The sequence below is a fragment of the Felis catus genome, chromosome F2 (genome assembly GCF_018350175.1).
Source record: "Felis catus isolate Fca126 chromosome F2, F.catus_Fca126_mat1.0, whole genome shotgun sequence".
Taxonomy (NCBI): domain Eukaryota; kingdom Metazoa; phylum Chordata; class Mammalia; order Carnivora; family Felidae; genus Felis; species Felis catus.
In genome coordinates, this window is record NC_058385.1 from 8,910,154 (window position 1) to 9,141,159 (window position 231,006).

The 231,006-nt window shown below is 41.9% G+C and overlaps 2 long non-coding RNA genes across 2 annotated transcripts; both read left to right on the forward strand.

Moving 5' to 3' along the window:
- Positions 1 to 25,534: 25,534 nt before the first annotated feature.
- On the forward strand, positions 25,535 to 218,609 carry LOC111558563. The gene is made up of 4 exons (XR_002739579.2): positions 25,535 to 25,718; positions 199,500 to 199,585; positions 217,189 to 217,290; positions 218,190 to 218,609. It is a non-coding gene; the product is annotated as an uncharacterized LOC111558563 (long non-coding RNA).
- LOC109495984 lies at positions 162,513 to 163,821 on the forward strand. The gene is made up of 2 exons (XR_002151718.3): positions 162,513 to 162,711; positions 163,564 to 163,821. It is a non-coding gene; the product is annotated as an uncharacterized LOC109495984 (long non-coding RNA).
- Positions 218,610 to 231,006: the final 12,397 nt, after the last annotated feature.

Consider the following 231,006-nt stretch of genomic DNA (forward strand, 5'->3'; position numbering starts at 1 on the left):
CCAGGCTCTGAGCTGTCAGCACAGAGCCCGACGTGGGGCTTGAACTCACGGACTATGAGATCATGACCTGAGCCGAAGTCAGACGCTTAACCAACTGAGCCACCCAGGCGCCCCAAGATGTTGGTAATTTAACCTATAATTTGCACTTAATGGATCTTCAGGATTACTGCCACTTAGAAAATTACTAATATCGAAGTCCCACATAAAGAAAGTAGTTTTAACACAATTGTATTAATGACTTTAAAAAAAAAACTTTTCCTTTAATGTTTATTTTTAAGAGACAGAGAGAGACAGCATGAGTGGGAGAGGGCAGAGAGAGGGAGACCCAGAATATGAAGCAGGCTCCAGGCTCTGAGCTGTCAGCACAGAGCCCGACATAGGGCTCGAACCCACAAACCGTGAGATCATGACCTGAGCTGAATCGGACACTTAACTGACTGAGCCACCCAGGCGCCCCTTTAATGACGTTTTCGTTACTTATCTCCTTTTAGTAAATAGTCACACTTAAATATCATTCTTTATTAATATGTTGTTACTTCCCATATATATTATTGGTTGACTTTTATTTTACAAGTTTCGTGTCCCACAAAAATGTTTAGTAACTTAAAAAAAAAATGACATTTCTTAACCCTGACATATCCTAAGTAGGAGTTACCTGATGCCTAAGAGGCAAGTCACTTTTGTTTGTAAAACATGCCACATCGTATTCAAAATTATTTACATTTTAAGAATATAATCTTCTTGAGCACCTGGGTGGGTCGGTGGGCTAAGCATCCGACTTTGGCTCAGGTCATGATCTCATGGCTCGTGAATTCGAGCCCCGTTGGGCTCTGTGCTGACAGCTCGGAGCCTGGAGACGGCTTTGGATTCTGTGTCTCCCTCTCTCTTTGTCCCTCCCCTGCTTGTGCCTCTGTCTGTCTCTCTCTCTCAAAAATAAATAAAACATTAAAAAGAATTTGAAAAATAAAATATAATTTCCTCATCCAAAGACATATTCCCTTTCCTGGCTAGTAATAACCTCTTTTGGGGTATAAATGTTCCTGGTGATTCCCTCTTCTACTCCCTCTGTCCCTGTGGAGCAGGAAGAATATTCAGAAAGGACGCAGAGAGAAGAGTCCAGACCACAGGCTGCCGCCATTGTTCTCGCCCAAGGCGGCCTGTGCAGTGTTAGGGTCCTGTGTACACAAATGCAACTTGATGTGTTTAATTCAACATGGGTCAAAATTTTCTCCTCCTGGTATCATCTTTGGGGCACATACCTCTTTCCAGGCCTTACCCCAAAGGGAGGTGGCCAAACTACTGATGTTCCACTTCTAATTTACTATCCACCTCATTTACATATAATCTTTTCCTTTTTAATACTTTCAGCATATGAAAACCATGTTTGTTATTCAGGCAACCAAGAATACAGTGGGCACATGTAGCTAATTTTTACCTGGGCCCTCTGCCTCAACTGGTAGAACTCCAAATGTACACTTGGATCAACTCAACTTTGTGAGAAAACATACACGCATTCTTTCTTCCACCTTTCATTTTCCTTTTCTCCCAAGGTCTTGTTGACCTATATGTATTTTTTGTTAACAATTTGTCTTATTCTTAATGTATGTGTGAGTATCTTTCCCCCTCCTCTTCAATAAGATCCCCCCCTGAAATCTCTCTGGAAGCCACGGATGTTTGTCTTTGGTTAGAGAACCATTTCCAAATGAGTCATGGTACCACACACTCTATTTGAAGGCAGGGTGGGCCGGGCCATGTCGGGGTAGGGATGGGGCAGGCTGTTGGAAGAAAGAAAAGAGCTCTAGTTGCTTAGCAACCATGAGCAAGCTCAGAGTTCTCAGATGCCATCCCACAGGACATGTGACCAGAGACTGGGAGTGTAGTCGAGCATAATGACAATGATTTATTAGCCTAAAAAACAAAACAACACTGTGATGCTTCTGGTAAGAAATAGCTTGTTGTCTCCTCTGTTCTTTTCACTGAAACCCACAGTTACCAACAAAGAGAACAAGAACTACAAAACTTACATCTTCAGTGAAATCAGGAATTGGCTAAAGCTCCAAAGCACAGCTTTTGAAGAATATGGCCAAATATGAAGAACCTTGGGCCAAATGGAGAGAGAGGACCGAGAGCCAGTGAATGCAGGTCCAGATTTTAACCAGATTGCAGCAGCTACTATTTGAAGAAGGCAGACTGGCCAAAGGAAAATCTAGGAACACCCTCGGGTGGTGGGAGTGGGGGAGACAGACTTCCGTACTGCAGAAAAGCAAAGAGGGAAGTTCTGAAGGAGAAATGACATCTTTTCATAACTTTCTGCAAACTAGTCGGTCTCCTTATGACGAGAAATAATTTGGAGATAAAGTTAGATGGAGAAAGGAGAAAAAACACTAAAGTTTGCTAACTATATAGATATCTCTATACATATAGGGAGCCACATAGACTTCTCTGAATGATGTGCCCACCCCGAGCGGGTCAACATAACAGTCTTGAAGACAGACATACCCAGTCAGAGGATATAACGGATATGCATTTAGGCACACAAAAAATTGAAAAGTTCTGGAGTCTTTGCCCCCCCCCCCCCCCCCCCCCCCCGCCACCTTCCCTCCATGTAAATTCCCTGACCCCGGGCTTAAAGGAATAACAGGCTTAGATGGAATGAGAAGCAAGTACAAATGATCTACATGAAGCCCTGTAGGGATAGTATCCAGAAAACATCATTAGGAAGGAGTGCAATTAAGTGAAAAGTAGACAGATAATGCACATTAAGAGAATTACTCCAGGAAATAGGAAAACACAAGTTCACACGCCAAAAAAAAAAGGGTTTTCTCTCCGCTCGCAAAACATGTCAAGAAATAACAACTGGAAAAGCAGTCTGTTAAAGTTGAGATATGAGTTAGAACAAGATAAGAAAAGCCCATGTAAGGAGTTGAAAAGCAAGCTGGCAGACCTTAAGGGAAGAACTTAAATTTAGCAATAAAACTACCGCAGAAATAAAAGGCACAACCAAAGTGGGAAAGGAAAGAAAATAGGGCATTACTGAAAACAAAATTGGAGACACAGAGGCTACACGTAAAAACGCTGTAATTGCGAGTAAATAAATGCTGTCTACGATGAACAAATCTTCACGGAGCGATCTTAGTAAAGTACCTAAAGTTATTTTCTAATTACTAAAAAGAGAAAGAATTCATATAGTGCCAGTATTTAAAAAAAAAAGAGAGAAAAAATCATACAAATAGCACCAAAATAGTTATAAGCCTTCCACACTATTATAATGAAAACCCCACACACAATACACAAAACAAAGCAATACACTGAAAGTGTTGCAAATATGATGGGGGAAACAGGAAGTAATATCATCAAGAATTTATATTGTGAAATAAATTTACAGAGTTGAAGCCAAATTTTATAAATAACTCAAACACCTATAAAAATAAACTCTCAGAGGGTACCTGGGTGGCTCAGGCGGTTAAGCCTCTGACTTCGGCTCAGGTCATGATCTCAGGGCTCGTGAGTTCAAGCCCCATGTCCGGCACTGTGCTGACAGCTCAGAGCCTGGAGCCTTTTTCAGATTCTGTGTCTCCCTCCCTCTCTGCCCCTTCTCTGCTTGTTCTCTGTCTGTCTCTCTCAAAAATAAATAAACATTTAAAAAAAGAAGAAAAATACCTCTCAGGATGGTTTTAAGAGATAAGAACTACGGGCTATCTACAAGGGGTATGCGTGGAAAATGCAAAACGACACAGAACGTTCAAGGGGGTAAAAATAAGTCAGGCAAAGGCAAATAAAATAAAGCAAGAGTCAGTCATACTGTTGAGATAGGATAAAGTTGAAATAAAAAATAATGCCAAACCAAGAATGCTTAAGATAATATGTGCAATCCCAAGTGAAAGGCTAATGTTTATTTTCTTCCTACTCAATAACAAAGCATTTGAAAGTGTAACACTGCAGAAAATACACAAAAGACTTAATACAGAAAATATAGTAGTTATAATACTTAGTTTACTTCTTTTTTCTCATAAAGATCAAGTAGTCAAAAAATAAATAAGGCTATGAATCCCAATAGTATAATTATTAAATTTGACCACACACACTTCTTTTCAATTTCATACACTGAAATTAGAGAATTAATTTCCTTTTCAGATGCCATTTAATTTTAACAAAACAAACATAGGCCCCAAAGGAATCTGAGTAAATTACAAAGAGTGGAAAAAATCCAGCCAGCCAAGAATTTTGAATTACTGATATTGAATTAAAACTTGAGAAGCAAGGTTTAACTGGTCCAAGGCTCACTGCTGATGGCCTAACATTCTAGAAGAAGAACTGGTCTTCTGCAAAGATCATGGAACCTGGCTTTAGCCAAGTGCTTAGCCAATCAATGCTGGACAATAACGGGTTTGGACCCCTGTCCTCAATCGTGGCAGGAGAGAGGCTGGTTGTTTCCTTACAAATGCTGACGTACTGATTCTTGCACATTCAGCTGCGAACCAAAGACACAGCCCCCAGCCTGTAATCGTGCCAAGGAATGAGGATCCTGATTCCCCCAGACGTAAATGCTCAGCTGGCAGGACCAGCTTGTGCCACTTTGGATTGCTAGTGTCCCCTGGCCCCTGGCCACACTAACAGGCATGTGCTTCCCTAACCACGAAGCTTATAAGCTCCAGATCCAAGGGTTGGGGTCAGTCATCCACAGTCCAATCCAGCCCTTCTGAGACCTTGTATGCTGGCCTGGGACACAGTAGGCAAGTGGACTTCTCCTTTCTCCATGAGCTTTCTCCAATAAATCTTCTCCCTGCTGAGTAGCATGTATGTTGTCTGGACACTTGCCCTTTGTTTGTGTGATAGTAATGACAGAAAAACGTTCAATTTTTTAAAAGCTAAAAATTTCACCAAGGCTTCTTAACTCTTGGTTAAAAGGGAAAATACCTAACCAAAGATGTAAAAGATCTGTATGCTGAAAACTATAGAAAGCTTATGAAGGTAATGGAAGAAGATATAAAGAAATGGAAAGACATTCCCTGCTCATGGATCGGAAGAATGAATATTGTCAAAATGTCAATACTACCCAAAGCTATCTACACATTCAATGCAATCCCAATCAAAATTGCACCAGCATTCTTCTCGAAGCTAGAACAAGCAATCCTAAAATTTGTATGGAACCACAAAAGGCCCCGAATAGCCAAAGTAATTTTGAAGAAGACCAAAGCAGGAGGCATCACAATCCCAGACTTTAGCCTCTACTACAAAGCTGTGATCATCAAGACAGCATGGTATTGGCACAAAAACAGACACATAGACCAATGGAATAGAATAGAAACCCCAGAACTAGACCCACAAACGTATGGCCAGCTCATCTTTGACAAAGCAGGAAAGAACATCCAATGGAAAAAAGATAGCCTCTTTAACAAATGGTGCTAGGAGAACTGGACAACAACATGCAGAAGATTGAAACTAGACCACTTTTTCACACCATTCACAAAAATAAACTCAAAATGGATAAAAGACCTGAATGTGAGACAGGAAACCATCAAAACCCTAGAGGAGAAAGCAGGACCTCTCTGATCTCAGCCGTAGCAATCTCTTACTCGACACATCCCCAAAGGCAAGGGAATTAAAAGCAAAAATGAACTACTGGGACCTTATGAAGATAAAAAGCTTCTGCACAACAAAGGAAACAACCAACAAAACTAAAAGGCAACCAACGGAATGGGAAAAGATATTCGCAAATGACATATCGGACAAAGGGCTAGTATCCAAAATCTATAAAGACCTCACCAAACTCCACACCCGAAAAACAAATAACCCAGTGAAGAAATGGGCAGGAAACATGAATAGACACTTCTCTAAAGAAGACATCTGGATGGCCAACAGGCACATGAAAAGATGCTCAACGTTGCTCCTCATCAGGGAAATACAAATCAAAACCACACTAAGATATCACCTCACGCCAGTCAGAGTGGCCAAAATGAACAAATCAGGAGACTATAGATGCTGGCGAGGATGTGGAGAAACGGGAACCCTCTTGCACTGTTGGTGGGAATGCAAATTGGTGCAGCTGCTCTGGAAAACAGTGTGGAGGTTCCTCAGAAAATTAAAAATAGACCTACCCTCTGACCCAGCAATAGCACTGCTAGGAATTTACCCAAGGAATACAGGAGTACTGATGCATAGGGGCACTTGTACCCCAATGTTTATAGCAGCACTCTCAACAATAGCCAAATTATGGAAAGAGCCCAAATGTCCATCAACTGATGAATGGATAAAGAAATTGTGGTTTATATACACAATGAAGTACTATGTGGCAATGAGAAAGAATGAAATACGGCCCTTTGTAGCAACATGGATGGAACTGGAGAGTGTGATGCTAAGTGAAATAAGCCATACAGAGAAAGACAGATACCATATGGTTTCACTCTTATGTGTATCCTGAGAAACTTAACAGAAACCCATGGGAGAGGGGAAGGAAAAAAAAAAAAAGAGGTTAGAGTGGGAGAGAGCCAAAGCATAAGAGACTCTTAAAAACTGAGAACAAACTGAAGGTTGATGGGGGGTGGGAGGGAGGGGAGGGTGGGTGATGGGTATTGAGGAGGGCACCTTTTGGGATGAGCACTGGGTGTTGTATGGAAACCAATTTGACAATAAATTTCATATATTGGAAAAAAAATAAAAAATTAAAAAAAAAATAAAAGGGAAAATAATTTTAAAAAGCTGTAATTTGACAATATTAGATATTTAAACACTCTGTATAAAACCAAAAAAAATATATAGCTAAAACTATACTCAGAGCAATAGGTATATTATATTGTATACGTATAGTCTGAATATCATATGGCCTAAAAAAAGGATGATAATAAATCAATTTATTCTTAATTTCAAGGAATAGAAAACTTAGATTGTTTTTAAAAAGTAACAAAAATAGGAAGTCATGCATTAGAAAGTAGGTAAGAAGAATTAATGAATAAAACTAAGAGTGGATTCTCTAAGGGAACAATAACATGACGAAACTACTAGCAAGTCTGATCAAGAGTAAAAACCACATGGGGCGCCTGGGTGGTGCAGTGGGTTAAGCGTCCAACTGTTGATCTTCAGGTCACGGTCTCACGGTTTGTGAGTTCGAGCCCTGCGTCGGGCTACATGTGCCGATGGGGCAGAATCTGCTTGGGATTCTGTCTCTCCTCTCTGCCCCTCCTCCACTGTGCTCTCTCTCTTTCTCAAAGTAAATAAACTTAAAAAGATAAAAAATAAATAAATAAATAAAAAATAAAAGACACCCAATGCAAGGAAATTAAAAATAAGAACGGGAAAACTTATTCATTCATTCCACAAATATTTATTACATTCTTACTATAGGCTAGACACATTTCCAAGTAGGTTCTGAGCATATACAGTGAGTAAGACAGACCAAAAAAAAAAAAAAAAAATGTAGGCACATCCTCAGTACCAGAAAATAAATATGACAAGTACGTGTATGTATAAATAAATGTATCATGTTAGACAGTGAAGCTCTAATGTGAAACTGACAAGGAGAAGTGAGCCCTGCAGTGTGGTTGTGTTTGGGGATTGCAGTTTGGGGCAGAGCGGCCAGGGCAGTGACATTTCAGGAGCTACCTAAGGTTGGTGAGGGAGCAAGGTCAGAGTGCATCTGGGAGAAGCAAGTGCCAAACGCTGAGTAGTGACATCTTTGGGCTTGCTTTTGAAAAGGTGAATTTGGGGACAACTGGGTGGTGCATTCGGTTAAGCATCAAACTCTTTTTTTTTTTTAATTTTTAACTTTTATTTATTTTTGAGAGACAGGGAGAGACAGAGCATGAGCATGGGAGGGACAGAGAGGAGGAGACGCAGAATTTGGAGCAGGCTCCAGGCTCCGAGCTGTCAGCACAGAGCCCGACGCGGGGCTGGAACTCACAAACTGAGAGATCATGACCTGAGCTGAAGTCGGATGCTCAACCGACTGAGCCACCCAGGTGCCCCAAGCATCCAACTCTTGATCTCTGCTCAGGTCATGATCTCGCGGTTGGTGAGTTTGAGCCCCACCTTGGGCTGTGAACTGATGGGGCAGAGCCTGCTGGGGATTCTGTTTCTCTTTCTCTCTGCCCCTCCCTCACTTGTGTGCGTTCTCCCTCAAAATAAATAAACTTAAAAAAAAAAAAAGATCAGGGGTGCCTAGGTGGCTTAGTCAGTTAAGCATCTCACTTTGGCTCAGGTCATGGTCTCACGGTTTGTGGGTTTGAGCCCCGTATCAGGCTCTGTGCTGAATGCTCAGAGTCGGGAGCCTGCTTCTGATTCTGTGTCTCCCTCTCTCTCTCTCTGCCCCTCCCCCCGCTCGTGCTCTGTCTCTGTCTCTCAAAAAGAAATAAACCTTAAAAAAAAAAAAGATTAATTTGGTTTCTGGCTCAGAATAGGTGGCAAGGATGAGAACAGGAGAATGAGTGCATCAGAAAATACTATTACCATTGGGAAATAGGTAGGTCTTATTTATGCAAAACAAGAAGTCTGAGATCCACTCCCCTCCCTTACGCGGGGATTGGAGGGGCCACATTTTGAGGCAATGAATGATCCAGTCTATTCTCCTTGTTAACATGACATACCTCCTGGCAAAAATGCTCAGTAGTTGGTGCTAATAAAGCTGCTCTTATCTTTGGCGTGCTTTCCTCACACAGCTTATGGTCAACAAACCTGGAATTCACAGAGTAACAGGGCATGCCTCCCCCTGGGTTATGTCATGTGTGCTATTTTTCATGATCGAAACCACTCCATGTGTGAAAATCAGGTTATTATAATCCACTTAAAACCCATTGCCTACCATGGCCTCAAGTGTTTCTAAGGCAGCAAGGAAGGGGCAAAGGATTCAGACTAGAGTTCAGGGTCTCTCCCTGTTTCATTCATGATTAATTATACCCTTGAAATTATTATTAAGGAAGCTTGGTACTGAAGGAGATTTTTGATTTGGAGCTCTTATTTGATAATCCGACCCTTGGTGTTGTCTAAGCCATAACCCTGGAGAGAGATGATGGTGGCTTGATTAGGGTAGTGGCAGAAAAGGTGGTGAAAAGTGATAGGATCCTGGATATATGCAGTGGTGAAAGCCAATGAAATTTCAAGAGAGATTGAATGAGGAGTTGAAGAGAAAGCAAAGAATGAAGAATGATTAATGGCGTTTGGCCAGGGCAATCTGTGTTGTTATCACAGTGATGGGGGAGGCTATCACCAGCAGATGTGAAGGAAAAATTTAGAGATGCAAAGTTTGAGATGCACAAAAGTGCATCAGGTGGAGGACTCAAGTGGAATTATGTAAATAGTTGGCCACAGGGGCCCGGAGCTCAAGGAAGAGCTTTAGAAATGAGGGAGTCTCGGCATAAGTCGAATGCGGTCCTAGGGTGATGGACGGAAAACAGAGGAGGTTCAGGCAGTCAGCCCTACATCCCTCATGTTCAGGGGTCAGAGAAACAGCAAGAGGCCAACCAAACCCCCCGAAGTGGCCAGTGCCATAGAAGAGTGTCCAGGGGAGTGAAGAAGTTTTCAAGAAAGAAGTCATAAACTGTGTCAAATGCTCTCCCATCAGAGATGAGGACTACGAATTAACCACCGGTGATCTTAACCAGAGTCGCTCAGCTAAGGTGATGGGCATGAAAGTCTCATCAGAGTAGGTTCAAAAGGACACAGGAGGACAGAAATCAGAAATGGCAAGCACGCATAACGTTTTGGAGGAGTTTTGCTATAGAAGGAAGTAGAGAACTGGAGTATCACCAGGAGGGTGAAATGGGAGTAAGACGTTTCTTTTTCTACGTTGGGAGAAACAGTAGCCTATTTGTGGACTGATGGGAAAAACAGAGTACCGGGGGGCATTGCTGATGCAGCAGAAAGGGGACGGCTGGAGCCATGCAGTGTGCATGCGGGAGGACGGCTAGGTGACGGCAGGCTGGGGCACAGAAGGCACGCTGTGCCCCAGGAATGAAGCAGAATAAGAAGCAGAAGCAGGGGGTTGTGGAACATGGTAGAGGGCATCATTCCCGGGAGGAAGGGAGCAGAGGTCATCAGCCGAGAGGGACGGAGTCCTCTTGCAAAGAGCAGAAGTCCTGGAATCAGAGGAGAATGGTGGATGCAAATGGCTTAGTGTATTTGCCAGGCAGCCAGAAAGGCCCATGGTGGTTAGGGGTGCCGAGCTGGAAGTGAGACTCACAGGATGGTTGTGCTTTTTCTCCACTAGCCTCCGGCCGTAGGGTGCATGCGTGGAACACACAGACAGTGGCTTTGCTCAAAGAATATGACCAAGTGGGAGGGCTGGGAGATGAAAGGGCTCTCCAGGGAGTGATTTCATTCTTGGGCCGTGGCTGGAATTTAAGGTGGGTAAGGAGAGATTGAAGGACAGGAGAAAGAGTCTCACACTTTCTTTCTTTTTTTCAATGTTTGTTTATTTATTTTTGAGAGACAGAGAGAGACAGAGTGTGAGTAGGGAAGGTGCAGAGAGAGAGGGAGACACAGAATCTGAAGCAGGCGCCAGGCTCTGAGCTGTCAGCACAGGGCCCGACGCGGGGCTCAAACCCACGAACCATGGGATCATGACCTGGGCCGAAGTTGGACGCCCAACCGACTGAGCCACCCAGGTGCCCCGACTCTCATACTTTCTGATACTGAAATCTTGTCTTCTGTGTACTTCTAGTATCTGGTCAGTCCTAACACACTGAGAGCTCTTTGTCCTTAGTGTGTATTTTATGTTATCAACTAGCTGCTAGGGTCTTCATGTTGCCTTCCGCCTTCCTGGTAAAGCTGGGTAATAATCCATCAGAGAAATATAGGGACACATTCTGTTTGAGGATACCTCAAGAGAAAGAGTCTTCATGGCTTCTTACCGTCGGTGTTTAGTTCTTTGTAGAGAACATCCGTAGACATTCTGCTGTCCCTTGCACAAACCCAAAGCCCTGGTTTTTGCTTCGTAGCTTTTAATGTTTTTCTTTAACTCCCACGAATGCTTTCTTCACATTTTTTCGAAGGATTATACACAGAACTATAAATTTAACTTCTCCTTAAAAGTGAATTACATGGGGCGCCTGGGTGGCTCAGTCAGTTGAGCGTCCGACTTCAGCTCAGGTCATGATCTCGCGTTCCGTGAGTTCGAGCCCCACGTCGGTCTCTGTGCTGACAGCTCAGAGCCTGGAGCCTGTTTCAGATTCTGTGTCCCCCTCTCTCTCTGACCCTCCCCCGTTCATGCTCTGTCTCTCTCCATCTCAAAAATAAATAAATGTTAGAAAAAAAAAGTGAATTACAATTTGGGGTGCCCATGTGGCTCAGTTGGTTGAGCGTCCTACTTGGGCTCAGGTCATGATCTCACGGTTGGTAAGTTTGGTCTTGCTGCTGTCAGTGCAGAGCCAGCTTCGGATCCTCTGTCCGCCTCTCTCTCTGCCCCTCCCCTGCTCACTCTCTTTCTTTCAAAGAAAAAAAAAAGAATAAACACTAAAAATATTCTCAAAAATGGAATTACAATTTTACGCTTAATGATTGTACTTTAAAAAGAGAACGGAGGCCTTAGAATCGTCTTTAGAATGAACATTCGTTATAACAAAGGTATGTGTACTTAGCATTTGAAGATAGGATGATAAAATTATATGATAAAAATTTCAAGTTGAAAGAAGCTAGTGTATCTGCATCACTACAGGTCTTAAATTTATTTTATTTTGCCAGCAAAGCACATTTCAAGTGATAGTTGGCATATCTTTTTGTAAAAGTAGAACAACATGCCTGCTATTCAGGGGGGTTCTAAAACAAATGGAACCTAGTCTTATTTTCTTTATATTAAAACACATTTTTATGAAAAATTAGTAAACTTAATCTTACTAGAATGTTTACATGAGTGTTATTTTGAGTTGGTTAATGTTCATTTTATTAGGGATGGGGTTTTGTGCTAAAGCTGAGCAATATTCTGGATGAGTCTTGAATGCAGGACTCATCAGTTGTTGAGTCTTTATTTCAAGTAAATGACTTCTATTATGTACAACCGTATTAGCTCTTTAAAATTTATTAATGATGCATGAATTGACTACAGAGGTATGTAGACACAGTTTATTAATTCATATAACCATCACTTATTGTGCATCCATTGTGTATCCAGTGCTGCAATGCACGTGAAGGATACAAAGATAACCGAGACTTCGATGTCGTCCTTGAATTTGGGCAAAGGACATCCATGCAACAGTGTAATGGGTGCCATTAGATATATCTGAAAAATGATATTGAAAGAACTGAGATGCAAATAAATACTGCTTGGAAAGGTGGTCTGATATTAATAGAATATCAACCACAAAATTATGTTGTATAATTACATCTTTTTTTTAATTCCGCAAAGCATTTAGAGAACATATGGTGGCAATATTTTGGAAGCAATCGTGCCTTGCGAATACAATTATACTGACAGTAATCTTTTTTGGAGGATGATACACATATGTGAAAAACAATGTAGTACAATCCAGCAACATAATACTGAAAAAAAAAAGTTGAAGTATAAGAATATTAAGTGTGGGTAGTTTAGTCAGGAATTAGTTGGAAAACCAGGCCCTGCATTAGAATGATGCTATTTAAAGGAGATAAAGAAAACAGACTCTCAGGATCTAATCCCTCTTCTGACACTAGACCCTAAACAATTCGAACACTGTTATCATGGTCTCTTTAGATCTTTTTGGAACAGACCAATAAATAAAAAAGGATTTGAGAAAAATCTTAAATGCGATTTTACAGTAGGTTTTATCTACAGCTCAGCGTATGGGTATTTCCTATACCAAAATCTGCTACAGATAAAATGTTCAAATATGAAAATTACTGGCCAATTTTACTTACGAATATGGGAAAATTCTAAATGAAATATTTGTAAACAAAACCCAGCAGTGTATTAAAGTGCACGATAAAGTTTATTTCAGATATTCAAGTAAGTTTTATCATTAGCATTCTATCAGTAAATTTTTTATATTGACAGATTTTTGGAAAATATGAAATTATTAAAACATTTTATCAAAACAACTTTTGATGAAATTTCAGAATCACTTTTGATTACAATGAAGAAGCTCTAAAGTAAAATAGAAAGGAAGGACATTTTCTTAATAGAGTTAAACCCAGCCCAACCCAACTAATATATTAAATTGAGCAATGTAATAGACTTTTGCATCATATTGGGAAACAGAGAGAATGCCTGCTAGCAGCATTATAATTCAACAGTGTTTTTGGCAGTTCTCCCTAGCATGACAAGGCAAAAGAGAAAAATACATGGTATAAATATTGGAAGAGATAAACGCTAATTATTTGAAGATAATCAGATAATTAGCATTTCATTGAATACTGAGGGGGAAAAAAAAAGAAACCCAATTTACACGATGCATTACTCTAATGAGAATTTCGGCATGGTGTATGGATACCAAATTTTATTACATATATATTCATTCTCTATAGTATTGTACAAATGTCAAGTTAAAAGAAGTGTGGACGTAGACAGACTTTAATTAGCAAGACAGACTATTGTGATAGGAAGAAGGCTCCAGTCTCAGAAATCTGAGCATCTCAGAGCCAAACAGGACCCCTCTGTAAAGGGGTAAAGAGGAAGCAAGCAGAGAAAAGCAGAATCTTTGGCAGGCAAGTTGAACAAGCAAAGGAAATGGCCAATGGGATCAGGAAAAAGGTCTTACTATGGCCCTATGATTCCCAGGCAAAGCTGATGAACGGGCATGTTCAACATTTCGTGTTCTTACTCAGATTCAGGAGTTAGAAGCATTCTGAGTCCCATGGAAAAGAGAAAAGGTTGACTAACGTGTGGTAAAGACGAAGTAGAGGACAAACAGTGGGTAGTCGTGAACCTTTGGTCACACATGGCATATCAATTTGAAAGATCTTATATTCTCAATACAAGAAAATACAGATTCGTGTAGGAATAATTTTATTCAGCTACAAGACCTATATGATGGAAAGTGTGAAATTGGTAATTAAGGACATAAAAAAGCCAGAATATATACCATGTTCCTATTAGCCAGTGCTAATACCATAAAAACTATTTTTTTATGATGCTGAGTGTGTAATAAGTGCAAATTATAATCCCCTGTATTTTTGCAGATAATATGATGGTTTTAAACTTCATGTGGGTGGCTCAGTCTGTTGAGCGTCTGACTTGATTTCAGCTCAGGTCATGATCCCAGGGTTGTAAGATCGAACCCTGTGTCAGGCTCCACACTGAGTATGGATTCTCTCTGCCTCTGAGAGAGAATTCTCTCTGCCTCTCTGCTCCCCGCCCCAGCTTGTTCTCTTTCCCGTAAAACACACACCCACCACCACCACCGCCGCCGCCGCCACCACCACCAACAAACCAACAAAAAACAAACAAAAAAACAACGCTTTTATGGAAAAAAATGTGGAAGTATATTTTAAAAATCTGAAAAACAATAGTCAGCGGAATTTATCTTTCAGATGATTAAATGTCTTTAGTCAGGACAGTGTATTACATACGGCTAACATCCTACCTAATGGTGAAAAACTAAAGATCAGAAACAAGACAAGAATGCCCATTTCTGCCACTCTAATTAAATATTGTACTAGAGGTTCTAGTAAGAGCAACTATGCCAGAAAAATAAATAATGGACTTCCAGATTGGGAAGGAAGAAGTAAAAGTATCTTCATTCTGAGATGTATTTGTTTAGAGAACATCCTAAGCAATCCACACACACACACACAAACTGTTAGAGCTTATAAGTGAGTTTGGAAAGGTTTCAGAATGTATAATCTCTATGCAAAAATCTATTTTATTTCTGCATCCTGGTAAAGCACAATCAATCCAAAAATAAAATTAAGAAAGTCATTCCATTTGCAATGGCATCAAAAGGAATAAAGTTGTGCTTAATAAGTTTAAGGAAAGCTTCCCCGCAAGATTTACACAGTGAAGGCTGTAAAACATCATTGCTAGAGAGGAATGATTATGATCATGGCGGAAGAAGAGTTTTCTACCGTCTCCTCGGAAAGAACACCGATTTCGACAACCACCCATGCACAAGAATGCCTTTGTGAAAGTTCCGTAGTCCAGTGGAGACATTCCAACACACACTTGGAGAAAAAATATCCGAGATTAGACGCAGTAGAGAGAGTCAAGAGGAACAGTTTCCCATTCCAAGCGTCACTTCTTTCCCAAGGCAGCAGAGCTCGGTGCCGAGAGATACCTTCTCAGCCCGTGATTTCTCTCATGAGGGACAGTGAGAGTGTGTGAGTGAGCGTCCGGCTTTACCAGTTGTGTGGGATGCTACAAAGGGGACCCACTCCATTCTTGCCCGTCCAGAATACTGAGTTGTGAACTGCCTGACTGGGGGTGGTGAGCAGCTGGGGGATCGGATTGGAATATATCAAAGCCTCCCTTGCTTTACGGATTCCTTCAGGAGGCCTGTTCATAAGCTTCCGTGGTTGCCTTGCCTGCAGATTCCCAACTGGGTCACAGGTACCCTCCGTGTCCTGTGTGCCTCCTCTACCCATCTCCTCACCCTATGGCTGACTCCCCCTGCACACCTCCGACGGTTGTTGAGAGTGAGCCTTTGCAGACGGCCAGTGAGCACCTGCAGAAAAGTTAGCCCAAGTTTTCAGGATTAGAGAAAACACACAAGTCTGAGCTTTCAGCACTTGTCCCAGAAAAAAAAAGAAGCAAATGGGAGGGTGAAAGCACTCGATGTGGCTTTGCAGGACTGAAAAAATGCATGTAATGTTACAGGTCCCCTCCCACCCATAAGAGAGAACAAGAAGTGTGGAGCAGGCATAGCTATAGAAAAGATCTGAGAAAGCCTCAGAATTCCTAATAGGAATAAAGGAAACTATTTCCAGAAGCCGGTCAGTAAAGACCGGAGGAAGTGACTGCTCCTTGAAATGTGAAGACATAAATGCAAGACATCAAGGACCGTGAAATATCAAGGAAATGTGTCCCCAACAAAGGAGCACAATAACTTTCCAGTGACTGACCCTAAAGAAGTGGAAATCTTTGATTTGTCTGATAAAGAATTGAAAATAGTTATTTTCCTCTTATTTTATTATTTATCTTTTTGTTTTTGAGACAGAGAGAGAGAGAGACAGAACACAAGTGGGGAGGGACAGAGAGAGAGAGAGGGAGACACAGAACCTAAAGCAGGCTCTAGGCTCTGAGCTGCCAGCATGGAACTTCACGCAGGGCTCGAACTCATGGACCCGGAGATCATGACCTGAATCTGTTAAGTTGAAAACATCATTTGAAATTATCCAGTCAGAGGAGAACAAATTAAAAAGAAGAAGAAAAAGGAAAGAGAAAAAAAAAGTCTATGTGAACTATGGGATACCAGCAAGAGAAAAGAATCTACACGTTATTGGTATCCCAGTAGAAGAGAGAGAGAGAAAGGGACAGAAGCCCATTTAAAGAAATAACGAGTGAGAACTTTCCAAAATCTGGGATGGAATTTGGACATCTAAGCTCATGAAGCTCATAGATATCCCTAAAATTTCAACCCAAAATGATTTTCTCGAAGACCCATTACAGTAAACTGAGCCAGATCATATGGTAGGTCACAAAACAAGTCTTAGCAAATTTAAAAACACTGGAATCATAACATGTTTTGGGCCAGTATCAGCCTATCAATAACCAATGTTATAATCAGGCTGGCTCTCATGTTTCTTGTTATGATTACAAAATGTCCTCCAGTAGCAAACATCAAAAAACTTTGGAAAAAAAATAAAGAGACAAAAAAATAAAGGTTTGTTAGTTACAGGACCTCAAAATCACACAGCACATCTAGGACCACACAGTTGAGGCCACAGGGACAGAAAGAGAGAATGTCTGAAGGCCTTGGGTTCTGCTTTTATTAACACTTAGTTCCAATCCTTCTCAAACTCTTCCAAGAAATCAAAGAGGAGGAAGCACTTCCAAATTCATTTTACCAGACCAGCATCATCCTGATACCAAAACCAAATAAAAAGATTATAAGAAAAAAAAATAATAAGGCCAATATCTCTGATGAATATAGATGCAAAAATTCTCAACAAAATATTAGCCAACAAATTCAGTATCACATTAAAAGTATCATACACCACAACCAAGTGGGATTTATCCCTGAGATGCAAAGATAGTTCAACATACACAAGTCAATAACTGTACGTGGACATTAAAATCATATGATTATCTAAATACCTGCAGAAGAAGTACTCAAAATCCTTTTGTGATAAAACTTTCAATCAACTGGGTATAGAAGAATGTACTTTAAAATAATGAAAGGCACTGGGACGCCTGGGTGGCTCAGGCGGTTAAGCGTCCGACTTCGGCTCAGGTCTGATCTTACCGTTCATGAGTTTGAGCCCCACATCGGGCTCTGTGCTGACAGCTCAGAGACTGGAACCTGCTTCAGATTCTATGTCTCCCTCTCTCTGCACCTCTCCTGCTCATACTCTGTCTCTGTCTCGGTCTCTCTCAAAAATAAATAAACATTAAAAAAATTTATAAAAAAAATAATGAAGGGCATATATAACAAGCCCACAGCTAACTATACTTAGTGGTGAAAGCTTGAAATCTTTGCCTCTAAGATGAGGAACAAGACAAGGATATTCATTGTCACCGCTTCTACTTAACATAGTATTGGAAGTCTTAGCCAGAGCAATTGTCAAGAAAAAGAAACAAAAGGTATCCAAATTAGAAATGAAGATCTAACATTGCCCTGTTTGCAGGCAATATGGTTATATATACAGAAAATCTTAAAGACTCCGCCAAAGATGTTACAACTATTCAACACATTTAGTAAAATTGCAGGATACAAAACCAACATGAAGAACATCAATTGCTTTTCTATAGAATAAGAACAAACTATCTGAAAAAGAAACACAGCAAACCATTCTGTTTATGATAACATCAAAAAGACTGTTCCGGTATGACTTTAACCAAGGAGGTGAAACTGAAATTTGTAAGATATTGATGAAAGAAATTGAAGAAGGCACAAGTAAATGGGAAGATGTTCTGTATTCATGGATCAGGGTTAATATTGTGAAAATGTCCATACTACTAAAAGCTTTCTATAAATTCAGTGCAAATTCTATCAAAATTGAAATGGTATTTTGCACAGAGATAGAAAAAAACAACCTAATTTCACACAGAACCACAAAGGACCCTGAATAGCCAAAGTAATCCTGAGAAAGAAGGGGCAAAGCTGGAGGCATCATGCTTCCTCATTTTAAACTATATTACAAGGCTATTAATCAAAACAGCATAGTACTGGCATTAAAAACAGACATAAAAACCAATGGAACAGAATTGAGAGCCCAGAAATAAGTCCACAACTAATATTTGACCAAGGAGCCAAGAATACTCAAAGAAGAAAAGATAGTCTTTTCAATAAATGGCGCTTAGAAAATTGGACATTCACATGCAAAAGAATGAATGTGTACTCCTATCTTATTCCACTGACAACAATTAAAACGGATTAAAGGCTTAAATTTTGGATATGATACTAAAAACACAGGCAACAAAACCAAAAATAAATAAGCAGAACTACATCAAGCTAAAAAGCTTCTGCACAGCAAAAGAAACAATCAACGCAATAAAAAGGCAACCTATGGAAAAGGGGGAAATATTTACAAATCATATATCTGATAAAGGGTCAATATGAAAAAAATATAAGGAACTCTTACAAGTCAAAGCAGACAATAAATAATCCAATTTAAAAATGGGTATCACAAGTTAACAAAATATGAGGTCAGGTAGATAGGAATGAGCATTCAATAGAAAGATTTTATTTTTTTTAATTTATTTATATATATATTTTTAAACAGAAAGATTTTATTTAGAAGTTCTAGGAGTTGAGAGAGTCCAGAAAGAAAAATAAAATGAGTGGAGCATCTGAATAGACATGTTCCAAAAAGATATACAAATAGTCAGCAGGTACATGAAACGTGTGTAACACACTAATCATCGGGGAAATGCAAATGAAAATATTGCATTGCATTGCAACAAATTGTCACCTCACCCTTGTTAGAATAGCTATAACCAAAAAGACAAGAGATAACAAGTGTTGGTGAGAAAAAAAGAACACTCATGAAATTTGGGGGGAATGTAAATTAGTATAGCCCTTATGGAAAACAATATGGAGCTTCCTCAAAAAATGAAAAAAATAGATCCCACTTTTGGGGATATATTTGAAGAAAATGATATCACTACCTCAGAGAGATTCCTGCACCCTCATGTTCTTTGCAGCATTATTCCCAATAGTCAAGGTGTGGAAACAACGTAAATGTCCTTTGTTGGATGCATGGATGAAGAAAAGATTATATATATATATATATATATATATATATATATATATATATATATATCAGCCATAAAAAATAAGAAAATTCTAGTATTTGCAGCAACATGGATGAAACCTGAGGGCATTATGCTAAATGAGATAAATCAAACAGAAAAAGAAAACACTATGCCCTCATATACATGGTCTTAAAAAGTTGAACACATCAAAATGGATGGTAGAATAGTGGTTGCCAGAGGCTGGGAGTTGGGGTAAATGGAGAAATATTTGTCAATGGTACAAACTTCCAGGTGTAGGAGTAAAGAGTTCTGGTGATATAATGTATAACATGGTGATTGAAGTCAATCTGTATTATTATATACTTTGAAGATCGCCAGGAGAGTAGATCTTAAATGTCTCCACCATACACCCAAAATGGTAATTATATGTGGTAACTATGGTAATCTTTGGTAATCATCTACGGTAAACTTTGGTAATCATTTTGCAAACATACATGCATCAAATCATCATGTTGTTCCCCTTAAACTTACACACTGGTATATGTCAATTTTATCTCAATAAAGCTTAGAAAAATCATTGCTAAGAACTAAAGAAGATACAAGTAAATGGAAATACTACTCATGTTTATGTTTGGAAGACAATATTGTTTATTAGATGGCAATACTCCTCAAATAGATCTGCAGATTCAACACAACCCCTAAAAAATCCCAGCTGGATTTTTTTTTTCCAGAAAATGACAACTGACTCTAAAATTCATATGGAAATGCAAGGGAACCAGCACAGTCCAAACAATCTTAAAAAAAATAAAGAAAGTTGAAGTTCTCACACCTCCTAATTTCAAAACAATACAATCAATACTGTGTGCTACAGGCATAAGGCTAGATATGAAGATCAATGGAACAGCATAGAAAATCTAGAAATAAGCTCATTTTTTACACTTGATTTTCATCGAGAGTTCTAAGATACTTTATTGGGGGAAGGAATAATCTTTTCAAACAAATGGTTCTGAGACAACTGGACATATACGTACCCCCCAAATCACCCCTACCTCATACCAATTAACTCAAAATGGATGAAAGACCTAAATGTAAGAGTTAAAACTAGAAACGCTTAGAAAAAAACTTAAGTGTAAATCTTCATGATCTTGGATTAGGCAAGGGTTTCTTAAAGGTGACATTTAAAGCACGAGGAACTGAGGGAGATAGATAAAACACAGTTCATCAAAATTTTTTGAAAAATTCGGTTTTAAAGGATGCTATCAAGAAAGTGAAAGTGCAATCGCAAAATGGGAGAAAATATTTGCAAATCATATAACTGATAAGGGCTTGGTATCCAGGATATATAAGGAACTCTTACAGCTCAACGACAAAATGGGAAACAGCTCAATGTAAAAAATGGGCAAAGAAAAATGCAAATCAAAACCACAATGAAATATCACTTTACAGACATTGGGATGAATATAATAAAAAAGGGTGGACAATAACAAGCGTTGGAGAGAAAGATGGAGAGATTGGGACTCTCCGAAATTACTGGTAGAAATGAAAACCGTGGCTGGTTGGAAAAATGGTTTTGCGGGGCCTCAAAGTTAAACATAAACTTATCATATGACCCAGAAATTCCATTCCCAGGCATTTATCCAAGATTATTGGAAACATACGTTCAGCCAGAAACTTGTACATGAATGTTTGTTTATAGCAACGTTTTTCATAATAGCCAAAAAGTAGAAACAACCCAAGTTCCCACCAAGTGGCGAACGGATAACTAAAATGTGGGATATCCAGAGCGCAGATTATTTAGCCATAAAAAGGAGTGACGCACAGATACGTACTACCCACATGGACGGACCTTGAAAACGTTTTGGTAAGTGAAAGAAGCCAGAATTTGTGTAATTTCATTTATATGAGATGTGCATAACAGGCAAATCCCTAGAAACATTAAGTAGAATATTGGTTGCTAGGGGGTAAGAGAAGGAGGATTGTGGAGTCAGAACTGGGGTAGGGTTTCTTTTGGGGGTGATGAATGCATTCTGGCATTAGAAAGTAGTGGTGATTGTGAACCCCCTGACCACCACTGAACTGTACATTTTAAAAGGGTGAATTTTATGTAATGTCAATTATATTTCAGTTTTAAAAGAGACGAAATAATAGTGCGGAGGAAGTTAAAAAACTACATGGCACTGATGCAACAATAAATGAATAGATCACTCCAGAAAGAGATAGGGGGCGGCTGGGTGGCTCCGTCGGTTAAGCCCCTGACTTCGGTTCAGGTCATGATCTCCCAGTTCGTGAGTTCGAGCCCCAGGTCGGGATCTGTGCTGACAGCTCGGAGCCTGGAGCCTGCTTCGCCTCTGTGTCTCCCTCTGTCTCTGCCCCTCCCCTGCTTATGCTCTCTCTCTCCCTCAGAAATAAATAAACATTAAAATTTTTTTTAATAAATAAGAGATACAAATATATATGAAAACTTCCTATTTGTTAAAGATTATGTCACAAATCACAAGAGAAATGAAACTCCTCAGTAACTCACTCAGAAAATTGATTTCCTTCAATGTTCTTTATTTATTTTTGAGAGTGAAAGACAGAGAGACAGAGCACGAGTCGGGGAGGGGCAGAGAGAGAAGGAGACTCAGAATCCGAAGCAGGCCCCAGGCTCTGAGCTGTCAGCACAGAGCCCGACAAGGGGCTCGAACCCACGAACCGCGAGATCATGACCTGAGCCGAAGTCCGAAGCTAAACCAACTGAGCCCCTCAGGCACCCCAATTTGTGCCTTCTTGTGATAGAAACCTCACTTTCTGCTTCTGGCCAAGAGATTTTATTTAAAACAATGTATTATTTTCCTTGCCAGGGCTTAGAGAATTGGGGCAAGTCTTCGTCTGGTCAGGCGGCCATAACAAAATACCATAGACTGGGTGGCTTAAATGTCAGAAATGGAATTAGAGTTCTGGAGGCTGGAAGTCCCAGATCAAGGTCCCGTATGGTGGGTTTGTTTCTGATAAGAACTTTTCCTGGCTTGTGGATGGCAGCCTGCTCCGTGTCCTGACATGGCCTTTCCTTGGTGTGTGCAGGTGGGGAGAGAGCTAGCAAACATTCTGGCATCTCTTCTTCTAAAGATGCTAATCCTTTTGAATCAGAGCCCAAACCCTTATGCCCTCATTTAACTTTAATAACTTCCCTGCGAGGCCCCATCTCCAAATGTAGTCAGACTGGGGGTTAAGGCTTCCACGTATGAATTTTAGGGGGACACAGTCCACAACAGCGTCTTCTGGGTTATTCTGCATCATATCTTCTGCATCTTTGCTGGGGCAGTGAATGTAGGGGTCCCTGTTTATACTGGGGTGGGAGGGAAAAGGGAAATGAAGCACAAATATCTCAAAAATATTATCCCAACACATTTGGAGTAGCAAAAGTATAAAACCGATTTCAATATTCATCAACTACTCTCTGGAGTAGTTAATACAAACTCATACTAAACACTATCCAGAGAGCACTAAAAAGTTATAAGTAGATTTATAAACACTTATGAAGGGGAAGGATAGCCCCAATTGGGGGAAGGATAGCCCCAATATATATACTTACCTCAAAAAGCAAGCAACGACATAATATGGATTGACGGATCTCATTTTGTGTTGGCAGGAAGGTGTAGAAGCAAAGGAAGGGTAGCGAAGTGCCATTAGGGAAGAAGTGTTGGTGACAATGATAGGAACTATTAAATTCTCTTTCAAAATATCTCTGCCTTTTGAATTCTTACAACGAGCAGGTGCTCCATTTGTAACTGGAATGCGTGAAATTTTAAAAGACGAGAACCAGTCGAAGGATACTGCTCCCAGGAGAAAGACTGAGAGCTGAGACGGACACTGGCAGGTGCCCTTGTCAGTCCTCGCAGGTGGAGGTGCCCACAGATGGGCAACCTGAGTGCCCGCCACCACTTACGGCCTGGGCCTCAGCTTTCCGAATCCGGAAACTGGATCCTTTTTTTTTTTTTTTTTTAATCCACACAGGTCGTGCCGCTTTATTACTAACCAAATCCATAAGACATGAAAACATGACTAGAGTACTAATTCATATATAGCCAACGGGGGTGGGAATGTCTCTAATCACTGAGCTACATATTTGTGTGACATCCAAAAGACCTTTTTTTTCTGGTGTCAGTTACTTAAGAAATAATCAATGAGTATTAAAAATTCAAGTCATGGAACCATCTGATGAATGACTCTGGCCCCACTATCACACTTTTCAGCTTTTAGATATTCGGAAGACACCTTCATGTGTACAAGCGCTCGGGAAAGTATTTTTGAATTGATGATTCCCCCTTCACCACCGCTGTCTGTCTCCCTCCTTCTCCTTTTCTTCTCTCTCTTCCTTCCTCTGCCTCTTGTCCCCTTATTTTAGAGAGATGTTTTGTAACTTAAATATAGAGCTCACCTCTTTGGTGACCTCAGGACCCAAAGCTGCCAGATTCCATGTCCCCTGCAAAGTGTAGGTGCTGGACCGACCCTGCTCAATGCCTACTTCTTGATTTTTTCTCAGGGTCTTTGCATAACACTATCCTTCATTTCAGGCATTGGTTTTTCATTTGTGGAAGAAAAGCATTAGTACTGTTCCTTTACATACAATATTTTGGCCCATTCAAGCCTATGTTGCCCCTTTTTTTGACTGGAGATCTAGTCTGTATCATAAAACTTCTGTGGAAACCTAATTTCCACGTGGACTTCCTTCAAATATAAATTTGTCACCTCCTGTCTAAGTGAGTGTCATTATAGCCTTCTATGTGATGACTTTAACAGAAATTTAAAATACCATGATTGGATAGTATTTGCGAGCCACATCACCCCTGAAAGGTAATCCTGTTGCTGTCAAACATGGCTGGACTAGTAGATCAAAATCTTGCCATAGGCTAGCAGATGATTTCATTCCTAGCGGTACTGAATTCCTATTTGTGTGTCGTGAGCAGGCCAAGTATTTGAGAAAAGTTGTCATTCAGGTTGATGGTGCTTTTAAAATGATGCTTTAACACTGACATATAAGGAAACATACTTGGGGGATTGAACTTAGATTTAATAGCACAATTCTGGAGACCACTGAAATCCCTAGTTCTGTTGCTTTCCCCTGTATTAGGATGGGAAGAGAGAAAGGAACCTTCTGGAAAAGGAAGCTACTCTTTGGAATATCGATAATGCATTTTGGTCATGTGTCCACTTGGCTAAACATTTCCCCAACTTGTTTCCCTTTGCCTTTGGGTCAGATTCCTATTGAAACGATAGATTTAGTTTTCTTTCTATATCTAAAAACATTATCTTTCCTTTTTTCTCTAAATTTAGGGCACTGATTTTTCAAACAGTAAGAGGGATATTCTCAGACTCTCAAATCATGGTATTTAGCCGTTGTTAAAGCCTTACCCTGGCGAGAAGTTGGACTTACCCCATTGTTCTTAACCATGCAGTATGTCCTCACCCCACTGCTGATGCTTTTAGACCCTCATTGTTCTTCTGAGCTCACTGTTAAGAGGCTACTGGTTCCTAGCCCTGGATCCCTATGGGGATTCAGATCAGGGATGTTTTCCTGCTGTTCCTACCCCTCTATAATGTGGTAGCTACTACCACATGCAGCTATTTCAATTAAAATTAAATAAAATTAAAACTTCATGCCTTCAGTTACATGAAGCACAACTGCAGCTCAATGGCCCCATGTATCTAGTGGCTACCATATTGGTTGGTGCAGAGAGCCTTTCCATTAACCACAGCACTTACAAGGTAGTCCCCTGTCTGTGTCTTCCGCTGAGCAAAAACAGTTGCCATTTGGACACTTTCACAGCGATAGCTCCGGGATGTAGCGCAGCACTTTGCCCATGACATATGTTTAATTCACTGAAGGATTCAATGCCTGATATGAATGAATGAATGGTTATTGCCATTAGCAATGGTTTCTCTTGGCTGCCCAAAGCTTTCCATGAATTAATTCTCACTTCCAGTTATTGTTTCAGCTTAGTTACACTTCCTCAGAAAATTCTTCCCTGTCTGATCCTTTACACTAGGTTAAGTACTTCTTTTACAGCCTCAGTTTTGTTCTCTATTTATTTTTATTTTTTAAAAATGTTTATTTATTTTGACAAGGAGAGAGAGACAGACAGAACATGAGTGGGGGAGGGGCAGAGAAAGAGAGAGAGAGAGAGACAGAGAGAGAGAGAGAGAGAGAATCCCAAGCAGGCTCTGCACTGTCAGTGCCGAGCCCTACACGAGGATCGATTTCACGAAACTTGAGATCATAACCTGAGCTGAAATCAAGAGTGGGGCGCTTCACTGACTGAGCTCTAATGGGATACTCTTAATACTTCAGTAACTAACTGCTTGTCTTTTGATTTCTCCTAAACAGGAAGTTCCTTGAGGACCTTGAGGACCTTGAACTTATCTCTGTTAACATCTTCTCCCTAACTTCGTATTCCGCAACACAAGCACGTGGAAGATAAACTAAGTAAGTGAAGGAATCTCTTTGCTCTTTAGGATTCACTCTTATGCTACTTAAAATGGAATCTGAAAGTGCCTAACTGTATGTCAGCATTTTTTAAAGAGATATGTAAGATTATTTATTCAGTTAAAAAGAAATGAAACACGTGTACATAGAACCTGCTATAACCTCAGGCCATCCTTCGGTTCTCTATAGCAGGGCAAGGCAGCAGAATTCATTCTGGACAAAACTGTGAACAGGAAGTAGTTACAGACTCCTTTCTCCCAAGCCTCGGTGGAAATGGCTGCCTTCACTTTCTCTTCTATCATGTGCCTTCATTCCCCAACACCCCATTGCTATTCTGTGACTACTTAAAGACAAGCATCTGAATGAAAACATTTAAGCCCTCCATTCCACAGTCAGTATATAACCAATTGTCATGTAGACTTTTTGAATTTATTTCCTAAATTAGTTTTCCTAGAAAAAATGAACTTACCAAAGCAGTTGGACTAAAGACTAAATTGAGTTACTTTAAATCAGTCCTCCTCAAAAGATAGCATGAATAAAAATATGTAGTATTGGTTGAACCTCAGATGGTTGGCTCTCCCCCAGAAATTTGATTCAGTAGGTGGGGGTGATGCCAGGGACTGGGCATTTGAGTTTGTATCAATCATCCCCTGTGTGGACTGCAAAAGTCTCTCTGAAACTAGGGTTAATTTTCTTCCACCTTCTTTCATAGAAAAGGGAATAATTTTTCCCTCATGTTTCTTATTATATGGTTCAGGGATTACCTACAAGGAAAACCCAGTTGTGTAAATCGCATCATATTCGTTATGGTTGGCAGATTTCACATTTTTGGCCAGGCCGGTGACTCTTCGCTGCATGAAATCGCTTGTTTTTCAACCTTTCCGGCAGCAGTTGCTTCTCGTGGTGGCAATATTCTAATAGTTTGAATTTGTAATGAGTCGTCTCTTACAGGAAGCTTGTCTATTTCTACTTAGCGCACGGCTCCCTATACCAGCTGCAAAGCATCTACAGTACCATTATTCCACTCTGAGGGTTTAATGAGTAAATAGCGTTGTCATTACTTCAGACCTATTTATTCACTCTGGGGAGCTCTTTTGTTTTTGTCTTTCTTATTTTTCAATCAAATCAGCGTATTTTGGCTTTGGCTCTTATAAGAAAAGCTTATCTACTCCCATGTCAGTTCCATTTCTCTGAAATGTTGGGATTTGCATTGTTCACTCTCTCGTTTAGACTGCCACAAAGAGAACCAAAAAACTGAGAGAACATCCAGAGGAGAATCTTGTGGGTGGCTGAGTGAGAAAATTGTCTGTCTTGTTGATCAATGAGGGACATTTGAGAGGAGGGATCAAGGGAAGGACTTTGACCACAGACGATCTAAGAGCTATGGTGTGATGTCCTAAAACCTAGTTCATGAGAAATTATTTTCATCCCAGTTGAGAAGGTCAAGGCTGTGGGAAAAGATGTCACATTCCATTTATTATCTTCTCCAAAATAATCAGTGTAGGGGCGCCTGGGTGGCTCAGTCAGTAAAGTGACCGACTTCAGCTCAGGCCATGATCTTGCAGTTTGTGAGTTCGAGCCCCACGTCGGGCTCTGAGCTGACAGCTCAGAGCCTGGAGCCTGCTTTGGATTCTATGTTTCTCTCTCTCTCTCTCTCTCTGCCCCTCCCCTGCTCATGCTCTGTCTCTCTTTCCTTCAAAAATAAATAAACATTAAAAAACAATTTTTAAATTATCAGTGAATCCTGGAATTGCATTTCTATAAAGTATAAAAAAAAGAGTATATCTTATCCAACTAATTTAGCTTTACCCATTCTAAACACAAAATAAAACTATTGCTTTAGGAAACATGTTGAGTTCATTGAAAACTTCCATTCCCTAGGCCTACAAAGCTTAAATGCAAAGGACAGCTCAGTGTATCTTTGAGGGAAAGAAAAACATGAGTATAAAGTGACATTATACAAAGCAGTGTCTTTGATGTAGCTTACATATTACGGCCTTTAATCTGATTCAAGAATACATTAGGAATTCGATTAAAATTAAAGATTTATAAGAACCATTGCTCACCTGTGTAATATACACACAAGTATATAAAGTTTTTCTTCTCTCCACTCAATTTCTGCTATGAGTTGCTATAGTTGAGAAGTTTTTATCCAACAAAAAAATAAGCTGGCTACTAGTTATCATTTCCATATCACTTACTTCTGAAGGTCACTTTTTGTGTTATATGTTTTATAAGAGAATGACTAGGACTTCTACTGTCAGCTTTGATAGAGTAGCTTATTATCTATAAACCTGTCAAACAGCCCTATCCATCCTATCACCAAGGAAAACAATGAAAGCTGAATAAAATATAAATTAAAAGAGAAAAAACCCATAGCTGTTGGAAGGCATCAGAGGGCAATCAAGGAAGTCATACCTTATAGGATCAAATTGAGGAAATGCATTGAGATGATACTTTACTCTGCTTTTTCCTTTAAGACAATTAGTGATTCCTAAGCATTGCAGATCACAGTGGCTCAGATTCTTGCAGTCTCAGAGATCTTAGAAGAAAATAATGGGAGTTCAGAGTTATAAAGTCAGCAAAGATTTAAAGAATTTAGATCCTGAACAAAATTGAATCACAGTGAATTTGGTTTATTTCCCGATTAGTTGCTGCCCTGTTTGGGCAGGGCAGAAGTGAAGAAGGGGAAAGCAGTCATTAAGAGACACAGCACATCGCTTCTCAGCCTTTTGGCTAAGATCAAGTGTGAAGAGACACAGCACAAGTAGACCTTTTAGTGGTCTTATGGAGCTAACAACTTAAAAGTCTGAGTTTATGTCTTGCCAGGAAAGGGGTCCCTAATCATCACTCCAGGCTTTCATTAGATAACCTTGAAAAGATATACTCTGAGAATAAAGGAAAACCAAAATGGACCAAACCGGACAAAGAAAAGAATCTATCTTGAATCATCTCAACTCACGGGTCAATTCATGCCCTTTCTCTTCTAATTGCCACACAGAAGATGGTTACATTCTTTCTGTAGAAAGATAACATCATCCAGGATACCCAAAATTTTTCATAGATAATGTCTAGCATTCAAACAGAAATTACAATTCATGTCAGCAGATGTCCAAATGATGAGCCATGAAGAGGAAAAACCCAGGAACAGATCTATAAGTGATCTAGATGGTGGAGTTTTAGAACCTTGGCTTGATAATAGCTCTGACAAATACATTCAAATAATAAGTGAGAGGATGGAGAATTTATAGAGAATAAGGAGCTATACAAAAAGTCAAATGGTAATTCTAGATTGCAAAGCACATTAGCAAAACTTAAGAACTTAACAGATGAGTTTAAGAGCAACTTTAACTCAGCAGAAGAGATATTTGGTGAAGTAGAAGTTAGGTCAGAAGAAAACACCCAAATAAAAGAACGTATAGGAAGACAATGAAAAATACAGAATGTCAGAGACGTACGTGACATAGGTACAAGATCTGAAATGGGTATGATTGAGAGAAGAGAAGGACAGGTATAATGTTTGAAGATATACCAGGCAAGAATTCCAAAATGTGACAGATTCAAATGCCTAAGTCAACAAATTTCAGGAAGCCCAAACAAGATACATCAAAGAAATCCACATAGACACATCATGGTAAAACTGCGACAGATCAAAGAAAAAGAGAAAATATTACAAGCAGGCAGAGGAAAGATTCATCACCTGCAAAGGAATAACAATAAGATCAAGAGCTGATTTTTCCACCAGAAGTAAAAGAAGATGGAATACAATGCAAACATATCGTTAGAAAGCTGGAAAAAAGCAACTGTCACTTACAGCTGAAAAAAAAAAAAGCAAGTAAATTCTACACCGAGTCAAAAGACCTTTAAAAAATAGGGGTAGGGGTGCCTGGGTGGTTCAGATGGTTAAGTGTCTGATTTTGGCTCAGGTCATGATCTCGTGGTTTGTGAGTTCGAGCCCCGCACAGGCTGTCTGCTGTTGACAGTAGAGCTTCGGTTCCTCTGTATCCCTCTGTCTGCTCCTCCCTTGCTCTCTCTCTCTCTCTCTCTCTCTCTCTCTTGAAAAGAAATAAGCATTAAAAAAAATACAGGTAACAGAAAGACACTTTAGACAAATTTAGAAAATCAGAGAATTCATTACTATTCAGCCTTCAGTAAGAGAAATACTAAAATAAATTCTTCATTCAGGAAGAAGAAAAGGAAAAAATAAAGGCTCATAAAAATATAAACATATCATAAATCTAAATGAATATTGACTACATATAACAGTGATAAGATATTGTGAGGCTTAGAAATATTTAAAGTACATGTTAATAATAGCAAAAAAAAAAATCGTAAGAGAGGTAAATAGAATCGAACGCTTGTCCTCACATTGTCTGGGTGGTAGTAAAAGTACTAGTTACAAAAAATGTGTGTGTGTGTGTGTGTGTGTGTGTGTGTACACTAATAAAGAGGAAAAAAAGGAAAATAATTACTTGATTAACTCAAGGTGACAAAGGAGAGAAAAAGGAAAAACTAAAGAATTGATGACACAAATGGAAATAAAATGGTAAAAGAATTCCAAATATGTTGGTAATAAAAGTAAATGAAGTTTAAATGGATTAATACTCATTGAAATATCATCAGGTTGGATAAAAACACAAATCTCAACTATCGGCTGCTTGTGAGAACACAGCATAGTGGAAAGTAAGAGTCTAGGTAAATCATCGAAATGCTATCCAACAGCATATGGTGTTGAGTCTGGGTGACTCACTCAGTTAAGTGTCTGACTCTTGGTTTCAGCTCAGGTCATGATCTCATGGTTTGTGAGTTCAAGCCCCTCAGCCAGCCCTGCACTGACAGAGCAGACTCTGCTTGGGATTCTCTCTCTCTACCTCTCTGGCTCGTGCTTTTTCTCTCTCTCTCAAAATAAATAAATAAACTAAAAAAAAAAAAAAAAAGAAATGCTATCCAACATAAAGTTGTCATCACCATATTAATAACATGCAAAATCGGCTTTAATAAAATCAATATTATTAGAGAACCACAGGGTATTTCATAATGATAAAAAGGCAAATCTATTAGAAAGATTTCTAAGTTAGGCTTTGTAGAGCATAGTCTAAATCAAAATAAAGAAAAATCTAAAAGAACTAAAAGGGAAAATAAAATCTACAATCATAATAGAAAGTTTGAACATATCTTTCTCAGTTACAAATCTGAAACAAGCAGATAAAAATTGGTAAGAATTGGGGTGCCTGGATGGCTCAGTTGGTTAAGCCTCCAACTTCGGCTCAGGTCATGATCTTGTGGTTCGTGGGTTCGAGCCCTGCATCAGACTCTGTGCTGACATCTCAGAGCCAGAAGCCTGCTTCACATTCTGTACCTCCTTCTCTCTCTCTACCCCTCCCCTGCTCATACTCTGTCTGTCAAAAATAAATAAATGTTTTAAAAAAAATTTTAATTAGTAAGAATACAGAGGATTCAAACCAATGCAACTGACAACCTTGACCTAAATGACACATGTAGAATATTGTACCTCAGATTCCTAAATATGCTATATTTCCAAGTACGTGTGGAACACTTATCAGGAAAGGGCCATAAAGCAAGTTTCAACAAATACCATGGAATTGGAATTTGTGTTCTCTGGCCACATTAGATATAAGCTGGAATAATGATAAGATTCTTAGGAAATTTCTAAATACTTATATATTAAGCAATATCCTTGTAAATAACCCTTCTATGTGGATGTGGAAACAAGATAGGCTGCAAATACTCTGTTAAAAACAGAGATGTATGGGGCGCCTGGGTGGCTCAGTCATTTAAGCGTCCGACTTCGGCTCAGGTCATGATCTTGCTGTCCTTGAGTTCGAGCCTGTGTCGGGCTCTGTGCTGACAGCTGGGAGCCTGGAGCCTGCTTTGGATTCTGTGTCTCCCTCTCTCTCGGACCCTCCTCCGTTCATACTCTGTCTCTCTCTGTCTCAAAAATAAATAAACGTTAAAAAAAAATTTTTTTTAAATAGAGATGAAGTGCCCTGTAAAATATAGTAAGGGATGCCTGGGGGCTCAGTGGGTTAAGTGTTCAACTCTTGATCTCGGCTCCCATCATGATCTCACCATTTGCCAGATGGAGCCCCGCATTGGGCTCGGCGATGACTGCATGGACCCTGCTCGGGATTCTTCTCTCCCTCTGTCTTTGCCCCTCTCCAGCTCGCTCTCTCCTTCAAAAGAAAGAAAGAAACATTTAAAAACATAACAAGATAACTTCCAAGGAGAATAAGACATGACCTAAAAGCATTTTACGTTTGTTGGTAATCTCTCAGTTCTTTTGTGCTACAAGTAGAATATTTGCAAAAGTAGTAATGTTTCAAATTTCCAGCTTAGAAATCGGCTTTTCTCATTTGTGATAGGTAAACGCAGTTACCTATTAGTGCAATGATAGTTTTATACAACTATGTTACTAACGGAACACAAGCTGGGAAGCTTATTGTAAGGACATTATCATTGTAGTCTTTGCTCCTGCTGCTGTTGTTATTTTTATTACTTGTCTTTTAAAGACAAATCATGGTTTTCTTGGTTTCAGAAAAAAAGTTATGGCTGTGCTCTGCTTGAATTCTTCCCCAAAGAGAGGGAACAATGGGTAGATAAGCACATCTAGGTCATATTATCTGAGTTACCCTATAATCCTCTCCTGCTGATGAGAATCCTTTGGACTGCGTTCATATTGGCTGAGGAGAGATGAGATTCAGTGAGAATTCATTTCATTCCATCTGCCTTAGACTCAATGGAAACATAGCCCTTGGCCTGCCTGAGGAGTTTCAGCTAATGAGAAGTTATTTGTTGTCTAATTAACAAAATGTCAGAAAAAAAAAAACACGTTAGAGATCAGCTTGTTTAACTTCAGGTATCAGCTTATCTGGATATTATTATTCAAAATAATAACATTTTAATGGTTCATGCGTTTTCAGCTCATAACGCATTTTTATGTACATAATCTCAATGTGAAACTCTTGAGGAATTGGACCATACCCTGTACATCTTTGGTGCCCCAAAACCTAACATAGTTTCCTTTCTTTCTAAAACATTAACACTGCCCTGGATTGCTAACATTATAGTTTTGCCTGGCTTTGCACTTGACCTAATTGGAATCATATAATAGGTACTCATTTGGGTCTAGTTTTTGTCACATAATATCATATTTATGAGATTCATCCATGTTGTGTCGTGTACCAAGAGTTTGTTCATTTTTATAACTCATATATATCAATATATGAGCATTTATATGTACATTACGCCGATGATATACTGATGTTAGCTATTGTGAATTACGAAGCCACGAATGTTTCTACTCATGTCTCTTAGTGTATAGGTACACAAATTTTTCTAAGGCATACACCTAGGTGACATAAATCTGACATAGATTATGTTTGTGCTCGAATCTTCAAGATGGTGCCACACATTTCCAAGGGTGGTATACTGACTTATGCTCCCAACAACAGGGAATTCGAGTTCCCTTTGCCCTAGATCTTTGCTAACCTTTGACATTGTCAGACATTTCGACATTCGCTCTTCTGATGAGTGTGTGGAAAGTATATCATAGAGGTTTTTATTATTCTCCTTTCCCTGATGACTAATGAGGTCGAGCATCTTTTCATAGGTTTATTGGCATTTGGAAAGGCCTGTTCACATCTCTAACTCACCCTTGTTTTTTCCTCTTAGGTATCTGGTGTTTTCTTAATTGATTTGTCATTATAAATATATTTTGGATATTACTGTTGTGGGTTATATAAGTTTCAGATAACTCCTCCCTTCGATAGCCTTATCTCCTGCTCTCAGAAAGGTATTTGTGATGACTGGTGTTCTTAATTTTAATGCAGTCCAACCATTACCTTTGTATGGTTAGTGCTTTATGTGCTTTTTTCTGAAGAAACTGTTTCCTACTACAAGTGCTGAAGATGTCTCCTAAATTGTATTATAGAAGCCTCCTTGCTTTAATTTGCATGTTTGTATTTATAACCTACCCTGGGTTCGCGTTTTCATTATGATTTATTCTTTAAATTCTTTAAAAATGTTTATATATATTTGAGAGACAGACAGACAGAACATAAGTTGGGGAGGGGCAGAGAGAGAGGGAGACAGAATCGGAAACAGGCTCCAGGCTCTGAGCTGTCAGCACAGAGCCCGACGGGGGGCTCGAACTCACGGACCGCGAGATCGTGACCTGAGCGGAAGTCGGATGCCCAACCAGCTGAGCCACCCAGGGGCCTCAGCGTTATGATTTAAAGTAGAGGTAGATTTGCATCCTTTTCCCCACATGGTTATCTAGCTGAGTCCGTATCATGGAATAAAAATACCATTCATCCTTTATTATTCTGATGTGTCCACATGAAGTGTCTATGCACAAGTTACTCTGTTTCTGGGTTTTCTATTCTGCTGTGCTGCTCCTTATCTGTCTTTGCTCGAATGCTACCAGTCTAATCACCACAGCTTTATAATCCATCCTGAAATACCAGGAGCACATTCTCCTATGTTGTTCCTCTGATTTGAGTTTATCTGGTCTTTCATTGTCCCTCTTATCTTTCCACATACGTTTCACAACTAGCTTCTCAATTTCCACTAAATATGTGCTGGGATTCTTATAGACTGCGTTAAGTCTATGGACCAAATTGGGGGGAATTGAAATTCTTAAAAGAAAGAAAGGCTTTTTCCCAATTACAGATGTAATATACCCTTTTATTTATTCATGTCTTCTGTACTCTTCGAAAACAATTTTTCAGTTTTCTGAATAGAGAGCTCATATATTTTATGTTAGGGCTATTCCTAAATATGGGTATTTTGGTGTTATTGTAAATAGTATCTTTTAAAATCTTGTTCTAATTGTTACTAATATATGAAAATACACTGATTTTGTATAGTGATCACTGTCCAGCAAACTTGCTAAATTAGTCATTAATTCTGCCATTTATCTAAAGGCTTTTTTGGACCTTCTATGTTCGAAATCATATCATTTGTAAATGATGACATTTTTTCTTCCTTTCTCATCCTTGCATTTTTGATATTTATATTTGTTGATGTATTGCCGTGGCCAGTCCCTAAAATAAAAGGTTGAATAAAAGCAGTGATAGGAGGCAACTAAATTTTACTCCCCCTTCTAAAGAGAAAGTTTTTAACATTTTCACATTGATTGTCAAGTAGGATTTTTATAAATTTTTTATGAGTAGTTACCTACTAAAAACTGCTTGTAAGAGTTTTTATTTTTAATAGATGTTGAACTGGATCAAATGCTTTGTTTGCAACTATTGAGATGCTCATGATTTTTGCTTCATTATTCTCTTAGTGTGGTAAGTTACTTTGATTTTTTTCAAATGTTGAAAAACCTTGTATCTGTGTAATAACAGGCTTGATCATGACGTATTATCTTCTTGATTAACTGTTGGATTCAATTTGTTAACATCTTATTTGGTACTTTTTCATCTTTGGTCACAAGTAGAAGTAGAATAGTCTATAATTTTTCTTTGTTAGAACGTTCTTGTCAAAGTTTGAACACACGCAATGGGTTGGGGATTCTTCTTCTTTTGTGTGTGTATTACTTAGAATACTGTGGGAGTTTTCTACAATTTCTTTAAAAACTTTTTTTAATGTTTATTTATTTTTGAGAGAGAGAGAGACAGAGGGTGTGAGTAGGGGAGGGGCAGAGAGAGGGGGAGACACAGAATCCAAGGCAGGCTCCAGGCTCCGACGCAGGGCTCCAACCCAGGAACTGTCAGATCATGACCTGAGCCAAAGCCACCCAGGTGCCCCGAATTTCGTTTTTAAATGTTTGGTACAATTCACTGGTGAAGCCATCTCAGCCAGGACATTCCTCGGTGCAAAATTTTAAATTACAATTTTTTTTTTTTTTTTTAGAATAACTCAGATATTCTGTTCCCATTCTGTTTAGCTTTGGTAAATCGTCCTTTTGTATGAAGTGCCCATATTATGTAAATTTTCAAATACATTAGAATAAATTTGTTCATGAAATCCATTTGTTATCCTTTATAATGCCTTTGCTTATGTCCCCTTACTTATTGCTGATGTTTAATTATTTGTACCTTTTGTCTTTTTTTCAGTGATATGCTTGCCAGGGACTTATTACTTGTCTTCTTAAAGAACTAACTTTGGTTTTCATCAATCTTTTATGTTTTTATGTTTGACTTTTATGATAGCAATTTCAGCTTTTTCGTTATTATTTCCTTTAGTCTCATTTCTTTGACTTTAATTTGTTTTTGCCTTAAAAAAAAGATCAAAGTTCCAGCACTTCATTGGGCCTCAAAGTTTTTTGCATTAAATTTGCTAGTATAACATACACATAGAATATTTGTTTTATCTTAGTTTAAAAAGTATTCCTTAAAATCTACTGTTCACTTTTTGAATTACTGGCCAAGAAATCATTGTTTAAGTTACTGACAAAATTAGTTAAATAGATTGTGAATTTGTAATACCATGAAAGAGTAATTGTAAATGTCAAATTACTAACCCACCCTGCTGAGTCCACTTACACTCTTTTTCTTTTAAATTTTAGGTATTCATCTTTTTGAAAACATTTTTATAGCTCTCACTTTGATATCATTAAAAAAATTTTTTTTAATGTTTATTTATTTTTGAGACAGAGAGAGACAGAGCATGAGCGGGGAAGGGTGACACAGAATCCGAAGCAGGCTCCAGGCTCCCAGCTGTCAGCACAGAGCCCGATGCGGGGCTCGAACTCACAGACCGTGAGATCATGACCTGAGCCAAAGTTGGACTCTTAATCGACTGAGCCACCCAGGCGCCCTTGATATCATTTTTAAATTATTTTTATTATATTTTGTTATTTAAATTCTACTTTTAAATTATAAATAAATAGCATTTACTAAGCCATTATTTTATACAGATAGTAGTGTAATAAACTCAATTTTATGGCCATCCCTAAAGCTATCCCTACCAGCCTACCCATAGGCTTCACTGTCTATCCATTACTAACCATTTTACACCTTTATAGAGCCCACAGGCTTTCTTCAGGGAAAATACGTTCTCTTTAGAATACCTCTCTCTCAGGGTGCCTGGGTGTCTCAGTCGGTTAAGTCTGATTTCAGCTCAGGTCATGATCTCACAGCCTGTGAGTTCAAGCCCCGCGTCGGGCTCTGTGCTGACAGCTCAGAGCCTGGAGCCTGCTTCGGATTCTGTCTCTCTCTCTCTCTCTGCCCCTCCCCTGCTCACTCTCTGCCTCTCTCTCTCTCTGTCTCTCAAAAATAAAATTAAAAAAAAAACATAAAAAAAATCAGAATACCTCTCTCTTGCTCTTGGCATTGGCCATTTGTATCATGTTATGGTTTATAGAATCTGAGAGTTGAAAGGCCAGGGTGGAGATATAGCCAAGGATGCTGCCAGCCAGAACCCAGGATGAGCCCCGGGGGCTGAGGAGCAGAGATGGTTACTAAGTTGACCGTAGGATGCTTCCCCGGAAAGGATTCCAAATATGGAATCCGTGGATGTGCAATGTGGATTCACGTGAAAAATAACAACAATGAACACTTTTATAGTGTTTGTTTACATGTTCCAGGCCCTGAACCATATACTTTCCATATATTAATTCGTTCAATCTGCACAATGACTCTAGGAGATAAATGTTATCACTCTTGTTTTACAAATGGAGACACTGACACCCAAAGGGAAAGAACTATTTGCCCAAGATTGTACAGCTGGTAAGAGGCAGAGCCGGGATGGAAACCAGCAACGTTGCTCAGAGTCTGTTCTCTCGCCGACTATCTCATGCTGCCTCTTGGAGAATATTTAGGGTCCCACGCATAGGAGACGGGAGGGAGGATTCACGGGCATGTGACCAGTGGGGTCATGAGGGCCCTGTGCTCAGAAGGGGCCCCATGCTTGAGGTTTAAAGCTCTGCAGTCACCATCTTGAAATTGTTAATAGTTTTGTCTTTGCATTGTGTTCTCTTGGGAAGACCAATGGAATGACACTTCTGTTGACTTTGAACCTCTCTGCCTTCCTGGGATGGGCTCTCCACCGCTGTGCCCCTGGCCCTGCTCAGTAACAGTGCCACCCTGATCCCCCACCGGATGGGTGAATACACACACCGACGGTGGGGTTGGACCTGTGTTTGTACTCTCTGTACACCTTGTGATTACTCCCTGCCTCATCCACACCATGTTAAGTAGCAGATAAAAAACACCATGGAGGGCTCCTGGGTGGCTCAGTCGGTTAAGCGTCCGACTTCGGCTCGGGTCATGAGTTTGAGCCCCGTGTGGGGCTCTGTGCTGACAGCTCGGAGCCTGGAGCCTGCTTCAGATTCTGTGTCTCCCTCTCTCTCTATGCCCCTCCCCTGCCCACACTCTGTGTCTCTCAAAAATAAAATAAAAGCACTTAAAAAATTAAAAAAAAAAAACCCACCCTGTTAAGTGAAGAGATGCCAAGGCTTTTTCCCCTTCTTTCCTGCTTTCTGAACAAGGGACCTCACATTTTCATTTTGCACTGGGCCATCAATCAAGTAGCCGGACCTGGCAGATGTTACTTGTTGTGCCGTTTGTGGAGTGCATGCTTCCCTCTTCTTTACCTTTTAGACCTTGAACACCTTTTAAAGATGTTTTTCCACCTAGTATTCAAAATCCGTGATCCTTTCATAGCCCCTGCATACAGTCTGTAGTTCAGCGTGGGCGTTTCTAGTGTGCTGGGCGCTCCTACGTGTACTGATGGACTCTGCCTCCCGAGTCCGCGAGGGCCGTGGGGGAAATACCGTCCTCCCTCCTTTGCAGAGAAAGAAGCGAGTGACTCAGGGTTTCGAATGCGTAAGTGGCTGAACTGGGGCCTGATGATAGGTGTCCTAATTACACGAACAGCTTTCTTCTCATGAAATCGCAGCTCACTTCTCCGAAGGCATCTTTTCGGTGACCTTGGGGAAGATTTCACGTCCAGTATCGTCCGTGGGATTCCCACCTGGCTTCTTCGGGACAGCGACTTCGGAAGCACAGGGGCGACCGTCGTTTTATTCACGTGGTACTTGGGTGCCAGCTTTACAACGTTTTCAGCCACGAGCAAGGAAACAAGTAGCTGAAAGCGGGTAATTAGGGCCGCACCGGGAGTTTTGGAAGTGGGTGGGATGTCATTACAATCTGAACATCTGGCTGCTCTGCTTCGTGAGCGGTAAGTGATTAAAGCGTCGCTGACACCAGTGAGCAGAAATAACGTTCCAAAGCTTCAGTTTTATGTGATTTTTAAAGGACCAATGATACAAACAGAAAACTAATCGAAAGTGTGACTAACCCACATGGTTTGCCTCCCCCTTCTCGATTCATCTTTTTATAGGATTCCATGCAGTGTGTTGAAATGTTTGCGTAGGGAACTGGGGTCCACACTGACTGGGGCGCCCCCGCGTCCCTGCAAAGATTCCTCAGCAAATCACTCGGAAGTCTTTTAGACCTCACACTGAGGACACAGTGTTAACATTGCTTTCTCTTCCTTTCCTTTCCTTTCCTTTCCTTTCCTTTCCTTTCCTTTCCTTTCCTTTCCTTTCCTTTCCTTTCTTTTTTCTTTTCTTTTCCTTTCCTTTCCTTTTCTTTTCTTTTCTTTTCTTTTTTCTTTTCCTTTCCTTTCCTTTCTTTTTTCTTTTCTTTTCTTTTCTTTTTTTTTCTTTTCCTTTCCTTTCCTTTCCTTTTCTTTTCTTTTTTCTTTTCCTTTCCTTTCCTTTTCTTTTCTTTTCTTTTTTCTTTTCCTTTCCTTTCCTTTCCTTTCTTTTTTCTTTTCCTTTCTTTCCTTTCCTTTCCTCTCTTTTTTTCTTTTCTTTTCCTTTCTTTTCTTTTCTTTTCTTTTCTTTTCTTTCCTTTTCTTTCTTTTCTTTTCTTTTTTTGTGGTGCTGCTCCTTTAGTAGTTATACATCCTCAGGACTCCATTCACCTATCACCCGTTAGGCATTACTAACATAACAACAACAAAACAAAAAGTCAATTATAACAAAAATAATCATTTCACGTGATAACGATGCTGAAGGTAAACAGCAGAAGAGCTTGATTTCCCACTTCTTTTTCCCTGAAGTTGCCATTTGCCTCAGAGCACACACACAAGCTGTCAGGTGCTGTTATGTGGTCTCTTTGCAGGGAAGGGTGATACGTAATGTCCCATGTGTGGAATAACTGCTTACGGCAGAAGGGTCGGGCTGTCGCCAAGGCTCTTGAACATTTCTTTCTTGTTGAATAAAAGAATTTGGGGCACTGAATTTAATAGAAAGGCTTGATTTTGCCCCCAACGGAGAGTGGAAAACAGAAGTATGAAAGACAATCCCTTGGAATGTACAACAAAATGCTCAGAATTTGAACCAACTGACCTATGGAGCACAGAGGAAAATTCCAAGCTAGGATCATAAAATATTATGGGAGATTGGAGACTTGGAGACGGGAAGATAAAAACAATTTTAGGGAATGCGTGTCAGTCGGTTAAGTGTCCAATGTCTCAGGTCATGATCTTACAGTTTCTGGGTTCGAGCCCCACATTGGGTGCTGGCTGACAGTGCGGAGCCTGGACACTGCTTTGGATTCTGTGTCTCCCACTCTCTCTGCTCCTCCCCCATGTTCTCTCTCTCTCTCTCTCTCTCTCTCTCTCTCTCTCTACTTATTTGATTATAGTTAAGTGATGCTAAAGGCTCTCAGCAGGTGAATGACAAATCCAGGTTGAGTCTAGTGTGAGGTTAAAGGACGGCTGGCTGATAACAGAGTACTTTGGATAATTAGTGTAATACTTTTCTGTGGATTTCCGCTGAGATAAAGAACAGCTTTCCATCCATCGCCTCACCTCCCCCCTCAGACACACACAGCACATGCTTTCATTAAAGCTTTTTGGAAAGAAATTTAGCAGCGAATCTTAGGGGCAGCTACAGTAGATGCAACCAAGTGCAAAGCTCTCAGGTTGTTCAAATCCCAGTGTCTGAGGCCCTAAAAAGTCCAGGGCAGCCTCGCACTCCATCAGGTGGCCGACTTGCCCCCCCCCCAAAGCCCCCCACCTGCCAGGCCTTGCTGAGGGACTCACCTGCCTGCCTCTGCAGGGTTTCAAGCCCAGGTTGGCCGCACTGCCCATCTTCAGGTGTGTGCTGTGCTCTGATTGTTCGACAGGGTCTGTTCACTTCTAGGATAAATGGCACTAGTATAGAAGGGGGATTTCTTTCAGTTCCTTCCCTTTGGAAGTTAATCATCTTTTGTTTGTTTGTTTTTGTTTTCTTTTGTTTTCATTGTAAGAGGTGGTTGAATTTACTCAACCATGCAAGAATGCCACTTTTCTTTATTTCTCCAAAAGGTCTCTTGCCCTCAAGGCCTCCATCGAGATTATGGGGGTGTGGGGTAGGAGGGATTTCATCTTAAAAATAAAGGTAAGCCAGGTTCTTGCCATGGAGAGCTATCTCTTCAATTCAAGGTTGAAGTCTCAGTCAGGATTTTTTTCCTCCCTCCGAAAACTCCCTTCTTCCGCCCAGGAAGGGACGTGGGGACAGGGAACTTTCATTCCGTATGGCTGTTCGAGAAGGACTTAGAGTCCTCATGCTTTCTCTGCAAATTCACTGTCTTCTGTGGAGTTCCCACCAGGTCCCTGGGTGTCCACTGTGATGTGTTGGCATCGCCTGGAGTTTGGGGGCACCGTGTTGGTGCCCAGTGTTAAGGTCTGTGGTTGCTGCCCAAACCTCGGGTGCTGGGTTCCCACAGTCAGTGCAGCTCTGAGCCCAGCCATCTTAGCGGCCCCCTGTTTGCTTGGCTCCTCTGCTTCCCCAGCAGAGCGTGTGGTGACTTTTGCGTCACCTACAGGAAACGTCCAGGTCCCTGGCTCCAGGGGAAATTTCTTTAGCCTATGTACCCAACCGTGTCCTCCTGTCAATGCGGTTCGCTCACTGCATGCCGAGTGAGAGACTTCTCTGTGGGACCGTCTGCCCCCCTCCCCCAGGTGACACTGGGGGACCAATAATCTATTAGGTTTGTTTTTCCCACCTCCTCATGGAAGCTTTGGTCCTGAGGGGGACAAGCAGGACTGGTCCCCACAGCATCCCTCTCTCCCCAGGCTCCATTTCTGACCAGAGCTGTCGGGCTGCCCATCTCTTGCGTTTCCTCATTGCCCCTCCTTGCTGAGGGTAATGAAGGCCAATCAGAGAAAGGACAAAGATGGCCACGATGGGGGAAAGACTTTTGGACATGTTTCAAAACTATTTTTCTGTTACTTGTCCTAGTATTTTATTTTTATTCTCTGCTTTCCTATTGACCCCAAGGCTGAGTGAGAGTGTTCTCCAGCCTCTGCTTAAGAAGTAGTTGATGAAACCCTTCCGTCTTTCCCGCCACCACCATTTCCTTGCCCCATTTACCCTGCTCTCTTCCCTGATACAAAGCCCCAGTTATGGTCAACCGCTTTCTGAGACGACAGACCCAGTGATATGCCCAACATACCTTGGCTGATATTTATCAGCATTAATCTGAGTTGAGAATACATACCACTATATATATATATATGCAACGTATTCTTTCACTTTCTAACGAAGTTAAATATACAAGCGGGGCTAACATATTACCGAGGTAAAATAGAGTGTTTTTGGTTTGTTTATTTGAGATGGTTTTTAAACACTGAACACGTAAAAACGTGAACAAGAATTCGATTTTCACTCGAACTTAATTTCGTTCATATGCTTTCTGTTTCACGTTCAACCCCCCACCCTTGCCAGCCAAACACACACACGCATGTACACACCCCAAAGGGGGGCTAATTACGTTATTAAATGCTGAAAGTTCAAAATGATTCTTTTCAGAACAAGCTGAGATTGCATGGCTACCAATTCCTTTCCATATGCACTAAAGGAAGGGGATCCTTTTCTATTTTCTGAAGTACCCATGATGTTTGGCTGTCCGTATCACCTGCTGCAAAACTGCGATTCAGCCTCAAGTCTAGCTTCTGAAGAATTTAAATAAATAATTGAGTGTGAGGCAAGTACTTTCTGGTAGAGCAACCAGAAAGAGTACAGCAGTAGCAGGTGCACTGATTTCATTGTGTCACACAGTTTTGATGCTGGAGTGAGCCATTTGCCGGGGAACAGTGTTGAGCCCATGGGAATAGCACAACCAACTACACTGTCTGCTCTCCAAATTGACTGTAGGGGTAGCCAGATGTAATCACTGCTGTTGTTGAAAACTGCAAGGGTTTTGAGATTTTTTTTTTTTTTATCTTTTTACTTAAACAGAAAGGTTCTTCTGTAGGTGGGAGATCAAATGTTATGCTGCAGATGAATCCGGGTAGGGCAGTTGACAATGACTGACGTTTTTATGGTGTTTACAGTTCATCTTAGGTGCATTTACACACATGAGCTCTCTGTTTTCATTTTCAAGATAAAGGAAATACGTTTAAACTGTTCATTCTATGAGATTTTGAAATTTCAACATACAAGGAAATATAGACAATATTAGTTTTTACTTCTTCAGTTATTACAATCTTTAAGGTTGAGAAACACATATACTTCCTACCAGTGTATTTTCGTCAAGAAGTAAGGAAACCCAGGGGAAAATAGGAATGCTGCTCTAGAAACTCAGCCCGGTCTCTTGTGTCATCTTTGAATCCCCAAGAAAATACAATATAGCCTAATGTCAGTTTATAGGTGGTTCGGGGAAAAGGCCAGCATACAAACATATGAAAGCAAAACCAAAGCAAATAATAGCACACATTGCAAGAACATATAAGAGCCATAGTTAACACTTAAGGGGAAAAAGACATATATTCAATGTATTTATTTATTTATTTATTTATATTTATTTATTTTATTTTTATTTTATTTTGTTATTTTGGAGAGAGAGAGAGAGAGAGTGCACATACTAAGGGAGAGGGGCAGAAGGAGGAAGAAAGAGAATCTTAAGCCGGCTCCATGCTCAGCCCGACACGGTGTTCGATCCCACAACCCTGGGATCATGACCTGGACCGAAATCCAGAGTTGGACACTCAACTGACTGAGCCACCTAGGTGCCCCTCAATTTATTACTTAATCTTCAATGGTTTGAAACAAACGTTTTAAAATTTCACATGGATTCTAGGTGGCGAGAAAGGAAACTGGAAAAAAAAAAAAGTTCCATAAAGAAATATATCTTCCCTGGAAGCAAGTGGAAATCTTCAGTTTTCAATCTAAAAGTTCTTGGCAAATGTTCTAAAAGACCCAGGCTGTTGAGTATGATAACAGCTCTCTATCTTCCTCCGTAAGCAACAGCATTCATTTACATAAATGCTTAAAAATAAAGTGACTTACCCTAACTTTCCATCAGCTGACGAGTCAGTTATGACCTGAATGTGTGTCCAAAGTTCACTCACATTGGACAGCAGGCGTGTAGCACGTTGTCGTACAAAATGTCTATCAATGAGGAAAGGACTTTCAGGTTTTGCCTGAAAGCAAGCTGACCAGAATTGACACATAACAGATTAACTCCTAACAAATATGAATAAGGAGCCCCCAGAAGTTGGGAAACCCTGATTTCAAGTCACCCGACAAAAGCCACGTGTGGAGCTCCCCTCTCTCTCTCCCCACCGCCGCTCTTGACTCTTTGAGTCACCCTCCTTTTCTGTCTTCCCTAATCCTTTGTGTATCTTAATTTCCACCATCTTAATTTCCTTCTTAATACGTAAGGCACGGAGACCTAATTTCTCCTCCTTCTGAAGCAGACAAAGGGAGAAAGTGGGAAGAAATCACCTTCCTTTCACTTACTGTTTTTTCTCCCCTTCTCTCTGGCCCTCTTGTTCTCTTTAGTTTGGGTCTATGGTAACTTAGACTCAAAAACAGAGAGGGGAAAGGACTGGTTAAGGCAGGACACTTAGGTCTTACTTTCTCAGAGAGTGCCCTCCTGAATGGCTGCCGTGTTTCACTGCCTTGAAAGGTCCTTGTAACAGGCGATGTTAACACCCCGCTCCCACTTCTTACCTGCTCCCCAAGCCCCCCTGAAGCTTCAGGGCATGTTTCTGACAGGTTGACAGCTTTCCACTTCAAGCTTGGAGGGTGTTTTTTTCTGGCCAAGAGCTTCCTCCAATGCCATGTCAAGTAACCAACCTGGATGGTGGTGATAGTGGTCAGAGGAGGGAGTAACACCCACGGGGGTCCTTGCCGTCCTCTAGGGAGTGACTCTGAGGGATGTTCCACGAGGTTTCTAGATGGTCCTCCGTGGACTGAGCCCCAGTTTTCCACACTAGTAAACAGCTTGTTCATGCACTTTGTTGACATTTCTCTCTTTCTTTTATACCTTCTCCACTTCCTTCCTTGTATTTTTAATGACCTTTTTTTAAATTATTTTGAAAAAGAGAGAGAGAGAGAGAGAGAGAGAGAGAATGAGCAGGGGAGGGGCAGAGAGAGAAACCCTCCAAACTGAGCGTGGAGCCTGATGCGGGGTTCGATCTCACAAACTGTGAAAATCATGACCTGAGCTAACATCAAGAGTCAGATGCTTAACCCACCCAGGCGCCCCCCTTCCCTGTGTTTCCTGGGGTCATCTCTTAGCTCCTGTACCCAACGCAAAGATATGGGTTTTCCCTAGGGGGATGCCAGATTGAGATGGTCCCTATACCAATCGTCACTAAAGATAAAGGGGCTTGGGAACATTTTGTTACCAACAAAATCCAGAGTGCACCATCATATGCCTTTTGACGTGATTTCCTAATAGTATGTCACATTTTGATAGTGCTTTGCAGTTACCTACAAGCCTTCAGACACATTACTTAATTTGGTCCTTAGAGGTTGTTTATATTTCCCGTATAAACAAAAAAAAAGTTCAGAGAGGATAAATGAATCGCCTAAAGTCCCAGAGAGGATGTGGAAAGAAAAATCCAAGTTTCTTTTTACTACGTGACTGTACGTGTGAAATGCTATTCTATACTTAGGCCATTTGTCTTTTTATTGTCAAATTTTTGGAAAGAAAATTTTCCTAATTTTAATTCAGTTGTACTGCTGTCAGTGTATTGGTTTTCTACTTGTAGGCCTCCAAATGGTAACACATCTCTTTCCCACTTTTCCCAGTGGGGAATATAAATATGCCATTTAATTTTGCAAATTACAGCTGTGGGCTATGCTTCTGTACATCAGCAAGTGATATAATCCAAAGGTGAGTGCTATAATCCCTGGAAATGGCTCATTAATTGGGAAACTCTGTTATACAGTTGTGTAATGACTCTTTTTCTCTCGTTCCCGAAGCAGCCCTGTAGGAGAGATGGGGGTTGGGGGCGGATCGAGTGGGAGTCAGAGAGAAAAGATGAATTATGTTTAGCAAAAAAAGCAACTCCTGGGTGATTCATTTCAGATTGCCTACGAAGACTGTCAGCTCACAAGAAAGCCTATTCTCCTAAGACTTCTCGACCCACTCTGCAGGATATTAAAGGAAAAATTCCTCCGAGATAAACACTTCGTCTTTGAATAAAGCATTATGCTTATCTCACTGAAAAGACGAATTCATCAGGTCTGCAATGCTTAATGCTAAAGCCTCAAGTTAAAACTACCATGAAATTCTCAATACTTTCCTAAACAATTAGGAGATAAAGTGCAATGTGCAGTTGGATAGAAGGCCATCTTGCTTGCATTCTGTATATGTCAATGCATATATAATGCTGGGATTTATCCCTCACCTTAAATGAGTATAAAGCTCATTTACTTACATTTTTATAAAGCTCTCTATTGTAAGGACAACTTCAGAAACCTCTGAAAATAAATGAATAGCATCACTGTTGACAACATTTTCAAAATGAAGACGAGTTTTATTCCTAAACCTCCAGCATATTTAATTTCTGGTTTGATTTAGGTCACAACTGGGGCTTTGTAGTGAAGAGTAAACCACAAGGAACATGAAACTGTATACAAAGTCTGCTTCAAAAAGGAGCAAAACTCAAATAAATACCAGTACCTATTTTAAGCAGAGCCTGTCTTATACCTGAAGTCTTGTAAATTTTTGTAGAAATCTTTCTAGGATAAATTCGTCTTTACCTTCCATGGGTCTTGAGGGCTACCTGTATTTTTTTTTTCTTAAAGCAAAAGTATTTATTACTATTATTTTCAAAGATTTTTTTTAATTGCGGTATTATTGATATATAACACTATATTAGTTTCAGGTTCAACTTCACGATTCCATATTTGTGTGTATTGCAAAATGATCACTGCATTGGATCCAGTTAAGATCCATCAGCACACAGGGGCGCCAGATGGCTCAGTCAGTGAAGCGACCAACTCTTGATTTCCGCTCAGGTCACGATCTCATGGTTCGTGGGTTGGAGCCCCATGTGGGACTCGGGGCTGACAGCATGGAGCCTGCTTGGCTCTCTCTCTCTCTCTCTCTCTCCCTCTCCCTCTCCCTCTCCCTCTCCCTCTCCCTCTCCCTCTCCCTCACCCTCTCCCTCTCCCTCTCCCTCTCCCTCTCCCTCTCCCTCTCCCTCTCCCTCTCTCCCCTCCCCTGCTTGTGCTCTGTCTCTCTCTCTCAAAATACATAGATAGGGGCGCCTGGGTGGCGCAGTCGGTTAAGCGTCTGACTTCAGCCAGGTCACGATCTCGCGGTCCGTGAGTTTGAGCCCCGCATCGGGCTCTGGGCTGATGGCTCAGAGCCTGGAGCCTGTTTCGGATTCTGTGTCTCCCTCTCTCTCTGCCCCTCCCCCGTTCATGCTCTGTCTCTCTCTGTCCCAAAAATAAATAAACGTTGGAAAAAAAATTAAAAAAAAAATACATAGATAAACATGAAAATAAAAAGATACATCAGCATACGTGGTTACGCTTTTTTCTTTTCGGCGAGAACTTTTCAGACCTACTCTCAGCAATATGCAAATACGCAGTTACCGCAAGATTATAGTCACCGTGCAGCCCTTCACGTCCCAAGACTTATTTATAGCTGGATTACTTCTTGCACCTTTTGTCTCTTACTTCATATCTAGAATTATTATCAAATCAGGAGGGGCTTCTCTCACTATTTCTAAGCATTTGATGCCAACTGTCCCTTTATTTTCAAATGACTACGTTTGAGGAAAATGATGAAAAACCGCAGACCCCACCTTCTAGCCCAGGCCGACTTCTGACACCAGCCCATCCTTAAAATGTGGCCAATTGGCGTAAACACACGGACGATTCAAACACTTCCACTGCCATACATGAGTAATTGAGTTAAACATGTCCTTTCAATGTTACTAATCTGGGTAATTGCCTAATTCCTAAAATTAAGTTTGTGTGGCTAGAAGTAACCCTTTGAAGAAAACTTTCTCTTTCAATTCTTGTGTATGCCTTGGCTAAATGGTATATGTTTTTCATGACCTAAGTGGAGATTGGATGAATTCCATTTCAAAGGAAGAGGGTTCTAAAATCTAAGCCTTTGGGGTTGGGAGTTTCTTTCTTTCCTTTTTTTTTTTTTTTTTTAATAAAAAAAATTTTTTTTACGTTTATTTATGTTGAGAGACAGAGAGAGCAGAGGAGAGGCAGAGAGAGAGGGAGAGAGAGAATCCCAGGCAGGCTCCATGCTGTAAGCCTGGAGCCCAATGCGGGGCTTGAACCCACATGAGATCGTGACCGGAGCCGAAACCAAGAGTCAGATGCTTAACCAACTGAGCCATCCAGGCGCCTCTGTTTCATTTTTATATACCCACTGTTTCATTCTGAACTTTGGGTGTGGTCATGTCAGGCCTGAACTGATATAAATTTTAGCAATAACACAGAGAAAACTACTTGGCTGTTTTTTGAAGTTTGGTGTTTTGTTTTGTTTTAATTTTTGCTTTCGCTATTTGTCTTGGGTTAGGAAAATGGAGGAGGGAACATACTGGAACTTTGATTTCATTCATTTAGAAAAAAAGACTAGTTTGAAAGAGGTTGTTATTTCTGGGAAACATAAAGGAGAAAGGAATGTTTCAATGGAAAATTTCCAACTTCCTCTTCTTTTCCAGAGTCAGGAAACATTTCTATAAATAGGATCTGAGTTGACACGCAGGGTGGTGTATAGGAGTACGAAAATGTGGAAAATGTATTTTTCTCCAGATGGAGAAAGTGGAGGGTTTGCCTTCTTCTTGATAATTAACTTAAAAATGAGTCAAATATTTATTTTTCTGATGTTTCCGTCCACTCAGAAAACTTAAATAAATCTCGGAGGGATAAACTGCTTTTGATAGTTGTGGGTAGAATCCTTTGAAATTTTAACTTTAACAAGTCGGAGGGAGGTTAGTGTTATTCCCCCCCAATTCGCTCTCGATGCTTTTTACCAGCTGTGAGACCTTGGCTTCGCAATGTTTTCATTCGCTTGCAGTATTTTCACAGGATCCGATTTCATTTTCAATAGTACCTGTTTGACTTAAACTTCGGAAAAATCCCACTTCTGTGTTTGTAACAGATAGATTATTCTTACAAAAAAGGAGAAAATTTAAATTCCATCCTCTGACAAGTCGAAAGACTTAGAACAAAAGAATTAACATTGATTTGCCAGCATAATTGCAAATGTCTCCAAGGACTTCTTTTGAGAAGATGTGTTTCAATCAACCCGACTGTTCTGCTAAGTAAGGAGTGCGTTCTTTTGTCTCTTATTCTATTCTGGGTTTGATTTCTTAGAGAAATCACTGGAGAGAAGAAGGCCATCATTTGTTGTGCCCTGGTATTTGCATGATAATGATGAAACCACCTTCTTGGGGCTGAGGAATATGTCTCATACCCCCTAGCTCAATTTTAGAAGACAGTAAAGCTTTGCATTACCTGGTATGTTAAAAGCAACCTCAGACTGGGAGTAGTGATTTGAATGTTGCGCCATATTGCCTCTGACTGGCCCTGTAATGCCGGGCAGTAATTTCCTTTCTCCATTTCTCCATCTATTATGCCGTGGGAATGAGTTCTGACCTTCGCCGGGCGCCTCACCCTCAATAACCTTTGCTCCCCAGTGACATTTTCACACGTAGAAAAGTCAGTGTTTCCACAATCCATGGGCATTGCTGTGCGATTCTTTAACATTTTTCAGATGAAGAGATTGAATTCTGTATTCAAATTGGATGTGAGAAATATTAACAGTGATTTACCCGATCGTGTTCCTTTTTCCATCTTACTGGCTGATTGTTTAGAAAAAGGAATGAGCATAATAGGGTCCAAGTCATCCCGAACCTTGAATCCAAACAATTACTTCAGAAAAACAATTGTAGCAGTGGGAGTCCTTTGGGGACAGCAATCAAGATCGCAAAAATGATAGAGGTGGGGCGCCTGGGTGGCTCTGTCGGTTAAGGTCATGGTCTCAGGGTTTGTGAGATCGGGCCCCATGTTGGGCTCCATGCTGACAGCACAGAGCCTGCTTAGGATTCTCTGTCTCCCTCTCTCTGCCCCTCCCCCACATGTGCGCGCTCTCTCTCTGTCTCCCCAAATAAATAAAAAAAACTTAAAAAATATGATAGAGATAAAGTCAAAACCAGAGAAAGTTTCTGAAACAAGACACAGTCACAGACTAAAGACTAATAATTGTCCCTACATTAAAAATAAAAACATCTAAACCATCAAAACCCTAGAGGAGAAAGCCGTAGCAATTTCTGACCTCAGCCGTAGCAATTTCTTACTTAACATATCCCCAAAGGCAAGGGAATTAAAAGCAAAAATGAACTACTGGGACCTTATGAAGATCAAAAGCTTCTGCACAGCAAAGGAAACAACCAACAAAACTAAAAGGCAACCAACGGAATGGGAAAAGATATTTGCAAATGACATATCGGACAAAGGGCTAGTATCCAAAATCTATAAAGAGCTCACCAAACTCCACAGCCGAAAAACAAATAACCCAGTGAAGAAATGGGCAAAAAACATGAATAGACACTTCTCTAAAGAAGACATTCGGATGGCCAATAGGCACATGAAAAGATGCTCAACGTCGCTCCTCATCAGGGAAATACAAATCAAAACCACACTCAGATATCACCTCACGCCAGTCAGAGTGGCCAAAATGAACAAATCAGGAGACTATAGATGCTGGCGAGGATGTGGAGAAACGGGAACCCTCTTGCACTGTTGGTGGGAATGCAAATTGGTGCAGCCGCTCTGGAAAACAGTGTGGAGGTTCCTCAGAAAATTAAAAATAGACCTACCCTCTGACCCAGCAATAGCACTGCTAGGAATTTAGGGATACAGGAGTATCCCTAAAGGGATACAGGAGTACTGATGCATAGGGGCACTTGTACCCCAATGTTTATAGCAGCACTCTCAACAATAGCCAAATTATGGAAAGAACCTAAATGTCCATCAACTGATGACTGGATAAAGAAATTGTGGTTTATATACACAATGGAGTACTACGTGGCAATGAGAAAGAACGAAATATGGCCCTTTGTAGCAACGTGGATGGAACTGGAGAGTGTGATGCTAAGTGAAATAAGCCATACAGAGAAAGACAGATACCATATGTTTTCACTCTTATGTGGATCCTGAGAAACTTAACAGAAACCCATGGGGAAGGGGAAGGAAAAAAAAAGAGCTTAGAGTGGGAGGGAGCCAAAGCATAAGAGACTCTTAAAAACTGAGAACAAACTGAGGGTTGATGGGGGGTGGGAGGGAGGGGAGGGTGGGTGATGGGTATTGAGGAGGGCACCTGTTGGGATGAGCACTGGCTGTTGTATGGAAACCAATTTGACAATAAACTTCATATATTGAAAAAAAATAAAAATAAAAATAAAAACTTCTGTAGGACAAAAGCCATAAATCAGAACAAACTTAAAAGACCAAACACAAATCGGAAGATTTTTGCAATGAATGTAACCCTATGAATGAACAATATGTGTGTGCACATGTATGCATATATAATTATACAATTTCTTAAAGAAAAATGAGAAACAAATTTTTGAAAAGTCATTTGAAAATATGAGGCATAGACATGGTCATCATATACAAATATATACAACAAATTTTCAACTTTGGTACCCAAATAATCACAAATTCATATTTCAAAGGAAACATTCTTCACCTATTAAATTGACAGATTTTAGGAAGAAGGGTAATACTCAGAATAGTCACTGATGTGGAAAAACAATCTCAATTTTGGTGGGACTCAAAATTGGTACAATATTTCTTGAGGTCATTTAGACAAATACATTCTATTTGATTTATTTTATTTTTTTAATGTTTATTTATTTTTGAGAGAGAGAGAGAGAGAGAGACAGAATACGAGTGGGGGAGGAGCAGAGAGAGAGGGAGACACAGAATCCGAAGCAGGCTCCAGACTCTGAGCTGTCAGCACAGAGCCCGATGCGGGGCTTGAACTCACAAACTGTGAGATCATGACCTGAGCCGAAGCCAGACGCTCAACCGACTGAGCCACCCAGGCGCCCCATATTTAATTTAATAAATGATTTGTGTACATTATCAAGTTAAAAAAGTTATAGGCCAAAATATAGGATATAACAGGATATTTTTACTTATGTTAGGACTTTAGTTTTGTAAACATTATATACACTTTTTGTCTAAACTGACTGGATATTTCAGGGTATTTATTTCGTCATCCTTCTGACCCATAGTGGGGTCAGAGACTGAAGTGTGATCTTGACTTCACGGACCACCATCGAGGCTGGACAAGGCCCTAGTCAACGATCCTTGTTGGCTCCCCAACCTCGTCTTGAAAGATGTCAACGACACAAGCCAAGGAGTAACACAGACATTTCCCAACCCAGCAGCCATCTCAAAATGCGTTAAGCATTTCATGACAATCTGTGCAGGTGACTTAAACTTGTTATGGTTAAAAGTTGATGTGGTTTGCTCAGCATTTCAGAGCTGTGGAAGTCTGGGAGGGAGAGAGAACTGCCATCAGTTATTCAGGAATGATTTTGCAAGGGGAATTAAGGGTCTACTGGTCTCTAGGGACAAGATCATGCCTTGCAGGTGCACACTGCTTTGAATTTCCATATATACCACGTCTCATTTTTATCTTCCTACCCCCCGTTAGAGTCAGAGGGACTGACGTTATTTTCAACAAACCAAGAATATTGTAGCAAGAGAGGTTTTATCCTAAATAAGAACAGGGACATTGCCTGTTTTGTTCATGTTGTATCCCCAATACCTAGGACAGCTCTTGGCACATAGTAAATTTCCCAACCATGTCTGTTGGATGAATGAATGATAGGAAAAGTTAGCCAGGGCTAACATCACCCTGACTCATCTCACCTGGGGATTCAGGTTCTTGACTCAAGAGTTTTCTTCCTTATGCCACTAAACTAATTTCTTAGGATGACAGATTAAACAAATAACAAAAGGTATTCAGAAAGAACTTTCTGTGTTATACAAACTTGAATTGAAAAAAAAAAATGTTCACTCCTGTATGTGTGGACTCAGCCGTGTGTAGATAATGTGGTTATTAATACTCCAAGTACATATTTTATTAAAATCTGCTATCATCCATAGATTCAATGGTGTGAAAACAGGTTTATGGAAACCAAAAGTGTACTAAAGATCCCATGGCTGAGGGACATAAAAAGCTGTTTATGAGCCCCTATTTACTCCTCTATCATCCCTGAAAACAAATCAACGATCAAACAAAGAAAACGTTTGTAGAATCAGAACTATGTATCTAGTTCACATTTGCCTAATCACTGCCCAATGTATCACTTTATTTATACCCCCAAAAGTCATGAACAAATATATACGACTAACAGCATCCAGTGTTGCTGTTTAAGGCTACAAAAATACAACAACCAAAAAAGGCTTTGTATCTCAATAATTGGCTTAGAAGGAAAAGTGAATAATATATTTAGAATAAGTAAACGGGAAATTGCTTTTCAAGTTCAAATAACTAACACTGTAGAGGATCTGAATTGAACAGACCTGGTTATCAGTGTAATGCCCTTGAGGTGCCTCTGGCTAAGCAGGGCTCAGGGGGTGATGGAGCTGTCCCAGTCCAGGTGGCAGATACCTAGGGATATTGACAGGTTCTTCTCCAAAAGACCGTCCTCCAAAAATATCCCATAATCGCCTAATTGTTGCATCCGAGGCAAGAAAAAATTGACCGAAAAATAAGATAATAGATGCTGTAAGAAAAATGAATGGATATGGAACATTTTTCTCTATTTCAGAGCCAACTGCTGTTATAAAATACGAAAGTTCATTGTTCCCGAGATGAAGGGTTGAGGGCTTCCTGAAGTTCACCCTTTTTTTTTTTTTTTTTACTCTTTGTCACTCCTGCTTATAGATCGATTCATCATTCTGACGCGTATTAAAAGTGAAAGCTTTTTTGTGCCTTTAATAATAAATTTTTATAAAACTCATAAAAAATCCATTTTCGTTCTGAAATAAAAGGAAATGACGGTTTTTTCATGTTGTTGAGGCACAAAGAGATAGTTTAATGTATATAAAAATGTTTTATTTTGTCTCTCCTCTGTTCATTAGAAAAAAGCTCTTTAGGGCTGTATCCATAAAAGTTATCTTGAAAAGAAATGCCTCTGCTGTTCTTTTTTGTTTTCGTCAAACATAAATTTAAAACCAGATGCATGTAACTGAAAATTTTAAAAGGCATTTATTCCTTTTTTAAAATATTTTTCTTTTTCGTTCTCTTTTTTTTTCTTTCTTTCTTTTTTCTCTTTTTTGGGGGGGGAGGGGAGGTGACACACTGGCAAGTGTGGCCGGGGCGGAAGGAGAGAATCTTAAGCAGGTTCCATGCTCAGCACAGAGCCCCATGGGGGCTCATGACCTGAGCCAGAATCAGGAGCCGGCTGCTTAATCAACTGAGTCCCCCAGGCACCCCATAAAAAAAGCATTTATTCTTTTTTTTTTTTTTAATTTTTTTTTAACATTTATTTTTGAGACAGAGAGAGACAGAGCATGAACGGGGGAGGGTCAGAGAGAGGGAGACACAGAATCTGAAACAGGCTCCAGGCTCTGAGCGGTCAGCACAGAGCCCGACGCGGGGCTCCAACCCACAGACCGCGAGATCCTGACCTGAGCTGAAGTTGGCCGCTCAACCGACTGAGCCACCCAGGCGCCCCCCAAAAAAAGCATTTATTCTTAATAATTACTTCAATTAATGACAGGGAGAAACTGGTTAGTTTCCAGATATAACCCAGGGGCAGATACCACTTCTGGTCTCCACAAATATCGTTTTAAAATAACATTCTTTTTATCAGTGAAAGAAACAAATGGTATGGTATTTGGACTTAAGTATTCTTTTCCTTCAAGTACTTGAATCCTTTCACAAAACATTATGTAAATTATGAATCGGTAACTGTGTATTTGTAAATAAATGTGTGTGTGTGTGTGTGTGTGTGTGTGTGTGTGTGTGTGTGTGGCTAAGACTTGAATAGAGACTGCGTCATGTACAGGTGATGATTTTGCAGTGCTATGACATTCATCCTTTGATTTAAAATATTTGGTAACTTTCTGCCAATTAATTTTTCCATATCAGTCTAATCTTCTTAATACTCTTTAATTCTTACACATTAGTTATCTATCGCAGCCTTTCAAATTACCTCAAAGTTTAATGGCTTAAAATAATACACTTTTTCTTCTTCTTTTTTTTTTTTTTAATCTAACACATTGTCTTAGATTCAGAAATTTCCAAGCATCTTAGCTTGGTGGTGTGGCTCAGAATCTCTCATGAAATTGCAGGCAAGATGTTGGCCAGGCTATTGTCATCTGAACGCTAACATCCGGGACAAGAAGATCTGTTTCTGAGAAAGCTCACCCAAATGACTGCTGGCCAGAGGCCTCAGTTTCTTGCCACTGCGGTCCCCCCATAGCATTTCTCATGACAAAACAGCTCACTTCCCCCAGAATGACTGGCTAATACCTTTTTTCACACCATCGCACCTTCTAACGTTTTATTTTCTTTAGTCACTTAGCAACCACATCTGGGATATCTTTCTCCCTCTCGACGTTAGTCTTAGGCCGTGCTTTCTAAATAAAATTGCTGTCTTTTAGGATATCCAAATAAAACTTGAAATTCACTATTAAAGATTGAATAAAGGAAATTGAGGGCACCTTTCTACCACTCCTACTGTAAACCTATCCAAATTAGAAATACTAAATAAAAAAAAAAGAAGAAGAAATACACATGGTTCTGAAAAAGAAAAAAAGAAGTCTCCTAAGTGGACCAGTAACTGGGAGAAAGATTTGAAAGCTAGAAAATAGATGGTATGACATTCAAAGAGCTAAATAAAACGTGATCCCCTAAAACAGGGCAGACGCAACAACAAGCCGTGGCTGGTGTGCTTACATAGGGCAGAGGCCTTAGCAAAGAATCTGAATAACCCCGAGCAATACAGGCCACTACCTATCCTAATCAATCTTTTCCTCTGACACTATGAAAAGACAACCAAAGATTGTGAGAAATAACTAACAGTGGGAAGCTATTAGCATGGAATAGAAAGACAAAATGAGAAACAGAATTTACTGTAAGAAAAAGAGATAATTCAGGTCACTATGTGAGGATTTTGTTTATTTTCCTACCTGTTCGGTGATGCATTTCACTCACCATTATTATTTTTGTACTGGGAATCATTCAGAGTATCTTTTCCACTTATAGGGCATCTGGTGGCCTGCCTTTGTAAAGATGGCTACAAGAAGTGACCCTTTCTTTTGGTTTTTTTTTTAATGTTTCTTTATTTTTGAAAGAGAGAGACAGACAGACAGAGACAGAGTGTGAGTGGAAGGGGCCGGGGTAGAGAGAGAGGGACACACAGAATCCAAAGCAAGCTTCAGGCTCTGAGCTGTCAGCACAGAGCCCCATGCAGGGCTTGAACTCACGAACTGTGAGATCATCACCTGAGCTGAAGTTGAACTCTTAACCGACTGAGCCATCCAGGCACCCCTCTGTTTAGTTTATCTAACTAATCTAGCCTGCCAGTGAGGTTCTGTTAGAGATTCCAAATTGTCTTACCCCTTATAGTTGCATAAAAGAATCCTGAGAAGTAGTTGGTTTTATTTTTAATTTTAGAAGTGGGAAAGTGAGTTTCTGTTTAAAGAATGTCATATATAACCATACATGAACACAGACAGGCTCTATCTCCTCTTCTGTTTTGAGCCGTGACTGGTCCATTGGAGGGCAATGGTCAGTGTTAGTTGGCGATCGACTTTGGAAGAGTGATGCCCCATAGGAACATTATGGCATGAATTTGGCTCTAAAAATTTCCTCTGTATTCTGTACGCCTACTTTTTACTTTTTACTTTTTACTTTTTTATTAAAAATGCACCATTTCTTGCCACATAATAAACTAGATGAGTCTGGAAAAAGTATTGTTTTAAGTCTATAAAGTTGTACAGTTTCAGTAATGGGGTTTTCCATTTCAAATTGAGGAACTTTACAAAATCGTGTTATTGTGGCTTTGCAGACTGTCTCCTCTGCAACAAAAGTCTCATAAAAATTCATTCAGAGTATGTATAATTCCAGGAAAGGAAGAGAAGGAGATAAGGGAAGATAGAAAGAAGGGAAGGAGGAATGGAGGGAAGGAGAAAAAATTTGGCAGACTTTTTTCAGTCCCAGAAAATGTAATGAAAAAGAGAGTCAAACTTTTTATCTAAAGAGAAAAATGTTAAACATCCATGGACATTACTGGCTTTTCTTCGTTTCTTTGTTTTCTCATTTAGCCTTTTAAAACAGAAGCTATTTAGATCATTAGGGCTAGTTCCTAATAATTCATGAAGGCAATGAGATCACTAGGTGACACCTACTGTCAACATAAAACAGAGAAATGTGTCCGTAGAGTTGAAGCCATAAAAATTTTATGCATTCATTTGGTGTTTGTTTTTAAATATATAACCCACTTCCTGTTTCGTTTTGTTTTTTCCTTACGTAATGTGAATCCTGTGCACTGTGAGGTAAAAGAAATCTCAGTTAAAAGAATATTGTGTCTACATCGTGGGCCCTTCTTACAGGGATCAAACCACACAGAATACTGTGTTTAATCTTGTGCACTACATTACATCATAGGGCGTGAGTTTGATATATCTCATGGCCAATGATATTAATCTTGCAAACTCGCTTAAACTGGTATTTGCTAAGTGTATCCACTTTAATTTTGTACTTCTCCCATTTCATTAGGAGACACTGTTGGGAAATGTACAGTTTATACACGATACCTAATAGTTAGAACCTGGGCTAATCTATCGAATAGATAGATTCTTCTAACAGAAACTGTGCTTTAGTGTGGGCAGAAAAAACAAAGACAAGGGCGTGTGTAAAGCCTGATGATTGGTGAAGATTCCCAGAGAAACACAAAGAGATCTATTTATAGGGATTTATTGTATATGGAGATTTATATGAAATTGGCTCACTTATGGAAAATGACAAGTCCTAAGCTGGAGACCCAGAAGAGTAGATGGTGTAGTTCCAGTCCGATGCTGGCCAGCTGGAGACCAGAAGGATCCAGTGTTTCAGTGAGTCCACAGGAAGGAAAGAGCCAGTTCCCCAGCTCAAGGGGGTCAGGCAGGAGTCCTCTCTCACTCATAAACCTTTTTGTTCTATTCGGGCCTTCGACTGAGTGGATAATGGCCATCCACATTAGGGAGGACAATCTCCTTTATGGAATCTACCCATTCAAGTGTTAATCTCACTCAGAAACAACCTCACAATCATCCCCAGAATAATGTGTGGCCAGATGTCTAGGCATCCTGTGGTTCAGCCAAGTTAACACATAAAACTAACCATCACAAGTCTACGCCTTGTCAAATTGGCATTCATAGGCATCTCCTTAATTACTCAATCTCCAAACAAAGATGATAACAGGGTCATAATTTTGCCGAATAAAACAAGGGAATCCTCAGGGAACAGATTGGTGGTTGCCACAGGCAGGTGGTGGGGGTTGGCAAAGTGGGTGAAGAGAATAAAAAGGCACTGATTTATAGTTGTAAAATGGATACCGTGGGGATCATGGTGGCTATAGTTAATTGTACCATATTGCCTAGTCGAAAGTTGCTGAAACAGTAAATCTTAAAAATCCTTATCACAAGAAAAAAAATGTTTTTGGTAATTCTGTATGATGACAGATGTTAACCAGACTTACTGTGGTGATCATTTTGCAAAATATACAAATGCAGGATTATTACATCGTATACCTGAAACTAATGTGATGTTATATGTCAATTACACCTGAAAAAAAACTTGCACACACACACACACACACACACAATAATTCTGCATACTATGTTTTGAGGAGAAAGTTGAAAAACTAAGAAATACCCAGGTGCCTTACGAGATACAGTCAAGAATCTATAAATTGTCCGTATGAAAAACAGGTGAAAAGCTGGGGTTGCTGAGCCTAAAACATAATGGATGCATGTAAACTGTTTTTAGATATTTAAAATATCATTTCTTGGTATCTTTGTGGGTGTAGTTGTAGTTTGGTGAGTATATTTGTCTAGAAAAGTAGATTAATGTGGGTGGCTCCAGAGGACAAAATTAAGAAGCGGAAAGTTATGAAATAGATTTAAACCCAACATAGAAAGGAATTATTTAAAAACAGGTTAACATTATAGTGAAGATCCCTTGTGCAACAGCCGATCCCCATCATTTGAGGCAAAGGCAGATGATCACCCCCTCAGAAGTGCTGAAGAGTTTTCTCAATGTAAAACGAATTTGGGTAAAATGAGTCCATGGGTTCTTTAAAGCCCACAGATATCACTGAGGTCAGCTTAGTGCACCTTAGGAAAGATTCAGTGGCTGTAGACAAAATACAGAGAATGGCAATTTAAATGACCAGTGGCAAGAATGGGCTTCTTATGAAAATATACCGAAAGCATTAGGACTCACATCTGTAAAGTTAAAGATAGAATTTAAAGCTTAAAAGAATTGGAAAGTTTATTTACATTAATATAGAGAGAATTTTTAATACATGTTACCCTTTAATCCACATTAAACCAAAATGGAGACAACATCTACTTTTAGAAACAAAAACAAGGAAGGAATGACAGCCACGATATTGTTGATGTAATTTTGGAATAAAAAGCTGAGAAGTGTACCTAGCGGGCCTCCAGACTGTCTCCATTCTAATGAACCATCCATGCTGGTGGCAGATCGATCTTTCCAAAACCTTCAGCCAAAGCTCCACCGGTATCCCTCTCTTATTCAGAATCCTTCCATGTTTTCTGAATTCTTACGAACAAAGTTCAAATATAATGTCATCTACAATCTGACATCAGCTATCTACCCAGACCCAGTTTCAACTTTTCATGTGCAAGACAGGTACCTTGTACTTTCCAAATTTCATGCCCTGGCTTTAGGTGTTCCCGCATATCTGGCATTATTTTCCTTCCAGTTTTGCTTCCAAATGTCTACCTCTGACCTATCTGAGACCTAGCTCAGAGGCTATCATCTCCACAAAGCCTTTCCTGATTCTCCAGATTGAAACAAGCTCCCTTTTTCAACTCTCTTTTTAATGTCACTTAAGTTCTTTGCACTCAAAAATTGTAAGAACGTGTCCTAGTTCACCCATGAGAGTTCACCCCCAAAACTTCTACAAGCAAGATCCACCTCTTAGGATTCCCCATAGGACCTTGTATATAGCAGGTGCTTTATAAATGTCTGTTAACTGAGTGACAATGAATGTTTTGCCCCACCAAATAGTTATAAAAAATGTCATTAAGTTCCCCAAAACAATCCATCCTGTGCATCATTTGTTCAGGGTCAACACCAGAGGTCCCAGCAAGGAAACGCAGCAACAGATCTGTAAGGAAATTGCAGAGCTGCCCACACCAAGCCCTAATCCACCATATGGATTTTTCCTTATCGCTCGCTTTTCTCTTACCCTTCATCCTTATGTTATATTTGTAGCTTGCAGGAAGTGAGGCACAGGTCACCTAAATTGAAGAGTAAATCTACAAGCATATCCTTTCTTCGTACTTCTTGATGAGTCATTGAGCGAAATTTTGTTAAGCCTCCAGAATCTGCTCTGGCCACCATCCACTTCAGCCTTCATTGCCCACTTCCATTTTCCTCTATTTCCAGTTTCCTTTTATTTCCGCATCAGTTGATGTACGTAACCGACATTTTCCCCAACAATTACTTCATTTTTAAAAGTTTTCCATGATTTATTAATTTATTTTGTGTGTGAGAGAGAAAGAGCATAAACAGGGAGAGGGGCAGAGAGAGAGGGAGAGAATCTCAAGCAGGCTCTGCACTGTCAGCACAGAGCCACCCCAGAGCCCCCAGAGCCACTCGCTCGATCTCACAAACCCTGAGATCATGACCTGAGTCGAAATCAAGAGTTGGTGGCTTAACTGACTGAGCACCCAGGTGCCCCCCGCCAACAATTACTTCTTAATTTACTCTATTTTAACACCTTTTCTTTTCCCTTGTCTTATGAAAACCACCTCTCTTAAAAATCAGATCTTTTAAGCAAACTTATTTGGATGTTCTAGATGATTCTTCTTCATGTATCTTTGTCAGTAGACCTACCAGGCTTAAAGTTCATACAATGAATACAGTTTTATGAACAAAAGAGCCATGGAGTAAATGTTGGTAATGATTTCAATGATGATGTGTTCTTATGGGAATTTTGTTCCCCTTTTCTTTCTTACTATCTTTTATTTATTTTCATATGTTTGAGACATAACATGCCAGTGACACGAACACATGCTGCCACTTTTTAGCAACATAAGGTATACAAACAGCTTTTCCATATCAATTTAGTTTTCTGGCTTGGAAATTATGCTTCATATGAAAAAATCTAATACATAAATTTTGCTATGAATAACCACTGGAGATTTCCATATCTCTATCCATTACCTACTTTCAAAGTCACCCCAATAGTAGAATAAATTTAGTTTCAGTCATTACTAACTGCTTACAAAAGAAAACTGAAAACCTGAGGGCAACACTCATACAGTTGACATTTTATCTCAAAGGCAGGTTTGAAGATACATCTGGGCACGTCTGTGTGGGCTGTCCAGATGCATACTTGCACACGGGACTGAGGAGCATCCCAAGAGAAAACTCACAGTGAAGGAAGGAACTGCGACCAATGAGCCAAAGCCCATTACAATGTCTTCAGTAACTGGAGGGGAGAGAACTTCTGAATTTGGATGGTGTCTGTCAGCTGGATTTGTCTCCCAAACCCCAGACAGCTGGATCCTGGGGAAAATAAGCAAGCAACGATGGAAGGAACAGTCTCCGTGAAATCTCTATGGCAGCACCTTCTCTGTCTACAACATCAAAGACACTGTGCCGTGACAGCTTCCAAGTGTCTAAGGCCTTGAACTTGCCAATAGCTGGGACCCAACAAGACAATTGTAGGTTTCCAGAAGGGGCAGACATTTGGATGTATGTGCAAAATATCCGCAACTTTCAAGAAATACCTTGCAACAACTTGAGGTCTTTTGGGCAGATGGGGTGCAAACCAATGAAATTAGGTCACTGCTCTTTATGGAACCCCACCCGTGCCCGTTGGCTGGCGAAGCAAGAGGGTATTCAGGTTTCACATAATATTGCTCCCAATCTACCCAACATGCCAAGGCAACAACAACAACAAAAAGAATAGCACATACGCACAGACACACACACGCCTCCGACTGTGTATTACACTTCTGTGATTTTTCACTTTTAAGGCTTCCCTTGATAACCATTGAAACTATTTACATAAAAAAGTAGAGACTGGAAAAGCATATGGCCGTCCTCCCTGGAGCCTGTCCTCCCTTCAGATGAATACTCACTTCACATCACACCTCTGTTGCACGGGTAAACACAGAAGGATGTCTTTCTTTTACAAGCGCAGCAGAGTATAAATAATTCAGCACTAACGCCTGAAGGACTTCTAACAGTGTTTTTATTCTGTATTCAGTATCATTGCTAAGTTCAGTAGCAGGTGGTGAAATGTACAGCTGTACTTTCTCATAAGCACCATCGCAGGTAAGGCTCAAGAACCATCACTAACAGTGGGATGGAGCCAATATTCAGTGAATTGCTATTTGGAGAAGCAGAGGCCCGAGGCACAGGTGTCCAAACCAGAGGCTGGGGAATGGCTCTCCGCTTATTGCTGTTATTATTATCGAGCGAGAGCCGTGTTCTCCTTCTGGCTTCTGGCAATGGTTCTCTCTGGGCCTTCTGTGAAGGGCCAGTTGGTGATAATAACTTAGAAAAGGGATAAACATTTATGAGAATTGCATTTGGCTCTGCTGGAGGTTTTGTACCTGGTATGGTCATCAAGCCCCACCATCTCACCTGTCATCAATGTTTGCGACCCAAAAAGGACTGCGCCACCCAGTTATACATAAACGATTACCCAGGAGAAAGAAAGGTGGCCAATAGTGCTTGAAGCACTGGATTGGTGCTTGTCAAACTGTCGTGTGCCCAGGAATCAACTGGAGGGGTCTTGTTAAGATGCAGATTCTGACATAGTAAGTCCGGGGTTGGGCCCAAGAATTTGCATTTCTAACGAGCTCTCAGCTGATGCTGAGGCAGCTCAAGACAATGGTCTAGGACAGAACTGTCCTAGGTCTAAGATGGTCTAGATGGAGTGGTACCTTGCCTGCCAAACCAAGGGGCTTGGGAATGATTCTGTGGGAGTACAGAACCACAGAAAAAGCTTTATGTTGAAAACTAGCATGATCAATTTCGTGTTTGGGGAAGATGAGGGTCTGCACCAAATACAGCTTGGTGATCGATACCATGGAAATAAAAGGAAGTCAAAAATGTGTTCTCTGTGTACAAGGAGCTCGCCAACGTATACATGACACAAGACACTGAGCATTCGTATTTTACTGTAACCCAAATGGACCACCGGCCTGTGGGCTCAGACAACAGCAGATAGACTTCCGTGCTTTAATTTCACTGGCTGTGGCCCTTACCTACATGTCTTTGGAGCCACATACTACCTTGGCCTCCCACTCTCGCTGTTACGGCACTAATTCCGTCACACGCATTCAGGGACTGTTCTTTGGTATGTTTGATTCTGGTCTCCTTATTGATTTGAAGCTAATACCTCACCCCTGTCAGGGCCCTCTTGGCCTTCTACCCTCCTCCCAGGGTTGGCTCCTGGCGGTTCTAGAGCTGCAGAATACTGGGGGCAACGATTAGGATACGCTATTGAAGGGAATGCTTATTCCCCACCCCTGAGATTTCCTTTCATGCGGAGGAGCATCCATTAATGTAACACTACTGTCCTGTCCCCCACCGCTCTGTCTATTCCAATGGACTTCTCAACCAGGGAAGAGACTGGAAGGGACAAAATGTGTGGTCTGGCGTCTTTCTTTTCCCTTTCTCGGAAACAGTGATCCTCCAAGTGTGGACTTTGAACCAGGGCATCAGTGCCACTGGGAAGTTGTTCGAATCTCAGATTATTTGGCCCTTACCCGACCGACATACCCAGAAACTGGGGGTTGGGGAATGAGGTCCATTGACCTACGGTGTAGACACCCTCTCTGGGTGGATTCCAGGCTGCAGTTCTCAACACTAGAGTGTCTCAGATTTACTCCCACAGGTTCTGATTCTAGAGAAAGTATTGCCCTTGAGGAAACACATGTTCTCCAGTACTCTTCCCTGTAAGATCCTGCCTTCCTTGGGCTTAAAGTTATATAAGAGCAATGCCTATTTACTCTTCTTACAGCACACAGATAGGTTAATCAGAAAAAAAAATAATTTTCATCCAAAATAACGCAACATATAAACACCCACTCTGAAGAATAACAAGGCATAATTTGGGAGGAAAATTACATCACTCTCTCTGACCCGGCTAGGATTCGTAATCAGGAAAGAATGGACTGCTTATTTTGAAAAATAACAAAGAACTTTGCACTTCTTTAGCAAAAGGACTTTTTATGAGTCACATTAAAGTGCAAGGCGCTGAAGAGACTCTGATTCCTGAACTTCTTCTGCTCTTCCGTCAGCTGTGATTCTGCATTTACTGTAGAATACACTAGAACCCAAACTGGGTCTCCTGAAGTAAGAAAAAAGCCCCAGTAAAGATGCATCTATCAAGAAAACACTCACGGAGCCGCACAAAGCAGCAGTTTGTGGAACGTGAATACAGGCATTTCCACGGTGACTGCACCTCCAGAAAATATTTAAATCATTTGTTCATTCGTTTATTCATTAAACATTATAGAGACTGTTTGCTGAGTACCTACAATGTGCTAAGCTCTGAGGCTATGCACGTGACAGCTTCTAAGAAATGTGGCTGTGTGCGTGAAAGCATTTTGTCAATCGTCTTGGTAGCATGTGTGCATGACTGACAAATGCATATCTATGTGCTAACACACTCATCCCTTTCAATTTTCCCAAGAGCCCAGTGAGATAGGAGTCTGTCTGATTTTTCTGGATGGGCAACTGAGTGAGGTTCGGGCACACCGTGGCCCTTGCTCCGACTTTCAACTCCTCTCTCCCTCACTTCCCCCAAATAGCCACTCGTCCTGCGTAATCAACTGATTTACTCTTAAGTACAAATCCCTTTTAGGTACTAGATGATAGAGGAGTCATTATGGCCGGGAGTTTATTAAGGCAGTTGTGGTGGATTGAATGATGCCCCCTCCCCAGAAACATGTCTACCCAGAACCTGAGAATGTGACCTTTTTTGGAAAAAATATACTGCAGGTGTAATTAAATTAAGGATTTCAAGATGAGATGATCCTGGATCGTCTGGGTGGGCCCTAAATCTGATGACAAGGGTTTTTATAAGAAGAGGAGAAGACAGAGAAGAGGAGAAAACCCAGGAGGCAAGACCACGTGAAGGGGAAGGCAGAAACTGGAGGGACACAGCCACAAACCAAGGAGCGCCTGAAGCCACCAGAAGCTGGAAGAGGCAAGGAAACATTCTCTCCTAGAGTCCTCAGAGGGAGCACAGTCCTGTAACACCTTGATTTCAGATTTCTGGCCTCCAGAATTTCAAGAAAAGCAATTTCTGTTGTTTAGAGCCCCCAAGTTTGTGACAATTTGCTTTGGCAGCCCTAGGAAACTAATAGAACAGTTCACGTCTTCAATTGTTCTCCTTGACAACTCTCTCATTTATGTTTGAGAGAGAGACAGAGGGACAGAGAGAAGGCAGAAAGAGAGAGAGAGAGAGAGAGAGAGAGAGAGAGAGAATCCCAAGCAGGCTCCGGACGGTCAGTGCAGAGCCCAATGTGGGGCTTGATCTCACGAACGTTGAGATGATGACCCGAGCATGAGATACTTGCCCGATGGAGCCACCCAGGCGCCCCATCTTTCCTTAGTTCTTAATCTCCTGATAGCAAAGGTTCTATCATCAACTGGAACCTGTTCTGCTAACAATGCTTGTTAGTGAAGCTAACAATGCTTGTTAGTGAAGCATCTTAGAGGAAGATCTTCAAATATTGGAAGAGATTTGGGGATTCTTAATGAACATGCAACTCTCCCCAGAAGATGAATACTAAAAAAGAGACGGAGAGAGAGAGGAAGAGAGAGGCAAACATATTTAATTATTTTGAAATTACATTTGTAACTGATTTTATCCTATAGTTAGCTTTTAAGGTTCTATTTCTTTAACTCAATCATTTCGATTTCTTACAGAAGGAAATGTAAGACAGTTTCAGTGTGATTAAATGCTTTAACCAGTGGGGGTTTTCCCAGGCTTTGGTAACACCCCCAGACATCCCTAAGCCCCTTGGCATTTCCCTGCTCCCAGCAGGCTGGATTCCTGCACCTCTACGGACTGATCCTACCACTACGTTCAAAGACTTTAATCACGATATGTTTCCTTTCAGGCAAGGTTAGCTGAGAAACACAGCTCTGTGCAAAGCCTCATCAGTGGATTTTACTTGTTGTAAACAATTATTTCCATAATTTTTCTCATATTTACTCGCTATAAAATGAAAGAGAAGCAACATCGAGTGATGTTTTCCCCCCTACCTTCCAAACATAGAATCATCAATGTGTCAGGATAAGTGGATGCAGGTTGAGATTTTAATTGCATTTTTTTTTTTTTTTTTTTAGCCAGCTGACTTTGGAAGTATGTATGAGGGATCTAGAGCTTGCCACAGCCCATGTCTTGCGCTTCTCGTACATGCTGGGTGACTGGGCTTTTGAGGTCAATGTACTGAGAAAGAGACAAAAAGCTTTGATGATCGGATAAGCTTCACTCTTGGGAACTGAGGACAACTGTACATAAATGATTCAGGACAGTCTTTACTATTCTTATACGAAAAAGTTTTAAGAACGCTGCATCTAGATATCTCTACATAGGATGGCATGGGGTCTAACAGCCTGAGGGTGGGTTCTCAGCAATTTACTTCGGCAAAAACTGTACTTGAAATAAATTTGGAAGCTGGACGCTTCAAAGAGTTCCACGCAGCTGGGAATTTCCTCAAGACTCAAAATGAATGTTGACTTTTGAGGTGTTTCCAAAAGTAATTTCCCCTCATTTTCTTTTGCCCTTTTAGGAAATTCAGAGGATTCTTGGGTCTGGTTAAAGGGAAAAAAAAATAGGAAAAAAGTTTCACTCTTCCATATCTGCGTGAAACTTTTTAATCAGAGACACTTGGTTACTGATAGATTCTGGGCGTCTTCTCTCATAAGGATGACCAAGGCTGTGTTGTTACCTCCCAGAATGATAATGAATCATGATTTCTTTCTGCTGAAGTTTTCTCTGATACACTCAATAGAATTGTTCAACACCAGAAAAGTTACCCTAATTCTTTCTACTGGTGAGGCAGAGTCTCCTTGACACATGGCAAAGGGATAAGGATGTAGAAAGCTACTTGCTTATAAGTCAGGGGCAGAAGTCAGTTCTAAAGTCCACAAAATGAGATCTCAATAGAATCTCTTTCTGTATTTTAATCTGTTATCACTAGTACTGAATACTAATACTGTGATGTAAAAAGGCCACGAATAACAACTAAGTTCTACTCTATTTTGTATTCGAATGGAGACATATCTGTTGGGTCTTAGTGGAAATTCAACTGAATTCAGTGTAAAAAGCATTACAAAGAAATGTGCTTTCGGGGGCAGTCTAGTGGGAAAAGAGAGACACTTGGCAAAACTGAACACCAAGTAGAGTGTGACAAGTGTTTTTACCGGGAAGAAACCGGATGGGAGGAGACAGAGATGAACAAGATGAATCCCACTGAATGGCTCAAGAAAGGCTTTGTTGAAGGAGGGCATACTTGAGTTGTAGCAGACAAGGGGTGGTCAGGATTTGGGCAGGCAAACCTGAATGAGAAAGGCACTCCAGGGTTAAACAGTTGCCACAAAATTAGCTCCAGATTACAATGAAGCCAGAGAAAGAGGTAATATTTCCAAACACGGAGAAACACCGTTATTCCTTTGTAACTCCAGGAGGCATAAAATGTGTACAGCCCAGCTCCAAGGCCCCTGGGATGCCCAAGTCCTGTCCTCAAATTCACACAGGTCACAGAACTGGGATTCAATTGTAAATTAATTCCATGAGCTATGTCTCTAACCAAAGGATTCTGTTGGCTCTCTACTTTTTAGATTATTGCAGTTGTAATAGTTTGATTTTTCTTCCTCCCTTCCTGCCTTCCTTCCTTCCCTCCTCCTCCCTCCCTCCCTCCCTCCCTCCCTTCCTTCCTTCCTCCCTCCCTTCCTCCCTCCCTCCCTTCCTTCCTCCCTTCCTTCCTCCCTCCCTTCCTTCCTCCCTCCCTTCCTCCCTCTTCCTTCCTTCCTTCCTTCCTTCCTTCCTTCCTTCCTTCCTTCCTTCCTTCCTCCTTTTTCTTTTCTTTTCTTTTCTCTTCTTCTTCTTCTTCTTCTTCTTCTTCTTCTTCTTCTTCTTCTTTTCTTCCAGTAATTTCTCTATACTGGCGACTTTTTTGGTTCAACTTTCAAATGGCTTGTCACAGGATGCTGGGGTGAGTCAAAAGTACCACAGGGTTGAAGACAGAAGTACTTTTCCAAATTTAGGACATCATTTTTAGAGGATGGTTGGAATTGCTACTCTAAAGTGTTCACCTTATTTACTGACATGAAGTTGAGGTTATTTTTTTATATTTTTAGAAAAGAGCAAGTCCTTTAAAAAGACATCTCATTTTACTTTTTTCTGTTTTCCAGAATACCATAAACATTTTTATAATTATTATTTTAAATTTCTCTAATATGGGAAAACACTAGTCTATTGAACTCTATAATGAGATGTTTTTATCTTTCTTCCTGGATGTATCTGTGAGGAGGCATTAACTTGGAAGGCAATTTGGTCTCATAAAAGGAGAGTGAAGGTAGGAAAGTAGATTGGCATTGGCCCTCTTGTCATGTGACTTTGGGCAAGGAATAGCAACTTCTTGGCCTCCCTTTTTACCGTTCTTTTTATAAACGAGAAGATAGCAAGTATGTATGCCTACATATCTCACATAGATGAGAACTGTTTAGATAAAAATATTTTGACTATGGCAGCAATTCTTTAGTAAATTCTTGTTGATTCTGTGAAGGATTCAGAAGATGAAGTAGGGAAATATACCGAGAAGTACATGGTTTTATCCTGAGCATCAGTCTTTGTGTTCGATACAGTGTTGATTTCTGATTTTTTTAAACTTATTTTCCTATTGAAGAATAATTGACATACAATGTTGCATTTGTTTCAGATGTACAACTTAACGATTGGATATTTATATGCATTACAAAATGGTCAACACAGTAAGGCTAGTTACCATCTGCCACCATGCAAAGCTGCTACAATATTATTGACTATATTCTTAAAAAAATTTTTTTACATTTATTTATTTTTGAGAGACAAAGAGAGACAGAGCACAAGTGGAGGAGGGCCAGAGAGAGAGGGAGACACAGAATCCAAAGCAGGTTCCAGGTTCTGAGCAGTCAGCACAGAGCCCGAGGCAGGGCTCGAACTCACAAACCATGAGATCATGACCTGAGCCAAAGTTGGACACCCAACCGATTGAGCCACCCAGACACCCCTATTATTGACTATATTCTATGTGCGGTACATTATATCTTGTGTCTTGTAGATTTTTGGTAAGTCAAAGGATGAGAAATTTGAACAAGAACCCTTATAATCACTCTGGCTAGAGATCAGGCTGTCTATAAATTTTAATAGGGAATATTTACTCAAGGCATTAAATAAAGGTCAGAATACCAATACAATACTCCATTAAAAAAATAAAGATTGTGATTTAACCAATGGTTATAAATTTGCTTGCAGATTTATTTTTTTAATGCTTATTTATTTTTGAGAGAGAGAGAAAGAGAGCGTGAACAGGGGAGGAGCAGAGAGAGAGGGAGACACAGAATCCGAAGCAGGCTCCAGGCTCCGAGCTGTCAGCACAGAACCCCAACACGGGGCTCGAACTCACAATCCATGAGATCACGACCTGAGCTGAAGTCGGACGCTTAACCGACTGAGCCACCCAGCCGCCCCTCGCTTGCAGATTTATTTACCTTCTTGGTGCCTGAGAAATTCTGTGTGCCACAATCGCTATTTATATGTCACATGTCTGGAATATCTGTTAAATCCATTTTATTGTGTATTCTCCTGACAGATGATTGACTATTTTTTTTCTGTTGTCTCTTTTTTTCTTCTTCTGTCTTCTTCTATGTGAACTATCTGTACTCTTCAAATATACTTAGTACTTTATAACTGTCATCTTATGAGTCATGATAGTGCACCCAGGAGACCTTCTGAGAGAATGTATTACCTGTTATTGGCAGAGAAAACGGAGCCAAGTGCGGGTCGGATCGGGAATCATCATGGAGACACTGAGCCAAACTCCAGGGCCTTTTCACACCCAAAGAGGTGTTCAAACTGCTGCCTCGGCAGACGTTGCAGAGTTCTGAATTGACTAAGTGATCTTATAAATCTAGATTCGTCATAAGATTCTGTATTAACGAATACAGGGTGATATTTAACTTTTATGGAAGAACTGCATGACAACTCTATGAAATGAAGGTAAAAACATCAATAGAATGTCATTTTTTAAAAAAAATTAAAGTATACAAACAGAGATTGATCTTAAGTCAAAATGTGCCATGTATGTAAATAGAGTCAATTATGTAGTTGTCATTTATGATATTATCGTCTTGTGGATTTAGTCGGATGTGTGGACCCAGAGCCAGAGAGTTTCTAAGTTTACAGCTAGCCCAGATTAGAAAGTATGGAGGAGGCGCAACTAACTGGGGCACAGTGGATAGGGGCACGATTTCGCGGTGATGGCGTCTGGTTTCTCCACATACTCAGGGTAACTGATGAATTCACAGAGTTGTTTCTTTTTAATTTCCAAACACATGCACATTTGTCTTTCCCGCGATTCTCCCAGTCAAGTCCACACAAACTGATCTCTATGTTGCAACAACACCTGACATTGAAGGCACAACTGCCCTCCTAGCCCTTCTCTTTGTAGCAAAGCCGCTCGCCCTGTGGCTAATGGACCTCAGATGGCTCAAGGACAGTCCTCAGAAGCTTTGATGACTCTCTGGAATTGGGCGTGGAATTCTGCGTGGCGCATACGTGCATTCTTCCGTGGAAAGTCACTTTTGGGAAAAGATCTGTGTTCCTCCAAAATAAAGAAGCCCTACCTATCTATCTGTGCCTTTCATTTAAATATCAGAGAAAACCCAGATCATAAGTCTGTGAGCCCTACACCCTGCAATCTACACAGAAGAGATTCCCATGAGAAAAATCAACGAGATCACTGAGCGAAACAAACAAATGTTAGTTTAAATGCTAGGTCTATTTTAGCGATCAGATATAATTACAGAAATACTTACACCCGAAGGTCCCATTTGACTTATGTGAGGAACTCTCTGCTTTCATCATTGAATACCCAGTGACTTGCACAATGTCCACTAACTAAGAGAAGTAGGTGGGGCAAAAAGGAAACTAAGAATTTGGAGGAGCGGTATCAGGGTACCTTTGACAAGTTAAGACTGCCTGCCCTAGGTCCCAGTTATACTACAGGTCGTGAGTGACAAGTAACCAACTGTTCTGCAGAAAGTGGAGGCTGCTTTGTGTCTCAACTGGTCCCTGTAGGTAAATGTCTAGTTTGGGCGCGTGGACAACACGGCATCATTCCCAAGTGGTTATTCCGTGACTCTGAAAGCGAGTACGTGTGCAAAAACCCTGCAGGGTGCTAAGACAATTCACAACTTTTTATTAAAAACATGAGAAGTGAGGCGATGGCTTTGGCTTTGAAACCCAGAATTGCTCAACTTAATGTGTGTGGAAAACCAACGCAGTTTTTTCTGTGCTGAAGATATGGCAGGTTCTTTTTCTCTCATCTTTTTTTTCTAACATTGCTATTTAATTCTTACCACGCCTTTATCTGGTAGATGCAATTGTGTACATGTGGGACAAACATGGACCCAGAAGACTGGTGACCTTGAGTCCTTTGGACAAGGTCTAGATTGGGACCATGGGAAATCAGTCAGCCACACTGCTGCCTCGTATGGGGTCGGGGTGAGTGTGATTGCGGTTCTGTCACTACGTTTTGGGGGTTCCTGACCTCAGCCTATCGACTGAAGCTCCAGGCTCTGACTGCCTCTCAGTAATAATCTCAAACTTGGATGTAGAGGCAATGCTGTGAAAGTGAGCTCCTGAAAAGAAGTTGAGTGGGAAGGAATAGAGTTTTACCACCAACTTTATACTCTCAGGCAAGAAGTACGACCAATGGTTGGTTTTGCTGTCTGGAAACAGAGAAATATCTAGCAGTTCTTTCATTGTTTAATTTCAGTGTTCAATAGTGACTGGAATATGATGGGAGGATTGTATCTTCTTCCCACTGCCCTCGTCTCCTCTGTCCCCCACAGGATTATTCTGTGCTGCCTTCAGAGCATCTATTCCTTAAATAAACTTTTTTTTTAAAGTGTATTTATTTATTTTGAGAGAGAGAGAGAGAGTGCCAGCAGATAAGAGGCAGAGAGAGAGAGAGAGTGAGAGAGAGAGAATCTCAAGCAGGCTCCACACTGTCAGCAAAGAGCCCAACGTGGGGCTTGAACTCACAAACCCTGAGGGCATGACCTGAGCTGAAATCAAGGGTCAGATGCTTAACGGACTGAGGCACCCAGGTGCCCCTAAATAAACATTTTTATTTGAACCTTACCGTGTACAGGGCACCACATTCTATTAAATGCCATAGCCCTGTGTCACCAAATAGCTGATGGCCTGTCCCTGTGGAAGCATTCTGTCCTCAGGCAATAGCTGATATTTACAAAGTAAGAAAGAGATTCCCGGCCTTTTTTTCCCTCCGTGCCTGAAAAGCTCATGTTCTTCTGGGCGAAGGAGGAACATTGTAGTTACTGTTAAACAATAAACTTTTTCCCCTGGGTTATGAAATGGACCTGTTAAGATTTTACAATTGATTTTATTGGCCAGGTGAAGGAGGATTGCTACTAATTAAAATGAGTGACACTATCTGCCAGATGCAGGGCTAAGGTCTTTATACGCTTTACTTGGGTGGTTTAAACAATAGAAATGTATTTGCTCCCAGTTCTGGAGGCTGGAAGTCTGAGATCCAGGCATCAGCAAGGTCGGTTCCTTCCGATGGCGGTGAAGGATGGGCCTGCCCCAGGCCTCTCTCCTTGTCCTGTCGATGGCCACCTTCTCCCTGCATCTTCACGTGGTCTTCCCATGTGTGTCTGTGCCCTAATCTCCCCTTCCTGTAAGGGTGCCAGTTGTCTGGGATTAGGGCCCACCCTCATGACCTCATTTCAATTCAATCACCTCTATGAAGATCCAATCTACAAACTTGATAACGTTCTGAGGTACCGGGGATTAGGGTATCGATATTTGCGGGGTGGGGGACACAATTCATCCCATGACAGGTGCCGGAGGCCAGAGAGGTTGAATGACCCCCCTAAAATGATACAACTGGGAAGAGGTAAGAAATTATACTGGCCACAATGACTGTACATGATCATATGTCTTCTGCCCTGTCGTCTTATTTAATTGGTGGAAAATCTACAAGGAGAAGCACAAGAGAACAGGAGAAGTGAGCTTTATATTTTCCTAGAGTTTAATTGCCTTGGAGTGTCATCAGGAGGGTGGACTGAGGAAAGTTGGGTGGAACATGACCGGTATTGGGGTGTCTGGGTGGCTCACTCAGTAAAGCGTCCAACTTAGGGTCAGGTCATGATCTCACGGTCCGAGGGTTCGAGCCCCGCGTCGGGCTCTGTGCCGACAGCTCAGAGCCTGGAGCCTGCTTCAGATTCTGTGTCTCCCTCTCTCTCTACCCCTCCCCTGCTCACACACACATACACTCTCTCTCTCTCTCTCTCTCTCTCTCTCTCTCTCTCTCAAAAATAAATAAACCTAAAAAAAGGAAAAAAGAAAATGACCAGTGATGCTTGTGTATGCCCACTGAATGCTGGCCATGTTAACAAGGTCTCAGTCCTTCAGGAACTCCCTGATTTCCAGGCAGCGTGCGTAGCCTTATCCCAGCTTTCTCCTTTCTGCTTCACTGATTCCTCAAGCATTTATCGCACACCTACTCCGCTATGTTCAGATGTTAGGGGCGCAAGGCGGTATGGGAGGACACCCCTGCCCTCACAGCCCTCGCTTCGCAGTGGGGCCGACGGGCATGCACATGTTACATGTAATACCCTGTCTGCTGGCCAGAGAGCTCTAAAGAGAAGATAAAACAGGAGAAGGGGGGAGAAAGTGATGAGAGACCTGGAGATCTGAGACAAGTGCTCCAGACAGAAGAGGAAAAACGCCCCCAGGTGGGATTGAGCTTGCTCCTTCAGGGAACAACAAGAAAGTGGGGGTGGCTGGGGCCCAGGGAACAAGGGAGGGGACGGGGAGGGAGGCCAAAGGGACGCTGGCAGTCAGGATCTGCAAGGCCTGATAAACCAAGGTGAGGAGTTGGGATTTTCTTCTTAGTGTAACATGAAACCTTTGGAGGGGTGTGTTTGAAGGGGGACGATGAATGACCAGAAGATGCTGGGAGGATGATTCCGGGAGCTCTGTGGAGAATGGACGAGGCTGGGGCTGGAGTGGAAGGAAACGGAAGCAGGGGGGCCCAGCTGGGGTCAGTCATTCACTGAGTCAATCAGTCAGTGTTATACGGGTAGATATGCGAGAGACAAGAATACCCCCCTGGAGTCTCAAATCCCGAGTTTTATTTCTGGCATGGCTATTGACTCAATGTTCTGTGATCCTGAATCAGGCCCTTCAAACCCTTTAGAGAGGCAAACGTGCGTCATCCAGTAGTGAAAAAGTTGAAAGACGCCTGTACTTGCAGAATTGTGAGTTATAGGAGTTTGACACAGTGCAAGCTTCTGAGTAAGAGAATGGAGACACAGTCAGAGTATTATTTGTCTCCAGCGGGCGGAGCCGGCGTGGTCATTATATTTGCTCCAAAAGGTCACATCGAGGTAGAGAGAAGCACTTACCGCTAGAATTATCGACACTCCAGCTCATATGCTTTCCCCACAAAGGCGGCCTTCGTGTCTGGCTGAAAGCCCGGGGCCAAGGCCTCAGGCAACTGGGTGCAGCATCCACTCTGTTACAACTAATCCCTTGGTATCCTGTCTGGCTACCGGGGTGGAAACTGCCTTCGCTTTCCAGGCAGCCCCAGTGGCTGCTGTTTTCTGTAACCCAATTCTTTTCAAAGCTGAGGGCCAAGTCCCACAGAGCCGAGGCCAGGAAACACTAGCCACCTAAGCTTTAGGGAATCAAGGCGTCAAAGAACCTAACAATGTTGGCTTGTAGTGGTTCGCTTGGACCTGAGCCTCCCGAGAAAGATTCCTGTAAATGGCCTGGATATATATTTGGTTTCTCACTGCAAAAACATTCTAGGACATTGCCTCTGTTCAGGGCTCTCCTAAGCAGGCAGTAATTACGGGCAGTGGAAGGTAGTCACTGTATATATATATATATATATATATATATATATATATATATATGTATATGTGTATATATATATATATATATATATATATATACCTTTGCGAATCTGGCTCCCACTGGCGGAATTTTTTTAATGCCCCCCAAAAGAAGACATGCATTTCTTGGCATTAACATTAACTTAAGCCTTTGAGGGACTGTCACAAAATGTGACTCTGGACAAATGAGAACAGTGTGATAGAAAATTCCGAAGTTTCCATGCAATTGTCTACACTGGAGGAGATGAGAACAAGTTTCAGGGGCTGTCTACCTTCTTGATGGATTAAATCTGAATCAAAAGAAAACAGAAGACGCTAGTTACTTTAGAAATAAACTCTCTTACTAGAAAGGAACTATTGTATTTAGGGCCTCAGATGGTATAGAAAGGAGAAAACACCCTGTAGATAACTTACTATATTCAAGGGTAGCGTTTCCTTTCCAAAACAAGAATGTAATCAATTTCAAAAAAAAAAAAAAAAATTGCTTTGAGAGAGGAATATTCACAGTGGGAACACTTTTCATTGTATTCTATACCAGGAACATCAATTATTTTTCTCTCTGTTTGCCTTCACAATAACTTTCATAAGTTTGTTAGTCATCAGCCATAGTTTTGTTCTTTTTAAACTTTTATTTAAATTTAGTTGGTTAACACACAGTGCAATATTGGTTTTAGGAGTAGGTTCAGTGATTCATCACTCACATATAACACCCAGTGCTCATCAAAACCAGTATGCTCCTTAATGCCCATCACCCATCCGGTCCATCCCCGGCCCCCCCTCCCTCCACCAATCCTCAGTTTGTTCTCTATCTTTATGAGTCTCTTATGCAGAAACCATATTTTGTTTTAAAAGGGTTCACTGCTTAGGGGTGCCTGGGTGGCTCAGTTGATTGAACATCTGACTTCGGGTCAGGCCACGATCTCACAGTTCGTGGGTTTGAACCCCGCGTCGGGCTCTGTGCTGACAGCTCAGAGCCTTGAGCCTGCTTCGGATTCTTTGTCTCCCTCTCTCTCTGCCCCTCACCAACTCATGCTCTGTCTCTCTCTCTCTCTCTCTGTCAAAAACAAATAAACACTAAAAAAAGTTTTTTAAAGGGTTCACTGCTTAGAGGGGTGCCTGGGTGGTTTGTTTGGTTCAGCATCCAACTCCTGGTTTTGGCTTAGGTCGTTCTCACATGGTTAGTGAGTCTGAGTCCCATGTTGGGGCCTGCTTGGGATGCTCCCTCTCTCCTTCTCTCTCTGCCCCTCCCCCGCTCATGCTCGCTCACTCTCTCTCTCTCAAAGTAAATAAACTTGTAAAAAAAGGCTTTGCTTCTTCTGGGTCTGTCTTTTCTGGGTGTTCAAAATGAATTGGAACAAATTTAGATATTTAGCATAACCAGAGAAATCAATACACGTAGAGGACCATAAGTTTCTTGAGGCAGTGGAGGAATAGTTCTAAAGGGGATGAGGAGATGCTACTTAAATGAACTCAGCTTTCAAGGTGCTACATGAAGAAGGAGGAGAGAATACAAGCAAAGTGTATAGAATATTACCCATTATGAGTTTCGCATCAGGGACAGGAAGGGATGGTTTAAATAGTTGATGTTGTAAAGATTGATTTTTGCAAGGTACCCGACATTTTCCTCGTTTCTTTCTTGCACATAAGCAGCTATAAAAATGAATTTGTGTTCTCTGAGCACACATTCATGTGCGGTGGGTATGTAATTTGGAAGCATATTAGTAAGAACATAAAGTGAGCCCAAGTCTGGAATATTTATAAATTATTTGCACTAGCAAGGGTGATACCTGCTGGGGCAAAGTACGTATTTCTCGGCATCGTCGAATTACATTTGTGCTTGTGTTCAAAGAAGGCGATCTGCTGAAGAGTCAGGTTTTGTTAAAAGTATTTTCCAAATTGCCTTAGCACATCAAAAGCCAGGCTTGGATGACCTCCACCATAGCATTTCCAATACGTATGGAAAAGGTCTCCTAATCAGAGAGTTTCTGACATGTGCAGAGAAGATATATCCTTTATGACAGCTAACCTATGCAATCTGATTCTCTGGGATAAGCAGAAAATGTTCTGTAAAAAAGGAAGAAAAGTCCCAACCTCACAATTTCTAGCCCAAGAAGGTTCAGGGGGAGGACGTCCGCAAAGGTGAGAGGTGCACCTTGTCAGAACTTCTCTGGACAGGGGAGACGCATGTGGCAGGTTAAGAGGGATTCTGAGAAACTGAGGACTCGGGTCATTTTCATCTTCGGGAATCTCAGAGGAGGCCACCTGGCAAGAGCTCCCCACACTTACCTGGGGTGGTCACGGCAAGGTCAAAGTAGTTGATGAGAGAGGCGTGTAAGCTTGGTAAGCCAGAGAGAGGTTCACATTCTTTTTTCGAAGCCATCCTCAGTTTCCAGATGGAGTTAAGGCAGCTGTGGGTGACCACGAACACCCAAAAGAGGAAAACCCGCGCAGGCTGCTTGTGGGTGAAAACAAGGGCCTATCACTTGGCACTGGCCATGGGAAGGCGGGGCAGAGAGGCAGCAGAGGCCGGGGTCGGGAGCCCAAGCCAGGGTGTCACGGAGCAAGGCGGAGTTAAGAGAGGTCTATGAGGCCCACAAGACCAAGTGAGAAGATGAAACCACAGGAAACACTAGCCTCCACCTGAGGCTCATATGCCAGCAGGACGCCCCCCAGTGGGTCCTGAGTCACTCACCACCTGCAGCGCAGGGAGTGACCCGGGCCAGAGATTGGCAAAGAATCATGCTGGGGTTTGAGTGTGCTTTTCTCCTTCATCGTTCAGTCATGTGTAGCACACGCCTCTCTGTGCGCCCGGGCTATGGTGGGGAGAGGTGGGTGTGGTGGGGAAAGAGCTCAGGCATTGAATATGGTTTTACCTAAAGAAGCATTATTTGTGGGGCGCCCGGGTGGCTCAGTCGGTTAAGCGTCCGACTTCGGCTCAGGTCATGATCTCACAGTTCGTGAGTTCGAGCCCCGCGTCAGGCTCTGTTTTGACAGCTCAGGGTCTGGAGCCTACTTCAGATTCTGTGCCTCCCTCTCTCTCTGCCCCATCCCCACTCATGCTCTGTCTCTCTCTGTCTTAAAAATAAATAGGACATTAAAAAAAAAATTAAAAAAAAGAAACATTATTTGTGGGGCGCCTGGGTGGCTCAGTCGGTGAGCGTCCAACTGTTGATTTTGGCTCAGGTTTGGCTCACAATTTGAGCCCCCTATCGGGCTCTGTGCTGACAGTGTGGAGCCTGCTTGGGGTTCTCTCTCTCCCCTGTCTTGCTACCCCTATCCTGCTCACACACTCGCTCTCTCAAAATCAATAAATAAACTAAAAAAGAAAAAAAAAAGAAGAAACATTATTTGTTTAATGTATCAGTCCTGGCTTAGGAGAAAGACTGAGATAGTCACAAAAAATAATCTACTTTTTAGTTTAGGTTTTCTTTGTTTTTGTTTTTGTTTTTTTTTTAACGTATGACTCGGTTTAACAAAAGTGGGACCCGATACCAAGTAAAATAGAGCTGGCCAAAGATGTGTCTTGTGTTTATTTTCAAGGTTGGTTTGGGCCTCGTGATCATGCGAGAGGGGGAGTGGGCCACAAGTGAGTCTTTGATGGTCCATGATTAAGCCTACAACTCTACACAGGAGACCTGCAAAAAAAATCTTACACCGCCTATTTGAGTCTATGCATCTGGAGGGCAGAATCTCTTATGTGGTAGCAGATTATCAAGAGCCTGTAAGACTAACACAGTTAAAAACCATTTTCCAAGCACACCCATCTTTCACTCCAATCTAAGTTCAGCCATTTCTTCCCTAGAAGATCTTGTCACGGGACATCTCTGGATTGGAACCAAGAACAGAAGCCTGACCCATGGGACAAAGAGGTGATAGCGAGCTGGTCTGTAGAGATCTTGTGAGATCACCACCTTTGGAATTGTTCCAGATATCCCGGAAGCCTATTAGGTGGAGGTAGAATGCTTACTCTCACCCCGAACACACTGGCCAAGGCCAAGTCCAAAGTGAATACTTGGGGTTAAATTCATGATACCGGGATGATCTCAAGGATGGAAGTAACTGAGTAACTGACAAGAAATTCCTCCTTCTGCCTAGTTACTGTGGTCATTCTGAACTCTATGGGGAGTGGCTAATTATGAATGTCTGGAGACCTAAGTAAAGGGATAAAGGTATAGATTTGAGTGTTTTAACTCAAGACACTGGGTTTTTGGACCCAAGTGAATGACACTGAAATAGGCAGTCAAGAGCCACTTGTCTGTTAGGTTGAGAAGCATTGACACACTGTCTTGAGGTTGCTGAGTTCTCGGCCAGTTTTTCCACCTGTGTTTTTCAAGCCCTGCCAGTCTGAGGATAGAAGAATAATCGCCATTAACGAGAGTTTCTTCAATGTCACTCCCACCTGCTTTGTAGGCATGCTGGAAAAATTGGTTTGCAAGTGAAAATACATAAACCGTGCCTTGTGGTATTCCCATCCTGTGTGGTTCCCACCCCACAGTGAATCTAAGTTGACCTTCTGGCTTATTTGAACCCATAGAATGCAGCGGAAGGGATGCTATGCCTGCTCCAAACCTGACCCTTACCAGGCCTCAACAACCCTGCTTTTCTTTTGGGGACCATGAGCTGTAGCATAAGAAGACCAGCTATGGTTCTGGAGACAATGAGGAAGGACCACTACGAGGGGCTTTGAGCAGAGGGAGAGGACTTGAGATTTGCACGAAGCAAGTGAGAGATTTCACCATCCCAGCATGCAGCCAAGTTCAGCCTGTTAGCATCCATGCCTATGCCCAAGACCAGGGAGCGAAACCATCCGAGACCCTCCATCCCACCAGCTCTCTGAATGCAGCACATAGGAGATCGAGCCAAACAAGCGAAACCACCATCACCTGAGCCCCAATCAAGCAGAGAATTACGAGAAATAATAGGGTAGGTGTAGTTCAGGCCACTGGGCTATATGTGGTTTGTTATTCATCAGCAAATAACTAAAATAGAACCATCTCTTTGGGTCCCAGGAAGCCCACATGATCATTAAACACAATCACAGGCTCTTTGTTTGGGCCACTAAATTTTAAGATGGTTTGTTAGGCAACAGTAGTTACATTGAACTGAAATCAAGGATAATTGGTTCCCAGTTTTCACTCGGTCCTTGTCTTAAGACTCAGGCACCCATCCCTGGAGTCTGGGCCAGGAGTCAAATCTCAGCCAAGCCTGCAGAATCACCTCTGTCTTCACGCACTCACCTACTGTCTGTCACCCAAGCTTGTTTACCATGAGGCTTTTTTAGTGTTAGTTCTCCCTGTAGTTGGCTGGTCGGCAATCAATATATGTAGACGCCCGGTGACCTCCCCTCACCCATCCTCTAGTTGTACCCAGACGTGCTTGAGTGTAGAGTGAACACCGCTGAAATTTCAGCCGAGGCCTCTGTGGTAGAAAGCTTGATATCTTAAGGAAGAATTATTTTGAAAGGATAATTAAAAAAAAAAAAAAATTCCTAGGAGTCCAAATAAGGATGAGGGTTTCCAGAAGGCCTTAAATTCATGTAATCCATCATCTGAAGTTTTTCCCCTTTGGTGACTGCTTGTCAAATAGCACATTAGAAATCAGCAGGCATTCTCTCTAATGTTCCTGTTGAGTGGCTATGAAATCACAGATGACAGACGGCTGGCCACCTCTGAGCAGACACTCGGTGGTGTTTAGGCAGCAAACCCCAGTTGACCTCAGAACTTCGAGGTGGCTCAAATAAATGGAGTCGTGATATTAGAAGAATTTTTTTAAAACTTACAGTAAATTGGCTGCACTGACCCTGTTCTTCAGAAGGATTTTTGTAAGAAATTGTTCCAGCTCATGGAAATAACTGTTACCTCTTCTTTTTGGGCTTGGCTCGTCCTGACTGCATTTGCATGGAAATCCCAGACCTTTAAGGAAAATTTCCCATCTTTTGTTGTTGTTGTTGTTGTTCCAACCTGCCGGCTTTGGCAAATAGGTCTTTTGCAAAAGTGCCACTTTGACTAAAACAAATGGGGTTTGAGTTAAGAGTTTAAGTTAAGGAACTTGAATTTAATAAGAAAACTGCTTAGCTGAGATATGAAGTCATAGCAGTTGTCCCTGTATTTCCTTTGATAGAAATACTAATATTTTCTATATTAATGAACTCATGATCTCTATTTACAAATGGGTCTAGGGGCAGCTGGCTGGCTCAGTCGGTAGAGCATGTGACTCTTGATCCCAGGGTTGTGAGTTCGAGCCCCACATTGGGTGTAGAGCTCATTCAAAGTTTTTTAAAAATGAAATGTATCTATCATATGCTTTCAAAAGTGACCATATGTCTAATGGACTTCCTCAACATTTTTAATCAAATAAAGCTAAATGAAGAAAAGAAATGAAAGGGGAATGGACTGCCTTTTATTGAACATCAGGGTTTTTACGGGGCTATAATGCAAACAAGCTAGCACAGACTAGTTCTTTCTCCCACTGCCCATCACACCCAAGAAAAATCACGCACATGAAATTCAGCAGGTCAATTAACAAGAACAGAAGGAATGTCTTTAAGATCCAAAGGGGGGATAAACTAAATTCCTTATTTGTGTTCATGAGAAATTAAGAAAAAAATTTTTCTCACATTTTGGATCTGCCACAGAGTTCTGGTGGTTTCTACCCTGTGTCTCCATACTGCTGGTCCTCAAGGGCACTGGACAGTGTTAGGGAGACGGGTGCCAAGTAAAGGCCCAGCAGTGTGAACTCCGGGTTCTAACACTACCCCTGACCACGGTTTTCACATGAAATGATGCCATCAGGAACCTGTCAGGGCCTGGGTTGCCCTTTGACTTTCCTCCAGTTCCCCTGTTGGCTCTGGCCTTGTTTTCTTTCTGAGCCTAGAATACACTTGTCTGTGGGCCTCCAGCAACATTTTGTTGAGTCTGCCCCATACATATTTGTAGGGCCCACACGTCCCACGCACATCATCTCATGAATCCGAGAGTAACAAACCAAAAGAGTCTTAATCCTTAAGTTATATTTCTTGCTGCTGTTTTGTGACTTATCATGAGTCTGTGCAGTATATTTTTTGTTTAGTTTGTTGGATTGCGTTTTATCCCATTGATCAGCATTGCTGCATTTATGTGCAAAATGATCTGAAGATTTTACCTTTTAAAAAAATGTGGTCATGATACACGGCACTCATTTTGTCCCCAGAGCCAATCTTCCCTCAGTAGTCAAAACAGCAAGTGGTTTCATCTTTCATGTTTCATAGAAGAATTCCAGCTGTTTCTGATGTGGGCTTCATATCCTCTTGCAAATACTACCGATGTTTTGTTTCTGGTACTTTTTACGAACCGCATAATTTCTTTCCTCCCTCCCTTTCTTCCTCTCTTCCTTTCTTTCCTTCCTTCTGGCTCCTTATTCTGCAACAGCTTTGACATATCTAAATTTGATTACAAAAAATACCCCAAAGAGTCGTTCCCCATTACCTCTTTCCCGCAACGAAGTTGCCTTTAAAATGGCCTCCTCCCCAAAATGTGCCATCCATCCCCAAAACGTGCCATCCATCCCCAAAACTCAGTCTTCTGTGATGTATTAAATGCAACTTCGTTCAGATTTCCGCTTGGGATGAGTTTGTGTGAATCGTACTAGTGGAGGGGCCCCTGGGGGGCTCAGTCAGTTGAGCGTCTGATTCTTGGTTTCAGCTCAGGTCACGATCTCACGGTTAGTGAGTTTGAGCCCCACCTCGGGCTCTGTGCTGACGGTGCAGAGCCTGCTTGAGATTTTTTTCTCTCCCTCCCTCTCTGCCCCTCCCGCACTCTTTCTCTCTCTCTCAAAATAAATAAATGAACTTAAAAAATAATATTAATGGGGGCGCCTGGGTGGCGCAGTCGGTTAAGCGTCCGACTTCAGCCAGGTCACGATCTTGCGGTCCGTGAGTTCGAGCCCCGAGTCGGGCTCTGGGCTGATGGCTCAGAGCCTGGAGCCTGTTTCCGATTCTGTGTCTCCCTCTCTCTCTGCCCCTCCCCCATTCATGCTCTGTCTCTCTCTGTCCCAAAAATAAATAAACGTTGAAAAAAAAATAATATTAATGGAGTAATTATACTAGTATCCAAATGTAAATGAAAGCCTCTTTTCTTTCTTTTCTTTCTTTCTTTCTTTCTTTCTTTCTTTCTTTCTTTCTTTCTTTCTCTCTCTCTCTCTCTCTCTCTCTCTCTCTCTTTCTTTCTTTCTTTCTTTCTTTCTTTCTTTCTTTCTTTCTTTCTTTCTTCCAGAAGCCCTGTTTCACAAGTAAAGCTCTCCAAAGATCTGCAAGATGCTTGTGAATTCGGCTTTTGCGAGTTCTTCCGGTTCCTCAGGCTTCAGTGTCACATATTTTCAGACTGAAGAAAACACAAACCAAATGGTTTCCATTGTTTTGAAACTGCATCCTGATTCATCAATAGCTCTTTCCAAAATTTCCTTGAAAACACTTCTTCTGACCCAACACGTTGGAACACTTTCATATGGGAGGAAAGGATACCTGAGCTGCGTCCTCATGAAATCTCTTGTTTGAGGCTTCTCCCAGGTAATTAGAACACAGTTCCGCACTCCTGCCAGGGGCTTCCGCCAGGAGGTATGATGAGCCACAAGAGTGCCATTGAATCTACATCTCCTGGGCTGGGAAAATCATGATTGGGTTGGTCATCAGTTCTGTCTGGAGAAAACAAAACCAAAAATCTAGTTTCTCTAAGATGTTGGCAAAGAGGTGGCAGGAAAGTAAAGCAAGTCGCCTTCTGTGCATTAGTTACGAGGGAGCTTCCTGTGTCTGAGTTTAATTCCAGGACAAGGTCAGCCCCCGCCCCCTCCCCACCTGGAGGTGGACAAGAGCCTCCGTGTGGGCACACATGCGCCCTTAGAGAGGGTTCGCTGAGACCCCGCAAATGGTATCCCTCCCCCCTCACTAGGCTAACTGGTGTGGTGGGAGAGTAGGGTTGCAGGTTAGTGCACACATCAGAAATGACCATTTATGGGCACAAGAGACCTTCAAATTTTAGTTCAAGGGAACTAGGAAAATTCAGCAGGCAAGTTTGAATGTTAGTATAAAAGTCAAGTTAGGGATTTTATTAGTTGCTTTGGACTGCTGTAACGAAGTACCCCAAACTGGGTGACTTAGGACAACAGCCATCTACTGTCAGTTCTGGAGGCCAGAAGTCCGAAGTCAAGGCAGGGTTTGTTCCTTCTAGGAGCTCTGAGGCAGAATCTGTCCCATTCTCTCTGATCGCTTCTAGTGGCTTCTGGCACCCCTCAGTGTTCTTTGGCTGATAGATGCATCACTTCCACCTCTGCCTTTGACTTCATATGGTAATCTTCTCTCTGTTTTTGTGTCCAAATTTTCTTTCTTTCTTTCTTTCTTTCTTTCTTTCTTTCTTTCTTTCTTTCTTTCTTTCTTTCTCTTTCTTTCTTTCTTCTTTCTTTTATTATTTTCAAAAAAAGGTTTTTTTTAATTTTTATTTTTGAGAGAGAGAGAGAGACAGAGCACAAGCAGGAGGGGGGCAGAGAGAGAATCTGAAGCAGGTTCCAGGCTCTGAGCTGTCAGCACAGAACCTGCCGCGGGGCTCGAGAACTCACAGACTGTGAGATCACGATCTGAGCTGAAGTCAGATGCTCAACTGACTGAGCCCCCCCGGGCGTCCCTTATTTATAATATTTTAAATGTTTATTTATTTTTGAGAGAGAGACAGAGTGTGAGGGGGGAGGGACAGAGAGAGAGAGAGAGGGAGACATAGAATCCGAAGCAGCCTCCAGGCTCCGAGCTGTCATCACAAGAGCTTAATGTGGGGCTCAAACTCATGGACCTCGAAATCATGACCTGAGCTAAAGTCAGCCACTTCACTGGCTGAGCCACGCAGGCACCCCCAAATTTTCCTTTTTAATAGGGACATCAGTCACATTGATTTCGAACCCACGCCACTCTTGTATGACCACATCTTAGCTTGATTATACCTGCGAAGACCCTATTTCCAAATAAGATTGTATTTAAAGGTTCTAGGGAGGTTCGCTCTCTCTCCCTCCCTCCCTCTCTCTCCCTCTCCCCCTGCTTCTCCCATGCTCGCTCTCTCTCTCAAAACAAACAAAAAAAATATTAGAAATATGTGCTACATGTAATCTTAAATGATTGCTTTCTCTTTAAGCATCCTTGTCCCTCAGGATGGGTTTGTCACTTTCCAGGCAACAACTCTTATGCGTTGTTATTTAAATACATTTAAGTACCTTTAATACATTAAACTACATTTCCCACTCTTTTAAACACCTGATAGAATAGTTATTCGATCTTTTCTTATTGGTTATAATAGGTCCTCAATTTCTGCCTCAAGCCTCAACTTTGAACAAAAACAGGAATTGAGGGAGGATGCTGGTCCTTCCTTTATTGAGCATATCATTATTTCTTCGGTCTCTTGCTTCTCATGAGTCACTCTTTTGATAGTGACAGTACTGTCCTGCTGACTTCCAATGAGAAAAAACCTTGGCATTGTACTATGATAGTACAATGTACTATGTATTAGTTCCATGTACTATGGCTAGTTCTTGGTCAACCTTCCCAAAGTGCTTTCCTCAGAACACTGATATCTTATGAGATAGTATTTGATGCTCCATGATGAAAAGGTATCTTTAGACAAACTAGTTTTGGGGATCATCGGATTTTAAACACATTCTAGAGATTCTGAATGCACATTAGCATCTCGGAGATCCTAAAACGGGTCACAGTAAAGAAATCTAGACATCTATGTTGGCCTACTCAGTGTTGCCTTAAAAAAAACACAAAAAAAAAAGCATGTCTAAATCCTTTTTTCTAATATGTAAACAATTTGGAAAACAGTTAAGTCTTTTAGTTGGTGAGAAAAACAGATATTTCGTGACAACAGTTGCTGGTACATGATGTCACCTGAAAAATGAGATGACTGATAGCTGCTTGCTTCAGTTTTTATCTAATTAGAGGTTCTTAAGACATGTCAAAGATTTCATGATAGAAAGACGTAGAAAAAACAAATGTCTTACTGTAAGAACAGACTTCATTACTTTTTTTGTCTAAATCGACTTTATTTTTTATTTTTTTTAAGATTTTATTTTTGGGGGCGCCTGGGTGGCTCAGTCGGTTAAATGCCCAGCTCAGCTCAGGCCATAATCTCGTAGTTTGTGAGTTCAAGCCCCACAATGGGCCCTGGGCTGACAGCTCAGAGCCTGAAGCCTGCTTTGGATTCTGTGTCTCCCTCTCTCTCTGCCCTTCCCCTGCTTGCTCTCTGTCTTTCTCTCTCTTGAAACTAAATAAACATTAAAAAAATTTTTTTAAAGATTTTATTTTTTAAAACAAGCTTTACACCCAATGTGGGACTCGAATGCACAACCCTGAGATCAGGAGTCACATGCTTTACTGATTAAACCAGCCAGGCACCCCTAAATAGACTTTATGTTTTAGATCACTTTTGGGTTTACGGAAAACTTGAGTGGAAGGTAGAGATTCCCCATATCTTCTCTGCCCCCACATAAGCTCAGCCTCCTTCACTATCGAAATTTGCACCAGAATGGTATGTTTGTTGTAGCTGATGAATCAAGATTGATACATCATTATCATCCAAAGTCCATAGTTTAGACTACGGTTGACTCTTGGTGGTGTATATTCTACGGGTTTGAACAAATGCATAATGGCATGTCACTACCATTATCGTGTCGTGAGGAATACTTTCTTTGGCCCTCAAATCCTCTGTACTCAGCCTGTTCACCCCTCTTTCCCCCTTAACCCCCGGCAGTTGCTGCTGCTATCTCTGATTCAACCGCTTCTATCATTTCCATAGTTTTGCCTTCTCCACAGTGTCACGTAGTTGGAAGCATACCATATTCAGCCTTTTCAAATTGCCTTTTTGCATTTAGTAACATGCATGTAAGGTTCCTGCATGTCTTTTTATGGCTTTTGGTAATTTGTTTCTTTTTAGCGCTGAGGAATAAATAGTGTGTTGTCTGGATGTACCACAGTTTATCTATCCATTTACCTACTGAGGAACATCTTGATTGTTTTCCAATTTTGACAATTATCGATAAAGCTGCTATAAACACTGGTGTGCAGGGTTTTGTAGGAACATAATTTGTCAGCTCACTTGTATGAAGAGTAAAGCGTGCAATTGTTGGATTGTATGGGAAGAATGTGTTTACTTTTGTAGGAAACTGTCAAACTGTCTTCCAAAGTGGCCACGCCATCTTGCATTCTTACCACAATGTGGGACAGCTTCTGTTGTTCCACATCCTGCAAACATTTTGTGTTGCCCGTGTCGGGGATTTTGACCGTTCTAACAGACGTATAATGGTATCTCATCTCATTGTTTTAATTTGCATTTTTCTGATGACAGGTGGTGTGGATCACCTTTTCATATACTTATTTACCATCCGTATACCTTCTTTGGTGAGGTGTCTGTTCCGGTGTTTTGACTATTTTTTTTATTGTGTTCTCACTTTCTTGTTTTTGAAGTTTGAGAGTTCTTTGTAGGTTTTGGATACTAATTTTTTTTCTTCTGTCAGATATGTCTGTTGCAAATATCTCTTCCTAGTCTGTGGCTCGTCTTATAATTTTTTTGACCGTGTCTTTGGCACACTACAAGTTTCGAATTTTAATGACATTCCCTTATCATTTCTTTCATGTAACATGGCTTTGGCGTTGTATCTAAAAAGCCATTGTCATGCCGAAGGTCCCCTGAATTTCTCCTCTGTTCTCTTCTAGGAGATTTATGGTTTTGCATTTAACATTTAAGTCTATAATCCATTTGAGTTTATTTTTGTGAAGGGTATAAGGTCTCTGTCTAGATTAATTTCTTTGCGTGTGGAGGTCCATTTGCTGAAGACGCCCTCTTTGCTCTATTGTATTGCCTTTGCTCCTTTGTCAAAGATCAGTTGACTATATTAATGATGACTCTCCTGGAGATAAAACTCACAAAAGCATTGTGGGTGATGTGGGGGGTGGGGAGGGGCAATGGCTGGGTCCCTCTGGAGTTTTTATCTCTCAGGCTTACCCACACTAAGCTTCCAGTAATCTGGCAATTACAGTTCAGGTTTTTCCACCTCAGTTCTAGTTTTCATGGATTTCTGCCTTTGGGTTTCTGCCCCCTTTAACTGTGGTTCTCTATATTCACTTGTCTGTCCATCCAACTTAGGGGCCAGTGTTTTGCCCTGTGGTCTCATTTCTCTGAGGGATCGAAGAATTGATTTTTCCATTTGTTTGGTTTCTCACTTGCTAAGTTGGAGTCATGCTTGCCAAGCTCCCAACCCACTGGACTAGAAACGTATCTCTAACAACTTCATTCCTTTTGATCAGTTATTTTCTGTACAAAATGTTAGCGTCAGACACCATGGAATTCATCTGCTAAAATGGAAATCTTAGGGCTTTAACATCCAATAAGGCTTTAGAATCTCAAAATCTGTTTTCCTATACTTTGTCTCATGATGACTAGACCTTTTTGGGAGCAAGAGAAACCTTTCATTCTCCTTTTAGGTATAAGAGACTGGGCTCAGAGAGCTTGAGTGACAACTTTGCACAGCAAATTAATGACTCAGACCTAGAATTTTTTCACTCTAAATTCAGATCTCTTCTTAAAGCATCAAATAGTACCGCTTGCTAAATACCAGAACTTAGCATGAAGATCTATCTTAAAAATACTGGCTTAGAGGAAGTTAGTTTACTAAATTGGTAAAGTGGATGGGCTTGTGAATCAGGTAGATCTGGGTTCAAATCTCAGATGTGTTCTTTGTTAGTTTTGTGATTTGAGAAAATTTTTAAAGCTCCTGATGTCTCAGTTTACTGGTTGTGAAATGAGGCTGATTCTGTTTTTTTAAAAAAATTTAATGTTTATTTATTTTCGAAAGAGAGAGACAGAGACAGAGAGACAGAGTGAGAGTGAGGGAGGAGCAGATAGAGAGGGAGACACAGAAACCAAAGCTGAGCTGTCAGCACAGAGCCCAGCATGGGGCTTGAACCCATGAACCGTGAGATCATGATCTGAGCCGAAGTCAGATGCTTGACGGACTGAGTCACCCACGTGCCCCAGTGAGGCTGATTCTTCCCATTTTGCTGAGATGTTGTGAAGATTAAATGAAGTGATATATTCAAAGAGCTTGATACAATGCCTAGAACATAGAACATGGTTAACAGAATTGGTGCTTAAGAGAGCCGTCCTCAGGGGGCGTAGGTTGGAGTCCAAGGGCAAAAGGGTAGTCAGGGCCTGGTTTCAGCCCACTGAGGTGGCTGGACTCAATTCATGTAGAGTTCTAGATTCAATTCAGTCCAAACACATGATTTCTTATGTCTATCTTCGTTCATTTACTTAAGAAAAATTTATTGAGCCCGACACTGCTCTCAGTACTTAGGACACATCAGCGAACAAAAACAGACAAAGGTCGCTGCCCTGAGAGAGTTTCTGTGTTAGCTAAGAAAGATAGACAATAAAGAATTGGCTAAATAAATGAGGAAATTATCTCCTGTGTCAGAAGGCAATAAGTGCCCCCAAATAATAGAAAATTGGAGCAAAGCAAGGTGACCGAGAGAGACAGCTTAAAATTTAATGGGGTGGTCAGGGTTGACCTCATCTTAAGATGAAGTCTATACCCTTGGAGAAGGTGAGGGAAGACAGAGGAAGAGCTTTCAGAGAGACCACTGGAGACAAGAGACAATCTTGGAAGAATCAAAGGTAGGAGGAAGCCTCGCTGCGTCTAGGCCATTGGAAGAAGTTTTGGCTTAACGCGGGATAAGATGGAGAGGCACCATTGCAGGGTTCTGAGCAGAGGAGTGACTCAATCTGGTTTCCATTTTAAGGCAAATACTCTGGCTCCTCTGTTGAGAAGAAAAGGTAAACGGGGAAGGGAGAAGGCATTCGGGAAGTTATTACATTAATCCAAGCAAGGGCTGGTGGTCCTAGTGCTAGAGTATTCTCATTGGAGGCACTAGAAAGTGGCTGGATTCTGTGTATATTTTGAAGGTAGAACCAATAGGATTTCCTGAAAGATTCCTGAAAGATCGGATGCGGTGGTGAGGGAAAAGGGGGGCTCAAGAATGACTCTTGACTCTTTAGCCTGAGCTAAAAGATAAAGTTGAGCTAAAAGGATGCACTAAAATGGAGTTGTCCCCAACCGTGGTCGGATTCCATATTAATGAAGATCATGGCCACCAGCATGAGGCCATCACTTGGTTATAGTCCAAAAAGGAAATCATTTCTGACAGACTCAACGCAGAATTAAGTAGTTGGAGGAAAGGAAAACGTGGATGTCACTATTCTTGTTATGAACAGTCCCATTTTGTTGCGCCAACATTTGTCACCCAGCTGCCTGGGGTTCAGTGGTGACTATGCCAGCTGTCCTTCAGAGGTAACTCTTGGCCATGAAGTTATCAGTTAGGAGGAGAGCTGAACTTGCAGTGAGTTTCAATTGAATACCAAGCACGAAAACCATAGGAACTCTCTGCACATTGTAGTTAATAGAAAAGCAAAGGTATGAGAAATGGTGATAGAAGTTTTTGAATTTATAGTGCCATATTATGACTCTAAGAGGTAAAGGTATATTTATTTCTGTCTGGATAAGTAAGTAGTACTTTTAGAAGTGTTTTAGGTAGGGACAAAGCAATGTAATTTCCATAAACTATTATAGTGATTCCTGAGTTGTTATTCCCTAAGCCACCAAGAAAATGATAATGCATTTTACCAGCAGGGTAAAGATTGGTACATTATGGTCCTAAGCTTTTGTTTCTGCTTAAGATGTACGTGCAGTTATTTTTCTCCCTTAGGTCATAAAAGTTTCCTCTAACAAATCACAAGGAGTTTTCCTGAACTTTCTGTATAGCTTGCCCAGTCTCCGATCAGTCATTCAGTATCTTTAGACACCGAATAGTCTCTTAAGATGATATTTACAAAAGTGCTCTGCGGGAGCATATCTTATGCAAAATACTAGGAATCACTGAGTGAGCCATGATTGATTTTTTTTCATTCAACATACACACACTGATCACTTTATACAAAACAGATATCGTACCTGACTCAAGAAGCACGTGCATAATAATAGGTTATGAAATACACATATGGAAAGACAGGATAGCATACGATGCATAGTTTATTTGAAGAATTGAAAAAACAAAGTGTATAATTAAAGGGACATAAGACAAATTCCTGAAAATATGAAGAATATTATGCGTTTGAACTGTGTCCCTTAAAAATTGATATGCTCAGTACCTCAGAATGTGACCTTGTTTGGAACTAGAACCATTGCAGATGTGATTAGTTAAGATGAAGTTCTGAGGGTGGGCCCTCATCCCATATGACTCACCCCATATGACCGGTGTCCTTAGGAAAAGGGGAGTTTGAGATTTAAACACAAACATGCCACAGGGAGGATGCCGGCTGCCTTAGTCTGTTTGGGCTGCTGTAACAAAATACCATAGACTAGATGCTCATAAACAATCGAAATTTCTTTTTCCCAGTTCCGGAGACTAGGAAGCCAAAGAAAAAAGAGCCACCGGATTTGGTATCCAGTAAGGGCCAGCTTTCTAAATTCATGGGTGGCTGTCTTCCCGCTGTGTCCTCGTATGGTGAAAGAGAGGGGGGACATTTTGGGGGTCTCTTTTATAAGGGCACTGACTGACTTAATCACCTTCCAAGGCCCCGCCTCCAAATGCCCCCACAATGGGTATTATGTGTCAACATACAAATTTGGAAGAGAAGCAAGCATTTAATCTACAACACGATGTGAAGATGGGGGCTATGTTGTCACAAGCCAAGGAATTACCAGAAGCTAGGAGAGGTGGCTGGAACAGGTCCTTCCCTAGCATAATCAGAGGGAACATGGTTCTACTGACCTCTTGATTTTAGATTGTTGGCCTCCAAGACTGTGAGACAACATGTTTCTATTGTTCCACATCACCATGTTTGTGATACTTTGTTAGAGTAGCCTTAGTAAATTAATTCAAAGAGATTTGGGTATGTTGGTATGATCAGTTGGCCCAAATCCTATAAAAGTCCTCTCTGAGAATGAGGGGGAGGATATTTTCTTTCCTTCTGGAGGAGGAAAGATCTAAATTTATAAAGCTTTCTCGAAGAGCTAAAAGAATTTCATATTTTTGCATCAGACCATCACGTACCTTCTTCCTGAGTTCTCCCAGATTGACTTAAATATTTATCCGTGTATGGGAGTGCAATGGCCCAATTCCTCCTAATTTGTTTGCAAACCCCCAAGCTTTCCTTTTGAGGGAATGAGGCAAAAAAGAATGGGAAAGGGAAATCCACTTTACATATTTTTCCGAGGGGTGTTGGACGCAAAGAGGGCCTCGCTGATACATCACTTTAATTGGCAATACAGTTACACCAATCACAAGTAGCAGATGTCAGTCCTCATTACTTCATGAAGAGCAAACTCACCGCAAGACCACTCTCTGCCGATCTACCAATGGTCACAAGAAAACCTTAAATACCAAGATGAAACAAAAGAAATAATCTGTTTTTACATAGATAAGGCAGGAATCCCCCCCCAACCCCCTCCCTCCCCCCCCCCCCCCCCCCCGCCCCGCAACAAGCCATCCATACCTATCAACAAAATACAAGTTGTAACTATTCATTCTTCTCAACAAGATGCATGGTCGGAAGGACTGCACTTTCAACAAATGGGTGATTATTACTGTGTTAGCCTCATCTTAAGAGTCAAGATAATTTACTGTGTTTATTAGTCTCCTCTCCTCCCCAAGTCAGTGATTTGTCACTCTCTACTGTAATGTTTACAATATCCTGCAAACACATAGCCATTTTTCTTTGCTAAAGCTACACTCCTCTCTCGACACTGATAAATATACTAGAAATGAGGTCGAACTGGAGTGAGTTTGAGAGAGAATTATGCTAGGGGACCAACTCGGGACAGGATGGACTGCTCTTGTGGGCTTTCGCTGCAAAGAAGGCACGACAAAGCGGGTGATGTGTCCTGCCTGGGACTTCTGTCCTACTGTCACCCCATCACTTCAGTGAAAATGTTTTTAAAATTACTTCCTAGTGTTGCAAAATATGATGTTCGTTCTTGGTTTTCGTCTTATTCTGAGGTGCAGGAATCATGTGACAGGATTGGTTCCTCCCTTCCCCTTGAAATATTCTCTGGTGCCGGGCTGCTGGGATTCTGTAGTCTTCTAGTCTTTGTATTATTCACCATGCTGCATACTTCTGATCTGCCTGACACCTAAATTGTGGCTAGCGTAAGTCAGCAAGGAAAATGGCACACACTCAATGGGAAGTAATACGAGTGATGAAGGGTTTATTGGAAAAGTATGGCCAGACTATCAAGGGACAGAGAAGCACCACCACAGAGCTTGCAAGAGTTGGAAGCTCTTAGCATCCTAGGCTTGATGGGGCTAGGAGAAGGAGCATCTATTAGAGCTTGTCAAGGGCTGTAGCTATAAGAAAGGGGAGCTCCCATCTGGCTTCAGCTTTGGTCTTTAGTAGAGGAGACAGCCTCTGCCAAACAGACTTCACAAGAAGAGAACAAGGAGATCAGATACCTAACGTGCTTTCCTTCTGCCCTCCCCCAGCCCTTACCCTATGCATGCCTCCCGTTGAAGCAAAAGAGCAAGGGATCCTGGTGGCAGCAGAGGTTGGCCTTGAACTGCCCAGAGAAGGGTGGAGGAGGCTGAGAGTAAGTCTGGAGGAAATGCAGGGGCTCGAGCACGGAGAGTCCCAGGCGGTGCTCAGCCTTGGTCCCCCTTACCCACTGGTGCTCTCGCTTGTGGCATGGTGTCACATTCTGTGCACCTGCTGATGAGTCCCACGTCTCCACTCCGGCTCAAGTCTCTCCCCTGAACTTTGGGGTCGTGTATCCAAGAACCTCCCGCAGATCTTCGCTCGGAACATCAGGAGGCGTTTCAAAACCAATATGTCCAGAGTGTCAGTCCTGTGAACACACCCACCTACTCTCTTCCAGACTTCCCCATGTCCGGAAGTGGTCGTCCATCATTCGGTGGCTTGAGTCAAAAAAATCTCCAGAGCTGTGTTTGACTCTCTCTTCGCTTTCTCTCTCATAAGCCATCAGCTTCTTCTCATGAGAAAAATGTGAGTGTTGTCTGCCCACTTTTCAGGACCTCCACCACTTCCTGTGGGTCAGCCATCGCCATCCCTCTCCTGGAATGCTACAACTAACTTTATCTGTCACCTCGGGCCTGATCCTCCCTCTACGGCCTATTTTCAAGACAACAGTCAACGTGGTTCTTTGAGCCTTAAGTCAAACCGTGACACTCTTTGCTTGAAGTCCTCCGATGGTGGAATCCTAGCCCGTTCGGAGCAAACATTCCAGACCCTCCAGTGGCCTAAACTGTCCCGTATAAGCTCCTATCGCTTTTCACTTCCTCATTATTTTCTAGCCACATTGACCTCCTGGCTGTTCCTGAAATGTGATTGGTTTTTTTTCCCCTCCCAAACGTGCTTCAGATTCAAGGCCCTTGAACTTCCTGTTTTCTCTACCTGGAACATTCTTATCCCCCAAACCCATGGCCCACCCTCTCTCATCGCCTTCAGTTTTCTGCCCCAAACATCTCCTTGGGCCCCTCGGTCTGCCCTAAACTTCCTATCCCCGTTCCGTTTGATTTGTGAACATGGCGCTGAAGAACTTCACATCATCTCTTATTTATTGTTAATATCCAGTGCAGTTGTTTGCTCCTCTTTGCACCCCGCACAGAGCAGGGGAAGACCCCACATGCCAGACAAGGGCAGGCCAGTCCCAGGGCCACGTGGCTGAGGGGAGTACTGGGAACACCGAGGGGCAGAACGGGGAAATCACAGCAATGGTAGCAGCCTATGGTGAGGGATGGTGTCGTTACTGAGGAACGTGCCACAGGGCTTTGCATTAGAATTAATAGCGATAGAGACAATCCCCAACAGACACTTGACTTACAGGAGATGCTACCAAAGAGGAATACTCGGATAAAGCTCCATCTATCTGTCGGTTGAAACAGAATGTTGGTGAAAGTGCTGCTCTGTGGTGGAGAAAAGATAACAAAACCAGGCCCAGCGTCTCAAAGGAAGATGTTGAAAGCGTAGATGGTCTCATTGAAACATTTGAGCCGCAAAATCCAGCGAAAGTACGGGATTTTTAATGTCAGTGGAAATGGAACAGAAATAGGAAATGGACTCTCAATATGTCGTGACCTTCTTATGACTGACCACAGAAATGCTTTTCGGGCACTTTAAGGGCCCTGAGAGTTTGTCCAAACGGGTGAAAATAGTTCTTGCTATATTCCATGAGAAGAAGGAAATAACCAGTGCCCCCACGACGTCCGTGTGTACAGGATGCTCTAGGAGGAGAAACGAACCTTTCCCCGGGTGTGGTAGGATGGGGAAATGGAAGCTGGTGAGCATCTTCTCGACCGAATGGGGCTTTTCAACGGAAAGGATAGTCAGGTGGCAGCATCATACTGGCCTGGAGATATTCTGCTAGGACCAGATCCCATGTTAGTGGCACATATCGACTGTGCCAGTAATATATGAATGGACAAATTCTCCAGAAAATCCATCATGTAAGCCTTTGGGAAAGAACAAAACATAGGGAAGAACAACGACTTGGAAGTATGTCTTGTGACCTTTACCGAGGAATCAAAACTATGCTATATATGATGCTGTGGTGATGGGACATTTGTAGAAAGGGCGGAGGGCGGCTGAAGGACACTGATATAGGGCAGGTGAGGGAACAGAATTCAGAGGTAACAGAAATTCGAAGGAGTTTTGGGATGGTGTTAGAGCACGGAAAACATCAGAAGAAAAAGCTGGGTATTTTCCTCGATTGTTCCTTTACTTTTGGGGAGACCCAACATTCTGACTTGATATAATTTTTAATGTTTGCTTACTTTTGAGAGCGGGCAGGGGGAGAGACAGAGGATCTGAAGAGGGTTCTGCACTGACAGCAGAGATCCTGATGTGGGGCTCGAACCCACGAACTGTGAGATCGTGATCTGAGCTGAAACCAAGAGTCAGACAACCAACTAACTGAGCCACCCAGGCGCCCCCTGACTTGATATTTTTAATAAGAGTCTAGTAAATGGCCTTAAACCAAGATGGATTCTGAGGTGGAAAAATCTAAGTGATCTCTGTTAAAAGCGTTTAATGTTATTGGTTATCAGAAATTAAATATATTTATCTGCACACACACTCATATGTGAGTGTGTGAGTTTCCACAGATTCCATGAAAAGTTTAATATGTCCTATGTATTAACTGTTAAAATAAATTAAGTAAGTTAGGGGTGCCTGGGTGGCTCAGTCAGTTGAGCATCCGGCTTCGGCTCAGGTCACGATCTCACAGTTCGTGGGTTCAAGCCCCGTGTCCAGCGCTGTGCTGACAGCTCAGAGCCCGGAGCCTGCTTCAGACTCTGTGTTTCCCTCTCTCTCTGCCCCTCCCCTGCTCGTGCTCTGTCTCTCTCTCTCTCAAAAATAAATAAACATTAAAACATTTAAATAAAAAAAATTAAGTACATTAGAAACCATTAATTAGCCTTAATTTAGATGGCTCACCAATATTGGCATAGGAGATCTGTGAAAAGATATATAACAGCAAGAATGTGGTGCTGAAGGTGCCTGGGTGGCTCGGTCAGTTAAGCGTCAGACTCTTGATTTTGGCTCAGGTCATGATCTCACATCTTGTGAGCTTGAGCCCCACACCAAGCTCTGTGCTGACAGTGCGGAACCTACTTGAGATTCTCTCTCTGCGCCACCCCCTTCAAAAATAAATAAATAAACATTAAAAAAAAAAAAGAACGTGGCACTGCAGAAAAATAAATGTAAGTTATGTTCTCTGCAGGAACAAATTCTCTTTGAATCTTTCCAGAAAACAAAACACCCGTTACATCTATAATCTCATTTCTTCTTATTTAAAAAAATCTTGCATTTTTCTTTCGACAAAACTATTAATCATAGTTTGTGGACACACAAAAAACTAATCTCTGCTGCTCAAAGGCAGCCAGTAAGAGGGAGAGATCCAAATTCCTTTACTCTAATCTTGATTTTTTCACACTGCACCAGAAATGCTACTTGATAATAGTATATATATATTTTTCTGTATGGGAAAGTTTCTTGGTGGGGGGGGATGCAAAGGACAATGCACAAAAATAATAAATGTGAAACCCTGCTTAAACTGTCTTGCTCTTGGCTAGAGGATTTAAAAATCCTCCTAGGGGCGCCTGGGTGGCGCAGTCGGTTAAGTGTCTGACTTCAGCCAGGTCACGATCTCGCGGTCCGTGAGTTCGAGCCCCGCGCCGGGCTCTGGGCTGATGGCTCAGAGCCTGGAGCCTGTTTCTGATTCTGTGTCTCCCTCTCTCTCTGCCCCTCCCCCGTTCATGCTCTGTCTCTCTCTGTCCCAAAAATAAATAAACGTTGAAAAAAAAATTTAAAAAATTAAAAAATAAATAAATAAATAAATAAATAATCCTCCTAACAACAATTTGCTGTTATTAGCCACATCTATGCTGTGGCAGATTTTGTAGCATATTCTATTGATTCAAAATATTCTCCACTTGCCAGGTTAAGAGCCGATAGCCTCTATTTTCAAAAGGGAGATGGCCAGAAGTAGCAGCATCACAAATATGCTTTTGGAGGAGCATATTATCAAACAGGATCTGTCTGAAAAGAATAATATCAAATTAGTCACCAGGGAAAAATACCACGAAACAGATATGTGGAGAGGGACTTCCATTGAGCTGCTCCGTGTGAGGACTGTCCTGTTCCCTGACTTTGAAGAACAGTGAGCTGGAGCTGTGGGGGCCAGATGGTTTAGGACTGAAACAAGATGAGAGGGTAACGTAGCTGTTTTCTCAACAGGGAAGTTTGTTTCTGAGATTGTGGGAGACTGGAAGAACTCAGGGTGGCATTCAGTTGTCCCTCAAGCACAGAGACAGAGGAAGAATTTGATTATGAATAACATTTAGAGTGGAAAAAAAATGGGAACGCCTGGGTGGCTCCGTTGGTTGAGTGTCTGACTTTGGCTCAGCTCATGGTCTCGCTGTTCATGAGTTCAAGCCCCACATCAGGTTCACTGCTGTTAGCACAAAGCCCCCTTCGGATCCTCTGTTCCCACCTACCTCTCTCTGCACCCCCCATCTCAAAAATAAATACACATTAACAAAAGATATTGCAACGGAAAAAAATAAGACTAAAAGCTCACTGCCATAGGACAGACATCTGCTGGCATACCTTATATCATGGCTCAGGAATAGCTAAACATTTAGATCTCTCTTTTTGCTCATGATTGCAGACAAATTAAGAGATCCTTTTACTAGAACCAACGACAAAAGTAATATCCAGGTAATTTTCAATTATATTTTAATTCCCACATCTGCTTTTCACAACATCTTCGGAAAATATGGTAAAGAGTTATTACGAAAAGAGGAAACTTGTGGAGCTCTTTGACATGATGTTATGTAGACATAGGACACCTGCTCTCATCCATAGGACATCAGACTGCATGTTATGGCATTTTATTTTGATGGATGGAGGGAGAAAGGACCGGGGAATGTATATTCATCTGACACTGTGACACAGACTGATGATGGTTCCTGAATTCATTCCTTTACAAAGGTGCTGATGGAATCCAAGGACCCTCACAGTCAGAAACTGATTTCTTCATGTTTGTGTCCTATATTCCAGTGTTTATCACAGTGCCCACAGTGTCTTAAGTGCTTGCTAATGAATGAATGATGAAATGATGTATAAATGCCCCAAAACTTTGAGTCCTTTTTTTTTTAAAGTTTATTTATTTATTTTGAAAGAGAGAGAGAGAGAGAGAGAGAGAGAGCGAGCTAGTGCACAGGGGAGGGGAAGAGAGAGAAGGAGAGAGGGAGAATGCCAAGCAGGCTCCAAGCAGTGGAGAGCCTGATGTGGGGCTCGAACTCAGAACCGTGAGATCATGACCTGAGCTAAAACCAAGAGTCCAGTGCTCAACCAAGGGAGCCACCCAGGCGCCCCTGAGTCCTTTTATTGTATTGCACTAACACCAGTGCTTTAAAACCAGTTGGACGTATACAGGTATAGAGACCTGCCTCAAATACGCAATAATCTGTGTCTGCCACAGATCAGCCAAATGGCCAGGCCAAGTCATTTCACCTGGACTCGGTTCTCTCAAGTAATGGGAAAAATTGGACCCCGTAACTTACCTAAAAGTCTCAAAGAGACTAATGATCACATTCTCTTACTCTAGTTGGGTTTACTTTTGAGGGGATAAAATGGCCATTTCTTCTTGTCCCTAATCTCCAGCCTCTAGTCTTTTAAGAGTCTTCCGGAGCCAGTTTTAAAGAATGTGAGTTTTCTTCTTGAGGCATCCAGTGAAAAACAATGCGTTCCTTCCCAATTTATCAGAAAACACTTACAGAGAGGGAATTGCCTTGGATGAGTTATGAGACCAGTGTTCAGCCTGCACTTGCTTCCTTAGCTGAAACGAATTCCATTTTCTCTTTCCCAAGCTGTAGTATATCTTCCTTCTTGTATGTCAAATTAGTCTTCGCCCTTAAAATTATGGCCACCAAGAGAAAATTTAGCTTGTGTTGGTGAAGAATTTGCTGGACTAAACAAAGCGTCTGTTTTCCTTGACGTTCTATTCTCCGGCAGGCTCGAATATGCTGAGGACTCAAGAGCAATACAAGAAGACAAAACAAGAAATGGCCACCTCCACTTTAGGGACCTGGCACTGGGGGTAGTATTTCTGATTCTCGTTTCACAAAGGACACTTCCTGTCAACTGGATGGTCTCACTTAGGGAGTGTTGGCCTGAGGCCAAGTGGTCAAGTATTAGTTGTAAGGTATGCATCCCAAATCAAAAACTGTATTACAGAGCACAGTGAAAACTAGCTAGTGGTTTTGTCTTAGTTATTTAGTTACTTAATATCTTTAACGTATGTTTTGCCACAACATCGCCTCTTTCTTGTTCATCGGTGCTTAAAAACTGCTTTTAGCTGTTTGCCCTAGAAGACACCAAAAATACCTGGGGAAGAGTATAACTGCTTTTCTATTTTTATTTTTTTAGTCCTTTAAGTGGGTGCATCTCTTTGTAAAGATGTAATACAGAGAAATACAAAAAATCAAAGAGGCAAGTCCTTCGTGGGCGTCCCACTCCAGCCTAAACCTCTCCTACAGTCAACCTGGGAGGGGCAAACTTTCAACATATATTTTTAAATCTTTTTTTAACATTTACTTATTTTTGAGAGACAGAGAGTGACAAAGCATGAGCAGGGGAGGGGCAGAGAGAGGGAGACACCGAATCTGAAGCAGGCTCTGAGCTGTCAGCTCAGAGCCCAATGGGGGGCTCGAACCCACGAACCATGACATCATGACCTGAGCTGAAGTTGGACCCTTAACCGACTGAGCCACCCAGGCGCCCCACCTTACAGTTGGCTTTTAAAATATACTACTACTTTGCATATATATCTTCATGCACATGCACATTTATTTTTGCTGAAAATTGTCGTCTTGCTTTTGGTGAACAGTATGAAATTGCATTTCAAAAGGCCATCCCGATTTATGCTCTTATCAACTTTGTATTGAAGTATCTTTTCCCATTTCCTTATCGACACTGAATATTATTAAGCCTTAAAATATTTGTCAATCTAGCAGACAAAAATATCTCATGTTTTAAATTGCATTTGGAATTACTAGTGACATTGGTAATACTTTCATAGGTTTGTGGGATGGCTTTATTTTTTGTAAATTACTATACTCAACCCATTAAATCATCTGAACCTTATTTTTTGTGTCTAGATATCTTAGTTTATTTTCCCCCAAAGCATAACCAGTTGTTACTCATTTTTTTTTGGAATAGTTAGCCTTTTTCTCACTGATTTAAAATAGCAAATTTACCAAATTTTCATGCTGTATATTTTCATGAATTTGTTTCTCTACTTTCTGCTGTTTTCAAGTGATTTGTGATCTATTAAAATAAAAATAATAAACATACTTTCAATTAACATAATTTTAAGCACGTTCTTATTGTTATTTTTTCAAAATATTACTTGCAATGTCCATAGATTTTTCTCTTCAGATAACTTTAAATCAAGCGTATTAAACCCCATTATAAAAGTTCTTTGGAGATTTTGATGATAATTAAGTAAGACTTACCTTAAAAAGTCTGATATCTGTACAAAATTGAACAAGTTATATATATTTTGGGTTACATATCAGTTCTTACATAAAATTTTCTATTGTTCTTTATAAAGATTTTATACATTTCTTTGTGTTTTCCTAAATACTGTATAGTTTTATTTTATTTTTACTATTAGAAAATAGATTTTTATTCATTTTTAATTGGTTATTTCTGATGCATAGAAAAGCTATTGATTTATCTTATACAAAACAAGCTTACTAAAATCTTGTATTGGCTTTCATAGGTTTTGAGATTATTCTAGATAACGAGATTCATTGATTTTTTTTTCAAGATGTATATATATACTTCTTAAGGCTTGACATGTTGGCTGACACAAAGAATCTGGCTAAGAGCTAGATTTACGGGGACCCTGGGTGGCTCAGTCAGTTGGGTCTTTGATTTCAGCTCAGGTCATGATCTCACCGTTCCTGGGTTGGGCTCTGTGCTGACGTCTCAGAGCCTGGAGCCTGCTTCGGATTCTGTGTGTGTGTCTCTCTCTGCCCCTCCCCTACTCGCCAATCTGTCTCTCTCCCTGTCTCTGAAAAAAATAAAACATTTTTTTAAAAATTTTTAAGAGCTAGATTTGCAAGTAAATTGTCTTCTTCTGTCCTCAAATGTAATGGTAATGATTTTGACATTCATGCATTAATTATTACTCTTTATGTTTTGAATAAACATACTTCATTAAATTATAAAGTGTTTTTCTATTCCTAACTAAGAGACTTTGCTTTTTCTATCAGAAAGCAGTGATGAATCTAACAAAATGACTTCTTTTGCATTTACCAAGATGATGATATTTTTTCTCATGAAGTCTCATGAAATAGTAAATGGCATTAATAGATTCCACACGGCTGAGTTGTCCTTACATTCTTTAAACTTTGGTTTGCCAAATGTGTCATTATTTTTAACTCTAGCTATGCATAATCATTGAACATTTTATGTGGATTTTCACATGCACATTCCTACACAAAACTGACATAGTTTTCTTTTTTATTCTATTTTTGTTTGGTATCATTACCAGGATTATGCTGGCCTTGTGGAATGAGTTAGAAAATTCTCTATCCTTATCTGCTTATGGAATAAACTTAAACTGCTTGAAATTATCTGTTTCTATCTCAGCTAGATGGCCTATTTCAGAGTTTGAAGGAATTCTTTTAGTTCCTCTCTTTCATTCAATTTCCTCTTTCTGTCATTTTTTTAGTAAATTTAGTCTTGTAACATGGTAATTGATATTATTCTAAGAAACAATCTATTTGTTTTCGGGTGAATACTTAATTTCATTAAGGCTAAAGTGAAGGATTTAATACTAGACATTTAATGTTTCTTTACACTCTCTTATTCTATGATTTTATGATGCTGAGTTTGTCGCAAGCCTCTGGGTGGCCCAGGAGCTGGACAAAATTGCCCACCTGCTCTGACCACATTTCTGTTAACGAGGCTGGATCCATTTATTATCATAGTATAATTTCCGTAAACACTTGGTGCCAGGTTTAATAATCGTCACAAGTTCTTCTCAAAGCTAGAATATGCATATATGTATTTACAGCTGTAGTTGGAATAATAAAACAGAGTGTGCTGTTCATTAGTTTCAATGCATAATTTATATACCACAGGTACAGAGCTCTTTCAGGAGTCTGAAATAAATAGCACCTTACGTTGGGAGCAAAACACCCATCTTTTTTTTTTTTTTTTCCAACGTTTATTTATTTTTTGGACAGAGAGAGACAGAGCATGAACGGGGGAGGGGCAGAGAGAGAGAGGGAGACACAGAATCGGAAACAGGCTCCAGGCTCTGAGCCGTCAGCCCAGAGCCCGACGCGGGGCTCGAACTCACGGACCGCGAGATCGTGACCTGGCTGAAGTCGGACACTTAACCGACTGCGCCACCCAGGCGCCCCAAAACACCCATCTTAACACAGACTAAGCTCGAGTTACTGTTCTCAGCTCATAACTACAAATTCATATGACCCAAGAAGTTGAAGATATCCATCAACTTTTAAGACACAGCTGAATGCATGTCCGTGCCATTCATAACTGCCACACTGGCAAGGCCTCACTTAATTCTCCCACCATCTTATGAAATAAGGATCCTTATTTTCAGATAAGGGGACCAGGGTGTAATGAGGCCACATACCTTCCCCAGGATGTCCTAGCTAGTAAGTGGTGGAAATGGGATTGTAACTCAATTCCGACAACCAAGACTTTCACGTAGCCATTTATCTCCCACTAGAAAACTACTACCAAAAATTAGAACAGAAGATAATACAGGTCGACTGGGCGAGTAAACAGAATGCCACGGGAGTCTGCTGGAAGTAATAAAAAATATAGAAAAGGGCAACTCATGACAGCAATCCCTCATGCGATCTCCACACGTGGCTCTCAGCTCATGCCCTCGGCGAAATGTTGATAGCAAGTCTTTATGGCTGTTTGCACTGGAGGTCTGACCACCTATTTTTAGGCTCTGTCACCCAGCAACCAGCTTCCTTTCTTTGGGCCTTACCAGTTTCTGGAGGCCTGGTGACAGAAAGACTCACCAAACAGATTTCCAAGAACATTTTGTTGTTGTTGTTGTTGTTGTTGTTGTTGCCTCAAATATACTCTGAGACATACAATGGCTGTGTTTGTGTGAAAGAAGATTAAACCCAGGGTCAGCTAGTGGAGGCCACAGGGGTGCACATGGCAGAAGCAGGAAAATAATACAAAAAGAGTCTAGTGAGAGAATGTGACTCATTCAGCCAATGAGGTCACTGGGGCGGAGAATAACGGGGCTCCTCGTGGACCCTACAGAGATCTCGGGGGCTGCTTTCCGGAGCTGTTTCTGGGACTGCATTGAGTCTTGCATTTTGGGGCGATTGACTTTTCATGAGCGTGCCAAGACAATTCAGTGGGGGAAAAGAATAGTCTCTCAACAAACAGAGCTGGGAAAGCTGACTATCTGTCTGAAAAAAAAAGAAAATGAAGTTGGGCCCTTTCTTACACCACATGAATTTCACAGGCACATGAATTCAAAATGGATTGAAGACCTAAATGTAACATCTGCAACTATACAACTCTTAGAAAAAAACCGAGGAGTAAATCCTCATGACCTCAAGTTAAGGCAAGGCTTCTCAGACATGGCACCAAAAGTACGAGCAGATATAGAAATAAAAGATAAACTGGATTTCATCAAAATTGAAAACACCATGGGGCGCCTGGGTGGCGCAGTCGGTTAAGTGTCCGACTTCAGCCAGGTCACGATCTGGCGGTCCATGAGTTCGAGCCCCGCGTCGGGCTCTGGGCTGATGGCTCGGAGCCTGGAGCCTGTTTCCGAGTCTGTGTCTCCTTCTCTCTCTGCCCCTCCCCCGTTCGTGCTCTGTCTCTCTCTGTCCCAAAAATAAATAAACGTTGAAAAAAAAATTTTAAAAATTGAAAACACTTATGTTGCAAACGATAGTATCAAAGAAGTGAAAGCACGCGCCATAGAACGGTAGAAAATATTTGGAAATTACATACTGATAAAGGCCTGTATCCAGAATCCATGGGAAACACTTATGACTCAATAAGTCAGAGCCAGCCCAATCTACAAAAACTGGCAAAGGAAATTTTAAAAATTCTCGAATGAAGATCGAGAGGCGGCCAATAAGCCTCTGAAAAGATGCTTCCTCGCGGCCAAGAGGATAGTGGCAATATTAAAAAAAAAAAAAAGACCATGGATAAACCTTGAAAATATCATGCTAACATGCTAACCATGCTAATATCATGGTGACTGAGCCAGTCACCAAAGACCACGTGTAGTATGATTCCAGGTACATGAAATGTTAAAATTAGGCAGATAAATAGAAACAGGAAGAAGATTGGTGGTTGCCAGGAGAAAGCAAGCCAAGGGGTACAGGCATATAGTAGGGTATGCAGCTAAGGGTGGGCCAAGGAGTCAAAGCAAAGAATCTTCTCGGAGAGGATGGCAGGGCATATTCTGAAGAGCGATCAGAAGTTGGCCTGGCTCAGGTGGAGAAAGGATGGGAAGAGACACCTCGGGGGCAAAGCCAGAGCTAGCATGGCAGGTCTAGCGAGGGTGAGCTGGCCCTACGTTTGGTACGGAGACGTGGCATGTGGGATGGTAAGAATTGAAACTGGAGGACTAACTATCATGAAAGTTTCACTATCGTGAAAGTCTAATACCGTGATAACACTATCGTGACTAACCATCGTGAAAGTTTCACTATCGTGAAAGTCTAATACCATGCTAAAACTATTTAGGACTTTAGCCAGAAAGCATTGCCACGCTATTAAAGAACTTAAAGCCAAGGGGCGCCTGGGTGGCTCAGTCAGTTAAGCGTCTGACTCCGGCACAGGTCACGATCTCACAGTCTGTGGGTTCAAGCCCCACGTGGGGCTCTGTGCTGACAGCTCAGAGCCTGGAGCCTGCTTCGGATTCTGTGCCTCCCTCTCTCCCTCTCTCTCTCTGCCCCTCCCCGCTCATGCTCTGTCTCAAAAATAAATAAACATTACAAAAATAAAAAAACCTTAAGCCGAGAAATAATATGATTCGATTTTTGTCATTTAGCACAGTTACTTTTGTGGCAGGACTGGTGTTGGGGCAGACAGGAGCAGGAAAGCTGGCAGGAAATAGGGTAGTGACCCAAGAGTGGCTTGCGTAAGGGCAAAGCCCAAAAGTCTTCAAATGGACAAGTGCTTCCATAGGCCCTCAGGCCCCATTCTAGTCAATAATGACACCAACTCTTGACACCCACAGGGCCACCCAAATGGAATACTCCTTGTTACATTCAACTATGAACAACACCATTTTGAAGATTCAAAGTCTAAAGATCCTGCTTCTGTATCTGGAGTTCACTATCCCCAAATTAAGGATGTAGAGGTAGCTATCATCCGTCACACAAAACGCTCAAGTCGCTTGTGTCCCCTGAGATAAACTCATCTCCACCAAGAGACCAACCAGTCCAGTCTTCTGAACCCATCCCACGGCAGAGACATAAGCCATAGGTGGAAATTAATCACACTTTTCTGACTCTCAACTACTTACTCAGATCCTTCAGTTCTATTGAGTTCGGTGATTACGAAATGGTTTTTTTATATACATATTCTGATTTTGAAAATATAAAGTGTTATTCCAAAAGGGTTCATTGTAAAGCTACTCGGACACCGATTACAAACCGCATTGACCATGGCATTGAGCTTAATGAGTCTATCCTCAAAGGTACAAAAGGGAGACAAAGAGGAGACCCAAGGGGCCTCAAAATCAGGTGGGTGATTTGATTCCTATTAACTGATTATTTGTGGTGTTTCGAAAACAGCTGCTGTACCCAAAGAGGGACAAAGTTCTATTGGCAATTAACCTACGGTCGTTTCAGTAGAACTACAACAGGTGGAGAACAATCCTTACGCCGTCTGAATTGAGGCAGCATGTTCCTCTAATATATACTTTAGCCAATCAACCATTAATGTGTGTGACCTAATAAATGCCATGATCCTCACTTTACAATTAGGTAATAATAAGTTAAATAACTCATATAAAGCTGACAGTAAGACAAGGACCAAAGTCTGGAGAGTGCGGGCATTGTCTAAGCAGGCGACACTCCTGCTTAGATTCCTCCCGGAAGAGCCAAGCATCTCTAAGCATTGTCCAGTTGACCTCATTTCCGAGATCTTCACTTTGTTTTGTCTTGACATGGGGATTCATGGGGAGCCCCTCCCAAGCTCAGAGCATTTTCAAGGATCCAAACCCGACATTGAAGTGTCTACACACAATGGAATATTGTCCAGCCATGAGAAAGATGGAAATTCTCCCGTTTGCAACAGTATGGATGGCTCTTGAGGCTGTTGTCTAAGTGAAATAAATCAGGCAGAGAAAGACAAATACTGTGTGATCTCACTCATATGTGGAATGTAACAAAGCTAAACTCATAAAAACGGGGAGCGGGATGAGCGTTCCCAGGGGCTGGAGAGGGAAGCGACAGAGAGATGTAGGTCAAAGGGGGCAAACTTCCAGTTATGATGAACGAGCTCTGAGTCTCTAATGCACAATATGGTGATTATAGTTAATAATACTGTCTTATACACGTGAAAGTTGCTAAAAGAGTAAAACTTAAATGTTCTGACGACAAAAATAGAAACGCTGATTATGTGACATGATGGAGGTGTTAACTAGCATTATGGAGAGACTTATTTTGCTATATGTAAGTGTAGTAAATTAACACTTTGTACATTTTAAACTCACACAGCGTTATATGCCAATTATATCTCAGTAAAGCTGGAAGAAGATAAATATTGTTTTAAGCTGCAAAGAAAAATGCACAAATAAACCAAAAAATTCGCGTCTTATGAAAGTGAGTCCCCACATGCCCCCTCATCCAGTTCACCTTATGAGGGCTTTCCCCCCCTCCCCACCGACCCTCAGTCTCAGGGAACTATTGATTCCTCAGGAATATATTTTCCAGTCATCCCATGTCACTGTCCTGTCGTGGTCACCATGACAATATCCTTCTCGAAACTCTACCTGTGGGGAGTATAACTGATTCCATTTGCACATGCTCCCTGCGGACACACTTCTCGCAGGCTGCTCCCAGCCGATGACTGAACATGGCAGGGACACGGGGGACTTTTTGGACAGATGATCCGGGCTCGGATACCACTCCCTGAGGGACTGAGCAAACCAACCTTCTTTCCTTTCTCTCTCCTTCACTGTGGGTTAGACCTCCATTGTTACTTGACGACTCCCAGCTTCTTCTCTCTCTCTCTCTCTCTTCTCTCTCTCTCTCTCCTTTTGCTCAAAGAAGCTTTTGGTGTCTGTCTGTTGAAGAACCTTGGCTAACACACCTGCTGTCTACTATCATGGCATTAAGTTGCTCTCTCATGCCAATGACATGCATCTCAGTTTGAAATTGCACGCTTACCTGTGCATTTGATTCGTGTGTCTTTCCCATTAGGTGGGCAGATTCAGAAAAGCGAAAGCTGCGTCTGTTATATCCCATGTATCAAATGCAGTGCCTGGCATGTACCAGCTGCTCAATAAACATTTGTTGAGTGAGTTAATAAAGAAAAAAATGCAGAAATGGAGAAAATCGGACTGATTATGATGGTTTATATAACAAAGTGCTAAAGAACGGTATAAAGACCTTTGATCGTTGCCTTGAGAAAATCAGGGAGGGAAGATTTCTCTCTCTCTCTCTCTCTGAATGGCATGATAAGCATATGATAAGAAATCTGACCCCAAAAGGTAGCGTTAGTCACCTTCAAGAAAAAAAATTTTTTTTTTCAAAATCGAGTTTGTTCTTTTAGCTCTCCCCCGTATCACGTACTCTTTTTCTCTCCATGTTATTTTCTCACCCGAGCAGGTGTGAGTTTGAATCTCAGTTGGGCTAGTTCCCAGCTGTGTGACTTTTGCAAGTCTCTTTAGAGAACTAATTTTTCATTTTGCAAAATTTTGGTTAGCAGCAATACAATTTGCAACAATAATGGTCTCTAATATCAGTTTGTGACATAATGAATGCAGAATGCGTATCACGCGGCCTAACGTAATTTGTATTCAGTAAAGCTAGCTCTTAGCTCTTACTTGTACTTTTAGAAATCATCATTCGTATTGTATTAGTAGAATTCCATGCATTCATAGCCCAACTGGAATCAAGTTTCTAAAGCTTCACGTTTGTAATGAACTCCTGTTTCATATATTCACAGGCAAGAAAAATTTCTGTCTAGAATTTGTGTGTTGAGGGGGAAAGCACGTATTAACAAAATAGCAAGCGTGTGTGGTTAGAAGATGAAGACAAAGCTCTTTCTGACCATTCTGTCTTCCAGAAAGGAGACATAATATGATTTTAGGACCAACGAATTATCTAGACAAATCTGCCTTCCCTCTGTCCCCACCCTATCTTGTTTTCCTTTAATTATTTTGTTCTGGAATTTCATCATTAGAATGCCTTTCCTGTTAAGCACAAATATCCCCAGAAGGGGAGCACGACGAGCCCTTAGCAGCCTGAAGAGACGCTTAGAACATCTCTGGACTGTCCCCTTCTTTCCTCACCTAGCAGAACTGGTGGTGCTCTTTAATGCACGCCGCTAGTTCTGTGACTCAACCCCCCGAGCGCAGTCACAGAAAATGAATATTTACTTGCAGTTATAACATTTGTTCCTTAACAAAAAACAAAAACAAAACACGTCAATCAAATCGTCTCCAAATTCAAAGCACAGACCCTGAGAAGTAGCAGACTTCTTGGATGGGATCTAGCTCAATCTTGCAACGATTCGGTACCTTTTTTGTGACGTTGTTGGTCACCCAACATCGGTGAGTCCTAGTGGAATGGCTTTGAGCAGAAACCCCTGGGACACAAGTCCTGGCTCTTCCACCGATAGCCGTAAGATCTTAAGCATGACACAGAGCTTCTTTGAGATTCTGTGTCCTTACACGTGAAAGGAGAACTGTGTGACAGGCACTTCTTCGGGATTCTTTGAATATGGAATTTTTGTGACTTTGTAATTTCCAATGACAGTGAACTGGCTACCATTTTCGTTGGACAGCTCAGTGTTGCAGGCAATATTTGTTACGCTGAATCGAAAAATGTTTTCCCAACTATTTCTCATGCCTTAATTTGTTTCTTGGAGTTACTCAAAACTAAATGAAACATTCTTCAAATATTTGGAGGGTGCATCTGCGTTCCCTTTGTTCTTCCCCTTCTTAGACTGAACGAACCCAGGGAGCTCAGTCCTGTTCCGTGCGACATGATTCACAGATTCCTGCCATCTGCCTTTGGGCACATCTTCGTTTGTCGATCAATGCCCTTCATAAAATGTACTCCTGGGGACTGAACACAATGCAAAAGATAAAATAAAATGAAAATAAGCAATCTCAGTTATAGTACTTCTTTTTCCCAGTTCATCTCTAGGCACATCTGTTCCTTAGTCCTGGAGTGGTTGCAACGGTGACTACCCAAGCGCTCAACATCAGGTTAACAGTAAGTCGTTACTAATTTGCTCAGTTAGTGCCTGAACTTTAAAGGCTGACTCTTTCTGTTTCCAGAAACAGAAAGGTCTGGGATCCTTAGTCAGAGCCATGATTCTTATAGACAACAGTGCTATTTCTCAAGTAATTGTTTTCAAGCAGTGTCTGACTCTTCTCAGAAATGTTTAACAAACTCATGAAGGCCCTTGAAAATAGATTGCGCATACCTGTTCAGTGGAAGCTAACCCATGAGTTATCATGATGATCTAAATAGCAAAGAAAAAGAGATGCCATTAAAACAGTCCTTTGTGTATTAATGTAACTGGCTGACATTATGGTGTGCATGTTATTCAGGCTTTGGATATAAGAATGAGGAAAAAAATAGAGATACCACGTAAAGAGGCAATTAATGACTATGAGGGAGAAAGAAGGCTTAAAGGAAATCTCTCCAACTTCACTCTTCCCTAGGTGGTACAGTCTGAAATATCTTTCAGGTCCCTGACAATGTGTATCCAGTACGACAGGTGGACTGCACATATGTAGAATGTGTAGAATCTATTTTATTGGTATGCCAAGGTAAATGCTCAATCAGTATTTGCACTAATCAGACCAACCACTTACACTGCGTTTAAAAATCATCTTTGGAGTCAGTTCATGTAAAACATGGAAGCATGGGAGGAGAATTGGTTGAAAACATGAGCCTTGAGTGTGTGAGTCTTGGCTTTATCAAGTTACTACCGTTGTACGTATTTACTCCACTTCTCTATGCCTTCCACACTTTTTCTGTAAAATAAAGCTAATAAACCCTCCTTAATTAAGTTGTCGTGGAGACTAAGTGAGTGAAATAGCTTAGCAAAGCACTTAGACAAATGTTTGGCCATAGAAAATGTACAATGAATTATAGCTAATATCGTTTGTGAGAAGCTTGCAAATGGCCAATCTGTCTGGCCATTTGTATTTTGCCTTAGAACTCTAAAGAAACTTTTACTGCATTTGTCAAAAGGCTAACAGATTTTCACTGGAAATTTCCTATGCTCACCTGAAGAAAATAATAAAAACAATAATAATACCAGTAGTAAAACTTATATAATATTTAGCATATGCTAGATACTATTTTAAAAATTTCACATTTGTCGATCTGGTTAACGGAGGAGAGGGAATTCATTAGTTATAACACTTGGCTGTTTCAACAAATGCATAATCCAGCAAGAAACAAATAAGTAACATTTGACTTTGATATTTAATTTATATGCTTATATAGTACATCTTAATTTTAATTTACATAGATTTGTAGTAATTATGTACTTAGTAATCTATTTTGTAATATACTTAGCAACTGCTTCATAAATTAGTTTAGGCGGTGCATCTGAATTTTGTCTCCTTAATAATAATCTGACTCTGATGACATCAGAAATCTGACCCTGAGAGTTCACTGTGTGATCTTCCACATACATAAAAAATATTCAACGTTCTAAAATAAAACTCAATTCAGTCGATGCAGAATGTTCCTTGAGAAGAACTAAAGTATCCACTTATGTGGTACCAAAAATGGGAAAAGGAAATGATATTCTTTAGGGACTGCCAGAGCAGTAGAGGACAAGTTTGAGAATATATGAAGTGGGTTCTATCTTATTTCGAGGCCACATATGAGACTTTTAAATGCAGTTGTCGCACTGAGTTTCCATGATCAATCTGTTCTAAAATGGCAAAAACATTTCACTGGTGGACCAGGCGCTCATTTCATTTCCCATGAGGAAAATAAAGCTTGTGCACTTGGAGATTCTTCCCTATCCTGATATAACTCACTCTGTAACTCACTCTCTGCCCGCCCTCGACTTCTCAGTTATCGTCTTAGTTAAGGTTGCAGAGTATTAATTGATTGGAGTCAATGCTTTGGTTCTGCATTGAAAAGATGTTAGAACTTTCAAGTGCTTACAAAAAATGTTCTTGTCTAAAAAAATTTTTCGTAGCTAAATTTCTTCAAGAAGTGTTCTTGAACATTCTATTACCAACTACTTGTACCTAATCCTCTGCCCCCAAGCTGCAAATGAATTAGACAAGACAGACGGATGTGTCCAGTATATCTGTCCAATAGTCCATATTTATGAGTTCTGGGCTTGAAGAGCTGACAGATTCCTGAGGTAGTTTGTTTTAGTTCTTAATCACATTTATAGTCAAGAATGTTCTCCTGTATGTCTTGACAAGCTGGTTTCAGGATCATTTCTTCTTTTTTAAAATTTCTTTAACTCTACTATGCCTGGCTGAGTATAGATGACATTCTCCTGATCGCTGTCCTGAATGCCTTCACTATGGCAGCCTACCCTCTGAAACCGAGATAAGAGGAGGGTATGATGGAAATCTAGTGCATACTTTCTCAGTGTAGCCTCCAATCTTTGCCCTATCATACAGACTAAAGCTTCAGAATTTGCTGCCCACCCATCAAACAAAGACCAAAAGTTATCAGACAGGTGAGCTTAAAACCAATGGTAAAGTGATGTAATGATGATATGCATGGTTCGATTATTGCTAACATTGCTTCCTACAGGATAAACATTAGTATTGAATATAAATAGCACCTTACATTTTTCTACTATTTCCAAGTGAGCTCGAAATGCTTTAGTGTTTGAAATGTTAAATTCTTATACATCTAAGTGTAGCATAATTCTAAGTTCTTGTAAGACCCCCTGGGCATCAGTTATCAACTTATTCAATATTCTTAGTACAGATGTTTGTTGAGAGCGAATTATGCTCTAGGCTTGTGCTAGAGTAAACAGAAAAGTGATGGCTCAGTCAGTCCCCATAGTTGAGGAGTCTATCATGTTCCATAAGAGGGGAATAACAATGAAGTCATTATAGGACCAAGAGATGCTTGCAAAGGTGTGTGGTTGTAGTGCATTCTGGGAGAGCTGAGGGAGTAACCTAGCCCAGCCTGGGGGATGAGTCAGAACCAGTCAAGCCAAGAGGAGAGAGGCATCCCTAACAGAACAGATGGCCCAAGCAAAGACACAGGGCCATAAAACTACATGGGGGAGACTCCAACAGGGCTGATATTATCCTCTGTACATTGCACTGCGATGGCTGTGGGAAATAAAGTAATTTGAGACATAGTAAGGGTAAAAGAGAGTGGAGTTGGTGATTAACTTTGGATGGGGCAAAGAGAAGGGAAGAATTGAGGAAGACCCCATATTTCCACAACCTGTCTGGAGGTGACGCTGACAAAAATTAGAGAATACAGAAGCAACAGGGTTGGGATTGAAAATGTTTCCTCGGGGCGCCTGGGTGGCGCAGTCGGTTAAGCGTCCGACTTCAGCCAGGTCACGATCTCGCGGTCCGGGGGTTCGAGCCCCGCGTCGGGCTCTGGGCTGATGGCTCAGAGCCTGGAGCCTGCTTCCGATTCTGTGTCTCCCTCTCTCTCTGCCCCTCCCCCGTTCGTGCTCTGTCTCTCTCTGTCCCAAAAATAAATAAAAACATTGAAAAAAATATTAAAAAAAAAAAAAAGAAAATGTTTCCAGTGTGTTTATGACAAGGGTGGTATATATATATATATATATATATATATATATATATATATATGAAGCAATTGGATATAAGAGTCCATGTTCAGAGGTTAAGAGAACCTATGTAAAATTAGGAGTCATCCACAGAAAGGGGGCAGTCGACACCATGATACTGGGTGAGCGGATGGGTGAAGGGGATCCCAAGAGATCACCACCATTTAGGGATTAGGTGGATGTTTATGTGTCTGCTTCAGAGACAGCCAGACGTTGACTTCCCTCAATATAAGGACTTGTGATAGACAGAATAATGGCCCCCAAATATGTCCACATCCTAATCTCCAGGATCTGACTATATGATAGTTTACATGACAAAGGGGAATTAAAGCTGCAGAGGGAATGAAGGTTACTACTCAGCTGACTGTACAATGATAATCCTTCTAGATTATCTAGGTTAAGAATCACAGGCATTCCTAAAAGTGAAAGAGAAAGGTAGAAGAGCCAGGGGGCAGAGCAGGGTGATGTGAGAAAGTCTCCACCTGCAGTCGTTGGCTTTGAGCGTGGAGGAAGGGAGTCAGGAGACAAGAAATGCAGGTAGCCTCTAGAAGCTGGAAAAAGCAAACCAAGGGCTCCCTTCTAGAGCTTCCAAAAGGATCGCGGTCTTGTTGATACTTTGATTCTAGCCTAGTGAGGCCCATTTTAGACCTCCACTTCCAGACCGGTGAGACAATAAATCTCTGTTGTTTTGAGCCACTAGGTTTGCGGTAATTTGTTAGAGCAGCGATAGCAAACTAACGTTGGACTGTATCTTGGCTTCTCTTTGTGCATCCGGCATTCGGTAGCACGTTTGTGACATAAACGCTTAAAAGTGAATTTATTTATTAATGCATATGGAAAAGGAGACCCTAAAGATGTATCTGATTTGTCTTGTAACTTGAGGCCATGCCAGTCAAAACACATAAGATTGCTTGTTTTCTCAATGACATGTTTAGATTTTTTTTTTTTTTTTAGATCAAATGTTCAATGTCTTGAAAAATCAAACGAAGGTGCTGTTGTACCAAAGGTCTGGAGAATAAAAGCACATTTTAATCTACAAATTGTGGGTTATATGTAATCTCTTAGCTTTTATTCTAATGCCAATTATTGGCACATTGTTTCATGATATATATATATATATATATATATATATATATATATATATATTTTATCGTTTATTTATTTTTGAGACAGAGAGAGAGACAGAGCATGAACAGGGGAGGGGCAGAGAGAGAAGGAGACATAGAATCTGAAACAGGCTCCAGGCTCTGAGCTGTCAGCACAGAGCCCGACGTGGGGCTCGAACTCACGGACCGTGAGATCATGACCTGAGCCGAAGTCGGACGCTTAACCGACCGAGCCATCCAGGCGCCCCATCATGTTATTTATATTTTATGACGGTCTTGCTTCCCAGTTAGATTTTAGGCCTTATAGGGCAGAACTCTTGTCTTATACCAGTTTATGTTCATGATGCATGCAAAAATAACCACTGAAATGTAAATTTTTGTAATGTTTATTTATTTTGGAGAGAGAGAGGGAGAGAGAGAGGCAGAGCACAAGTGGAGGAGGGGCAGAGAGAGAGGGAGACAGAATCTGAAGCAAGATCCAGGCTCCGAACTGTTAACACAGAGCCCAACGCGGAGCTCGAACCCACAAACTGTGAGATCATGACCTGAGCTGAAGTCGGTCGCTTCACCGACTGAGCCACCCGGGCGGCCCTACCACTGAAAATTTTTAAAGAGACTCTGTATGGGTCAGAGAAGAATTTCTCTTGCTTTTGAAATAAGAGCAGTGAGCCAACTGTTAAATTCTCAAGACTTGTGAGAGCCGGTTGATGTTACGTTGGTAGCTTGAAATTGGCTACCAACCATAGAGGGTGGGATTATCCACACCGTATAAAAATTGGCAAGCACTACCAATCAGCTTCTCATCCCAAGAACCAGTTGCTAACCAATCACCTGCACACCTCTGGTTTGGAGATTCCATGAGGGTATAGCAAACTAAAGTCAAGTCAGTTCTACTCTATGTGGACCTCAGCCGAAGCAAATATCTGCTTTTAATGTTGAAGCAAATTAAGACCTCTCGTTTCAGTGTGATTTGTTCCAAATATTTCTGCTATTGTTCTATTTTAAAAGAATGCATCCTTTTTTTTTTTTTTTATTTTTTAAGAATGCATCCTTAATGAAATAATTCTTCCGCAGTAACTCTGGTATTCTCCTTCAAGACAGTTTTAATTAAGAGTCAGTAACAAGACTCATAAATTAAACCACAAAACCAGTTTGGTAATAATAAAGGTCAGCGTTGTTCCGAGTAGCAGTTTGTTTTTGTTAATTGATTTTCAGTTGTACATCTCCATGTAGCTCCAAGGAGAGTCATTTTCTTTAATAGCTATTGGTTGTCCTTGTTTGTCATGCTCTTACCTAATTCTTATCCTCACTCCTTGTCAGAGAGAAGGGCCAAATTCCTCATTTCATTTCTTCTGTTAATGAATATGAAAGCCCTAAAACCCAGCTTAAGGAATATTGAGACTGGGTATCTGGGGATTTTAGTGGTAAGTCCTATCAGTAATATATGGTAAGATCCTGATTGAATTAATTGATGTTATAATTAATATAATGCTATCTGAGGCCATATAACGTTGCCTTCTCCAAAAATAAAAGTTACATAAATTATTTCTTGATCAATTTTTTAGCTCAGACTATGATCCTCATAGTATGAAGGAAAAATGAAAAAAAATAAAATAAAACTGCACATGCCCTAAATATAGATATAATATACTAAGGTAAATAAAAGAGATAAAATGAAAACAGTAACACAAGCTGGAATATGACAAAAACAATGATGACGTATTATGGAAAGATTACAGGCTTTGAAATTAGACAGAACAAGGTTTAGATCCCAATACCAGCCATCACTTTGGAGTGTTTCAGCTTTGGCAAGTTTTCTGTTTCCTCAAAAGTTTTCGGAAAGGATAAAGATATCGCATACAAAGCCCCCAGCACATAGTAGGCACGAAATAAATGGGAATTTCTAATATTGTGATTCTGGGTAAGATCTAGGTGAACCTGGAAATAGAAACGGATTCAGTTTCTATTATTAGTATGATGTCATCCAGAGTGTGCGGGAGCCGAAGGCCAGACAAAAATGCTAGATCTGGGGCGCCTGGGTGGCGCAGTCGGTTAAGCGTCCGACTTCAGCCAGGTCACGATCTCGCGGTCCGTGAGTTCGAGCCCCGCGTCGGGCTCTGGGCTGATGGCTCGGAGCCTGGAGCCTGTTTCCGATTCTGTGTCTCCTTCTCTCTCTGCCCCTCCCCCGTTCATGCTCTGTTACTCTCTGTCCCAAAAATAAATAAACGTTGAAAAAAAAATTTATAAAAAAAAAAATGCTAGATCTGTTTTGTGTCTAAACCGGTTTAACCTTGAACAGATTAATTAATATTTTTGGGTCTCTGTTGTCTCAACAGTAACATGGCTGTGATGGAAAAGGAAAGTGATGTGTTAGATATTCTCTAAGGTCCTGTTCATCACTGAATACCATATTTGGACTTATATATAACTTAATACAGAAATTTGATAAATAATAATGGCCCAAACAAGAACAAGTGGCTGATGATGAAATTATTATTGCATACTATTTCTTTTAAAAAAAAAATTTTAACATTTTATTTATTTTTGAGAGAGGGAGAGACAGAGCATGAACAGGGGAGGGTCAGAGAGAGGGAGACACAGAATCTGAAACAGGCTCCAGGCTCTGAGCTGTCAGCACAGAGCCCGACGCGGGGCTCGAACGCACGGACTGCGAGATCATGACCTGTGCCGAAGTCGGCCGCTTCACCGACTGAGCCACCCAGGCACCCCTGCATACTATTTCTTATAGCCCCTACAGTTGACATAGTCTCACTGTTCTCTCAGCATCTGTTGGACACAGAGGTTTTTGCTTGGCATCATTCCTGGGACACTTACTTGGTGGCTGGGTTGTGTTTTCTGCCTGAAGGCTGGAGTGTTGGAGTTATCATTGAAACTAGCCACATACATTTTCAAAACCTTTCCTCTTTTTTTTTAATGTTTACTTATTTTTTGAGAGACAGAGAGAGATAGACTGTGAGTGGGGGAGGGTCAGAGAGAGAGGGAGACAGAGAATCCGAAGCAGACTCCAGGCTCTGAGCTGCCTGCGCAGAGCCTTACCCGGGGCTCAAACCCATGAACCACGAAATCATGACCTGAGCTGAAGTACGATGCTTAACCAACTGAGCCATGCAGGTGCCCCAGTTTTCACAACTTTTCTATTGGACTGTGCCTTCTTGCCAAGATAAAGCAATGAGGTCTAGATTGACCATTCTGTCTGAGAAAAATAAAAGAATTTGGATAGAGCAAAAATGGGAGTAAATGCAATAGGCTTTTCTTCTCTTCTGAGTTTTCTAAATTAGTTATGACACAACTGTCGTAAGCAAAAACTGTAACACTACCTAATGTAGATCTTGGCATATGTAAGTATTTGTGACAATTGCAAGTGGGGAAGCAGACACGAGTGTCAATAAGGTTGCTATGTCCCATTCAAATGGGTAAAATGTCCACATCGGTAAGATTTGATAAGTTACGAATATCTAATGTGGTACCTAGAGTAACTACTATAAAAAGCCCAACTGTACAAAAAGATACATTCAAAACACCATAGATAAAATGGCATGACCAAAAAAAAAAAAAAGTTCATGTAACTCTCAGTAGAACAGAGCAATAAAACAGAGAAAGTATAAACAAAGAGAAAACACAGAAAACAAATTTTTAAAATGCAGGCTTAACCTTAACTTTTCAATAATTGCATGGAAAGTAAGTGGTCTAAATGTACCAATGAAAAGAGAGATCTTGGCAGACTGGATAAAATGAGCATAACCCCCAGCTAGATGCTGTCTACAAAGCAGTCACTTGAGATGTATTGATATAGGTAGGCTGAAAGTAAAAGGATGGAAAAAGGATACCACGCAAACATTCATTTAAAACAGAAAGCAGAAGCCCGTCTTGGTATAAGATACAGTGGACTTCGGAGCAAAGAAATCACCAGGGACAAAGAGGGATATCATATAAGGGCAAGAGGGTCAATCCAACAAAAGACATTGCTGTCCTAAATACGTATGCATCTAAACAACAGAGCTTCAAGATACGTGGAGCCCAAACTGAAAAAGAGGAAAAGGAGAAACAGACAAAACCACAATTATAGATACTTTCACAGCCCTCTCTCAACAATTAAAAGAACAATCAGACATAAAATTAACAAGAACACAGAACTCAATAACACTGTCAACCAATAGAATCTAATGAACATTTATAGAATATTCCATCCAACGAAAGCAGAAGACACATTCTTTTTAAGCACACCCAGAACGTAAACCAAGATAGAAATTAAAATCTGTCAACCTGGAATTCTATCCCAGGCAGAATTCTCTTTAAAAAGCAAAGGCAAAATAGAGGTTTTTCAGATGCACAAAAGGTGAAAGAAATCGTCACCGGGAAAATTTCACTGCAAGGAAGAATTCACCAGCAACAATCCTGCAAGAACAGAAATATTAGAGGAAATTTGGGGGTAGAAGAAAAAGAATACTAGATGGAAAATTGAATCTTCACAAAAGAATGAATGGTCCAGGGAATAGCAACGATGTTTTTTTCTCTTATAGTCTCGATCAATTTCAAAGATAATTGTTTGAATAAGAGTAATCATGCATTGTGCAGCTTATAACATACACAAAAGTAAAATACGGTACAAAAAGAACACAAAAGCCAGAAGGAAAGAAATGAAGTGAATTCTTAGAAGAGACTCATTCTATGAAGTGGTGCAATATTACTGGAAAGAAGACTGATAAGATGTATACGACCAGTTGGCAAACCACAGCTCACAGATCAATCTGGCTCACAGACTGTTTTTGCATGAGCTATACGTTTTTAAAAGTTAAAGAAAAATGAATATGTAACAAAGACCATATGTGGCTCGCAAGTCTAAAATATTTATTATCAGGCCCTTTACAAGAAAAGATTGCCAACCTCTTGTGTATGTTAGAAAATCCAATGCAATCACTAAGAAAACAACGTGAAGAATTATAATTGATACACCCACAAAGGAGATACAATAGAATTAGAAAATATACTCAATTAATATAAAAGAAGTGTTAAAAAAGGAAAGAGGACAAAGGAAACAAAAAAGAAACGGGACAAATTAAAGTGTAATGGCAAGATGATAGTTCTAAACCTAGCCATACCAATAATCACATTGAAAGAAAATGTCTAAAAACCCTAATTAAAGGATAGAGATTGTCAGATAAGGAAAAAAGCGAAGACCCAACTAACTGTATGGTGCTTATAATAAGTGAACTTTAATATCAAAATACAAAAAAATTAAAAGGAGGGAATAAGACATACCACACTAATATTATTAAAGGAAATCTGGACTGGGCATCTGGGTGGCTCACTAGGTTGAGCGACCGACTTCAGCTCAGGTCATGATTTCGAGGTTCCTGACAGCTCAGAGCCTGGAGCCTGCTTCGGCTTCTGTGTCTCCCTTGCTCTCTGCCCCTCCCCCGCTCATGCTCTGTCTCTCTCTGTCTCAAAAATAAACATTAAAAAAAAATTAAAGGAAATCCGGAGTAACTATATTAATATTGGAAAGGGGGATTTCAAACAATATTACCAGAGGAAACTTACATATGTATATATGCATATGTATATATGTATATATATACACATATATATGTATATATACATGTATATGTAAGTTTATACATATATGTACATATATGTATATATATTATATAAGGTCAACTCATTAGGAGGCCATAATAATTCTAAATATTTATGTAACTAATGGAAGAGCTTCAAGATAAGTAAGGCAAAAACTGATAGAAGTTTCAGGAGAAATAGAAAAGTTCCACAATTATAGTCTGAGATTTCAACATGTTTCTTTCAACAATTGTTAGAATAAATTCAATATTATTCTATATAATATTGAAGTATTATATAGAATACTTCAATAATACTTTTGACTAATTGGGCCTAACTGATATTTATAGAACATTCCATCCAGTGACAGCAGAATATACATTCTTTTCAAGTGCACACAGAACATTTTCAATAAAGTTAATATATTGTGTCATAAAACAAGTGCTAATAAACTTAAAAGGATTCAAGTTATGCAAAGTATGTACTCTTACCACAATGGAAATAAGTGAGAAGTCAATAACAGAAAGATTTCTGGAAAATTCCCAAGCACTTAGAAACTAAATAATATACTTCTAAATAACCCGGAGGTCAAAGAAGAAATCAAAGAGTCTTTTTGAATTGAATTAAAGTGAAAATATAAGATATAAAAAAATGCGGGCCGTGTTAAAGAGTACTTAGTGACGAATTTGTAATGCCAAAGCCTATATTAGAAAAGAAGAAACATCTCAAATCAGTGACCTCAGTTTTCACCCTTAGAAACTAAAAAAAGAAGAGAAATGAAATCCAAAGTAAGCAAATAGATGAAATAATAAAGAACAGAGTGGAGTTTAATGGAAGACAAAACAGAAACAGAATAGAGAAAACAACCACATCAGAAGCTGGCTCTTTGTGGAGCGCCTGATGGTGCAGATCATAATTTCATGATTTGTGAGATCAGGCCGTGGTGTGGATCCATGTTGACAAGCACAGAGCCTGCTTGAGATTCTCTCTCCCCCTCTCTCTCTGTCCCTCCCCCTCTCTCACTTTGAAGCATGCATGCACTCTTTCTTTCTTAAAATAAATAAATAAACTTATTTTTTTTAAAAATCAGTTTCTTCAATGTCAATAAAATTGATAGGCCTTTAGTCAGAAAGAACAGAAAAAGAGAGAAAAAGAAATTTCTAATATCAGCAATAAGAGAGTTAATATCACTAAATATTCTAGTTATCAAAATTATAATTATCCTGAAAATTTTAGGGCAATAATTTCAACAACTCAGATGAAAGAAATATGTTCTTAAAAGACAGAAATTAAAAAAAAAAAAGACAGACATTTACCAAGCTTAAGATAATCAGATTAGCCCTACATCTATCAATGACATTGAATTTGTAGTAAAACCTTCCCACACACACACACACACACACACACACACACACACACAAATGTGGAGCATATATGGCTTCTACAGTGAATTTTATCAAACATTTAAGAAGTAAATAATACTAATTTTACATAAGTTATTCCAGACAATGAAGAGAAGGGACTATTTACCAACTCATACTATGTGACCAGCATTATGCTTACACTAAATCAGGACAAAGTTATTATAAGAAAACTACAGACCAATATACCTCATGAACATAGAAGCAAAAATTACAAACAAAATGTTAGTAAATGAATCCAGTAATATATGAAACAGTTAGGTGGGGTTAACATTTTAAAACATCAGTTAATGTAACTCACCATATTGACAAACATGAACATTTCAATTGATGCAGAAAAAACATTTGACAGACCCAGTATCCATTCATAATAAAGATTCTCATCAAACTAAGAAGAGAAAAAAACATCCTCAACTTAATAAAAACATCGACAAAAAAATCCAGAGGGAGGGAGAGAGAGAGATAGAAGAAAAGGGAGAGAGAGAGAGAGGGTGGGAGAGAGAGAGAGAGAAATAATAGAAAAGGAAAAAAAAGAAAGTGGAACGAAAGAGGGAGGGAGGGAGAGAAAAAGAAGGAAGACATCCACATTGGAAAGAAGAAGTAAAATTATCTTTATCTGAAGATGACATAATTTTGTATGTTGAAAACATGATGAAATTTGCAAAGAAGTAACTAAAACTAATATGTAGGTTTAGTAAGTTGCAAGATACAAAGGCAATATACTTAAATAAAGTGTATGTACTAGTAAAGAATATTTGGACATTGAAGAAAAAACAAAACCACAATATCATGAAATACGAAATGCTCAGTGATAAATATGACAGAATATGTACAAGGCCTGTACATGGAAAACTACAAAATATTGCTGAGCGAAACTAGAGGAAACCTTAATAAGTAGAGATGGATATTGTGTTCATGCACTAAAATACTCCATACTCTTAAGATGTCAATACTCCTCAAATTACAGATTTGATCCAATCCTGGCTAGAATAGAAGAGGTGTTTTCATAGAAAATGACAAGTGGAATCTAAAATTCATATGTAAATGAAAAGACCTAATGTGCAAAATAACTTTGACATATTATAAAGCTATAGTGATCAAGGCCATGTGGTATTGACATCAAGACAGACAAACAGGGCGCCTGGGTGGCTTAGTCGGTTGAGTTTCCAATTCTTGCTTTTAGCTGGGGTCATGATCAAGCTGTGTAAGATCAAGCTGCTTTGAGCTCCACGCTGAGCATTGAACCTGCTTGGGATTCTCTCTCTCTCTCCCACTGCCCTTCTCCCCACCTCATGTTCTCTCTCTCTTAAAAAAAAAAAAAGACAAAGAAATAAAATAAATAGAAAAAGAAATCAGTGCAACAGAGAGCTCAGAAATAGATCTACACATATATTGACAGCTGATTTCTTATAAAGGTGCTTATGCTAATAAAGGGGAAATGATGGTAGGCATCCTTATGTAAAAAACAAACAAAATAAAAATTTTATCATACCTTACACCATAGACAAAAGTAAAATGGACCATAAATCGAGATGTAAACCTAAAACTATACAGAAGAAAATGAAGAAAACTCTTTGCACCTTTAGATTGGCAAAGATTTTATAGATACAACACCTGAACCATTAGCGATGAAATAATAAATCGATAGGTTGGACTTCAAATTCAAAAACTTTAAAACTTGTGCTCCTCAAAAAAAAATTTAAAAACTTGTGCTCCTCAAAAAAAAAATACTGCTAAGATAATGAAAAAGCAAGGCACAAACTGCAAGTTATATGTAGGATAAATGATTTGTATCCAATATATAATGGACTCCAAAACGGCATAATTCAAAAATTTTTTTTAAATGGCAAGAAATTTGACAGATACTTCAACAGAGAAGATATATGATGGTGAATGAATACACAAACAGATGCTAAACAGCATCGGTCATCAAGGAAAAGCACATTAAAACCACAATTAGACACCACCACACCTTTATTAGAATACCTAGGAAGAGCAATTCTGGGTGACGATGTCCAGGAACTAGAACAAGTAAGAATGCAGGATGTGCAATCACTTCGGAAAACAGTTTGGCAGTTTATTAATTAGTTGAACATATTCCTGTCGTGTGAGCCAGGCATTTCACCCTGAGGGGTTTACCCAAGAGAAATGAAAACATATGCCCTTAAAAAAAACTTGTGCAAGAATTTGCACAGCAGTCTTATTTGTAGTAGCCCCCGACTGGAACCAATCCAGATGCCCATTACAGATGAATAGATAACCGGGTTGGGCACACCCATACAATGAAATATTATTCAGTAATACAAAGGAATGAACTATGAATACATTCAACACCACGGATAAACCTCAAAATCATTATACTGAGGGGAAGCAGCCAAATCCAGTCCCATGGGAAAGGTAGGGAGGAGTTTTATAGGGAGAGATCACAAAAGGCATAAGGAAACAGTCTGAGGTGATGGAGATTATCTTGATGGTGGTGATAATTTCACTGTGTGTGTGTGTGTATGTGTGTGTGTGTATTTATGTATACGCATGTGTCCTACTGTATATACTTGATTTTTTAAAATTTTAATGTTCCTTTATTTTTGAGAGAGAAAAAGAGACAGAGGGTGAGCAGGGGAGGGGCAGAGAGAGAGGGAGACACAGAATCCAAAGCAGGCTCCAGGCTCCAAGCCAGCAGCACAGAGCCGGATGCGGGACTCAAACCCACAAACTGTGCGATCATGACCTGAGCCGAAGTTGGACGCTTAACCAACTGAGCCATTTATGCCATTTATTATGTGTCAGTTACATCTCACTAAAGTTGTTTTATAAAAACTTTTCAGTTAACCTGGTTGTTGAACTTAACTTTATTTTCCTAGCATTCTAGACACATCCAATGAATTCAATAATGCCTGTTGAAAGCCTACAATGTCACAATCAAGTGCACTAGATATGACCCTCTCCTGGGTTTTATTTCTGCCCGTTTCAAACGGTATTGGAATCTTAGAGAAAATAATAACAGCCAGTATGTGTTAAAAAAGTCACTATGAACCAGAAACTTTTTCTAAGCCAACTTTTTAAAATCCTTACAACAATCCTATGAAGATGATACTTCCGTCATCCCCATGTAATAGATGAAGAAACTTTCCCAGGATCACAAATTGTAATACAAAGACCTCAGCCGCACAGTCTTTCAAGATTATGAACCTACAGCATCATCTCCCCCTGCTTGGGTCTACTTCTCTTCCTACGTGCCTCTTTCCCCTCATCTCTCCAGAAAGCTGTGATTCCTGTCTCTTTGTCCTTTAAAGTAGCCTCCTTTTACGGGAGGAAAGTCTTTGCTTTTCCACTACTGACTCTGAAAAACGTGAAGCCGCCTTTTGGTTGCAAAAGCTAGGGGACTGTTCTCAAATGGTGGCAGAACTGTTCCCACGCCCACAGCCGGGATGCGCACCCAGTCTGGCACACAGTAGGACGCTGTGGGCCCCGAGGGGACACCCAGGAGGGGACTCGTCATCATAGGTTCTATAAAGTGCATACTAGCCTCGACTTTGTCAAGCTTTGTCAGGCAATGAAGAGTTCGGTATGAATGGAATTTCCAGAAAATTGAAGGCAACTCTTCTCGGAGGTCAGAATTTGTTGTTTCCCCACGCTCTCAGAGCTAAATACGAAATGCAGGCACAAGCAGAATCCTGGTTTCTGCTGGAAACAGAGTTTAAAAAGAAAAAAGTCTGAGTCATAGTTAAAATATAAGTGAACTCTCTCTTAGGATCCTTCTTGGTAGCAGGCAAAGCTATAGCCTCCTGAGATGTGTGTCAGGCTGAGTTGGCTATGAACGCACGTACAGCCTTCCATTTGCCGCAAGAGCGGTTTCATGGCTCTGTCGTTATACCCCTGCTGTTTTTCACATTATCTAGAAATCTGGCCTTTAGACATTGAGCAAGATGAGGCTACCTAATTTCTCCTCTGTTAGTTGCAGTTCATGCTTTGGTGAGTTAAGGTTAGCAGAAGAAATGCTTTGTGCAAATTGGACACGTGAAAGCCTAGGTACGTTGTTTTTAATTTTAAGAGCTGATTGGAAACGGTTCCTAACCCAGTCTTCTAACAACAATGTTTTCAAAGAATGAAATCCGTCTTTGCTGAAAAGGACATTAAATATTTAATTTTGCTTCCCACTTGCTGAAGCGACTTATTAATATTGCATTTTATGACTCTAAATCACACTTCCTGGTTGTTTATTTTAAGTATGATTATTTTGCTTACAAGCATGTTAGTTTCCTGGAGCCGTTTAAACGAAAGCTCATTAAAATATAAGACGGTGTATAAGAGGTATGCAGAGGAAATAATTACTGTTACAAGATATAGAGTACTTAATAACTGTAAAAACTAAGCTATTATAAATGAAAAATATAATTCTTGGACAAAGTAAAAAGAAATAATTAAAATACATTTTAAAAATGCACCCTGGGAATTCTAAAAGATGCAAAAGGGGTAATTAACAAATATTAATGCCCACATACAAAATATATGGAAATTGCAAAAGGTGTTTATGCCAGGTGCCTAATAAAATCCTGGGGCCATTCTAGGCACCCAAATATTTTTAAAGTAACTGAATGCACAGCTATGAGTGAACTTTCTTCTTCCATAAAGACATAAAATATTGACGACATAGCGGATTGTTATGTGTTCTTTATAAATCGTGTAGTTCAAGCTTTATAATTTTGTGAAAGACTAAATTAATTTGTTAACCAGCTTAAATTCACTGCATTTTAGTTTGTAAAACCTATTTGCCTTGCCAGGGAGGGACTGTTGCAATTTGCAATTCTGGTTTCTAGTCTTAGTGACAATTGTTTTTCATTTGCATATTGCAATGGGAAGAAACCATGACAAAACCTTGGATTTGCAATAAAACTGAGTATTTTTTTCTAATTTTTTTAACGTTTTATTTATTTTTGAGACAGGGAGAGACAGAGCATGAACAGGGGAGGGTCAGAGAGAGGGAGACACAGAATCTGAAACAGGCTCCAGGCTCTGAGCTGTCAGCACAGAGCCCGACGCGGGGCTCGAATTCACGGACCGCGAGATCATGACCTGAGCCGAAGTCGGCCGCTTAACCAACTGAGCCACCCAAGCACCCCAAAACTGAGTCTTTAAATGGAAAATTATACACACACACATAAATGTTTGCATAAATGTACACACACACACACACACACACACACACACACACACACACACACTTTCTGCAGATGATCCTGAACTCTGCTGGCCATATTTGTTGATGCAGGACATAAAGGATTAGAGCAAGAACAGATCTCAAAGAGATAAAGATCTGTCAGTTGCTTTTCTTCTTGCATGTTAGACACTGGTAGCTTGTGATATAAAACATAATGGTTTATTCTAGGAGTGGAAAGGTGGTTTAATGTTAGAAAAATTCTGTCTTTGGGCACAGTGACAGATTAAAGGAAGAAAATACTTTAACGCATTCAAAGAAAGTATTTGATAAAATTCAAAATCTATTTATGATTATAAAATCTTTTAGCAAAATGGAAATAGAAGGAAATTTCCTTAACCCAATAAAAGTTACCTGTCGCAGTAAATATCATTCTCAGTGGTGACAAATTAGGACCATTCCCTTTAAAATTAGGAGCAGGACAATTTTATATGGAACCTTGTGCTTGAGGTGTTAGCCCGTGTGGTTTTGACATAGGAACAAAGAAACTGAACAGTGGAAAAGAGAAGGGGGCACAGGAACCTGTGCTGTATGGAAACTGCTCTTTTGATAGAACAGGGATTGTGGATGGTCTGGTACATGGCATGGGAACAATTGGTTATTCCATATAGAAAGTATTAAATAGGATCTCTATTCTATGGTGTCATACCAAAACCAAGTCCAGATGGTTTCAGGACTTAAATATAAAAAGTAAAGCTTTAAAACTACTGCCTTGAAGAAAGGGGAGGCTTTTCTAGACAAGAAACACAAAGATTGATACATTCCAGTACAAAATGATAAATAAATAAAAGAAAGACACCCCAAAATAAAAAGGGCAATATACATGAACAAGAATTTCACAGAAATGGAAACCCAAATGGCAAGTAAGCAAATAAGAAGATACTCCTCCTCATTATTATCAGAAAAATGCAAAATGAGATCACAGGTATTTTACAGTCAACAGATTAACAAAACTAAACTTGTTTAAACTTGTTTATACTTGTTTATTACAACTAACCTTGCAATGCTAAATGTCAGTTAGAAAGTAAAGAAACAGGAACAAGGTAAACGTGGGGCTATATTGATACAGCTGCTTTGGAAAACACTTTGCATTGTCATGGAAAACTGGACCTTCACATGTGCTATGCTATTATTTCCACTCTAGAGGGTCGGAGCAGCACTGTCCATGTTGAGGGAAAGTGAACAGAGGGAAAGAACCCAATCACCATAGGAACAGAACATGTTTAGACAATAGAATATTATACATCAGTGAAATTAAGAAGTAACAATTATGTAGTATATCCTAGATGAACTTTAAATTTTTTTAATGTTTATTTATTTTTGAGAGAGAGACCAAGCACAAGCAGGGGAGGGGCAGAAAGAGAGGAAGACACAGAATCCGAAGCAGGCTCCAGGCTCTGAGCTGTCAGCACAGAGCCCAACGAAGGGCTCAAACTCACCAACCATGAGATCATGACCTGAGCCGGAGTCGGACGCTTAACCAACTGAGCCACCCTGGTGCCTCCTAATCTAGATGAACTTTAGAAACATTATTCAGAGAAAAGTAACTCACAGTTGTCTACACAGAGAATGATACTATTTTATACAGCTGGAACAGCAAAATGAATGAATGTATTTTTCAATATATGTTATATGTGTGTGGCTATGTATATGTAAAAACACGTAGGTGGCAACATTATTTTTAAAAAGGCAAAGAGACAATAAGAAAAAACAATTAGAGTGGTAGATATTTCCGGAGAAATGAGACAGAAAAGGAGACAGCTAGAGGCAGTGACACATGGAATCACCAAGGGAACTTAACTAGCAGTTCTCCAGGCCCCTCTGTGGACCAATGACAGTGCTTGGCACACAGAATAGGAGAAAATATTTGCAAATCATATATCCGATAAGGAATTAATGTGAAGAATCCATAAAGAACTACAACTCAGCAGCAAAAAACAAACCAACCAAATGAAAAACGGACAAAAGACGTGAATAGCCATTTCTCTAAAGAAGAGATACAGAGGACCAATAAGCACATGAAAAGCTGTTCAACATCATTCACCATGAGGGAAATGCAAATCAGAACCACAATGAGGGGCGCCTGGGTGGCTCAGTTGGTTAAGTGATGGACTCTTGGTTTCGGCTCAGGTCATGATCTCGCGATTGTGAGTTAGAGCCCCGCATCGGGCTCGTGCTGTGTGTGTGTGTGTGTGTGTCTGTTGTATTGGTGATGGGTAAATCACATATATATATTAGCATCTTGGATGGGTTCAGAGACTCTTGGAAATACACATACATGCAAACAAAGCCTTATAAGCAGTAAAATAGGTCCTCAGGACAACACACACAGACACACACAAGCACACTTTGTAAATATGTATCTCTGTAGTAACTGCAGGGCACAAATAAGTGATCATCCCTCGTCAGTACGGGAACAGTCACACGGTCCAACCTCTGCTGCGTTACCACCCTGCTTCCCCTCACCACTCGCAGTCCGTGAAGGTTTGCCCTCAAAAACATTGAAGTGAGTTGGTGACAATAGTCAACCTGCACATGACAGGGCCCGGGGACTCCCTGTGTTTATCTTGACATGTGGTTCTCACAGGAGGCAGCATACTGGAATCATCCCAAAGCCCAGGTTGACCACATGCCAATTGAATCAGGATTTCAAGAGGCGGTCACCCAGGCATATTTTTTTTTTAGAGAACCCCAAGTGAGGCCACAGGAAGTCAAGCTTGAGAGGCAGCGAGTTACCTGATTGTTTCAAATCAGCCAAATGTCTTCTGCAAGTGGTACTTAAAGGAATTCCCAAATATGGGCTTTAGTACCTTGTTCGTAATTATTTTGAAAATGACATTGGACCCTTAATCATGACTCAGTGTTATTATAAACATCTCTTCTTACACCCTAAAATTTGTGATCGATTCTGTATAGCCCTGAAGATGTAGGTCATGCCTTTGTATAAATTTTCTACTTCTATGGGAGAAGCTAGCTTAGCGTAGTCTCATGAACCAGGCAAAAGCCATGTGATTTAGCAGAATGGGCTCCAGACTGTAAGAAATTAGACATGGGCTTTCGTTCTGAGTCTGCCGTGAGGTCCCCGGTAAACCTGAGCAAGTCACCGAAGCTCCCTTGTCCTTGACCTTCTTACTTGTCCAAAGAGAGCGTTGTGCTACAGTAGTGTTTCCATACGCACTTGCTAGAATATCTACCGCCTTCATGATTTTTGTCAAGGCTACATTCCACCTGTACCATTATTTACTTCAAAACGTTCCTTGCGTTGATCCATTCTGCTAAAGTCTATTTGGAGTGAAATTTTGTTTCTACAAACATGTGACCAGTATAACATCTTATAAATATTTTCAAAAAAGCCGTGCCAATAAACTCTAGTTAGATTCTCTCCTTGTGACAAAGGCTCTGGCATAGACCTGATTTCTCTTCATGAAAAACAGAAATGACACATGTTGAAGAGGTGTTAAGGACAGGCTAGCACAAGGGAAGTTCTTCTCTTATGAGAAGGATTACAACAGATTTGCAAGGGAATCATTTATTTTTTTCCCTATGTGATTCAGAAAAGTTTAAAACAGTAGTTCACGTGCCATGGTTTGGGAAACACTGCTCTGGGTGGTTATGAAGTGTCTGCTCAACTCTAATGTTTTAGTATCACTCTGTGGTTCAGGCCCAGGTAAAGGAAATAGAAGAAAAAAGGAAATATTCTCTGGGGATGGGAAGGGTCTCTCCCAACCCTCACCCCATCATTGTCCCCTTGCTATTTCAATTCAAGAAGAGGCAACCAATTTTGTCATCTGAGGAGAGAAAGATTTGGTAGCCATGCAGAAGGTGGGTAAAGTGTTAGTGAAGAAAGAGAGATTCTGAAAAGGAGAACTCAATGCTGAGAGGTGGTAAATGGCGTATGGGATTAGACCATCTACGCGATGGTCTATGGCCAATGCATTGCCCTTGGGCTGGCTGACTTAATACATATTTTGTGGCTGTCGGAGGTCTCTCTTGTCCATGAGTTGTTTTCTTTATTTCACACTCTACTGATCTTTCAAAGATAAGACATCAAGATCATTTACCCAACCAAATGGGCAGAAGTTGCCATCTTACAATCTACTCTATGTATTATAAATGTAATTGACTGTTTACTAAACCTGCCAGATTTCCTTACCCATCTCAGCCCTGTGTGGTGGGGCTGGGAGAAGTCAAACTCTCTCAGGCTGGTGCTCTCTCAGGTAACCTGCTTATTAATGTTCTACATTACCTTCTGGAAATGCAGTCTATTTGGTATATCTGCATAGAACAACAAGCTGTATTTCTTTATCAGGCACCATCTCAAGAAAATCTCATTTCTTACCTCATTTAAACCACAAAATAGATATTTAATTTCACCCTGACCTTGCTTATCTATGAATACAGCTAAGAAGAGATCTGTTATGGAAAGTAATTCAGCTTGTATTAAATGACAATAAACACCACAACTGTTCAGTTCTCTCATCTGAGGCTTGGATCTGGATATTGTTCAGGAAAAAAAAAGAAATTGAGCCATTTGCCCTGAAAATCCCGTGGGAAGACTTGCAATTTTCAAATATATATATATATATATATATATATATATATATATATATATATACACACACACACACACAAGTTGTTTAGCATTTTCTATAAATCAAAACACTACACAAGACAATGGATTTTGGAATCATCCGTTTTAATTTAAAGCTTATTTGTACTACTAGTGATCTTTCATTAGAACTGAATGTCAACCTCACTTTATTTTGACAATTAATAGGTTTCTCCCCTTCAAATGCTGAGTATGATATGGCTATGCAAAATTTCAAATGAAAAAGACACCAAATAATGGCATTATGAATTAATGGAAATATTTGAGCTAGGAAAGGTCATACACAGAAACTAAAAGAGAAATATGTTATCCACAGAGGAAAAGTTCTAGACAAAAAGTACATCATCTGCATTTTCTAAAAGGAAATCCATAAGAGGGGGATTAGTGGCTTTTGTTGGAATCACCATTTTAACTAAATGAAAGACAAATGTCTCTATTCCCTGTGGCTGGTAGAATGAGGAGTGACAAGGAAAAAGTCTAGGCAGGGAAGCAAAGTCTGCCTGCACATGGCCAGTGTTGCCTCCTTTTTCAACCCAACTCATCCAGCAGTTGTGATAACAAATTGATATGATGGGCACAGAAGCATTTTGTAAATTCTAAATCATTGCTCAAATATATGCTATAATTTCTTCTTTTATGATCATTCCCCAAATGAAGAAAATAGTCTCATCTCTAAGCATAAAAAGATTCCTCTAGTCATTGAGGGGTAGGCACTTGAGGCCTGGAGACATAGATCTAGACCTTCGCTTCTACTTAAGTCATAGATCATCTGTTAAATGGGACCCAGACATCTGCCTTAGATTGTTCAGGAAATTGAAAAACTCTGACTCTACCCATAGTGTCCAAAATGGGCTAGATATTAGGACTACCAGGAGAGTTAGAGGTGCAGGAGCTTAGTAACCACTGCAAAAGGCCACAAAAAGAGCTCTAGGAGCACAGAAAACAATACTCAGCTGTTTTAGCTCATTTTTACTAAACAAAAAAATCAAAAAGCTAGAAACAAATGAGATGCCTCCTCCTCTTACCCTTCTTTAAGTGAACCCAAGAGATCTGTCCCTCAAGGGTTTATATCATTAGTATTCATAGGTGTGCTAAATGATATGGCCAGTAAATTTAAAATCATCAAAGTAAATGAAAAATGTCCTTTCAGTTAAAACAACTTTGACTCAATTTCTTTTTCTTAATTTGCTAATTTATTTTCAAAAATCAGTAAGCATCCCTCACATATCATTGGTGTAATTTAAAAGGAATTTTTAATGAGCAATGTGTTATCTTTTGGCACATGTAAATAGTCTGCATAATTTCCAATTAGACTTGAATTTATAATGTTTATCGATGTTTGCAGAATGTAAACTAATAAGCATAATTACTCAAGTTCTCCATCAAATTAGAAATGATACCATCAGAACTTTTTGAGCCTTGATAAAAGTATTCATTCCTTCCTAATTAAAAAAAATAGATCTGTGACTTTCTCTTTTTTAAAATTTTTTTAAAAATGTTTATTTATGTTTTGAGAGAGAGAGAAAGAAAGCAGGGGATGGGAAGAGAGAGAATCCCAAGTAGGCCCCCCACTGTCAGTGCAGAAACCAATGAGGGGCTCGAACTCACAAACTGTGAGATCATGACCTGAGCTGAAATCAAGAGTTGGCCGCTAAACCGACTGAGCTACCCAGGCACCCCTGATCTGTGACTTTCAATTTCAGATAATGGGATAATAGACAATTTGGATCAGTCCTCCTCTGGAAATGAGTTGATAATTTTAATTTTTTAATTGTAAATTTTTAATTTTAAATTTTTCTTAGGAACATTGAATATATGACAAAAGAAGGAATTGCCAGGACAAAAAAAAAAAAAGTGGAAAACTAGAACACAAAGAGATAGAGATGTACGGAAGCCCTGGAGGCATTTCAAATGGTGGTAGAGATTGGTAGGACATTGGTTTTGACAGTCTATGGGGGAACAGGACAGAAAACAAAGTGGAGAGGATAATAAAAGACCTTCCCTAAAATAAGCTAGGATCCTAAAATGTTATTTCCCAGGATGAAGGTGAACCAGAAGTGGGACAGATGCAGAAATCACAGCCAAGATCTATCTAATCAGTAATCTCAAGCCTTCAAATTAGATTTCAGTGGATCCAATTGCCAGGCAAAAAAGCAAATGCAAACATTTTCTGGAGAAAAATATTGTCATTTTAAACCTCAAATTGTTTCTATAAACTATATTTAAAATATTCTCTGAAGGATAGCAATAATAAGGCACAAGGGGGAGATTCCATGAGTTGAGAACCAGCAAACAACGGACACCAGAAAAGGATTTGATAATCTTGAAGAATTAGAATTATAAGATCCAGGTGGCAAAATAATTTCGCTGATTGTGTACAAGGAAATAAAACACAAGCTTCCAAGATATCTTCGGAGAAGAGAAAGGGATAAAAAGGGGCACAGAAAAAGAATGAAGTGAGACTGGTAGACAAAATTCAAAGGGGGAACTTCAGCTTCTGCTGAAGATGTAGTGACAAAGCCTGGATTTACCCTTCATCTAAAACAGCAAAAAAAAAAAAAAAAAAAAAAAACCCAAAATATGTGCAAATTCAAAGGGCAGTTTTAGGAGCCCACTAGACATAACTGAAGAGAGAGTTAGTGAGCTGGAAGGAGTGCAAATAAACTCCCCCCAAATTCAGTAAGGAAAAATGGAAAGATAGGACAAAAAGAAGAGGGTGAAAGAAGTGTGTATTTAATCAGAATCCCAGAAGAAGAGAGAGACAGAGTATAAGTGACTGAGAATTTTATAAGAGTTGGGTTTTTTGTTTTGTTCTGTTTTGTTGAGTTTTTTTAAACATTGTGTTTGAGATCATTGTAGATGTACATAGTCCTAAGTCCTAATACAATGAGATACCAAATAACCTCTACCCAGTTGCCTCTAACGGTATATATTATAAAGGTGTAGTACAATATTAGAACCAAGAAATTACCTTTGATACAGTCAAGGATATTTCCATCACCCATAGATTCCCCCTTATTAATCCTTTTATAGCCATATCGACCTTTGTCATCCCCACTTCTGACTCCAGGCAACTACCAGTTTGTGTTCCATTTCTCTAATGTTATCATGTCAATAATATTACAAAAATGCAATCGTATAGTATGTGACCATTTGAAATTGGATTTTCTCGTTCAGCATTATTCCCTGGAGATTCATCCAAGTTGTGTGTATCAGAAGTGTATTCCTTTTTATTGCGGAGTGGTATTCCACACTGTAGGCATATGAGGTTGCGTGATCACTTAGCCCCTGAATGACAACTGGGTTCTTTCCAGCTTGGGACTATTACAAACAAAGCTGCTATGGACTTCTATAGACAGATTTTTGTGGGAACACGGGTTTTCATTTTTCTAGGACAAATGTCAAAGAATGCAATTGCCAGGATCTATGGCAGTTCCGTGTTTGGATTTATAAGAAACTCCAAACTGTTTTCCAGAATGGCTGTACTATTTGTTTTACATCTCCACCAACACCGTGTGGGTGATTCCGTTTCACTGCATTTTCACCAGCATGTAGTGTTGTCACTACTTTTTATTTTGAACATTGTGAGAGGTGTGTGGTAACCTCTCAACCTGATCTTAATTTGCATTTCCCTAACGACTAATAATGCTGAGTATCATTTCATATGTTTCTTTTTTTTAATTTTTTTAATGTTTATTTATTTTTTGAGAGTGAGAGAGAGCATGTGCAGGGGAGGGACAGAGAGAGAGGGAGACACAGAATCTGAAGCAGGCTCCAGGCTCTGAGCTGTTATGACAGCACTGAGCCTGATGTGGGGCTCGAACTCATGGACCATGAGATCATGACCTGAGCTGGTCCAACGCTTAAGCGACTGAGCCACCCAGGTGTCCCTCCTTTCATGTGTTTGCTTGCCATCTGTATAATCTCTTTGTTGAAATGACTCTTCATATCGTTTGTCCATTTTCCAGTTGGATTCTTCAACTTTTTTTTACTGTTGAGCTTTGAGCATTCTTTGTGGTTTCCAGTTCTATATCTGGTATGTGGTTTGCCAGTATATTCTCCCAGTCTATAGCTTGTCTTATCATCCCTTCAACAGGTTTTTTGCAGAGTAAAATTTATCATTTTGATGAGGTCCAGTTAATCAAATTTTCCTTTTATGAATCATGGTTTTGATGTCAAGTCTATTTGCCTAGCCCTAGTCTAGATCTCAGAGATTTTCTCCAATTTTTTTTCTAAAATTTTTATAGTTTCACATTTTACATGTAAATCCATGATCCATTTGGAGTTAAATTTTATACAAGGTGTGAGGCTCGAGTTGAGATTTTGTGGGGCGGGGGTTGTTTTGTTTTCTGGTTTTTATTTTTATTTTTTGTTTGTTTGGCTGGTTGGTTTTGTTTGCCTCTGGGTACCCAATTACTCCAGCATCATTTGTTGAAAATACTATCATTATCTTTCCTCAGTTAAATTCCTTTCATACCTTTAACAAAATCAGTTGGGGGTGCCTGAATGGCTCAGTCAGTTAAGCGTCTGACTTCAGCTCTGGTCATGATCTCACTGGTTGGTGAGTTTGAGACCCGCATCGGGCTCTGTGCTGACAGCTCAGAGCCTGGAGGTTGCTTCGGATTCTGTGTCTCCCTGTCTCCCTGCCACTCCCCTGCTCTCTCTGTCTCTCTCTCTCTCAAAAATAAATAAACATAAAAATTAAAAAAAAAAACAAAATCAGTTGATCATACTTGTACAGGACTATTTCTTGCTTCTCTATTCTCTTCTATTGATCTACATGTCTATCCCTCCAACTACATTGCCTTGAGCCCTGTAGCTATGGATTAGACCTTTATCAGATTCCTCCTACTTGATTCTTTTTCAAAATTGTTTTAGAGATTCTAAGACCTAAAATGTTCCTATAAATTTTAAACTCTATGTCAACAGAAAATCCTTGCTGGAATTTCAAAAGGAACTACTCTAAACTTATAGATCAATTTGGAGAGAATTTACATCTTCACTATGCTGAGTCTTCCTGTTCATGAACATGATGTGTCTTTGTATTTATTCAGATCTTTGATTTCTTTCATCAGTTTTGTGGTTTTCAGGCTGTGAGTCCTATACAACTTTGATCAGGTTTACGGCTGAGTATTTCATTTTCTTTGGCATGGTTATGAATGGTATTGTGTTTTAATTTTGGTTTCCACATATTCATTTTTGTACCTAGAAATGCTATTGAGTTTTGCGCGTTTATCATAGATCTTGCAAACTTGTCAAACTCAAGTAGTCCTAGAAGTGGCTTTTGTTGTCAATTCCTTGGAATTTTCTACCTAGACAATCATGCTTTGGTAAATAGGGATGGTTTTATTTCTTCCACTTCAATCTTAATGACTTTAGTGGTGTTTTTTTTTTTTTCTTGCCTTATTGCAATGGCTAGAACTTCCAGTGTGGTGATGAATAACAGTGGTGAAAATAGACGTCTTCACTTTGTTCTCAATACTATAGGGAAAGCATTCACTCTGTTATCATTAAATATGGTGTTAGCCGTAGGTTTTTTTTATATGTGTTCTTTATCAAGTTGATGATGTGCCCTCTATCCCTAGATTACTGAGAGTTTTTAACATTAACGAATACTGGATTTTGACAAATGTTTTTCTGTGTCAAATGATATGATCATATGATTTTTCTTCTTTAGCTTGTTCTTATGGTGGATTAGAGTAATTGATTTTTGAATGTTGATTTTTGCATAAAATCCCACTTCATGATGATATATAATTCTTGTATACTTTGCTGATTGCTATTTGCTAATATTTACTGAATATTTTTACATCTAAATTCATGACAAATATCGGTCTCTAGTTTTCTTTTTTTGAGTGGTCTTTGTGTAGCTTGGGTATGAGGATAATAAATGCTAGCCTCTAAAGTTACCGGAAAGTGTTTCCCTCTCCTTTATTTTCTGTAAGAGATTTCATACATTGTGCGTTAATTCTTTGTGAGACTGCCTACTAACCATCTTTGGCATGGGCTTTTTCAGTCTCCTTGGCAAGGGGTGGATGTGGACATTTAGCTCACCACGATGAGTGGCTTATACCGGGGTGGGCCGCAGAGAGGCACTGACTCACCTCAACTTGCACTACCAAATTCAGGAATTCAGTCTAGTTGATGTTGGTGGGTAGTGGGGCCTCAGTTCCAGTTGGACCCTACTGGGAGATTCAGAGTGCTATCTGCTTCTTCTGGACAGGTGATGGAAAGTTAACTGTGTGCTTCCCTGTAGACGCCACCACGCAGGGAATCAGAGCGCTGGCCCACCTCTGACTCTGTGTGGGGGTAGCATAGAGGGTAGACATGGGCTAGAACTTGCTTGGCCCCACTGAAACCAGAAGGGTGTGACTTAATACGTTGGTATTTGGCTGGAGTAGGGTGGGTATTATTGAAAAGATTTTCTGTTATTAAGCCATGCCGTTCATGGTCCATTGGCTAGCAGGGAAACAGGTTTCCTTGGAGATTTTTTGTTTGTGCCTGTTTGGGGTTTCTGCAGGACCCTACTGAGGATATATGAGAGACAGCAAGGAAACCCAGGGAAGTCACTGCTGTGTTTTTCCACAAGTCCTGAGGTCCCCAGGCATCCCACCTTCTTCCCTCTGTTGGTGAAATCCTTCCTATGCTTGTTGTTGTATCACATCCAGCGTTTTTTAGTTGTAACAGGGAGAACCTGGGAGGCTAAGGATCTTTTGCATCTTGGCAGAACTGGGCACTTTCCAAGACCTTTTTTTTTTTTTTAAATAACAGTTTTAGGTTCATGGTCAAAGTAAGGAGAAGTTACAGAGATTCCCCATATCCCCTCTGCCTCCCACACATGCACAGCCTCCCTCCTTATCAGCACCCCCCATAAAAGTGGTACATTTTGTACAGTTGATGAACCTGCACTGATACATCGTGATTGCACCAAGTCCAGAGGTGACTGTTGGGCTCACTCTTGGTGTCGTACGGAACCCACAGCCCACCCTTCTGGGGCAGGGAGGTTTCCAGCAAAGAGGAAGCGTGAGGGAGCAGTGGTTGGTTTTCTGTTCTCTGGCGGGTCAGTTTACGTACCAGGCTTTCCTAGAGGGACAAAACCCCTTACTGTAGTTCCGCACACCCAGTTCCTGGGATGAGGCTGCGTCCTTGAGGGCTCCTGGATTTGTGTGTCAGAGGAAACGGTGTGGAGTGGCCTCTGCCGTCTGGAGCTGTCCTAAAGTTCCCTGCAGGAACCAGCTCAAGTCTCTTCCATTCACAGCCAGCCCAAGGCTGTAGGGCACCTTTGCTTCTTGGTCTTGGGCAAGCTCCCTCGATGCTAGCAGCCTTTAGACGGGAGGCCTCCACCCCAAGAATCAAATCTTAGAACTTTTCTAAAGCTAGGAATCTGGGGCAGGCTTCTTTTCTTTAGCTGAATGCTTTCAAGATTCATCCAAGTCCTGTGTATCAATAGTTCATTCTTTTTAATTACCGAGCACATTCAATGGTACTGATGTCCTACGGTTTGTTTATCCATTCTTCATTGAAGGACATTCGGGTTGTTTGCGGCGTGGGCAATCATGAATAGAGCTGCAAGGAACATTCACATGCAGGTTTCTGTAGGAATACAGTTCCCTTTCTCTAGGGTAACTACCTACTGGTGGGATTGCCGGGTCATATGGGGTGTAAGCAAACAACCTCTCTCTTCCTCAAGTGTGTCTTTCCTTTACTACTCACACAGAACACTTCATCTCAGATGCTTCCGGTCACCAAATGTGACTAAATAATTTTGAGACATCAGCTGCATGTTTTGTGATTTAACCCAATCCTGACGCTATCTACCGGGAGGTAGCATCACATCACACGGGTTCAGAGCTCGGTCCACCAGACCATCCTCCACGTTGGATGCCAGTTACACATCTGTGCTTCTGATCAGTGAGCTGTGCATTGGAGGTTCCAACAACCCCTTCCTTGGGCTCGATTAATTTGCTAGAGTGGCTCATCAAGCTCAACAAAAGACATTACCTACTGTTTATAGGGTTTTGTTTTGTTTTTTAATTAAAGGACATGATAAAAGATACAGATAATCTCCAGGGGAGAGATGGCTAGGAAGGTATGTGGGCAGGGGCACGGAGTTCCCATGTCATCTCCAGCACACCACCCTCCCTGTCACCTCCATGTGGTCACCAACCCAGAAGCTCCCCGAATCCTGTACTACTGGGAGTTTTATGGAGACTTACCACATAGGCATGATCAATTATTAAGTCTTTTTCCCACCCCTCTCTGGAGAACTAGGGGGCGAGGCTGAAAGTTCCAAGCTTCTAATCATGGTTTGGTCTTTCTGGTGACCAGCCCTCATCCAGGGGCCCACCCAGAATCACCTCATTGGAACAAGACACTCTTATCACCCAGGAAATTCCAAGGGATTCAGGAACTCCATGTCAAGGACTTGGGTCTAAGGCCAAATACTGAAACCAAAGGTGTTCCTTGCGCTCTTATGACCTAGGGTGTTACAAGACTTTTAGGGCTCTGTTCCAGGACCTGGGAGTATATGCTTAGCCACGGGACGTACGTGACTGCCAAGAGATGGCACCAACAAGTCCTTTGATAGAAGTGTCCTGGATCCTGGGGCACCTGGGTGGCTCATTAGGTTAAGTGTCTGACTCTTGATTTCATCTCAGGTTGTGATCCTAGGGTCACGGGATGGAGCCTTGTGTTGGAGTCCATGCGGTGTGGAGAGCCTGCTGGGGATTGATTCTCTCTCTCTTTCCCTCTCTCTCTGCTCCTTCCCCACTCGCACTGTCTCACTGTCTCTCCCAAAATAAACAAATAAACCTTAAAAAAAAAAAAAAAAGGAAGTGTCCTGGCCCGTGACCATGGTAGTGGTTATACAAATACGTACATGTGTTAAAATTCACTGAGCTATATACGTAAGAGCCAGCTTCACTGTGAGTCAACGAAAAGAATAAAATGAAGTGAAAAAATTCTTCCCACACTGGCGTTTGTAGAGAAGCTAGGAATTTCTGGGTTTTGTCTTTTCTTTCATCTAAGAGAATTTCCGGGTAGAGCAAACAAGAGCCACTTATGTCTGTGCTGTCGGCCATCGTAATGTTTCTGACAGAAGCTCAGAAAGCTGCCCACGGAGAAGGTAGAAAGTGTACAAATTCTGGGTGAATTCTGGGACAGAGGAGGAAAGTGAACGCAACTGACACACACAGCATTTTAATTCAGTGGTTTATGGTAGGGCTGTATTTCTGTAGGCGGTCCCTGCGTCTCTTTTTAGACTCATCGCAGGTCCCTGCCGTGTTTGACAGGAAAGAGCAGCCGGACAGAGTTCTCCCATTTAATTTGGTATCGATTCTGATAGATGCTGCATTCGTTGCCTACGTTTGCTGTCACAAACTTGCTAACAAAAGCAATATGGCACAATTCTGGAGTCCAGAAGTCCAAAATCAATGTCACCAGGCCAAGAACAAGTCCACAAGGGACAGTGCATTCCTTGCCTCCTCCAGCATTCTGTGGCTTGTGGCCACATCTCTCTAATCTCTGTCTCAAGGTCACATGGCCTTTTTCCCTTTTGCCCTCGTCAAATCTGCCCTTGCCCCTTTCTTATAAAAGGTATATCCCATTTAGGGCCTGCTCAGATAATCCAGGATAATCTCTCCAAGTCAAATCCTTAACTCAATCACAGCCACAAAGCCTTTTTTTTTTTTTTTTTTGCTATAAAGGCAACATTCCCAGGCTCTGGGGATTAGGATGTGGATCTTTTGGGGGGGGGGGGGCAGGTCGTTATTTAGCTTACCATGGGTGCCCTGGACAAAGTGAAAAGGAATCAGACACGCATCTTGCCCTTAATAAGAAACTTGCGTAAATATTTGAAATGGACGTAACTAGGTACCATGCAGGTAAGGAGATACAAAGGACCTAAATAGCTTATAATACAAATGCTGTCACCAGACCCAGAGCTAGCGAGGCAGGTGGCATTGATAGAGGAACCTGACAGATCTGGATAAACTTAGGGAAGTCCCTTGGTTCCCTTTTCTGCGAAACGGGACAATAATAGAACCTACCTTATAGACTCCAGGTGAGGATTAAATACAATAATTCATTCAGGGCACCTACCAGTAACCAAGGCTCTCTAAGCAGCAGATGTGGCCGTTGTTATTCTTGCATGCTGTGACAGATGAATTAAGGAACATTTTTTGAACACTTAAAAATCTTCTGGTTTCTCGGGGCTCCTGGGTGGCTCAGTTGGTTAAGCGTCCGACTCTCGATTTCAGCTCAGGTCGCGATCTCACAGTTTGTGAGTTCACACCCCACATCGGGGTCTGTGCTGACAGTGTTGAGCCTGCGTGGGATTCTCTCTCTCTCTCTCTCTCTCCCTCTATCTCTGCCTCTCCCCCATTATCTCTCTCTCTCTCTCTCTCTCTCAAAAATGAATAAGTAAACTTAAAATCATTTGGTTTCTTATTTGATAGGAAAAGACTGGGAGTTATAGAAGTTCTTAAGCTCAGGTGATGATAACCGGTACAAACGGATGTAGACTTTTGGTACAGAACGCCATGCTCTTGGTATTGTACCACACCATTTTCCCTGTGGCAGAGAGTAAATGCTTGGGAGACGCAGAGAAGAAGGGCTTCTAGGTTTCCCAGGAGGCTGCATTCACTGATAAATAGGCAAAGACAGGAGGACTTCCTGGAGGAGGTGGTTCTTCAGCGGGGCTTTTAAAAATGGGAACACTTAGAGATGCAAAAAGGCAGAGGACAGGCTTTTCAAGTGGTAGAATGTGATTCGGGCCACAGCCACTCAAGAGCTTGGAGCACCTTCCAGCAGCCAGCAGAGATATAGCCGGCAAGGCTATGGATGAGCTGGCCCTCTGTTAAGGTCACACTATCCTCCCATAGAGCGGGATCGCGGCGGCTAAGCCCAGGAAACCAGCTTGCAAAGGTCTCCTAATATACATACACTTAAGTATGTTGCCAGGCCCCTACATTCCTTTGGTGGAAAACAGTATATTATATCGGATGACATCACTGAGACCGGATTTCGCAGGGTAGAACTTTCCTACCAGGAAAGAATTAGGGAAAACTTACAATACCTTACAGACGAGTGTGCAAGACTTGAGCCTGTGGGTTTGTTTGTTTTGTCTTTTTTTTTTTTGAAAACAGGAGGTAGATTTTAAAATTCATACCTTTCCATGGGGCGCCTGGGTGGCGCAGTCGGTTAAGCGTCCGGCTTCAGCCAGGTCACGATCTCGCGGTCCGTGAGTTCGAGCCCCGTGTCAGGCTCTGGGCTGATGGCTCGGAGCCTGGAGCCTGTTTCCGATTCTGTGTCTCCCTCTCTCTCTGCCCCTCCCCCGTTCATGCTCTGTCTCTCTCTGTCCCAAAAATAAATAAAAAACGTTGAAAAAAAAATTTTAAAAATAAATAAATAAAATAAAATAAAATTCATACCTTTCCTGGCAAAGGCACTTAGGTTGCCCTCAAGCCTTCAGGGCCCCAGTGTCGTCAGTCTCCAACAAAGCAAAACTCGAGCATGTATTCTTTGCTCCTGCTTCATTCATTGCTACCGGTCAGATGACAATTCAAGTGCAATTTCATGTCAGTTTTCAACTTAACCAAAACAGTATTGGAAGCTTCTTAAATATCTTTTCAAAAGCCCCTAGTTAATATAGGCCTTGTATCTTTTATTACATCTGAGAAAGAAAACTCTGCCCAGAAAAGCTCAGGGTTGTTTGTTTGTTTGTTTTTGTTTGTTTTTTCCCCTCTGTGGGCTGACCCTTGCGATTAAATAAAGAATTTATCTACGTTCATGACTTGAGAAAAGGGCCTGCATACTGTGAGCTGTGATCAGACTTTGAACTGTGAATCATCAGCACGTACTGACAGGGAAACTGATATCTGAGGAAAGTGCGAAAGTAATACCACATGGGATTTTTCATATGTAAATACATATATGAAACAGACATCAAAGGAAAGCCATCGTTTCCGCAAGCAGACACAGTCTCATGTGCTCTGGCCATGTGACAGTGGGACAGCAAGTCCCCTACTTCCCCTATGCCCTGGCTTTTTGAGAAAGGAGCTACGGGTGAGGACCCTCTCCTGGTGTTCTCACCGTGGGTCAGTAACTCCCCTGCCCCTTAAGGCAGAGAGGGGCTGGTCTTACTGAGTCCTCAGCTGGGGGTCTCTGGATCCAGGAGTAATCACCTCTAAGGCCTCTAAGGTCTGTGAACTCCCGCCCCTTTTAGTACTTAGCACTCGCTATTATTGCCAAATTATCTGGGGCTCACTTGTCAGGCGACTCGGACATTCAGTGTGCCGTATCTCATTTCATTCCTTCCCTGGTGCCCCCAGGTGCCGCTTTACGGGACGAGACAGACAGGATCAGGCCCAGGGAAAGGCTGGCTGGCTGCACTCTAAGGTCTGACCCGTGACAAGTTTCCTTTCGTTATTCACTACGGTAAAGATCCCCTTCAAAGTCAGGTTCATTTCGCCTTCATGCAGAAATTGCGTTGCACTTAAGTATTCACGAGGATCATAAACTGACCGCCTCTTGGCAAATTTCAATATGAAATTTCCGTCGTGGTCAAAGAGACCAAAGAAACCTGACAAACAAGTTACGCATCGCTACCCACTCCTGTGTGACCCAGGGAGGCTTTCAACCTCTTTGGGCGTTGGATTTCCAGGGCATATCTAATTAGATGATCTCTGATCACTTGCTTCCCGGTCTAATGAGCTGGTTCCAAACGTCATGAAAGCATATGTCCCATGCCACCATCAAACGGTTTTAAGCTGGTTACCTTCGTTATCAGGTATCACAGACCATAGCAACGTCCCCTCTGTGGACCGCAGGGAAAGATCAGCAGGCAAGGCTGTAGGTGAGCTGGGCCCTACCCCTGTCCAGCCCCTTTTGCTTCCAGCCTTCGGCCACACAGGACCACGCAGGCTCCCAGCATGCCTGCTCTCCTTCCCTCTGGGCCTCGTCCAGCATTGCTCTTGGCCTGGCAGCCTCCCCAGCTCCCTTTCCTCTGCACTTGGCCAGTCCCTTACTGCTGCTTTAGGATCAGCTGGGCCATCCTTCCTCTGTCTTCCCCTGACCCCAACCCAGAGCAGGCGACCCCATTATGGATCCCTCCTGTGCCATCTCCAACGAGTTATAATCGAGTCCTTCATTAGTCTAGAAGTTCTTGACGATAGGGGCCGGATCTCATTCTTCCCTCACGGTAACTGCAACGCCCGGGACACTACCTGGCTTATTGTCACTATGCAACAAATGTGTGGAAAAAATGAGTGACTGAAACACTAGCATGCTACCTATGGCAACTCCGGTGGCCAGGCGCTATGCTTTTTTCAATGTTTATTTATTTTTTGAGAGAGAGACGGAGAGTGAGTAGGGGAGCGGCAGAGAGGGAGGGAGACACAGAATCCAAAGCAGGCTGCAGGCTCTGAGCTGTGAGCACAGAGCCCAACGCAGGGCTCGAACTCACAAACTGTGAGATCATGACCTGAGCCGAGGTTGGACGCTTCACCGACTGAGCCACCCAGGCGCCCCTATGCTATCCGTCTTGAACAAACCCCCTCACCATTAGTCACTGTGGAAGAACTTCCAGAAGACATCTCCTCAAACAACAGCCACAACAACTCTATGTCCGAAGGCTGCCCCTAATAGCACAAGGGCTAGTTTCCCTTATTTAATTCTCACTCCTGCCTTTTTGTGTTATCTGAGACAGTATGTCTCAAGCCAGGAGGGGTAAGGAATTTTCTCGTGTCTAGAGCTCTATGGCTTGTGTTACAGAACCAGGCTGGCGGAAAACCCGAGTGGCCCTCGGAGATCTTGGTGGATCGGAGATTTCTTTAACACCGGTGGGCCCAGAGGAGACTGTTTCTCCAAAGATCTGAGCCCCGAATGCGAACGGAAGGCTAATTTATAGTTGTAAGCCTCCATATTTGTGGGAGGGAGGGTTTCAAGTGTGCAGCCAGCAAAGGAAGAAGAACCCAGAGGAGGGGTCCCTAAGCTAGAGGCCAGAGTTTGTTTTAGCCCCATCGGCCATCTTTGGTGTAGTTTGTTCATTTCTCCAACACTTGAGGTTCTGAAAGCATCTCTGATTTCAGGAGTGGGAATGTGCCAACGCAGAAAAAAAAAATGATCTGCTATTAAATCACAGGCATGCTGGCTTTTGCAAGCGTTACTAACTCCTGTAGTGGGCAGCCTGCATGGGTGGCAAAGGAAAAATTCTAGTTACACAGTGAGATGACTCCTGGTTTGGCCACTGATGACGGAGCATGAGGCAGGCTGAAGGGCAAAGCACAAGCTAGCACCCCCCCTGCCCCAGGTGGGACAAGTATGATATTCCTTGGATACTCCCGCTACCCAGAAACAAGAAAGGACAAAAAAACAAAAAGCCAAAAAAATCAAATGGTTAAACTAGTAAGAGTTTCCATCAGTTTACCAGAAAAAGGCAATCCCATCAACGGCCTGAAGTCCAGGAACTCCCTACTGTCTTTGCTAGACGGAAAAACAACCTGAGCTTGACAAGAGCTAGGCCTCCAGTAACCATGTGAAAGTCTCTTTGGAAACACCTTCTTGACTTTAATTTCCCCGACTCCGTAAAATGGTCAACCCCTACACTTATAGTGCAGCTCTTCCTACCCATGGGTCCTGTCCCTGGGCTTTAATAAAATCACCTTCTTGCACCAAAGATGTCTTCAAGAATTCTCTCTTGGTCGTCGGCTCTGGCACCCAGGAACCGGCCACGGCCCCCCAAATTCATCAGCCACCGCTTTACCGTCCTCTGAAATCCATTTATTCATCCACTTCACTGTCTCCTGGTGTCACACAGGTGACCATGAGTGGGCATTATCCTGGGAAGTCAGATACAACAGGAAGCAAATCGGAAGAAACTTCTGTCCTCATGGCATTTCCATGCTAGTGAGGAAAGGACAGCCGATGGGAGGAAATGAAATGGGTTCACATTCAGGAGAGGCATCAGGAGGGAAGTAACACTGCGGGGAGCCGGAAGTTGCTGAGAGAGGGAGCCATGAGGTTGTCTGGTGTGGGGGATGAGCTTAGGAATTCCCTGGGTTTGCACCGATGGGTCAACAAGGCGTAAAATGTTAGAAAGCCATAGGATGCTGACATCCACGTTTGGGTAAACAAGATTAGGTAAATAGGCATAGACAGGGCGGGGCAAAGTCCCCAATAGACAACAAAGGTAAATGAAATAAACAAGATTAGGTATTCAGGGTGGAAATGCCCCCCCCCTCCCCAACTTAGTACAATAGCAGAAAGCTGCTATCACAGGAAGGAAGGACAAAATTAGGTAAACGGGTAAACAGGGCTATAGACTGAATTAGGGTGACATTGCCCCAAGGGGAGCTAATTAGCAAAAAAAAGGTGCCTCCTTGACCCTGAGGTAGCAAGCTCTGTCTTTCTTGTCCCGTAGGCTGGTTTAGGTAAACAGAGGTGGTGCCTCACATCTGCTGTAAACAACATTCTGCCAGGTGCCAGGATTTTGTTTTGTATTAACCCAAACTCCTAACACTGCATATCTTCAAAACCCCCTTTCCCTCACGCCAGGGAGTTCATGTTCACAGTTTCATTGTCTCTTTGTGCACATCCATCACCATGTTTGTAAGCATTCTGATCCTAATAAAAACGGGGCAAAGACCCTTAATTGAGGCTCTTGTCTTCTCCCGGACATTAGCCTCTCTCGCATTTTAATCCTGCATCCCAGTCTCTTGCTGGCCAAGAAAGAACTCTAGACCCGGAGTCTGCGACAGTCTGGGAAGAGCTGTCCAGCAAAGGGAGAAGCAGGACAGAGGCCCTGAGACACAGCATGCCTAGAACATTCCTGGTATGACAGGAGGAGAGCCCAGAGCGGCTGGATAGGAATGCGGATGGGGAGATGAACGGAAGGAAAGGCAGGAGATTGCTAGCGGGAGGCCAGATTGTGCAAGCTTTAGACCAAGGCAGGGATTTGGCTATTCTGTTAAGTGAAATGGCGAGCTACTGGAAAGTTTTGAGAAATCAAGAGTTGATTTGCATTTTAATAGGTTCACTCAAACTTCGGAATTAACTATAGACTGAAGATTGGAAAGAGATTCTGGGAGGTTCCGGAAATACTCTAAAGAGAGGCAGTGGCTGGAGCAAGGTGCTAGCAGTGAGGTGTTGGGATGTGGTTAGATTCTGGATATGGTTTGAAGGTAGAAGGTGATGTGGTTTGAAGTATTGGGGTTCAGAGCTGACGGCCAAGAAAGAATTCTTGAGATGTCCTCAATGCAAAAAGGTAGTTTTATTAAGGCACAGGGACACAAATTGTGGGCAGAAAGAGCCGCACAGGGGTTGTGACGGGTGACTGATTATATACCTTCAGGTTGGGAGGGAGTTAGAGACAGCGTAAGTCTCTGAGGAATTTTGGAAGCAAAGTTTCCAGGACCTTGAGGGGGCTAGCTATTATTAGGAAAAAGCCTTATTACTTACTGTCTAGTAAAACCTCAGTCATGACAACCTTCAGATATAGATCAGTGGGCCATATGCTTAGAATATGATTGCCAACATATGTGTTGAGGATGTAGAGATAAAGGAAGTTTCCAAAGGAATTTTTAGATGTTAAAGTAGGCTTACAGGATCCTGGGTGGTTGGGATAATGTTAAGCTAAGATTCCCTTTTGCCCCTAGCAAAGGGTCCTCATGGAGACAGCGAAGTTCCTACAGGAATGTCACTCTACCTGTTGCAAGGACTTGTTAATGAGCTGTAGGCAGGAAGGAAATTTCGTTTTTTATTTGCCTTTGTTTCCCGCATCAGACGGGACAGAATTCGTCGATCAATCGGATATAGGATGCAAGGAAGTAAGGAGTCAAAGGTTGTTCTAAACTTTGGGTCCTGAGCAAGGTGAGTTGCTATTAACTGAGATGCAAAATGTTACAGGAGTGGCAGGTGGTGGAGGGAAGTGACAGGGCAGAGGACGGAAATCGGGAAGTAGGATGTGGACACAAATCTGAGAAGTGTACTAGACAATCAGGTAAGCAAGTGAGTAGACAAGTCTGGAATACAGAGTCTTCCCCCATCTCGCCACCAAAACACCCCTCCCTCAAACAGCTGGCTTGGTTGGGCCAATGCCCTTGAGATGGGTGAGTCTTAGCAGGGCGGGCAGGAGACAGGCTGATATTTTCATGATGACTTTTGACTTCCAGTAGTGATACTCAATCCAGCTCCAAATCCTTAGCCTTTAGAGGACGAAACCACACTCTGCTAAGGTTAAAAAATACCTATAAAAGCAGCACTTGGCTATTACAGAGAAAGAGCGAAAACAGCTTGAATGTGAACCGATGGGCCCACGCAACATCATGGCGGGGGGGGAGGGGGGTTGACACTTGATGCGGGTCAGAGGGGGAGAAGTACTCAATCTCAGGAAACTGAGAGGGGCAGGGTCCTGCAGAAACACCAGGCATGATCTGTCGGTCAGTTTGCTGTGTTCTGAGCTGTAGTGCTCACAAGCTGTGAGACGTAGAGTCGATTGTTTAGCCCTGTTTTGTTGTTGTTTCACTTCCTGCTTTGAAAATTACACTTATGTTTCAAGACGACATGGATCAAGTCAGTCCCTAATTTCCTTGACAGGTTATGAACATACACATCACATTTTCCATTAGCTTGACACCGGGTAGCTGGCTCTGGCAGAGCAGAGGAAGTTAATGGGATGCTACCCGGAAGCCCGTGTAGTCAAGCAGCCATCATCACTGAGCCAATAGTCCCCGCCCTTGATATATGACCATTTCAAGAAAAGAAGAAAGTACTGACTTCTCTGTTTGGTGAGGAGTTTCCCTTCTTAAGTTTGTGTCTACTTTCTCATTTAAAAAAATTTTTTTAACATTTATTTCTTTTTGAGACAGAGATTGAGACAAAGCGTGAGCAGGGGGAGGGGCAGAGAGAGGAGACACAGAATCCAAAACAGGCTCCAGGCTCTGAGCTGTCAGCACAGACCCCGATGCGGGGCTCGAACCCACCAACTGTGAGATCATGACCTGAGCCCAAGTCGGACGCTCAACCGACTGAGCCACCCAGGCGCCCCTACTTTCTCATTTCAAATAAATGTTCACTTCACTTCTTAAATTTTTGTCATTTTTGTTCTTTTTCTTAAAGACACCCCATGTCTGCCCCCAGTGACCTTTGGAAACATCGTGAGTTTGCCAATGTGGTAGCTGATTAATGATATTAAAAGATGTGTTCAAGATTTTTGCGGTGCCTGTCATCATCATCCCTTAATGTAGTATTCTGGGGGTGTTTTTCTTCCTTCTTTTAATTAGAAGTTGCTTTTAAAAGATGGATTAGTTTTCTATTACTGCCATAACAAATTAGCACAAACAAAGGGGCTTTAAACAATACACATTTATTATCATATAGTTCTGCAGTCCGGAGGTCCGAATTGTGTCACCATGGGCTAAAATCAAGCCTTCAGCAGGGCTGTGTTTCTTTGAAGAGCCTCTAGGGGAGACTCCGTTTTCCTGTTTTTATGGGTTGAATTGTGTCTGCCTCCATGACCAAAAAAGACCAGAACCCAAAACCAAAACAAAAGACAAAAAACAAAAATTGGTATATTGAAGTCCTCGGTACCCATACCTCAGAATGTGACCTTATTTGGGAACAGAATCTTAGCAGATGATCGAGTTAAGATGAAGGCTTTGGATGGGCCCTACTCCAATATGCCTGTGTCCTTATAAAAGGGAGAACTGTGGGCACAGACACACAGGGAAAACAGGACTGGAGGTAAGCAGCCACAAGCCAGGCAACTCTCAAAGGCTGGGAGGCAGAGCTGGAACAGATCCTTCAGATCTTTTCTGGCTCTAGAGGCCGTCTGCATTCTTTGGCTGGTGCTCCTTCCTCCATATTCAAAGCCAGGCATGCTGTATCTCTCTGACCCTTCTTCCATAGTCATATCTCCCTCAGTCCACAGCCAGGAAAGGGTTTCTAAGACCCTTTAAAAACTCATGCCATTATGTTGGGCCCATGTGGATAATCCAAGATAACCTCTTCTTGGGACTCTTAAATTAATCCCGTCTGCAAGTCTCTTTAGTCATTTAAGGTAGCATAGTCAGAGGTTCGGGGAATTAGGGCACTGGCCTCTGTGGGTGGAGGCGGGGCATTATTCTGCCTACCACGAGGAATATTGGTTTCTAAAGTGGTATAGTAAAATAGATTAAAACATATTTTTCTCTGTAGGAGTTTGCAGAAAGTAGAAGTCGGGCGTTGGGGAATGGGTGAGTGGGATGTTGATTAACAGAGGGGGTGCGAGGAAGGGCAGGGGAATGGTAGACCTGGGCAGAAGCCGTGATGGCACGAACAAATACCCAGGTGTAGTGAACGGCTACAATATAACTTCAGAGCGAGAGCCCTGGCTCCGTCCTCCTCTGCCAGGTGTAGCTACGTGTCTCTGAGACTATCACATCCTCTCTGCACTGCAGGGTTTTTTTGTTCATAATCAAGGGCCATCTACTTTGCAGAGCTATAATTGTGGAGCAAATGGGATCATAAGAGATGGACATTTGTGAGGTATGTCTTAGGCGGAAGGCATTATATGTGTCACGCTCAATAAACTATAAAGCTCTCTACCAACGATAATATTATTACATCCTGATCCCCATGGGGGCGTGAAAGGAGAAGAGAGACACTCAGAAATGTACAAACTCCTCCTTTCACAAGCTTGCTTAGAAATGTACAAGCTCCTCCTTTTACAAGCTTCCTAGTTATAGGATGAATACCCATTCTAGGCAAAAAAGGGAGAAGAGAAAGGGTATTAAAACCCACTGAAACCCACCACGGGCCAGACCCTATAGGAACACCTTGTCCATACTTTCACATCTACTCTTCATACTAGCCAACTATTGAGGAAGGAAGGAAGCCAAGACCTAGAGCATGCAGCCCTGGGTTCCTATCCAGGCTGTCCGATTCCCAAACCCTTTGCACTTCACTACGTGAGCACCTAGGATAATTTCCTCATCTCAGGGTCAAGAGCAAAGCTAGAAGAGAAAGACCCAAAGAACTACCTTGTCTGATAAAAACGGACTGTGAGCTCTTTACCTAGGGAACCAGGAAGGTGCTTGTTGCAAGGTTCATTATTGGATCATGAGTACTTTGAAGATAGAGTATAATGCCATATAAGTGACAAATACCCATATTCAACATTTCCACAGTGTTCCTACAGGATTTAGAGGCCCCGATCTTTTCGGACAACACATCTTCCCACCACAACAAAAAGAACACCGTCTGAAACATTTGCTCAAACCAAAACAACTTTCAAGGACAATGTAGATATTCTTCTGATGAATGCATATGTTTCCCTATTTCTTTAATAATTAAAAGGAAGTTTCTAAGCTTGGGCAAGACCTGTATAAGGCGGTGGAAATGTACCTCATTAAAATTCTGTTGGGGCAGTTCCATTTTCTCTGTGGCAAAACAAAGTATTAAATGGAAGTGCGAGCAATACATCTTCTTGGTGATATTGTTGTCTCTTTTCTTTCTTTAAAATTAAGGTGATTATTTGCTTATGAAGCAATTTGTTTCTGCGGTTGATCAACCATGGTCTTCACAGCTTTGCAACCCAAACCATTTAATAACGTTTACAAGGGCTTATGCATTTTAGCCGAGACACCGATAGTCTCAATTCTTTTTCCTCATGAGTTATTCTGGTCTCTCAATATGCTTAGATGTCTCCAGTAAACAATTTCTTCTTGACTCCTCTGGTTGCATTGTTTGTGTTCCGAAAGGCAGCCCAAATAAGCTCTCTTTCTTCTCTTCAATTCGTTACTCACCTCCTTCCGCTCCCTTTCACACACATCCCTGCCACATGCCCCTCTGAAATCACTTCTGGATACTCCATCTCTCTCTTAACAGTGCTCCCTCGGGGCGCCTGGGTGGCTCCGTCGGTTGAGCTTCCAACTCCGGCTCAGGTCACGATCTCCCGGTCTGTGAGTTTGAGCCCCGCATCGGGCTCTGTGCTGACAGCTTGCGGCCTGGAGCCTGCTTCGGATTCTGTGTCTCCCTCTTTCTCTGACCCTCCCCCGTTCATGCTCTGTCTCTCTCTGTCTCAAAAATAAACATTAAAAAAATTTTTTAAAAAAGAGTGCTCCCTCTAGGTCATTCATTTTGTGGAGCCTCTTTTTAAACAAGATAGTGTTATGGGTTGCTATCTACATACAATCCATCACCAAGTTACCCCAATTTTCCATCTAAATATTTCTTTAACCCCACACCTACTTCCTCCTTCCCGCCACTACCATAATTTCTCCTTCAAACAGTTGCAATGGCCTTCTCATCCATCTTCCTTTTTCCCATTATGATCTTCCCCAATTTATCCCCACACAGTTCCCCAACTTATTGTCTAACACAGAAATGTGGCTAACATCATTCAGCTGTTGCTCAACCGGTCACTCACAGAGTAATTTTTTAAAAACTTTAAAATTTTTTGGAAACTTAATGGATTCTGTGAAGGAGTCCCTCTGGGGATAGGGAAAAATCAGGGTTTGAGGGTGGCAAGTAGGGGCCGCTGATTCTCCACATGTCCATGATATTGGGCCCTTTTCCCTTTTTAAGTTGAAAAACCCTCTTTTTGTTTGTTTGTTTGTTTGTTTTGTGACTTCACTCTAAGATTTCACTAATTAGAAATAGTTACAAGGGTTAGAACAGTTTGAAAACCCGACTTACAGGCTAAAGCACATACCCTCAGTGGCCCAGATCCTCCCTGCATCCTGGCCACTCTCTGACTTGTTCACCCACTGTCCACTGGTAACACTCATGGAATAGGTAATGATTCCCTATGTATTCTGTGTTGTTTGGTGCCTCTTTGTTCATGCTGTTCCCTAGCTCTCTGCTCTTCCCTCCACTTCTCAATCTTTATGGAATTGTCAGCTCAAGGGCATCCCTTCCAGGGAGGCTTACCAATAGTCTTAGGCTGTGTAACTATATTGGTGTTTGATTCTTCGGTTCTGCCTGGCAGCATGTTTTGTAATTTTTGATTAGATGCTGGACATTACGTATCAAAATTTTTACATGTTCTAAAATGTGTTTTATTCCTTCTATGATGGGTACGTTTGGTTTTAGAATATAGATAGAAAAAGAGCACATTACTCAGTTTTAGATTGGTCAGGGCTGGTCTGTTTCTGCTTTCTGTGATTTCAACTGAGAGCCTTGACGTGCTCTATCTTAACAGACTTTAAACTGTACCTCTGTCTTCCCAGCACCTTGCAGCTGGTAAAATATCTGCTGAATACTTTATTGTCTCGATTTTTATCTTCTGTAGGGTTTCCTGAAAATTTACACTGAACAGTTTAGGAGTTGGCTAAAACCTTTATAGAGGATTGCACAAAGATATGCGGGCTCACTTTCCTGGGGATCCCTCCTTTCCTTGATTTCGCCCATCAAGATTCAGCTCCTTTGACAGCCCTGGATCCAGCCTCTCTCTCCTGAGTCTAGTAGGACTGCAAATTCCTGCTAGCATTCTTCCCCTGCACTGTGAATGAACAAGTACCTTCAAGGATGAATAGAACTCACTTCATCATGTTTACCTTGTCTCAAGGACCATTGGGTTTTGAGTCCTGTTGCCTTGGTTGCTCTCAATGTTTTTCAGTAGCAATCATAATTTTATATATTCTGCATAGTTTTTATAATTGTTTTCGGTAGGAAATCTACGTAGTACAAGCTACTTCATCACGATCAGAGCAAGAAGTGTGTGTGTGTAGTGTTGCCATGCATATCGCTTAATATATTAATTCATAGTACCATATCAGTTGATATATACTGCGTATATCACATCCCTCCCGGCTATAGGCGTAAAACATGCCATTGGAGTGTATATACAAAAACATGAGAGAAAAATAAGAATAGTTATTAGAATTAGAAGTCAGTGAGTTCAAAGCTTTTCAAAAACGTTCCCTGACACAAAACAGGACTGGCCTCGATGCCAATGTCAGAACTGAGCCAATAGGTAGAAGAGAACCCCTACCCCAAATATTTGAACTGGTGCCAGATTAATACACATTGTCGCTTCTTCAAGGTGGTAGAGATTCTAATTTGTTTAGCACATTTTTGTAGTTTATTTGGCCCATATTTTCTTTATTTTATTTTTGACAATGAATGCCCTTTAAGCTTTCAATTTCCTCTTTACATCGCGGCAAATGAGTTTCATGTGCTATTTTGGCAAAACTTCAAATGCTGAGGAAAATAAAAGTAACTTGTGTTTCTTAGCTCTTCACTTTATAAATCTTCACTATACATCATTCAGGTATATTATATCATCCTCACAGCATTGTGTCTTTACAAAATCAAGTTGATTTTCATCCAGAATCTTCTATTACATATTAAAACTCTAGTTTACTTCCCGTGAAATTCTTCAGAATTTACTAAACCTGTTGAGCTTGATCATATTGGTGGTTAAGAAACAAGGAAAGATACCAAGAAGGTCCATCAAATCTCAAACCATGAACCCAGGGCCCTAGACATATTTCCATTATGGAAATTAATTATTAATAAAACATACACCCCCCCCAAATAAAAAAAAAAACAAAGAGAAAGACACATTACACTAATATCTTGCATGATATTTTTCTTAGGTGCAGTTGTTCAACTTCTCACTGAAGTTACAAAAATTCCGTGCCATTGTCCAAGATAAAGAGGACATCATTTAATTGGTGTGTGTTCCTCTTTTCAATAATTTTCCTGCTGTGTCTTGCAAATAAGATCATAATCTGAGTCAGACTTGTTATTTGTTTTCGGTGTTTTCCTAAAAAAAAAAAAAAAAAAACAAAGGATGGAGAAGGGTAGGGGTTCAGGTAATGATACAAAGGTTAGAAAGCAAAAGTTGAACTGCCATGAATTTTTCTGATAATTACCCAACATACAATAGAAACTGCAAAATCAAACAGCTTTACCCATAGGAGGGGAAACTATGGAGTTTAAAAGATATTTTATGTGTAACTGAGAGAAACTTCCAGGAAGAGAACATCATTGGCGTGACCAAATTATGTTCTTTATAATTGAAGTGAAAAGTTATTTAAGAAAAAAGGGTAAGCAACTTTATATTCTCATTTCTTGGATGCTCTGGTCTCTTGCACAAAGCCCAAAGATACATTAGAGTAGAAATACTTTCTTTCTTTCTTTCTTTCTTTCTTTCTTTCTTTCTTTCTTTCTTTCTTTCTTTCTTTCTTTCTTTTTTTTTAATAAACTTAAAAATGTATTCTGTCAGCAGTAGACAGTGCCCATTTAAAGACAGAGAGAGAGAGAACTGGGAAAAATTAGATTATGGTAATTACTTATTGTTTATTTGCTTACATATTACTTGTGCCTTTCTAAAATTGTCACTGTGTCCTGCTTCTTGCCATTTCAGCCTTCCTCTGAGTCCCCTCCCAGACACATTTCGTGGCTGTGGAGATAATGAGTATCTTCTTTTCCCACCTGGTTTCCTAGCAAAATGAACCTATTCTCCACCCGTAAATGGTTTCTTGCCCATCTTTCCAAACTGCATAGAATAGGAAAACTCACCTAAGCCCTAGTGACTCTGGTTTGTCTCGAGTGTTCTTTCAATTAGGCAGTGTGCTCTTTTCAAAAAAAGATACTGTGAAAAATGTGTTTGGCATCACATTTGCCATAATTTCCAAACGAAGTGACAAAATTTAAAAATGTGTCATTGTCCTATCGAAGGAACTAGGATATGGAACAAGAGAATTTACTAAAAACATCGGCAGGACAGAGCATCGAGCATTCTAGAGCATCCAACCCAGGACTTGAGCACGTAAGACCCCAACAGTCATGGGTGCGAGGGGACGGAAGTCTGAGTAAGCGCAGTCTGTGATGCCAGGGGGTGGTGTGGTGCCACAGCAATGCCAGGGCCACTGAGGACTGTCAAACGGGCTGCAGGGCCAAGGTGAGACTCACCTCAGGTCACGGAGCTGGCGAGTACACGTTCCCGCCCACTTAGGTTTCTGTTTCCGGGGGGTGCAGGGGCAAGGCTTGAGCATCTCGTCCAAAGAATCTGAATTTGAATCTCTGGGTCATAACTTTCCATCTTTATGATCTGGGCAAGTTATGTAAACTCCCTGAGCTTCACTTGTCTGTAAGAATAAAGATAATATTACCTCTTCTCCATATTTCTGTGAAGTCGAAGTAAAATTCTATAACTAATTTGTGCATGAATAAATACGTAAATGGATAGATCCAGAAAACAAAGGTCTTTGTACATTGTCTATGAGACATAATAGTAGCTAGCTAGCACTCTGGAAATTTTACTAGCTACCTTACAAGATAATCTCGTTGACTCTTCATAACTGACCTCAGGAGGCATCTCTGTTATTCGTCGCGTTTTAACAGATAAGGCCTGCATTGCCCAGATGAGAAGGCAGAGACACTGAGACATAACGTAGCTCATTCACACAGCTTCCACGTGGTAGAGGCCGAATTGGAATCCCATGCCACGTGCGTCCCACAATGCCGCACCGCCTCCCTTCCCCGGGGTCTGGTCCAGACTGATGCGGTGGCCTGACGGGGCTGTGGCTCTCAGGTGCTACATAGCCAAAGGTGAGTCAGGTAGACTAGCTGAAGCTTAGTGATTTCACCTGCAGAAAGTAGAACGTGGTAACATCTATCTCATGAGCTGCGAGAGTCCGTTGCAATCACGGGCATAAAATGCTTAACAAGGTGCCTTACTTATTGTTTCATGCTCAATAAAAGTTAGATTAGTGAGAGCGTCCATAATAGGCATAAAACTGGATACAATCAAGCATGGCACACAAGTACACAGTTTCTAATATGAGTTTTAAGTAGTGAGGGTGTTTGTGCAAGTGGTGATATATGATGAGAATTTGCAGGAAAAATTAGCACATATATGTCTTGACTTCTAACTTTATCCGAAATGATTTTTTTTAATGTTTATTTATTTTTGAGAGAGAGATGGAGCATGAGTAGGGGAGGGGAAGAGAGAGAGGGAGGCACAGAATCCAAAGCAGGCTCCAGGCTCCGAGCTGTGAGCACAGAGTCCGACATGGGGCTTGAACTCACAGACTGCAAGATCATGACCTGAGCCGAAGTCGGACGCCTAACCAACTGAGCACCTTATCCAGAATGATTTTAAGATGCTTCATGTTAATATGTAAGCAATACACAATATGTGTATATGCTCATTGTGAAATAGCCGAACAATATAGAAATATCTGGAATCACAGGTGACCATCTTCCTTAAGCCCGCCTTCCTTCCAGTCCCTTCCCTGAGATAAGCACTATTCATCATAGAGTATATGATTAGGCGTAATTTGGGGGAAAAGTAGAACACTGTTCTTTACAGCCGTAAAAAAGAATTTGCAAGATAACTTTAAAAATGATTACTCAAGTGTAGCTAGCTAATTTTTCCAGAGACCATGACATTCAGCTTCCGAGTGAGTGAAAGAAACACTGTTAGAGATTTCATTTTTCTCAAGGATGTACCAAAAAAGGTTACATGAGAGTTTCTCATTAAAATAATTCCCGAGCTTTCAAGAAGACCTCTCTACAATTCAGACTTAATCAGGATTGTTTCAAACGAACCCCCCTTCAGAGTTGCTCAAGTGAGGACCAGAGCGAAATGTCAAGATAAAATCAATGACAATCAAGGCCGGAACCTCGCTTTCAGTTTGCTGGAGTCACGCTGGTCTCCCTAACGTTGCGGAGAGAATCTACTTCATAAAGTCGGTAGGGGTTATACCCAGAGAGCAAAGGGCAGAGTATACTTGGTGGGTGGACTAGAAACAAGAAGACAGGCAACTGGCAGGAAGGAATTTTCCACCCCACTCACCTTTTTTTTCTCCTTCTCTAGTGACAAGAGACCCTATAATACAGAATATAGACTTTGTTGGCAAATTAGGCACTGGAGTTATGCTCTAAGAAGCAAGCCCTGTTAGCGGGAGAAAGGCTTGTTGTTATTTTAGATCTGCAACCCTGAGGACAGTAAAAGACCTGCTAAGAACGGATGATGACCCTTTCTTCATGGATCCAGCACCAAGAATGGCACGAGAACATTCAGATCCCTATCAGGCTGGAGCTGAGATGCTCAAGGGGAGAGCCAAGAAACAGACGAGACTGAAATAAACGAAGGTGCTGGAGAAGGAGAAGGAAGGTGAAGAGAGGAGGGAGAACCCAAGTAAAGACAGGAGTCCTGAGACAAGGAAAGAAACCTGTGCTCCATCATCTGGACTTGGAGTCTCTGGGCAGGGAGTCGGTTTTTTCTCACGCCTAGACCTTGCCTGTGTACCTTCGCAGATGCTGCAGGGTATTAGTGAGGAGCTGAATGGATACAATCACGCTACAAGCAGACAATGCATGCTGCAGTGTGACCTCTGAACTGATAAAGAAGGAACATGCAGTGCTGTCCATGGTAAAATAATAATGTAGTAGTTCTCAACGGGAAGGAGTGGTAGAAAAGTTTGGAAGTATTAAAAAAGCAGGCAGGGGCACCTGGGTGGCTCAGTAGGTTAAGCACTGACTCTTGGTTTCAGCTCAGGTCATGATCTCACAGCTTCGTGGGTTCAAGCCCCACGTTGGGCTCAGTGCTGGCAGCACGGAGCCTGCTTGGAATTCTCTCTCTCCCTCTCTAGCTGCCCTTCCCCCACTCGTGCTGTCTCTCTCTCAAAAATAGATAAATAAACTTAAAAAAAAAGCAGGCAAATCGACAATCATTTGGACAAATCGTAGCTCTTTGATGATGGTTTATATTGAACAAGGTACTTGATACAAAAAAAATAAATAAACTGTTTAAGATACAGAACCCACGGCACAAATAAAAGGCGAATGTATTGTTTATAGTCAGTATCAGATAAATATAAACCACGTCATAGTGTGGACATAAATTTTGTCTCTTTCCTCCCAGGGATAAGGTTGGGGCATTTGTCAAGACACAGTATGTGCAGAAAAGTATCATGATAGCAGGTTTACTCTGGAAAACAGTATGATCCAGCAATTACGCTACTAGGTATTTACCCAAAGGATACAAAAACACTAATTTGAAGAGCTACATGCACCCCCATGTTTACAGCAATATTATCAACAGTAGCCAAATTATGGAAAGAGCAAAATTGTCCAACAACGGATGAATAAAGAAGTATGATCTATATATATGTATACGTATATGTGTATAGGTATATACATATATATACAAATACCTATGTATATACATGTATATATATACATGTATATGATGGAATATTAGTCAGCCATAAAAAAGAATGCCATCTTGCCATTTGCAATGACGTAGACAGACTAGAGCATATAATGCTAAGTGAACTAAGTCAGAGAAAGACAAATACATGATTTCACTCGTATGTGGAATTTAAGACACACAAAACAAATGCGCATGGGGGGAAAAAAGAGGCAAACAAGAAACAGACTCTTAACTATAGAGAACGAACTGATGGTTACCAGAGGGGAGGTGGGTCAGAGGAATGGGTGAAATAGGTGATGGGCATTAAGGAGGGCCCATCCTTGTTGTGATGAGCACTGGGTGTTGTATGTAAGTGATGAATCACTATATCATACACCTGACGTGAATATTACACGGTATGTTAACTGGAATTTAAATAAAAACTTGGAGGAAAAAAAAAACAACAGAAAGCAAGCCTGAGGGTGTCCTTTGAAAGTCCTGCTGACAAGCCTGACCCCTGGCTCCCATCTGGAATTTGGATATCCAGAGTGTTCCCACCATTCCCAAATGATATAGGAGTGGGTGGCTCAGTGTGCCTAAACTGTTTCTATAAACAATGCGGTTATGCGGAAACACTCTATTCCTTGTGGGAGTCTAGAATTCGGGGCTAGTCTAGGCACGGCGTACCTGTGAGCCCAGCCCCCAATCAAAACCCTGGGCCTGACTCTCTAATGAGTTTCCCAGGTTGGCAACATTTCACGCCAGCTGTCACATCTCATTTCTGATTGAATGCAGCCTCTGGGACTCGCTGGGAGAGGGATCTGGAAGCTGACACCTGTTTCGCCCTGACTTGGCTCCGTGTGCTTTTCTCTTTGACGGTTTTGCCTTTGTTTTCATCCGCTGTAATCAATCTTCGTCATGAGCACAACTCTAAACTGGGTCCCAGGGCGGCCCCTCCTGGATAAGCAGATCTGGGAGTGGTCCCGGAGATGGGCTGAAGTTGTACATTAGATGAAGAGGTTGTACATTAGATGAAGAGATCTCCGCATTGCCTATAACAGAACATTTCATGTTACAGACAGGCACCCTCATCCACCCCCCTTCTCAGAGAGCGTTTCTCCACTTGTAATGGACCCTGCCAGGGGTGCGCCCACGGGGGCGTTTGGACAGCTGGCCCTGCCACTCTGGACCCGATGCTGCTGCTGTTGCTGGTTGGATTGAGGGTGGACACCCGACCCAAGCTGGGTCCGTCGTATTTCCTTGCCCCAATCTGAATGGGAGCACTGAGAGCCTGGCTCAGATACTGAAAGAGACCAGAGGATCCTAAGGGCCATTTTCTTTTTCTTTAATGGTTATTTATTTTTGCGAGACACAGAGAGAGAGGGAGGGGGGGGGAGGGGCAGAGAGAGAGGGAGACACAGAATCTGAAGCAGGCTCCAGGCTCTGAGCTGCCAGCACAGAGCCCGACGCGGGGCTTGAACTCATGGACCTCGAGATCATGACCTGAGCCGAAGTCTGATGCCCAACCGACTGAGCCACCCAGGCGTCCCAGGGCCATTTTCTTTCTGCCTGCCTTTGTCCTGGTTAACTACCTGGCTCGGTTTAAATTATCTTCCTTAGGAGGGTCTTCTGTTGACCCACTTTCCAGAGCTATCCCACCTTGTTTTTGTGCTACTTTCGTATTTCTCACAGATCACTGAACTTCCCTGAGCAAAATCTCCCTCTTCTGCCGGCTGGAAGGCAGAGAGGGACCTGACCGGGCTGTTTGCCCTTGTACTTCAAGATCAAGCACTTATCAGGCTCACAGAGGGCTAAATACATATTTGTGGAATAGGTGGCTGAATAATGCCTGTGGACCCATCCTGGGTGAAACTCTGACAGGAGCTCTTTTGCTACAAATAAAAATCCCAAGACTGGGGTCACCTCTACAGTCAATTTCCTATGCGTTTTGGTGTACGGGAATTATTTTTAAAGATAAAACTGAAAGGGTAAAAAAAATAGACATATTTTTTTCAGAATAAAAAGGAGGTCCCCAAAGCTTACACTGTGGATGTGAAATATTTTCACTGACATTCTAGGTCAGCTCAACTTTATGAAGTATAGCTAATGATTTTTGGAAAATGTGAAAAAAAAAAAAAACATCGTATTCGAGAATGTATAGGTCTAAGATTTAAAGAGAGAGTTAGCCTTTAGTAGATTTCAGTTCAAAAACACAATTATCCGTGGTTTCTTTTACATGCCTTGAACTATTTTGCAGTGATGCGGCTGTTGTGTCCAGTGAGCCAGGTTCCATCCTGAAATTACCATAAAAATGTGTCTAAAGATTTTATTTCTAAATATGAGTGCCGTGTGGAGTCAGGGGCATCTCTGGAATTAGGAGACCAGGAAATGCGGGAGCAGCGCACGAACACCGGGTCCGCACCCATTCCCCTGAAACGAGTCATGCTTTCGATCACATGGGAATCCGGAACCCAGGCTTCTAACGCATCAGTGGGAAGAGCCGGCCAATTATATTACGTGACAATTTCATTGTAACCTTTGACCTGTAGTTCGGCTCTTACCCCTGTCAGATTATTTTAGTTCCCTTTTGCAGTTTTATTTCTTCACCCAACAACAATTCTTTGGTGTCTATCACGCGCAGGCGCTGTCTCGGCCCTGAGGATACAGCAGTAAGTAAGACTGACCCTCCCGGGGAATCCAGAGGCTCCCCTTCTAGTTGGAACGGCAGGAACGGGAACATCACAAAACAGGGCGAATTTATAAAGAAAGTAAAATGATGTGAGGTGGAAAAAGTATGACTGCTAAGACCAGGGTTGACAATACACTTCATCCTATGTGTAAAGAATTACAGGAAACGAGCCAATATCCGTCTCAGCATCACTGTGTATATCTCTTAATATGATATTTCTAAGATGGTTTCATGGCCCTTCCAGTAACAGAACAGCCAATTATACTTCAACCATAGGCAAAATTAAGTTAACTCATGCTATGATTGTTCATCTTCTTAAGCAGTTGCTTAAATATTAATTGATGATGAAGGATCATAATGCCGAACCATGTTGCCAGACTTCAGGGAGAACAGCCAGTAACTTAATAGCAATTTACCATCTAATATAATTACGTTTGATTTTCTATTCTAGAACTCTAGCCAAACCATGCCTTCCTTTGCCACATTTAATGATTTGTGTCTGTGAAACCCTGTTTATCATTTGGGGAGCTTCCTGGGTTATTATTTCATTAAATTTATTGATATAACCTCCCCCCCCCCAATAATGAATACAATCAGTTATAATTATGTAGGACTTTTTTTTCTTATAGAATTTCCAAGTTTTAGCTTGCCTTAAATTATACAATCGGCATGTCACCAATAATGCCCAATGCCTGGTTTCCTCTGAAATGAGATTTTCATGAAAATGGGAACAGGTTGTCTTAATTTATTTTCTCTGTTAGAGGTTTTTTTTAATTTTTTTTCAAAATTGGCTTCCCAGACTTAACAATTCTTATTTTTGTTTACTATGCAGTGAGGGTAAGGTCGGGGATTGGAAGGGATCCTGCATCAACGTGTCCTTGACTTTGTGGCAGCAGACTTCCTTCCCAGTTTCTGAATTATGTTTGCCAGCCGTCTTGTTTCACCCGCCTGGTACCTCGCGTCAACACCATTTTCTACTCAAATCTGCACTGCCCTTCCAGCGTCTCCGCGAACTTGGAAACCCATGTTTCAGAAGCTCCTTGTGTGGGGCATCCTTCCGGGTGGAAATCTTGGACCTAGCTTCACTTTCTCCTCTTTTGCTCTTTATTCAGCAGCCACAGTCTCATTTCCTCCCCAGCTTTTCTAAGCTGCATTTTCCCCCTCGGTTCCAAGTTTCAAGGCCCCGGTTGGCTTCCCTTTCCCCCCAACCCCTCCTCTCAGTCTCCCAGCAGTTCATGTGGTGCTTCCTAGTCCCTCGCGTCGGTGTCTCCCCTTAATGCCAGCCTGTCCTGGGCTAGAAGGGCTGAGGGGTGGAACGTGGCGGAAGGAGCTCAGACTGTTGCCTTTCCTTGCAGTTGTTTTGAGAATTTAGACATGGCAGGACTTTAAACTGTGATGACTCATAGACATTCTCTTCATATGCCAACGAGTAAGTGTGCGGGTCAGCTATCAGTCCTTAGCGTCTTCCTCGTTCTCTAGGATGCAAAGTTCCAGTGAAAACGAAGTCACCCACGCGTGAGCACACAAAGGTCTTGCTAAAACGATCATGCTGAAGTCACTAGGGACAATTAAAAGAAATTAAGAGCTCTTGAGGAGACTGAAGAACAATGCCATGTGATTCTTGAATCAAACTCCATATTCTCGTGGAAATCCCTTCGACATCTTTTGAATAACAATGGTGCTTTCAGAGTTGGAAGGAAATATGCCTGTAATTGTTTCTCAAACATTATGGTGTTTGTGGAGTTTCCGGGCCCGTTTTCCAACCTGCTCTTGTCCATGTTACTATCGGTACACAAGTCACAAAGAGATGAAACAGGGACATGGATGTGTAATTGAAAGAATTAATGGGGATATGTATGGAAACACATGGATAACTTAATATTTGGAATAATCTGCCATTTCAGTGACTCGTTTTTTTTTTTTAGTAAGCTCCATTACTGCTGATTATTAAGCATTGGTTCAAATAATAAGTGATAGAATAGCACCAGAGCAATCAAGTAGTCCCTCTTGACTCGCAGTGTGGTTCTGTGTAACTAATTTTCCACTCACTATTTTCTTGTCACCTTGAGAAGAACATTTATCCCTCTAATGTGTGCCCTTTTTTATGGATCGAAATATCTAGAAGGTATTAAAATGGAACTTGGGCAACCCAAAAGTCTCCAGACTTTTCAGAAGTGTCAACATAAGAGACGAAAGTTGAACAGGTGCAAATATAGGGAGAGTTTTTATCCCTTTTTCAACAACAGAGGGAAATCTCAGTTTGGAGCAGTTAAACAGCGCCAGAAGGGATGAGAGAATCTCCCTTTATAATAACCACCACTACTTGCTTGGTGAGCCCAGCCGTCCCCCTTCTGTGTGAAGGACATGTATTTATAACTTTTGCCACTGAAGTTGGAGCTAGCCACATGGAGTGGTTAGGATAGGCTGAACCAAGACTCGAGGCAAGAGGCAGGCATCGCTCTTGCTGGACAGTCAATGAGCAAGGCACAGGCACCCGTAGACCGTATATCCTGTCCGGACGGCTTTGAAGCGTGTTCCTAACAGAGCTTCTCAGTGCAGGCAACGTGTGGAACCCACTGAAATTGGTATCATTACAGACTGTCATGCCCCGCCCCCCACATTCATGTGTTGAAGCTCTAACTCCCTTTGTGACCATATCTGGAGGTGGGGCCTAAAGGAAATAAGTAAGGTTAAATGAGGTCATAAGAATGACATGCTATATATTTAGTCTGCCCAGGCTGCTACAGCAAAATTCCATGTCTGGGTGATGTGTGCGACAGAAATTTCTCTCTTACGGTTTTGGAGTCGGAAAACTCCACGATCAAGGTATCAGCTGCTACGGTTTCTGGTGAAGCTCTCTTCCTGGCTTACAGACAACCACCTTCTCTGTGTCCTCATATGGCAGAGAGAGAGAGAGAGCTCTAGGGTCCCACACTGTTCTTCTAAGGGCACCAGGCCAATTGGATTAAGACCTTATCTCCAAATACAGTCACATTCGGAGTTAGGGCTGCAACATAGGAATTGTGGTGGGGGGGGGGTGGGGCACAATTCAGTACATAGAAGGACTTGATCCAGGAGGATTAGTGTCCTTATAAAATGAGAAATTAGAGGGGCGCCTGGGTGGCGCAGTCGGTTAAGCGTCCGACTTCAGCCAGGTCACGATCTCGCGGTCCATGAGTTCGAGCCCCGCGTCAGGCTCTGGGCTGATGGCTCGGAGCCTGGAGCCTGTTTCCGATTCTGTGTCTCCCTCTCTCTCTGCCCCTCCCCCATTCACGCTCTGTCTCTCTCTGTCCCAAAAATAAATAAAAACATTGAAAAAAAAATTTAAAAAAAAATGAGAAATTAGAGAACTTGCTCTCCGCACCCCATTCCACCCCCAGCCTGCTTGCACCATGTGAGGACATAGTGAGGAGGTAGCCATCTGTTAGCCAGGAAGAGAGTCCTCACCGGGAACTAAATTGTCTGGAACCTTGACCTTAGAATTGTAGCCACAGAACTGTGAGAAAGCAATGACTGTTGTTTAGGCCCCTCCAGTCTATGGTAGTTTGTTTTGGCAGCCTGAGCTGACCGAACAATATGGATAGATTTTCGACGTTGCCCAACGTCCACGCTGCTCCCAGGTACTAGACATAGATTGTGTCACTTGGGCAGAGCAGGACAGTCCCTTCTACCTGAAGTCCCTCATGGTCCATGAGTCCCTTGTTTTCACATTTACCTCCCAGCCCTTCCAAACTGGCCAACCCTAATCCTTCTAGAATCATAGGGTTCTGTTATTCTCCTTATGGTCATTTGTTTCTAGCTATATGTTACTCTGCCTCTCTTGATTAACACATACTTCCTTTCTTGAAAATGAGGCTCTCCTTTGTAATTTGAAATATCATATATATATATATATACACACACATATATATACATATATGTATATATATACATATATGCATATATATGTATATACATATATATGTACATATATATGTACATATATATACATATATGTATATATGTATATATACATATACATATGTATGTATACATATGCATATATACATATGTATATACATATGTATATGTATATATGTATATATACATATGTATATATACATATATGTATACATATATGTATACATACATATATGTATACATATGTATATATACATATATGTACATATACATATATACATATAGTCTCTGATATGGTTATTGAACGTTTCTGTTTGCATTTCTGCTGTAACAATCCTGTTCCTTCAGAAGTCAATGTGTATCTATAGCGAAAAAGAGAAAGTGTCACAGATAAGAACCTATTAACAAAAAAACCACCTTAATATATCTCAAGATATTTTCTTCTCCCAATACTGAATGGGAAAAAAAAAAAACCCCTCTGCTATGGAAAAGCTTACAGATTAGAGGAAGCAATACGCAATCATGGAAATGACCATGCTGTAGGTAGAAGCGATCTATGCTGGAAAAGAAGTTCAGTTATACTCTGAAATAGGAAATGAATTAGAACACGGACACTTGGGAAACGTATAGAAAATATCTTTGTTTAACTTAAACCCTGAAGAATGAAGGAGAGTTGAAAAGAGAACATGATAAAATAAGGCATTCTAGGAGAAGAAAACAAATACAAGGAAAAACAAAATAAAAGGAGTAAAAACTATTCTTAAAAACTTTAGTAAAATTTTCCTATAAATGGGCTCATTACAAATATGTGTTTGCTTTTATTTAAAGCACGTTTACTTGGAATTCTACTTGGACCTCTTGTACTTAAGATAACTCTGCTACCTAATTTTACCATTGAGGGGAGTCTTTGCCAAGAGTTTTTGTTGAAATCGAGTCTAAAGGCTTTTTGATTCATGCTGGACACTCAATCAAGTTGCCTCCAGTAACAGGGGCAGGAAGGTGGTTCATGTAGATTTTCATGGCTTCTTCTTCCCTGTAATTTCAGCTTCCACACCACGACTTCTCTGGCCCCTGTGTCTCTCATGACCTTTCAGCTCCGACAATCAGTGCTCACTTCAATTTGAAAATTTAATTTGAATTATTGAGAGAGGATATCCGACTGGCTTTGCTTATCATTTTGAACCAGGCGACATCTTGTTTGCCCTCCATCCTGTGGACTGTTGACACTTGTACCAGAAGTTCATTTCTGGTGCAGTCAACTTGACTGGGGGCCCCATGGCCTTTGTAGGACTGGTTCTTTAGCGGGAGCTGGAAACGATGATTTACTTGGAATATAGTCTGAAGTGTCATGATTGATGTCTTTGGCACAGGGACAGAAATTCCGAGTAACTAAAAGTGAAACATAAGCTTCCTGACTCTCAGATCTGGCTCAGTTAAGGAGCCAAAGAGTTCCGTGAAAAAAACAAAACAAAACAAAACAAAAACACAACCATAAATATGCTCATTCACATTCAAACACATGTCACCCTAAAATCATGCTCTATTTCAAAGTCAAGCTCTTTTACGTTTAAATACAGAATCGAAGTTAGGATTGATATCTTGTTAATCGACAACAATGTGCACATCTCAGCAGATACTGAGAGGGAGAGAGAGAGAGAAAGGGAGAGGCTGGGTACCTGTGCTTTTTGCTCAAATCATAATCTTTGTTGTTCTTAAATGTTTAAGAAAAAAAATGCTCGGGCGCCTAGGTGGCTCAGTCGGTTGAGCGTCCGACTTCGGCTCGGGTCATGATCTCGCAGTTTGTGAGTTCAAGTCCCATGTCCGGCTCTGTGCTGACAGCTCGGAGCCTGGAGGCTGTTTCGGATTCTGTGTCTCCCTGTCTCTGCCCCTCCCCTGCTCTCTCTCTGTCTCTCTCAAAAATAAATAAAACATTAAAAAATTTGTAAAAAAAAAAAAAAAGACAGAAAGAAAGAAAGAAAGAAAGAAAGAAAGAAAGAAAGAAAGGCTCAAATTGTGTAGAAGTTCCCTTCCTTACGTGATGCATAAGATGAAGTACAAAAAAAATGGAATTGTTCGTGTCCCCATAAAATTCTTCTGTTAAATCCTAACTCCCAATGGAATGGTATTTGGTGGCAGTGGCCTTTGGGAGGGCCCTGTCCTCATGAAGGGATCGATGTCCTTATAAAGGAGACTCCAGAGAACTCCCTCCCCCCCTCTGCCATGTGAGGGCATAGCCACTTGTGAACCAGGAAGCCAGCTCTCAGCAGACTCTGAATCTGCTGGCACCTTGGCCTTGGACTTCCCAGCCTCCAGAACTGTAAGAAGTAGACTTCTGTTATTTATAAGCTACTGATCTCTGGTATTGTGTTACAGCTACTCAAATGGACTAACACGAAGTAAGCATATTATATATTAGAGATAAATCATATCAGGGTTTGGCTTATTGTGACTTGGTGATGATTTATCGTCATCTGGAGTTGAAATTTCAGTGGAAGCCTACAGAATAAATATATATAGCAGGCCTTATATTTGGTTTTCATTTTAGGAGAAGCTTCACATTACGGCGGAGCTAGAAGTAAAGTCAAAAGAGAATTGCATTTGGAGTCAGGATATTGAATTCTTGCCCTGACTCTGCCACAGCCCCTCCGTGCTGGACCCCAACTCCCTCAACTGCATGATGAAGGGGTTGAACCACGTGGCTCTAAGCTCACTTTCAGCCCTCAGAGGGGACAACGTGGGCCGACGGACTAAAATTGCAGCAGTTCTCGGTACCTTTCTTTTGCCGCTCTGTTCACGCCGGCCTAAGTTGTGAAACAGGGGAAGGCTTAGTTCTCAAAACCTAGGAATTGTTTTGTTGCATAAAAAACTTAAAAAAAAAAATCATTGCTAACGGGTCCTACACAAAAGCAGCCAAACTTAAAAGCTACATACTGTATTATTCCACTTATGCGCCGTTCTGGGAAAGCCCAGAACATAGTGAAGAAGAAGAAATGGGCAGTTGCTAGTGCGTTAGGGGTTGGGGGGTGTTTACAAACAGGAAGCACCAAAGAATGTTTGGAAGCAAGACAACTTTTCTCTATCTTGCTTACGGTTGATTATGGTGAGAGTACCTTCATTTGTTAGCACTCGCCGACTCATACCCCGATAAAGTAAATTTCACTCATGGACTCATACCCCGGGAAAGTAAATTTCACTGTGTGTAAATTAGAAAATAAAATTTAAAAACTCATCACTGCTAGACATTGCATCATAGAGAAATGCCAGTGTGCTAAAATTATTAATCGCCCACTTTTCCTACCCAGTGCTGTGCCTTCGGGGATAGTACAGCCATTTTTCTTTATCACCAGCCAGATGGTTTCATTTGTAGGGCCCTCCTGTGACACCCCCCAACACTGACCTATTTTTTAAGACAGAATTTAGAATTCCTGCTGTTCAACATAATGAGGTGGAAACATCTCGCCTCTCAGGGTGAGTGTCCAGCTCACCAATAAGCCTTTAGACTGCCGGCAATGACACAATAACCTTAAGTGCTGTGATCGTCCACTTGGGCACAGATTGAATGCTGTGATCATCACCACCCCACGGCGTCCGGTATAATCAACCTGTGACTTCGGTCAACATGTAGTCAGGTCATGCTTCGGCTTCCATCTTGATTCGTCGTGGAATGTTCTGTGGTGAAGTTAAAACAAGTATAATGGGCACCGAGAATGAAGATCTAAGTGGTAAATGGAAAAGGGGGAGATGAGGAAAATAACATAATTTTTCTCCCCATCCCTTAACGCTGGCATTTAGAGTCCAAACAGTTGACCCCACCTTCTCTCAGGGTTTCCTCATGTTTTTTTTAAATGCAGAATATGCATAAAGTTAACGGTGCTGCAGTTCAGTCTTGAGCTTTAAATTCCATTTCTATAATCTGTCTTCCCATGAGCCCTTCACAGAAGCATTTACTCTGAAGAAAATCACAAGAGTGATTTGATATCTCTTAAGCACATCTTTCCCCAAGTAATTTCTCGTACTAGTCACCAAATTCAAGGTGAATCATCAATTTTGTAATCCTACTGGGACAACTGGGCACTTTTCCTTTTCACGAAGAAATTGAGAGAGCTTTTAATGCAGCGATTACTTTTTATGGCCAAACAATGTCCTTTTTTTTTCCCCTAAAAAATTAACATGTTTAGTAGACAACAAAAATAAATGGCATGATGAGACCCTACCCAAGAAATATAGCCCTTTCTGCAATTGCCATGACAAACATTTCTCTCCCAAAATGATAGCTTGTGGGTGTTTTTCTTCTTCTGGATGTTGATTTCTCAAAGCAATTTTCTGGACAAAATGAAGTGTAGCGTTGCCCCCAGCCCTTTTGTCAGTTACATTAAGTGAAAATGACAGTGTTTATTAACCCTCTGGCCTCTCTCAGGGCTGTCCTTTCTGAATCCATTGTTGTGATTTACGGAGTTGAGTATCATCCTGATTTTCCCTTTTTTCCCTGATTACTCTTTCAGCACTAGTGAAAGCTTTGCTTGGTGGGAGATGACATTGTCTCAAATACCTACCAAAGCTAAGATCACTCAGAATTAATATCTCAACATATAATCCCAACCTTCCCCCCATGCACCAGAAGTAAGAAATTATCACAATGAAGAAAATGTTAGTTTTTCCCCTCGGTGCCCTGCTTTTATTTACACCATGACAAGCCCTTTATCTACATCCTGGAGAAAATGATTTCCCTTCTACTGACCTTTTACAATTTTGAAACAACTCATTTTCTAATTAAGTGGGAGTTGGCTTATCAAAGCACAACTTACTCTAGGGTGAATTGGGCTTTTTGTTGTTTCTGTGTTTGTTTTCAAATTATTTTCATCCAAGTGTGTGGGATTCCTTTATAATATGGGATGGAACAAAACATCCATGTTTTGCTTCTTGCTCTGCTAGAATTGGCTTAAAAGTGTTTCCGTGGGGGAAGACAAATGTCAACTCAGGTCCTCTGAGAAACAGACGTTGAGGGAGAATGAAACATACCAGGCATTTATTGGGGAATGCCTTGACACAGAGAGAGAGAAAGGAGTAGGTAAGGGGAGTGATGTGGGTCTGGCATCCACAAAAGGAGAGAAGGAAGTAGGTCTCGGCCAGGCTGGCAGGGATCCCTGTGCAAAGAACACGAGATAGGGGGGTCCAGTGGCACGAGGAAAGACCTAGCTCCAGCGCTCCGCCGTGCACTGGTGTTTGCTAGGATCGGTCAAGGGAGCATGGCTTTGGCACGAACACCGCAGTGGATCTGAAGGTGTGACGGCCAGTGACATACTTTCCAGAAGGTTCTTTTGGAGGGAGATCTGAGTAGCATATTCCCATGGCCATCCCATGTGCCTGGAAAGGTCACATGCTATGGCTATCAACTTGAATTAATTAATAAAGATATTTCAGTAATACTCTTCCATCATTAGTTGAACATGGCCTCCATTTGAAGGCTCTCAGGAACCAACTTAAGGGAAGCCATGCTCCAACCTGGCTTACGGCACATCATTTTTGGTTCAAGGATTTAAGGTATGTTTTGATAGAAACTAAGTCTCAAGCTGAGCAGACAGATTCATGAACTCGAAGCACGTTGGCTGAACATGAAATACAAAACCCGTGACATTTATTGAACATACTCTTTATGTTTCAGTGTGGGTGTGCATGTACTTGGTGTTACATACTCTTTGTTTTATTTATGATTTTATTACATCGGGATTTCAGTTCTTGGACACGCAGGCAAATAACCACCATGATCTGGGCTTGTTAGTCCCTCAGAATGGATCAGGAATGAAAAAGTTGAGGTAACAGAGAGAAACCAAGGCTGAGTTTTGGGGTGGAGAAGTGGGTTGTGGAAAGGAGGGGGGTCAGGAGAGACTTCTTTGCTACAGCTGAGTACAGTGTTATTGAGTCCCCGGCCAGGATCTAATGGCAAGAATTGAGGTACCAAGTCAGAGAAGAAAGAAACAGTAGCAAAACCAATCTAGTGTGATTCAGAGGTCAAGGAAGCAGGCTATTACTTCTGTTCAGAGACAGATTCCATCTCGAGTCTGCCCGGTTTGGGGCTGGTGAACCCTTCCTGGAACGTCAGAGGAAAGGAAAGGGTAGAAAGGGGGACGCCAACATATGCCATAACTGAGCAGAGCTATCCACTAGGCTGGGGCCAGAAAAAAAGAAAAAAAAAAGAAAGAAAAAAAGAGTATGTGAGTGTCTTCTAAAATACATCTTACCGGTTCTTAATCTTCAGAGTCTTTATTTTTCCTAAGGCATCTATAAATAATTTGACAAGCCAAATTCTACTCGTCGTAAACACCTCAGCTTAGTGTCGCCGATGTGGAACGCTCTGTTCCAACTGCCACAGAAATGAGTAATATATCACATATACCAGTTATATGCTTGGTAAGGCCAGAAACACAACAGTGTAGGAGGGTGTGTGGGGGAGGTTCGTGATGCGGTTTTGCAGACATCCACAAGGTAGGACAGAAATGGCGTACCTAACACCAGATATGCCGAAAGGGATTAGATGTGTGGAGTCCTTGGGAAACTTACACAGGTGTGGGATGCTGCAGAGGAAATCTTTGGTAAAATGTAGGCATTGGGCACAGGGATTAAGCTAGTAGGTTTCCTCTATGATCATGGACTGTCCACTTGGAGTTTTCAGCTTCTCTTTTATTCTACTTTGGCTTGAGATTCTGGTCCAATGGGAGTCAAGTTAGATTCTTTTTTTTTTTTTAATGTTTTTATTTATTTTTGAGACAGAGAGAGACAGAGCATGAGCAGGGGAGGGGCAGAGAGAGGGGGAGACACAGAATCGGAAGCAGGCTCCAGGCTCCGAGCTGTCAGCACAGAGCCCGACGCCGGGCTCGAACTCACAAACCATGAGATCATGACCTGAGCTGAAGTCGGACGTTTGACCGACTGAGCCACCCAGGCGCCCCAGATCCTTAAAAACCAAGTAGTTAAAGTTAACAGGTGTTTTAAACAAAAACCTAGGAGTTAAGTTTACTTCCCCAAATGGCATGACCAAAGGGACTTTATTTCTTTTCTGCGTATCCAGTATGAAAAAGGGAAGCATAAAATAAGTTTATGGAAAGACTAACAGGTACAACATATTCTTCCCCATAGCTAATTTAAAAAAATAAGAAGAAGAAAGAAAAAAAAAGAAAGATCTATGTATAAAATTAATGATTTCATAAAGTCAAAACACAAGGATAATGAATCTCGATCTATTTAATCCCAAGCAAACATATTATGGTAAAACCAACGTAAAACAGACCAACAATGAAACAATGTACCTCCTAGAAGAAAAAGCTACCAGATATTTACGAGCCTTCGTCATGAACTAGCGATGAAACCCAAAGACACCATTGGTTTGATTGAGAAGGGGATGTCGTCATAACATTAACAACTGAAGGTGGCTTTAGACTTTTTTAGTTTGTTATTAAGTTAGAGAGAATGGAGATATTGATGGAGAGAAGCTCACGGCAGTGCAGACCAAGGGTGTGAACCACTGCAGCGAAAGATGAGAAAGCCACTTGAAAAGAAATAGAAACAATTATATCATGGCCTTAGGGGTAAAATACAGCCCCTTTCCTCAATTCTTTGGCATCCTGTGTTCCATGGGTGGCATGGCCTCTGTAACGCAATTTACTTTCATTTCGTATCGTGGCATCCCTTGGCATGTTCCTAGGAAAACCTCAAAATCAAAAAAAGCTTAAAAGTGAATTAAACTGAACAACAGTGAGCAGCTGTGAGACATTTCCTTTTTCTAATACAGACATTATAAAAGGCCCAGAATGAATGGGTTAGAGCTCTGAGTGAGCCGTGAAGAATTTATTTGCAGTTGCTTTAGGTTACAACGGGGTGGCAAACCCCCCTTCAGGCAACGGGTACCATGGCGGTGGCAGAGGCAGGTCCCAGTTAAGCCACCAGGGGTGCAAGTTCTTTGCTGGGCGGAGATGCCACTGTTTCTTTCCAGCCTCGTTTGAAAACGCCCACTTACACCGATTTCCCTAACATGACTGCGGTACGTCTGCCAATGGGAAAAGAAGAAAAAGATTCGAAGAGAGGTATTTCCGATGCATAAATCTCCACTGCGTAGTAGGTCTTTCGCTAATAGCAGAAGCAGCAGAAGCCTCTCAGATGGAAAAACAAAATGCAGTGTGATGAGCACAAAAATGCCTGCAACGTGCAATCTGACAATGCTGGCAACCGTTAGGAATGGAAAAGAATTAAACCATTTTCTTACTGTGATCCTGGCCACGTGGTTGGCCTAAACTGCTCCACCCCACCCTCGGATTGATCTCACGAGAGAGGTCTGCCTGCCAGGGCTGGGAGCTTTCAATGGCGTAGTTGAGGCAAGTCAGTAGCTGGCATGCAGCCTATTCCTTGCCCAGAATCATTCCTCTCTCTCTCTCTCTCTCTCTCTCTCTCTCTCTCTCTCTCTCTCTCTCTCTCCCCGCGTCTAGAAGAAAGCAAATGTCTCCGGTTTTCAGGGGGAAAACGAAGCATACAAATAGAAAGAACAGGGGCGCCTGGGTGGCACAGTCGGTTAAGCGTCCGACTTCAGCCAGGTCACGATCTCGCGGTCCGGGAGTTCGAGCCCCGTGTCAGGCTCTGGGCTGATGGCTCAGAGCCTGGAGCCTGTTTCAGATTCTGTGTCTCCCTCTCTCTCTGCCCCTCCCCCGTTCATGCTCTGTCTCTCTCTGTCCCAAAAATAAATAAATGTTGAAAAAAAATTAAAAAAAAAAAAAGAAATAGAACAGGTAAATGGCTTTAGCCTGCAGTTTTTAAAATAATTAAATAAAGTGTTTGTGAGCACGTAAAGAGAATGTGGAATCAACGGTTCATTAAGAGAATTAGGCCAAATCGGGGTGCCTGGGTGGCTCAGTCCGGTAAGCCTCTTGATTTCAGCTCAGGTCGTGCTTTCAAGGTTCCTGGGGTGGGAGGAGCCCCTGCCAGGCTCTGTGCTGACAGTGCGGAGCCTGCTCGGGATTCCTTCTCTCTCTGTCCCTCCCCTGCTCGGGCTCTCTCTTTCTCTCTCTCAAAATAAATAAAATGCACAGTTGTTTTTTTGTTTTTTTTTTAAAGGAAATGATGCCAAATAATGTCGTTTCTTTCCCCCTTTCTAAATAAAAAGTGGAGGAGGGGGATAACTTCCTTCTATTTCAGACTGGACAAACAGAAAGCGTCTCCTGGGATAAAATGCCTAACGCCGCTTGATGTGATGTAAAAATATAAAGAATGTCCTTTTGCAGGTTGGTTGAGCTGAGAGTAAAGGAAGATGAACAATGCAAGCCAGAAAGCAGACTTTGCACACAGCTCAACGGGGTAAAAAACCATGTTTGGGGCCGCCTCCCTTTTGTTTTCTGGCCCGACCTGGTCTGTGAGAGGCAAACGTGGCTGGGGACCCAGATGAAGCCTGGGACCTAAGCGCAGAGGGAGGTCTGATCAGACGTGCCACACGCCCGCCTCAACACCCCGGGAGAGATGGAGAAGTCCCTTAGTTATAAACCAGCACATACAGATAACATTTTAAAGAACATCACAGGTTGAGTAGCCTGGAATCTATCCGGGAAAAGATGCTCAAATCCTTTAAGGGGGGGGAAAAAAGGTATATATCTTTCTTGAAAGACATTTGGAGACATTTCATATTCATTGATAGGAAGACTCGCTATAGTGAGGATGTTATTTCTTCCCATACTGATTGATTGAATTAACGAACTTTCCAAGCATAATCCCAGGAGGGTTTTGCATGGAACTTGGTAAATTGACTCCATTTTATTTAAAAGCAGAGAACCCTAAAGAGCCAACGTATTCTTTAATAAGAAGTATAAGGCGGTAGCTGGGGTGGAGAGAGGACTTGGCCTTCTAGAAATCAGTAACTGGTCATCAAGACAGGAAGCTAGCGGTGCAGGGTTATATAAACTGGTGAGCAGAAAATGACAGAGTCCCGAAAATAGATGTGGATATATGTTGAACTTCAACATCTACAGAGCTGCAGTCCTAGTTCAGTGAAGAAGGAATATAGTATTCAATAAATGGTACTTGGGCAGTTGGTTATGTATTAAGAGAAAAATCTAAAAGAATTCCTTAACGACCTAGATTTTAGAGGTTTTTTCTTTTAAGAAGGCAATGCACATCATAGGGAAAATAGTAAACTCAAGTATTCCTGAATTAAGATCAGTTTATTAAAAGACACTACAACAAGAGGGGCTCCTGGGTGGCTCAGTCTATTCAGTGTCTGGCTTCAGCTCAGGTCATGATCTCGGGTTCAGGAGTTGGGAGCCCCACATCGGGCTCTGTGCTGACAGCTCAGAGCCTGGAGCCTGCTTGGGATTCTGTGTCTCCCTCTCTCTCTGTCCCTTCCCTGATCGCACTCTGTCTCTCTCTGTCTCTCAAAAATAAACATTAAAAAAACAATTTTTTTTTAAATACTTTAAAAAAAGGCACTACAACAAGAATGAAGAAACAAGTCACAAACTGGAACAGAAAAGGCATTTGGGGGCCATGATTGTCCAAAAAGATCAATATCCAGAATGTATGAAAAACTCTTAAAAGTCAAGAAAACAACAATCCAATTGAAAGTTAATAAATAATGCGCACCGCACCGACAGGCATTTCAGAGAGGATGAAACACAAAAGGCCCATCAACACACGCTCAGACTCATTAGCAACCAAATTAAAACCACACAAACTAAGCATCTTACCTCAGCCACAGGGGCAGGTATTTAAAACGAGGAAGTTTGGTTAGTTTGTAGCAAATGCAGAGGGTGCCTTCAGGCAACCAATATCAGCGATGAAAAACCCAGTAAAGTAGAAGGGCCCACGGTGATACCTGGGCTGAATCCAAACCGCCCCATTAGATGACCCACCTCAAAATAACCCTGGGCCCTAGCTGACCTATGGGTTACTTACACCCGGGCACAGTTACCAAAAAAGGAAAATTCCAGACATCCCCATACCTCCTCACCTCTCCCCCCTCCCCGCATAACTACAGCCCCTCACCACTACCTCTTCCCAGACTCCTTTTCGGTCCGGTCTGCTGCTCCCTTGAGGTGTAGTCAGCAAAGTCCCATCTCCTTAGTTCTTCCTTGAGTGAATTCTTTCACCCCCCTTGCTGAGGCCTCCAGCCTATAGGGTTGCCCCACGGCTAACGGGAACTTTTCAGCTCTGCCATTAGACTGCAAATTGATAATTGTTTCGGAAAGCCTTTTGATCCTTCTTAGTGCATCCGAACAGGAAAACCCGCAATAACCCACCACGCCCCCCCCCCCCCCCCCCCGCTTTGTTCCTTAGAGAAACCCCTGCACTTGTCCAGCAGAACCCAAAGGTAAGAGTGTTCACGGTATGATTCGCAACAGCAAAAAACTGGATGCGAGTAAAAAGCTAAACTGATCTAAAAAAAATTGTATTGAAAACGAACGCAAGTAAAAAGTGAAGTTGATATGAAAACAAATGTATTGAACAATGAACCAGATGTAGCCACAAGCATGCCTCTAAAAATATCATGTTAAAGAAAAAAGCAATTCGTGTAAGCACACATGGGGTATGAAGATCCCATGTATGTAAATTTAGAAAAAAAAATTCAGCTATTGTTTCTGGATATATACGTACATGTGTGGTGAACGTGTAAAAAAAGGAAAGTTAATTAAAAACTACATTCGGGGGGCGCCTGGGTGGCGCAGTCGGTTAAGCGTCCGACTTCAGCCAGGTCACGATCTCGCGGTCCGTGAGTTCGAGCCCCGCGTCGGGCTCTGGGCTGATGGCTCGGCGGAGCCTGGAGCCTGTTTCCGATTCTGTGTCTCCCTCTCTCTCTGCCCCTCCCCCGTTCATGCTCTGTCTCTCTCTGTCCCAAAAATAAATAAAAACATTGAAAGAAAAAAAAATTAAAAAAAAAAAAACTACATTCGGGATGGCAATTGCCTCTGGGGGAAGCTGGGAAATAATTATGAAACAGTACCAAGGGAACATCGAAGTACGTTCCGTATCATAAGCTTGAGGGTAGATGGAAGTGTCTGCTTATTATTATTTTCAAACAGTTATATGTTAGCTGCAGGTGCTATTGTGATATAATAAGAAAGATTTATATTTTGGTCTTCAACCCCAGGATCCTGGCCAGAGCTCACAAAACCCTTGTAATCTCCTAAATGCTAACAGAGATAGGAACGTCTTTCGTTACAATATTTGGTTTTTGTCCCCAGTTCCTGAAATAGCTCAGGAGTTGAACAGTGAAGGTGAAAGAAGCATTTGTTGTTATTCATACCAAACCCTTTTCTAAGGCAGTGGAGTTTATGTTAATGAAGTGACTTTGAAGAAACTCCCAAGTGTGGGGGCTGGTTGCTGGGGAAACTAACCACGTGACTAGAGGGTTGGAACTTTTAGCCACCCTCCCCCCCTCTCCATTTACAACTTCCAGGAGGGGAGAGGGGTTGGAGGTTGAGTCCAGTCGTCAAAGGCCAGTGACTTAATCAGTCAATCACATCTAGGTAACTTCAGGGGTTCAGAGAACTTCCGGGTTGTTGAGCAAGAATGCATCTATGTGCTGGGGGGTGGAGGGCGTTGGCACACCCCAAACGTCCTCTGAAACAGAAGCTCCTGTGTTCACTTGGAACTCTCCCAGATGTTGCTAGATATAACTCTTCACCTAGCTCTTCATTTTTATCCTTTAAAATATTTTTTTTGTGGTCAATCAATAATAGTACATAAACTGTCAGCCTGTGTTCTGTGAACCATCCTAGCAAACTACTGAACCCAAGAAGAGGTCATGGGCAGCCATGCTTTTTTTATAGCTGTTGGCCAGAAGTTCAGGGGACAACCTGGGACTTGTCATTGGCATCTGAAGTCAAGGGTGGTCTTGTGATATTGAGCCCTCTGAACCCGAGGGGTCTGTGCTACCTCCAGGGAGTAGTCACTGTCATAACTGAGCTGTGGGATGCCCTGTTGATGTCCCCAGAGAATCGGAAATTGTTTGGTATGGAAACTTTCGCATTGGTGCCCGAAGTACTGAGTGTAGAGAAATAGTGTTTTCCACTAGTGTGCTTTTGGTTTATGACATCTCACGGTAAATTTCAAGCGCCACAGGTAGAGCGTTACTGATTTTATTACAGAGCAAAATCTTGACAGTTGGGTATATTTACAGCTAATGGAAATAATGACCTAAGAATATTTTTTGGAAGGTCATGGAACTTCGCCCTAGAACTTGAACTCCTTCTTAGTCACTGCCTGTGTCCGTGTGATCTTGAGGGCTCTCATCACTGTTGTTGAAGTATTTGCCTTGTGCAAGGGCAACATATAAGCTGTGGCTGAGTTGGTAGCATCCTGAGTAGTACCGGTTAAATTCCCTCTATTAGTGTGTCTTAGAATCTAGAACCAGGCTAATGGGAAGGAGAGTGGGAGAGACTGCCCTTGAAATCTTAGGGGGCGGGCAGATCATTACCGTATGTATGATCAGCGACCTGCAAATATTTGAAGTCAGTTACATGAAATAATAAGGAGATTTCTTCTGTATTGCTCCTGAGAAGGCCTTGGCCCGCTTCAGGGAGGTAGCATTTAGCTCATCATGAGAGGGTACGTTGCAAAAAGTTGAATTATTCAACTAAAACTGGAAACTGAGACGACAGGTACACTAGCCGTGTGTTTCATTCCTGCTGACAGCCCCACTTTCCCGAGTTTCCATCCAGACCCTTAAAATTACTGTTATCCCACAGACTAGGACATTTCTTGTATAGAAAAGTAGAGTCCTATTTACTTGTCATTGTGTTCCCATAAATTATCGTAGGTCCTCTGAATTAAACAGAGCTGATGAAAAGGAGTTCATGTGCTCGAAGACGCTCATCTGCTTTCCTCCAGGAAACGATATCAGTTCTTCTCCTTTTTATGAAAATCCTTCTCCTTGGCTTACATCGGTTTGGTTCTCAGTGCCAGTATCTCTGTTAGATCTCTGTAGTTTCTGACCACAATCTGGACGTGACACTGAAGATTTATTCAGAACTGTGTTTACTCCATCAACAGTTGGAGAAAGTGGATTAGGCGGTTTGAGAAAGACCCATGATGCAGAGGTCAGACAAAAAGCGAATGCAGCTTTCGGGCAGCGAGGGGTGGTAAATTTCCGGAAGTCGTGCCCTTTCAAATATCAAGACGGCACGTAAGGCATATGAACTACTTTATACCAGCTCAGGGTACAAAGATGCCATTACCTCTTACTTCCTCGGGTTATTCCTCAAATCCCCTGAATTGTTAGTGGGAAACAGAACCTTTTTTGAGGGCTTTCCTACCCTAATACCGCTCTCACATTGTCAAAAACAAACAAGCAAATGAAACAAGAGCTCTGGAGGTTGACGACTGGTTTGTGGGAAGTAAAGAGGGACAGCCTTCTGATTCTCCACTGCTTCTTACTGCCACAGGTGTCACGTGATCTTGCAGAAGCATGTCCCCCCCCCCCCCCCCGATGCTTTCTGTAGCTGCCAATGGCGACTCACACTTGGACCTTTACCTGCATCCAGCATTGGTTCCCCACGTGAAAATACCACGCCGGGGTAGTTAGCCCCCCAGGAGCATGAGATCCGGTCACACGCCTACGCCGACACCAGTCCTCACCCTCAAATCCTTAAGGTCCTGACCCTGAGTCAGCATCTTCAGCTCAGGTGCCCTCTGCCATTTTAGGCATGTGTCCCTTTGGCCGTCTTGGTGTCTCTTCCCAGGACCTCTGCAAAGCACTGTGTATCATGTCATTTACACCACGGAAGCTCCCAGTAGAGGGGTACTCTAAGCCCCATTATACAGATGGAACCGCTGAGGCTTTCCAAGGTTTACGTAGCTTGCCCAAGCTCTACTGTCGTAAGAGGTGGGCAGGTTTCGGACCAGGTCCGTGCCTCTATTCCATGTCCCCAAGGTGGCCCGAGCTCTTGCCTGGAACCAGCGAGGGGCTGCAGGGCTGGAGATGGGACAGTGGATGAGGGAGGGTAGGGCAAGAGGAGGCTGTCCTGGGTGTTCTCACCCCTTCTGCACAGAGGGGGCACCTGCAGCCCATCCTTTCGTCCATTTCTTCATGTCAGACTCTTGTACCTATAAGGTCCTCACAGGTTCTTTGGATGCATTTCCACAGGGAAACAACAAAGCTTTTTTCACTTTGTCCTATCACCTAAACACAACCATTCCCTACGTCTCAGAACATATAAAACAGCATGTTCTGACTGACACAATAGATATTTACAGAGCAAGCTTTGAGGGCTTAATCAATGCCTCTTGTTTCCAGCACTGAATACATTTTTTTTTTTTTGGTCCGTGCCAACATTCTAAAATTCCAAAGTTCAAGGTACACAATGAAAACCTTCTAGATGGAAAAATAAAACTGGAAAACTGAAATACAAACAAACCTGTGTCCTTTTAGTTTTGTTTTTTTTTTTTTAACCGAATGAAACTCGTTTAAAATTTTTTCTGATGCTCAGTTGGCCACCTTGGCCGTCATTCGACCAACTAGAGTCTTTGGGAGAACAGACATATTTCTGGACTTGGGGGAGTATGTTTGTCAAAATCCCTGCTACCCATGGAATAAAAGCTAAGGATACAATACTTCACTTCCCAAGAAGAGGAAGGAAAGAAAGGCGCTTGCTTTTGTTATTAGGCGTGCACCCGGGCTCCCTTATAAAACACAGATGAGAGCGGAGGGTGTCTCGGTGAGTAATGAACAGCTCTCTCTGTTCATTAGCTGGCTGAGGCAGTGGCCAATAGCCAACACAGCACCAAGTAATAAAAGCAATGGCTGTGTGGGCTGGAGGTAAATGTGTCTGAGGGAAAGGCAGTGACTAAGTCTCCACGAATCGCTGTTTCATCAGTGCCTCATGGTTGGACCTTCCGCAGGGAAGGCTCAGGTTCCCACTCAGACTTCAAGGCATCTGTCCAGAAGGTGGGGGCTGTCTGAAAACCCTTAAACTATGTTCGCTTAATCCCAAAGTATGAAATAAATATGAATCCATACCGATACAAGTAAATGACTGACTCAGTAAATGAATGGGGAGAAGAGATATCTCTTCCTTATAGAAGAATTCTAAATAGAACTTCCCCCTTGGGGAGCTGGGGCCTAATTCTCCCCTCCCTCCCAGCCCCACCTCTGGGGGACAGACTAGACATACTGACTTGTTTCCCAATAATAGAGTAGGGAAGAGGAAAATGGTAATTTTGCAGTGGAGACACCTGAGAAATGCTTGCTCACCCTGGTGCCATCACCAGGGATGTCACATGAATGTCACCTACTCCCGGATACAGGTGACAAGAATGAGATGTCAGCTCCATAGTCCCAGTCTCATCATGCGGAAGACAAACAAATCGGATTACCTGGAACCCCGGCCAGCCTTCCTCAAGACTGTGGAGGTCCTGGAAGACAAGGAAAGACTGAGACACTATCACAGACCCAAGGAACTCGGTAGATGTGAGGACTAAATGCAATGCTGCACCCCAAACTGGATCGTGGAAAACTTGGTATAATTCCTCCAATTCACCTAATAGAAGTGTGCTGATGGCAGGTTCTTAGCTTTGATAAACGCACCATGAAGACATTAGATGTTGACAATCAGAAACCCAGGTAAGGGGTACAGAAGCTCTGTGTTCTATTTTTGCAGCCTTTCCGCAAATCCAAAATTATTCCAAGATAAAAAGTTATTTAAAAACAACAACAACAAGAACAACAACAACAGCAACAACAACTAAGGTTATTCCATAGGAAAAGAGTAGGTTATTCGGGCTGTATACGCCTTGGTGTATTCCATAACCTGATTCACAATTTGATATCCCCCCGCCACACTGGACTAATTTTTGCAATACGGCCTTTTGGTATCTAGAGTTTTAATTCTTTATATGCCTTTTGAGATCAAAATGCTTGCTCAGGCAAGTCGCTGTTGATGATCTTCAAGCAGCTAAGGTGTACACAGCGTGAGACCGGAGGGCAAGCCTAAAGAGTTGATTGAACTCTCGATTTTAAAACATTTTCATGTATCCTCACTATGAATAGCTCCCTGCGTAGGGCAGCAACACTGCTGATCAAGGCTAGTGGTCAGGAAGGCCCGGGCAGAGCATGATAACCTGTTCTGGACAGGGAACTCACCCCACCCTCAGAGACCTTCACAGGGCAAAAATGGCCTGGGGTGGCAGGAAGAAGAAAGGAGAATGGTGGGCTGGTGTTCTCTTACTGTATCCCAGTCCTGTCCTAACGTGGCCTCCCAGCTTGCCTATCACTAACGCCTTGACTCTACCCAGAGATCTGTGTCCCCTGTGCAGACCTGCCCACCTCCCTCCCTTGACAACTGCCACCAATGTCCTTGAGACGGCGGGAGCCAGGGGTCCCAGTTCCTACTGCCGCAAGGGCTAATGGGCAGGGTGTGATTCTGCAGCTAGAACTGGAGACGCTTTTCCTCCAGAAATTATTGTAAACTTGGCTTCTTTGGAACCTTAACCTCGCGCTATGTTTTCTCACGCTTTAACAGATTAATCTGCGTAGGCTTAGGAAAATAAGCACCATTTGATTGCACTGTTTCTCTGTGGAAATGCATTGCAAATTCTAAAATGTCAGTGTATAACAGATGATCTGGAACATTTAGAAGTTGGGCGTTGCTTGATCAAATGAAATTATCAGCCCTGATATCTGAAGGTGGAAGATATAAACCTTGGCAGGAAAGATAACAATCAACTCAATTTCACACAGAATTTCAGATGCAAAGAGAAAAGAAAATGAAATCAAAACAGGGGCAAGCCATGTGAGATTAGCTCTCCCCAGCTAAATGCTGCAGAAGTTCCCAGGCTGGGGTTGAGTTACGGGACACTCCAAGGCAGAGACATTGTTAGGTAGAGCATGTGTCTTTCATAAATGTTGCAGAGGTTGGAAAACAAGACTGAGGCATGAAATCATTTAGTACTTGACTCTCACGATGCCCTCTTTCAAAATGGAAAGGTCTCTCTTCGTTTTCCTTTATGCGTCGCAACGGCGAGTTACACATTTTTCATGAGAATTGAATGGGTACACAGATAAATATCTTCCTAGGGGCCAGTGGAAGAGTGGAATTTGAATTCCATTATGAGTCTTCTCTCGAAGAGACTATCGTAAAACAATCACATTCACAATCCGATGGCACTGATATATTTTGGGGAATGGGACCATTCTTTATTTCACTTTGCCGTGAAAAGCGACTCACAACTTAGGAAACTTTCTTCCTTCACAACCACATCAGTGTCTTATGCTGATGGGAAATTAAAATGCAACATTTATCTTCTGCGAAGAAAAGAGGTGATAGCTTTAGATACGGGGCTAGGGCTGTATGTCAGAAAGCCTCCGCTCTAGCCGTTTCTTTGTCAAAGTTGCTTCAGAGTCGGGAGGTGACCAGGCAATGGGGAGTTGTAAGAGCTGATTTTCTGATCTGCTCTTCCCACTACGGCACAGGTCTCGTCTTCTGTGTTGGAAAATCGTGTTCACTTTGCCGCCCGCTGGCTGTCGGGGGGTCCGCGATGCACTTAGCCCACTGCAGTGAGCCAGAGGCTGGACCAGTGTGCACGATGGAGAAAACCTTGTGCTGTCCACTCAAGTGGGTGAAGGACCCAAAGTCTCAGAAATCTTACATAAACCTCAGAAGTACGTTTGCATGTGAGTTTCTTGAAGCATCATCTCTAATAGAAGAATTAGGAAATTAGGTGCAAAAGTCCCTCTTACATCTCCCAGCCCCCGGATCTTTCTACCCACCAAGTAAGCTGTTGCCCCATGGATGCTCCTGGTACAGGAGTCCCCTCAGGGACGGTGGTCTCTCTGAGGTAAAGAGATAAAGTGAGAGGCCCGTTTAAAGAGAAGAGTCTAATCCAAATTTTTTGACATTGTGATGCCTGCCAATTGTGCATTTGGGGACTGAAAGTCCTCAAATTTAGCTCACAAGTAAGCTTTTTCAAAATTTTATAGGGGTGCCTGGGTGGTTCAGTCAGTTAAGCATCCGATTCTTGATTTTGGCTCAAGTCACGATCTCCCGATTCGTGAGTTCGAGCCCCGCGTTGGGCGCTGTACTGACAGTGTGGAGTCTGCTTGGGGTCCTCTCTCTCCTTCTCTCTCTACCTCTCTCTTTCTCTCAAAATAAATAAATAAACTTAAATTTTTTATGTAATCCAAGCTTCTCTCCACAATGCCAGAGGATTAAATTCCCTCTCTTACTTTGTGCCACACCATTAATGATCCATTTCATACAATCACAACAGACACCATTGATCGGAAAACAGTAGCAGAGGACATTCTTGGCGTTTACTTTGGTGTTTAATCTTGTGGGTATCTCTTCCTCTGGTGACACTAGAATATATGACAATATGTATACACCTGTGATGATTATTCCATTTCTCTGCGTCAAGGATTCTGTGACTCCCCTGTGGCCAAATTTTCGGTAAATGAAAGCTTTCCGACCCAGAAGGTCCATATCGTTTATCAGATTTTTAAAAGGGTCCTTTCGCCAAAGTCGAAGAATCACTATTACAAGGCACACTTACCATAGTAATTTGTTTTGTGTCTATGTAATGTCTGTGACACACGCACACACACGTACACATATATCTATGTACGACACATTAGCACATATATGCCTTAAATTGAGCTGTCAAAGCAACCTGTATGGGTTAAATTCTCTAATATTGGATTCGTTCCCCGTAATTTACTCTTTTCCTTCTAAAGTTCTAGGTTTAAAGATCGATTTCAGGTATGTGTCAGGTATGAGTCTGTACCAATGCCTTCAGGAGACACGCGGAGGCTGAGACGTAACCTCTCATGCAGGCAAAGAGCAGGTGGATGGAGACAGTTCCCAAGAGGGGAGGGGTGCGTTTGCTCAGGAGGTGAGCCTGGCTTCCTCCGCAGACCATTTGCCCACGTCACAGCTTTAGCCTGTGCTGTTTAAAGGTGCCGCCTGCCTTTCCATAAATCCACATGAACCCCATCAGACGCTAGCCTGGTGTCTTGACAAAGTACGTGATCTGTGGGGCAGAGAACAAGCGTTCTTATGCCACCTTCAAAACATGTGCAGCAGTAAAGCTCATTGATGGGGTATTTTCAAAAAAAAAAAAGGTTTAAGCTAAATAAAAAGTATTAATTATTTTACAGACAGTACTGACTTGGCATAATAATATTTCACTGGACCTTGACCATATTTCTGTCTGCAACTCCTAGCCTTATTTGCGTGTATGGGAATGAACATTTTCTGCAAAGACTTGAGGAGAAATTTAGTACATAAATATAAAATGGAATCCTGGGGCGCCTGGGTGGCTTGGTCCGTTAAGCATCCGACTTCGGCTCAGGTCATGATCTCACGGTCGGTGAGTTCGAGCCCCGCATCGGGCTCTGTGCTGACAGCTCAGAGCCTGGAGCCTGTTTCAGATTCTGTGTCTTCCTCTCTCTCTGCCCCTCCCCTGTTCGTGCTCTGTCTCTCTCTGTCTCAAAAATAAGTAAACATTAAAAAAAATTTTTTTAATGGAATCCCATTTGTTGAGCTTGTAACTGAAAAATTGAAATTCTGGCCATCTAAGCACATGGAAATACAGAACAAATTTGCGATGATGTTTTAAAACTGTCAACACCAAACTCAATGACACTAGATAACCATCATTGCAGCTAGCTGTATATGGCATATATAGATATAATTAATGACAGTTAAAGGAAAATACTTCAAATTTCTAGACTTGCGTGTAGCAACTATCCTTTCTAAGACATCATGTAATCTCATCTCTTAACTTGTTGAAAACTCTTAATTTATATGAATTATTCCTAAGTTGCATTCGGGATCATGGATCCCAAGCCCACCCTAGAAGAAAGTCTTAATGAGGAATTAATAATGTAAATGGTTTTGCTTACATCAGACATAACTTTGATGTCAATTAGTTTTACGCAGAAGGGCATTCAAATCAACATACCTTTGAGGAAGAAATGTTCTTGGCGCGATACTAAACACGTAAGAGCTACTCTAATTATGTTTAATATCTTTGGCACAGTGTCAGATTCCTGCGGTATTGAAAATTACAGTGGGAAGGTCTTTTCCAAAGTGGTTTCTAAAACAAAGAAAGCCTGTACACAATAGGCACACACGTACTGCTGGAACTTGATGTGGAACGTGAGGCCTCTGTGTCCAGGGAGGAAGATAATGACCCCTGCCCGAACTCAACTCCCTGGCACAGATCAGATAAGAACCAAGGGATACAACCACAGGACGTTTGGTACCCAAAGGGTGCGGTGAAATCAGGTGTGGTTTCGGTAACTGGTGGCCCTTGGAGATCAAAAATGTGTGGCCCCGGTGGCAGAAAATCGTGCTCTGGTAACACTAGAGAATCACTTATTAATTCATTGATTGAGTCATTCAGTCATTCACCAAATGTCTTTTGGTAGCCTATTATCTGCTAGACAGCATGCTAAGTACTGGGGAAGCCACTCTACCCTATGAAGATTTCAGGCTAGTGGGAGAGAAAACACGCCATTATAATATAGGGTAATAAACACTTTGGTAAGAGTTCACATTTTGGCATGGAGACCAAGATAGAAGTCTTCTCGTGTACCTGGGGAAGCACTGACCAGACAAGTGGCCGTGAAAGCAACCATGTGAGTACCTGGTAGTACTCAGACTCAGGTCTGATTGGCAGCTAGACCATTAAGAGCCAGAGTACTACGAGCAACATAGTTAGCTCTTATCTCTGGGCCCTACAAGGTCATGGTTAAAGTTAAACTAAAACAGAAACAACCACTAGTTATGGAATGCCAACCACAATAATTGCTACTTATGAAGCACTAGTTTTGTATCAGGAATTAGGCGAAATGGTCTAATTTTTGCAGCGTTATATGACCAGTCACAGTGCTAGGAATTTTTCCTGTATTATTTCTAAAAACTTAGAACAACCCTGTGAGATTGTCCCCATTGGCCCTATTTTCCAAATGGGAAAACAAAGGATAGATACCGTTTAATAACTTGCTCAGGTTTGTACATAACAGGACTCACCCCCAACCTATAAATCCTAAGTTAGTGCTAAATCTCCTCGTTAGACTGTATCGTGCTTCAGAGACTTCCGTCTACAACATAAATGGGTCAGAACTTGGGGTTGTAAAGCCAGTTGCAGGCAAATCCTGGAGAATTCAGGAGAAATGAGGTGAAAGCGGACTGATAGATGTCAAACATGCCTGATTCAAGTAATGGTAATGTTAACGATAGAACGATAGTAACAAATTTGACGGAAGTGAATTGTTATGTAGCATCGGTGATAGCAAACACTTAGTGTTTCCACCTGACTGGCATCTAGTCTCCTTTTTTGTGGTCACAAAACCTCAGAACCCCTCACTTGTCCTGATTCTGTTTACTTCAGGAGGGATCCATTCACCCACTTGAACTCCTAGCCAAAACTCTGGGCATGAGCTCATGACCCGGGCCCAGCCATACATTATTTATATGGTTTTCAGGGTTGCCACATGACCCGGTTCTGGCCAACTGAGGGTCACCCCCAGTACTTACTTGTTATCTACAAAAATACGCATGCTGGCTGGATACAATATCCAACCTGGACTTGTACTTTATCACCTTTGAGAACAGTCTGCTTGAGAAAGACACACAGACTGAAATGGAACTCGGGGTCAGAAGGAGAAACTCCTGATGATACCAGGATCACATTTGAAGCCATCCCATCCCTAGATTTCTCAGATAAGCGAGCCAGTGATTTTTCAGTTAAACGAACCAAGCTCGGATTGGGTTTCTGACCTTTGCCGCTGAAATTCCCTTATAATACTCCATTCTGACAGTGTGCATGCATTAATTTATTTCATTACATCTAGTTGTTGTCACAGCCCTCTAAGGTACAGCACATCTTGCATGGGGTAGAGGTGGGAAATACCCAGGCCTATGTCACAGTCAACAATCTGAACAAGTATACACTAGCAAACGCTAGAATCAGAATATTGTGTAATAACTCTAGCCGGCATTTCTACCCTAATCGGCATAGTTACTACTTTGGGTTCAAACAGGTGTTATTCAATTAAAAAACACCAATGTTATTGCCTGACAAGTTACCTCTAAGTCTGGTATTTCCCTGGAGCCCGGTCCCATGATGTTAGCTCCTTATAGTGGAACATGACTTCCTTTCTAAGTTTCTATTCTTTGCCCATCCTGTTCATTGGGATTCCTGTCTGGGACATGAAGCATGTTGGAGTAGGGTCTGAGTAGTTCTCAGAGCAATTAGAAATAAACAAAAGCATTACCAGTCGGCGTGTCCACACTAGCAAGTAGCAGGAGTGAGCAAACTATGTGAACCTGGGTACCTTGAAGATGCCCCCAGATGAGCAGATTCTGGCCTTAGACCATGAGTAAAATACTGTCAAGAAAAACCAGTGGAAAACCTGATTTGAGGGGTGCCTCGGTGGCTCAGTCAGTTACCCGTCTGACTCTTGATTTTGGCTCAAGCCATGATCTCCATGGTTTCGGGCTCTGTGCTGGCAGCGTGGAGCCTACTTGGGATTCTCTCTCTCTCTCCCTTTCTCTCTCTCTCCCTCCCCACTCGTGTGTGTGTGTGTGTGTGTGTGTGTGCACGCGCGTGCTCTCTCTCGCTCTCTGTCTTTCTCTCCCTCTCAAAAATAAATAATAAAATTATTAAAATACAAAATATTTTTTTAAAAAAGAGAATTTGATCGAACTCAAGAGCCCTATAGGATCTTGGTAAACATGATCATGAAGCCACAATTGTAGGCCCATCGTCAGGCAAAATTATAGCGCATTCTCCATGCAGGACACTTGTTTGACTGTCATGAGACATAACTCCCACTGAAGACAAAGTCACAACTTCAAACTGCAACACATCGGGAAAGAAAATCCAGAGACTTATAACTGAGATATTGGGCATTTATAGAACTGGAAATAATTAGGCAGATGAAGAAAGACTTAAAGGTCTGTGCAAACTATTTAAAAAGAAAAAAAAATGATTTATATATGATACAAACAGGAGGTTATAAAATAATAATGGGCCAAGTAAGGAACCAAGGAAAAACATATGGTAGTTGAAATGAACAGTTAATGCAAACAGATGCATTAACCAATGAAGGGGACAAAGTGGAAGGGGACTCGAGTTAACTGGAATACAGACGAGAGAAATCGCCAGGGACATAACCCAAAATGTAATGCGAAGGTAAAATAATGAATGGAAATTAAAGAAGAAATTTGGAGGGAGAGCAGGATGAGAAATTTTAACTTGTATCAAATGGCTGTGCTCAAAAGAGATAATAAGTGGAAAGATAACATTCCAAGAAAGGAAGACCCAAGAGTTTAATCCTTTCATTAATTAAACCATTAATTCATCCTTTAATTTCCCAGAAATTAGGAAAGACAGATTTCAGAAGGAAAAGACCAGTCTAGTAAGAGATCTTTTAAAATTCTACACTTAGCCTAGTTGAAATTCAAGATTATCAAGGACAAAGAGAAAATCTGGAAATTCTCCACAGAGGAAAATCAAGTTAGGAAGAACTGATTAATTCAAAATTATTGAATAATTCAGATTCATGGCATAATTCTCATCTACAGGGATCGATTCCAGAAGGCAACCAAATAACATCTTCAAAGTGCTAAAGAAAAATTATTGTAAACCTAGATAAAATATCTCTTAAGTTGTGAAGGCAAGGTAAAGGCAATTGAAAAAAATATATACACAGGGCTCAAAAAGTTTACTGCTTATAGACATTTGCTGGACATTTGCTGGGGAAATACTAATGCTGTACCTCTGTAAGAACGAAAACTAAACCAGAAGGACAATGTGGAATAAAAGAACAATAAAAAATCGTGTATATGTAAAAAAAAAAATTGAAAAGGGAAAGGGAGAAAACAGATTAGGAATCAGGATGTTGGCCGTGTGTCTTTGGACAGTTTCTTTTTGTCTCTGAACCTGATCCGCTCCTGATCTATAAAATGCCATGATTGCCTGTGAACTTCATGACTTACTTGGCAAACAATGGCAGGCAGTTTTTTGTGACTGATTTCTAGCTTCCTTCAATGTTACTGGTATTTCATATCCTCTCTCTCCTGCTCTATTTGATCGTACATTCTCCGCTTAAGATTCTTCTTGTTCCCTACAGCCTCGCCTAGCGAGCATTCCTCATCAGTAGGTGGGTGCTTAAGGGACACGATATAGTTACGCTCACACACTCCTCACCATCCACATGCATGCTGACAAGTGTGGCTGTCCCTGTCCTTGACCAAGGTATCCAGCTTTCTAGAGTGTATCAATCATGGTCTGTTAGGTTGCGCTGGGGTAGCAATCAACCTCCAAATCTCGGTAGTTTAAAACAAGCAACATCTATCTGTCGCTCATGCCTTATGTCTATTGCAGGCCTGCCCAGGGCTCTGCTGTCCACACCCTTCTCTGTAGGATCTACGTTACTTTGGCAGCCATTCTCTTGAAACGTACTGATAAGAATCAAAGAAGGAAGAGAGCAATGCAGATCCCACACTGGATCTTTTTTTTTTTTTTTCAACGTTTATTTATTTTTGCGACAGAGAGAGACAGAGCATGAACGGGGGAGGGGCAGAGAGAGAGGGAGACACAGAATCGGAAACAGGCTCCAGGCTCCGAGCCATCAGCCCAGAGCCTGACGCAGGGCTCGAACTCACGGACCGCGAGATCGTGACCTGGCTGAAGTCGGACGCTTAACCGACTGTGTCACCCAGGCGCCCCCCCCAACACTGGATCTTAAAGCTTGCACTTCCATTCATATTTCCCTGGTCAGACAGGTCACATCACCACACCTGACTCCACAGGGCCAGGAATGACTGTCCTACCATGTGACTGGACGGAGAACCTCAAATGTTCGGTCAATAGCTCTAATAACTACCACACAGGGGTGGGGTCATTTCCCTCATCAAGTTTTGAAGAACATTCTGGGACAGACTAGCTTCATTTCCTCCTGGACTTAAGTGTTCTACAACAAAGGCTGTTATTTCCCACTTTTCAGAGAGTCAGCTCTGCCTAGAAACCTTTTTTTCACCCTGACACATACCAAGAAATGTCAACTCTCCTTGGCAATAAGCACACGGGTCATCTCTTCTCCCAGGAGAGAGGGTGTTGCCAAGAGGAAGGATTCTTTTCATTCTTTCATGACTAACCTGTGAATCAGAAAACATAAGTGGTGGCTCTCAATGGAATATTCTGCCGTATGAGATTCTGAATAACCTTCTACCCGTTGTTATAAAAAAAAATCCACAAAATGTCCTATGATGGTTTACCAGTTGTTATCGGTATCAGAACATACAACCAAGTTTTGGTTAAAAAAAATAGGTCTCATCTCCTTATCAGTGAAATACAAAGCTGAAATTTACATTCTGGATTTCATTGACGTGTCAAATGTTAATTTTTCTTCAATTATTGGTCAAGGTGTATATAAATATGCATTATTGATTTGTTTGTGGTTTTGTCCCTTATGGATTTCGGGTCATATAAATATGATTTTAAATCCTGGAACTGCCCATTACTAGCTAACTTATTTTTCTCAGTTACTAGGCCACATGAGTCTCATTTTCTTCACTTAAACAACTGGGATGATAATATCCTTCTAGGAGGTTTTGAGAGGATTCAATGAAGCAGTGTTTGTTTATAGAATGTCTGGCACGGTGCCTGGCCCAACACACAGTAAATATTAGGACTTCTCTTGCCTTGCGTTTTGCTCAGGCTAAAACCGTGCTGCCCTGTTCGGATGGCATCCTGAAATAGGATGCCTGAGATGTGTATTTCTTCTTTCAACTGATCATGGAGAATAATGAGTAATTAGGGAATGTAAAAGCAGAATAAATAAAATTCCTGAAGACAGTTGGCTGGCAGAATGGCAGTAATTCAACGTGAAACTTCATTCTGTAGCTTGTAAATTCCCCGTGATGATCGTCTCTAGAGTTCTGGAATTGCATTCCTTCCCCCTCCCCCCGACCCCCACCTCCCCCAGAAATCCACCTAAATGGCAAACAGGAAGGCTCAGGCTCACAAATCATGGATGCATAATCACCTACTCAGATTTCCACTGTCCTTTATGTATGGGAGGTGACCAAGCACCTGACACTCGCAGGGACAAGCACCTGGTGTTTTTCTCCAAGCAGCCACTAGAGTTTTCTTATGCTGCCTTCCGGGTGTGTCTTTTCTCTTTTTCACACCGTTTATTCATATGTATTCATCCTTCCTCTTTCTATGTCATCTCTTCTTCTCTCTCTTTGTCTTTCTATAACACTCCCTCCTGCCTACCTCCTCTCTTGAGCCTGGCTTCTTATTCGATATATTTCCCCAGTGTTTTCTCTTGCCATTTATGACCTGGTAATTTATTGGTCGCGTATTCCACATCACCACCCAATTGCCACTTTCCTTTCAATTCTATTCATTACTTATTGGGAAAAGTAAGGCTTGCCTTCACGCTTAGATCTGTATAATCATCCTAGAATCAGAGGCCACCCTCTGTCCCTCTGCATGACCTCTTCCGCAGCAATCTTTGCAGGTGACCACCTCTGTCAGGGCCCAGCAATGGAGAGAAACCTCTTCCTTCAGAATGTGTTTCATGGCATCGTCAGGGAGCTCTGATATTTGGCAAGCCCTTCCCTCTATTTGCGCTGAGTTTACCTCTCTATTATTTCTGCTGGCTTGTCTCAGTCGGATATACTGGAGGCCTCTTCCTCACGAGCCTCCTAAAAATTTGTTATACCTGAGTCTCCTCCTGCTGTAGATACACGTTCTTTATTTTTCACTTAGTACTTTGCCCATGATTGTAACCTGCGTGTGTAAGTTTGACCCTCTTTTTGGGTCCCGGATCTCAGCCGACCCTTCCTGCTCTGCCTCCCCGTAACATATGCTGAAAGGATGTTTAATGGGCATCTGTCATCCAGGGAACTTAAAATGGGTTCAGAACACATATTACCCAAGGATAATTTCTTTTGAGCTGATTCCCCAAAAGATGCAACGGGGACAATGGCCAAGCCGTATATACAATTAGAGCCTTAACCCCAAATCTTTAGCAGCAGGTTGAGGAAGCCAACCCATCAACCGTAGCAACAGGCCAGGAATCCAACCTGCTATCCACGAGTCAGACTTGTAGGAAGTCAGACCACTCGTTCTAGTAACAATCCAGGAAGCCAAACAATACCCCTGGAAACAGTTGACCCTAAATGGCCAAGACTTGATTAATCATTGATAGTCTCCTTAATTGCTGTGTCTACTTTTAACTTAGGATCAAGCAGAAAAAGCCAAATATGTACCACAAACCAATCACACAGGACACCCCCACCTCTAGTCAGCTGTTTACAGCTTCCCCTGGCCAACATCCTCCAATCGGGGCACATGTGAGGCCTTCTTTTTTGTTCCTCTATAAAGCTTTCTCCCTCCTCTACCTGCCGTTGAGTGTCTCTGAAACAAACAAGATGATGGTTGTCTCCCTTCCCATAGCAAGCTCTGAGTACAAAGGCTTTGCCCCTTTCTCCGTTGGTCAGTCTTCATTTATTTCCATAGGTAGGAGCTTCGTGGAAGACAGTGGAAATTTTCCCATGAGAGAAAACTAATTTTTACATGGAGGAAACACAGCAGAGAGACAAATCATTTCTAATTAACACCGAGGAGCGTGTAAGGATTTATCTGGATGGGACACTTGCCTCTCCAGTTCCAAGTCTAGAAGACCACACTGCTGGGATGCTAACCCCCGTCTTATGGTCTTTGTGTTCAGTTTCAGACATCCTTCCCTGTTCTCTTGGAGTTCTCATCTGAACTCAGTCTGTGATAAAAAAACATACAGAAAGAATCAAACACGGGAAGACATTCTTCTCTAGTTTAGAGATGTATTTTGAAACCGATTCCCTCACTCCGTCTCATTCCAGGATATTACTGTTATTACGTGCCAAGAAAAATCTACATCAGTTTAATTTCCAGCTAAAAGAGAAAGGACATGGTGAACTAGCTGTTTAATCAGCTATCTGCAACTTTTGGAAAGTCAGTAAAAGATCTTTTTCTTCCTGCTATTTTTTCTGTAAAAATGCATCATCACAAATGGTGGCGTAACATGACAAATGAAATTTAATTTTCTGCTATTGATCTAGACTCCCAGCAGGTCAAGAGAAACAGGGCAGGGGAGGTGAAGCAGGGAAATGAAGACATTGAACGGAGAGTATTTTTTTTAATGTTTATTTATTTTTGATAGAGACAGAGGCAGAATGCAGGTGGGTTAGGGGCAGAGAGAGAGGGAGACACAGAATCCGAAGCAGGCTCCAGGCTCCGAGCTGTCAGCGCAGAGCCCGACATGGGGCTCGAACTCACGAGCCGTTGAGATCATGACCTGAGCAGAAGTCGGATGCTCAACCGACTGAGCCACCCAGACGCCCCAATTTTTCATCATTTTTAAAATGAAAATCTTGATGCGGTGCGTGTGGGAAATAGGAATGAGTGACGGTGAGGAAGTCCAGGAGGGGCTCTTTCAAGGGATGTCAAAATACACAAGGCGGGGACAAAGATGCTTGCTTTCAGTCCCTGGGAAATTTACAGGATACATCACATGGCAACGGCCCATCCGTAGTCAGGGACCAACAGCCCTCCAGGAGTTAGTTATTTAAGGCCGTGGTAGAAATAAATGGGAAAGGGTTTCGATCTTTCCACATTTATGCTTATCAGTTATTTTATGCTAAACACTATATTGGCTGCTTTTCACACATACTCTCATTTGATTCTTGTTTAACGTCAGCTCCTGTTAATTACCCCCCATTCTGTAGATGAAGAGACCCAGGCTCCAAGAGACAACTGAACCTTTCAAGGTCACAGGAGGGGTTGATAACAAGCCCAGCTGAGATCTGAACCGAGGTCAGCCTGGGTTAACCACGGAACAGCCTCTGGCTTCTTTGAGTTCACACGCTGCGATCACTCCGGGATGCAGCCTTGCTTGGGGGAAGGCAGGCCGCCTTGGGACCCTGCACTGGGGGAGTAGAAGCCTGGCCATCGGGACTCCCAAAAAAAAACCTGGGAAGGGAAGAAGCTTCACTCACACCTGTCTGAAAAACGAGAAAATAAACGGTGAAGTTGATCCTGATTTTGACAGCATTTTAAAAGCCTTTGGCATCTGACATCATCGTTCTAGAGACACGATTTACCGAAGATGTTTTTACCCGGAGAATATCATTAACTGCTGGGTTGTTCTCTGTCTTTTGATTCTTGCCTCCCCCGCTGAGCAGAGAACACTCTTTATCTCTGATGCACAGCAGATAAAGAGCACGCTATGTTTGTTGACAATAGGTAGCCAACTTCTTTTTCAGACGCGTAGGCAGAAAGTGGTTAAGTGACTTACCAGTTTTCATAAAATAAGTCAGAGACGGAATAACAAAGGGAGCTCAGACACTTTATATTGTCGGGGCCGGTTTCAGGTTTCCTAGGCTACAGGATCTGTGCGTCAGCCGATAACAGAATCAGTCAGAAGAGAGATATTAAATGGCATCGTTGAGAGCATCTTTCAAATTTAAAAGGGAACGATCACAAATGAATCTTTGTGGCAGAAACAAATTACAATTATTAAAATGGAATAGCTTTTATCCTTCCACAGAATAAAACTTGAGCTGACGGCTGTGTTTTGATAGACTTTTCTATTTAATTTTTTGGTGACTTAATGGAATAAAGTCATGATTTCAGTCACAACAGTATACAGAAAAGATAATTCGAGGTGATAAATACACAGAAGACTGCAAGGGTGAGAAAGTGCGGCAGAGTAAAATTTCCATACGAGGGGACAAAGAATTACAAACACACCGGGGCCATTTTCTGGTCCTCCCAATTGAATGTGCCCGTCCCATCCCATATTGGAACAAGGCAAGTCAGAAAGGGTTCAAGTTCCAGCCTCAGAGAATGCCCACCGGGAAGTCTCCGGATTTTTTCTTTGGTCAGCTGAATGTCTACTCATCTCTACACGTAGCAAGTGATTTATACACATTAGTAACCATCCCATTGATGGAAAGGTGCCAAAAATGTAAAGACAGAAAGGGACCCTGGGAGCTACACAGGCACCTGTCCCATTTTCCTCTGTGTCTGTACGTGTGAGAAGCCCTAAGAACTAGGGAACTAGGTTGGCCTTTGGGCTTTAAACTATAAATGTCCAGGGACACCCGGGTGGCTCAGTCGGTTAAGCGTCTGACTTGTTTTCCACTCAGGTCATTATCCTGCTGTTCATGAGTTCAAGCCCCACATCGGGCTCTGCGCTGACAGTGAGGTGCCTGCTTGGGATTTTTTTCCCCCCTCCCTCTCTCTGCCCCTCCTCTGCTCACTCGCGTTCTCTCTTTCTCTGTCCCCAGTTCAAAATGAATAAATAAACTTAAAAAAATAAAAATTTTCACATAAATCAGGTGTCTTTCATGGCTTGCATTCGTAAGTGCCTAGCTGACACGTTCAGGAGCATCTCAGACCTCAGTGTATCCGGGATTTAACTCCTGGGAGACAGAACTGAGATGCAATTACTAAAAAAGAAGCTTAATTCATCACATTGCACCCTTCCTGCAGAAAGATTATACAAATGGAAGGAAACCGGTTAGATAGAAGGTAGCCCGAAGATTCCATCCAAGCACCCCGTGGGGAGAAGATGCTCTCTCGGGTCAACCAGAGCGTCCTGACTTGATTGTCTCCACGGGCCCAGTAGGCTGCGGAACCCAACGCTATCCCACTCGGGAGCCCGGCAACCACCGAGAAGACGGCTTGCACTTTGCCTTCTCCTGTACTCGTCAGATCAGAACGAACATCCATTTCCCTTGAGAACAATGTGTCTCACTACAAACGAACGCATCGCATGCTGGCCAATTTTATGAGGATGAAGCAGCACCTCTAACACATCGACAGCATCATGTTTTTCAGCCCGCGGTGCTAAGGGCCAGATTTTGGGCAGAGTTGATCTCACTGATTTAGAAGCTGCCTTAGTGCTCTCGAGGTGGGGGAGACGCCCTGGGTGCCCCCTGCCCACTGTGAGTGCCCCTGGGCTCTGTGTCGGCTGTAGCCACGTTTACACTTACATGGGAAGTTTGGGGTAAAGAAATAAAGGGGAAAGGTTTGCACTCAGGAGGGAACACTATGAAGAAATTCATAAATGAGACACAGGAGGGACGCCTGGGTGGCTCCGTCAGTTATGCGTCCGACTTTGGCTCAGGGCATGATCTCAAGGTTGGTGAGTTCGAGCCCCGCGTCGGGCTCTGTGCTGACAGCTCGGAGCCTGGAGCCTGTTTCGGATTCTCTGTCTCCCTCTCTCTCTGCCCCCTCCCCTGCTCATGCTCTGTCTCTCTCTTCCTCTCTCTCAAAAATAAATAAACATTTTTAAAAATTGTATAAATAAGACACACGATTATTTGAAAAAATCAAATTTTCAAAGATCTCAAGGTCTTTTGTGTAGCAGTCATTTCGTCTGAGGTGAACTTGGGCCTCTGCACCGCAGAATCTAAGAGATAAGTGTCATTTTTCAAACAGTCATTTGCTATACAAATATTAGTTGTCATCATTAGATTTTTTAAAAGAATTTCTTTATTGTTTTGTATGTTATTTCGAACTTCATGTAGTTGTTAGCACATGGTTTCATACTCAAATGTATTGCATTAATAATTTGTTGTTTTGTCTTTGCTTTCTAAATTTTTGATTCATAATTTTCACTGTTATAAACTGCAAATTATTATAGATTAATTTTATGTTACCCTAATACTCTTTTCCCTTTATTTAAAGTGTGTCTTTATTCCTTTTTTACCTAGTGGGTGAAAAACATCCAGAGTGAGTAGATTTTAGTCTTAGGAGAACAGACAACCTGTGTACAAAAATGTCCCCATCTGTGCAATGAATTAATTCTTATTAAATTGTATTTTGTTTTAGCGTCAGCTCCAGCTCTGTCAGTTCTACCTCCTTAGAGTCTAATCAGCTTCTTCCGGATAGTTCTACCTTTAACGGACAAATGAGAGGTACGTATGCCTTCTAATATGTCCTAAATAAATAGATTATCAACGTCTCTCGCTCAAGTCGTGCACAGAGCTTTATCAAACTGATAAACACGAAAGGTCTACATAATTAAGGAGTGAGATTCAAAGCTGTGTTCAACAGATCCCCGAGACTGTAAATGATGAGGTCAAGGCCAAAGCAGAGCCAGATATACAAAGAGTCAGAAAAAGATGGAAATATTTGAGTGCCTCTCCTTTGTTGAGTGCCTTCTTTGGAGCGATGCCCGTAATTTTTTTCTCTTCATAACTGTAGCTTGGCCTGGTACCTGAAGGAAGTGGATAATGAATGTCATTTCCGCATTAAAAGACACACGAGTTCCCAAATATTTCTTGTATTTGCACCGCCTCTTCCTGCGGTCAGGGCTCACGGACAGAATTCACCACCCACTGTTCCACTGGGTCTCTGGAAAAGGCATAATGAGGACCTTTTGTAAAAAGGCACAAGACAGCAAAAATGGGTTCATTAAGAGCTAATATGTCAGTCAGTCGGTTGGTCTTTTGATTTATAAATTTAAAAAAAAATTCTTTGGAAGGTACCCCTACGTCAGCGGACAAATATTGGATTGAGAGTAAATCACCTCTAAAGACCCAGTGGTTTTACCTCTCCAAGCTCTAATTTACTTACCGACAACCTAAGTTTAATATCTAGCGCACAAGTGATCTAAAAAATAAGTCAAACTTTCTATGTAAATCATGGAACATAATACCTGACACCGAGTAGTCCTTTAATCACTGTTAGCTCTTACTATCACCCGCAGGATACATAAATTCTCCCCTGTAATTAATTCTGTCCATCGTCACTGGCACCCTAGTTTCAAAATAAAGCGGGTCCTCTGTGGCTTAGAATCCTGCCCCTGGAGTGTTTCTTTCCTTTAGCACTAGAAATGTATTCACCCCCACCTCTCTTCCTATGGGCTTCTTTTCATTCAGTGAATTCATTGTTATTAATTCATTTCTCAGTACACATTTACTATGTGCCAGGGTCTGTGCGGGCTCTATGGCTGGTTCAAGTTTCAGCAAGAGCAACCCATCCTTCGGACTGTGTTACTCAAGGTCATCGTCATCATTGCCATCATCATCATAGCTTAAATACAATAGCATAATTCGTAGATGGTTTCATTTATCACGAGCGTGTTGGCAGATATGTAGAAGTCTCTTCCACGATATTTTCTGTGATTCCAATTGTGGCAAATGATGTTTTCTCAATTGGTGCGTAATCACAAAAAAAACCGTAACGGGAACGCGAAGCTACAGCAGACATTGCACTGAAGCTACAGCCGACATTGGCTAAAAATTTGCTCCTTCAGGCTCTCATCAAAATAGACTTTTACCATTAAGTTCAGAAAAAAAATACCAGGAAATATTGGAATTAGAGGCAAAACAGCTAGTAGAATGGGGCTCAGTCAGTCAAGCGTCCAACTCTTGGTTTCGGCTCTGGTCGTGATCTCATGGTTTCTTGCGTGCGAGCCCCACATCGGGCTCCAAGCTGACAGTGTGGAGCCTGCTTAGGATTCTCTGTCTCCCTCTCTGCCCCTCCCCCACTTGCGCTCTTTCTCTAAATAAATAAATAAATAAATAAATAAATACACTTAAACCAAAAAAACAGCTAGCAGAAGCGAATGCAGAATTGGAGTTTCTAAATTCGACTAACTCAGAATTTGGTTGTCACGCTTGCAGAAACCGCAAAGAGATATTCCAATATTCAGTAAGCGTATCGGTGGATAAAAATATACAGAGGTGGGGCACCTGGGTGGCTCAGTCCGTTAAGCGTCTGACTTGGGTTCAGGTCATGATCTCACCATTCATGAGTTCGAGCCCCGCGTGGGCTCCCTCCTGGAGCCTGGAGCCTGCTTCAGATTCTGTGTTTCCTTCTGCTCACACTCTGTGTCTCACTCTCTCTCAAAAATAAATAAATATTAAAAATTAAGAAACAAATAGAGTTAAGATGTGAATAGCTAACACTGTCATTTTCAGGTTCATTCTTTCTCATGTCCTTCCTCAGAATTCTCCCTTCCTTTCTCAGAAAGGATAAGAAATTCCCCATTAGTTATGACAATTGAGGGCTCCTCTCTACACGTAATTGAGTAGACCAATGTGTGGAGGCATCCCTGTCCCTGGTCCTTTATTCTATTTCAGACCTCTGTCCCTGGCTGTGCATCCTTGTGGGAATGGCATGGCCAAGGGTGGGGTGCAGAGAAATTCAAATAAGTAAAATTACACATTCTGAATATTCAGTTGCTTCAAAACATTTCATCATTATCCAAAGTTGGGGATACACAGCACTGCTGCTTAGGGGCAGAGCATCTCCATAGGCAACCTGAGCCGTCCTGATGCAATTTCAAGGTGATGATTGTATGGAACCCTTCTTGTTCTCCTTCTACACACATTTCTCCACTGATGACTGTCGGAAAATATGGTGGCCAGAACTGAACACAGCACTGCAGATGTGATCTCTCCTCTGTGTGGATGGCACGGGCTTTGAAGTCAGACAGAATCTGGGTTCTAATCCAGGCTCCGCTGTTAATGTTGAGTGACTGTGGTCAAGTGCGATGTCTGAGCCTCGGTTTCCTTATCTGTTAAAAAAAAAAGGCAATAAATGCTGTAAAATGCTACTGTAAAAATAAGTAATGTATTGTTGCATTAACTGTAGACCCCAGCTTTTTTTAGAAAAACAAAACAAAAAACAAAACTCTGGATCTTCTCATTATGTTGTCTTTGTCTTTACTGAAATTACTCCCTTAATCTACTGAATGATGCAGGACTAAATACGATGCGTCTTTCAGGCTAACACTGAATATTCAACTGGCATTTTAAGTATGGTTGTTCACTTATGACTATTCCAACTTGATTTTATTTTCACACACCTTGCGCACATGGATAACATGGTAAATGAAGAAGTAATGTTTAAGAGTTGACGCTCCTCAGTCAGACATGGCGGGTTCGAATCCCAGCTCTATCACCAGCTGTGAGATGCTGGTCAAGGTGCCTAAATGGCCCAAGCCTCAGCTTCTTCGTGTGTGAGACAGGCATACGAGGACTATCAACTCGGGACCTACTAAATATTTGCTCTGTATCTGCTATTATTTATAAGTTCCTTTTCAGTATTAAAATATCCTTAGTCTACACCATACTGCATACCTATAGTTAATTTGGAAGGAATGCTGGCTCCTAGACTTCATAAGCTTTTAAAAATGGCCATGAGTCACTTACAGGTCTGAGTACATTCATTACTGCAGTATGAATTACTAGTCTACTAATAGAACTAGTCTACTAATAGTCACTAATAGAACCACAAATGAGTTCCTTAATCTCCTCCCAGGCTCGGTTGTTCTCTTGTTAGAATCCTACCCATACTGAAGTCTAGTTCACAATCTTTCCTGATGACATTTTTCCCGGTCTGTGTTTCCAGAGCATTTCACGACATTTACACATTCTCCAACACCTATCTCTGCTATGCGTTATCTTTATTTGGGAGATTCTGAATTGGCACATAGGACCATGGAAATAGAAACCATCATGTGTATTAATATCTCAGTCTTGCCCTGCTTACCATAGGGTACCTGAATCAACTTGACGAGCGCCTGAACAAGTGAATGAATCCATGTTCTAGAATTTTGTTTGATTATCTGAATCAAAATAACTGATTTCGGATTTTTGCTTTCTTGTCCTTCTTAGCATTTTCCTAAAGTTTCAACTTATTCTAGATTATCTACTTGCGTCTATTTTATACGTATATTTTGTGCCACATTTTGTATTTTATTTTTTCTTTTCAAGTTTGGTTAAATGGTTTTCTTCCTACTTTTGTATATGTATTTTAGATCTAGGGTCATCTGAGAGCTTCCTGCGCAGCTAAATGTGAATTTCTTTGGCTGCCTTTTTTTTCCCCCGCAAGTGGGAACATTTATGATTGTATAGGTTTTTTTTTTTCAGAACTTTACATTCCTCTTAGATGATATTTTCTGTTGAGTCTATGCCTGAGAGGGATCTGGGACCTGCTGATGTCTGTGTTCTTTGAAAGACTCCAGTTAGGTTACGCACCAGTTAGGCATTGCCACATTATACTCCGGGGCAGAGAAGTCCTCCTGGGGAAAGAGGCCTCTGGACATAATGTGAGTCTGAGAAGCTAAGAACCGAGGGTCATCTGTGAGGGTATGTGTTACTCGCTCTGAGTTCCCCAGGCTTTCTGCCCAAGAGAAGATTCTACCAGGAACCTCAAGATTCCACTGGAAGCTGGGAAGCAGGAACCACCCTCCCAGAACCTTGTGATGGACCTGTGCTCATTGTCTACTCTAGCCCATCCACCTGGCACATCATTCTCCTTGTCAGTCTCTTCTGTTGGATGTCTCTCTTATCTCTTCATCTCTGTGTGCCTCTCTGTCTCTCCCCTATTTCTCCGCCTTCCTGTCTCCATCTCTATCTCTGTTTCTGTCCCTTTCTCTCCCAACTCTTTAATATCCATACTTTTCTTTCTACATTCCTTTAAATAATATTTTTCCTACCTCTTTTTGCTCTTGTATTTTTTTCAGAGTCTCTAGCCATGGAGTCACGCCAGCCTTTTTATGAACTTCTGAAAAATCTGTTTTCCTAAAGTCTAGAATGCACGTCTGACTGTGCCCACTGTTTCCTTTCTTCACTGTGATGAATTCCAAGATGATTTGGTTTCTCCCAAGGTTCATATAACTTCTGCTCCAACAGTACGTGTTCTTGTTAGTTAGAACTAAATGCAGAATGGCAATTTTTCTTGCTACTTCCTCCACCCACTATAACATGAAATTGTCAATGAAGAATGTCAGATGTTCTACTTTCCACAGAATGTTTCCAGAGTCGAATCCCTTTCTTACTGTTACCTCTTGCATCTCAGCCGGTCTACATTTTCCCCTACACCCTTTACCTGGCCAGGAATTCTGTCCTACACATCACAGTATTATCGCTTGTGTCTCTCCCTTTTGTCCTCACCTGGATGTTTTCTACCATTCCTTAAATGCATGGTATTTTGTAAATTCTGTGTTGTTTTGTTTTGTTTTGTTTTGCTTTGCTTTTGAGAAACATGATTAGCGTTCTACTGGGGCTATTTCTTGTGAGCAAAAGTTACCTTTTCGTGGTCTCAGTTTTGTCATGAATTTCATGCCTATCCATATTGGGAGATGTTTAATTTCTGGATTATAAGCTACTCGAGGTCAGGAGCCATGTGATAGTCATCTTTGTATTTTCAGAGGCTAGAGTAGTCCGGAAACATACCCAACATGAGTTTGCTAAACTGACCCGATGTTTGTTTTAAAATTACAGGTGTACACACTCAGATACCACCTCACGCCAGTCAGAGTGGCTAAAATGAACAAATCAGGAGACTATAGATGCTGGCCAGGCTGTGGAGAAACGGGAACCCTCTTGCACTGTTGGTGGGAGAGCAAATTGGTGCAGCCACTCTGGAAAACAGTGTGGAGGTTCCTCAAACAATTAAAAATAGACCTACCCTATGACCCAGCAATAGCACTGCTAGGAATTTACCCAAGGGATACAGGAGTACTGATGCATAGGGGCACTTGTACCCCAATGTTTATAGCAGCACTTTCAACACTAGCCAAATTATGGAAAGAGCCTAAATGTCCATCAAATGATGAATGGATAAAGAAATTGTGGTTTATATACACAATGGAATACTACGTGGCAATGAGAAAGAATGAAATATGGCCTTTTGTAGCAACGTGGATGGAACTGGAGAGTGTTACGCTAAGTGAAATAAGTCAGGCAGAGAAAGACAGATACCATATGTTTTCACTCTTAGGTGGATCCTGAGAAACTTACCAGAAGACCATGGGAGAGGGGAAGGAAAAAAAAAAATAGGTTAGAGAGGGAGGGAGCCAAAACATGAGACTCTTAAAAACTGAGAACAAACTGAGGGTTGATGCGGGGTGGGAGGGAGGGGAGAGTGGGTGATGGGTATTGAGGAGGGCACCTGTTGGCATGAGCACTGGGTGTTGTATGGAAACCAATTTGACAATAAATATCATATTTAAAGAAAAATTACAGGTTTAGTTGACTCCCCCTACCCCATGCACCGTGTATAGACATATAAACACTTGAGGCCTTAAGTGATCTCTGTATCTTCCGATTTTTCCTGAAGATAACTTAATATTTGTGCCACAACTTCTTTCTATAGGCTGTTTTTCATGGTATGTAACATGAGAATTTTGTTGGAATTTTTCTCCCTAGCTTTATACTTTAACTTGGAGAGCTTTTGATCAGCCACTGATAGGAGATTATTATTGAGAAGCATACAGATATTAGTAAATTAATTTTATTCATTAGAATATATATATATATATATATATATATATATATACACACACTCACACACAGACATTGACTTTGAGACTCAAGTTAAGTGGCATACTCCAGCCAACATAGCTTATCAAGTAAAAGAACCTACGAGAATTAGGTCTGAGTGGTTCCCAAGCTCCTGAATTTCTTCTTCCAGTACCATCTGCTCCACCTGGCTGATTGGTCAAGCTAACCTTCTTGGCTTGACTACGTAAGGCAAACAAAACTAGAATGAACATCAGCTCTTGGTTCTGCAAGGGGACATTCCCATTGTGATTGGAGGTAGAGTGACTCTTAAAATACGACCCTAATTTGGGAACAACCATGGCTGCCACTAGGGGCACCACGGTGGCTTCAAGGACAGAATGCATAGCTCTACCCTTTATCTTTGCCATGGCAGACAGAGGGATAAGATTAAAAAAAAAATCCGGAAGCAGCTCTCCCACCCTCCCTTCCGCCCCAGCAAGAGGGCAGGAGAGAATGATTCATTCCTCTCTTACCATTTTGATCTTCCCCGGACTATAGTTGTAGCACTATTGCACCAAAATAGTCTCGGACCATTGCTCAAGCAGGCAAGAAAGATATGTTTTATTTTGCTATAATTCAACCTAATTATTATTTTGGCCTCCTAATCTGCTGGAGTGACAACTGAATTGTAGTTATTTTAAGAATTCTGATCTCACTTCCGCCCTTCTCTTGGGGTTATGGCTGTTTCTGGGACATAAATAGTTCTGAGGTTGGGGTTTGACAGCATTATGGTCTATCTCTTCCTCCTTGTCTTTTGCCCATATCAGCCTCTGGTGACACGTCTGTCACTCATCTGGTCCTTCAGCAGCAGCCCACGTCAGTGACGGCGCAAGTGCATCTTTTCAACCACTTTTATTCAACTAACATTCATTGAGTGCCCATTGTATACAAGGCATCATATGGATTCAGTCCTTCAAATATGAGACAGATGGGGCAGAGGAAGGTTGCCTTCTCCACACCGCATGCCGGACCCATGGGTGGGGAGGAGCACTGGGGACAAAGACCAGTGTCGCTATAAGAATGCGGAGTGAGGAGGGGAGGGGCCCATGAAAGGTTGAGTCTAACATGTGTAGGGCAGAGCAAGTAGACCGGGAGAAGGCTCACCATCTTTACCTAAAAGATAATGAAAGCCACCGAATGGTTTCAAGCCTAGACGAGTATGTTTGGACTTCAGCTGCTGAAGTCTCACTCTGGCTGCATGCACAGCCATTGTTTAGGAGAAGATGAACATTAGTTAGGAGGTCATTACAATTATCTACGCAGGAAGCGGTGGTCTGTTAAAGAGAATGGAGAGTGGCAGATACTTCAGGATGAAATACGCAGGATGGTATTGATGTGTACAAAGATGGGGGAGGGGGAGGAGGTCCATTGGGAATCAGTCCTCCATTATGCGCTTTTTCTCTTCCGGAAGTCATGCCAAGGGCTGCATACAACCCAACAAACAAGCACAGGAAGTTGGTGACTTAAAGTCTAGGAAGGAAATATGACATATGTTATAAAAATAGCCGACATTTATTGACATTTAAGAAGTTCTAAGAGCTTTGCGTACATTAATTCACTTGGTTCTTAAATGAACCTAAAAGGATGATATTAGGATAGTAATATTCATTTTATAAATGAGGGGAAAAAAACCAAAACAACAGGAAGTGGGTAATCAAGTCAGGCCTCACTCCAGAATTCAGACACTTCAGCCATCAGGGCGGAAGTGTGTTCAGACTGGGGTGGCATAAACAAAAAAGAAAGAGTTCATTCAACCCTGAATGAGGGAATGAGGATCAGTGAGAAAAGGCTTCATGGGGTAAGAAGCCTTGGAGTCCACTCTTGAAAGAGAAGTGAGTGGATATTCCACAGGGAGGGCATCTGAACTAAATAAATGACTACATGAGTTCACAAACCCATTGGTCTCAGCCACATTTTTGAACAATACAACGGGAACAAATAAAAGGCAAAGTGGTAGGAGACAGAGACTCCCAATTCGATTTACCTCTGATTGCTGTGCGCGTTTGGGTGAGTCACAGAGTTCTCAGTAAGTGAAGAAGTTTTTGAAGATTAATGAGGTTGACCACGATAACAATGAACCAGGAGCTAGAGGTCTAAATAATCTCCTTCATTATATTTAAATAATATCAGAGGAAAGAGGAGAAGAGGGGAAATATTTAGAGAAATGTGACTTTCGAGATCATAACGGTTACATTAGGGTATATTAATTCACCACTCTGAGGACTGGCAAAGTCCAGAAGAGTAGGGAAAAGTTTTCAAACTCACTTCACTAGACTGTATTAGTTTACTAACTATCTCCTGAACATCAGCAGGCATTAGCTTTGGCTCTATGGAGCCCAGTGAATGTTGTAGTACCATTTGGACAGGATTCAATTATTTATTAATTGAATTTCTCCCCTGACACATGACAACGTGAACAGCATGTAGTGATGTGGAATCAAGGTGCACGTGAGAAGTTAATTCGAAGGAATGAAAGACATTTAATCTGCCTTCCTCCTCCATTGATGATCCCATCCCCCTTTTCCCAACACTGTGGTTTTAAGGGAGACTCTTTTGGCTTTTCCTTCCATTTCCTCCAAATCTACTGCATTCTGGTTCTGAACACACTACTGTTGTCCCTCTTTGGAGGATACCAGGTACTTGTAAAATGCCAGGTAGAAGGACCTTTCTCAAGGCTCGTTAGGTTTGACTTCTTCTGCACATTATTCCCTCGCTTTCTGTCTCCTCAAATTCCAGTCCTCTCCTCAGGAGATTGTCCTTGACCTTCCCTCGGAAGCAGCCCATCAACTCCATCTCCAGGGCTTTGTATCATGGCTTTCATGGGCCTGGGCACTTTTGCCTTTGTGGTCCCTTCTTCCATAAAAACATATTTAAAAATTATATTTTACCACTGCATTAACGTAAAGACAAAGACGTAGTATATATGTCTTTGACCTAGAAGTTTATCTTATTTTAAGATAAAGTAAAGCATTAGGTAGTCAGTGCCATGATGTCAGAGAATCCATTACCTTCGTCACTGTTCCATTGCCCACACTCTAGAAGAATATATACCACATTATAGTCTTCTTTTTAAAGTTTCTAGAAGTTGTTTTTTTTTTATTTTAAATTGTAGTCTTAATAAATGCTTACTGGATGAATCAATGAATGAACGACTTTCTCTCTTTTTTTGAGTTTCTTCCTTTGGCTTCTACAACTACTGTTTTTCAGTCTTTTCTTTTCCCTCCTTTTTGTCTCCTCTCCTTCTGTCTTCTCTTTAAACATAGTCTTGGTTTCTCTCCAGAGTTCCAGACTCACACTTTTGCTGGATGTTTTCACACGGTTCTCTTCATGGTCGTCTCAACATATCTAAAACAAACTCACCGGTTTCTCTGGCTCTCCTTAATGTTATTATTACTATTATCATCCTCATTTTCATGATTACTGTTATTGACATCTCCATAATGGTAGGGCCATCATTGTCTTTTGATTCTCTCATGCCCGGTAGATAGAAATCATCTTCAGATTCCCCTTCCAATTTGTGCCCAGATTGTGCTAATCCTTCTCTTACCATTTCAGGTATATCGTCTTCACCTTCACGTTGACACTGTCCTTGCTGTTGACCTTCAGTAAGCCTTGCTGGTACAAGCACACCAGCTCCCAGCCAGTCTCTGTGTCTCTTGTCTTTCCCTTCCCTATTCTAGTAGCCACACTTCTTTCTAGAAAGTCCCCTTGGTTAAAATACTTGGTTGATGCCCATAGCCTACAACAAAGTCAGTTCTAAACCCCTTAATTTGATACTCAGTATCTTGGCTTCAACTTAAATGTTTAGCTTGATTTCCACCACTTACAAAGACCCTCTGGTCCTGCCACCCCGCACTATTCTATAGTTCCTGAAAATGGATACTGTAATTTTCTGCATTCTTTTTCCAAACTATTCTTTTTGCTTAGAAAGCGACTCCCCTCCCACGACATATGTGCATCTTAATGCTTCACAAGAGCACAGAACGCTAACAGATAGCACTTAGATCTCAATTCTGTGCCCCTCCCTGGGACTAACACAGGGTTCGTACTAACCCGGGGTTACACAGAGGAGGAGATCGGTAGATGTTTATTCAGTTAAGCTTAAAATGAACGAAAGGAAAGTAAACTTAAGAGCATTAGTTTTTACCATGGTATCATATTTCATGTCAAAAGATGATAATTTTAACTTTTTAAGAAGAGTAAAAGCAATAACCAAACTGCAATAGTCAATTCAGGCGAACCTACTTATATTGGTATCATTCTGTATCAGAATAACATAAGCCGTACAACCATTTAGCACGACAAACTCAGGCAAAGCTAGTTTCAACGTGGATGAATATTTCCATTTCAGAGTCTTAATTTAATCAACCTGAGTAAATTAATCAGAAACATCTGCTTTGTGTCAAGAAATGCCTCGATCAGTAAACCAGCTTTAACGAGACAAGCAACTAATTACATTATACCTCTAATACAAGACAAGGAAAGGTTAGGGTACATTAGGAATAATGGGCTTTTGTGTAAGAAAACACAGATAATGTGAAATGATCATTCAACCATCTAAGGATGTGGCCATGAACTTTAGGATGAAAGGTATGATACATTCCTCGTCTTGTTACACCTGACGTTTTCTTATTTTATAGAAAAAACAAAAACAAGGTGTTTCGGGTGGAAATTTCGGATAGCACAAGCAGGTAAAACTGAGAAAACGAGAAGAAGGATCCCACCACCCAGAGAAAAATCACTTTTTACATTTTGTCATAGAAATGTCTAGTCATTGTTTTGTTTTGCCTTTGTATGTGCGTGCGTGCGTGTGTGTGTGTGTGTGTGTTGTGCACGTGTTGTGTGTGTATGCATGCATTTGTGAGATCATATAGTCTTGTGTGTGTATAATGGAATTTAGATCATAACGTACATAATATTTTTAACTTTCTTATTCTTTGACAAGATGCTATGCCATTAAATATTCTTCTATAACATTATTTTCAATAGGTGAATAATAATCCATTTCATTACTGTGCTATTCCCAGAATATTTTGGTCTTTGACTGTTATAAACAGTGCTTTGAAATGAATCTTATACTTTATTTTATATACACACTAATTTTTTAAAATCACTTTTAGGTAAATTCCCACGTGTGGTGTAGCAGGACCAGAGATCTACAAAATATTAAGTCTTTTGTGAGTATAGTCGAACTTGGCACAGATCTCTTATAACAAATCACATTAACATGAACATTCTCACAATCTTATCAATAATGATAGGAAAATATTTTACAGGTAAAACTGAGTTATTAATATGCTTATGCATCATTGGTATTTCTTCTTTTGTGAGCTTATGTGTATATCATTTGAACATTTGTTGACTGAAGCCATTTTTTTTCTTTTTCTTTCTCTTTTTTTAAAATGTTTATTTATTTAGAGAGAGAGGGCGAGAACAGGAGCCAGTGAGAGGCAGAGAGAGAGAGAGAGAGAGAGAGAGAAAACCAAGCAAGATCTGTGTTGTCAGTGCAGAACCCTACACAGAGCTCGACCCCACCAACCATGAGGTCAAGACCTGAACCAAAACCAAGAGTCAGAAGCTTAACCCACTGAGCCACCCAGGCGCCCCTCTTTGCCTTTTTTATTTTGAAGGACGCTTCATATTCTTTTCATTAAGCAATATTTTCAATAAGTATAAAGACTAATATAAAACACATTTAAAGATACCGCATACCTTTTATTAAAATGTTTATTTATTTATTTTGAGAGAGAGTGTGTGTGCAGGGGAGGGGCAGAGAGTGAGGAAGAGAATCCCAAGCGGGCTCCACACTCCGCACAGAGCCTGATGCGGGGCTCGATCTCAGGAACTGTGAGATCATTACCTGAGCTCAAATCAACAATCTGATGCTTAACCGACTGAGCAACCCAAGGGCTCCGAATCTACCATCTACCTTTATTTTTTTATTTTTTTTTTTTTATCGTTTATTTATTTTTGAGACAGAGAGAGACAGAGCATGAACAGGGGAGGAGCAGAGAGAGAGGGAGACACAGAATCCGAAACAGGCTCCAGGCTCTGAGCGGTCAGCACAGAGCCCGACACGGGGCTCAAACTCACGGACCGTGAGATCATGACCTGAGCCGAAGTCGGACGCTTAACCGACCGAGCCACCCAGGCGCCCCTCATCTTCCTGTATTAAATCTCAAGAATTTTCCATACTTATTCCAGTCTTTTTTTTTTTTAATCTCTAACAAATTACGCATAAAGTGTCAACCTCCATTCTGAGACAGGCACCTCTTATCATGTGATGGGAGTCATATTACTTCCCTTGTTCCTGTGTGCTTTTGATTATTATTGCCGTTGTAGGTATTTACATACTTACAAATTACAAAGTTCAGACTGATAATATATATCGTCAGTGATGGATCTGACTCATTAGTGTGGAATTTAAAGTTCTATATCTATGTTTATAAATGAAATTGGTTTATACAAACTTTTTCTTATGCTTTCATTTTCTGGTTTTGATATTAAACTTATACTAGCCCCATAATTAAGGTGGCTGCATTTCCTCCCCTTTTTGCTGTAAAATCTTTTGCTTAAGAAATGGATTGTTGGGGCACCTGGGTGGCTCAGTCGGTTAAGCGTCCAGCTTTGGCTCAGGTCATGATCTTGCAGTTCGTGAGTTCGAGTCCCACGTCGGGCTCTGTGCTGACAGCTCGAAGCCTGGAGCCTCCTTTTGATTCCGTGTCTCCCTCTTCCTCTGTCCCTCCCCTGCTCACTTTCTCTCTCTCTCAAAAATAGATAAACACTAAAAAAAATTAAGAAAAGAAGAAATGGATTATTTGTTCCTTGAGGTTTTGACAACAATTTACCTACAATATCAAGTCTCTGTTTCATCTACAGCTATATTCTTCCATCATTTGAAATATTATTTATCCCTTTTCTCTCTTTTCCTTCATAATATTTGCTATGTTATTTTCAGTTTATTTTGGATATTACCTTTTTATCTGTCCTGTATGTTGCAAATATTTTTTTCTAATTTGTCACTCAAGTATCAATTTTTATGGTGTTTTTTCATTTAAACGATTTTTAAATTTATGTCTTTTTTATATTCATTCATTTAAAAGTACTTATATATCTTCTTGTGCTATTTATTTAGTTTTTGAATGTAAATACATAGTTTCCTATCAGGAAAATTTTCAACAAATTGCAAGTGATTATTGATGTTTTCCAGCCCAATTAAATTACTTGAAATCCACCTTTTAGCACACATTGCCAAAATTCAGCCATGGCAACTTTTTCATTTTCAAGTTCTCCCTGGGTTTCCCTGGGCTCCCCTGGAATGAGTGGATGTTCTAAATGATACCCATGAACCTGAGTCAGCAGGGAAAATGGCTGAGCGCTGACAGGTAGAGAACTCACCAGAAGGATATTTGAATATACATCAAAGATCCCTGAGGCAGAAGTTACAGAGTTGGGAGTTCCAGTCAGGGCCCAGATAGAGGACAAGGCTGAAGCTTAGAAAATCAACACCCACTGCAAGCTGATATAGGTCAAGTCCAGAGACAAACCAGCAAGCTCCTTGGAGAGGTCCCCATAGTTGCCCAGCGGGAGAGAATTGGCAATGGTTTACTTTCACTGAAGGAACTACAGTAACCTGGAGGTCAGAGATTCCTCCTTCCACCTGGGGCCTCACACAGAGGGGTGGGGGAGAGACATGAGAGACAGCCTTTGGACTTAAGTGAGAATTTACCCAAGAGAGACATTTAACTAAAAGTAAATTATCTCAAGGCGGCCAGATAAAGAGTTTTGCCATGAAAGGAAATGGAAGCTTCTGAGTTAAATTAAATTCAGTGACAAAGAAATAACAAAAGTTAGATATTTGCTCTAACGAGTATTTAGTCCATGAAGTCATACAGGTTGTACCAGATAAGAAGTCTTTCTTTATTGGAAACAAATTGTATGGTCTTTGCAGCTCATCAAGACCACATGGCAAGCCTCAAATATTTCTTCCATTTCCTTTTTCAAAAAATATTTATTGAGCAGCTAATAAGTATGTTTATGTCCCCCAGAAAATTAGTGAAATGAGATTGGCAGAGGAATAGTGGCCTGTGATAAGTCCTACAGAAGAGAGTGCTATTTGAGCACAAGGGAAAAGGTAGTTAAACCCTAAGGAAAGAGGTGTTATTTGGGGAAGCCATCTGAAAGGATGTGACATCGCTTCAGCTGAGGAGAAGAAGAAGAAGAAGAAGAAGAAGAAGAAGAAGAAGAAGAAAAAGAAGGAGAAGAAGGAGGAGGAGGAGATGAAGAAGGAGAAGGAGAAGGAGGAGAAGGAAAAGAAGGAGAAGAAGAAGAAGGAGGAGGAGGAGAAGAAGGAGGAGGAGGAAGAGGAAGAGGAGGAGGAGGAGGAGGAGAGGGAGAGGGAGAAGGAGAAGGAGAAGAAGAAGAAGAAGAAGAAGAAGAAGAAGAAGAAGAAGGAGAAGGAGGAGAAGGAGGAGACGAAGGAGAAGGAGAAGGAGGAGGAGGAGAAGGAAAAGAAGGAGAAGAAGAAGAAGGAGGAGGAGGAGGAGGAGAAAGAGGAAGAGGAGGAGGAGGAGAAGGAGAGGGAGAAGGAGAAGGAGAAGAAGAAGGAGGAGGAGGAGGAAGAGAAAAAGGAAGAGGAAGTGGAAGAGGAAGTGGAAGAGGAAGAAAAAGAAGAAGAGAGTTCATGGTTAGCCAGCGGACTGAAGAGCGGCGGGGCTCATTCCAACAAGAGGAAAGGGCATATACAAGCAATGGGAGGAGAAGCAGAGGCGGGGCTAGGGTGGGAGGTGGGTGACGAGGACCTGCGACGGAGCCCAGGGATCCAAGAGTGAGCGAGGTGCCCGCAGAGGCACACGCGGTCACGTGGACCGTGGCGCTGCCAGGGAGGAGGCTTCAAGAAGGAAGACAGGTAAGCGCAGCGCAGATCATACGAATAAAGCAGGCTTGGGAGGTTGGCAGTCAAATAAGGGGGCGTCGTGAGCAAATACCGGGGGGGGGGGGTAGGGAAGGGTGCCTCAGGTGCACCGATGCTCCGTGTGGCCTTCTTGCTACTGGGCCGAAGCAAGGCATCACCTCTGCAACAAGTACAGGTCGCTTTCAACGTGCTGCCTTCATTCCCTTGCCCCTCACTGATTTCGGCATGAGTCTTTCGCAATCAGACCTTGCTTTGTTTCCAAAAATGCCCTTTCTTAGGTCCCTTTGGCTAAATTACAGTTTATACTGAACAGTTATGCATGGTTTTGTGTGTGTGTGTGTGTGTGTGTGTGTGTGTGTGTGTGTGTGTGTGTTTTATTTTTTTCATATTTGTTTCGTTTGTTTTATTTGTTTTTCTTTAAAAAAAATTTTTTTACATTTATTTCTTTTTGAGAGACAGAGCACAGGTGGGGGAGGGGAAGAGAGAGAATGAGACACAGAATCCGAAGCAGGCTCCAGGCTCTGAGCTGTCAGGAAGTACAGAGCCCCACGTGGGGCACGAACTCACAAGCCGTGAGATCATGACCTGAGCCGAAGTCGGACGCTTAACTGACTGAGCCACCCAGGCACCCGTGTTTGTTTCTCTTCTAGTGTTCAGCTTCAAGAGATTTCAACCTACTTCTTAGCCTTTGGGGGGTTTTGAGGCTCTAAAGTTTCAGTTTCCTACTTTCTACAGAGTCGGGAAACGATCCCAAATACTAGGAACACAGTGGATGGAGAGGTTTAGTTTCTAAAATAGAGACCAGTTGGAACACTGTCAAAAATGCTGGTGGAGACTTTGTTCCGTTCTCGGTCTCGTATCTCAGAGACAAACATTTACCAACTGCAGTCCGTGTGTGCTGCAAGGTACCTGGAGACTCTGAGAACGTTTGCAGTCTTTTCTTCACGTGTTTTTTCCCTGAGAAGTATATCATCTTAGCTAAAGGGAAGGCAGGCTAGAACAGATGAAGGTTAAAAAAAAAAAAACATTTTCTCAAGGCACCGCGAGGAGGGAGGGAGTGGTTGAGAGTGACAAAGGAGTTGCCTTGTCTGGTGTGGGACAAAGCCCAATGAAAGGACAGCTTGCTTTCTCTTGAGTATGGCGGGAAACTTCCTTTGTTTTTGAGACTCCTCTGAACCAGAATTTGAAAAGAACTCTGGCTACCAGGCCTAAAGCGTACCTTTGTACTTTGTGCAATAAGGGCTTACAAAACAATGTAAAACCGTGAGCAGAGGAGATGTTGAAAGCTCAAAAGTATTTTGGGGCAATTTAGAAAACCACTTTATACGTAAGGTCGTTCCTCGACACTGGATATACTCAGAAATTATCCAGGTATCAAAGTATTTACTTACATGGGGATTCTCTTTGCTATCTGCCAACATTTGCAGAATGGCCTGCGTGGATTCCGTGAAATTTCTTACTGTTTTCAAATCAAATCTTTTACCTTGTCCTACTGATGGTTCCCAAACTTTGCGCTGCAAAGAATTTGCAGACCAGGCGTTAGAGAGAGAGCAAGTCAACTCCCATGAGTAAGTGGAAAGGTGTAGAGCGTACCAAAGGACTCCCCTGCCCGTGTGGGTCGCAGGCACACCAACCACGGTAAGGCATGTGACAGTCTTGAGAAGAATCCATGCAACCCATAGAGAAGCGATTCCTGTTGAAAACCAAGTCTCCTTCAGTCCATCCATTGGTTTGAACTCGTGCTAAATAGTAATGAGCTTCCCACAGTATCAGTCTCTTGGCGAATCATTAAATTTCAGCATATTTGATCTGGGGGTCTACAAGTTTATTGGTAGTGACTTGTAGGGTCCCCCCCCCCAATAGATCTGCCCTTGTCCTCAGAAACAGTGACTTTGGTTTAAATTTTTTTTTAATTAAAAAAATTTTAATTACATCGCATGGCCCCCCACATGCGATTAAGCTAAGGATTTTAAGAGGGGTAAGCCTGGATTTTCAGGATGGTCCTTAAATCCAATGACCGGTGTCCTCCTAAGAGGGAGGAAAGGAGGAGACAGCGCGACCCCATGGTAGGGATGGGGTGATGCAGACACAAGCCAAGGAATACTGGCGGGGTGCCAGGAGCCGGAAGAGGCAAGGAACAGGTTCTCCTCTGGAGCCTCTAGAAGGCGGAGGCCCCAGGGGCACCTTCATTTTGGACTTCTGGTCTCTAGAATTGGGAGAGAGTGAATCTGTTGCTTCAAGTCCCAGTGTGTGTGCTAATCTGTTACAGTAACTGTAGGAAACTGATGGAGGTCTCGTCTTACAGGTGAGGAAGCAGAGACCCAAGGAGGTCACAGCTCAAATCGTACAACCACTTGGGACAGAGGCAGAGCCGCCACCATGGGCCGCCTCTTCACCTCAAGCTCAGGTCGGCACCGGAAGCGCGCCCATCCTACCTGACCCTCCTTCCATGTTCCCTTCACCCATCCACCCACTCCGGACACGATTGGTCTTTCGCACCTCTCTTAGATCTTGTGACACAAGCTGTCCAGGTTGCCTACTTCCTCTGACCTGGTTTTGTCTCTCTGTGGTTTTGTTTTGTTTTGTCTTTTGCTTTTGTGTCTGGTTGTTTCCACACCCACCTGGCATGGCTGACCCCAAAGACTGCGCCCTCTACTTCACCCTCTAAGAGTATCGCTCAGTGCCGTCACTCCAGGCCCAGCTGGCAGGGACCTCCAGTGCTGTTGTGTGGTTACAGCCTTGACCTCCCCGAGCTCTTAACCCGGGTTCACAACTGGTGACTGGATGGCTGGCTCTACGGGGATGGCCCCTGGCATCGCGACTGTAATGTCAGAACCAGAACCCGATCTCACTGGTGGATCCATGCAACCAAAGACTAAAGAGTACCTAGAGAATAATGCCAAACTTCTTTTGCTTTCTTTTTTAAAACAGTTGTTTTTAAATATTTTTGTTTATTTTTGAGAGAGAGAGAGAGAGAGAGAGAGAGAGAGAGAGAGAGAGAGACAGGGCACAAGTGGGGGAGGAGCAGAGAGAGAGGGAGACACAGGATCTGAAGCGGGGTCCAGGCTCTGAGCCATCAGCACAGAGCCTGATGCGGGGCTCGAACTCACCCACGAACCACGAGATCATGACCTGAACTGAAGTCGGACGCTCAACCGACCGAGCCATCCAGGCGCCCCTGTTTTCCTTTCAGTTCTGCCTTCGTATGTCTCTCACATAAATTCCTCATATTAATTAACATATTTCTGCTGTAACATATTACCACAAACTTGATGGCTTAAATCACCCGTATTTGTTATCTCGCAGTTCCAGAGCGCGGAATTCGGACCCGTCTCACTGGACTAAAATCCCAGTGACATGAAGATGCTCGTAAAACATCTCCCATCACACAGCTGAATTTGCCCTCGCTCAGGTAGGCCGTTGACCCAGCGTTTTCTCACGTTGTTCACCCTCCTGGCTTACCCAGTCCTCTTTCCCCAAAACGCGCTAAACTGTTACCCTGTCTTTGCGGATTTCCCCAAATCTCCACCAAACCCTGCACAGCCAACTGCTTGTCTGTATAGTACTTATTCCTTCGTACTGTGGCCGTTGGGTTATGTGTTTCTTTCTAAGTTTGGCAGAGAGCGCAATGTTCATCCATTCTCTATCCATCCTACACATTGTTGACCACCCACTATTTGCTTAAATTAGGAGCAATACGGGCTCTGTCTCTGTCTGTCTCTCAAAAATAAATAAACATTGAAAACAAAATTTTAAAAAAGCGGGGCGGTGGGGGGCACCTGGGTGGCTCAGTCGGTTAAGCGTCCGACTTCAGCTCCGGTCATGATCTCTCAGCTCGTGAGTTCGAGCCCCGCGTCGGGCTCTGTGCTGACGGCTCGGAGCCTGCAGCCTGCTTTAGATTCTGGGTCTCCCTCTCTCTCTGCCCCTCCCCTCTTCAGGCTCTGGCTCTCTCTGTCTCTCGAAAATAAATAAACATGGATAAAACATTTTTTTAAATGAGGAACAAGATGGATAGAATGGGATCCTGGCTTTCAAGGAGAACGTAGCCCCTTAGAGGACGTTGACCAGTGATCAGACCCGATTCATGGTTCCGGTTTTCAAATACGAAAACGTATTATTGGCAGCCCAGAATCCAAAGGAAGTAATTCTGGGAGGGGTCGTCATGAAGGCTTCATCAACTCTGCTATTTAATCTGGTTCTTAGGTTAAAAAAAAAAAAAATACTAGACACAATTGCAGTAAAAGGACACGTCTCTCCTGTCCGTATTCCCAACCGCTAAGAGGTCTTTGTTAAATTGCATGTTGAATGGAGAGAGTTTGGAGACCCCGAGGGCACGCAGGGGGTGGCCGTCGAGTGGGAACACAGCCCGAATGAAATAACAGGTGCACAAGGGAGCTTTTCAAAAGGCAGGGCTTGGCACCGTTCGAAATGCAGGCTGCACACCCCCCCGCGGTGTGTGTGTGTGTGTGTGTGTGTGTGGCGAGGGGGGTGGGGGGTGCGACTGAACCCCCTGGGCTCCTCCGGGCTCACCGCACATCCGAATCTCTGGGGGTCAGGCCCGCGAATGGGGCTGTGGGCTGCGTTCGCACACGTTCCAGTCCTGCAGCCACTGAGCTACGCGGAGAAGACAGGGTTGAGAATGTAGAGTGAAATGGGAAGGAGGTTTAAGGAGCCCTAAAGAAAAGATACCTGAAGTGCTCCGGTTTCATTGGACAAATTACCCAGAGAGCAGCGATGATGCCTTGGGCACTATTTCGGGTGAATAGGGAACGAAGAGGCTCTGATGTGGAGAGGTGTACTGCCTGGGGTGGGGGGGTGATTGCATAAAACAGGGGCCAGAGAGCAGGATCAGCTTGTTGGGCAGGGGTTCCGTGAAGGACCGCGGACGCGTGGCCCGAGGAGTGTGACAAAGCCCACGTGTGAAGGCGGGGGAAAGACAGTCACCCGAGAAAGAACGGGGACAGCAGCCTGGGGTCCGGAAGGACTCAGCTGGCAGAAAGGGCCGCGTGGAGGTCAGCCCCGGGCTCAAACCCAGAGTGGACGGAGCAAAGTGAAGCGAGGTGGGGCTGGGGACGGAGGTAGGAGATGATGTCATCAGGGCTCTGGGTGACTGACCGTCGCAGTTCATGGGGATGAGTGGTGTCCCAGGGACCCAGGGCTTCACTAACACCAAGGAAGTCCCAGGCAAACCAGCCCCTGGCCCAGGGACAGTCCCCAGAGGCCATGGTGAGAGTTGCAGTACGAGAGCAAGGGGCTTAAGTTAGAGGGTTTTAGGTAGGCCCAGAATCTGATAGGATTTCCATTTCCAAGGGCCACTTAGACTTCTAGGTCTAAGAAGTGGAAGGTCGATGGGGGAAGGGGCAGCCGGAGAGAGCAGTCTTCTAGGATTCGAGGCCCTGAGGTCAGATTGTTGTAGGACTTGGTGGTGGGGAGAGAGACGGACAGAGGCGAACAGGTTCAAGATGCATTTTGAAAGTAGAAAGAAAAGGTGCCAGTTCCTTACAAGGGAGAATGAGGCAGAAGGGAAGAAGTTCTTTTCCTTTTTTAAATTTTTTTTTAAATGCTTATTTATTTTTGAGAGAGTGAGACAGAGCATGAGCAGGCAAGGGCCAGAGAGAGGGAGACACAGAATCGGAAGCAGGCTCCAGGCTCTGAGCCGTCAGCCCAGAGCCCGACGCGGGGCTCGAACCCACAGACCACGAGATCACGACCTGAGCCAAAGTTGGACGCTTACCCGACTGAGCCACCCAGGCGCCCCGACCAGAATCTGCTCTAAAAACTCTCCTTCGTCTTCAACCTTCCAGCCTTGAAGGAAAGACGAGGGACTGTAGTGAGAACTCACACCTTCCTGGAAAGCGGAGCCTTTCCTGTGTGGTGCCAGGCTGGGGCTGAATGACAGAAGGCTGAGCCTGCGTGCATGTGTTTGATGGAGCCTCAAATGATCCCTCTTCTGATGTAAGATTTCATCAGTTTGCACAGAAAGAAAGTAGGAGGAGCACGTCCAAAACTATATGCCTTCGAAGGCCAACCTCATAGTACCAAAAAAACAAAACAAAACAAACTCCATCACCTTCTGGAACAGTTGGCATTCTAGATTCAGTTCAAATGACCCACATGTGTCCAATAGGATTCCTCAAGGTGAAGTTGTTTCTCTGTTGAAAGTGATTCTTTTTTTTTTTTTTTTTTGAAGTTCATTTATTTTGAGAAGGACAGAGAGAGAGAGCAGGAGAGGGGGGCAGAGAGAGAGAGAGAATCCCAAGCAGGCTCCAAATTGTCAGCTCAGAGTCCGATGTAGGGCTTGATCTCATGAACCTTGAGATCATGACCTGAGCCAAAATCAAGGGTCAGAGGCTTAACCGACTGAGTCACCCAGGCCCCCCCGCCCCCCCTCCCGCCTCCCCCCCCCCCCCCACCCCCCTCCACCCCTACCGAAAGTGATCTTTAAGATTATCTTTTGTCTTCGGTTCTTAGACACAGCAGTCGTCCAAATCCATTTTCTTTCCCCAAAGGCTTCTGTCTCTTTTCTTCCCCCGAATTGATAACATCTTGTATTTTGCTAGAAGCCATGGGCCTCCTGATATCCTGGACTGGAATTAAATTAATCAGTGCTCCACCTCCCTCCCTCCCTCACCTCCGTGCTTCACCGCCCCATCACGGGACAAGCGGGGCCAGACCAGCCGTTGCCCTTAAAACCAAAGTTGACTTAAAACGCGAGTCTTCAAACAAACGGTCAAGTTAGAAATTTATCCCTGGGAATTTCAACCCGCAGAAGAGCTTCATTCCTAGCGAGATACCCTCTGTTATTTTCGATTCTCACGTCAAGACTTTGAAATGCAGACCCGAACTACAACAGGCCTTTTTGGTGTGGTTTTGCTTTGGTTTTTGTTGTTTTTTTTTTTTTTTTTTTTTTTTTTTCTAGTCAGTGTAGAAAGAGTGATGCTCTGCTTCCCCTGTGTGGCAAAGCCTGATATTTCACTCTCTACAAAGCAGAGTTACAGCCAAAACGAAAGGAGGAAGCAGGCACGTCAGGAGGTTTATTTATTTTTATTTTAAATCACCCATATCATGATCTCCTTTTCTGCCCCAAGGAAGCCAATAGCTATTTCAAAATAGCCTTAGAGGAATTTTCCTTTTATTTTTCTTCTCGATTTTGAGAGTCGGTGAGTGGCCCTCTAGAACTGTAAAAATGGGAAGCATTTTTAAGGATCTTTTTTTTTTTTTTTTTTTTTTAGCTCACGCGACACTCAGGGGAAAGACAACAGTAAGTTCATTTATTTCTCCAGATCTTCTACTTTATACAATAATGGCCACAATAATATCTATTTAGGTAAGTTTAGCTGAGGCCCCCCCGGGTGGCTCAGTCGGTTGAGCGTCAGTCAGACTCTTGATTGCGGCTCAGGTCAAGAGCTCACGGTTCGTGGGTTCGAGGCCCCACGTTGGACTCTGTTCCCTGTTCCCCTCTCTCTACCTCTCCCCTGCTCCCACGCATGCTGTCTCTCTCTCAAGATAAATCAACAGTTAAAAAAAACAGAAAGTTGAAGTTTAGAAATCCCAGGAGTCTTTTTCTGGAGCCCCTGAAGCTGAAGCCAGGCAGCAGGGTCCCCTGGGTGATGCAGCCTAAGATACGGGCCATGCGGCAGGAGCAACACGTATTATGGGGGATCCAGGGAACCACCCAGAAGGATACCCTTTTCCTGAGCCTTGAGTCTCTCCATGTGCTTCCGGTACCAGCAGCAGAGTCCCCTGGGGCCATTTTGCAAATGCAGCCTCTCCGCTCACCTCACCCCCCACCCACCCAGAGTCTGCATTTTATTGAGATTCCCCCGAGGGGATTCACAGGGACTTGAACGAGTGAGAACCACTGGGCTAGAACTGAACCGACCAAGATCCACCAACTGGGAAAGGGTGAGGTTGGAGACAGCGACCACGGTTAGAAGGTGAGTCCCAGACTGAAAAGGGACAAAGGTGGGCATCCAAACCGCAGGGTATGGTTTGCAATCGGTTTCCCTGGGCCAGTGAGGAAACTTCCAGGGGGACTAGAAACAGGAAAGTTGTTTTGTTTTTCTGTTTTTTTTCACTTTAGTGGTGATGATTCATTGTCCTGAGCCATCCCCCCCTAGGTCAACCCAGCAGAAGTCACCACAAGAACAGTCCTGGTAGAAACAAGGACAAAGGTGGTCCTAACCGTGATAAACACCCTAGTGAGCACTCAGAGTGGCCGAGCCCTGCGCGGAGGGCTTACTGTGCATTGTTTCATTGATTCTCACGACAACATCTGAAGTTTCACTGGGGCACGCATGAGTACTGTGCCCGGAGCAAGGAACTGGCAAGTGGACAAAGTTAGGATTTGAACCCAGATTCTTAGTCGAACGTGGAGTAAGCCAAATTTGTGCCGGGACATTTATTAAGGAAAGAAGCAAGTCTCACACTTTAGCGCGTCTAGAAGAATCCTTAGAAGTGTGTTAGAGTGCAAATCCCTGGGCCCCAAAGCCCAAACCGTAGGCCCACGAATCTACCACTTGAGATATTTCCAGCTGAGGTCCCTGGGTGGCTCAGGGATGCAGAGACAATACTCAGCGACACGTGGCCCCAGTGACAGGGGAGAAGGGTGGCTAGGGCCTTCAGAGACTGAGTTCACATGGAAGATACTATTTTCACCCCAAGACTCCGCAGTGAAAAGACATTCGAAAAACGGTCTTAGCTAAGTACTCAAAGTCCTTCCCAACTCACCTCCCAGCCCCAACTCCCGCCATGCTCAGCCTGGCAATCAGTTCCCCAGGGTGGCTCTTGTCCTTACGGAGACACTGCAGAAATGGGCAGGGGCATTTGAGACTTTCAGGATACTTTGCGGCAACCGCCTGCTAACAGATTCTTGAGCGTCTCCAGGGCCCTCCTTCGTGGAGAGGGACGCCCGCTACTGTTTTTCTAATATTCACCTTGTCCTTTTAAATTAAATGATATTCATCTCAATATGCCCATCTTACCTGTATAAAAAATACACCAAAGTATGTGAACGTGATAAATTGTGTAGATCATCAGAGCATCTAAACGCTAAGTGAAACAAAGTTTTCAAAAGTCGAATATGTCAGATGCTTTTAAATACTTTTTTTTAAGTTTTTTTTATTTATTTTGAGAGAGAGAGAGCAAATGGCAGAGAGAGAGGGAGAGAGAGAATCCAACGTAGGCGCTGAGCTGTCAGCACAGAGCCCAACGCTGGGTTCCATCCCACAGGTTGGAGATCATGACCTGAGCCGAAACCAAGAGTCATTTGCTTAGCCAACTGAGCCACCCGGGCACCAGCTTTTAAATACTTGTAATTCCTTAAAAAGCCGACAAAAAACTCATCAAGTATTACAATCATGGAAAACTCTGGCACTAAAAATGCTAACGTAGATGTAAAGTACTTCTCCCTAATCTCTATTTCATTTTTATTCTTACCTTATTTCTTCCTAGGTGTGTTATTATGAGGTGCATTGCCTCCCGTCCAAAATTCCTCTGTTGAAGTCCTAACCCCTAATATCTCAGACTGCTGACCTTCTTTGGAAATAAGGTCTCGGCAGCTGTAATTCGTTATGATGAGGTGATCCGGAAGCCGGGTAGGCCCCTAATCCAATATGGCCGGTGTCCTTATAAAAAGGAGACATTTAGGCACACACACGGAGAATGCCAAGAGGTGATGAAGGTGGAGATCAGAGTGGTGTTCCAGAAGCCAAGGAACATCAAAGATTGCCAGGGGAAAAAAACCCCACAAAACACAAAACGAAACAAAAAACACCAGACACTAGGAGAGGGCTGAGGAGCAGACTTTCCCTCACAGCCCTCCAGAGGGACCAGCCCTGTTGATACATTGATTTTGGACGTCCCGCCTCCAGATTGTGAGACAATACAGTTCTGCTGTTGAAGACACCCAGTCTGTGGCACTTTGCCATGGCAGCCCGAGCAAACTAATGCAGGTGTAATTTTATTCACTTGAATCAGAAGAGTCAGGGCAAAGACTCCAACTGGTCAGGACTGTGGGTTCGGGTCAGCATAAAACAACTGAGTTCATGGAACTGCACAGAATATTGGTAGACAACAGAGGATAAGGGGTATCTCCCTGGAATTTTTACAGCCTGAGAAATTGCTAATACAGAAGTCAAGAATATTAAATAAACAAATGTATAACCAAAGTTTTAATTTTATTTGCTCATTATAATAAAGAATTCTCAGGACGTAGGCCATTTTTTAAAAATCATTTCTAAATTTTTTTCTAACATTTATTTATTTTTGAGACAGAGAGAGACAGAGCATGAACGGGGGAGGGTCAGAGAGAGAGGGAGACACAGAATCTGAAACAGGCTCCAGGCTCTGAGCTGTCAGCACAGAGCCCGACGCGGGGCTCGAACTCACGGACCTCGAGATCATGCCCTGAGCCGAAGTCGGACGCTTAACCGACTGAGCCACCCAGGCGCCCCTAAAATCACTTCTAAATGTTAGTATATTGAAAGCACATAAAATTTGAAATGTCTTCACGCCTAAAGGACTGTTTCTGGCTCCCCTTTAACTCTTGTAGTTGGGTCTTACCGTTAATATCATCTCTGTTCCCACAGTGCTTCACCATGGACTGAAGTCCTCCTCTAGAAGGCCTGGAGTCAACACAAGAGCATTTCTGCCCTAGTCTGTTACCCATTTCACAGGTCTCTTTCATGCTGGCACTTTGCTAGATGCAGAATTATTAGCTCTGAAAAACCTGGAGGACTTCATTTTTTCACAACCTCAATCTTTCCTAATCCTTCATCTGAGTTCATCCGCCATATTGAAAGCCCACAGGAGGACTTGGGACCTCACATTCTCCTCTTGCCAGGATGAGGCCAACCCCTCATGCCAACACTAGGGATAAATAAGAAAGTCTGGGACTCTGGCCTTTGGGCACCCATCACACTCAAACCTGGGGTGTTCACTGTTTTCCGCCTGCATTCTGCCTTGTCCACTGAGCGCCACACAGGTTCCTACACGTCAGCAGTGGGCCCAGCCACGCGCTACTCAGACTAACATAGTAGTAATGATTTTTTTGCCTTGACTCCTGGAAACCCACAGAAGAGGAAGGATCAGGGATCTTGGCAGGGATATAAATTCTGAGCGTGAAAACAAGGGTGCAGGCCAGTCTGTGGGCCTCACAGAAGAGCGAGGTGCCAAGAAAGTGGCCTATAAGGCTTCGGGCAGTGGAGGACACAGTCCGCTGCTGCAGAGCTGGGGTGCTGTTGAGACCTGGGCCTCCAGTCAGGAAAGAACAGGTGAGAAACCTAAGGGGACAGCAGTTGTCCACTGTCCTTCATGGATGGGCACTGACGGAGGCTGAGGGCCGTTCTTCACCTCATCCTCACAGATGAATCCTTGATGAGATTTTGGTAGCTACGGTTTCCACTGTCAAACGTTCTTCCTTTTTTTTTTTTTCAAGTTTTTATTTTTTTATTTTGAGAGAGAGAGACAGGGAAAGAGCAAGTTGGGGAGGGGCTGAGAGAGAGAGAGACAGAATCCCACACAGGCTCCTCAGTGTCAGCACGGAGGCAGACACGGGGCTTGATCTCACGAACCGTGAGATCATGACCTAAGCCGAAATCAAGAGTCGGATGCTTAAGCAACTGAGCCACCCAAGTGTCCCTCTTCCTTTTCTTGACAAACCCTGTCTTGGCCCTTGGACGGAGAGTTTAGGATAGGTGAGGGCGTGCGTTCCGACCAATCCCACCACTGTCCTTTCCTGTAAAGTCAGCAAAGCATAGAAGACTGTTGTGTGCATGTGGGGCCTACTGGAAGAGTGTGTGGATCTTGGCTCACAGACAGCTACGTCCCCCATTTTGTAGAACAAGACAGTCTACAGGAGAGGATGAACCCAACACGCCGGCAGATAGAGCCCAGGAGGGGGTGGGGAGAAATGGCTACATCTTCTCAATGGTCCACCTTCTCATCCCTTTGTCTTTCTCAGACACTCGAGCCAGTAAATCATTTTTCGCTCAGCTTAATTCGAGGCCATTTTTGCCTCTTGAAAGCAAGAGAGTCCTGCCAAGTAAATACTGCATGGAACAGAGGCCTCCAGATCAGACCATTGTAAGAAAATCTTGGGGGGGGGGCGGGGAGGGGCAGGTCGGCGGCAGGGAGGAGTGTGCATCCGTCAGGGCCTGCATGGCTGTTAAAGGCTGTTCCACATTTTATCTCATTTCATCATGGCCGCAGCCCTGTGGACCGTACTCCCGGTATGCCCCTTCACAGCGGAGCCCCTTGCTCAAGATCACGCAGCTACTAAGAGGCAGAAGGGTGTTGAGACGTAGGCGGGGCTGCACCAGAGTCCGGGCAGTGAACTTCCCTACCAGAACTCATCTCTGGAAGTTCCCAACTCCTGTCTCCGACACCGCTCAGTGACCGAACTGTTGCGTTAAACGGGGGCCACTCGTGTAGCACATCTACCCCTGTCACTTTCCAGGGGTCCAGGGCTGAGACGTGACCTTATCACTACGGGAGATGCAGCTCTGGCTGTGAGTTGCAGGATCATTTTTGTTGTCTGACATACTTTACAATTTTAAATGTTTCCTTTTGTCGAGATATTGAATCCACTGAGGGTTCCAGGACGGATTTGGCTTGCCGTCCAAAACAACCGTTTGACACACTGAAGAATGTTGTATCACTTCTCCAGGGAGTAAAAAGCAGATTCGAGAAAGATCATTTTCCTCCCGCCCCATGACGCTCCACTGCTTACCTACCAACAGCTGCTTTAGGCAAAATTACATCCACTTTGAAAAATATTTTCCATGACACTGTTCTCTTTGAAGAATGAGCTCTGGTCTTCTGCCAGTTGGAGATTTGATGTAACCAAAGATCTTAATCCAGCCTAGAGAACTAAATTCACTGAACACAGAAAGAACAACTTTCGCAAATGTGCTGTTTGTATTCCTACTGTGAAATAAGATCTGACCCAGCACTTATCTGGGAAGAACTCCCACCAGAGCTGTGGAAATCTTGTTTCATGATCAGAAATCCTGTTGGGGAGAGAAACCACGCTGCCCGCTGTCCAACAAGATGAACTCCTTCATTTCCTGATGTTCTCGTGTGAATCCCCAAAGCACGACTGGCTGGTAAACTGCACTGGCTGGGAGGAAGGGACAGAAGTTCCAGAGAGCAAATGGAGACCATGGGAGGTGCTGGACTCCATCATTCACTGTGAATCATGGTTTTTGTTGTTGTTGTGGTTGTTGTCGTTTTCTCCATTGTTTGAGCTCCAAACTGAATGAGACTAGTTAAAAGTCTCAGAAATTACAAAACAAAACAAAACAAACAAACAAACAAAAAACCATATACGATTTCTGAAATATCAGGTGGTATTTGACACTCGCAGGGTGGCCCCTCTTCTGGGGAAACTAGAATCCACGTTGAAGAGCTTTGGAAACTCTGAAATGATATTCCTACAAAGAGCCTCCCAAAAGAGTTAAAAGGGAGAAAGAACATAATCTTTGAAGTTACTAAAGAGCTGAGACATTTAAAAAATGTTTCTGTGCTCATCTCAGATTTCAAGGTATGCTACACAAAGCTATAACAATCAAAACAGTATGGTATTGGCACCAGACAGACACACAGATCAATGGAACAGAATAGAAAGCCCAGAAAGAAACCCACACTATATGGTCAATTAATTTATGACAAAGGAGGCAAGAATACACAATGGGGAAAAAAAGTCTCTTCTGCAAATGGTGCTGGGAAAACTGGACAGCTACATGTAAAAGAATGGAACTGAACTTTCTTACACCATACACAAAAATATGCTCAAAGTGAACAAAAGACCTAAATGTGAGACCTGAAACCATAAAACTCCTAGAAAAAAATATACAGGCAGTAATCTCTTAGACATTGGGTTTAGCAACATTTTTCTACTTCTGTCGCCTCAGGCAAGGGAAACAAACAAAAAAAAAACTATTGGGATTACATCAAACTAAAAGGCTTTTGCACAAAGAAACCAACAAAATAAAAAGGCAACTTGCTGAATGGAAGAAGATATTTGCAAATAATATATCCAATGAGAGGTTAATATCCAAAATATATAAAGAACTTATACAACTCGAACCAAAAACAAAACAAAACAAAACAATCTGATTAAAAAAAGGCAGAAGACATGAACAGACATTTCTCCAAAGAAGACATCCAGATGGCCAACAGACACATGAAAAGATGGTCAACATCACTCATCATCAGGGAAACGTAAGTCAAAACTACAATGAGATATCATTGAACACCTGTCAGAATGGCTAAAATCAAAACCATAAGAAACAACAAGCGTTGGTGAGGATGTGGAGAAAAAGGAACCCTCTGGCATTGTGGGTAGGAATGCAAACTGGGTTAGCCACTGTGGGGAAAAGTATGGAAATTTCATCAAAGAGTTAAAAACAGAACTACCCTATGATCCAGTAATTGCACTACTGGGTATTTACCCCCCAAATACAAAAACGCTAATTCAAAGGGATACATGCCCCCTATGTTTATAGCACCATTACTTATAATACCCAAATTATGGAAGCAATCCAAGTGTCCAATAGATGAATGGATAAAGAAGATACAGTACACACACACACACACACACACACACTGGAATATTATTTAGCCATAAAAAGAATTAAATCTTGCCATTTGCAATGACATGGATGGAGCTAGAGGGTATAAACACTATATAGGCCAGTCAGAGAAAGACAAACGCCATGTGATTTCACTCGTATGTGGAATTTAAGAAAAGAAAAAAAAAAGAAAAGACACAAAGTGAAAAACAGACTCCCAACTATAGAGAACAAACTGCTGGTGACCAGAGGGGAGGTGGGTTGAAACAGGTGATGGGGATTAAGGAGGGCACTTGTCGTGATGAGCACTGGGTGATGTATGGAAGTGGTGATTCACCATATTGTACACCTGAAACTAACATAACACGGTATGTTATACAGTATGTGTTATACTGGAATTTAAACTAAAAAAGGATCCTTCCAGCTCTAACATTCAGTGTTTCTTAAAAACAAAAACGGGCAGAGGAACTGAAGAAAACTTATTACAAAGAAGACATACAGATGGTCCACAGACACATGAAAAGCTGCTCAACATCACTAGTGACCAGGGAAATGCAAATCAAAATGAGGTATCACGTTATACCCGTGAGAATGGCTAATATCAAAAGGAGAAGTGACAGCTGTTTGTGAGGATATGCAGAAAAAGGAACCCTTGCACATTGTCGGTGGGAATGTAGATTGGTGCAATAATTGTGGAAAAAAGGTACGAAGATTCCTCAAAAATTTTAAAATAGAAATACCATATAAGCCAGTAATTCCACTATTGAATATTTACCCAAAGAAAAAGAACACAATAATTCAAAAAGATAAATGCACCCCTTTGTTTATTGCAGCGTTTTACAATAGCCAAGATGTGGAAGCAACCTAAGTGTCCATCAATAGATAAATGGAGTAAGAAGATGTGGGATATGGGTACAACGAAATATTACTCAGCCATAAAAAAAGAATGAGATCTTGCCATCTGTGACACCATGGACAGAATTATAATGGATCATGTGAAGTGAAGTAAGTCAGATGGCGAAAGACAGATACCATATGGTTTCGTGTGGAATCTAAAAAAACAGACAAGCAGAAACAGACTCATAAACATAGAAAACGAATGTGATTGCCAGAGGGGAGGAGGGGTGGGAGAATTGGCAAAACAGTGAAGGAGAGTGGGGGGTACAGGCTTCCCGTTATTGGCTAAGTCACCAGGGTAAAAAGTACAGCATAGAGAACACGGTCAAGGGTATTATAGCAACACATGGTGACAGACAGTAGCTATGCGTGTGGGGAAGCACAGCACTATGCAGAGGGTTGTAGAATCACTGTTTCGTACACCTGAACCTAATGTAATATTGTGTCAACTATCCTTAAGTTTCTGTGCTTTCAAAATGCTCAGATTTTAGAAACAATTTTAAAAATAATGGCTTATATTCCAATTTTTTTCTTAGGATGTAGAATTCTCATTTTTTAGATGAACAAACACTATGTTTCTGATACAGAAGTCAAGGATGTGAAATCGTCGAATTCATAACATGAGGCTAATGACTTCTTTGTGTCATCTCTAA